Source organism: Synchiropus splendidus, chromosome 4 (assembly GCF_027744825.2).
Source record: "Synchiropus splendidus isolate RoL2022-P1 chromosome 4, RoL_Sspl_1.0, whole genome shotgun sequence".
NCBI lineage: Eukaryota > Metazoa > Chordata > Actinopteri > Syngnathiformes > Callionymidae > Synchiropus > Synchiropus splendidus.
Window position 1 is genome coordinate 16,583,569 of NC_071337.1, and position 236,661 is coordinate 16,820,229.

Genomic DNA, 236,661 nt, shown 5'->3' on the forward strand with positions numbered 1-236,661 from the left:
ATGGGTGCTATAATCTTCATGGTATGTACCCTCTTGTTTTTTTGTTTTTTTGTTTTAACCAAAGTATCTAATATCCAGATGCTTGCAAAACTGCCCGCTATTAAACACCAGCCCTACTTTTTGTTGTTTCTTTTTAATGTTTGTGCCCGTCCGAAGTGTTTAGGCTTTTGAGCCTCACTAGACTCATATACATTTGGGAGATCTTTAGGCTGTGTGGTTGCGAGCACTTTAATTAGAGCTCACTGTGGTGCTGTTATATATTTGTGGGAGACAGTAAGTGCTCATGTTCCTTTGTCCTTCACTGCTGCTCTGACAAGATATTTATGGAAAAGTCAAGGGAGAAATTTTGAACTGAAGGGCCAGGCCGCATTGCGTCGTCTGAGCGCTGCCGCAGAGTTCATCGCTCTTCATATCTACAGGATAGAAATGCACACACCTACACATGTACTGCAGAGGACAAAACTTCTTTCTGCTGTGCTGAACAGCATCTGTACTGCAGGGCATTTTAAAAAACGTGTTCAGATTGATGGTGTGCCATGTGCCTTTTGTGTCTGCATCAGTTTCATGCTGTTTACAGTGACAATACTTTGGTTCATCCAAAATCTTTTTTTTTATTTGACCAATCCCGTTTCTCACTGTGTGATATTCTAATGGTTTGTTGCCCTGAGTGGAAAGACTCATGAGTTGGATTGTAGTTCAAGAAGGTCTAAATTCATTGGCTTCATTTGTCTGGTGTGTCAGTCACGTCTTCGTTGGCAAAAATATTTTACCAATCAGCTCGACCAAGTCTCCTCCGTTTCTGCCCCATCTTTGGAAATCTTCCCCCTCAGTTCCACTAAGAGAATTTATGTTGCACGGCACATGCCATGATTTTGAACTTGCAAAATCACACAGGGAAAAAAATGGGTTACGGTTGTAAAAAGATGCCTGGTACTTCAATAGAAAGCTCCAAGTTCCTACAAATCCAGAATGGCACCGGTTTCAGAATCAGAAACATGACGGCATGAAACAGCAACCTTTCATGCTGGATGCTTGCATATCTCTTGAATCTAATGTATTCTCTCTCTCTCTCTCTCTCTCTCGATTTATATATATATATATATATATATATATATATACATAGCAGACAGTTCCGCAGCATCCGATAAAGAACCACCAGATTCAGGAACAGTTTCGTTGCTGGTGCTGTCAGGTTGATGAACGTTGGACAACAGCTGCAAAACTGTTTGTTTATATTTAGTATATAAATGTATATCGTCAGAAGTATTTATCTGATATTTATTCATTTTTGGACATGTAGTTTTTCTTTTTGGGAACTGGAGGCCTCAGAATGAATGCAAAGGGTTGAATAGGGTTGAATAATAACTTTGAATACAAGAGAGGTGCCAGCAAACTTAGAAAAATACTTAGGTTCTCTTCAAAATAGGTCAAACGTGGTTGTTTATTATTATTATTGCAGGGATTTAATCCTAAAATGCCTCCATAGTGATGTATAAAAAACGCCAAAGCCATCGACTTACCCTCGCACCACCCTGTGTTTTAGAGAGATTCATTTTTGGCGCTAACAGTGAGGTTGTGATTAGCGTAATTGCATATAATGACAATAACTGACAAACAGTAATTTATATTTCCAGACAGACGACAGTCACTTTCTCAGACGAATGGCTATAACTAATGGCAGACATGTGCTTGGGCTTGTGGGACGCGGCAGATCAACAGCCGTTCTGGAACAGTTAAGGTCAGGAAATAAGATACAAATTGACTGGCAGTATTCCCACACTTCATGTACTTTTTTTAAGTGGTTGCTGAATAGCTGTTTATGGTGAAACATTTTGAATGAAGAATGAATGAAGAACATCGCTCATTCCCCAAATACTGCAATGATCCATCTTTACTGTGAGATAGAATGGGCTTTGTCTGTGTAATTAATTTAGCCTGGAGGACAGCACTTGGAGAGAGCTCCGTCTACAAAGACTAATTAAAAGAGGGGTGTTGTCAAGCGTTTTGCAGGTCACTCAGACTCAAAGTCTCTGTGGCTTAACATAGAATACTTTTGGCTGGTTGACAGCACTGTTTCAAAGTGTATATTGCCTGGTATTGCGCTACTATTTAGCTGAAACTCATGCAAGTTTGGAGTATACTGTAAGCTATAATGAATAAAGCCGAAATATAACATTGTGTGTTATAGTGTGATTTTCCATCACAACATTGCTCACTTTATTGGTCACAAACGTTTTTTACTCCTCAAGCAACGCATACAATTAGTATGTGATGTCAGAAGAATTATGACAGTTTGTCTTTTTCACTATAAATTGTGTTATGTTCATTTCTGTGCTTTTATTTTGTTATTTCACCATGTGTTGTGTTGTGTTTTTGTGTGTGTATTTCTGTTTCCTGTTGACTCCCAGCTTCCTCAGCAACGTGGCTGGTCCAGATTCAACCAATCAGCAGAGCTGAATAACATCACAGCCCATGTTGCCAGATGGTTACTTTGTGTTCCTACGGTAAACTCTCTCTCTGTTTAAAGCTCTATAGTCCACGTCCGTGCTAGTTCTTTTTCTGCCACCTCCTTTGTTTTTCTCCTCGCTTTGCTTTCTTTTGTTGTTTATGATCGAGTGTTCTCTGTAACTCACCTTTTGTTTTTCTGTCGATAGATTTATTCTCCGTGTGTGTGTTTCTGTATTATTCCACCACTGAGCAATTTGTGTTGTTTGCGCCTTGTTTTCGAGTGCGTTTTCGTTGCTCTTCTGTTTTCAGGATTTGACTCTTTCCCTACGTGCTTGTCTTCCTCGCTCCACTTCTGGTGTCGACGTCCTTGGTTCATCGTTCCTTTTTGTGTATTATTTGTGTTTTCTGTATTACACTCTTTGTTAAGACCGGCTCTCGTTGTTCTGAGCCTTCTGTACCCTGACGATTCAGCACTTGGGTCAGACTCACAGAGCGATCATGACATTGTGACTCATATCCACGAAGTAGCTTTACTTCAGAACCACACTGTTCATTTTTGTAATTATCAATTGTGTTTTGTTAAAGTATATCTCTTTATCTGGTTGCTTCATTGAAAAGTACAAATAAAACCTACTGAGTGTCAATGACTGGGGAAACAGCCAATGCTGCTGGCTCCCAACAATCCAACTATCCCAGGCAAATTCGCAACTACTTTTGGATGACTGTTTCAGCAAATCCAAATATTGATTGGCCTAGAATTCTTGTGGGTGCGGGAGAGAATGAGCGAGAACTTGAGAGCGTATCTGAGTCTGCTGAGATGTCTTCCTTTCAGCTTGTCAAGGTTGGCAAAGCTGAAGCAATCAGTTCACTTGTGTGTGCTTGACTGGTCGGAACAAAAACCTGCTCCACGGTTTGAGAACCGAGTTGACTACCCCGGAATTACGAGGTGAGACATTGCAAGGGATTGACATGCAATTGGTATCCAACTTAATTTAAGTTTCTGTTTGATTCAGGGTTCAAGGTAAGGTCCAGCCAAAGGTTGCCTTTTTTGTTTTTTTTTTGTATGTTTCTTTTGTTTATTTTTTAAACGATTTTATGGCAGAGTTAAAAGAAAATTTCTGTGAAAGTTGCGATCATTTATGGTTCTTGAATATTATAGGAAATATGAATCTTTTTAGCCTCAACAAAGATGGAGTTCCAGGCTGTAATGATTATGACAAAATATGCCTTATTTGATGGACATTTGGATGAGTGGAATCTGAGAGGTAAAAGTGGGGAATGTTTGGTAAGCAGAGCGGCTCATTAATGCAGTGAATTAAAATCGTAACTGGTGATGTTACATGGAACAGGATGTAGAGTGCCAGAACGATCTTGCGGTCAGCCATGTTTGTTTGCATCCGCCCTGTATAGTGTTCAGGTGACGGAGCGCTGCAATAGTGAGTTATGCTTTTTAGTTCTGTCTGATATACATTACTTATTATCAAATATTTCTGGATCATTTCAAAATCGGAGAATCGGGGCATTTGGGGTCACAAGTGACAAGGTAGTAGCATAAATGATGACAAGCATGCCGCGTAGAGGGGTCGGCAAAAAGAGACTAAAGTGATCACTTCAGTTTGTGATCGGACAAAACGGCATTGCCTCACAGGACCCGCAGGGATTGGTTGAAATAGTTGCGATCGCAACATGGAGATTTCCTGGACAACATAGTTATTGTTATTGCAGATTGTTTGCTGCTCATCAAAACTAAAGACATGCCAAGGTTGTTGTGTCAATATTTCCAAAATATTGGAACTGTGTAGCCCTGCATGGAAATCCTGGTTAGTGTGAAGTCGCACAAGGTCCCAGGTCCCACTTAACTTCAATCTCACCCAACAGCTTTTCTATATTTCAAATGTGCAAGACATACATTTTGGATTTGATCCACTACTATGTTTTATTAACTACAGATTTCAAATCAAATATGATCATTTTGCCACTTAACAACCATTGACAATGTTTCCGTGAATCACCGCTTGTTTGTTCATAGGCACCGAAGCGGCCCAACATACGTGAACAGATGGTATTTCATTCATAACTGCCAGGGGCAACAGTATTTTCTTTAAAGCAGCCATAACATCTGTAAAGCATTATGGCTTATTATGCCGATCCCTCGGTGCAATCATGCAATATCAACATGAGCGCTTCTTAAACATGAGCCGTATGGGAAAGCCGTGTTGACGCATTGGACCCCGAAAAACAGCAATCACTAGAACACACCACGCTTCATTTTATCATGGCAGCCTTTTAATGAGGGCCCAAATTGAATGCCTTTATTTCCAAACTAACACAAATGGAGTAATGAGACGTCAAAAACGGCACGCACAGCGAAAGCGCCGCGTTCCCCCAAAGATGAATTGCTCTGTCCAGTCGTGATTAAGAGGGATAATGAAAATAAAAACACCATGCTTTAACCTGTGGCGTCCAAAATATCAATAGAGATGGTTGTGTCTAAGCTGAAATGGATTATAGTTGATGCAGTGGAACTCCAAGTCACAGCTGTGGTTAATCCATACTGTAACATGTAACGTGAAAACATGCTAATGGTGCAATATCTTCATAACCATAATATCATGAATTATGAGTGGTAAGATATCGAGTGCCACTTTTGGGTGTTACAGTTATTTTCTTCAGGAAAGTATCATTCTCTTAGGATGGAAGTCAGTTCTTTCTAAAATACTGAGTTCATGGTTGACACACTGGACCAGACTAGCAGGTGAGGAAGGGTAGAGGGAGGTTATAGGGAGAGAACACATTAGTGGGTGACAGTGTATAAGGTTGCAAGGTCAGTAAGATATCCTCACCCATCTGCTCATGCAGGGATGGCAGTGATTCACTGTGAAAGTGATTTTTTTTTACACATTTAAGCACAATCAGAAGGTACTGGAACTTCTTGGAAACTTCCTAAAACGGTTGAAATTGTGTTTATACCCACGACTGCAGACAATGTTGATTGAAAATTATAAATACAGATATCTCCTAATGCTCATGGGTGTGACGCAGGACTTCCTCCTGGTTGGACAACCCTATTGTAACCAGGGAATTCTGGAGGCATCTTGATAAGAAGAAGGAAAATCCTCTCCGTCTATCTCTAACATACAACCATACACCTTTTGGAGAACACTCATTTTACCTATTGGTGACCTTGTTCTTCTGGGCTTTATCATGAGCATGTGACCATGCGACTGTTTGTTAGCATCAATCTCTCTCAATCTCATGCTTTCCAATGATATACTCCGCTTACTTACCGGGACACACTACACTTGGAAAATCTCATTCCCAACTGATCCAGAACATTTCACCCTTCTTTGACCGAGCACCATGGCCTCTGATATAGAGAGCTGAATGTCTACATCAATATCAAGGTGCCCCTTCTTTTGGAAAATCACACCTCACCCGAGTTGGGCGGGTTAGTCTAGTGAAATTGGTGGGACATCTCAATGGGATGGTGACAGAGTGCCTTTTGTTGGTCTTTGAATCAAAAGTGTCTCCACCGTACGTACAGGTCATGATTCCATTAAGTTAGTGGAGGATCTACACCTCATTGACATGAGAGCAGTATGCCCGAATGCTCTACCTGACGAAATAACTCATTTCAATTATTCAAACATGCTCAAAAAGAAATCTGACTTTTTTTTTCTCCAGCGAATGATGAAGAGATTGGTATTTATTTGATGTTCTAATGCTGTTTACTTGCTCCTCTCAACCTCCGTTCTCTCAGTATTTTTGCAAGAATAAAGGTTCAGGTTTTGCATGCAGCGCACGGCACACCAGGGGAGGTTCAGAGAGGAGCTAGAATAGAGTTCTGCTCCATTTAGCACCCAGAAATATTCCTCTTAGAGCGACGCATGGTTTTCTTTCTCTCTCTGCACTGTTTATACCTGAGCTCATACGGTCGCTCTCTATTACTTGTCATCCCAGTGAGATGTGCGGTCACGTCACGTTACGCTCTTCTCACTAAAAGATTCCCAGTTTTAAATACAGCACCTGTATACCCGGTCCAATTCCACAGTACATTGACTCAAAATAATTCCTGAATTTAATGACCTTTAAACTGAAATGCGCAAAAGGTGAAATCCTGTGCCAAACCTTGAAACAGAAGTCATTTGAGAAGGCAGAACTGCATGGACTCGTGGATTCTTTTCCTCCGAAAAAAATCATCGCTGCTTTGGCGGCTTCCTGAAAAACATGTTTCTCACTGCTCATCTCATTGGCATCGCATATTAATTTCACATTTGAATAAGACGTTGAGTGTTTACATTTCTGTTTGAATGTCTGTTTTTGCCTGTGCTTCGTTGGTTAGCAAAGATCTTTGTGAGTCATTTGTGCTCTTCGTCTGATTTGAAATTTCTTCCACATCAAACCTGCAACGTTTTCCTCAGTGTTGTGATTGATGCTAATGACTCACTGGAAATCTGCCACTTGTTTATCAAATGTCTGAGAGTGGACCTGGTGGTCAAGTTCCCTTCTGCCAATATAATTTCAAAACTTATAATGAAGGTGCCGTGTGAAGAAAAGTTGATGAACACCGTGCACCGTCGAGTCACTCAGCTTGAAACTGTCGGTTATTAGAGAGGTTGGTAAAAGCCTCTGAAGGTCATTTTTTAGGAGTCTTTTCTTTTTCCTCAAGTGTTGTATATGGTGACCGGCAGCCAATAGTTTTATACTGTAAACAACAGACCCTGTTTTTCTCTATGTTGACAGTATTCTGATTGAAATGGTGATTTCAGATGACACAATGTGATCGTCAAAGCTGTGGTTTTTCACCGTGCTTACGGTCGGTGCGCAGTTCATACTGTAGCTCATGCATTTGTCATGACTGTCTCACGCGGTGCCACATCTGTCTGTGATGTAAAGGAAAAGTGAAAATGTGGACTGCACCACAACATATTGCGAGGTCACATCCTTTTTCGAGTTCTACAAGGAGCTGCTGGCCGCTGCAATAGGCTTAGATGTTGCTTTCATCATGTGTTACCCATTTGTTTCAATCTTTCCATTTTGGTCATGTGACCCTCAACAATCGTAATTCTGAAGACATGGTGGCTTCCATATAAGCTGTGGCGTATCACGGAAACCCTGCAGTATGAGCATCCCTGCTTCTAAAAAATAATATTTACATTCACTGCCTTTTGGACAATTAGACTTTTTTATGCATGATGTATTGTCATTTTAGTAAATGTTCCTGTAAAATGTGAATGTTGCACTAATGCTGGATTTGAGTAAAATTGTCAATCATGCAATTCATTTGTTTGTAAAATCCACTGTTGAGTAATCTACCTGTGTCCTGTTGTCTCCACAGACAGTCCTTGCATTTGACTGTCTTTATGGGTGGAATGTGTTCACTGGTGAAGGGCAGAGGGTGTACACTTCTACGCTTAGAGCGTGGTTGGTTGGGCATGATGCTTGTCTGTCAACAGGACAGGCATCAGGCCTGTATCCTTGCCAAATGAAAGTGCAGAACATTAACTCCACTGTAGCATGAGAGAGTAGAAGTGATTCTCACGGCCACTCCTTCCACTCTTCCCTTCCTGACCAATCCCAACACCTGGTCCACTTCCAGCTTTTCCTAGAATTCCATGCATGTGGCCTTTTCTGGGAAACACCCAGTGAGTGAACTGTCCAGCAGCCCACAGGAAACAAAGCCACTTGGTGTCTGCACAAACTTGAAGGCGCCCTCTGTGTTCCGCCTGGTTTATATCGGGGAGACCGTCACTTCAGGAATTCATGTAGGAAACATCGCTTTTGATCTTAGGACAACTGGTCTGACTCAGTGTTTTGTTGTAGAAACTGAAAATTAGTCAAATATAGTTTGTTTTGTTTGTTCACAGAATGCAGTTCACAATAGCATTACCGAGAGATAATACATCTTTAAGAGAGGTTTTTGTCAAACCGCAAGACGTGTTAATCTTTTGCATATTTTTCAAATTTAAGTTAAAAGTTATTTAAAATGACATTTCTTTACCTAGTACAGTATTACCATGTCTACCATTTCAGTAGTCCATATGAAATTAACACTATCTTAAAGATGCGGTTTGCTACAATAATACAGGATGTAATAATGCTTTCTTTGTAAAATACTGCAGTTGCATGAAACCTGTTTGTGCAGAATCATATTGAACTTATAGAACCTATAGAGTGCCTTGAAACATCATTACATAATTTACTGGATTCCACAAACCTGTGAAGATCTTCAACATGGATTGTAGGTTTCACACTCTACAGGTCAAATAAATGACTGCATATTCATATTGATATTTGTGATACTGAGAAAGTACACTGTGGGTCCAACAGTATTCATGTTAGTCACATTCCATTTTGTGGAAATGGAATGACCACAGTTGAAATCTGCATTCCACATTCAGTGTTTTGGATTCTCCAAAGTCAGTGACTCACTTGTGCTCTTGATTTAGAAAATGTTAGAACAGTCATCAAAGGCAGCTCTGGCAGCCAGAGCAGATAGTTGGGGCTTCTATCAAGAATGTTAGATCTTGTACAAGATCTTAAGCCGGAGTAGAACGCTCAGGCTAATTAATTTCAATGCTTTGGAGTTGGGAAAGCTAGTCTTGCTCTCAAAGCAGGTTCTCCTTCAGTCCTTTTATGTCTGTAACGCACAATCCTGCAGTTCAATGCAACACAACATTTGCATCCCTCATATTAAGAGATTTTTTTTTTTTTTTTGCCATTGATGCACCTGTGTGTAGTTGTATTCAAGTTTGCAATTGCATACTTAAAAACAAATAAAAAAGATAAAAAAAATAAACAACAAAATAGATGAACGCACAACTTGCCTTTGGCAGAACAGGCCCTTTACTTGGCTTGCTATCAGCAATTGAAGTCCAGAAGCGTTCCATGTGTGCTTCGATGAATAAATACCAGAAGCCATAATTCGAAAAATTGCATTTGTTGAAAATGCTTTTTAGAACAAAAAATAAACTTGACCATGATATTCCAAACCCAATACACGCTAATGGAGTGCTTCCACCAGCGGATTACACTTATCAGCAGTAAGATGTTGATCCCAAGTGACTAGGCTTGTTTCCTTTTGTCAGTGACTCCACCCAGGCCCAGAGAGGGACATTTTGTCTGTTGAACAACGTTTGCCTCGGGAAGCTAAAGCTAAATGAAAAGTAATGAAAAGTGCTTTCTCTTCTTGAAACAGATTTTTTTTTTTTTTAAACAGACACTGTTTTCTTTGTGGGCTGTGCTCTTTCAGGCAGTAGCTCCAAGTGCAGCCAGTAGGGGGAATCGACTGCTCACGCTGTTGCCATCCTGCTCTCCACTCTCCTCCTCTTCCCTGCGTTCCACCGGGTTGTGGAAACGCTGCAGCCCACTGGTCTGTGTCTGGATCCCTCTCACGCGGGGCTGCTCTAGACCCTCCTACCAGCTGGGCCGAGGAAGGAGGAGGCAGTGTGTTCCGCTTGCAGCCACGGACGAGCCCCCTTCACTACCCTGTCAGTGTAGGGAAGGAAAGAGAGAGCGTGCACGCGAGAGAGAAAGAGAGAGAGCAACTGTGTGTGACAGAGGAAGAGAACAAGGCAGGCTGCTTAGAGGAGTGAGAAAGCCAAGGAAGAAATAAGGAGCACATTTTACAAGAGCAGGAAGCGGGAGGATCGCAGACGAGGGACTCTTTCTCTCTTGGCCACCTGGGACACAGTCACAGTGTTTTTATCCACTTAACCAGTGGACTGACGAACCAACCCTTGGATCTATCAAATATGTGCCACAACCTTTAAGAAACTGGAATAAATTGTCAGTGAAATGCGCACTCTTCCTGGCAGGACCTGAGATTGCTTTCTTCTTGCTTAACTGTTTCTGCTACAAGGTGCATTTCGCGGCAGCCGGCACTGAGGATATTACCCCTCTGTCACCGTCAGGAAGGGACGAGTGCATGTGAGAGCGAGACAGAATTAGAGTGGGTTTCCAAGAGACAGATTAAAGCTCCCGCACTAGACAAGAGAAAGAAGGCTGAAAAGGAAAGTGAGGCTTTCCATCCTTTCCTGTTTTCCTTTGCCGTCCCTTTCCTCCTCCTGTCCCTGGACTGCGCGAGCTGTTGCCACCTGCACCTCTTCTCATCCTCTACCTCACCAAGTTGCAATCCACTTTCAGCGGCTGAATCTTCTTTGGATCGGGCTTTTGTGGAAATATTGCCATTCATACAGTGGTGCCAGAGAGCCGTCAATTAGGAGCTCACTTCCCATCACTGGCTCGCTCCAGCTGTTGTCCGATTCGCAGATCTTGCCCTCCCCCCTGGAGGACCGGCAAACGACACCGTGGTGCGGCCAGCAAAGGAAGAGAGTCAGAAGAGAGAAGAGTGTCGCTCTGCTTCTATCCCGTTTCTAGCTGCTTGGCTCCCACCCTCGTGTCACCATTCCCTGCCTCAGTGCTAAGGATTCCAGCTACATGGGCAAGCGATTGGAGCAGCAGCCAATGTACCCTCAGTACACCTACTACTACCCCCACTATCTCCAGACCAAGGTACGCTGCTCTTCAACTCATCTCTCTTGTCCCCCCTGTACTGTTGCCCCGTCTCCCTCCCACCGCCTTTTTTTCATGCCGACCTCCTCCCACCCACACTTCCACTTTAGCCTCTTCTCATCCTTGAGTGGAGATGGGAGTTGATGGATAGGCGGCCTTGGTTATGATGGTTTCACATGGCAGGTAGATTGTTGGAGTTTGGATATCTATATCAGTGTGTGTGTGTGTTGGTGTGTGCGTGTATGTTTACAGTTGTGCAGATCTCTGTTGTGCAGGAGAGTGCACTTTATTTTCTCATGGGACCTGCTGGGACCATCTACTATAACGTGGGATGTATTTCAAGGATCACTGTAATATTAATCAACAAACATGAGACTGATCCATCTGTTCAGAGGAAACACAGATTAAGAGTTTAAAATGTATATATAATCACACGGTAATGTATTATTCAAAGCAATTTCCTTTTCTAAATTAGGAGAAAATAACACTGGGGACCAAAGTTTTTGTTTACTATGCATTTTTCACCAGCTACTTTATGTCTATGATGATTCTCATACAAATATTTTCAAGTTAGTTTATATAAGGTGATATAAAACTTGAATATAGCCACCACCGTGATTTATTGTCAAACTGATGCAAAATAAACATTTTGCTGTTTAAATGTATGTATGGGTCCATCATTTGATTCAGTAATATACCAAATTCATTCAAATTGAAAAATGTATATATTGAAAAAATACAAAAAATACAAAAAAAATATCATTATATCCAACTTGAGTGTACACATACTCATTTAGGACCATGCACTGTTTGTATTTTGTTTACCATTTTTAGCCCTTTGGCTACTACACTGCTACACAACATGATAATGTCACGTTCCTCCCATTATTTGAAACATTCATACGCAGAGTGGCCATACAGAGTCATTCATGGGATCTAAAACTGATTTTCGAATCACTTTGCTTGCATGCCTGCAGTTCCTTAACAGATTAAATAATTCAGATTATAATCACATCGCTGTGTACCAGTGACATATTGTTTCATTAGCCAAATGTCAGCGACGTTTTGCCGCTGTGATCAGGCAACAGTTATGAAGCTGTGAACTCCCTCTCTGCTCCCACTGAAGTGTTTCACACGGAGGAAACAAACTGATCCGTATTTCCCTCCGTGCTTATGGTGGATATGGCCGTGACAGGGTGCAGGCACATGGAGAGCTGCCTGTGTTTGCTCTGGCTTCAATGTGCACCGGTGCCTCTGGGATATGTGCCCAGGCCTTGGCCCCACCACGGCTGCCAGGTTACTGGCTGGGCACTCGACCCAGACATCATCAAGAGATTAAAATGGGAGCATTTTGGGGATTAGTCCATTTGTTTCTCTACCTCATGCATGACACTTTAACCGTCTATTATTCAATCAACGAATCATTTGCTTTCGTGAATTCGTAATGTTCGAATTTGGAGTGAAATTAAAAGAGTAAACTGTTTGTATTTGCCGTCTTAAATGATGATGAGTGAATAGGAGTGAATGAATATCTTTTTTTTTCAGTTAAGTGTTACAGTTTAAGTGCTAATTATCAAAGTTTTACTAAAATCCAGTTGATTAAAACCCAACATTCTTAGTCACATAATTAGCTTGTTAGTTATCTGAATACTTATTACCCTTTGATTATAGAAAAAAAAAAAAAGGTTTCAAATAACTCACAACCCACCTCCACACCGGTGGCTCACTTGTGAACATTTAGGCTTGACACTGGTGTTTCCCATGATTTCCCGCGCACCCTTCCACAGCTACATTTGGAAGGGCAGGGATCCCTAGCCTCACTGATGCATGGCGCTGGATATAAAGAAAAAGCGGGAGATAGCAATGTCACTTTTGAGTTTATCCAGTTGTGGTTAGGGTAGTGGTTTTGGTTAATAGCTTAGTTTTATGTGAACATATTAACCTACCCTGAAATATGTCAATGTACTGTAGTAGTAAAAGCTGTACTGGTAAACATATCAGAATAATTCTACTTTGTCTGAACATTAGACATCCTGTAAATCAGTACCTTTTCAATGATAAAATTTGTAATTTATCATAAAAGAAACACATTTTGTGGACCTGCACATGTAAGTATTCAAGCGATGTTCATTCGATATGTGGGCCATTCATTCAATCTGGATGCGATTTCATATGTGAGTTAATATCTCTGTTGTGTCGTTACTTCCATATCGATAAATATGAAGAAAACCGACAAAATATAAATTGTTAAGCACTCATTAGTGAAATGGGAGGAAAGCAAGAACACCATGACCAGTCTGTGCTGAGCTCAATCATGGGTCAGTGCACTTCGAGGAAGATGGACCAGCTTCCAGGCCGAGCTGGCACTTCTCTTGCTCTCCCTCTGATTTATAGTTTAATACATTTGTGCTGCTGCCATATGGCTTCCCTCCTCTCGGCCACCCCTCCCTCCTCCATCTCTCCTCTATCCCTACATTCTGCGTCTCGTCCCTGAGTTGTTCATCTCTTGGGCCTCTCAGTAAGAGTCGGCCCATCCTCTCTGTCCACCCTCCCTTTTCCACTTTATTTCTCCCATCTTCCCCCCTCGAACGGCGCACAGGTGAAACCACCACCCTTTCCACCTTTGCCTGTGTTCAGTTCACTTCCAAGGTCGGCGCCGACCTGATCTTGCCGCTGTCAGCGATTGATTTATCCTTGAATGAGCCACAAGGGTCCTGTGTCATGCAAACAAGACCAGCACCGGGAGCAGGGGGGGTGGAGACTGCATTTCCGCTGTAGATCTACAGCCGACTTCCAGATTAGGGTCGCAGTCACGCAACACATGTTAACAAGTCACAAACAAGTCATACGTTGCTCATGTTACTAAGGAGTTTGCTTTCATTATTCACAACTCTTTTGCTAGATGTCAAACTACTCTTTCATTTACAACAATGGACACCTAAATGTTTTAGTGAATCTGAAACAAAAAAACAGGCCTAGACCAACTCTAGTTCATACCTACCGGAGATAGGAGGTTTTACTTTATCCAGTAGTGCTGGAGACCAATTCATATCTCATGTACTCATGTACAGGATGCATGACTGGCTGATGGCGTTGCCACCCAAGAGGCTGGTATTCAAAACACTAAACAGAATTCATATTTATTTGAGAGTCTACAATGTGAATTAGTAGTCATAAAATTCAAGTGATTTAATGTTTTTTTCACTGGTGCAAAACATTCTTAAAACAAGGAAGTTCCCACAATCTACTGGCTTTGCCATCTTAAACTAAAGTGATCTCTTTGTGAACGTTTCTGTATTAATTCTCTTTGAAATCTAGCAGAGCTGGGTCTTTATAATGCCTTTAGAATTTTTTTTGCTTTCCTGCCTTGTAAGCTCTGGCGGCCAGTTTGTTCTTGGACTTGTGTAACATAAGCATGGTACAATTTATAAATCCAAATGACTTGTGAAAACATGCCAAGAACAACCTTTAAATAAAATATTGGCTGTGCATCCACGTACGTAGAAAAATATTACTACACTGCCCAGCACTATTTTCTATTGATTTGTATTATTAGAAAAAAAGCAGAGTCCTCGCCATTAAGGAGGCTCCAGAGGCCCAGACTGGATCATTAGTCTGAATGTTATCGGGCAGAGTCGCCAAGACGGCTGTGAGGCCAATCTCTGATTCTCATTAATGGTCACTACAGCAAACACTCTTTCCTCACAAACACGTCCTCAAGGAACTCAGCTGAAAACCCCCAAATTATCTCTGGCTCTTCTGTGGATCCTCTCCCCTGCCTTTTGTCTCTTTCGTAGCTGGTACTGATTCTTCCCTGAGTTCCGAGAGGATGCCATCAATATTTTGTTGGAGGGGCTGAATTCCTCGGTGATACAACTCCAAAATATGTCTGTCCTCATAGCCGTCATGTTGAGATTAGAAAGCCTCTGGTGCTGATCTCCTTGTGTTTGTGTTGTAATTTAATGGAGTTGTCTGATGCTGCAGATTAGAATGTGAAAGACAGGGAATGAGATGAAACAATAACATTTGGCTTTCTATTGATTAGTTCAGCGGGGCGTAGCATGTGCTTCTCTTTAGCTGAATTATTGATTCCTGAAAGAGGATTTGGTTGTGTGTGCATGGGTGCCTGTGTGGTCTCTCTATGATGCTTCAGAGAGAGTTCAAGAGAAGCATTTTTTTTTTTTTGCCTGGGGGATCTGACGTCCTTTAAATAAAGTGCCTTGATTCGCGAAACCATCATGAACCTGTGTTTTAGTGCCATGTTGACTGGACGGCTTATTTTCATTGCAAATGAGCAGCAAAACGTCCTGAGCCCGGCCGTCGCTTTGCCCCTGTGAGCAGTTAGAACACCAAGATCAATTATTGTTCTGCATGACGGTGCTGAAGGAGGAATATGGCACTGGCTATTAGTCTTCTGTTATTCAGGCCACAGGTAAAAAATGTTTCTTGCTCGTAGAACTCAAGTAACTCAAGCGCATCTGGATGGACGTATGAGAGGACGGCTACATGCTGGAGACATGTTGACTTTTCATGATTTAAAAACTACCTTTTTCATTGACACCAACTTAGTAAATGTCAAAACTTACCTCTGTTTAATGTCTCTTTATTGCTTCCAGATTCTTTTTTTTTTTTTAATCCTGACAAAAACAAATTTTAAATATGGGTCCAACACTGCTTGTTGTCCCTGGCCACATTAGTAGACAGTAAGTGAGCAAGTGAGGTTGCCATCTTTATGTGAAATATTGTAAAATTAAAAATTTATGAGAAATATTGTAAAAAACATTTTATCATAACCTGTTGATTATTCCTGCTGCAATGCATTCTGACTGAATTACTCTGACACAGGTAGTGCCATATAGAGCCAGTCCTTGAGTTGAGGGGGCATGCGGCGGGATAACACCCCCTTGAACAAAATCTCCCCCCAGTAAACCCTCCTTTACATCCCTCCCTCTTCTTATGGTAAATGTTGGAAATGCAATGTGGCAATCTTTTAGCTTAAACAAAGAGTGGTTGACTTATATCACTCCAGAGCCCATTACCCCGCATGGTCAGCCATAGTGACTTAGTAATGCTGTACACACCTACAGACACCCTGCTAAAAACACACCCCAACAACCTGAGATCACATCTGTATAACAGAAAACCAGTCACTCCTGAATGCTTAATGTTTCCCCTCCCACAGGCACATGCACAACTCATTTGCATGTGACTTGTCAGTAGTTAGCACAAATCACTGTGAAGCAATATTTTAAAAATAATACGAATGAATAATCCATGGAAATGATGAGAGAGTAGTGTTTCCTTTTCTCAAGAATCTTAGAATGAGGAGAAAACAAGTTCAAGAAGGGGCTCTTCCCTCGTGCAGGGAAAAACAGGGAAAATCTGGTAGAGCTGAGTAAAAAAGCTGGTAACGTCATTCGGATCAGGCATTTATTCCAATCTGAGTGGACCATGTAAAAGCAGAAAGAGAGAAGGGGCTAGTTAACCTGCTTCTGCTTCAGTGTTGCGTGGGACAGTCAATGTGTCTCAAGGAATCCCTCTCTAGAATGAAGAGGGGGTGAAAGCTCCTCAGAGGCAGCACATAGATTCACATTGCTTCTAACTTTCTCCACAATCGTGGACTGGCAACACAAGCCTCCCCATCATGCTCCTTTTCTTTGTAATTCAGTAAAAGAAATGGATGAATGGCAGGCTAACATATGCATCCCTTGCCATTTCAAGTTTAACTTTGCCCGTGGGCAAGTCTTTATATCAAACCAAATAACCTGGTATAGGGCTCACCTCATGCAGGAACATGAACTCACAGCATTAAGGGCTGCTTTTAAGCCATATCGTGTATCAACCGCCTTCACAAAATTCCTTCTGCATGCATTAACATTGTGTTTGCATTAAGGCTTCCCGCCGCCTCTTGTCAGTCAAAAACTGCAAACAAAGCACACACTCACATCCCATTACAAGTGCTTTACCATGAGCTCTGTCAACATTGATGCTCGGACTTTCAGGAGGAGTAAAAAAATGGAAGCTACACTCCTCATTTTATTTTATAAGCTCTGTAATGCACCAGGGATTATAAATGTAACAGCGAGTTAGAACGTGTGTTTTCATTCCAAGTACAAAAGCGTGTGTGTGTGTGAGAGAGAGTTCAAATGAGCGCGAGAGATCTATCAATCAGCCTCTCGAGGTTGAAGTCACAAGAAGTGAAGTGTGTGAGAAGAATTGTGAGAGAACGTGTAGTTGGTAAATTGAAGGTCTCAAAATCAAGTCACATTTTCCTTTTCACAATAGACTTGCCACTGAAGTGTCCATCAGTTAGAGTGACGACTCTCAAAGAAGATGCTCAGTCACTGTCAGACGGTGTGAAAAAGCACCGAAGCCTGGTAAAAAATGTCTTTGAAATTGAGTTAGGCGGTGACTTGAAATCTGATTGTGGGGTCAAATCATGTGTAGCCATGTCATAGACAGTAAAGTCTGTGTACTTGTACAGCTATAACTGTAGGGACTATTTCTTGGGAACACACCTACTTGTGAGGACATTTTGGTTTCTGGGGACATTTTTAAGGATAAGGTGAGCCATTTGGTTTGGATGGTTAGGTTCAGGATGAGACCCTGGGGAAAGGGTTTTGGCAATGAGCAGTCCCCACAAAGATCACAGTGTGTGTATGGTTACCAAGTCTTGGCAAGCCACCTTCTTGTGAGGACATTTTGGCCTGGCCTCACAAGGTTAGAGGGTTTAAACACAAGGTTTCAGTTTCGTTCAGAGTCATGGTTAAGATTAGCCATTTATTTTGGATGCTGAAGAAGAGGCTGAGGAAAGCATCATGTCCATGAGAAGTCCTTATGAAAATAGTGAAGCAAACCTGAGTGTGTGTGGACAGGACTGTTACACCGACACTAAATGCATCTTTTGGGAGGAAATTAGGTTGTCATGCATTTCAGTGTGTGAATGGTTTAAAGACCTGACAAGGAACATTCCCAATGATGAATTGAGTCTCATAACTTGGCAGCACTTTCTACCTGCTGCCTGACAAAGCAGAGTAGTAGTTTAGGAACCAGACGTACTTGTTGAAGCTCTTTCGACTGTTAACCAAAGACAGAAGAATGAATGGCAAAATTGATCCCTAAAATCAAATTCCTTGTCGAAACAGAAATGTACAGATGTATATTAATTATGATGAAGGTACTTTTTTGTACTAGCTTAACATTAATTACTTGGAAATTATAGTCTTATTTACTTTGCTTTTCAATTGGCTTTTGATGATCTGTGATACTGAGATTCTGAAGAGCCAGGTTTTGTATCAACTGAAAATCACCACCTGAACTAAATTGAGAGTAGTTAAAAAAAATATAAATTCAATTAAATTCAAATAAAAACCGGTGGTACGTGGACGAGCTACTCTTAATGAAGTGAATGATGTGGAGACCCTGAGGGTAGGAGACTGAACTGGCAGTGAAGGATGTCTGGCTGCAAATCACATGCTTAAAAAGGGGAAAGAGCGCTTACTGCACCTCACGAGAGACAGACAAGCTGTCGGTAAAAGCCCAGCTTTTGTTTTGACTGTGTAACTGAAGCTTTCGGTGTCCAGTGCATCGGCTGGCCTGCCTTTGGCATGTCGACTCACATGAAGAACGCTCAGGTTGCTTGTGAGCCGTCGAAAGAGAGGAGCGGTGGGAGGAGGTGGCAACTCATCTTGGCAGCACTCACTGACTCAGACTCATCCGTTGTAATTGCTCCTGCATTTTTAAAGAGCGGCTGCTGTGTGCACTTTGAGGAGCAGCACACCAGAGGATCCGTGCAGGCCTCCTTCTGCTTCCTGATTGAGGGCATCTGATAAACTGAGGCCTTCTTATTTGTATTCGTGTCCAAGAGGATTTAAATCCCCCTTTGTCTAGTGTGAGACTTGTTAACAAAGTGAAGCCTTGTGCCCTCTGTGTTTCTGCCACTTGGTGATTTTAACTTTTATACACATGGACGCTTTTTCTCTGAAGCCAACAACACTATTGAAGACTGCAAGTCTCATTCACTGTTGACTATGTTCGTTGTCTGACAAAAGAGATTGAAAAGAAGAGTTTGTTTTGATGTTTAATATGAAACACTGGCATGTCTGGATCAGAAAATATGTGCATTCCGACCCCTCTTTCACAAGACCACTTCGCTTTTAGAAATTTCTTTAACCGTTTACTTATACCGCTACTTATTTATCTTACCTCTGAAACAGTTTGTGGAGTGAACTCCTGTATTCAAAGCCATCTATGCCGTGTGTTTTATTTACCTCCGATTACCCTGATCCTGGCCCCATTCCCCAAATTCAATGACTCGCTGCAACATTTACTCTACACAGCTGTATTAGTTGTGGCAAGGGTAATGAAAACACGGTGTCATGTGTAGCTTGAAAATGGCTCAGGAAGAGGCCAATTCTGCCATGAATGAGGATAAGCAAATAGGCATGAGGGCTTGAATCGCTGCCAGTGCTGTCAGATTCCCCTTCTCACCCAGCCACAATGAGCTCCTATACAAATAAGGATATGTGCACCAATTTAGCGCAGCAGACGAACCTTTGCGAAGCCTTGTTGAGCAAGTGGGGGATTACTCTGCGCAAACAAGCCTTTCTCCGGGCTTTATTTGAGTTAAATGACTCATGCCGCCCCCTTAGATTTTGCCCGAATGGTTTCTTTGGCAGACCCTTCCACTGCTCCAGCCGCTTCTGAGGCCACGGCGAGCATGCATTAGTCAGAGTGTGGAAAAACACTGAGTGGGACAGGTAGGCGGCATGAATTAGATTACAAGGACACTGACGCAGTGAGAAAGCAGAACCAGCAGTCACAAACCAGGATTAATAGAAAGGAGTGGAGACGAGAAAGCCCTTGGCACGGTGGAGCAAAACTGAAGGAGAGATTATTCTTCTTCACCAGTAATTAGTAGCACATAAACAGCCATTGGCAACAGAATTAAAAAGTGACATTATAATATACCGTCTCCATGTAAGAAGCTGATCCTCCACCTCTTCATGGTTAATCATGTTGCCCGAAAGACAAACCCGAGGCACACAGCGAAGGAGTGTTTGGGATGTACCCTTTAAAATGACAAATACGGTGGTGTTTAGTGCCCTAATTTAGAATTCAAATGAGTCTAAAGTTAGTCCACGATGAATTATGTTGGACTTTTCTGACTCTTTTTATTTAGGGCCACTGGAATATTAGCCACACTCAATTTAATAAATTTAAGAGGGAAAATAGAGCTTGTTCATACATGAGCCGCACCAGGCCATAAGCCGCAGGTGCAGTGGTGCTGTCTGCACTGTAGAAAGGTCAGTGGTGCACCCGGCTTAAAAATGCATGAGGATCACTACTTTTGAAAACAGCTTCAAGTCTGACTCATGTAACAAACTCAGCAACGTTCTGAACTTTAATCATGAACCCGTCACATCTTTTATTTACAGTAAAACACTCAAAATTCCGACACCGCAGCACCGCAGTTTCTGCCGCCCATCAAGACGGCCACTGCTTTAAGGTTAATCAAAGGCCTGTGATTTCATAGATTTGCCGTGACGAGGCTCAATATTTTGACAACCGTTTAGCCTGTAAAAATTCTTATATTTTACTTGTTGTTGTATGAGCCACAAGGTTCAGACTGCAAGAAAAAAGTCCGGAAATTACGTCTAGTAATTCGGTCTACGCGCATGTAAGGGGCGGAGCTAGCAAGCAGACTGGTAGGACGAGGCTTCCATCTGTGCAACATGTTGCAGAGCAGCAGCAACTTTATTTAAAACAATGAACAAAATGTTGGTAAAACACTGGAATATATTGAAAGGATGATGTTGCCTCATCTTCATATCCCTGTTGGGGATATTGATATTGATCGATGTAAAATAAACAGCCAAGGTAAAAAATAAAATAAAATAAAAAATAAAATGTCCAATAAACACACAAAGACAGATGTCTTTCTTTCAGGACTGATTATAATAATAGACTTAATCATATTTATTCTCTCTTTACATGAAAAATATGTTGCCAGTCTGAATAAAAGCACAGTGCATCTACCAGGAAGTTTAAAAGCATTTTATGTAAAACTATCATTAGTTGTCTTAAGATATGCAAAAATTAATAAATGTTTTAAGCATATATATAAAAAAGTTTATTCATTCAATGAATACTAATGTTTGTCTGCCACCGTATTTTGTCTTTGGGCTCCGTGGAAGTGCTTGAAAACAGTGGCTTTGAAAAGCAGTTAGTTACCAATTCCCTGCCTGCTTTTCCCCGTCTCTGATTAGCTGTTTTGAGTGCCCTGTGGAGGAATCCAATCCATTATTCATCTCTAGCCTTAAAAACAACAGCTGTCTGCTTGTGTAGCTTCCATATGTCGTGAATCCTCCAACATATTGAGAGGAAGTGAGATCTATAGCGATTTTATTATCCACCCATTACTGTGTCTATCAGTTTGCCGCAGTGTTTGACGTATTTCAGAGGGTTAGTCGTGCATTTTTTTAAACCTCTGTTCTTCTGCTGATACCAACAGTACATCATTTTACGTACTGTATATCACTAAGCTTTACTTCAACTCGACACGTGTTTTCAGTGTCGGTTCAGTTACACAGCGGTAGTAATAATTTCTTGTGATGTATAACCAAACAGTGAAGAGGAAAGTGATTATTTGTGGCTCCTACTTTTTGGATACGGCAAAGATAAAACGACTGAAAATTCATCCATGTTTGCCAGTGACTCTCTTGAATGAGACGTTTGACCTTTCACAATGAAGCCCCATCGTTTTATGCCTGCGTGGTCTTATAAATAGAGAAAACATCAAGATATCTCTGTCGACGTCCGGTTGACTCAGGAACAAGATGGACACAATCATCTGGAATTTCAAAATCACAACTTCTGTCCTGACGCGTAATAAAAAGTATGTGGGTAATTACAGTGTCCACCTATAGTGACTCACCTTCTGCTTCCCGACAGGAATTCGCTCGAGGTAGGACGATATGTGGCACACGTTCTGAGAAGGTTTTTTGTTGACTGTAACAATATCACAATAAAGTGCATTAATGCTAAACAGTATATTGCAAGAAAAGTCCCCACATGGAGAAAAACAACACTGGACACTGCTGTCTGGTGGCACAAGTCAATTCTTAACATTGTACCTGTCCATTTCAAGCAATGATCACATACTTCCAGTGTTCTTTACATTGGTATTGCTGTTCACCATCATATCCACCAGGGAGTGCAGCCAACAGTCAAAAAATGAAGAAGACAAACTTCCGACAACATGGCAGCTGTGGAAAAAGTATTAATAAAGTACCTCTTGCACAAAGGAGGAAAACGGAGGCAGCTCTGTAGGAAGGAGTGGTCGGTGAGGCAGATAAATATATCTGAACTGGAGGACGGAGATTTTCCGCCATATATCTTCTTCATGTCTCATAAGAGTAACGTATCGGGTGAAAACAGCAACACTGCCCCCATGCTACTGCTCTGTTCGGTCTGTATCCATAAGCTTTGTGGAAATGGAAGGAACAAAAAAATGAAAGCAGAGCACAGACAGAAGGCTCCGTCCAGAAGGTTGAGGTCTGATAGACTCAAAAACACTTTTTTTTGGCTTCTAATGTGCTTTGACAGTAGATTCTGTCTCTCCGATCTGTAGATTGACCTACATTTTCAACTTTGGAGGTGTCCAAGTGTTGCCGGACAGTAGCAAACAAAACCTTGCATGTTGTGTGTTGTAAGATTCCATCACAATCTGGCTGATATTTCCCCCCTACTTCTAGCATCTTGCTGCTCCACAGCATCTGTGACGATACTGCCATTAAAAGTAGGTGAATCTGCATAATATGGAGAATTTAAGAGGAGCTTGTATCACTGCAAAAATAGATAGCGGACTCTACAACTGTGTGAATCTAGCTACGCTGGGCGATTAACCGTTCTGGCAGTTTGCCCTGAATTTTCAGCTGCTCCGACGCCACAGGAACCGTCAGGAGGAGCATAGCAAAGAGGGTCACATTAGGATTCAGCCGATAAAGCAATAAACCCTTGTAGAAGCTGCAGTCGTCGCCATTCACCGAAGATTCTGTGTCCTCAGCAGTTTGGAACAGCAATTAATCACTAAGTTGACACTACCACACCATCCAGGAGGCTCTGGATAAACACTGGCGATTCCTAAGCACAGAGCCGGTCTGATCTCCGAGCCACTCAATTGCTATATCTAGGTTTTTACTTAAGAACAATCTGCCGAGTTACCGATAGCAGTTTTAGCTGGAACCGGGGTTGCAACAATGATTTGGTAACGTTGAGAGGCCATTGAGAGAGTTACTGTCTAGCACTGGTTTCCTGTTGCCAGTGGTTGAGATGTAATAAAATTCCATTGGGGTGGTCATTTTTTTCACCATTAAAATAAAGAAAACATGCTGTAAATGAGAAAACACTTCAGTGTGACCAAAAAGTTAGGAATGATAGGACATTCACTCAGCAGGCGTCAGGCTCATAGTGGTCTTTCAAGCACCATTGATGATGACTCGGCATCACTACAGTTAGTACTTATACCCAGACGGCAGAAATGGTATCCCAACGTATTACTCTCTAATGATGAATTTCTAAAGTTACCGTGGCAGCCAGCAGAGCCTGGTGCAGCATGGACTCATTATGGGAGTGGAAATGTTGACTGAGCTTTCAGGTATAACTTTGTTTTTCTGTGTTGTATACAGGCATTTGTGATCGCTGGTTGCCAGAGTGTATTTTCAGCAGGATGGTTCAGTTCACTGTAAAAATTATGGAAAGTGGGAATGGCCGTTTTAAAGGGTGATTTTGATTTTTTTTTTCTTTTCTTTTTCTATTGTGGCGATGTCATCTGCATCCCCCTTCAACTCGAGTACTCTCTCTTGCATGGTTCTCCAATTGTGTTTGGGTTGAGGCCAGTTTGATCCTCTTGAAAAGAATCATCTTATGATCAATGAATTTGCGTGAAACAACACATTACCCAAAATGAAATGTTAATATCGTGCTGCTGTCTCACAGGAAGAAGGTTGTGAGTTGTGATCCAGCTGGCTATGCAACACCCCCCTTTATTTCTGTCAGAAACAGCACCAGCAGATGGATTTATGCAACTGTGCCCAACTGGTGGAGAACCACAGAGTAGATCCGGAGATTATATCTCCATTCTGGCTGAAGAACACTTCCTACTTCTTCCACCAAAGCTGGCAGAGAAGGCCTTGGACGGTTTATCTAGATGGGGAGTGTGCATTTCTGGCATGTTAAGGTTCCGTTTTGAAAATAAGATGCTATTATGAACGCAGCCAAGACTGGTCCATTTACTCTTTTTATTGTGCCAACTTTTTGGCATCAGTTTTCACTGATGTATTTATGAGTGTGTCTACAGCTAGTAATAAGGTCCCCAGATGCAATAACATTATGCTCTAATTTCATATTCAATATTATCAAAACTCATCTTTTCTCAAAAATCTCCTGGAGTAATTGTAAAACAAGTTTCCTGAAACACAGTGACACACATTATGATCAGCATATATAATATGCCAAGAGGAAATACAGGAGGCATTTATTGTCGACCGAGGTACAGGGTCTGACTGTAAGCAAGGGTGGGAGCGTTGGATGAGTTCACCAGGTTCACTGGAGGAGAGTGACACGCAGTTCACCCTGCCGTTGTTTCCACCTCTCTTTAAGTCCAAGTCACTTTAAATAATTTATCACATATAATTCATCTCTGCACCTCGCTACATCATTCTCACACAGACATGCACACGCAGGGACAATTAGCTCTGTTCGTACACACACACACACACACACACACACACACACTCACACAGGCTGGGCTGGCGGGGGTGAGTTCAGTCCTTGGACTGGTGTAGAGTGAGCCTGCTGGAATCTAAACACAGGGAAACCTGATAGGCCTCCGTAGTGCCAAACACATGAGGTCACCCTGACAGACTGATCCTGCCAGCTTCCCTCCATCCCACTGCTGTCAGATTTCCATGAAATCAACTGCAAATTCCTTTTTTTCTGTGGTGACAGTGAGCGTGTGTACATGGGACAAGACTACAAGCATGTGAGTGTTATTCCTCGTGGTTCCCCTTCATTCGAGCAAATGATCCTTTCCGCTGAGTAATCTGAAGGAGATATGTACATTTAATGAGAAATAAAGGTGTAATACCAAACTCAGTCACACACACGTCTGTATTGCTATCTCTGTCGGGACATTGCCTCTGACACTTAACTTAACTCTTCAAAACACAAGGCTAACCTTAACCAGGACTCTCCACAAAGACACTCACCACAAAGACATAAGGTCCCCACGAGGATAACGTTTTGTCAAGAATTGGTCCCCATTAGTAAGGATAAACCAGGTACACACACACTATTCCAACTGAGTATGACATCAGTGAGCTAACCTTTCAGAGTTCAGTATATTCAAGGTTGGACTTTTTAAAATGGAAAATGTGCAACAGCCTGTAAGCTGGAGAGACTTGGCTTTTATCCCAAACATCCCTTTGAAATACCCGCCCAAACCCAAACAACACTGTCGGCTGAAAGCGCCGCTCTCGAAAGGACCATAAACATATGTTCCTTAGATCCTAACCCCTGTTCTATGGATGCACAAAGAATGCAGGGTGGACACACAAATTGAATCAGTCCTGCACAGACACACACACACACTTTCGCAAGCGTCCCACCCCCATATGACACAGTGGTCTCTTGCTGCTCCCACGCATCTCATATTCTCAACCATATTATGTTAAAATGGATGTGCATAATTGCACTGGCAAGGTTCATTGTTTTTGTTGGCAGTTGTCATCGGCCCCCTTAATGTCTCCGACAGAGGTGAACATTGTTGCTGCAACCGCAAATCTGCATCACAGAACTCCCAAATATGCACATCCTGTTAGGCTTCGTCCAACTAGAGCGGTCCGGCTTTCAAGTGGAGAACAGGCACTTGCTATTGTGTTTGTATCGCAACACTGAGTTTAATGAGATTTTCCTCAATGTAATAGTCTTCAAAAATCTTGTCATTATTCAAATTATAGCTGTGAAACAAAAATTCTCTGGCAATTTTACATATTTCTGCCAAGGAGGGGTTGCAACGCTGTTACTTTTTTGTTCACTAAATAACCCAAGAAACAATAAAATATGGGTGGATGGGTAGGTAGGTAATTATTTTTTTACTTGACCTACTACAACCACAGAAGGACAGACTCATGAATTAAATATATCAAGTGAATAAAATGAGAAAATGAATAAAAAATAACAGTGAAACACAAGACTTTACTAACCTCAGAAGTCATCTTGTAGACCATGGTGCCGGTGTCTGCTTCTGCGTTGCCTGCTGTCTGCACACTGCGGGCGTTTGGGCATAAGAATTTTTAACATTATTAGTGAACAATGGAAAATCAACATGTGTGTTGTGTGTTCAAAAGTGGAATAATTCTCATGCACCAAGTTAAAGATACACTCTATTTGTGTATGGTTTATGAACAAACCATATCCATGCTTGGAAACACTGTTACAGTGGTCAGATGCTACAGGTTTCACTCCGGTCCTAAAGGTTTCAACAGTAGGGGGCAGTCTAACAGAGGGTGCCATTGAGTCTTTTAATATTTCCCTTCAGGGTTTGCCACTGCAAGTTGGCATCCTCAACCATCACCCACATCGATCGTCCTCTCTAGTCACACCTACCCTCTCATTCGCCTCATCCACATACTTCAGTGGTCGTCTTCCTCTTTTGCTAAAGTAAAACATGGCTTTGAGGGCAAAATGTCTTTGCTAAAATCAAAAGGAGCTGGTTTGTTGTCCATTTTTGATTGTATAGTTTGTTGTCAAATGTAGTTTTGAGGGCTTCACCATGAAGATGTATTGGCTCTTTTTTTTTCATAGTGTGAGTGTTGGAGCAAAATTCTTTCTCAGTTTGCTTGGTTCAAGTCAAATTACATCTGTACACCGTTTATTATTTTTAGCATGAAGCATGAAAATATTTTGCTGTTTATATGTTGAGGTTCATGTATTTGACGGTGGGGTTACTTTGGAGTTGCTATTGGTGATTTCTATGACCAGCAGTCGATAAGCTTTAAATGTGAGACCACCCAAAAATGATCACCTTGGCAGGGACCTGAGCTCACTGAGTGCTTTTCTAGTTTCTAACTATGATGTTTAAATGTGGAAAGATCAATAGGAATTATTTCATTAGAGAGAACATTAAACCCCCCTCCTGCCAGTGGGCTTGCTAAAAGAAGATATAGCTGAATAAAGTTCTAGAAAAAACTGACTTGGACATTAATTAATAGTGTTAAAATAAAATCCAAACACCCCACTGTGCTCTTAAGATCTTAAGACGTGAAATGAAAGTCATTAATGATATTGCACTGTGTTTTATCATTCTGCTATTCCATTTCTTCTCTCATAGCCCTCACAAAAAAGGATTTCATTCTCCTTGCATACGTCTGTCATGTTTTCCTTCCTTGTAACTGCAGCATGAACGCTGGTTTTTAAGGCATTTAAAGCATGTAACCGCGATGACTAACCTTAGGTCCACATGTCATTTGGGGTTGGGTCAAACTTGAAATGAAACTGTGGCTGGTGGTGGAGAGCTAATTTTGCTCCGGGGTTTTTTATGCACAGCTTTAGTGAGCAGACACCGCAGTTATCATGTTTCCAAACAATAACGCAGACTTCATTTGAGGTCTGATTTCTTCAAGCCGATGTTTTGACTAAAATATGTGGCTGTAACTGAAGAACATGAGGTTTAGCCGTGGTTATGTGGTCCTGCAAAGTACAACTGTTGATACACTAATTTTAAACAAAAGTGTTTTCTTTTTCGTAGTGATGTGCTATTTTTTTGTTCACGTTCTAATGTGAAGTTGCTATGGCTTACCTATTATTTAATAATAGCAGTTATGTAACCAGTTTTAGCCAAAAGATTTCAATCAAAGCTGCAATTCCTAATTCGTCTCTGGGGATGAAGTCTCACTTGTGTCCCAGGAATGAACATGCATTGTCTTAAGTCTTAAGTCAGCAGTCACCAATGTGGTGCGCACATGCACCATGTGGGCCTCTTCCAAATCATACACATTTTCATTTAACAACCATCTTGTGTCTGATTTTGTGTTTCCTTTCTTGTTATGCCACTTGTAATTACTGTGAGGAATCAATAATGTCATGAGTGTAGAGGAATATCAATTATCGTTCATAATAATATTCATTATGTTATGTGAGAAATGTATTCTTGTTATTATTGTTATTCTTGTTATTATTATACTTGTACTTACTACTTGTATACAAATTAATGTATGTCCATCCACTATATTAAGATATGAATATCTATGCACATGAGCACCTCAGCGTTATTTATATTACACACAGATGCGCATATGTATCTCTCTCCTTACGGGGACATTGAGGGTTCTCACCCTAACCATAACCATCCAAAACACATGGCTAACCTTAACCAGGACTCTGCACCGAACTGAAAACCAACTGTAATGACCCAGTTATTTTGAAGTCTTCATTCTTCATTTTTTTTTTTTTTGTCAAGAAAAAAGTAGGATAAACAAAGGACACATTTATGACGCATAGCATCACGTGTTTCAACATAATTTTGCCCAAATACAGCAATGTTCAGAATGGAATGGCCTTAATGCATTTGGATTATTGATCATTTGCTTATTAACCACGTGATGGCGCACAACTCAATGAACATTGACCAATATTATAATGTGTCTCAACTTTTGAGATTTTGTATGCAGTGTGTTAAGTGGCACTTGTTGTGACTGACGTACAAACGAGTCTCACCATGCTCAGCCCTTACGTTACGTACCATTCTGTCATCCTCAACAAGGACCCATGGAATAGTTTTGTCGTGATCATTGTTGACAAAACAACACTGCCCTTTACTTCAATTATTATTTCAACCTCTTCCTGTGTTCATCTGTCTTATATTTTTGCTGTGTCTTCTTTGTTTGCGACTCAGATTTCTGTGGTGGCATCGCTCGAGGGTTAATGGGCAGCGTCAAACAGGCTTGTACCGCTGTCTCGACTCTGACCTGTACAGATTGTGGACTGACCTCGGTGACGCGGCCCTAAGCCTGCAACGAGGAATCCAATCTCCACTGCGGGATGTGCCGCATGTTTTAGCAGTCGGGTTTGATAACTTTGACCCCATGGCTCCTGCTCTATTTTCACCAGTGATGACCCTTGCTGGGAGAGAATTGTGTGGTTCGCCAGCACCAATGCTACATTTGTTTAATCGCGTTGGAGCACCTTTTCAGTCGGGAGAAAATGTTAAGATGAATGATAAGTACTTTGTCCTAGGGTGAAGTTCATGGGTTGCCTAAAAGAAAGATGTGCAAAGCAAACAAAACACTGGACTTTTCTTTCAATACCAATATCAATCGACACAAAGAATAAAACAACACAGCAAGTGACAGCCTGGCTGTTAAATGGATAATCCGAAGATGAGCTTGTCATTTCCCCTCTGTTTGTGCCTTTTTCGCTCTCCTTGTAGGTGGTTTTTGTTAAAAACCCTAAGATAATGAAACTGCTGGCAGCCACCATGCTGTGATGCATTAGTGGGTTTTTAAGAATGTCACCGGGAGACCACACACTAGTAGGAGGATTTCCAAGGCAGGCATGTGACCAATTTACTTGTTTATTTTTAGCACAAAATCAAACTGTAAAGTGAACGTTTTTCGGGCACAAAAACAAACCAGCAGCGCATGACTACTGCTCACCCACATACAGGATGAGAATTGTAAGTCAAGTGACGGCACCCTGGTGGTAAAGACATAATACAGATCATCTATTTTTGGGGACCTTGACACTTCACTTGAATCACGGCATCGTGAGGGGTCAAGTAATTGGTTTTATAGGGGCATAATGATGTGAAAGTAATTAACGCGGGACAGTGCTTCCACTATGCAAATTCCTCATAGCATCTGTCTTGGAAAGATTGGGAGTAATGAATTGGTCCTAAATCACCCCGGTAACCTGAGGGCAGATTAAGAATTGATTCGCCCCTCCTTCCACCGAGTCCCCCGTCCGAAATATCGTGTGACAAACCTGTGTTTTAAACTCTTGGATGACGTGGCTCTAATCCAGCCTTTGTGCTCCCGGCGGCTCTGAAGAGCGATTCTGTCTTTTTCTCTGAAACAAAAGGGAAGCGATTTTGTCTCCAGTAATTAACATGGAGGGACGGAGAATGGGAAATATTTGAAAGGTTGATGAAAAATCCACATCAGATGGATCACCATTACGGCGAGGGCAATCAAATTAAAAGCTAGCCGGGGAAATTGCACTCTGAGTTGTGGAAACGAGATAAGTTCGAATATTCATAATCAGACATCAGCCACCTGCTGGGAGTCTTCAGTCGAATTCTATTCGGAGCAGCAAGTTACTCCCTCCATCATGGTTAGCAACTCCAGAGTTTCAGATAATTAGACACAAATGCAGAAAAGATTGGAAGGGGGAAATGGATGGCTGGAAGGGAAACATTTGGTGGGGCTCCCAGGAGACTGGAATATAATTCATGTTTGTAAACACAACAAAAAAGTACATATACTGTGCTATTCTTTCCCCCCTCATTCTGTTTTCTTTTTTCCATCTGTGGGTGGGTTGCAGGGGCAGCCGTGGAAGCAAAGAAGCCCAGCCCTTCTTGGATTCTCCTCCAGGATGACTTGGGCTTTCCCTCCATACATAAGGTGCCGGAGAGGCACCTCATGTATGGAGGGAAAGCCCAATGAATCAAATCAGGAAATCGCATGAACCCCTCGAAGACCGTAACGTAGATTGGCTGGTAAATCTAATCTTTTTTCTCCAGGACAGATTGACTGTAGACACTTCACTGACCCTTTCTCCTTACACTACTTGAAAACAAGCCTCGAAAACACATGCACTATTTCACTAGTCATGGTATTGCATGGTTTCTGCCAGGATTTTTTAAAACCGTGGTCCAACCCCCTCAAAATAAACACAAAAAGAATGACTGAATAAATAAATAACAAATATAAAAAAGCCACATAATACAAGCCAATCCAGGAGTGATCCCACGATGCAGAGGGGTGAGTGTCAATTGATATTAATCAGAATTAAAAACACACATTTGTAATCATGAGAAGTAAATCTCTCTCCAAACTGCAGCCGTCCTCACGTGGTCCTTCATATGTCCGGCTGGATGCTGTATTTAGTTACGAAAGCCAGTATAATCATGTCCACCTGCATGATACATTATGTGCTATCCTCTTGTTTTGATGTTTCCACCTGGTTTTAATACGTTCGATCACATGAGGCGGCTCTCATCTAAGCCATAGCAGTGTGCCATAATCATTTCATGTAGCAGAAACCCTGATGGTATATTAAGGACAAATGCCAGCAGAAAGACACACAAGCAAAAAAAAAAAACATGCCTTTCATGCTTTGCCTCAGCTTTCAGGAGTGATTCTAAATACATTTGGCTGATGCGATGCACAGTGTTTCCCATATAGTACGCTGATGACTATGTCAGACAAGTCACCATCCACAGCCCTGCAATGGGTAAATCTGACACCATGATGGTTGTTTATATAGATGAAACTCTCAGTAATGATATAAGTAGTAAGTGAGACTCAGATGCAGTATTAGTTTTATTAGATTAAGGCTTGCGCCAGTCTGACTTGGGTGAGATCAGCGATCAGCACAAGCAATGGCACATTCAGCATTGACGGTGGTCTCCCAGAAAAGTTGTATGGCAACAGCTTTTGATCCTAATATTGACACATCTCCTTCAAACATATGTTACTGAATCATATATTTTTAAAATCAGGAATTCATGTGTTATCGCCAAAATGGCTAAATTTTATGATAAAAAATGTAAAAGCCTACACTGCCATCCCTAGCTGTGAGTCCTAAGCAAAGAAAGGGATCAAAGATACTAGAAAGGAATTGCTACAGAGCAATGTTAGCTTTTTTTTGCAATGTGTTAGGCGAATTATAGAGACATTCGCCTCTTTTTGAACGCTTGCTGTTTTCCTTTTTCCTCCCAGCAGTGCTGAGTGTATTAAGCCTGCCCACCAATTAGGACACGCCAATTCTTACAGCCCATAAATTATTAAGCCCGGCAGATCAGCTTGGAGGACTGACTGAGGCGAAAGAGAGGGGAGCAGCCTTCTGAGCAAGCACAGCTGTATTTGTCAAAGCATCTGCTGACTGAAAGGCTTGCTTCAATCAGATGACTAATGATGCGAGCTGTTTGGTATAATACACGTGTATTGTTCAGTCCACAGTTCTACCTCAAATACGAAATCCAAATATTTCCATCAATGCATTAAATCTAAATTATATAGCGCTTTCATACTAAGCAGAAGATCAGCTTAATCCCATGCAATCACAAAGTTTACTTAGTCTCCTGAGAAATCTGTCAACACGTATGACTTCATATTTTAATACAATGGAAAGTCAAAATAAAGGTGAACCTTTTGATTCCAAAATGATACGATCCATATCTCCACACAGTGCAGTAGGATACAAGAAAATTATGCGAAGAAAAATTTTGCTCCTATTTCCTCTAATCCCACAGTCAATGTTTAAAGAACACGTAAGAAACTATGTGGGTCAGATTTCAATGTCTAAATGGGTGTGTAACACTTTCATATTGGTGCAGCACTTCACGTTCCAATGCCGTCTCTTACAGGTGCATGCTGGTTGTTTTTCGTGTCTAATGGATTCAAGATTTAAAGATTGAAGAATCTTTGATTTTATACTTATGCAGTTACAGATCAGTGTGGAAACCCTACAAAAATGAACATTGTGCATGAGTCACAAACCGCTGTCTCTTGTCATCGGGTCCAAGTCAAGTCTCAAGTCACTAGCAGGTGCAACTTAAGTGCAACTTGACTCCTCATCTCTGCACTTGAGTTCCATAACCAAATTCAGAAATCATTCTTTATTGATTGTATTTTATTTTAAGCTTGCAGTTGAAAAAACATGTTGTGTACTTCCAACATGCAAGGGATGTTCAAGGGTTGCAAAGTTCAGTTGATGTCAACCAAAAAGACAGGAACACTGAAAACTGTCCGACGGAGACCTCAACAAGCTTATTAAACACACTGATACACAGATATGTAATTCAAATATCACATTAGTGCATGCATGTTTACAATTTGGCTTTTTGCTCTTGTACATTTTTGTGTGAGTCGACCATGGAAATAGCAGTGTTGTATGCAGCACCTCCGCACAAACAGTATACCTATGATCCAGTTTACGATTGCAGCAGGATGCACGGCTTAGGGAGACAGTTGGAATAATATATGATATTAGATTGCAGCTTGTAATACCAGCTACCCCCAAGGTCAAGCAATTCATTTCTGTGACAGAATTTATTGCCTGATAGTAGCAGGGGCAATGAGGTGCTGTGAACCTTGGGCTCATGTCTATATAGAAGGTCCTCTCCGCCATATACTCTGTGGGGCTTTCTGCTTGTTAACTCTCTATTGAGGGCGCCTGTTGGCTCCTGCGCCTGAAACATGACCCCGTGGTTTTGTGGGCCAAGGCCTGTTTTGTTGCAAGAATACCAAGGCAATGGTCCCTGGACCCATCAACACACAATAAATACTGCAGGTCTTTCAGATGGCGGGCTGTAACTCATGTGAATCGACGGTGGCTCTGGAAATTAGGGGCATGTCAAACATGACTTCTGGCAGTTGTCAGAACTCGTAGGTGCTGATTTATGTTTCTGCCAGTGGGTGCTCAATTTATGTTCAGCCAAGGCAAACACACTGCTGCTTTATTACTCAGCCAACACATAGGTAAGATTATGAAATGCCAACATCATCGCTTTTTATGCTCTTGCATTCTTTTGTTGCAGTCAAGATGGTTAGAAACTAGTTTCCATCAGGGAGTATTCTGAATATTCTTTGTACGTAAAGCAGCATGATAGTTTGTTTGCTTTATATTTATCAATGTTTTTGCATGTAAATTCCACAAAACAACAACAATGAAAGGACAGGTTTAACAGTTCAGACGGTCACTTACGGCTCATTGCAGCAGAAGTTGGAAGTCTAGCAGAGCCACGTGGATGATCTCTAGGAAAAAAAAAATGAAAACAGCAGCTACTTCAAAATGGAACAACATAGGTAGGTGGCACTTTCAATAAAGCTACAAAATAGGTTGTACTTTTTCATTCATTGCAATCTTTAAACTACCTTAAACTACCTACCTTTACCTTTTTTTGCTTCACGTATTTTGATCATTTTTTTTCTTCCTCTGTAGCTATTGATAGTCATATTGGAATACTTTGTTTTAATGCTCATTTTGACATTATTGTATGTCCTGCACATGTTTTACCCAGTGTAGCCTGGATATTCCCAAATTATAAAACATTTTAATAGCATCTTGTCATTGTAAAGAGATGCCTTTGGCCCATCACAGCAGTCACAGTGTGTACTGTGGCCTCATAGGAATTTTAATTGCCCTCTGCTGATGCAGAACAAGAACTCCACGTGATAATAATGTACATAAGCCAAGTAAGTTGGCAAAGCAGGACACGGTCCCTTTAAACTCAACAACAGATATGACTTGCATATTCGGTTGTCGATGCGTCAGAATGAAGAAGAAAAAAAAATGCCGTGGCAAATGAAGAGTGAGGCTTTTGTTTGTATAGTGCACATTCTTGTGAAATATGGAACTGACAGGCGTTCTGTCTCAACTTTTGACACATACTTTCTTGCAGTCAGTGTGTGGATATATTAGCAGGAGCTGATGATTGTGGGCGCTGCACATTACTGGATAACACAGCGATCATTATGTTTGAGTAATTAGATGAATTTCTTGTTCTAGCTTCTCCCTTGCTGTCTTTTCTCTGGTGGGCCATTAAATGTTCCAGTTGTCAATGTGACTGGCACATGAAGAGCGATTGAGCCACAAATGCTTACAGGAGTCATTTAAATTCCTCGCGCAGAATTGAAATAATTTAGACTAGTTAAATGTGGACGGGGAAAGTGGCGCTGCCGAGCTTTTAAGTGTGTTGTGATTTACTTATTTATTGTTTCGCTGCAGGGAGCAAGGAGGCAACATGGAAAATGCTTGTCTCTCAGATGTCTTTAAATAGAGGTCCTGCTGGCTCTCTGCAACTGCAAACTGGCTTGTTCAGTCTCTCTTTGGTAACGTATATTAGCCACGGTCCGGCTTGTCACTGGAATAGCCTAAGTGCCCTTAAGCTGGGTTTCGATGTGGCGCTATCATCTCTGTTGTGCCTTTGTTTCAGACATCACATCTGACTCAGAAGGACTAATGGCTCCCGCAACAAATATCCCCAATGAACTCTTCAGCTGTAATTGCATTATTTGGTGTATGACGTGTGAAATCTCCCCAGTATGGGTCAAGTAAAGCATATCTAATCTAACAGCTAACATATACTACATGATATTTTTGTCTACATTTCTTTGAGTTATTTCAACTTCTACACTTGTTTATTTATGTATTTGTCTTGAAAGATACTTGTTTCCATTGGCTTTTCGAGAGATAGACTTGCAGTGTGTTTTTTTTCAGTGGGGTCTTTGCTGTGTAAACACACCCTCAGACTAAAGCCAGAGTGAGATTGGTTGGGGGAGTTGGTTCATTGAATGTGGGAGTTAAACTTGTCAGCATTTATTGGCGAGGCAGGTTACATTTTGAATTCAAGAGTCCAACCCCCTTTCTTCATGAGGGTGGCATTAACTGGTGACAAACTGTGTGCAAATATTTAAACCTACACTGTAAACCTGGAAAACTTCTTACCTGAGCTTTACCATACCATACCAAACAAGGCGGATAGACGAGAAAAAAAAAAGATTATTAGATCAGCTGTGTGGTTGTATAAAAGCCAAAGAGTAAAAGTGCGTTTTAAGAAGTGTTTTAAAACACTTCTTTGACCTTGATAGTTATTGCTTTAAAGTTGGACTGCAATCGAGCCCACAACTCTCTTGCTTTTAAAAACTGAATCTTCTCAATATACATTTAAAAACCTCATTCTGAACAAGTGTGATTTGGGGCAATGCTATTGCTTGATAATGTTGAATCCCAATAAAGAATCATTTGATGATTTGACCTTTGTGTCGCGTGCCACTAAAACTTTATCAAAATACAAATCAAACCAGATTACATAACTTTGTCTGTCAGATGGTTTATCCTTAATCGGGAAATAAAACGCTAAATTTAGTTGAGGAACACGAAAATAGAGCTACTTTGAAGCTCCACTGAAAGATTTGGGACAGAGATAAAGCAGAACTTTTAATGGTGTGTGTCTTGTGTGAGCGTCGCCGTCGTCATGTTGTTTTTCTTAGTACCCCGACTATAATCAGACATCACTGGCAATTGCACTTCAGTACACATGACAACCACAACTCGAACCAGACGCGCGCTGATACGGCCTGTTAGATGTGCGCGGCGCTGTTTCCTACCTTCAGTCATGACTTGTTTACTTTTACAAATCATGACTCAGCCTCATTATCTTCAGTCGTTTTTCGACACCTGCCAACCAGCTGTAGCCCTCGCCACACTCTCTTCAACAAAATGGCTGACAGCCTCTTGCTTTGCTGCGTTTCACAGTTTTATTTTTCTCAGATAGCTTCAGCCTGTCTCTGAAGAATTCCTCCTAGTGATTTCATTGGACGGAGTCAGTGTTTCACATGTTTGAGTCTGTACCCATGAAGTGCAGTTCTGGTGGATCAGGCGTATATCGTTCAAACTCTAAAAGTGAGTTTCTAGCTCCTTCACATCTTCCTAAAAAGCCCGAAAGAAAAATATGATATATTGAGGAAAATACAAAACAGATCATCCCTGTGGTCCTGTTGAGTCTGAAGTGGCAAGACAACAACCTGCTTTTCTGCCTCCATTTAAGTCTTATGTATCGTGGTGTAGACTTGCGTCAGGGAATGATGGTAGGAATTTCTCAGAATGACGCTCCCTCCTGAGTCACGAAGACACTGTTTCCCTGTTTGAAGGTAAACACACACCAAACATGTCAATGTAGAAGCGCCATCACGGGCAACACACTGTGGAGATGTGACAAGTTTGGGGTGACAGGCTCAAGGCTTCATGGAGTCTGTAACGGGTCACATCCGAAACCTCAAGTTCGAAAATTTAAACTTTGGCGACAAAAATCCTTAACCAAGTAGACCACCAGTTTCATGGAGGAACAATTCACCAAGCAGAAGAAGAAGCGAAATGGAATCTCGCCAAGCTGACTGCGCCTCTGTAGGATCTGATGGTTGGCGTCCAAACCATTTTTTTTTCCTTTAATATACTTCCAGAAAGAGAAAGGTGAGCCTGCCTTTACCGTCACTTAACCGTCTGGCTTGGATTAGTGATCAAAAACATGTGGCCAAAATGTGTTTCCTGTACATCTGTCAAGGACTCCCTGGTAGAGGCCAGCAGCAGAGCCACTGCACGTCCACATCAAGAGGAACCTGTTGAGGTCGCACATGCCTCTTGTCAAGTTGTCATTCTAATTGACTGGTTAGAAACCAAGGACACGAGGAGAGGACATAACAGAGATTTGGCCTCAGTATTCCCCCATGAAAACAGCAAGGAGGAATATAAGAGAAGAGAAATCTGGTTGTCCTTGTTTGGGTTGCTGGAACTTCATTTAAACACGCAATGTATTTTTGTTCTTGGCATTCATTTTTTGTGTTTGTCCTTCTCGTAACTTCAATTGATCAAGATTATCCTGCAAAACTTTTTTAAATGAATGCAAATATGTTTTACTCAGTTTTGTTCCAGCCTTTATGTTCGTGATTTTCATCAAATACACAGGCAGTGGGAAGCTCCAAACTAGTTGAGAAGCGACTTAGAACTAGAGCTGCTGGGATTTAAGTCAGACAGGTTCGACTCAGTGTGGGACGTGAATCAGCCTGGAACTTGTTAATTACATATATTCTGCACGATCATGATAATACCAAGTGGAGCAGTGTCTCCCCGACCGGCCGGGTCTGTGTCAGCCTGTGTGTGTGTGTGAGTGTGTGTGTGTGTGGCTCACCGCTGGATAAGGAGAATAAAATTAGGGAGAAAAGCAGCGTGATGTTCATTGTAATGGTAATGCTTGTTTGTGGGAAGAGTCCTTCATATTCATCCCCACAATGACTCTGCTGTCTCCTCTTCAAGAGGCAGTCAGCTGCTGGCGGGCGGCTGAGCTGAACAGCTTCCTGTTGGTGTGGTAATCTGTGTGCCGTCACAATGGAATGGACGGTGTTTTTCTCAGGGCTCGGCCCTGCAAATTCAGCCAGAGAATGGAGGGCCACACACAGCAACAATAGCCGTCTGCTTCTATCATCTCGGGAAACGTCTGTGTTGTAAATAAATATATGAGAAAGCATTTTCGGCGAGTACAATGGGAAGGTTCACCTTTGATTTTGAAGTTGATATGCACAGCTCAGTGAAACATTGTGTACCTTCCACCAGGTCCTCAACCTTTTCTGCCTGAACCTAACGCTGGACTTCTCTAGCTATTTGTCTTGATATAAATGTTTAGAAAAGTACGGCACATTTGAGATTTAATATTAAAAACTCCCGGCTTTTCTGTTACTTGGTGGCCCACTTCTAAAGCATCTTCTGTTGGAACTTACAGCAGTGTAAACAGTGGACACCATGGACCATGGTGTGCTGCTCTTCAGGTCAAAAGACAAAAATCACACAACCCTGTTCCATCTGGACCATCTACTTTCTGGCAGGTTTGATCATGGAGACCAAACTGGGTTCTACTGTAAGAGCCGGCAGTGAGTGATAGCAGTAGATGATCATGTCTTAAATATATTAATAAAATAGTAATAAAAACTTGCAGTGAATTCAAATTCCTGAACTCCACTTTTGCCGACCCCCACAGTCACATAAGGGGTGTCCCATTTATAAGCCACACATAGCCCTTAACACTTGGTTTTGAGGGCGAAGGATGACAACTCAACTTCATACAGATAGCGGTATTTCATCAGGAAAGCTTGCAGAAGAATCCCAAATCTATTGTGTGGATTTGATAAAGAACAAAAGCCGGGTGAGCCTTGAATTGAATTCACAAGTGGCCTCCTAAAAACAAATGAAATTAAAGCCCAAATGCTGTTCAAAGAAACATTGTCTTTTAAATGCCAGAGTTCTTAGAGAGAAGAAGCACAGCATGAAGATGGCATTTAATTTACAGCTGTTTGAACTTCATGGTCTCTCAGTTCATAAAGGAAATGTGGTGCAGTTGGAAAGAGTGAGCAGGAAAATAGATAAATGTTTTTCTGGCGTTCCGATATTCCGCCGAAGTACCCTCAATGAGGTTATGGGTATGAAAGCCCTAGTATTACGCATATTTTCTGCCAATGCGTCTTGATAAAGAATTGTGTTTGTTGTATACTCTATTTCCAGCATATTACATTGTCTGTCCCTTGTTAAGGATGTATAGCTTTCCATACATTCATTCTCCCACCTGCTACGTGAATCAGTGTTTTACAACTAGATGCTAAAAAACTACAACCTAAGCAGTTAAAGGGACCATTAGTAAGGGTCTTATCATTGAAACAGATGAGCTCCATGCCATTAGAACAGCCTCAGCATGGTATACATTATTTACGTTATTGCTCTTTAAGTCTCTGTCGCCACTGGTTGGTTTACTTTCATGACTCTGTAAATGACTTGACACAGAAAGAGAGGTTCTCAGCTGAAGCATGCAGAAGAAATGTGAGGCTCCCAAAGAGACTTGGCTTGGATGGAATTGCAAAATCTACACAGTTTCAGATTTTGCTGAGTTGCCGCTGTTGAATTCTGGCTAATATGGGACTCCTTTAAGAGACGCAGAAAAGCCTTTGTGTTGCTATAGTAGCTAGAACACAAGAACATCTTGGTCAAGAAAAATATATAAATATATACTGGTGATACTCTTTCTCTATTGTATTTGAAGGGATTATTGTACGGTTAAGTTCTTGCTCAGTGTTGCGCAGTAGGTGTGATTTATAAGCCGAGTGGCCTTTGAGGCTAACTGCAGAACGATAGGATCAAGGCACAGTATGTTAGGATCCGCTTGAGCCCGATGGCTGGCGTTTATCTACGCTGTCTCTGATCCCTGGCAATGTCCAAGTGTTGTATGCATTAAACTTTCCCAGCAGCCTGTCAGGATCTCAGCAGGGCACAGCCACCGAGGCAAAGCGAACATAACACCATCAAACCCACCTGTCCCACAGACATGGTGACCTATCTCATGAATAAATCTCAATACCAAGGTCTTGGACAACAGCAGCTCTTCTTTAGCAGACGTCCCACTCGCTGATATCTCCCCTGCTTTTTTTCTTCCCTCCATCTCTCTTGCTTCCTTCAGCACATCTCTCACACCGGCTGGCCGGGCCGACACAGCTCGCTTTATTTATCACACATTGTGACACTTCTGGATAAAGCTCCTCACCCCCGCTGATTGAACTGCGCTTCCAAGAGGTTGGAAGCGGCGGATCATTCTCCTTTGGTTTCCCGTAAGTCATGGGATTGACAAGCGAGGATGGCTTGCCAAGAAGACACCAACTCTGCTCCCTTAAATCACGGAGAGAGCCAGTACAGATGGGTCACTAAATCAGTGGACATATCCATATGCCAACCAACCAATTCTATAAGCATCTTCAAATCCTTCTCTGATAAAGCCAGGGCCTCTGCACAAATCCTAGATCAGTTCACCGAAGCAGTAAAGAAGGGTTCGTCTTAAGGTTTTATGGTGAAGGTCACTCTTGCTTTTGACCCTGAATTCATCCCTACCGGTGTTTCCAGTCATGCTGCTCTTCCTTCCACAGGGGCAGGTTACTTAACAGGCTGTGCGTAACGACCATGGAATCTTCGCTGGCTTACTAAACACCACTCTACATGATGTATTGCTTCCCCAATGTTCTTAAGAAAGGAACAGAAATGAGAAGCATGAGCAGCTAGATAAGTGCAATAACACTATTGTCTCGAGGATCATGTGGTTGCCATTAAAAAGTAAGAGCTGACTATTTTTCTAGCACTTTAATGTCTGGATTATGACCATAAAGATTTTAAGAATATCATTTGCAACATAACATAGATAAACATTTCAGCGGGGGACATATTTTGCTGATGTTTTGCAGTGTATATCAGCAACATTGATCGCTGTTGTTTCAGCAGAGTTGGCAGTTTGGAAGTGTTGGTTGTCGAGTATCATTCCCTGGTTTTAGGTGACAAAATTGTTGTGGATGATATTGGATTTAGGTGAGAGCTCTTGCTAGAAGGAGCAGAGTTCAAGACAGTGCGAGAAGACTAACCAGTGCTGATCTGGCAGTAACATGTCATTGGTGTAGCGGTGAAAAGAAACCATCCGTGTTAGATAGCAGTTCATGTCTTCCTGCCTGCGTAATGCTTAAGCTCGCCTCCTGCGTTGCATGCTGGCTTTCAATTGAGCCAATTGTTTCCCCATCTGCCGAATTTCCTGGTACCATAGACTGGAAATTTGGACTAAGCCATGAGATGGCGCTCCCTAATGTTCCCTTCTTGGAATACTATTTGATGTCACTTGGTATTTATTAGGGATATAATGGTATAAATACTCAGTCAAGGCCTTTGCTATAGTCAGCAAGTCCATGAAAACACAATTGCTTTAATACGTGTTCCCACATGGATCACAATGCGGCAGCACACAGCAGACTGCAGGCTGACACACAAGTCAACAACTTGAGTTGGGGTATCCCTCGTAGTGTGTCCTCTATGTCAGAACTCGGGTGAGTAACCCGCCTGGTAATTTTGTGAAGCGTGCTCTGAGTCATGCACTGGATGCAGCTGTCGACATTTGAACTGGCTGTACCACATGAGCGATTCAGGAACTGGATGACACATATTGTTCACGCATGTTTTACAGAGTTGCGTGTTCACTCGGATAGACGAGTGACGTCACCTCCACATGAAAGGAGCAAGGAGAGGCATTTGTTTTTTTTGTTTTTTTGCAATTCTTGTTTAAATAGAATGTCATTTGAAAGAAGAACTGCACTACACAAAGCAATGAGCGCTGGCAATCTCCACCAAATGTCAAGAAATGCCACTTGCGGGGGGGTAGAGTTTATTCAATTGAAAGGCCTAATGGATAAGCACCGGGGCAAAAGTCCACTTGCCGGGCGTCAATACGTTATGCCTTAGGTGTGAGAATGTATTGAAATGGCAAATATCAAATATGAGTCTGGTATTTGGAATCTGGATGGTCTGAGGTATTCTAAAATAAAAAACAATATCAATATAAAAAAAAAGCTGGTGTGCAGAGTATACACTGCCATTGCCTTTTTGTCTGTGCTTTTGCCCACTCTAATTGTACAAAGAATCAACAATGCAATAATGCCTCTATTTCCGATCCATTGATTCTGCCCAAATCCATCCAGGCATCATTTTCACCGTGCAATTACAGAATTACTGGATAATGGTGCCATTCAAAGTAAATGCTGTCGTGGAAATGTGATATGAATGATGAGCTAGACGACAAGGCATACGTACGTGATGGAACACCAGGGTTTTGTGTTGCAGCTCTTGCATCATATGAGCCGTGTGTATGTGTCAAGATAAGACGGGCGATCAGTCAGAAACAAACATGCTGATGATGTCTTGTATCAAAGCCTATTTCTTATTTTCCCTAAAAAAAAAAACAATCTTGAAAACTGGAATGTTTTCCCAAAGTGCACTGTAAAATAAGCCCTTAACTTTCAAAGAGCAACCGTTCTCCAATCTGGCGCTGATTTGTTATGGCTGTTTCAAGTCTTCCTGCCACAACGGCAGTGATGTTTAGTGCCACTATTTAGTCTGACAATCGTCTGAGACGCTTCAGTGGATTTATTCCTGAGGGGCCAAAAGTGAAACTACTTTCCATCAGAAAGAAGCTAAATATATTTTCAAAGAGTGACTGGTTTTCTTCTCCCTGCATAGTCATATGCCTGTTTTGCTATGATAGTCTTTTTTATTGTGCTTGAAGAGCCCACAAATCATTTTTGATAGTGCGCTTGCAAACCGATTAATTCTACCTACTACTTCACTCAGGTTTGGTACGAGCAGAATGGGGGATATCTTTTTGGCTTTAGACATGATGTGCACAGATACATTGCTCTAGAAAGTTATTGAGGCATATTCATGACTGTGGTACCAACTTACTATATTATGTTTAAAGAGAAGAGGGATTTACTGTAGCTTCAGTGTAGCCCTGCTATAAAACAAGTTTACTAGTTACCACTTACATATATCACATCATGTAGCTGCGGGCATTAAAAGTGCGATTCACTTTTGAAAAATTAGTCCGCTATTTTGGAAATTAATGTGAAGATCAGCAGCTATGCAAACACTGTTACCAGCAGCTCCGACGAAGGTCACTGAGAAGCAGTTACTCATGACTGGGTTGCCGGCGACATGCAAGTCCCCATGTTGGTTTTCCACCACTTTCCTTTCAGGCCTTATTTATGCGTTAGAGAATCTGCTGACCTTCCGTGAGGGAAGAAGAGAATCGGTTCGCCTGGAGAACAGTCTAACAAATACTATTTTTGCGACACCTTGATGTTCCTCACCATCAATCTGTCCGCTCACCTTGTCCCTCTCTCTTCCTTTGGCGTACCCGACATTCTGGCAGTTACTCTCATTGACTGGTGAGCAAGTGATTTAGTAGTAAATTAACTTGTCACAAAGTTGTTTCTCTGAAGGTGGGACAGTTTTGTCTAATTTCATTTTATATATTATGTCAAAAAATATACATTGTTTTGCAGTTTATCCTTCTGGATTGCATTTTTAGTCATGTTGTTTTCACTCTCACCACTGTTGTGGAGTTCAATGTTATGACGTAAATCATTACTGAAGAATTTCAAAATAAAATGCATGATGATTGTAATACACTTCCATGTTCCCCGACTGTCTCACTTTTTTGCTTAATGTTAACGCTGTCAATTGTGCCTTTCGTATCCAGTTAGGTGAGTTTAATCAATGTGTTTCCCAGCCTCCAACTTCAATCGATTCATTCTGTCACTCTCCCTCCATACATTGCTTTCAACTCCTACAAACTTTGCAGACTGCAATGAAATGAAAGTCCAAATATTTATGGCCCGTGAGGTTTCGGCTCTGCCCACCTAAGGCTTTTCACTCCCATCTTTAATGATCCCTCTTTGGTGGTGGACGCACCGTAACAGCCATAATCACTCGTCGCGACGAGACTTCAAGTCCAGTTTGTCACCTAAACACAGGTTGGCTGTTTAAAGTCCTGCTAAAGTAGAAAGTTTACGGCCATCACAGGGATTGGCAGGAACAGAGCGGGTTGCACTGAACAATTACACAGATTGTTTTACCCAGTGGCGATGTCATGACCTGAGCAAATGGAGCGAGAAGCGACCGATCGTGACTTTGTTTAGCCTGAAACTATATCAAAACTTCGACGGTGGCGGCAGAAACAAAAATACAAGTTGTGTTCTTAAGACCTTTCATTAAGTTCTGCAAAGCAGACCACGTTTATAGAAAGAATAAAAATGTGATTAAAATAAGGGATGACCAATATTGATGTCTGACATGTCCTAAAATGTAATTCCTGATTCCTGTTTTGACAGATGCAAAGGTACCTGGGCGTTTTTAACTTACAACCAATGTTTGGCCTCATCATGTCTTTTGACATGGACTTTTATTGTGATGCCACACTAGATCTGTTCCACTGAATGTACATTCCCACTTAACATGAGAAAAGTGCTATGTATTCCATAAGTTATCAAGAGTGCAATATTTTATTGCCCTTTATATCTAACTCAAACTAGATCCAGGTCAGACTTCATCACAAATTGTAAAAACATTGTACCTCTCCAGTGCTAGTTATTTACAGTATTAAGAAAAACACAAAAAACACAGTGAGGTGTAGGATAGCATACTACAATGAAAACTGCCTATTAAAATCGGGTACAAATCAAGCATAAAGTTTGTAGGAAATTTCTTTGGCTCACACAGTTATTGAAATGATCAACTGGGCTGATTCTGCCTTCTATTTTGGAAGGGTAACAAAAAGAATCAAATAAAATAAGTAAATAAAAACAACATCCGTGGGAAAAAAGTAAGCAACCCTCTGTTAAAGTGCAACAAATGAGGCTAATAGGCTTATCCTGGATCGCATGGCATGGATGGGTCTAATTTCTACCCACGTATCAATGAGGATTTTTCTGAATGACAGTGTGCATCTCAACATTGTTGCAATGTATGTGATACGTTTCCTTGCTGATGGCATGTGAGATGGCACAACTGAGTTGTGCTGTTGAGGGATGTTTGAAGTCTCAGGACTCCATAAGGATTTATTCCAACATATCCCGTTGGTGCTTTCCTCATTGGTGTTGCAGTGCATCATGGGATTTCTTGTATATACTGTAATTTAGATTTAGGCCATGTAATGTTTTTCCTCAGTCAGTAAGACTTATAATTTGATTTTTTTAAAGGCAGATCATAAGAACCTGAGTGATAGTTTGTGGGTAATCACTCACTTTTCCATTCATCCATAAAAGCTTTCACTCGATTCCTCACTTACTGGTCTCTTGCTTTTCACTGCGCAACTTAAAAAGACTGTTTATTTCCTAAACTGGGATGATTGTGTTTGTACATAGCTCCTGTCCTGTCTGTTTGCTAACATGCATCCATCATATCTGCATCCTGAGAAAGATGTGACCGAGGATTCAACTTTGAGACTCCAAATAAAGGCTTAAGGATGTCTGGAAGAGAAAAGGACGAGCAGACACCACGAGCATGACCAAACATTCCAACTAAATTCGAAGATCTTTGTGTTCTTTTCCGGGTCAGAAAGAAGCGAAAGTAAATTGGAATGAACTGATGACCACTCATCATTTTATTAACATAAGGTTACATTGCATTTTTTTACTGGCTCCTCTAGAGAGCCAGATTGATAGAAAGTGTTGTTAATTGAAATAGCTTTTAAGTGTCTTTTCCTCACCATCCGATGGTGAGATGCAGCTGTGGACAGAAAACACATGTTCAAGGAGTAAAGATTTGGGAAGCAGCTATTTAGATCTGATAGGGGTGGGATTTGTGCCCCTCCCCTTCCTCCTCCATGTGCTTAAAGGCATCTGTGAATGTAGTCGACCGCCGAGCTTGCTGTTAGTTCTGGCAGTTTGGAAGGGAAGCCTCTGGGAATACGCTTGTCTTTAAGAGTCTTTGCTGAGACTTTGCCAGCATGAATTAAACGAGGACGAGCTCAAAGGCTTTTTTCTTCGATTTAAGGAGACTGCTTGTCATTTTTCGTGCCAGTTTTTTTTTTTTTTTGTGTCTGAACCCTTTGAACAAGTACATGTGAAACAGAGAGTGAGCAGGAAGACACATCGACTCAGGGACGTACACCCATGTATTTGGCAGGTGCTGGATGATTCAGTCCTTCATTTCCGAGGGTCCTGATGGGCCTAAATGGTGCAGTTCACTGGTTCTGACCGTGTGGCCCCTTTCTTATATTGTGTTTGCCTCCACTGGCTGCACTGGCCTCCAATAAATCAAAGCCAATTACCCCGTTGGAGCACAGTTATCTCCTCCAGTCACAGTTCTGCCCTGCAGCGTGAAGGGAATAAGGGAGACACATCTGCGTGTGGGAAATGTTATGTGTTATAAAGGTTCATACCTCTAAAGAGAAGTAGCTGTTTTACCGGACAGGATTTGCTTTAAACATCCTATAAATGCCACATCAATTTGTTTGGCTAAACTAAGTTGTTGTCACTGTATTTGGTCGCCGACTCTAACATGGGAACGGTCAACAACAAAAAGGCTGTTAGTGACAAAAGCAATTTTCAAAAGCTTATAAGCAACAGGGACAGAGTCCAGGAGAAGAATCCACACTTCAGACAAGTGCTTAGAGACATGTTCAGCAGTGACACGTGGAGGATGTCATCTTATCACTCAACAAGTTTTGGTAGTCGCTGGGTTGGTTTATATCTGTCAAGTATTGGCTGAATGTACTGAAACTGAACATAACTGACATCTGAATCTGAAGTCTTTACTTGCTTCCATCATCTTAATTTGTTTAGCATAAGGATGTGCACGCCTGTCTGTTTACGCTTCTGTTCAGACTGAAAGGACGCCACTGAACATTTTTGGATGTGAGTTGTGCATTAACTCGCCGATGTTTATCCAGTGAGATGAGTACAGGCTGAATGAGGCTGCATTCAAGAGACATGCTGGAGACAGTGTTGAAGAGACAACTAAAATATTACTCATGTTAATGTTACTCCACTTCAAAGTTAAATTTATTGGTATCCAGGCGTTGGACAAAATAATGGAAACACCTTAAAACTAAAAAAGCTTTTAGGTGTTTCCATTATTTTGTCCAACCCCTGTAAATGCGCGCTGTATGGTGAGATGTATGTCGCTTGGTGAGAAGTGAAAAGATGTCTAATGTGTCTAATTTGTCTGGAGTTTTTTTTGTCATTCCTAATTTCACTTTTTTTTTTTTTGGCTTATTATTAGGGGTCGTCCACAAACAAAAATCATGTGTATGTATATTTTTGTTAATATTACATTTTTATTTTTCTAGGCATAAGCAATATAATTCAGATTTTTTTTTTTACATAAAGCTTTGTGTATTTATGATGTGTGAATATACACATTTTAAATAATAAGCACCTTGTGTAGTTTGGCTTCTCTATAGAAAGCATTACTTTTTTTTTATATTCTCAAGTGTGCTCCGAAACTAGATGTCCCTCTCCTCACTTGTAGTGTCACAGTACACATTAATATCCTGGGTGAAACGGCCAAGTAGACCTTCCTGTAGCTGCCCCTTCAAAGACTGTTGCCTGCACGTTTAATGTGCAACACTAGTCGGTGGGATTTTCAAATGAGCAATCGAGAATGTGCTAGCCTCCAGTTCCCAATCAAGAGTGACCATTCTTCTGAGACCTTCAGCACCCATTCCATTTGTCATCCTGGTAGACCATTCCAGCATTTTCCTTTCACCTTGGATAACCTCCCTTCTTCTGCCTCTCTCCCAACACTGTAAATAATGGGCTGCTTTTGACCCTCTATGGCTCATTGTGTAAGATTTCAGCTTCTGACCTTAAAAAATGAAAGCAAATCAATAGGGCGGGACTCCATGAATTCCAAGACCAGGATGTGAGCCAAGCCCGGAGCTCAGGAGGAGGACGCCTGGGCCTAATACCAAAGGTCTAAAAACAAAGGAGGAAAGTCTGGGAAAGAGAGGAGAAGCTTTCAATTAACCTTCACCGCTGACACAAACTTTCTGCAGACTCAGCTGTTTGTTCTGGTGAATTTGTCCATGTCGCATGTTTTGCACTGCATGTATAATTAAGGGGGAAGTGGACAGTGCGAGGAAAAATGAGATGCAGGAGGAGATGGCGAAAAGCCCTGAAGCCAGCTGCAGCTGTGCACGTCCTGGTGACTTAGAGCAGACCCAAGTTACCCCCGTGGAGAACTCGAGGGATTAAGATTCCTCTGTACTACAGCCACAGCATGAACGTATGAATGAATGACTTGTTTTACTTTGGCATGCACAGACCCAAGTTTTCAAACTAGTTTGGCCAAAGTGAGGGATGTTCACGTTAGCAGCTCTAACCGAGGTGTGTTTATTTTGTTGGAAAGTTTCATAAGCGTCCATTTTTCCCCTGCATCTTACATTTATTTAAAGTCTTCATTGGGAGTCTGTTCACTTTGTGACCTGTTGAACATCATTACAACTATAGTGCTAACTTTTGCAAAAGCATCATTGCAAACGTCGGCCCTCTACCATGACCTGCAGTATGTGTTTCCTCAAACATGTGACGATGATGGCGCTTATTGCAACAGTAATGACGTGTCAGAAAAGGTGTTCTCTTCGGTGTGTGTGTGTGTGTGTGTACAGTAGAGCACAGTGAGTAGCTGCCCATCAGTTCCACTTAGCTCAGCGTGGTAATTGGCCTCCATTGATGGACGTAACTCCCTCTTCACGCTCCAGGGACCCCGGCTCTTTGTGCGAGGAGTCTGAGGCGACACGCTGGCATGGCACACACGCTTAAAATAGCGCATCAAATCAGCCGTGCTCTGACAGTCACTGCTAACGTGGGGGGCAGAATGGAGAGGCGCGCCTGTTTAACTGTATACGAATGGGTTTCAATGGTGGACTGCAGCGACTCAGCGAAGGGGTGAGCGTGGTGAACCGCTGCTGCTGGCATTCAGTCACATCCCTCCCTTCGTTTTGACCTTTTAGCCACTTCTTTAGCCGTCGGTTACTCAAGAGTGGTGTTTACTAAATACTGCTGTCTGACTGTGACCCGTACTCTACAGCGGCAGTCGCGGTCAACACGATGTCATGAACTGCGCTGCAAATAATCAAGAATATAAAAATGGATTCAGTTTGTATGGGCTTTTATAAAATGGCAGAGGTCATATTGTCTTAAAAATGAAATGCCAAACTCCCCAAATGGCTCCTTAATAGGCAGGCAAGTGTTGAATCAAAATGAATCATGGCAGCCTCTAAGAACATGCATATATCTGGAGTAACATTACCAATATTCCGCTTCCTCTCTCTCTCTCTCTCCGTCTCTTCCTCGCTCTTTCACACTTGCCCAGAGGGCCGGGGTCTCTTTCTCACTGTCACTCTGAGTGCCATCCCTGCAAAAGAGATATAAATGGGCTGTGAGCAGGGGGCCACGACTCCAGCGCCATAAATCTGCACTAACAGCACAATGGGAAGAAGAAAGGGAGCGGGTGAGATGGAATGAACGTGCGGTGGGCTTGTTTAATACATTTTGGAAGATGAAGATTATATTTAAGATTCATGTTGAGATGTTTATGAAAAAAAAAAAAGAGGGCGAGATGGATTACTGCATGGAGATATCGCTCACCCTCGGAGGTGTAAATTGTTTTACTGTCTAATAAAATTGGTTCTGAGGGGATGAGCAGCAATCAGGAGTCTGCCATCATTTGAAATTGCCCAAATCTGCTGGAAACTGCCTCCCCCTCCATTAAGCTGTAGTGGATTGTAGGCTTTAGTAAAATGATGGAAAAACCCCTCTGATTTCTACGAGATAGAATGTAATGTGTAAAGCGGTTGATTTGTTGGATTAAAGTTGGCCACATCCTCCACCTGCCTCCGCCAACTTCACGCAGTTAAAGCGATAGATGAGAATAGAACGCCATTTATTGTCATTATACACACATTACTGCAACTCCTGTGGCTCAACATTAAGATACAGACTGTATATTACTAGTTATACATGTAAATAAACGAATCATGGCTTAGATAAATAACACAATGAAAATGACTAGTCAAGCATTGAAGATAAAAAAAAACTAGTTAATATCTTGTTAATATAATATAAATAAAGTCACTTTATTACTTATCTTCAACAACCAAACCTTTCAGGCAAACTTTGAGCATAAATGAAGACAATAGACTTAAATAAGTTGGAATCTCTGAAGGCACATAAGACACAATGTTTTCCAACAAAATGGAATTATTATCAATTAACGAGGAGCACAAATAATATGACAACTATTGCACCAAGTTCCCATGTGAAAAAGAAGAACTGTGCTAATAAATATGATGCTAGGACACAACATTATAGTTAATAAATGAAGAAAAAAAAAATTCAGAACTGTACTGAATGAAATGATGTTCTTTCACAGAGATAATTAATAAATAATACAAACAAATTATTCCACAGGAAATGGTGTGGACGCTGCTCATGATAATTTCTTACAAGATTAATAAATGATGTGACGAAGAGCAGGGTTGATTCTGGAGTGTCACCATGTCTGTAGTGAAGGAGGAATAAATAAGAAAATAAGAACCGTCAACCTCAAACGTGAACAGGCCAAATGTAAACTGACAAACAGCACCACGTCAAGTTCATCTCATCTTCATACAAGTCAGTCACTATTTCTTCTTGTATTTCACAGAGTGAAGAACAGATCTTATCATTTCTGCTCCTTTTTTCCCCAACAGTGGTTGTGTGCAATTGTGTGTAGCTTGTAGCTGTGTCTTGTGTGTTACAGTCAGTCGGTTTTGTGTCAGAGTCAGTCAGTTAACTTCTGATCTTTGAAGTCACTTCTCAAGTGTAACCGATCAGCTCCTGTGTCTTATACATTTTTTTTTAAAACCCTCTTCTTGTTTTATATTGTCGATGAGTTCCACATTTTCACTCCGACCACTGCAGTGTACATCTGTCTCAGCGTGTACTAGCATACGGTTGGTATTTGCATTTTGAACTCCAGGTGATGCTGAGCTATTCACTTGATTCTAATGAATGCAAATGTCTCGCATCTTATATCATCAATATTTAATACCTGGTCTCTCTTTTCAGCAGCCCTATGCTCCCCCACCTCACCCCATGGCGCCGCCCAGCCCTAGCACCAACAGCTGCAGCCAGGGAGGCGCTGAGCAACTGAGTAAGACCAACCTGTATATACGGGGTCTACCTCCGGGGACGACGGACCAGGACCTCATCAAGCTCTGCCAACCGTAAGTCCCCAAGTCAGTGGTGCCGGCTTAGATAATGATGATCTTGTTTTGCCCGCCTTCGGAGCCAACATGCCAATGTTAATGCACCAAATGAGATAATAAACTATTATTATTATGTTATTATGAACTACGTTTCTAATACTTTCTTTGTAAAAAGGTTAACCGGAATTAAGACTTCTTCTATTTAATCTTCAGTTAACCGGTGCTTAGTCCTGTACAGGGTGGTGGGGGGTGCGGGAGCCTTCCCCAGCGGTCATTGGGCGAGAGGCAGGAATACACCCTGGACAGGTTGCCAGTCAATCGCTGGTCTCACACACACACACACACACCTTGGGGCAATTTTAGAGTGTCCAATAAACCTACTGAGCACATCGTTGGGCTGTGGGAGGAAAGCGGAGTACCCCGAGACAACCCACGGCCACACGGCGAGAACATGCAGAAAGGTCCAGAGCAGGAGTCAAACCCTGAACATTCTTGCTGAGCCCCATAAATGCATGGATGCGATTGACATATATAAATAATACAAAACAAAGAAGGCACTAATGAAAGAGTGGATCAATAATGAACATATACAATATTACTGTATGAAAGAAATTCATTCTTTTATGATTGGAAATGGCACTTAATGTGTAAGAAATTAAATATGACATAAATGTATATGTATATATGTATATACAGTATATTAGAAAAATATAAACATGAATTATACAAAATATAATGAAAACATTTAATTAATGCACATACAGCACAGTAAGAACTTGTTCATAAAAAATGGTAAATTGAAGATTAATGAAAGCTGTCAAAGCCAAAACCGGGTCCCATAAGGTCCCATAAAAAGAAAAATGAAATATAAAAAGATTAATGCAGGAGTATTTAAATAGTAGGAACTCGAAACTGCAGGAATATTTCCATCTGCAGAGTTTCAAGGTTTAATACTGAAAAGAAGAGCCCAGAAATTCAGACTTGGCCCGTGTCACTTTTTTCAAACGCAATCTTTTAGATAACTGCATTGTTTTTACATGGCAGACAATTGTCTTTTCCTATCAACCTGCCACCCCTCCAACAGAGTTATTATTAATACAACCACAGCCACTAGTTGATAATCTGTGGATTTTTTCTGATGTTACAGGAATACTGAAAAAAAACCAAACTCTTAGACGCTCACTTAGAACTTTTTAAAACTCATAACTCCCCCGATGAAAAAAAAAGGGAAACAGATGAGGTTCGAGAAACAGTGATAATGTGTCACCACCACCTGTATCTGATAAATTAAATTATCTCTTAAATGTCGTACTAACAATAAAAAAAAAAAAAGCTAACACTGAGAAGTGTCGTGAATCTCTCACAAACAGCTGGCAGCAGTATATTTTAGAGACACACTCATATAGGTATTCATAAAGATCTGCCAAATGTTCCGGACAGAGAAATCACACACACACACACACACGCACCTGCTGGTCTACAGCTCAATAAGGCCTAATAAAGCTTAGATTGGACCACCTCCCCCAGGAATCACAGACCAAGACCTCATCAAGCTGTAACACACAGTCACTAGGGTTTTCGCTCGCCTCTCTCGGAGACACACACACACACACACGCATACGCACATTCCGACTCCAGCTTTGTTCGGCTCCATTAGGTCCTTTCACTTCTAAAATGGTGAAAAGAGGGTCAGCATCATTAATGGAGACAAGGCCAGCAGATTGTGAAATACAGGCAGTGAGCGACTCTGTCGAGTTGCGTAACCTTTTCTTGGCCATATTTCCTGAAATGTCCCAGTCAAGCCCGTCCAATTATGCAATGACACTCAGGAGACGTACTGGCTTGTGATTCTTCCTGTGACACGTCAAAACTCTCATTCAACCCTTCACATCGGTCTTTTTTCCTCCTTTAAAAGTAACAAAAAATAAACTCTTGACGCTGCAGTAATTGGGGTGGTCTATCCCGGCTACTTTTGACAGAAGGCGGGGACACCCTGGACAGAATGGCAGTCGATCACAGGGACAACTTTGTCTCCTTCAGCATAACACAATGGAAAAAAGTGCATATTGCTGTTCTGCAAACAAGATTCAGTCACACGACTGGATCAAATGATTCTACATCTACTCTTTTATTATTTTTTTGCTTCCTAAACGTATGTATATTCTTTCTAAGCGCCCCTCAGTTTGCCCAGGGTGCGCTGTGCTTGAGAAAATCTATTGCCACTGAAACTTTAATTAGCCGTGCCGTGTTTCAGTGGCAGTCAGTTGGCAGCGCTCTAGAAAAGGTCATGGAACTATTCTTCTGGCTGCAACTCCACAGGTCACATGGGAGTTTTTTTTTTTTTTTTCTTTCGACCCCCTCTGGCTTCAGGCCCCGTCTGGGCCGCCAGAACTTCCCAGGGAGACGCCATGTTCAACACAAATGCTCATTACATATGAAGACATAATTTAGGGGAGTGAAATAAAAAACACATTCGATTCATTCATTCGAGAAATGTCTTTGAGCCCCCCGCTCCCCTCGCTCCCCCCGTCCATTTGCACTGCTGTCTCAAAACCAAACACTCAACACTGATAGATTCTTGAAAGCCGGCCATGCTGTTGCTGATGAAGGTTGTTGCTCACTGCCGGAGTGTTGCCAACATAAGCCTTCTACTGCGGTTGTAAGCCTGTTGTTATCATCAGTGCTTGCTCACTGCCAAGATTCTGGCAGAATCTCATTAACCCTCATTCGGACTGACCCAAAGTTAACAGATCTTCACTCAAAATGACACTTATTAGCTAAAACTTATGTAGGAGGATGGTGTCCCTGACAAACAGCGCTGACTAGCTGATGACTCAATTAGTTCCAGGGCAGGTTAAATCGTACTTTGTTACAAAACTTTTGTAACAAATTTTCTCCATACGTTTTCTGACAATTCCCTTATTTTCCACAACTAAATCACACACAAAGTCATTTATTTTCATGAATCACACAAACATATAAAATAATACTGTAACAACACTGTATAGGAAACATTGCAACTTTAAAAGCAAAATAAATGACAACAATAAACAATACAAAAGGCAAAGTGTTTAATGTAAAATAAATAACTTATATTCCCTTTTCAATGAAAAATGAACAGATCAAACCCAGTGTGAACTTCACTGGGATGTTGCCTGATAACCTGATGGATCCCCCCTCTTTTCATCGACTAGATGTCCAGGGAAGATGTATCTGGGCTCCAAGCTTCGGTCTTCAACAACAGAACATGGCCACTTGTCCAAAACGATAAACTCCATTAGCATTGGTTTTGCCTGCGGTTTGTTTCAGGCTAGCTTTCATACATGAGCTTCTTGGTAGCGCTCCAATTCAAGAGTCTTGTTGTACCGCAGAGGACATGTGTTTAAAGACGCATACAAGCCAGGAAAGTGTGTGCAGCCCGGCTTTAGTGTGACGTTTCAGTTCAATAAATTATTGACTTACGCACTTCCAGCAGAGTTCTCTCCAACTTTGTCCATTTCCTGAGTTGCAAACATCACCCTCAGAATGATCATTCCCCCACTCCCAACATGTTACAACACTGGTGTGAGTTGTGTCGTGGCCATCAGGTTCAGGAGTAGACTGACAAATCCATGCCTGGTTTGAAAAAAAATGAAAGGAAAGACTGAGCATGGGTTTGGCACAATGGTACAACAGATGTTTCTATGGGAAAAATATTTTTGGCTTTCTCCGTAAATGCCTGGGACAACATTCACTCACCAAAACCAAAGATCTGAGGCTGCAAATACTGCCAACCGTGCCCAGCACCGGCCCAAATCACCACAGGCTGAGGGAGGCTTTATAGTCCTTCTGACAAAGAAGCCAATTTTTGTGCAGTCCACCACCCAAGTGATCAAATGAAAACATGGAAATTAAAATTGCTTTTTTTTTTTAAACATACACTTTCTGTTTAGCTTTAAATTCTTCTCTTTCTTTCCGTCACTTGACCCTTATCCTAACATTTTACTAAGTTGACTCTTACTGGAGGATGCTTCTGGTCTATCATCCAGTTTATTGTATGTTCACCAACACAATATTTGCTTCTCATATAGCAGACACCTTTTTGGGGGGCAGGTTGCTTGTGCCTCTGGTTGTTCTCCACTCACCTACAGGATATCATAACAGAGCTGTGTGTTGGACTTGACTCAGCTGTCTTGGTCCAGTCCGGTTAATTGGTATCAGAATTCTGACGTATGCACGCAAGCTGTTTTTCTTCCCACGCTGACTTTAAACATCAACAGTGGCAAGTTTTGCGTCACTCATGATGAGGTTGTGTAAAGAGCGGGAGGAATGTTCGAACAAAACGACTCCCACAACAATGATCAGAAGCATCTGCTGTTCCTGGAACCATTTCTCTGTGTATGAATGGATCTTTCTCTATCCTCACAACTCTCCTTTTATTTCACGATCCTCTCTCCACTTTCATCACCGGAATCTGTTCATCATGTTGATACCCCTATTTCCCGGCTGCAGTATAAGTGATGGCATCATTTCAGTCTCTGGGTCAAACTGACGAGAGCGCCGTTTTTCCACTCAAACATCGATTTCAGAAACAGTCTGTGCAGAGACGTTGACGTAGCCTCGGGCCGATTTGTTTTAAATATTTATCCGCCATTACTGAGTGCATGACACGAAGGCAGTATTCCTATTTTATGAGTCAGAGGGGGAAAAAAAGGCTGACCTCTCTTTTACTTCTGCACTTCTGTTGACTAACTATACTACTTTTAAAGCCAGGCTTAAGTCAGAGGGATTGCTGTCACTTGTGTTTATTGGGCGTGTTCACAGGGCTTTTTGGCGTTATGGTCAATGAATCAGAATTTCATAGCTCACATTCCATTTGTCGAGTTAGCCATTAGTGGCCTCTGAGCAAACCCAGGTCCATTTCTAAGTTGTTTTGTGCTTCCTGTAGCTGGAATGAATAACAGAATGAAGTGTGGGCTGCAATTGACGATTTTAAGCCGCACGCCAGCGCAACACAGCTGAACAGAACACTTCCCATTTAAAGTCCGGGAAAGAAGTGAGACGGAACTCATGTCCGCTTTTTTTCATGGCTATGGCTTTACAAACAGAAACCACAACTCTATAAAAGACAGCATACAATCAAATCAATAAAACAACTTCCTTCACGGGAGAATTGTATTGGCTTGCGGGAAAAAAGAGAGGTTCCCCATGTGGGACTCAAACCTGATCAGTCCTCGCTGTCTTCCCTAGCTACCTTAAAACAATCTCCAAACAACACATTTTGTCCCCACAGTCACATGAAAGTTGATTTATTGGTTGTTGATACAGTCAAATGGCAACTGCTTCCAAACCTTCGTAAATCCTAATTGAACTCAAGAATACCGCCGAAATTACATAAATGCAGATGATCACACGACCTCCTTGGTGGATGCAAAAACTTTCATGACGTCATCATGGTGTTATTGCACGGATATCCAAGTAACTTCCGACTTACAACCGGAATAGATCCCGACCAACCAGTTGTAAGTCAGATTGGAATGCCATTCAAAATATCCGACGTGAGGGTTACAGGTGCTACTGTAGTGGTAGATCGCTGTGTGAGAGTGAGGTGCTGGGATACTGTGCTGCTGTAACTGTCGTACGCATTGCTGGGCTGCTACGCGCTGCGGTGCCAGACATTGAATAAAAAGAAATAGCATCTGCTAGCCAACCGGTGAACGCAAGTTGAGCAGGTCGTAAATCGGTTGTTACGTGTACATGAAAAAAATAGTTGCTTACTTCAATATGTGCCTTTGTTATTACATGTTTGTGGAGCTAAACGGTAATTTACCCTTTTACCAGTGGAGCCAGACAAATGCTTTGTGTCTGTTCCTCCAGAACCCCTCAGTTTCCGTCATAGCTCAGTGATGTGGAAGAATATCATTTTCCTTGTAGTAGAATTCCATGCTAGTGAGATTTGACACAAATTATCCATCTGTTCTTTTTGTTTCTGTTGTCGGAGGCTGGTTCCTGATTTAACCTTCTCTCTTGACTGGAAGTACATGGACACCTTTGAACATGTAACAAAGATCTCTTCATTTTAAAACCAAATGTTTTGTAATAAGTAGCTTGGCATGCTGTCAAACCCCACCTCATGTCACGTCCTGATCCCATCCCCAGCCCAATCACAAACAGTCCTCTGCAAAGAAGGGTCAGGAAGTCACTTACTGAAACATTAGATAAAAGGCTGTCATAAAAGTTTATGCTTCTCATTACAATCAAGTTGAAGGTCAACCGTGTTGTCACCAAAATAAATGAATATTTACAAGCCCCACGGTGTCTCATTTTGGGACAGATGCTGGCCACGACGAGATAATTGCCAGCGCAGCAGCTCAAAGGCCAAGAAGGAAGTGGACAGCAGTGGTTTGTTAGTGACTGGAACAGCTGCTCCGCTCATAGCCACATCTTTCTTGGGAAAATATGTCTTCTCTTTTAACGTCACTGCGCCCATCTGTCAGTGATCATCCCTGCATTGTTTAAACATAGTGGAAGAAGCAGTTCATTAAAGACAAAATCTTTAGTGAGCCTTAAAATTCGTTTTCATTTGTCCTTTTCAAAGTGTCTAGTGTGGCAGTTTCCCTGATTATAGCCATTATAGTTTTGGGAGACTTGCTTATCTCAGGGATGTGGGCCTTTTTTTCAGTGCATGGACATTTTTGTCATTTTTTTTAAGCACATAAGCTGCAATTTCATGGACTGTTTTAATCGGAATGAATGGCTGATCAGAATGAAAATGTTTTGAATATGTGAATAAAGAGACTCGATTCAGCTTGTTCGCAATGAAATTTCGATCGGGTCAGTCGGGATGACTTTTGTCAGTTTGATCGCCTCGTAGTGTCTGGGTTGGTTTTCATGTCACTGAATCCATCACGAGTACGAGTCCACCCAACTTACAAACAAGAATTAGAAGATTCAAGCTGTAGTTTTTTTTTTTTTTTTTTTTTGCGGTCTGAGGATTTAAGGTGACAGTGTTGTCAAGGGTGATACCGAGGTCTCAGTTAGAACAGCCCCTAGCTGAGAGAAACCGCATCTTTTCAGTGTTTAGTTTGACATGGCGTCCAGACGTCCGCTGGGAGATGTCCATCAGAGGTTGTATGTCATCGACATAGCTGTGAGCACTGGGTTCAGCATTTTCTCAGAGTCTGTTAAAACTCAAATATTTGCTTTAAACCACATCCGATTTGTGTTTCCATTTGATACTAAAGACCAAAGTGTAAAAAGCAGTTATGTTTCTCTTCCTCTTTTTCTGGGAGATGTCAAATTGTTGTTTCATCAAGCACTCAATAAAAGAAGGAGTTAAGAGAGGTCTCTGTGAGTTTGGCCATAGTTTTAATAATGGAAAAGTCTATACAAATTTTGCAATTAGAAATGTCTGAGAAAGACCTCTCCCTGCTTTTAGTAACAACAGATGTACAAAATATGATGGACAGAATATCAATCCTATTATAAAGTCTACAACTTTATGTATGAAATTTTGTATGAAATTCATTTGGCGCATATAAACCAGGAGAACGTGACGCAATTGGATTTGGCAGCTCAATCGAGCTATTGCCTGAGTTGGGCTACGCTCTGCATGGAACCGCAGTCACTGGTTGATGTGTGTTTAGCAGATAAATAAATGATAGTATATTGTTGTTTTTGGTCAACGCATGCTATAAATAAATTCATAAATTAGAGACATTGATGTATAATGGCGTGTTTGGACGGAGGCTTCTACTGAAACGAAAAGGAAGTCAACAAATTGATACATTTCACAGTTAAGCCACCACCTGGTCCAAATTGTCAGAGTTGTCTCCAGCTGTCACAGGAAACTGGACCATCTGGAGACATTGTCGACTTCCTGAGCTGGTCTGAACTTTTAAATATGGCTGACAAGACTCCACGTCAATAATGAAGCGGTTATCTCTGTAAACTGACAAGAATGAGCGTTTTAAAGTTCCTATTCTCGACAGATAAAAGGGAAAGTCTCCTGGGTTATTTTTGCCAGATGCAGCATTATCTGAATAAAGGTGTCAGCTGCACCTGTACCTACATGGCAGCTACTTTTCTTCATCTCCTCTGAATAAAAAAAAGAGAAGCAGTGATAAATTGAAGCTGAACAATTCCCTGTAGCTGGCCTGTTTTTGCACCTGCAGAATCTGCCTCTTTGAATGTGGAAAATAAAGCCACATATGGGAAGTTCAAAGAGCGGTATCTTTCGATGGAAATAGCCAAATAAATGATAATAAATTAAAGTGACAATAACCAACTTTCTGCTCCTTAATATAACTTATTAATATAACTTAAGACATCCTAGTTCTGCTCCAGAATCGCATTATACAGTATATTTTTTCATCCACATAGGATTGGCACCTACACCGATGAGTGGTTGGTTTTAGTAGTATTCCTAGTTTTATAAAAATGTAATGACTTGATGTGAGGCCGCTTATAAGCTATTTATGCATTGCAGTAAATGGTGAAAGACTCCATATTTGATGTTCATCCACATGCAATTCAAGTATGAGTAATGTTTTTTGTTCACTTTCCTGAACTTGTACCAAGTCTGTCCGGGTCAGTCGGACAAATTAAAGCCCACTAATGGTATTAAATGTCCTGCTGCAGTGCACCATCAGTGATGTTTTGGTGAAGCTCGAACTCAGGAAGATTTAGTGTGCCGCCATTCTCCGTGTCCCGCTGTAATGGATCTTGATTTACTTCCACTCCTTTTTTGATTTCTGAACAGTATCGGGTACATTAGGTTTGGCGAAACTCCCCTCATAAGTGGGTTTTAGAATAAAGTAGCCTGTTGTTCAAAAATTCATCTGCAGCATCTTGTTGGATTTGTACTTGGAATTCGATCTGATTAAAATGAGCTGAAGTTGGATAAACAGCGTTGCCCTGACTAACACTTGGCAAGTTAGTCGTGGCTGTTGACTTAGCTTTTACTTGAACAATCCAAAAGGCTGGTTTTCAAAATAACCAGCTTAAAGTAGTTTATTCCTCTGTATGAAGAACCTACTCTTGTGCCTGGTAAAAATCATCTTAGTATCCTTTGGGTCCATATTTTGCCACAGCTCTTGTTGGATGTTTCAGCTCTGCAGTGTTCTTTAACTATGTCTTTTGCTGCAAGGAAGTAAAGCCTCAGGTTTATCGGCAGCATGGGTCATTGATGGACAAGATTAGTGGCACTCACGCTTGAGAGACTGTGGCTCTAATTACTAAGAGTAGTTAGTGCTTGTCCTGATAGAAAGGTGTTAGTGTGATGCCTCTAATGAGAAGAATCACCATCGCCAACAGTTTGTCCGAGGCTTCATTCAGTCACCAGTTATATTATATTTTATTCTTTTATTAACACTGTATACAAACAGTGCCTCGGTTTGTTGCATGGTGACAGTTGGGCTGAGACCTGGTTTTATTCTATAGGGACAGGCATCATTTTTCATCTGAATTTTGTGCTTGTGTTTTGGCTTGTTATATATCTTCACATCGAACTACTGAGTATGTGTTGCTCATTCAAATGTGAAGTAAACGGTGTGTTTGTCGTGCATTTCGGTCGACCGTAGCTCAGCATCATATTTTAAAGGTCAACTTCACACTGTGTGACCAACTGACCCTCAGCCTACTCTCACTTTCCGAGCGGATTTAATGTGGTAAGCAAGTGAGGATCAAGAATCCAACTTGCACTGCAAACTTGCCAAGTCTGTCTTCTGACAGCTGTCAAACCAGGAACACGCATTATACAATTTGCACCATTTCATCACCTTGCGAAGACTCATGAATCATGAATATATCCTTTTTTATCAAAAGCTAATTCCGTTTTGTCCACTGCACTTGATGAATATGAGCTGATATTGCATCAGTGTTTCCCGCTGTGGGATTCCTCGTCGAGCAGAAGAAGGGAGACCGAGGCGTAATGAAGGATACAATGAATGCAGTCGAAAGGACGACTACCTTAAAGAGGAAATACAGAGCAACTGCAAGATATAAGAGATGTGTGAGGGCGGTGTTTGAGGGGTGGGATGGGCTGAGGGGGTCACAGATAAGAGGCTGTGGGAGTGATTGAAATGGGATTAGTGGAGATAGGCTCTGCATCCCAGCTGCAGCATCACAGTGTTAAACCGACCCTGCGCGGGCACTGACTTTGTCACATCAAAGTCTCGGCAGGCCTCTGAGGCAGAGTAGCCGCCAGCAGGGTCAGCCGCAGACCCCCCTCCCACCCACACCAACACACACACTGGGAATGATCACGCTCTCAAATGGTTCTCCATTATAAGCAACATAGTGGTGCCGTCGAACTTTCCCTTTTCATCTTGGTGCCGCGTCTTTTCAGCATGTATTTGGGACGTTAATGGGATGCAAGGATGTTGCATCTCTTACATCTAATGAGGCAGGCGGTGATTAGATTGCCTTTGTAAGCTGGAGTTTACCACAGCCTCATAAATCTGTGGGTGATGAACAACAACCTAGTTCTGCAGTTAAACTCATGTGAAGTGTTCCTGACGTTGTTCATCTCTTAATATACTGTATATCAACCGCAATATACAAGGGAATGTTTACTCGTAAAGTTGTGTGGCAACACATGTGAAGACCCTCACCAAAGTGTCTGATGTCATCTATACACCCTCTGTTGGTCTATGCATATTAATATTTTCTATTTTTGCATTGTTTGTGTTGGCCAGATAAGGGTAGTACTTTGTCTTGTTTGTTTTACAATAAAAGTCTTCCACTCTCTGGCCATGAGAACTGCTGCTTCAGTAGAGTAGACTCCATTTGTTAGAGGGACTGAGATATTTTGGAGTGAGGCCGGTCCTTTAGAGCACTGATTCTTAGCCATAGGGGAGGGGGGCCCCGAGACAGACGCTTTTTTTGTTTTACACCTTTGAGCCGTGAGGGCTGCGAGACGCTCACTTTTAATACATTAGCCACGTATGGTGGCAGCGGTGTGTCACTGAATTGACAGCTGCAAATCTGTGATAGTTACCAACTCGGAGAAGTTCTTGAAAAGAAAAAAATGAGAAAGAAAGTGATGCCACGACACCAACAGTAAACACTGTTCATGAAAGCACCCGTTGAAGCAGCATTCTATATTTACAGTAGATTTATTTATATATAATATACTATTTTTATTTTATGATATTCAGCCATGGTTTTATAATATTTCATTTTCTGTATAAAGGCTTTTTAAATGCATCTATGTGGTTATAATTCTTGGGGGTTCTATCTTGTCCCATCATTTGAAGCTGAATTAGATGGCTCTCCTGGTCACCCACATACCGAATTGAATACACCTGGTCATGACCCAGATATCCAAGCAGGGAAAGAGATGAAATTGATTAGGAAAAAATGAGCCTGTGTTCATCTTTTTCTTTTCTTTTTTTTTTTTTTAGAAAGCAATACTAGCCTTCTTCATGAGTGTTTCTGGCCCGTATTTGTTGTAGTTCAATCCATACTAGTCCAGGTAAAGGTTATCACATGTATCATGCCACTAGAGGCTTCTCACAAGTTCATTTCCAGCTCAGACGTTCCAGTTTGAAAAAGATGATTCAGCACAGATGTTAACCAAGCGCTTCCCGTGTTTAATCAAACGAACACACTCTGTGTTCATCTTGACCACTTAGGCTTGAGTGTGCCGAGGTGTTATCAAGTACTGCATGTTATTCCTGCTATTCCACCAGCGCGCGAGCATCCCCACGGCTAAAATGGCCTGTTTATCTTCTTGAGAGAGACAATTCTCTGATTGGTGCGTCTGCGCATGTGAGTGCAGCTTTGTCCGTGAGCATGGGCGAACAGTCAGGCAGGATCTATATTTGAGTGCACTAGCTGGTAGTTTTCCTCTTGAAGCTCATCAGTTCATATCCAGCACCCACCCCACCACACTGTGCAGTAAATAGAGTCTCTGCTGCTTGTTGAGAAATGGCACAATTATCCCCCACTGGTGAATTATGGGCTGGGATGCACCACTGCCTCTCCTGTACTGTGTGTGTGTGTGTGTTTGTGTAAAATCCGGGAGTCAGTCAATACAGTCCATATTTCTATTCTGGACCTTCAGTGTGTGCATGTTGTTAAAAAATTCAATCTCTGAATGTCAGATTATTCTCAAAGGAATTATCATGCACACAGTTCAGTGTTGCGGTATAAATTCAGATTATGAATTATAGAACACATGAGTATCTTCAGTGATATACGGGTAACTATTCACTTAACAATTACAACAGGATTCAAAGACAATATTGGTTCATTTGAATCAGTGACTTGAAATCGATTCAGATTCATGTACGCCGCAAAGTCTAACCTGTGTAAATGTGAAATAATCCACCTGATACTTGACTATTGCGCTTGAAGTTTCCTAGCTTCCTATTGTTCCTTGTAAGGGAATCAAATAGATATACATTTTGGATACAAACAAGTCAATAATTAATGGAATGTAACGTTTTATTTGAAAAGAAGGAGCAACCAACACCTGAGATTGAACTGACAGCAAGTTACCCTCTATAATACTCATATGAAAAATAGAGAGAAACCAGGCTGAATGTCAATTCAAAGGAAAGAAATGTTGCTTGCTCCTTTGTTTTTTATTCATACTGTGATATATTTAAAGCTGGAAAAGAAAAACTGAAGTCAGGGCCAAACATCGGGTTTAACCCCTTCAGTACTTTTCCAAGGTGAAGACACAACACAAGCAGTGGTTGAACCTGCTGCAACTCTCATTTGACGGTCAGCTGAGGGGATTTGTCATCTACTGCCGTAGTATTTTACATCGCCTTTAAAAATTCAACTAACCACACGCAACCTAGGGACATTCATATGAAGTCTGTCGTGATGAAATGTGATCCATCATTGTCTGATATTGATACAATTGATTGATTACGTTTCAAAGTGATGCCAGATCAATATATGCCGTTCAGAAGGCCAACCTGCCGAGCACAGATCGATGTAGGGATAGTAATCGATACACTGATGTAGTAAATGAATCTTTACATCCCTCGTGATTAGTTTGATAGGGTTCGAAGGTTAGATGTTTCAGTGCATCACTTTATCCATTTCACTCAGTTGGGTTGAGGGGGCAATAGCTGTTCTCAGGTCAACCTCCTTTCATTTGGTCATGTCCGCACTAGAAAGGTGTCAAATAAAAAAGCAAAATAATTGTAATTCTGAAACATGGGGAACAAATGTATATGTTTTTAAAAGGCACAAGTTGTAATATATTTTTTAAATAAAGTACTGGAGAGTGTAGCAGTTCCATAACTCAATATTTTTGCCATTCTTGGCTGTCCACACACAGAGTTGAAATCTGTCAATCATGCTTACTTTACCAGAAACCCTTGACAGATATGTGTCGTCAACTACTAGAACAAAGGCTCAGTGAGACTCTTATAAGCTAATAGAATCAGTATTGTATTAAAATTCATTGGAAAAAGAGGAATTCACACCAAATTCTGACAGGTTTTCTCCACAATGAGTACAGTGTCTGTTAACATGGTTGCTGTGTTATGTGTTATGGCTGCATAAGTCAATTGCATGAGCCACCAGAACCAAGAACACCTGCAGTTACTTACTTTCAGTCTCTCCAGGATACTCAAGTAGTATCTTTAGCGTTTGGTTTTAATGTCTGCCCTGTGTTTTTCCGCTCAAAATTAATAAACTTCATCCGCAACAAACGTTGAAAGGTCCATAACTTGAAGAATGCTTTACCTTGAAGGGATGCACGAGAAGATGAAATATATTTTGTGTTCTTAAAGTTCTGTGCAAGCAGGTGCCTTATTTTTCTTCCTATTAGTTTAGTGAGAACAAGGCATTCTATAGAAATAGATGATAAAGTTCCCCTGTACGAAGCAAAAGAGTCTCCTGGTGCTTTTCAGTGGCCCGTTCAAATGTCAGAGGATCATGCATTCATTAGAAGTCAGGCTTCCACATAATGTTATTAACCTCAAGTGATTTCTATTTCCAATGACTTTTAACATTCATTCTGCTCTGCAAATTGGGACGTGCAATCAAATGGAAAAGTATATGAACATATAAAATGTGTTTTTTTTAAAACACGGAAATGTCAGATGAAGAGCCTTTGGAGTATTCTGTGTACAGCTGATGGATTTCCATTCCTGTTTTCCAGGTACGGGAAAATAGTGTCAACCAAGGCCATTCTCGACAAGAACACAAACCAGTGCAAAGGTGAGTTTTATAGCTGATTGTAGAGCTGGGAATAAGTGGACTGAGTAGGTCTAGGCTGACTTATATTTTACAATTTCTATTATCAGAGCGTGACCTCCCTTTCTATGCCCATCTGTCATAGTATATAGGGATGCACTCACATCCGTTTGAAGTTCATCCAGTGGACCATCCAAGGCCATTGGATTCACACTGTACTTGCTACAATGCTTGAACCACACTATGTCAATAAAGATGGTTGAATATTAAGTTTGAACTTAATATTATTAGTTATACTTCAACCACACTGTCACTTAAAATTCATTTATAATATATGGATTGGACTTTTGGGCATTTGAAAGTTTTGTCTCCTGTTAAAGTTAACAACTTACGAGTCGGCATTTTTCATGGTGTTGAGAGAAAATGAAGTGCATTTGTATTCTGTTGCTCAGTTGTGTCTCCTTATTTAAAGAGACAATTCGAGTGTGTTTTAAAATGATACTGGAGCCAGATTGAACACAGCTGTATGTGTCTCACCATTTATTTGAAATCTTTACCTTGGGAAATGCTCATAAGCTCCGCCCATCAAAACAGGAGGCTGAACTCTTGTTCTCCCCAGCCACGCCCACTCTGCTGTGATTGGTACAGAGGGAACCTTCAGTCCGCCTCTGCTGACTGCTGCTGTTGAACAGCAGTGTCACACACCACTCTTAGACGCTATATAAACTCCAAACTTGGAAGTTAAAATCCCTCTCAGCCAAAGCCCCACTTCCACATCAGTCCAAACAAGGTAATCCACAACATCATGTCCACACGCTTAGTGGTTTAGAGATGAAGATATGTAGAGCTCTTGCTTTGGTGGACCATAGAACGGTGAAGTCAGTTGAGTGTCTCCATAAGAAAATAGACCCAGAACTATGAGCGGGAAAGGAGACCACAGCATCAGTGGCAAAGTCTGTCTCAATACTGATAATACTGGTTAAATGACTGAGACTGCCTGCGATGAATGACACATCGCTTCAAATCTGAGACCATTTCCCCTGTACAGTAGGAGATTCCTCGGTTCATGCACACACACACACACGCGACAGGTGTTAATAAAGATCATACCAATGTGAAGGCTGAACTAACTCACTTGCATCACGCATCGCCTCCCTGATCTGATGCAAAGCAGATAGTCTCTGCCAGGGCTCGGTCGACTGAGGAGGTGGGCATTCAGAGGCAGCGCGAAGCCCACTGTGACATAACAGTTGGCTTCAGTCTCCTAACCTCTACTTCGCCGAGATTTCAAATGGGAGAGAATTTTATAAAGCGGTAACTTCAAAACAGACCACCATCAAGATGTGAGGGTTATTGCATCATGGATCGGACTTTGACATCGGGAAACATATGCATGAGTCAGGGAAGTTGCATTTGGACATTTGTTTCTTTTTATGAGTCAAAGAATCACATCATGATGTTTTTGATATCCAGCCTTTGTCGATTGGGATCACCAACACAGTGTGTCATGTGACCTCACTGCTTTCTATTTAAGATGTGTTGACAGTGTACCGTGAGACAACATTGGTACATTTTAGCTGGAGTTGTTTTGTCAGTAGTTGTTACCAGTATTTTACATCTTAAAATTAATTGTTAAATACTGATTCCCTACATGCTTCTATTGTGATACGTATCACATTTAGAGATGAGTTAAGAACTCCTTGCTAGCAGTGGGTGTGGTAGCATGAGTCCTGGGTTGCCTGGGTCGCAGGTGGCTGGTGCCGCTCAGAGGTACGTCGGAGGAGGCTATTATCGATGTCCCATCTCAGAGCACACACAAACTGTGGCTATCAGTCATACTCACGCCTTGGGAGTCACCAATTAACCTCAGAGTATGTTTTTGGATGCTGGAGTACCCAGAGGACGACAATCCAATCACACAGAAAGAATCCAGGTGCTCCCTCAACACACCAAGCGGTATGTCACGAGGCCGCCCCAAATGAAAAAGCCGGGACTGTAGGCGCCGAAAATCCCGTCAGGTCCTACCCATGTGATCATGTGATCCATATCCCGCGCGTGGGTGTCAGTCCGAGGGTCCTCTAAGGAATGTGAACGCATGGTCGGATTTATTCACGCTCTTCAAGGACGTGCTCAGTTTTGAATAAAAAAGTGAAAATAATAGAGAGCAAAGGTGTTAAAAAATGCTGCTATGCCTGCTACTTGCCCCAAGGTGCCTGGCTGAACTGTTTAAGAGCTATTGAGGTTCCATCAATAGTTATAATTGCTTTTTGTGCCCCGCGCAAGCATTTCGGAGGTGAGGCCGCCTTCTTAACCCTGTTCCACTCCTGAGTTTATCCAAGAACGAGGTGCTCGGTCAAAGTGGTGGTGAAATGGAACCCTCCTTCAATTAGAGGATAGAAAAAGCGACACAAGAATGACAAGTCTGGATGATTGGATGGATGTTCGCCGGAAGGAAATATAGAGGGGACAAGTGGAGAGTGTGTTTGATGGCTAGCAGTGTTGAGTCCTTGTGAGAGGAGACCTGCAAACTTGGCATTCAATGCGATGTGTAAAACCCAAAATGTCAACTTACTTTGTATGAAGTTTGGTGGTGGAGATCATTGCTGCCCGCTGGAATATCACTCATGTTTTATGACTGGTCTACCACAAAGACATGCTGGTTATTCCACTTCTCACAAATCCGCTGTGGCGTTTGGGAAGCTTATGTTCTCCATAAGTCATCCTCGTGGAATGCAGCACCACTGAGATGGAAGGAAACATAAGCAGACATGATTTATTTGTGGTTTGCTTATATAGTAGGGATGGTGGTCTTGGGTGAGGTCCATAAAGGGAAATGCTTGAGGAAACAGCTACATTGGAGAGAAAGTAAAAAAAAAAAAATCTGCAGCAATTTTTTTAAACTTGATAATCGGAATATTTACGACCGATGAGTACAGTACTGTTACAGTGCAGTGCTCATTGTTTTCAGTATTACGACAAAACAAGAGTCTTCCCATCCTATTGTTGTTTTCCATAAAGCAGGTGCATGCAATACAATAGCTTAAGCTATTGAGATACATTGAAATACGATATACTCATTTGCCTGTGAATCGCGCCGTGTTTATCAGGTTGTGTACTCTCCTCAATTCGGGCTGAATGAACAGCATTATTTAGAGATGGCCACCGTTGTCAGGGATGTGCGTCACCCTGCTATCGTGCTCCTCCACAAGGGCTATAAAACTCTATCAGGATCTGTGTGACCTTTGGTGGTATTACGATAACCATGGCCTCATTTAGGTGTCATCCGCAAAATAACAATTGCATATGTCATTCACATTGTGACAAAGGTTGCATTGAAACATTTCTTATATGAAGTGGATTATTATTATATATAGATTTTAAGTATTATTATAATTATTGACAACTAAGATTTGCTGTCTAAGAATGTGAAATAAACATCACGTATTGAATATGAATATGAGATACAATCTGTCACCTGTAATTCCTGAGCAGCATCACACCTGGAAGTAAATAAGACCGGCGTCAGTGTGATGTCACTGCCAGGCAGACAAAAATGCGGCCGCACGTCTCAGGAGATTATGTTGATGTTAAAAGTGTCGTCGCCAGCGCTGACAAATCCTGGCTGCTGTTATTATAAACCTGACACATTTTGGCAGCTGATTCTCCGTCAGTCTGAGGGCTTTTGATATGCAAATGACACGGCTATGGTTTATTCAATTGTGTTGTAATCAAATGGACTCCTTTTCCAATCTAGTACATATGAAAGCGGTAAGTCAGTGTGTGCAGGGAATATTGCTATCGACAGTGCATCAGGATCACATGGCAAAAACGCCTCACTGACAGTCAGACTTGTATATGAGTATTTCTTTTTTGAGACGTTTTCTAAAGTTGGGAGTGATAAATTAAACATCTGACTATTCTGAGGGGACGTTTTTGTGTCGGCTGTATGAAGTTCAACATGAAAGACTTCTGGCTCATTTTTATTCACTTAGTTGGGAGGAAAAAAGCAAGTTGCCATTGTCATTTCTCACAAAGCGGTTGTCATCAAAGTTGTTTGCGGCACACAAGTATCTAGGTTGCTACACAGAGGCTTAACATTTGTTCTTCCTCTCTATGTGCGCTCTCACCTGACGAACAACACTTGTCATGTGTTTGTCTGGAATCCCTTTGTCCTGCTGTTGGCCATGTTTATGAATCTAAATATCATGATTTGTTGCCTAGGGTTTTTCTTCTTTTTTCAAATTACATTTTGGCTGGTGAGCTTGGTGGACAGCAAGAGTAGCTACTGAGTTGGAGGCAGATTGTTGGAATCCCAGCGTGTTAAGAAATGTGGGCTTTGAGGCATTTTATTTTTTACTGCATGCTGAGTCATTGTCACTTCGGATGAAACTGTTTTTCTGTTTTGTTTGTTTCCCCGCATTTTTATTTTGTCTGAATGATAAAAAAGCAACTGAAATATATCTGTTCACAATCAATGCGGACTAAAAAGTCATTTTCAATATTAAAAAAATACATAATTAATATATGTATTCACACAAACTAACCGAAGTTACTCCCACAACATTTCCCCACCCACAGGCTCATTTGAGGCTGGTGCCGTGGCTAGAAAAAAGTGCACGCATCACAACCATATTGATATTGAAATAAACAACTTTGTTTTGACTATTTTGGCAAATATGTATTATCCATGTGCAATGTGACTGAGACTCAGCATGATAATGATGATCATTATTCGTATCACTGGCAAAATCTCAGAAAAACATGTCCCCATGGAATAAATAGAGGGAAAATGTTCTGAGGAGGAGCTCAGTGTGAATCTGAGTCAGCATCTTGTTCATGCCAACAGTAAAGGAAAAGGTTACTAGCCCATATCAAAGCAGCATGATGTCCCTGTGCCAACAGTCCACAGCATCATCAATGAGCACGAGTTCAACACTGTTAAAAACCTCAGTGGGCGTGGCAGGAAGCGTAAAGGAAAATCTGCCGACAGCTCAATAACAACCCAAAACACTGACTCAAGAAACTTCTGCATCTCTATATTTCTGAACTTGGCCCTCGCAGGCTTTCAGTCCCAGACTGCCAGGTGTGTACCAGGGTTCTGCTTCAGCAGCAGTGACTGAGCAACAGATCCTCCAATCCATCTCACCATCATCATCATGACTGTCTGCTCAATCTTCCCGCTCTTCTCCGGCACCTCACATTGAACCGGAATGTGTCCTTGCAGTACTGACCCACTCCAGGTTAATTCAGTCCACCCGCATTGATGATAGGGAATAAAACACCTGCCTGGGTTTCGACTGTTAAATGCGAGCCATAAAGATGAGCTCTTCACCTCTGTGATCCGATCATAAGTTCTTCCGATGTACATCATTTGTTCAGCGACATAGTATTATTCAACTCTTTACTTTAGTGTGTCTCTAAGTGATGGCTGAGAAATGTACAAGGAAGAAGAATATGACTCTCGCGCTCTCTTCATGGTCGCGAGACAGTAACATTTTCATTTCATATTGAGTTGCACTACATAGGGCAAGAGGAAGCCTTCATATAAAATGTCAATCTGACAACAGCAGAACATATTTAATTCCAAAACCAAAAAAAAAAAAAAAACTTATTAATAATTAATCCTTAAGTTTGACTTACTGATTTGTCCCTTTTTTTGTTTTTCCAATCTGTCAGTCAGACACACATTGTTTCTGCAGTTAGATAATACTGCCACCGATGATTCACGTCAAGATTTATGAGCTTGTGTAACATAAAAGGGTAGATTTACCCAAATCCAACCATTTACCCGCCGAATCCATTTTAAAGGGAACTGCAGTGGGTGAAATGAATTCAAACTGACTAGACATTTTATTTTCCCAGCTAGAGCCCCGGGGCAGAGGAAATGACCTCAGCCCTCTAAAAGACCTCCGCTTCCTCCTCCACTGCTAGGAGATAAGGAAGCACTGAGAATCTCCGGCTTTGACTGGCGTCCCGCCACAAAGGCCTAACGCACTGAATTGTGGGAGATAGATGAGATCTGAAGATAGTCTCTGGAGGCTGTGTGTTTTGAGTTTGTCATTTTGTGGCCCTGTAACTTGCCATCTATGCTAGATGAAGATGAAAGAAATTAATATTGGAACACTTCCATTCCATTCCCGGCTGACGCTTGTGTGTTTTGTATGTTTCAATGGATTATAATTCTCAATGTTGAATCTAGTTGCTGTCAGTTTTCTCTTCTTGTTTCCATTCATTTCCTCCGTGGGACCTGATTTTTACATTTTAGGTTGTGTTTTCGTTCAATTTGGAATTGTTTCCGACAACTGTTGCCATTGCTCAGCAGCTGTCGGTCAACCCTGACTATGCAAATCAGATGAAAACAATGGCATTCAAGCAATACATTTTCCATTTTTATATACCAGACCCTGGCAAAGAACATCCTGGGAGCGACCCTTTGGTTTATGCAGCTCATGGGGTCACAGAAAAAGGGCTGGGGAAATTAATTAATAAGGTGTTTGTAAGTCATTACCTTGATGTTTCACCCCCAATTCTGTAACTTAGATATTGACACGTCTTAAGACCTTCTAGTATTTATGGTGCATAATGAGAATAAAATGTAAAAAATTGAAACAAGTGTGTAATCAAGTAGACATTTTTATTGCTTATTTTATTATAATGAATAATATTTTAGACCCAAAATGTGCATTAAATTTAAAACTCTCCTCTGACCTCCTGTGTTTTGGCATGATGGGCCGTCACAACAATACACAAGCGTCATAACACAGCATATAATATGGCCCTTAAGGAACTGTAATTGACTACCATGGTACATACTGTAGTATATACACACTTGCAGCTTGGATGTTGCTGGATGTCATTCAGTTTTTTTTCAACGCAGCGCATGTTTCTTTGGAATACTAAGTGAAGGAAAACTCTTGTTTCCCTTGTGACACCCCGACCACATTTGTCACGTATTGAGATTAAACCGTTTGAAACCAGATGATTCCTCTTTCCTGAAGGACGATGTCATAATTCACAGCACGTAGCATCCAACAGAACGGAATAACCAAAGCTGGGTTTTATTTCTTCAAAAGAAATTATCTGCTTTGTGCGTCTCCAGTTATATTTCGTCCAAACAACCATAACTGCAGATTGTGGGTGCTTTTCATGCCAAATGGGTGATGTGGCCCAGGAGCACTGAAGGGGCTGCCACCTTTCTGTCTTTAACTTCAAGCAAGTGCAGCCTTGAAGGCAGCTTAGCGCATAGAATGATGGAAGTCCTTAATATCACAAAGTGTTCTTGAAAAGCGTAGTCAAGAGTTGCGCTGAGATGCTGCTAAAATTGAATCCAAACTTGAAGCAATCCTACCGTATCGATTTCCTACTCACTAAATGCTCTTTTTTTTCTCATCACTTTTACGTCCAGTATGAACAAACCTTTTAAATACAAAGCTGCCCTGTGTTCAGACATGCTTCTATGCAATTCCAAAATAAGAGCTCAACCTTAGAACCAGTCCATTTAACCAGATAGTGTGTGAAAATAAAAGGCCATTCTTCGATCGCTAACTGATTTATTGCTGCGTCAGTGTCGAAATAAAGAACCGCGTGACTCCGGTTATAAATGCTGGTGATGAATGAGGTGATGCTCTCCAAAAAGGCCAGTTATTCATCGTCAGTAGGCATCTGTGTGTTCGGGCCGGGCGTACGAGAAGGTTGAAGGCAACTGCGGCACAAGAGGCTTTTGCATACATTATGGGTTTCTCATTAAAGGGCCGAGATATAAACATTTGTCTGTGTTGTACATTGTGCTGGCGCAATTAAGGATTCCCTCCGCCACGTCCCCTCTGCCCTTTGGAAGTGAATTATGTGCAGATGAGAATCTCAACTGAAGTGAGGCCAACAGCAGACCTTTTCTAAATGCCTCCGTTCCCTGAGAGCCATTCCCGAAACAGCAGCTGAAGTAGAGAAGGGGGCGGGGGATCATCGCTCCTCGCATTGATGACCCGAATTAGCAATAGTTGAGACGTAGTCACCTTGATACGGGCGGACGCAACAGACTGAGCACCAGAGGCTGAGATTCATGCTTTTGTTGGACAGATAAGGACATATATATATAGTCATCCTCACATGCTTCCTTCATGTATACGTTGTCTTCTCTGAAGAGCTTTGTGGGGACGGCCCCTTCTTCCACACGTGAACTTTGAAGTTGGTGCCTAAAAAGTTTTGTCAAAGCAACATTAGACAGGCCAAACTGCGAACGTACAGTAGGCATGTTAATTTTGCTACCTGTGTCATGGTTTCCCAAGGAGGGACCCAAGTGCAGGAAGTGCTGGTCAACAGAAGGCACGGGATACGACAGTAGATTAAAGAACAAGAACAAAAAGCGCCGGAAGCAGAACGCGGACTGGGAACGACACCCATGGACTGGGGAAGAATCTGAAACACAAGACAGGCGAATTTGAATTCAAGCCTGAAATAACTAGGAGAACACAAAACGCACCAACTGCTCACACGCGGGCTGAATAGCGAAGGGGAGAAACAGAAATGGAGCGAGGAAGAATGAGGAACTAAGGAAGCGGATGAATAGGAATTCAAGCACCCGCAGGATTTAGACAAGTCAGGGAACGAGAGATCTTGGAATCTTGGAAGACTTTACCGTCACAGAGTGCGAAGCAACCTTCTGGTGCCAAGTGCTGGCGTAGAACGGTTCATATCATTGGGAGGCTTAATCAACAAATGAACGCCAGCTGTGTTGCCCGTGAAGCTGGAAGGAAGGAAGGAACAGGAAAGGAGAACAACCGAGGATCACCAAAGTAAAAAGCATGAGACAAATCGCAGGAGAATACAAAAATGAACAGACAAACAAAGTGCGGACATGACAATGTGGCTCCTGTGATTTCACTCAGCATATTGAGATAGTGTTGTACAAAGTAGAACAAGCCAGAAGACAGAATTTTTAATGAAGTTGCGTTTTGTGACTTAAATGTTATTTATTTATTTTAAAAGGGGCGACATGTGGGCCCTGAACCACACCTTACCCACCTCTAGCGTCAGCAGCTTCAAGCTGCTTTATTCGAGACTTGACCTGGCTATTGATTCAGATTTTCCAAATTGTTTCGATCCAATTGACAGGTGCCTAACTCTGTTTATTTGTGATTTCCAGTTGGTTAGGGATGTTTCAATCGATTTATGCCAGTTTTGCTTGAAAGAAAGAAGCATAAAACATGGCCTACTAAGGCCAGTAACCACTTTTTTAACCACAATTTGGCCATTTCATGAAGCATATTGAGCCACGTATCGAGCCCAATAAAATTTTGATTTTTTTTTTTTGAACCCACCCCATTCAAGACATGAAATCTGATAAACATCGTATGGGCGGTGGCTTACAAAACACAATCCTATATTAAACAATTGGTAAATCTTGCTAAAAATTAAAATGAAGTTGATGCTTGAGTCTTTAGAACAGGTGTGACCAGGAACATGGGTCTTAAATAAGTCGTCTAGTGGAGAAATGAGCTAGTCAAAAGAAGCACTACAAGGAGAGCTTTAGCTAAAAGCTTACGGAGAAAAAAAAAAATGATAATGTACTCTCTACAATAAGTAAGCCACAGGTTCCCGATAAAAGACAGTAGAATCTATTTATACAATAGAAAAGCTGTCCTTGCTCAAGTGCAAAGCTCTTTCATCCTCCTGCGACTCAAAGCAGAGCCTTTGCAACTGAAAAGAGATTTCAGACACGTATTTTTAGGCTTGGACCAACATACTGTCAGCGAACAACAAAGGAAATGACACTTCTACATCGAACCTGCATGCTTGCAAGTTAACACTACTGTAGTGCAGTGGTTCTATTTGTATCACTCAAATCTGTTGACCACTATCTTTGTGAAGGGTTTGTCAGTAGCGAGGGGTCCATGACACACTTTTCATCCTCAAGGAAACTTTTCACAATTATTTCCAACTGTTTTAGATAAACGTACCTCCACAGTCAACCATGTCAGCAGCTTCAAAACACCCGATTCGCATTCAAATTCCACCTGCTACCGATTCACCCTTCAGTTAAACTCTGAACCAAAATATGGGACTATATGGGAAGTAATGCAACAACAGCTTAAAATAACTGGAGCTTTCTATGAATAATATAAAACCATTTCTCTGATAGTGGATGGGTTTTTTTTCCTCCTTTCAGCCCGTCTGTTCAGTCATTCTGCAGCACAATGATCTGCCAGTGTTCCCCTTGGCCCACTGCCCTGGCACCCTGCCCTGTAAATCTCACTGCAGCTCTCTGACAAGGACACGGTTACACCTGTGAGGGACAGACCACATATTACAGCCAATAGGAGTGATTCATGATTTGGGTTTTCTCAATAAATCCACAATTTAGTCTGTAATATGTACCAATGCATCCCTTAGTCACTTTCTCCTTTCTTTGAGGACATAAAATGAATGAACACTCATTCGTTTTTGAGGTACTTGTCATAGACAGTAATAGTTTCTTCATTTTCCCCTCTGCAAGGGATTCATTTAGTTTGGCTCAATACAGTGGTCGACTGTAGTATTTAACCTTTAATATATTCAGCCTCTATCAAAAAAAAGTAACACCCTGGATTCAGGACACTAAAAAGTATTTTATAATGATTTACAAGCTAATATTCTGCAAATACATGTACGAATGAGTTGCTTTGTTGTTGCTTTTGTGATAATATATGTTCCCTAATCTGAAGTTTGAAGTTTTTTAAGCAAGTAAAATCATCACGGTACCACAAGCAGACCAACCATGAAGGCAATCACTGCTTATGAAACCTCTATTTCCAGTGTATATTCACACCTTTCATACAGACAGTATTCAGCTTGAATCTATTTTATATGAGAAGAAAGCTCCACTAGATTCAGGTATCAATTCAAAAGCCTCGTAAAAATAACTAGGAGCCAGTTGGGCAGGAACCCTCCGTTAAACATAGAGGACATAATTTATTTGAAATATATTGTTCTCGCCGGCATGACGTGATAACTGTGTGCATAAAGACATGAATATAACAGATGACAAGTCAAGAGCTTTCCATTAAATCTGACCGTATGGTCGGAAATCGTGTTGGTGTTGGAGGCTGCTGATGTTGTCAAATGTCCAAACCAAAGATCAAATGCAATGAGCAAATATTTTCAGAAAATGTTTCAGTTAAAAGCCAAAAAAATTGGACTCATGTGGCACTGCGTATGCACAATTGGAGGTCACACATAAGCCTTTGATTACACATTCACATGCACAAACGTCATGGTTTAGTGGCGAGAAGTGACAAAATGTATCATCCATCAGGCTCTGGTGGAGCAGACGATGATAAAGTGAGGGGGGGGGCGAGGATTGCAGTATAAGCGAGGCAGTGTCCCTGTGGTGTCGTGTATGACCAAGGAGGCTTGGCCTTTATTCATGAATGCTTTTGCCCTGTTTTAAACATGACTTTACCTCACTGGTTGGACAGCTTAGAATTCCTAAGACCTCCTTATATATGAGGAATGACACTGTTAATTATCCAAATATAAAATATATAAATCATAAGTAAACATATATAATGTAAAGTGCTAATATCCTGTTTTTATTTCCCCCCAAAATAACATTTTTTTTTTGCCATATTTGATTCAGATTACAAAATTGGGATGCCTGGGAACAAGGCATAAAGACATTTTTCGCCTTGTTCCCAAGCCTCCCAAAGACAGCCTGGCTTTCAGGCATTCATTGTTGGTCAAGATTTTGTAGTCTGAATCAAATATGGCATCTTTCATCTTCCCTTAGCACATCCATCCTCTTCATACCCCTCTTTACTACATCAGTGAATTTCAGTAGTTGTTTCCTTGTTATTGTTCCGTCTTGTTTTAACTGGCAGCTCCATCCCAGACAGGCTTCATCCCTCCTTCGTCTGATACGGCGATCATGATTCCACCCTGCCTGCACTCTCTTCTTCACTTCCCGTGTTCACTTTTGAAGAAGATTTCCGCTCACAAAAAGAAATTTGTAACACTAATATGTGCAGAGCATTGATGCTCTGTGAAGGTAACCTTGAATTAACTGCTATTAAATCCATATACAATACAAAATAATTCATACACCACACAGTACATATTTCATGTCCTTACTGTACGTCTCACACAGCCAGTTATAAAGCCAATATCAAACTTCAGAGCTAATCTTGTATCTTGTAATCTTGTACTCTAATCCAGTAGGTTCATTCTTCACTACTTGCACTTGTTGCATTTACTCATAAATACAAATGAAAATGAAGACCATGAAAATATTCTATTAGAAAGAGAGTTAGAGCTGCAGTGTGAATCACAAGAATTTGAAGCACTCTCTTGCATATTTATACTCTATGTGGCCCATCTGTCTCCTCGATTTGCTGCCAGTACCTTTATACATGCAAAATATGAATTATTAACTCATAGGTATGAGCACAATGACTTATTGTCCCTTCTGAACTGCAGTTTAAAAACTCCGCCTGATGACTCATAAGGACCTAAATAATTACAGCGAGGACTCTAAGAAGCATTGTCATATTCGGTGACATGTCATTGATTCATTATTCATTCTTAGTGCGTTATTATTCCATTGTACACCGTGCAAAATAGTATCATTAGGGCTTAATATGAGAATGTGAAAAACGGCGCTGTTGGGAAAATGGTGGTTGATAGGAAACCCTAAACAATCCTGACTATTAGTAGATAAAGAATGGTAATTTCCCAAGAAGTAATTAGGATTAGCATAATTTGATGGCGAATGCATGAATGACAAAGGGATGATTGATATGTTGATGCGATGACTATAATGAGTGCCTTATCTTCGCGCAAGACTTTTGTGTCGTGTGGAGCTCCAGGTGGCATCTGTAGTGTGTCACGCCGTGCAAATTGATTCAGCAAAATAAATGTGGGCCAAAGATTGTACATGAAGTGCCATTTACGACGGATTATTAAACTAATATTTAAAAAAATATTTAAATTTTTTTGCGGTAATCGAATCTCACAAACTGAGTTGCTTCATGCCTTAATGCAATTTTTTTAATGTATGTTTTTACTAAGTTATATTTAGTTAAAGTTTACAAAATGGCTGCCTCATTCGAGGCGCTTTGTTTCACATTAAAGGAGTGGCAAGTACTGCAAAAATGGCCCTCAACTCCATTCCAGTTTCAAATGATCAGAAAAATATCAGTCACATCACACACCATCTCAAGTTGTGAGCTGAAAGCCACTAGAGGTTGCAATAACTCCCAACTAAGACGCTGACTTGAAGAGTGTAAATGTGCCGGTCTTTATTACGAATGAAGTTTGTTGGCAAACGTCAGTCTGTTGTGAAGACTTATCTTTATAAAAGGATGGACAGCGTTCTTTCACATCCCTGGGAATGCAAAGGTGACGTTAAATCTCAAAAGGCATAGTACACCCCTTTAAATAAATATGCATCAGCACATTACAAGAAATGTCACATTTAATTACAGGATTATTATTCTGAGTTATTCTTGCTTGGAGAAGACAAAGAGACAACCCCAATAGAGGTATTTCATTTCGCCTCGCTACAGGTTTCTCAAAAGAAGTCTGGCACTCCTAGGTGACACTGCCACCTCCCAACAAAGCAACAGATGCGAGGAGATATCCAGCCCCAATTGGGTCTCTCTGCATTTTTCACATGGAGTTCAGCTTGAATTTCGCTATTTGATATAAATTGCATGGCTGTTGGAAACCTTAAAAAGCCCCTAAGACGATAGTGACCTGCCACTATTATTAATATGGTCATTTCTGCACCCTTCTCTAAAATAGAATCCATCAAAGTGTCTCACATTGTGCACAGCTGTGCAGCTCCGGCGGTAGCAATGCTCCATCTTGTAGTAACTGACTGAAGACGGTGCTTTTATCTTGACAGGCTCCCTGTTAAAGCCAGAGGAGGAAATAAGATATGACCGCTCATGTTCTCTACTTTCCTTAGCCCCGTCACTGTACAGTATTTGTGTGCACGCGTGGACGTGCACATCTGTGCGTCCTCGGTCCCCGCTCGTGTGTGCGGCTCTGCTCTGCCTTATCGGCAGCGATGCATGCAGTCAGTCACTTTGAGCTGCTTTTAAGTGACAGGGATCGATTTGATGTTTTTGCTGTTGTAAAGGCTTCAAAGAAACACTCTGACCTCTACGCTTGAGATAGTAACTGTGCAGTGAGTACGGTTGCAGTACAAAGTGTACTCAGCGTGCGTAAGTAAAATGCATGTGTGTGCGTGTGTACCTGCTTTATCCTTACTTGTGGGGACCAATTCTTCACAAAACATCACATTGTAAGGACCTTATGCCTTTGTGGGGACCATTTGGCCGAACATCACAAATTCAATCCTCAATTTTAAAATAACTGGGTTATTCGGGTGATGTTAGTGACTAGTTTCATTTCACTAGTTTCAGCATCATGGCAGTGAGCGGTCCCCACAAAGCCGGAGATACAAACGGGTGTTGCTTCTTGACTAAAAATGCATCAACTTGGATGATGCATCATTCCGAGTTGATTCAAAATCGCTTCTGAGACACATTTGCATATTACGTCAAGTACAAGCATGTTTCTGTTATTGTCAGTTATTACGTGTTTCTTGCCACTAACTGATCTTTCAGGAGATATTCCAGCCTCTGTTTGTATCAGGATCATACCTGACAGAGGTTTGATCATTTCCACGAGTAACATGAGAATAATGCCATTAACATTCAATATGCAAATGATCCAAAATATCCGCGCTGTGCGAGTTGTGATGAAACCGCGGTGCAAGTACGCTCAATGAAGTCCCTGCAAAAAGGCTCATGGCAACTATTTCCTTGATAAATGCACAAATAGAAACTTGATGTCTTCATATTGCTCCATTATTATTCCTGTTTCCTACAAGAAAGCCCTTGAACAGTTCTACCCTTTGGCTGCAGATCAAACATTCCACATTCAGCATCATTATGCTCATATCAGCAGCAGAAAGTGCAAACTGGTTCTATTACTGGAGGCAGCTTGATGTCAACTCACTGTTCTTCAGTGGATGCCGCTGACCTCAAATAACCCTCTTCTTCTGGACTGAGCCTGTTCTTTGTACACTTATTTTCTTTTGCTCTCTTTCTCTGGGGCCTGCCGATGCTCCTTTCTTTATCCACTCGGAATATAGGTCAGCATTCGCCAAATCCTCATGGTGCTGAGCGTTGGAGAAGTGCTCTCCAGGTGAAGCAGGGGGCATATTAGAATTTGTAATTGGAGTCTTAAGTGGTCACGTTTATAACATTCGAGTTATTAAAGACAACTGGCGATGAGGCTGAGGCATCTGTGTTTCTGGGTCAACATCATCACTGCTTATTAAGGTAGTCACAAAAACAGCTGTGCATTCACTTTATGATTTCGTGGGTGTTCCTTTGTCAAACTCCTAAATGGTTAAAAGCCCGTCTAGTATTAGAGTGTAGACGAGAAGAACACATTTTTGTATCACATTTCATACAGTACCAATTTGAGCCGTTTTGTGCTGCCATTACATGCAATATGTAAGAAAAGCCATAGCGTTTGCACTGCATGATGCGACTTGTGGTGTGAGTGGTTTTGTAGCAGCAGGCCATTAGTAAGTAACATTTTGTTGTGCGCTCAGGGACACATAATCCATATACTGCGTAGGGCGATAGCCCAAGGGCATCATGTTGCAGGGGTCACCAAGAGATTAAGAAGATACATGGTAATAATTCAAGTGCAACCTCGAAAACCTGATGCTTGTAAAATTCCAAATTTGTAAACCTTTGCCTCTATTTCCAAACTAAATACGTTAGTCTAAACCACTGTAAAAATGATATGATACCACACCATCTTAACCCTTTAAAGGAACACCATTCCATAGCGAAATATATTCTTCACCGATCTTAGATGAGTTCATACATAACTGTCATAACTGCATGGTCTTTGTGCATGAAGTCGCTCTGGCGCATGGTGCTACTTTGTTAGCATTTAGCATTGCTAGTGCTCGTGCACTTGACAGGATGATAATGAAAAATTAGGATCCTACCAAGTGCTTACATGTTTTCCCTATTTAAATAAGGTTACACAAGTAGTAGTATTAGTAGTATTAGTATATGTATGAAGTAAAAGCAATTGTGGACCACAATATGTTTAATTATAATGCAGCAAAGTAGTAATTACAGTTACATTAATTACAGTAAATATGGGACCAAAGTTTAAAATAAAAGATTAAAGTAGAAGATAAAAAAGAAAAAAAAAGAAGAAAAAAAAAACATTTCCTGAAGTGTATAATATCTCTAATACAGAGGTACCTCGGTTTTCGCACGTTCTAGACTTCGAACAAATCAGAGTTCGAACAAAAATTTAGAGATTTTTTTGCTTCGGATTTCGAACGAAAATGCAGAACTGCAACGCCCTCGAAAAAAGCCGGAAAAAACATAACGTGCGCGGACCGATCAGCTGACCCACGACGCGCTTTGTTACTGTGTATAACGCAGCCTCTGTATGCAGACGCGTAGCTACATTTACTGAATGTTTTTTCTTCATATTGATGTGTAAAACCTTTCCTGTATCCACACTGGACCGTGGTAGAGTGTCACAGGGGAGGTGCTCGCTCTCCACACCTCCGAGGCTGGAGCCGCACTCCAGGGTTTGATGTCCTGTTGTGGGCTGGAGCTGGGACAGGGATGAGGCGAGTCTGGGACAGAGCGTGACTTGGTTTATGACTTTGTCACAGCCAAACTGCACAGAAGCGCACATTCAGAGCTGGACACGCACCGGGCACCTCTTCACTTCTGGAGAGACGTCACTCACTCGGCAACCCCTCCCACATGCAGCGGCCACACACATAGACGAACAGCCACCTGCAGCAGACATTACTACATTCTACATTCACTCCTACAAAAGACTATTTTAAGGCTTGGAACGCATAATTTCTTTTTCCATTCATTGTAATGGGAAAAATCGATTCAGATTTCGAACAAAAAGGCCGTCTGGAACGGATTGTGGTCGAGAACCGAGGTTCCACTGTAATATGTGAGTAATCTGGTGTATTTAATCTCAAAATATAAAACTATCAAATCTATAAAGTATGAAGACTTTTTTTCAAATGATTGTTACAAAACAGAATTAAAGATTTCAGATCAAATTGGCCATTTTTTGTTTTTTTTGTCTGCAGTAGTGGATCAAAAGTAGAAGGTTAGCGTTGATAGTCAACAGCATTCAGTTAAAAAAAAAGAAAAATTAAATGACTTGGATACATTTCAAAATGTAGACAGTAATGATCAGTATTTTGATACAACCGCAAATGTTAAGAGTGTCGGATTAAAAATATTTTCAGTTTGGGTCTCAGCAGTGTGAAAACGGGGTGTTTTTCTTTGCATGTGCTCAAATGTGTGATTAAGTCATGGCTCCTAACACGATGGGGTAACCGCATCACCGAACACACCTCCGCCCCTTTCTCACACCCATTATCCTTTTTCTAATTACACTTTCCGTCTGAAATGGTGGATCAGAGGGCACCATTGACTGCTTTTAATCCACCACAAAATTTTAATTAACACAGACGTGACCCCCGTCTCCGACAAGGCGCAGAACGTTGGGATCACAATAACTCATAAATCACAGGCACAGATTTCATTCCCTCCGCTTTCCTCCGCTGATGAATTTCCAGATGGGGACTGGTGGCTGTTAATGTCATGAAAATATGAGCGTGAGCGGCTGAGTGTGTGTGTGTGTGAGTGTCGTGGAGAGAGACAGTGAGGAGATGGACAGCATTGCTCGGAGAATTATAAATATGTGTTTACGTGTATGTACGACCAATGGAGTTAAAGGGGAGATGGAGAAAAATGGCAGCAGCTTGACTATGCTGTCACTCATCGAGAGATTTGTTACTGTGGAGGGGATTAAAGAGGCTGCGAAATGGGTTTGTGTTAATATGCCGGGTGTTGAAGTATACAGTCGGTCAGGCGGCTTTGCATTCTCGAAAATTTAAGCGAGTGAAGAAGAGAAAACGGAAAATGATTCGAGGGAATTAGCGCTCGCCTCGCGTGGTTTGTGTTTATGTTTGCGTTTGGATTAATAACTGATTAATAACTCAATAGGCTGATCAGACCACGAAGGCGTCATGATTGGAAAGGGAAGCGTGGCGGGGGGTCTCAGAGCCAAGTCTTCATATATCAGAGGTGTCAAACTTGATCTGAGAGGGAGTGGAACCAGAATAACTGTCTAAATGGAGGATAAAAGAGGATTGACTGAAAGAGAAACTGGTCATGTTTCATGACCTTAAGTTTTTGCTGGTGTGTCTGTCTGTGAGCAAAATAGTGGTGGTCTCTCCACAGTCACCGCTGACTGGCCCACTGTGAGAGCTGTTATCTCGGGTTGGGCGAACGCTACTGCCATCCCCTGTCCCATTGAGGTCACTTGAATTGCATTTGAAAGGGTAAAAATTGCATCTGTCATATTGATGCATTGAGAATTACAGTATGGAAGGGAAGCGGCTGCTTGGTGGAGGTCTTTAAAGCTTAGTCTGTTTTACATTATGGGGTGGCAGTAAGATCTGGGAGAGTTTTTTGCTGGCCGTGTAAATGTTTTATCAAGTAGAGGATTGTCTTTATTTAAGCATTATTACAGTAAAGTTTGACAGTAGATGGAGGGTTGATAACCTTTCATAAAACCTCATGAACATGTTTTCAACGTACCTTTCAATATGGATCCATGAATGAACCTTTGACATCCGAGCTCAACCAACCAGAACGTGGTCATATGTTCTGATCCGATCTGTAACCCAGCAAAACAAACAATGGCAGTAGAGTTGGAGAAGCAACACAAACACTGTTGTCCCTTTGTGGTTTGTGCGACGTGTAACTGAGTGAGCAGTCACACGTGCTGTATATGTGTGGAGGTGGGCAGAGTGCCGGGGTTTGTTATTACTAAATCGCTCATCCATGCTCTTAATTAAGATGCATAGCCTCCCCTGGATGTCAGTGCTGCTAATTATCAAACAATGTACTGCTCACTAGATATAAGAACTGGCAGCCTCTGTAGTCATGTAACCAACCTATTACTGCTTCAATTACCAAGCAACTGTCATTCTCCTTGTTAGTCATCTGCTTTCATTTCCTCGTTCCTAATGCTCTCTTTTTATGCTCATTCCCCCCCCCTCTCTCTTCAGGCTATGGCTTTGTGGATTTTGACAGCCCAGCTGCAGCACAGAAGGCTGTGTCGTCTCTCAAAGCCACTGGAGTCCAGGCCCAAATGGCCAAGGTAGGTCTTTTTGAACTCCAGTTAGAAAGCAGGCACTTGAATTCAAGTCAAAACAGCCACCTTTGTTTGAGCAATTTTCCAATTGGAAGATGAAGCTGTTTTGTCATTGCATTGAGCTGTTGGAGGAAACATGGTCTCCATCTTCTCTGTATCATCCTAACGCTACGTCTTCTGTTTCCTTGGATTTCTGTGGTTGATCCTGGTTCATAATTGTTGTAACTGATCGTTCTGTGCCATGCAAGTTTGAGCTGGACCATTTTAAAGTGGCAGTTTGTCATTGGACATCGGTGACATCGTGGGATTCTAATGGCATGTAAGATGCCTCCAGGGCAGTGTCAGACTCCAACTTGACCTGGTGTCTGACTCTCCCCCTGCTTTGCCACTTCAAACCTCTGCCTCCAGACTACTCACCCTGGCTAGCTACGGGCGGGTTATTCGCAGAACTGTTGAGAGCGACTAATTCTGTCACACAGAAGAGAGCACCACAGCAGTCTATTGATGAAAACCAGTCACTTCAAGGCAGAATGCAACACAACCGCAGCTTGGTAGGGTCTTTTGTCCAGTTGTTTTCTTCCCCAAAACAATTGGACAACTTATTTCAGGGGTGGGATTGGGCGTTTTTTTTAGTCCAATCCGTATAACACACACCGTCTCACCAATCAGATGACAGCTGAAACAAGCAACACCTGACTCACAAGCAACAGATGCTCAGAGCCCTGATTGCTGAAGCTTTGCAGCGGTACATGGGTTGGAACAAAAACCTGCCCCACCGGTTTGGACATCCTTCGCTTATTGAATAACTGTAGATTACTTTTGCTGGCCTCGGCCCTTGCCTGATCCCGCTGACATCTCTGTAGAAAACGGAGACAATATCATTCCAGTGGGGTGGACCGAAGGACCAAAGCCTGGTTCGTATGTGTTGAAGTCTGATATTGTCTGGCATGAGACTGTAATGAGAAAGCCCCCTTAACTGCTCACCATGGTTGTGTTGCTGCTTTTACACGACTGTGTGAACCAGAACATAAAATATACATGATGTATTCAGTCAATATTTGTTTTTGTTTTGTATTTAGCATGTATTTGTTCCCGTCCACTTCCAGTTAGCTGCCAACTGGAAACCCATTGAAACTGTGGCACAAGAGAGATGTGTTCCTACCCCAGTTGTATAACCCCCGGCCTGTCACTATGTCCTCAATGTGTGCATCCATTTTAAGCTTTGGTAGAATTTCTGGGACTGTGTGAAGAGAGGTGGGAAACGTTAGAGAGCCCATCTGCCAAATGTAGGCAGAGCTCATCTTGAGATTTTATGAGTGCTGGTCTAGGAGTGTATTTGCAACATATGAGGAGAAGTCAAGGCATTGGCAGTGGAAGATGGAGGTGAAATGATTCCTTTTTAATACATCAACATGGATTTACATCTAAAGAAGCCATAACTTCCTTTATAAATTCAAAGTTGCGAACAGAGATTTGTCCTCCATATAAACCTGGTAGAAGTTTAGAGAGACAGGGGCTCAGCGGGCATCCTGGCAATGGCAGAATCACAGCAGCCACACACTCTAGCTTTCGTGAAAATACGGTCTCAGAAAACCTCTGAGCGAAGAAAACATGGCTCTCACTAATGCAATGAATATGGTGATGACTTTGAGTGATTATCCCACTCGAGATGGTCCGATCCAGAACCCCCACCACCACCACACACCACCACGCTCGGAGCAAAAGAAGCCCTGACGAGACGGAGGATAGCGCCGAAGCCGGTAAAGATGACAGAATTGATGATAACGATGAAGGTGGCAATTATTTTGATGAAATGGGATGAGATCTGACAGGGGGAGATGATATTCTGTGCGCTGCTCAGGTGTGCCATTTCTCAAATGCACCATTTGGCCGTTTCCTCTTTCCACCAGTGTCCTTCTTCCAATATTTATAGGACAGGCTCTCAGAATACTGATAAGAAGCTTTGCTCTTTTGCCCATCTCTTTTGGAGACAGCACTATGCATCTCCCAACCTTTTTTTCTGTCAATATTTTCATTTGAGAGGTCTTGTGACCCAATACGGAATAACTGACCTTTTCAGGGATGTGTGCGCCGGCGTGTGGACTTCTCCTGTTCCGTGTTGTTTTCATTTATTTATTTCTTTTTATTTTTTATTCAGATATGTGTATGTCTGTCTTTGTGCTATTCGATAACTTTCATGCATGCCAGACAAATACACTGTTGAAGGCTTGGACATAAACACTTTTCTTCATACTATTGTTGTTTCCGGTTTACAATCTGAACCAGTAAGACAGTCTGAAAACAGTAAGGGAGTGCCAGGAAAAATAGCCCTGCCAGGTTTGTGTGCCCCTGTGCAGCTGACCATGGAGCATCCTTTGTTGTACAAAGAGAAAAGGATTGTGAAGAGAAGAGAAGCAATGAATGACAGGTAGTTTTGGTCAGTAATAGAGGCAGGTGGAAGTGATAGACATTGCTGGAAAGATTGACTGCTTTTTTAAAAACATCTGTATTGTGACGACATCTCTGATCACTCATCTCAGATTATCTGTGGAAGTTGTGCCGGAACATGCTTGCAGGATCATTTCCAGGGGAGGTTTCACTTGTTTTTGAAGGAGGGTGCCCAAAAAAGGGTGAAATGATAGCAAATTGAGACACGAAATGTTCGTTTTCTGTGTCCAGAAAAGTACTTTATTATCCTAAAAGGAGTTGAAGGTAAGATGTACTTTTGTGTCAGTGTTTATTCTATCACCCCTCTAGAGTGATATGCAAAACCAAGCAGGTCAAACTCTTGGACTGGATGTAGTTCTTTATATTATCTGGACATGGATGCCAATCTGTGCTCAAGTTCCGATACACACTTCAGTACTTTGAATCAAAGTATGAGGGAAAAAGTCACATGACTGGTGAGTGAATATGTATTTATTGGTATAATTGTGGGCAGTGTTTGGGATGGATTGACCTGAGACGCTGCCATTGCTCTACCGCCACTTCATTCTCTCCACTTTCTGCTTTATGTGTTTAATGAGCTCCCCGAAACAATGTTATCAGCCCATCATAAGGCAGAGCCACAGGCTCCGTAGTCATTAGGTAAAACCATCTCTTTAATCACGTTGCTCATTTCGCAGCCTTCATGCCATGAAACTCTTTCTTCGCCAAGGTGCCTCATCATAAACACAGCTGCTGGAGAGGCGAGAGACAAAAAGTGTAGACTGTCACTTGACTTGCTCTTCCTTGATCGCCCAGCGTCTCTCCCCTCGGAATGTGAAACGCCACGGCAGCGGAGATGAAACAACGGCTTGCTTTTGTCTTGCCCTCCCCTGAGGATGGTGACAGCGAGAGGGTGGAGAAGAGCTGTAATTAAGACACCTAAAGGACACTTCTCTCCTGTGCCCCCCTTTGCTGTCACTCACCCCCAAACAACCGGCAGTGTTACGCGGCCGCGCTGAAGACTGAATTTGCTGTCACGCCTTTTCCTTTAAATTACTGACAGGCTCGCTTTTTACTTAGCGCCGACTTCCTGTTGAAAGGAACGCTGCAAACATTGCATGACAATGAGCGTTCAATTTAAAATAGGAGCGACATATCAGGCACATCTCGTTCGATCGGAGGTTGTGTGTTTCCTGGTTGTGTGTTTTTGGAGGGACACAAGACCATGAAGCTAAGGACAGCACTAGAACATGTATTTATTTATTGGTGCTTGAGTCATGGAAATCACTGAAATCAAACTAAAAATACAGCCGTGTTCGCAGACACTAGTGCAGACCTGGGCAAAGTGCGGCCCGGGGGCCAAATTAGGCCCTTTGAATGTATTTATGTGGCCCTCCTGGAGTCAGAGTAAAACTATAAAACTGAAGTTGTTATCTCTGACTTTTTTGTCTTGTGCATTGTTATTGTTTATGATGCAACTGAAACATAACTTTCTCATTTGATAATTTTTCTTAATTGTTCGTCTTTTCCGTTGGCTTTTTAGGATTATTTCTTGTCCCTTAAAATCCCCAGAATTGAAAATTCATTTTGAAATGTATGAGACACATCGAGAATCTTTAAATGGAAAGTGGTTTAAATGAAATGAAACACAGCAAACCAACATTTTATGTGGATTTTTAAGGTGTAATTTCATAATCACACACATGACGTCATCTCTTGCACTTTTATTTTGCCCTCCTTTCTATGGGTTTGACGTCTCCACTCAATGTAATCTGGCCCCTTTGGAAATTGAATAGCCCACCTCTGCTCTAGTGCTTCATGTTCACCACTCTGATACTGCACAGCAACTCCATTCTCGCCTTGTCCAAATCTTTTTTTTTCTGTCCATGAAACCATTTTTAAATAATGCTGTCCACTCATTACAATCCCTTGCACCCAGTGTGAGCAGAATATTTCATTTTTTTTGTGGCAAGATTTTGTTTTTTTATGATAAACTTGAACCAAATCTACCCATGCCCCTTTATCAGGTCTCACAGTAAAGCTGTCAATCATCTTGGAATGTTTATGAATTAGGGAGGATGTCCAGATGTTCGCTCCGTCCCACCTCAGGCTCCCCATCATTTTGTTCAGGTCTCTTTCTGGACTGAGAAAGCCGACGCGAATGATAACAGGTATATGCAGTGTCGAGCTTTGCAGATTCAAACCTGTCAACTGGGCACTCGTCTCACTCTCCACAGGCTGCCATTTTCCCCTTGAGCCAATCAGACTGAATTATGGGCAGGGCGCCCTCGATTGTGGTGTCTGTGTCGGAGAGGTAATTCCCCCTGACAGCTGCTTGCCTTCAGACAACAGCCAGTCTTTATGGAAATCATCCGTCCAGATTCTGGCTGGAGTCGGCTGCTGCTGATAACAGCCAGGATGAAAATCGCTCGCTTCTTTTTACACTTCCTACCTTCAGCTGTGGCGCAATAGCGGCGCCTGATACCGCTAGAACAATGTAATACCTGCTTCATCTTCGAATAGTTAATAGTAAGATACCGCAGTAATATTGTGCATGAATAAAAAAAAAAGTTATATATATGCTGTATTTTTTTTTTTAAGTTCAAGCATGCATACAAAACTGCACTTAAGTGAGATATATGGTGTGTTTCAAACTTGGGCCTGTGGGCCAAATATGGCCCGTCAAGTGATTTTAAGTCATATAGGCTTGAAATGAAAATTCAAGTAGACTAAAGACTAGATCACCAACAAAGCATGCTGATGTCACGACCTTTGTGATTAAGACTTGAAATAAATGATGTCACTGCCCTGTCTGTTGTCAAAAGTTGTCTCTTATTGTTTGTATTAAAACAAAATATGGAGCTTTTCTTTCATTATCATGTGCAGCACAAACGATTGTCGTAAACGCAAAACTGCTGCAGACATCACTGTACATGCTCTACAGACAAGTTTAATATTTTGAGCAAACATTTATTGTCTCAAACTGTATTCCAACAAGAATTTATGGAATTGAACTTCACACAGATATGCCCTTGCAGTGTTGATGAAGCAGGTGACAACAAAGCTATTTAAAACACTCAAAACATGAGAAACACGCATCCTGTGACCATGTTGATATGCAGTTCAGTTTGACTCTGAATATCAGCTCAACCACTTCATTCCACACCAACGTCTCTTCCTGCGTTGTTTGACTCACACCTGGGCACACGCTTCTGTGCCGTCTTTTCAGTTTGTTTCTAGTTTACTACAGCACCCACTACAGGCCCGGCATATGTGCGACATTGTTTTGATCAGCGGATTTGTGTGATCACCAGAGACGGTGCAGTTTCCCTGGGTGCTGTTTTTGGCACGGTAAATAACCGTATCATAAAATGTTTATACCTCTGTGGATGTATCCTATAACAGCTCCGCAAGGGAATTTGATGTTTGGAGAAAAGCACACTTTTTTTATGTGATTTGAAGTTAACCAAGGAGAAACCTTGTGTTGAAGAAGAGAAGCATTCAGTAATTTAAACTGACAATGGTTGTGTGGCTTTAAACTACCTCCACTCCTACTGTAACAATGAATGCCTTTTACTAGCAGAATATAGTTATTCTTCATTCCATGTTCAATCGTCCTCATCATTAAGTTTGAGTGCATAAGTTGTCAGTCACACGATATGAGACTTCATTGAACACAAATATATAACCTGGCATTAATGGAATTCATAATTCTCTGGTGAGTACTCTGAGTAAAAATATTGAGTGATATTTTGAAACAAGCAATTGAATCAACATGCTGCCTCAGTCTTTTATAAATACAGCTTAGTCGCATTTGTTTCTGGTAAATATCAGCCTTATTTAAGCTGCTGCTATGAAGCCTTTGTCTCCTTTCAGTGCCAGTTAAAGGCTCAGTAAATCATTCAAATTCTACTCGTCCTTCACTTTAAATTACTGTTGGGAAATAGAGGCATCATAAAAATTCCGCCGTAAAAATCCAAGTGTTTATCATATTCTTTGCACTGGACTCCATATTGTGCTGCAGACTGGTTAACTGCGTGAAATGAAGTGAGCAGCGGCCCCGATCTTACTTTTCTCTTTGCCTTTCTATCCTGGGTAATATTCCTTGTCAATATCACATTTATATTCATGTGAAAGGCAAGAGTTCCCCCCGCGGGTGGTCCGCAGTCAGTCAGCAGTCTTCTGATTATCCTTTAAAGGTGACTCCTTTGACGCCTGGACTCGGGCTGACATCGTCCACCACATGGTACGGCTCAACGCAGGGTGACCTCTGGCCGATAATCAAAGGGATGGCTGACAGTGCTGTTGCAGCCGTTGCTGACAACAGCTTGCCTAGAGAGGCCCGCGGGTTGAATACGGAAACAATGTGAGGCCAGATAATTGGACAGAAACTTTTGGCAATATGGACTTTCAGCACCTTCTTTAATTTCCCTGCGTTAACCTTGAATTTTTTTTTTTTTTTTTCCCTGAAATCGGCTGACTGATCACTGGCAAGGTTTGCTATCATACTCTGTCTGCTACCCTTTTCAAAGAAAGGATGTAGGAAAAAAGAAAATGTTGTATATGTTGCCACTTTATTTATACGGTGACCGCCAAATTTCACACTGCTATGTCTATGCCATTTCCTGTGAAGGTGATGAAAGTGAACGCGTCAAAGGACAGATGCAGTCCGACTGTTCGGGACCATCTGACAATCGCGGTCTCCTAAGCCGCGACATCGGCTTCCACTGTCTCTGCTGTCTAATTAAGCTTCAGTCATCTGGAGGAGCTCGGCGTGTGGTAAATTATTTCGCTGAGCAATGCGGAGTGTGCCAAGCTGTGACGGAGGCAGAAAGTGAGGTATAAAAAAGGAAACCGCACAAAAGCCTGTACCATTGTGAAAGGAAGTTGTTGCTAAAAGTTGGCGATGGAAGGTGAGAGGTAAAGGCCTGAAGGGGAAATGCTTGAGGGACTGAAGCCAAAAGACAGAAAGTGGTGTGAATGGAAAATGTAGAAAATCGGTTCGGAAATTAGCTGTCGTGGGAGACCTGTCATATGCTTGTGAGACAAATCTCATGTCAGTATGAAACTCATGCATTTACATCCAGCGTGTCTCCCAGCACCCCTCTTCATGCTGTCTTACAGCATGTGTGAAGAGCATGAGCTGTGCTTCCAATAGGCGACGCTATTATGAATGTAGGTAAGGCTTGTCATTGAGTGAATAAGTTGTCTACCATTGTGCCACACGAATCACAAAAACACAGATGAAGCAGATGCAACACAGACCAATGGTCACCCATGGTCCAAACAGAAGAGGGCAAAGATTAGACGCTGTTGTGGTGCCAGCAGCAGATGGTCTGGATGAAGGCTCCCGTCCTGAAGAGCACACTGAACTGCAACCAATCCAGTCTCCTGGCAGGGTGAACGTTGGGTGATAGGAGATAAGCACAGTTGCGTAACTGTCTCTTGAAAACAATGAGATACAAATGCAGGCTGTAAGCATCAGGGGATGCATTTTTCTTGTGTTCTGCCAGGTTCATAGTGCAGATCCCTGAGCTCAAAGGTTCACCCCATCCCTGTTGCATGACCAGCGTAAGCCTCAAATCAGCTCTGCTCTTTCAGATTGGTTCGGGGCAACCATTAAGGATGGCATTGGATTGTATGGCTGGTAATATGTTGCTAATGTGACTGTTAACCAACGAAACAATGTGAATGACAGCAAAGGACAATCTGATAATAGCAATATTTGACATGTTATTTTGCATCTATTTCCTTTATAGGCTCAAACATGTACATGTTTTGGTCTCAGTAACACATTTCGCTCCATTCTTGCTGAACTGGAAGGTCAATAAACAATAAATCATCCTTCAATCTGAAAGTGACCAGAAGCCCAGCAGACCCGGTTCAACATTTAATTTGTTGTGAAGTTGTTGTGAACATATCATATTTTCACATCATCAGTCTGGTACTTATACCAGCACTGGGGTGCGTGCTAAAACACGTGATTAACAAGTATGTTGAGCATATGCTAATAAACCATGCTTTTTTTCTGTGTTATTTATGGAAGTGGCGAGGCCAGTGTGGGTGTGCTTCACTCATCAGCCTCGCAGCAAGACGCCCCCTTTAGTTAGTATCCCCCCTTGAGGCAGTCTTGGGTGAACCTCTGTCCCATCTGTATGGATTTCTCATGATTTTCTCTGGGTAGGTTTTTTTCCCCAAGCACTCTGGTTTCCTCCGCCAGCCAGAGACCACTGCGAGTTCAGCTGATAACAGAAAATGGTCCATTAGCGTGAGCTCACGCCCCCTGTCTTAAACAGTTCCCATAGTTCTGCCGCGTTTTCCACATCTGTGATGAGAACATGCATCTGACAGATCCAAGGATAGACATACGCTGTGCGTGACTTCATATAGGATCTGTTGAAAAGAACACATTAATTCAATCTACCGGCCAATCGGCTCATGTGCAGCTATGCCAGCTAAATAAAAAGCTTGTAAACACGAGTTGTTAAGGCCTGTGCCGTGGAAATGTACAACGCATCTCAGCTCTCTTTGAAATATACACAAATGTGGTTTTTTCAAGGCCTGTAATGGCCGCAGTGTGCTGTTATTACAATCCCTTTGATGTAGCAACTGTTCCAACCTGCTTGCTGTCTCTGAATTTCCCGGCCTCAATTACGGGCGCTGCGGAGGATGTTCAAAGGACCAACAGGGACACGCAGACCTGGTGAGACACTTAGCATTAATCCGGGAAGCTGGTCGATGAGTAGATGGCCTCGTCAACAGAAGTGCCTATTGGTAAATCGATAACGTGGTTTTGATGTTCAGACAGGAATTTGTCGTGCGCTGGCAATCAGATTGGACCGAGTGGGTTCATCATTCTTCCTGTGGCCTCCCAGTGGGACACAAAATTGCCCGGTTTGGGTTTGAGAAATTTGCTCTAAATTTCAGTTAAATTCAAAGAGCTGGAACATGGTGAAACACCGTCGCAATTTCTTACATATATAGGAGTATCTCCGCAATATAATATCACTTCTACGTAGGGCTGCTTAACATCAACCTGCATTCTTTGAATAATGATGCTGTTTTTTTTTTTTAAAAAGTACCTTTACAAGAGAGTTTACTCCCTGAAAAGTGTGATACCCCCCACGGCTCGTACTTATGTAACGATAGATGGATAATGCCTGGTAATCTGACCTTGTTTTGCGCATCTCCATAAAATAACAAATGAAAGGGTTTTTTGATGTTGTTTAACTGAGAGAAAATGTGAATCTGCCTCACTGTGCATCAGTGATGAAGCATATGTTGTCAAGTAAACAGCATAATGATCTGCATGTTCTTCTCGCGCTGCAGTTTGAAAGTTGCTTTCAAAAACGCCGTCCTTTTCATCAGAGCCGCTCCATCCCGCCCATTTGCTCGTACATTTTCCATTGAGCTCCGGCTGTGAAGCTTCTACACACGCAGTAATCACTAGTCAACAGGGAGGTTTTCTGGTCTCTGTTTGACATCAGTGTTTCTTTCCTCCCGTGAATTTCTGTTAGTCAAATCAACCAAGGTGACAATGTATCGAGTCGTTATTGCTCTGAATTTTTTTTTCTGTTTTTTTTCCCTTCATGTTGCGAGTCATTACTATTAAATCAACCCTCAGAAATGAGGGAGACATGAATATGGATATTTGAAATGTAGCTGTAATGAGTATAAATCGAGGAAAGCCATTGCTGCCTCACTTGTATTATAATGTTGCACGAGGGAAGTTTGGTTACCATTTTCATATTTTTGTGAGCAAGTATTAACAATTACATGCAGTTTTAATTTTTTTTTTTTTCTCTTCTTGTGTCCTGAAACTGTCATTTTGGACTGTGAGTCTGTGACATGTACAGCAAAAGAAAGTGTTGCCAACTAGGCTCAATAACTTGACTTTCTTCAACTATTTACTGTCATTTATATTTAATTTGTTTTTGATTTCTGTAGTAACAGGCACCTTTGTTGTTGCAGTTAGACTGGCTCCACTCGGCTTCATGGCCTTGATCTCTCCAAACTGAAGCACGCAGCTCCCCATTTGAATAGGCACGTTTCCAACAACACCTGTTTTCATTACGCAATCTTTGTAATTTTGTGGTTCAGTTCCCAGCCAACAGTTCTAAATTCAATACAAGTGCCTCAGTACTCGCCTTCAGACTTTAACAAAACAAAATGGTTAAAAAAAAAAAATCCTAATTTGGGCAAACTGTAAAAATAATTAACATCCAAGAAAATATGATGGAGAAATAGCTCTTGATCAATAACTAATCTGCAGGCAGACTATGTTAAAATGTAATTACCTCCACCTGGCTTCAGTCTGTCGTGAGAGGTCAGTGGGAAAAGAGCCACCAGTCCAGAGCAGGACACGTCTGAGGTCCCGGGCTTTGTGCTGCTCAGAGCTCTGACATCAACATCATCTCTTATTCTGCCTAATGAGGTGAAGTAAAGCCAAACGGATGGATCACTTCTCAGCGCCATTGCGAGGGCGAACACAAGCTTTGTGAGTGCAGACGTCGGCAGAGATGAAGACAGAAATAAGAAGAGATAGCCAGTTACAGTTCAATAAAGGACAACTTTCTTGTTGAATATATATTTCCGTGGAGTTCATTCAACTGATCTATGAAGTGAAAGCGCTAATGAGATGTAGAAATATGAGTCCGACCTTTCATATTCAGATGAGAGGCACAAAGAGACTTCTATTCCCTCTTAAAGGCAGCCAGGTTAAGATGGGATTTAGTGATACATACTAATGGTTCATCAGTTTTCAAGTCCCGATTTGAAACTTATTTAGTGTAACGTGTGTATAATAACTGATCAAAGCTTGTACGTTTTCCATCTTTCTGCTGTGTGGTGTTTAATATGGATGCAAAAGAAGGTGGTCCTTTGAGTTTAGGGAACCCTGGGAAATTCGAGGTTTTCCATCCAACACATGCAAAGTGGAAGTGCCCCATTAAAATCCAACCAGTTGATATAGCAACACAACTTTGATCTTAAACCTTCCCTAGTCGCATTATGGTCAAGTGTTTGCTCCATCGTCTTTGACCCAAACATCTACTTCCTCTCATATTTTTTTCTTACTTGATCCTTCATTCGCTCTTTGCATTTGTCAATATTTTAGCTGCACGTACTGTGCTGTCTGTTTTGGATCTGCGCTCGTATTTTCTCCTCGTCTCCTATGATCTCTGTGTGTATGTTTTTTTTGTTTTCCCGCCCGGGCGTCTCCAAACGCTGAAACCTTAATAGATGCCGACTTCTTTAGTGGTTGTCAGCTGCAAGGCTGTTGTGCTTAACACATTGTAGTGCTGCGTTGTTTATTCTTGGTGCTCCACTTCCCACCTCTGTGTTGTCTCCATGTTGTCTGAGTTTCTTCTCTTATGAGGGGCCTCAACATTGAGACATTCTTTATATTGACAAAATTATTGACTGTTGAAAAATGTGCTGGGTTCAATCTATGGAGTAGTTTATATACATATATATATATATATATATATATATATATATATATATATATATATATATATATATATATATATATATATATATATATATATATATATATATATATATATATATATATACACACTATGATTTGTCTGTAAACCTACATTATCATTATGTTGCTGAAGGGCTGCTCATAGCTCACGGCTTCTAGGCTCCTGCCGACGTTGTGCTTCTCAGCTCAACGTAGGAGGAGTCTACCATAAATATTACACAAGACATTGTAGCACAAGGACTGAATTACCATCAAGCCATCAGCTCCCTAAAGAGGCCGAACATTCAAATCCTTTCACAAGCTTGGTACGTGGCGTCTACTGTACATCTCCGAAGGCAAATTTGTGGAGAAACACACTTCACAAAGTCGTTTTTCCATCAGTCAAACAGAATCATCTGCAGTCATCTGCAGCAGTGGAAGTTAGACGGGAGCGTCTTTAATATTTACTGCAGGCTATTTGCACATCTGTTGCTCTACTAGAGCCCCCTTTCCTTCCCCATTTGCTCGAAATGTGTGGGCTCTTCTTTAACACTGACATCTTACTCTGCTTTTTATGTAGTCATTTTCCAGTTATCTCCGCTGAAGCTCTTTTGGCCTCCTCTGACTCAACTCATTCTCACCAGCCCTGTGTTCTGCGCAGAGCGGAGAGGGCTCTTCAATCACAGCAGAGTTTACTGTTCTGTAATTATGATCAGGGCACATACAGATCTTAACTGTCAGAAAACAGAGACAGGTTTGACAAGCCGACTGGCGGGGAGGCTCTGCCTTCCTGAATAATAATCAGCCTGACTGAAGCTCTTCATTTCAACAGGATGCCTGTGTTTACTCCCCTGACATCAGTTCCTGTCTCATCTGACTGCACCATAATTTACTGTTTCATTTATTTATTTATTTTTAAATGAACAATTCATGCGTTAGAAGATCCAACTCTCTCGCACACCTTTGACTCAGGGCCACACGCTGCCCTGAGTCTCAAGGTCTATGTATTTAATGAGGAATGAGTCCAGCTGTTTGGGATTTCATTTGACTTTTTAGTCCTTTCTGAATTCCCATTTAAACTCGTATATTTATCTTATAAATACTGGGGTTGGACAATATAATTGAAACACCTTAAAGCTTTCACCTTAAAGCTAAAAATGCTTTAAGGTGTTCCAATATTTTGTCCAACCCTATAACATTTTAAAGCATTTTAATAGCCATATCACATTGAAATAAAACAACAACAATATTCCCTTACAAAAATATACCAATTTAATAACTGTATAATTTGTGGCCACAGTGGTTGTTGTCCTTTCTGTGTGGAGATCATACAACCTCTGAGCTTGGGTACTCCACTTTTCCTCCTACATTCCAAACACATGACCTCTAGCTGTTTGCAGTAGAGTGTGGGGGTGCTTGTCTTTCTGTATGTGCCTTGTGATGGTGATGGTTTCCTGCTCCACCACCTTGTGGTGGATTTGGCAGTAGAGCTGTGACATCCACCTCCATGCAGCTACGGTTCATGATGTTTTTAACGTTGTATTGAAGCAATAGCAGAAGGCAATGGCGTAAATCCGAAACCCCATGATCATCCAGGTCCTCGACGAGTCGACAGTCACGTATGTTGCAGTCACCACAAGTGAAAAAGCAGGAGGTGTGGGTGAGACAGGAGCTGATGGAACAGGGGAAGTACAGATGTGTGTACAATCAAATTATTGGCCAGTCTGGTCATAACGTGAGTAATTCAAAGCTTACACTGACAGCCATAATCTGATTGCCAGAGCATTAGGAGCTAACAAAGAGCTCTTTCCAAACATGCTCAGTTGGAACGTAGAAAAGAGAGACATGAAGGCTGGCAAAACAATTCACTTTTTTTTTTTTTTTGAGGCAAAGCATATTTAGGCAGATGAATTGGAGACAACAATGAAATGCCACCCTCTCTGTGGTGTATAGAAAAGTCAGTGGAAAGTGAGAAAGCCAGTGAGCGATAGTGGGAGGTGTGCATCGCCTGTGAGACGCCATCTGTTTCAGTGACATTGTCTAATGGCAGCATCTCTCATTTGCCCAATTACAGAGGAGGATTATGATGTGTTTCTTTCCTGCCGGTGGACTCGCCGGTCCACTGCAGACTTTTGGTTTGGTATATGCTTACATGCTGTAATGAGCCTCGACAGAATATTCTAATCCGAGTGTTGCATTAAGCGATTCAGACATTTCCACTGTCTTGTAGTCAAGGGAATGTCTCATGTCTGTTGTGTTGTGTAGGAGTTGAACGTGAAGATGTCTTTCCATTTTCATCTGTCACAACAGTTCTTCTTCGTGTTTGTTGTTGGAGAGGAAGGTGTTTAGTAACGCAACTGTGATACTTTGCCTAGAGACTCAGGAGTTTTCTTGTTGTAACAAAGCCATATCACAGTGGTTTACTGTGATTTTGTTTCCTCATCTTGGGATCATGTTCGGGAGTGAAGGGATGACTGACCATGAAAGTTGGGATTTAGACAGAGCTGAGCCAGAAGGCAGAACATTCTTTTTTTCCTGATGAGGCGCTTTCTACATTTTTAGCCAAAGATCAAAACCACAAAGAGGCAAAATAAACAGCAGAAGCTGAACATCTTTGAGGAAAAAGGTCCAGCCTTCCAGCACCAGGAAATAAAATAGAATTATCCTTGAGAAAGTGTTGCAGATCTGACTGCAGTGTTTCAGCATCTCGGGTCCACAGAGCGGCGGAGTATAGCATCCTTTAGAGCTGATTTGAAAGTGAAGTGTTCTTGAATTAGCGGCGCCCTGTCACAGCCACTGCCCTCCCATTGGGCAATACACAGATACACACTCCAGTGACCCCCTTTGCTTCAGAGGCATGCCTTGGTGATAACAGCTGCCGAGGGAACAGCTTGTCTAGAAGAGAGGGAGAGAGAGAGTAAGAGAGCACAGTGGAGGTGGAAGGTAATCAGGTTTGGAAAAGTGCTGCCAATAGTTAGTCTGTACATGTAGCGCAGCCGAACACTTGACTCGCTCCGAGGATTGTTAATGTGAAGTCCGTGTCGGACATTTACCAGCACTCCTCCCTGTTGCTGTTTGGGTGAGAGTGTCCTCGCTGCTGTGCCCAGGGATTGTTGAATGTGTTTCCCTTCGAACCATATGCTTATTTGTGGGTGACACCCGAGCATCTATAAAAAGCCACGTTGTCGTGAAAGCACAGCAAGTCTCCATAAGTGAGCAATCACCCTTGTTTTTGGAGCACTGGCAATCTGCCCCAGCTCAATATGTCATGTGTCTCCCACACGCATCTCCCAGCTACAGATCTCATTTCATCACGCCTGACTGGCTCAATCTATTGCACTGATACAGCGCTGCAGAGAGAGAGAGCGAGATACACGAACAACCTAACAAGCCTGATTGACATATTGTGTGCCAATGACCAGCGAATAAACAGAAACCTTTTTAATAAGACTTGTCAGCCCTTGACAGGTTCAACTGCACTCCACTTAATTCAACAATCTATGAATAACCTCATCTCATCAAACATATGGCACCTAATGGCTCGCGCTGGTGCACGTGTCAGTCACCGAGCGGGAAACAGCGGCAGCAACACGACAGTCCGCTGGTCTGCTCGTGGATTCAACCTTACACCTCCTCTTCACTTTAATGTGGCAAAGCCGGTGACACTGAGGTTTGATCAAGCTCTGAAAATAAATCCAGTTTTACACACTCAGCTCATGCATTTCTTGTTTTTTTCCTTGTTATTATCTTATTTCATTCAGCCAACATTCCCCCAAATTAAAACAAGATATCGACATCCATTCTTGAACTAGGATAGGTACCAAGCACTAGGATAGTGACTTTGAACAGCTGTTGCGTATCAAATGGAATTCATCTCAGGAGTCTTATATTCATGAATATTTACCATATAAACAGACAACTACACAGTTTAGATTTAGTCTAATTTGAATATGAATAAGCTTCACTGAAAACAAGAGCCTTATATACCCAAACCTTTCAGTCATGTTTCTACAGTTTGATCAGAAAGTTGTGCTTGTTTCGCTGAATGTATGTTTATGGTCCCATCATCATTAGCGGATTCGATAGCAAAAATGAAAATACAAATGTTTTTTTTGTTTTTTTTTAATAGTATTGGTATAATAATACTTTTTATTATTTTCTTATGCTGAAAGTACAGACACTAATGGCATGCTATTAGTTGTGTTTTCTGATAATACTTCCACTCGTGCTTTGAAACATTATGTCTAAACTGTAATGTCAATGTAGTAAAGACTATAATTATCTCGGGGAGATCATTTTTCACAACACTGACGCTGCTCAATATTTTGTAATTGTAATTCGGGTTCAGATCTGAACACGCTCTGTTCCCCTTTGGATGAATGCCCTGCTGGCACGAAAACATTACTGTTAATAGCATTCCGCCGCTATTATTCGTATTGTATGGCGATGAGTATTAATGACTCTGCCGTGTTTTTGTTGCAAGGAAGTGGTGTAACAACGTCAAAGGAGATGAGTCAGTGCTCTGACAGATTGAATGTTTTCCACCCTGGGAAGCAGAAGAAGGTTCGACTGAATAATCCAAAGGCCAGCAGGCATCGATGAAATATCAATTAAGCGCAAGTGAAAGGTCGATTCATCTTTAACAGAAGGAAGCTGGAGTCATGTGAACCCAACAACTTATCCCACACATGGAAAGCGGCCGGACGGTCAGGTGGGATCTGACTCAGCAACGGGCACATGGGAGTTGTAGTTGTTTACCTGTGCATTATGTATACAAGTGTCCTTTACTGGACTTTAAATCACTTTAGAGCTGCAGGCACAGCAGCGCGGCGGCAGTGGGAATAGATCTCAGCGTTTCAACCGTGAGGGGAGGAAGGGAAAATACGAGCACGGAAGGAAGAAAGGACGACTTATGAATCAGAGACTCCACTGGCTAGTGATCCCCCACTTCCTCCTCTGTCTTTGACACATGTGCACCTAATGCGTACAAGCGCAATTGCTGTAGCAGCTGCTGCAGTGTCTGGAGTTCACATCACCTGACTTTGCTGAGTTTCCTCCCAGTTGCTCTGGTGTTAGACGCTTGATGGGCGGTGATTTTATTAACTTATTATTATTATTACAGGATGAATTTCCATTGCCGTTGTGTATTTATTGGTCGGTTGCTCTTCCTCTTAAGTAATGGATGCAAATGTAAGTGTTTCGTGCATGAGGCGCTGACACTTCTCATTACAACACGACGCCCAAACACTCCGTAATTGTTGGCAGCCGTGACCAGCTCACGCCCAAAACCCTCCTTGGAATTCTGTTCCAGCCTGCGAATGGAGTCCATCTTCACGCAGAAGCACAAGCCCATTCTTTATTTAGTCAGTTTCGTTAATGAGCGATCGGCCCTTGGTTTAGACGTCAAGGTTTCTTCATGCAGCAAAAGTGAGTCTAACATGAGTAAAGACATTGATCGGTTGCTAGCAGATCCATAAATAGGTGCGACCTATGGCCAGAGCCGATCCTGACGTAGACGCTTGTTTAGCGTAATGACATGGTGTCATTGGTCAAACAGTGAAGTGGATAATAGAAAATCAGACTTCAAGAAGACTGAGGAGGAAATTGAATCCATCTTGCTTGTTATGAATCGATGCTGAATGTTATGCCTGAGAAATAGTCTGTCTGCTATGATCAATTTGAAAAACAGTGAACTGCCATCACTCACTGATACTGCGTGTCTATTAAAGACATGCCTTGGCTTTCACGCTCTGTCAAAACAGCAAAGGCAAACACTGCAACAAAAGTCTTGGCAAGTAGCGTTACTTAGAAGTCAAATGACTCGTGCAACATTTTGTCCTGCATCCTTTACCGGCGTGTGTGGAAGTGGCTGTGGGGACTGTGCAAAGGTGCACTACAGCAATTAGCATCGTTCTCGCCAGGGAGGTGTGGAGTGTGGAGGCCCCATTAAACACGTTGCGGGGACAAACCTCAGCTCCTTTCTGCTGACTCACACACTTCTCCCTTGTAACACACACAAACACTCCTAAATCACCTCGGCCTGCCAAATGGAAATCTCCAGCAGCAAACACACACACACAGTCTACGTTCTCCTCGCACCCTAAACCTAACTGGCAAAAAGATATGGGTAACCTTAAGCAAACTTAAATTCAATTATAATGACACAGTTATTTTGAAGTTTTAATCCTCAAATTGAGTCTTAAGCATATGGTGGCTGGAAAAAAGTCCCAAAAAAAATCCAGAAGGTTGGACACAAGTAGGTGTGTTTCCAAGAATTGGTCCATTGGACACGCACACAAACACACACCACACGTAAGTTTATTTAACTACTGTAATTTCCGTGCTATAAGGTACTTTTTTTCGCGGTCTGAGCCCTGCCACTTACACGGTTAATATATGGATTTTTACAGGGTGAAATCAGATTAAATCAGAGGCGATGAAATCACAGACTTTTTACTTACCCTTAAAGCAGTTTTCGACCACATGTCCACAGCTCTGTCACAGAGTCGATCTCCTGGAGGTCTGGAATCGAGAAGCAGCCACTGAGACTGGCAGTGGTGTCGGAACTTTGGACACGCGGGTGAAAACAGCGCATTTTGAGGGATTTCATGTGAATGAAAGATGTGAGATGCTGTCTCCAGACAAAATGTGTTCGGATCAAAAGTCCGTCGTGAAAGTCGGGTTTTGGCCACGGACTTGATCCCGGCTGGAGAGCTGCACCTTTTCTATTGCGAGAGCCTCATGGATAAATCAAGACGCTCCATATTGCGCAGCTTGTTTCCACTATTTTATGATCCAGTGTGCCACTGGCCAGTCCACAGCGCAGACAGCACCACTGAACCTGCGGCTTATAGATAAAGATCTATTCTCCTCCTTAAATTTAGTGGCTGCGGTTAATATTATGGTGTATTCTATAGTCCGGAAATTACGGTAATTTTAATGACTTCACTTATATCCCAGTGAGACAAACTGGTGATGTAACAATGCACAACTGTCAATAAAATGTCCTTCAACCATTGACCAATTCAACAGCACCTGGTTTGGCTGGACCGTGGTACCTGCTGTTTGTATGCACCAACTGTGCTTTAGTGGGTTTCATCCGGGACCTCCAATTTCCTCCCACTGACCAAACAAACAGTACCTTAAAGCCCGCCCACGCAGAGACACAGACAGTCGCGTTCGCATGGGTTCTGTCCAGATATCCTGGCAAGATTCTACTTTTGTAACAGAGTTGCGATCTCTACTGCAAATAATATTGTTTTAGATGTTGATTTGTTTGTTTGGTTCGTTTCAAGACATTTCATTCAGATTCTCAGGTGGTCCACAAGTGGTGGTAGGCGAGCGATTAGCCCGAGGCTGCATGGTGTTTATGAGCTCTGCAGACAACTGTTCTTTTTCTGTATTTTCCGTGGCATGTATTAAACATTGAGCAACGACCAGTTATGGATTAATTTCACAACAAATACGACTAGGATGGCTATATAAGCTCCACACCTCTATGGAAGCATCCACCTTTTTGAAGCACGAAAAGCCACGTATATTTCCAACCAAAGTTCTGTCTTGAGTGAACTGAGGATTGCAAGAATACATGACAATGCACAGTGAATTGTGGAATTCAATTTCAAGAGCTACGACATTCCTAAAGAGTCAGGATAAGGTATTGTTATGCAGCTCTTTGGCAAATGTAATTGGAGTAAACAAAGATTTAAAGCAGCCTGAAGTCAACCCGTCCCTGATATTTAAATATATGCTTACCTCCTCACACACATTCTGACACACGCAGGTAGACTCTCAGGGGCACACATGCAGGGGTCGGGTGGGGGTGCAAAATTATGCCGCGTTAGCTGGCACACCGTGTTGGTGCTAATGAAGCTCTCTGTCCACACAGACTGATAACTTGCTGATGACTGGATACTTCTGCCAGCGAGGTCTGGAACACAGTTGGAATACTGAAGCAGCTGCTGCGTTTGTTTCTTTATACGCCAAGAATATTTGATGCTTCTCTTCAACTTTTGGATACAAGGTCGGTTCATGACGGTTTATTTTCAGGAGGGAAACATTGTTGAGATTTTTTTTTTTGCTAATAAATTCATTCCTAAATTCTTCATGGTTAATAACCAGTGTTTATGAACCTGCATCTTATGACCACATTTTCATCCGTAGTATCGATGGAAACGTTTTGCTCATGAGCTTAATCCTGAGATGCTGGAGAGGTTTTGATCCGGGAAGTCGATCGAATTTCCTGCGCGGTTTGCTAAATAAGGAGAAGGGATTTCTGTCTGAGTCGATGATATGTTTCTCTGCTGAAAAGTTGTTTTTATAGGTTTTTTTTAAATCCTGAATCAACAGAACTCCTTCAGTTTCTCTTTGGCTTAGCATCGCACCCTAAACCCACAAAGGGGAGGTTTCATTTCATTTCAAGAGAAGAAATATGGAGTCTTTCAGCCGATGAGCGCCGCAGCAATGTCACGCCAGAATAATCTACTTCTTTCTCTTTGAGAAACAAACAAAAACATATCAGTCGTAAATTTTTCGCACATTTTAGTCTTGTTTAGTCGCTGTCACGCAAAGTGTATACAGTATGACCTTATCAAAGTGGTGTTGAAGCCCAAGCGTGCACACAGCAAACCTTCAACAGACATCACACCCACACACACACACACACTCCCCGTACACTATCCAGCAAAGTGAGCACTAATTAGTTGGTGGCCCCAGGACTCTGACAGCGTCTCAGTGACAAGAGGAAAGGGCAGGGTGACATTTTTGATCAGCAACGTACCGCAGTCGCTATAGTGCACCCCTCAGAAGGGTTGGAAGTTCAATTCCCTTGGCTCTTTATGTTGATAGAGCCTTCAACACACTGCTTAAAGCTACTATTATGACCTGCCATCTTCACCGTCTGCTTTGGAAGCTTGACTCCTGTTGAGGCTCCTCAGAACCAAGACGCCCAGTTTGGACTCTTCCTCAGTGCAAGTGCTCTATTTTCTTTTAGAACGAGTAACTGTAGGCTGTTGTTATTATGACCACGCGTAAGTCCCATAAGTCACAGAGCCAAGATTTTCAGTTGCCATTGACAAAGCATCTGGGAGTGGGGAGGTAGTTTATGATGACACTGTTATTGCACCAAAGGAGCGCAATTCAGTCCAGGGTGTGTTGAGTACCAGACGGAAGGTGCTCTTCATCTGTCATTGTTCACTGTTTATGCTTTAAATTTTGCCCTTGGACCTCTTCTTGGTCCCCTCTGCCACACTGTCCTGTTTCCGTTTGATGATAGCAGTTTGTTGTTGTTTGTAGTTTGTGGTGTGCCTCCACTTTGGAGACCATGTGGGATCATGTATTAAAGAACTTGAGTTGGTCTGCTCAGCTCAGTCCGCGTGCTGACTTGACCTAAGGCCCAGTACTAAAACGGTTCCAGTCCAGGGAACGTCTTCTGTTATGTCCACGGTGTACTCCTTCTAGTCCTCCTTTCCCATTCTTCATTGTTTTTGTGACGTGTTTGTATAAAAGCAACATGCAAATTTGACCATAAAAAGGAGTGAGATGAAAAACTAACAAGTTAAACCTCATTCAAGAGCTAATTTTAGCCTCCTGGGGTGATTATCTTTCAGGCTTTGGAGGGACATCCCCAGGAAGATGAAGTCTAAATGAAGGAGGACCAACTCACACTATATGCATCCAAATCACAAAGCTTTTATATCATATTTTTAAATGTACAAAGAGAGAGAAGGTAAAGAATGAGCCATGTTCTGATGCCGGAGCATCATAACGCTGAAGTTCAAAGACCCATAAAACAAGGAAGTGCTGTCTTTTGATCCTGACCCATTTTTCTCTCAATAAATAAATGTAATTTTAATCATGTTGTGCAAAGTGTGAATAACACCGGTCCCACTGGTAAAACTGCTCTGTTGGAGCTCAGCTGTCAGGTTGGATTTCTCCTCCTAATGACTTTGATGGACGGGCCAAAGTCATGACTAAGTGGCTGCCCACAGACTGCCCAGTCCCATGACCTCATCGTCGGCCGACTGCCACCAGTCCTGACTTTCCGTCATACAGAGCCACTTGTTAGGGCTGTGAGGTCTTGGCCGCCGTGCACTGTTTCTGCTCTGCGGGGTCCGGCTAATTATTCTCAACATATTCCTCCACACTCTCAACCACGTATTAAAGACTGCTGGTATTTTTGAAATGTCTTCTTTTGGATGTAGCAATTAATAATCTAACAAAATGACGTGCAACGTGAAATGTAGCATGTCTTTTAGGGACCACGTTGTTAAGGCCAGGATCAGAAAAATAGGTACGGCTACTGGAGCAGGTGTAAGCAATTAAGAGGCAGAGACAGTAGTGAGTGTGAAGGTGAAGGCACCATATATTGTGAAAAGTCTGTTAAATGGCCGGTGTTGGCTATCTAGCAGCCTGGTTGCATTAGTGCCATACTACACTGCAAGCCCACGATACAACATGGTCAGTAAAGAACAGGCACAGTGATATTTCTGAAATGCAGAATAAAATGGTAGTCATCTCTTTTAACCCAGTAAATGACATGCGCAATACTACCAACACATATACACCATCAAAGTCCATGCTAATGCTAACACTAGCGCGTTAGCGTCACACTCATCTTTTCCTTTTCAAACAGTGCATTATGATAGCAATGGACCTAACAGTTAATGATGCAAGACTTGGCTTTACAGAGCATGACATGAAGTAAAAGACAGAGGTTTTTGATTGGTTTGGAGACAAACCTGTTCACAGCTGGCGACTAGCTCCCGGTTGAACAGCGCACTTCTTTGTGCAAGCATTGGTCAGTCGTGGTCACGTGACTAGGTTTGCTTGAGGCACGACTTGGAGAGCAGGTAGTATACTGTTTCAGCCTTTTATATACACATACTGTGCGAGCATGGATTTTTACCTGGGTTGCTGAAACAAATGGCGGTAGACAAAGCGGAAAACTAGACCAACATTCCCACAGTCAGCATCTCTCATTTGCCAAATATACCCATGATGCGTTCTGGTGAACCCACCAGAACCCGGTGCTCTGCTCTGAAATGCAAAGTATCACGCTCGACAAAATCGTTTCTCTAATCGTTACGGACTCCGTCCGACCTTAGAGCAGGAGAAGAGTGGGGTTTGTGAGCTCTCTAATGAGTTCGCAGTTTTACACAGATTTTTTTTTGGCAGATGCATTGTCAGTAATCTCAGCCTCATCTACTATGTAAGACTGTAAATGACCTGCTGCTGTAAAGTGTTATGGATTGCAGCAATAGGCGCATGTGTTTCGATTTTCTCTGCACTCCATTATCATGTCAGGATCCTTAATATATGTGACCTTGTCATTGGGACAGCGCTGTTAACAGAGTATCAATGCACCTCAACCCCATGTGCCGCAGCGACGCTCCGACCTCCACCTCTCACTGCGGGGTTTATTCTTCTTTTCTCTTGCCACCCAGGGTTTAACTTCAATTACTTAATCTGGTTGTCAACCTCTGTCAATTCTCTCAGTGCGTGATCCCTTCCTCCTTTTCTTTCCTTTCTTTCCCGTGCTGCCACGCTAACAGCTTGGGGTGTGTGAATCATGGGCTGTCAGGTGGAAGCCTCGCATCACACAGCAGGATGACCTTGTCGTGCACTTGCCAGGATCCACACTCCAGCTCTGGTTCATCTACATAGCTTCTCTGGAAACGTCCTTAATGGTCAAAAATGAGGCGACCACTGCTCTGGAATCAGTTTCAATCATTAGACTCTCCACTTGAAATGTTGCGTCCTCGTTTTCTACTGCCTCATTGTGGCTGTGCAACACCTGGTCTGCAGTGACTGGTCCATTGTCCTGCTGGAGTGACTCTGACTTTTGAGTTTAACCTTTATTTTTTGCTCTCCAACAGCGTAATCGCACAATTAGTTAAACAGTGATACGTTCTGTGCTGGGAACTTCAAAGTGCATGGTGCTAGTGTGCAATGATATAAAAGGAACTGTTGTTTATTCATTTATTTTAACTCTTTATAAGAAAGTCTGCATTAGCTGAATTCTCTTATGACTTCTCGTACAGTGTTTATATCAGTTGGATTTTCAGATGAAGCAATTTTTTTTATGGGTACATATAAGTTTTCAATGGTTGAGTAAAATCATCTGCAGAATCAGGGATCTCCATCTAGCGTCTTATTATTCCTGTTAGGACTGGTTGATTTGTGTTTTCACTCTGCTGCGTCCCTCGTGGACAGAGAAACTTTTAAATCAATGAAAGACTGGACATGGTCATTTCTCTGGTTCATGGAACTATCATTAGATGATGTTATGACCACAGAGGAGGATGTCCCTTAAACCGAATGAGGTTCTGTCGTCTGAAAACACAGAGCTCACGCTGCGACACGCTCGCACACGTGTTCCTGACAGACTGCAGGGTTGAGATTTAACTGTCTGTCTTTGGTGTCTCCGAGAGAAATCTGGCGGGGCTACCTAAACGGAACCCGGAGAAAAGTAAACACAGTAAAACCAGATGGCCGCGACTCTTAGCGTTGCCAACAGCAGCCACCGAGAAAAGATCAGTGAGAGCAGACACTAAAAAAAAATAAAAATGCATCCTGTATGGGTCTTACAGAGATGTTCGACATGAATCACTGAGGGACTGAGCTTAAAAAATGTATTCTTTAAGCTTTCACAATAGGAGTAGTTTTTCATTCATGGGCCTCCGTTGCTGATTTATGCTGGCAGAATGGTTTATTTAGTTGGTCAGACTGGGAGCCGCTAGAGTCAGATAAAATATGGATTCTTTTGATTATAATAACGATCAAAATGTGAGTCGGCATTTAATTTTATAGATTCGATGTAGGTTGTCTGGCTACATGAGACGGACTGGTGCACTGTTCAAGATGTCCATCGCATCTCACCTGGATTACTAAGATGCTCAACTTTGGTTTGCTATTTCAAATACTGTAATGGAGAGGTGGACAAAATGTGGCCCAGGGGCCACATGTGGCCCTCTGCCTGTATCCATGCCGCCCTCTTGAGGTGAAAACAAAAATACAAATACAATTTGAATTCTAAATAAAACTCATTTAAGTTAAAAAAAATCTTTCTGAATTGAATTCTTTTACTGACCAATCCTCATTCCAACAGTCAAGAACAAAATACTATGTAGTATAACACCTTCCTAAATGATGTTTTTCCCAGGATTCTTTAGCCATCATATTCACAGCTTTAAAAGAGCTTCCATCATTTAACATTTATGATGAAAATCTTTAAATAAAATAAAACAAGATTCGCCATATTTTTCACACTAGAAGTCAATCATCTTGAAGAAGAAAAATAGTGCTGTATATGTATGCTGCACAGGACTATAAGTCACATTTTCTTGAGGCATTTATTCCAAAATCCGTGTCATGAAGCAATAACGCCATTATTGTCATCCCGCAAAGTCATTTGTATTCATCGCTCTGGAAGTGGGACGTTGAATGGAATATACTTGGCCAAGAACTGAGCTGACTGAGAAGGAAGACGTGGATTTAGAAATCCACTTTTGATTGGAAGGCCCCTAATGTTACAGGGAATAATGTGGTCCCTTAAGGAATTTAACCCACCTTTGTTGAGTTGTTTTGATGTAATGCCGAATGCATTCTGGAGTTCTGACCTTCTCCCGTGTCATCAATGTTGTCGGCCTACATGAAACTGACTTCATCTCTTCTAACTGAAACTACGTGAGAAATATCATTGTCTCGAGTATCTTTGCACGTCTTCAACATATGCAGGTGCTCCGTTCATAGTTTTTGCCATATTAAAAATGTGATACGTTTTATTCATTTTTTTGAAATTGTCATTATTTGTTACATCTGTTGCATTCACTCGCAGTGTGAGCCCAGCCTCGGTTTCAACTTTCTCCACTGAAGTTGTTGAATGAATAACATTAGTGGAGATAATTACATCGAGTGAAATCCTGCGGCTGAACTGTTGAAACATTTTATTTGTTGAATCACGGTTTTGTTCCCTCGGTTTTCCTTTTCCAACGTGTGGTCACACAGCGTGGGCCTGCTTCTTTCAGTCATGACACCATCTTGACTCTGGACCGCGCGCTGTGTTTTTCATCCAAGAGCTCTGTAACTGAGTGTAATCAAATCTCGGTCTCCTCTACTTGGGACACCAGACATCTTCCTCCGCCAGCCGCAGGAGATTTGTAGGCTCATCTTGTTTTGGTGGAGGCAAGTTTTCTATACAGCCACCGCCAGAGGGGTAGCAAATTGGATGTGGATGGAGGGAGATGGTGTAGATGGCGGAGAAAACATATTAAATGCATCCCCTAGCAGTTCTCTAGGACTCCTTGTTTAGCGGAGACTGCTCCCGGACTGTTGGGGGCTGTCACGATGATGTATATTCTGGGTATCCCTGTCAGGGGAATAATCCAATATTTGTGAATGCGTTTGTATGTTTTTTTCCATCCGTTTCTGAGAGATGGTTTGTTTGAAATGAGCATTTTGCTATTTCTGTTTGTCTCATGAACAGAGTTTTTACAATGCTGATATGTGAAGGAACACACTGCTGCAGCAATGCCTCATTTCCATTTCATGTCGCGGTTTATTTCGTGTCAGAAACACCCGCTTCACAACAGGATTCTAAATGTACTTGTGTGGATGCACTGGAAACATTTCAATCCAATCTCAGAAACCAAAAGCATTTCAGGAAAAACTCTTGTCTGACAAATCAGACTGCACTGTCATGAAATGTCACCATGATCTCAAAAGAACTGAGCACAAAGCTTAGCTTTCCACTTGACTCCCATATGAAGGGAGGAATTGCCATGACAAAATAGGTATCTATTGCCAAAAATTTAATTAATTTGCAAAAAAGATTTCATGCTTGGAGTTGATGGATTTTCATGTTGATTTAATTACAACTTTTTGCAATGGAAACAGGTTTTGCAGATAAAGGATGACATCACAGCCCCGTCTGCCTCGGCTCTTCACAACAATACTGCCACACTAGGATGCTGTCAATATTAACACAAAATCTTTCGCAACTCTGTCATTATAAGCAGTGAACAATTGTTGTGCCTGATGTGCTTGGGACATGTGAGCAGCAGACACTCTTCAGAGAAGCCAGTTGAATATTTCAAGTGAACCTTCATTGTCTCAAAGCTCAGCTAAGTATGAATTTATGCAATTTTAATTCAATCTGATCCCACACTCCCTCTGGTGTCAATGGAGCGAGTGACCGCAGAAACTTTTGCCGAATGTCACGTCTGTTTTTTGACAGAGAGACGCTCGCTCATGACATCATCTCATGCCGCACACTCCCATCAATAATCGGCAAAATAATAACTAATACAAAGGGGCATAAATTTGCTAAAAATGCCATAACATTCAGATGGATTCATGTTGTCATTGAAGTCACACATTAGTGCAGTAAGTGTGTAAATACAGGTGGTCATACAATGTTAATCAGAAGTCAGGAAACTTATTTGAATCCATGAAGCAAAACAATAGCTCACTCAGTTTATGCAACAGCATATCTCAAATGTAACTTTGTATTCATTCTTCTTCAGGCACCTCAGCGAGAGACAGGAAGCACTATGACTATCATACGGTAGTTTGCAATTTGTTGTGGAACGTATGAGAAAATTAACAGCATTACATGACGCATCAGGACAAGCATGATGTTTAGCTCATTCGCGATCTGCCTTGTTAGTTAGCATGTCCTATGACTCGCTTATCTTTTATTTGAGTTCCTATTCGCAAGTTCACTGTCTGTGTGTTCACATTTCTTCTGAGGCAATTTCCTTGGATCTTGCATTAGTCACCACTACAGCCTGCGTATGTTTGAGAAGCAGCATGAAGCCCGTCACGCCATGGAAAGCCAGCCAGTGGTTGAGTAAACAGTCTTGTCCTGCTTGGCCACAGGTGGCATGAGAGTCCAGACTTGTGCTGACTGATGTGTCTGGACGGGACACAGCAATCGCACTGTGATTGTGATCATGTCCGGCAGAGTTGTGTGTGTTTACACTTAGAGGAACAAAGAGTCGCACAACTCTGAAGACATAAATCTGCTCACGCCTCGTAAACTTGAGTGTTTAGCTGGTGCACGTCATGAGTGAGTAAATGTCGTAATGCCTCGCTCCGCAAGCTTGGCCAACACATCAAAAGCGACGTTGTCCACTGGGTCAGCATCACGCAAGATGACGCTGGCGCGTAAAGCCATCCGGAGTTTAGCTTGTTTGCGTGTCGCCCATCCCAATTCGTTGGCTGAGAATTCACTGGTTCAGCATACATCTGTGCTTTTAAACCGAATGCTGCTGTCCATGTCGGCTCCAATTCAATAACGTCTCTTGACCTTATTTAGATGACAAAGCTGCTTTTATTACACTTCAGTCTCATATCAATGGTATTCACCCCTCAACACAAAACACCTGTATATCTAAGAAAGCTGTTGGTGGGCCACACACGCATGTCTCCGAGTGTTAAGGGACCAGCACGCATGTTGCATTTCCAAAGTAATCCCCAGCCTCTCTTCATCTCAAACCGCTTTCAGGTGCTGCTCAGCTGGCACACATTCCTGCAACCTCACACACACTGTTGCAAAACACAAGGATAAACATGTCATCTCACTGACAGCAGAAGATGCCACTGATCCCCTGAACAAGTCATTTCCTCCCCCCCCGCACAATGTTTAATCCTCCGGATCTGACAGAATGATCCTAATATCACCCCAAAACTCTGAGCCTCTGTCTTGGATGTATAAAAAGGTGTTATCGTCTTTCAAGCCTCATGTCTGATTTGCTGCATGTTTAGATGCATTTATGAAAACTTCAGAGTTCTTGTGTCCATGAAAGGGGCGCCTGTTACGCTCTCTTCAGCTATCCCTCCGCCAATCTTCCTCTCTGCTGCTCGACTCGCATTTCAAGATCTTACATGTTCACTAAAGTCGCCTTCCCTCTGCTATCATTCCACCGGGGGCTCTCACAGAGGCTTTGATATTGAAAGCAGGCTCGGCATGAAAGGCGAGGGTTTAGGGGGGTTGTAAATGCTGCGGGCCCATTTTAAAGGAAGTGATCTTACTATGTTAACGAACACCTCGTACTTTTCTTTGCGCTGAACAAAATGGTGATGAAAATCTGGATTTGTGGGCAGATTTTGAGCTTCTGAATAGACTGGGGTCATTTGTAGGTGATGAGATACTGTGAGTGTCAGAGATGAGGAGTGTGATAGACAAAAATATGTGTTAGCTTCTCCTTGACACAGACTTTACATGGATCCCTTGCTGTTTCATAAAAATCTACATGCAGCACAAACATTGCAGTTAAGTCGATTCTCACTTGATGAAACAGCATTTCATGTATTTTGAAGCCTCCAGAGAACCAATATCTTCACCTGATTTATATTTTCACCTTGCTGCACCGTGATCTATCATTACTGTTCAACCGTGTCATGTTAGTCACAGTTAAGGACAATAACTGCAGAGGTATAACACCATTACACCCTTTTAATGAAAACAAGATGGCCGTACTCTTAGCCAACATCAGCTACCGAACACAATTGTCACGATTTTATTCAAATCTTCAGAAAGAAACCAAAATGCATGTGGACAATAAAATCTCAAGATCATTAGGTGTTGAAATATGATGCAGTTTCATAAGTAATAATATCTCTAACGTGCCTCATCAAGATGATGCTGTTTTTAAGTTATTCCTTTACAAAGTTCTACCCTTCTGAAATCTCGGCGAGCGATAGGTTGCCAGAGCCAAGCCCATTATTACATCACAGTGGGCTTTGTGTCACTGCCCTCTGGTCCACCAAAACAAGAACGGCGAGTATTTTAATCGCTACATAACCAAGACGGCACAGTGCACGGCAGCTAGTTTGGACTGGCCAACTAGAGAGGCTTTCGCTACGACGGATTTTAACAGGTTTGCGGTTAAAGGGAGTTTAACAGCACGAAGCAAGTAGCTCCTGTTCGACAGCTGAAGGTTTCCTCCAGACCAATAGCAGCCAAGTAGGTGGATTCTATAGTGTTCAAAGACCTATATCATTTTGAAAGGCACTCAATACATAAGTTACTCTTTCTTTATATATATATAAATCGGAAGCCTAAGTGACACCCATCGACTTCTGCCTCATGACACCTAACTTAACCACAAATATGAATGGGGGTCACTGGAGAGATTAATGTTATTTTTCTGATCTTATAATATACCATAGATCTCACATATGATGTCTGTGAAGCTGAAAGATACATTCTAAAGCTGTGAGGGCACTGCTTTCTGACCGGGATCAAAAGCTACTTTAGGTTTTGTGTAATACGTAGTAGTGAACTATGATGCACGTCCCAGGCTCTCACTTGATACTCAGTCAAGTGACAGTTGGCAAGCGGGAAAAAGCTCTACAGGGTCACGGTAAGATTTGTAGTCCAAATAATTCCGTATTTTTACAAGACAATAAGCTTGTTTTCTTTTAAACATAAAAACATAAGGCGCTTTTGTGAGTGGCAACCTGCAGCGCCATCGACGAGTTGCGCCGCTGAATCCAATCCAGTTTTTCCCAATGCTTTGAGTACCAGCCTCTTGGCGTCCGAGGCAACTTTGACAAATTGGCACCGTATACTGTTGCTTTTCCACAACAGCTGAACAATTATTAACACTTTCTTGACTTTTTTTGAGAAAGGCACATGAAAAAGTATTAACTGCACTATCCATAGCAGTGCTTTCTTCCAACAGCTCTCTGGCTCACTAATGAGTCCCTGGAGCATTTTCCTGTACACTGACTCTGTTCATACCCTATTAGCACCAGCGACTTCTGGAAAAAGAACTGGGCCAACCATGACCGCAACTGGGACTGTTCCCTGCCTCAGTGGCTTTAGATATTAGTATGCTTTACACTTGCTAATAGAAGTCAAGGGCCCAATTACTTACCAACATTATGCATCAAGTTTGAGAGCAGTTGAATGTGTGATTAAAGAAAACATGATGTTGTGTGAAACTAGATGCAAATAGAAGGTTGCTAGATACTAAAATTACATTGACAACATCAGTCCATTTGGTTGTGCACTTATCCTTGGCAAGATCATGTGGGTTAGTGCAGGGAGGAGCCCATAGTGTCGGTGGAATCGAATGCCACCTGTGGTAACTGCCTCCTCATAGCCGAGTGGGCCTTTCTGAGAAGGTCTTTGGTACCGTGCTGTCTCCCACTCACACAACATGTCAGTCAGGTGTTGAACAGGCGCGCTGACTGCTCTCCACTGGTCAGAGAATATCTGCAGGTGCAGTTTATGTGCACAGATCCTTCTTCAGGAGAGCTTTTACTTGACTGACACCCCACTGCAACACACGTCTGACTTGTGGAGATGGATGTATTAGCCCACACTGGGGTCCTACCCCGATCACATGCGACTCAAAACGCGGGTACTTTCCCACCAGAAAGGCCAAATGCACACTCAAAGCCTGCTTCAACATGACACCATCTCTTGCCTGTGTCTCTCTGAGATGCTCATCTCACTCTTTAATTCACTGAATGTCTGCAGTGAATGTCGCTGCAAGTAATGGACATATCAATCAAATTGCATGGTGAGTGTTGCCTTGGTAAACAAAGGTTTGTGGGCTACAGCAGGCAGCAATTTGGATTACAAGCAACTGCATAGCCAAACACAGCTGATGGTGAGGAATGTCATGTCGTGAACTTTTGAAAATACGTGTTTTTGGTATGATCATACCTCTGTTGGCTGCAGCAACTAAAGAGGCACTCTGACAGTGCAAACCTCTGTCAAGTAGCTTCAGTCCACCCTCACACACTATCCCAACAACAAAATTCCTGGATCCAAATGCCAACCTGGCTCAAATGCAGAAAATGGTCCTGTCTCCCATTGTTAAAGACTCCTTTAAAAAAAAGTCCTGGGTCCAGATAGTGACCCTGATCACTCCCAAAAGGGAATTATTTGTTCCTGGTCTCATTTCACATATTTCCTGTGAATTCCACCCGAAACCTTCCATAACTTTTAAAGTTCTTTTGAACTCATCGAAACATAACCTCCCTGACGGAGGTAATTACACTCTCCAGTACAGTTCAGAGACAGTTCAGAAACTGACCTCTGCTGCTTTGTTGCCAGCCTTTTCAGGTCGCCTCTCACTCACTGCTGTGACACTGCTCTCAGTGACACTCCTCTGCCAGTCCAGTCTATTCAAGGACTGTCCCCCCCCATCCTTCAGCCGGCATGGCTCTCGTTCACTCACTTTCCACCTTGTCCTTTTCTGTTTTTTTCTGTTGTTCTGGAACGAAGGCTGGATGTTTTTTGCGTCAGGAACGGTGAGTCCCTGACGGTTAAATGGTTTGGATTACGAGCATCCGTTCAGTGTGAATTATTCTCATAAACCATTGTTCAACTGCATGTTATTTATCGGTAAGCCAACAAATTGTATTGAACGTGAAAATCCTGTGTCTCTCTTCGGAATTCTCAACATGTAGTTTTTTAGCTTTGAGGCGATAAATTGCAAGCCGTTCCTTCATGGTGCTGTTAAAACGATTTTTACAGCTGTGAGTTAAAGCAGACCCCATATTAAGGTGTCAACTAGAAACTTTATGCGGGGTAAAAGCAGTTTAGAACCCTTTACACCATTTTGCCCTTACAGGTCATGAAGGTGTCATTTTCTAATTTACTTAATCGTGTGCGTAGTTGTAGAGAGGCCATGAGGACTTGTTAGACAGCTTATGTGTATTTTCTCTGAAACTGAAGAGGCAATTTCCTTTGCAGCTTGAGTGGCGGTTGTGTTCTACCCCTTTGTTTAATTTGAGCATCAGGAATGGTTTGGTGAATCTGTGTGTTGGCAAAATGTATTTCTTTCAAATTCTTGTAATCTCTTAGCGTTTCAACTTCCTGAGACTAAGAGACTAGATTATCTTCTTAGTGAATCCAGTGTTTGTTTTGAGAGAACAGTGGGTCTGGAAAAGTGTTAGGTGACAATGATAGGTAGAAGGAGATATTGAATAATACCCTGGGCAGGTTGCCTGATGCGGCCGAGGACCTCATAGATCCAGAAGATGGTATCACAGAAATTTAGTTTAGGTAAACCGATTTTTCTTCCATCACTAGGTCACATCGCCTTTTTTATTTTTCTTTTTGAGAAAAGGTTTGTGCTAGTCTCTTGGCCACTATCTCAGCTGTCCAAACAAAGTTTCGCAATGTAATCGATAGAAATAAAAAGACAAGTAACTATCAACTAAATGCGCCGGGAACCAAAATGCAGATTGGGATGAACACACAGGGACTGGGGAAGAATCTGGAACACAAGAGAGTCGGACTCGAATCTCAAGCCTGAAAACTGGGAGAAGAGAAAACACACCCGGAGTTATGCTCAACGAGGTGGTGATAAAGTGAAAGAGCTCTGTGGTGGTGGTTAATCACACACACGCACGCGAGGGATAAACTAGATGGATATATAACTAAAAAGTGGAACGAGGAAGAACGAGAAAACAAAAGTTGCGGCTGAATTGGAATTTGTGCGGGGAAGAAATTTTGAAAATGTCTTGGACGAGAGCGAGCGCATGGAAGTCTTGGAAGGGAATTTTACCTGAGTGGGAGTTGAAGCTACCATCTGGCAAACACAGCTGGAGTCTTGCATATATCCATGGAAGGATCGATGAGGCGATGAGCGGCAGCTGTGTTTGCCTGTAAAGTTGGATGGAACAGAGGAAACAGAAACGACAGGGAGTAACAAAATAAAAGCATAGGAAAGGACACGGAATGAAAACGGTAAAAATAGAACGGGTTAAAGTGCGGACATGACAATTTGAACGCCACTTTTGCGCAATGCTGCCTCCCACATTCTGAGGATGTGCCGTTAATGGGTGTCCTATTTCTAAGTTACATGTGGTTTTAGGGCTAAGGTTGAGGGTTAAGATTGAGGATTAAGGGAGGAATTGGTTCACTTCCTAATGGACAGGTGGCGTTCTGGGGCGGGGATGGAGCCAAGTGCATTTGGAGTCATTTTGGCTGAAACCTTGTAAGAAGTAAAATGAGTAGTGCCCTGACTGTTATTCCTTTCAAGTTGAAATAGCACCTCCTACTGTTTCGGAGAGCAACTGCAGCATCCCCAGAGTGCCATGTAAATGAGGAAGTACCAGCACTAGAAGTTAGTGTGTGTGTATTTCCTTCATTAAGCTGCAAGGGCCTCGCGGGAGTCTAACACTTTTCCCACGCATCAGTAGCCAACCACACAAGCAGCGAAAGGCTGACTTTCTGCTGTGTCTTTCAGCAGTACCCAAAGCCGCCTCCTCCGTCCCTCTCCTCTGCTCTTATTCTGTTTCAACGTCCATCTTCTTCTCTTTCAAGCTGGAATTTGCTCCTGGCACAGTTTAAATGAAACTTGCCCTCTTACCGACGGATGCTAACCTTTAATATTCTGGCCCTTTGTTGGCAAGTGTATATCAAACTTTCATCATATAATATGTATTGCAATCATCTAATACCCCCCCTCCACTGCAACCCTCACTTTGATATGTTTGGTCCTGGCAGCTGTGGCAACTTTCCAGCCAGAAGATTGCATTTCAACTTTGACCATGACTGTATATGAATGCAACTCCTGTAATTTTAATGTTATGCCAGACTAGTTAATGAGCCTTCCAGCACACATCACTTGAAGTGTTGTCAAAAGGGAAAGAAGAATCTTGGCAACGTTTGTTGTTGTTGCAGTAAGTGTGAAGTTAGCTCCGTGTCCATCAACATGCAACTTTGGAGTTGTACCTTTAGGTCAGTGTTTGCTTTGGTATGTAATTTATTCCAGGCCTTGCGTGTGTATTTCAGGCCTTCTGGGGACATATATAATGGAGTGGTGGGCCAGATTCATCCCTTGGGCTTTGTGTTTGAGAAGTGTGATCCAAAGTATTCCAGATTATTGTTTTCACTCATGAACTGAAAGTTTTGTTGCCTGCCAAATATTGCTTGGTGATGAAAGGATCGGTGAGTCTGTCCCAAGGACGTGCTTTTACAAGACTCAAAACCAGAGTTGGTACCTTCACCACATGAGTCATCTCATAGAGAAGCTTCTAGCAGACAAACATATTACTAGTGCTGATGAAAGTATATCAGAAGACATGCATTTGGGAAGTGTAAAGCTGTAAATGCACTAACCATTTATCAAAGTGTGATGCATCCTGTTTAATGTGGACGGTCAGAGTGATTGATCTCGTCTGACTCAGTCACATTCTCAGTGTTCTGATTAGCTTTTCCTGTAGACCTTGTTCTTCCTCCCCTTGTGTTCCTTCATTTGTATAAGCGTTGCCCCTCACCTTTTGACTTTCCTTGGATCACTTGTAATAGGTAATCGGTGCAACAAAATCACTACATCCAAAACAAGAGTCAGCTTTTGGACTGCAAAAGAAAAACAGGGTCAAAATGTCAATCCAAATAAATAATGAACTGTCAATCGATCGCTATTTCTGTGAAACATACAGCCAAATGTGTTTTTTTAAATGAATTCCATGTTAAAAAGGGAAGATTGTAAATGTTTGTGTGCAATTCAAAGCCGAGCGTGACGCTACATTGCGTGCCGCTGGCCAGTTTTGAATGCTGCCAGTGAAACACAGTATTCCCCTCGACGGCCGCTTGGAAGGACGTCGATCCAAATTTCGGAGTTTGTTGTAAATCTTCCCCCATATATCACTCCTCTGTGTCCTCCAGCTGATTTCCCCGTGCAGAAAAGCCCCGTAGCCTCGTCTGCATTCCTTTCCAATTAAGCAAGCATCATCTGATTCCAATTACCCTAATTATAGCAGCCAGGAACGCGAGGCGTAGAAGTAGAGCAAAAAATATGAGCTCACTTCTCAGGCGAGGCCCTCGTCTTGGTTACGACGACAACAGTAACCAACAACATGCCTTCTCTGCGACGTCCAAAACACAGCTGTCCAAGTTTCAGCCATCTTCCCGGTTAAAACATATAAAATAGAAAGAGTGTGTGCAACCACAACAAGCTAAACAAGGTCAGGCTGATGGAGGGACGCTGGTGCGGTGAATCACACCCTGATGTGATAATGCTAATCCCCTGGTCTGCCTCATAGAAGGACACCTCGTGGCTAATGTCTGTATGAAGTCACATTTGTGAACCCTTCAGTCTGTCATCGAATACAAGCTGCTGATGTTACCGATGCTGTATGTTAACACAATCCATTCATATTGATGCAAGAAGTCATATTTGGTCTGTGAAGTCTGCTCACTGTTATTATGAATATTACTTATATTCATTTATTAATGTATACAGCATGTATTATTCATGAGAGTGCCATTTTTATTCCGTGTTAATTACTCTTTTCCCACCAGCAACTTTACCTCCTCCCTGGTCCCACCTTTCCTTTTCAAGTCCTCTTTTACTACATCCAGTACTCCAGTGGAGGTGGGATTAAAAAAATAAAAGAATGCATTTACAACAAGCCAGTTTGAAATATGCCATTAAAAACAAGGCCTTTTCCTGTTTCTTACGTCTATTAAACAACTATCTTCTTCTTCTTCTTTCGGCTTCTCCCTTCAGGGGTGGCCACAGCGGATCATCTTCCTCCATCTCCCCCTGTATTCTGCTTCCTCTTCTCTCAAACCTACAAACCTCATGTCCTCCTTCACCACCTCCATAAATCTCCTCTTTGGCCTTCCTCTCCACCTTCTGCCTGGCAGTTCCAACCTCAACATCTTCCTACCAATATATTGGCTCACTCTCCTCTGTACATGTCCAAACCATCTCCATCTAGCCTCTCTGACTTTGTCTCCTAAACACCTGATATGTGCTGTCTCTCTGATCTACTGCTTCCTGATCCTATCCATCCTGCTCACTCCCAGAGAGAAGCTCAGCATCTTCATCTCTGTTACCTCCAGCTCTGCCTCCTGTCTTCTCCTCAGTGCCACTGTTTCCAAACCATACAACATTCCCTCACCACCCTTTTGGACACTTTCCCTTTCATCCATGCCGACACCCTTTTGTCACACATCACACCCAACACTTTTCTCCAAGGATTCCATCCTGCCTGCACCCGCCTCTTCCCCTCTTTCTCACACTCTCCATCGCCCTGGACAGTTGAGCCTAAATACTTAAAATCCTCCACCTTCTTAATCTTTCTATTAAACAACTATCAACAATCCAAAAAGTACAGCTCTCGCTCTTGTTTTTAATGGAGAAAAGAAACAAGCGCTCCATCCTTGACCCCCTTGATCCCCGAGTCGCTCTTGAGTGAGATCATTGGCTACCAAACATTGAAGCGCTTTTTCTTTTGCTTCTCAAAGTTTTAGAGCTTCCCATCTGTCACTCCTCTCCTTTCACCTCTCTTTCTGTTCACTGGCTGATGATGTGATTCATGATACAGTCTCCTTTTGATCCTCGACGCTGCATTGTTGTCAATGAAACGGCAACACTTGAGGATGGGCCGCCTGCTTGCGCTGGTGCTTGACTCACATGTGAAACAAACTCGTGCAGTTCATCAGCTGTGGAGAGAAGATGAAAGTCTTACTTGACAGCTGTGGCATCAAACGTCTGGCCCCCGTTAATGATGCAGACGTTCCCAAATTAAGAGCTCATTAGATGGCGTCCAGATAACAAGCGGATGAGCCAGACAGTTAAGCTGAAGGATTTATAGAGTTGTTTCTTACTTAATGATGTTTGTTGTGCTTTGGCAGCACACGCTCGATGCTTGTTGTAATCCTGTGTTATCAATTGAGGGTGTTTCACCCAAACCCGTGAAGGGGCCCCGACAGATCTGGACCACCGGGGAGGTTTTGTGCGGCAGAGGGATGGTGTCCCCTTCAGTGATGAAGTGAGTGCTTATGGAGACGACCAAGCCTACAGGGACATTGACAGTTAATTATCAGGGGACATAAAGCAGGTGTTGACGTCAGACCGCTGATGTTATTTTCAACTTCACCTTGTGTTTGTCCTTCCCTTTCGCTCCCTCAACTCATGCCGACCTCTGAATAATGTGGCTCCTGTCATCTTTTGGGGTACGAGGCGCTAAACAGCGATGCTAATGCCGTCCCGCCGTCGCTGACGTCATGTGTGTAAAGTCAACGTGCGGCTTATAAACAGCATTTTATTGCCTCTTTAGTATGAGATCCGCACGTGTTTGCTGTTTAGCTTAATGTGATTGACTTGCAGGGTACTTCTAGCTCATTCTCCATTCGCCTGTATCTTCATATAATGTTCTATGACACTTACTCTCCAAGAATTGTAACAGATGGGCCGCAAGAATGGAGTGTGATGTCAACAGATCCCTGCAGTCTGTCGTTACAGTATGTGAGTTCTCCGCCTGTTCTGGTGAAGAAAGTGCTTAGCCAAAAGGCAAATATCTCCATTTACCAGTGGCTCTCCATTTCAACCCCTTCAGACCATGACAGAAGATATTGGACGGCAGGCTCAGAGCAGAGCCATTCATTCAGTAATACAATACATTTTATTTTTATAGCACCTTTCTGAGTGACCGAGATTTAAACAAAACGGACAAGAATAGAATGTCTGCACATGTACGTGGATGGTGCTTTGACAGAGAAGGCGCAGTCTCCCTTAGATTTAAGCTGTAACACCTGCAGAGACAGCCAGATCCCCAAGACCTGAGGATCCTGGATGGCTTGCTGAGGTCAGCCATTCTGCTGGGTATTTATGGACCAGCCCAGGACGGGATTTAAAAGCTACTGATAAAATCTTAAAAATGAGTCTGAAGTAAACACTGAAGCCTTAAAGCTAAAAAGGGGTGGAGCTGTCATCTGTTATAACTAGTGTCCTCACTGCAGAGTTCTCTTGGAGGTATGGTAGCGATACCAGTAAAGAGAAGATGACACTTGTTTTGACCACTGAAAATAGATGCAACTTTTTTATGGAAGTCACGATTCAACTAGAAAGTAGAAAGCCCAGATTTGGGGCTATATAAGTTACATTCTCGGACAAGGAACAAAAGATTTATGACTTGTATTTTTGACTGCTTCAGCTGAAAAGTAATTAGCATCAAGACTCAACAAGACGACGGCTAGAAAATCCCTCACTGGCAGATAAATCTGTGCGTCATCCGCATAGCAGCGGAAAAAGATACGCTGCAGTGCTGGAAGAGGTGGGCAGTGGATGGAAAATAAGATGGGACCTGAAGTGAAGTCTCCCAACAATATGTCCGATCAGGACGACGCCAGGAAATACAGGCGTGTCTGACCTGTTTCTTGCTGGTGCGAAGTTTGGGCCTCTTCGCTTCATCCGCTACCCTCGTGATGGTGGACTTCATCTGGTTGGTGAAAAGGCTCATTACTTAGCAATACATGGTTGTGGTCCCCAGTGAGGGTTTGTTGGGCTCAGATGAACGTGTCGAGCGTGAACCTATATTTACATGTTGTCAGCACCTCGTCAGTGCTGCTTGAACTGCAAATGACTCTCCCCCCCCACATTTCTCTCCCCTCTTTATTGCTCTTGCTTGAAGGCTTCTCCTTCAGTTTATAACTCACCTCATTTTTCTGTCATTCGCCTCCTTATGGTTTTGCCTGATATTAGAGCGACCCTGCCAATTTCCCGTGGAACAGAGTTTCAGCAATGAAGCTGACTGGGTGGGAACCTGAGGTGGGTCGTTAGTTTGCTCTCACTTCGTCATTAGTGTCCATAACAAACGGACAATTTCCTCCCGCACCCTCGCTACAGGCCATTTAAGATGATAATTACAATGTAACATGCCGTCCCTCAATATAGGTCATCCACCGCTAATGGCACATGCTAAAACACACAAGCAGGAGGCCCAACTTGAGCAAATAAAACTTTCATTCATTGTTACGTGCATCACATTTTACTCCTCCATATTGACTTAGGGCTCGTACTTCGACAAAAAAGACAACAAAGCCAATTCAATATAATAATAATATAGAATAGAATTTATATACAACTAAATCGACAGTGGAGTCTTGAGCCAAGCCTGGAAGTTGTAATAACTGTTTTTGTTTTCAGAGAACCTCAGTGAACTCAGCAAAACTCTCGGTTGTTCACATCTCAGGCTTGAGCCGAGAGTCCACAGTGTGAAAGCCGTCTACTAGGATGTTCTTCCCTTCAACATAAGCTAGCGCCTTTGAGGAATCCACACTCACTCAGACGCAAATCGATCTGGCATCTGTGAATCTACATTAAAGTATCATTCATGTAACTATACGAACTGACACCTAAAGAATTTAAGTTGGTATGCACACCTTTTGTTAAAATTGTCAAATAATAAAGTGAAATAAAAAATAAAAATGTTACAATTATACTATTATTATGAATTTATTCAGGGAAATAAGTAGTTTTTCTTCATGCAAGTATGTGCTGTGCCAACATAGCTCATTTAATGTGCTTAAAAAAGGTAAATATTGAACATGTATTCTGAAAGTGGTGCTTGTGTCACCCTTCAATATTTTAAGAACATCAGCTTCAAGTGGACTGTTCTGTAACTAATGCCATAATGTTGAAAATGAAAGTAGATGCTGAACAGATCAATGAACAGTTACGTTTTTGTAACATTTCTCGGCAGTTTTCAAGTCAAGCAATGTTGTTTCACATGTGCATTTGCTCAACAAAGAAACTGAAGCAGTTTTGATGCAAAAAGCAAAACAAATCTTTTATCATCCCAAATAAATGACATTTAGAAATGTACTTTTGCATTCAAAACTTTCATACAGTATGAAACATCTATATTTGCATGCATCTTTGTATGTGATGCGTTAGCAGCTGTGTGTGCATTCAAGGAGGAAACTAATATTTCTGCTTGTTGTTGTGTAATTGAAACTCATTGCATCAGTTCCTCCATTGGAACTTGATGGATGTTACATAAATGTTGATTTGTTCTGAGTGGCTTTCCCCGCGCACAACACTTCCATTATTGCTTTTTTATTACTTTTGTTGTTGCTGTTTTCCATCGAGAAATAATAATTCTTTAATATATATTTCATTAATTCTTCCGCTCTCGCCTCCGCCATGTTTTCATTCCGCTGTGGATATCCGGCGTCGCTAAGGCGAGGCGTTTCCGCCGCAGTCAGTCATATGATGCTCACAGTGCCGCGCGGTTTCGCGTTGCAGCCGCGCCGTTCCCTGGTGAGTAGTGGCACATTAAGGAATAACAAATGAGTCCATGACCCTGGGTAGTAATTCAGGGTGTGTTTATGGAACTGGGAAACAGTGTATGCTATTTGTTTGCAGTACATTCATGAGTGAAAATTGCATTGTGCCACCATTTGGAGAGTGAGTGATGAAGTGTGGAGAAAAACAAAGAGATTGTCAGTCTCCTGTTTTCCTATGATGAATAACCGATCCTCAGACAGAATCCCACATCCTGTCTGTCATCCACTCACTAAACCTTGTCAACACATTCCTGTCTACACTTTTTTTTATACAGCAGAATAAACAAACACACACAAACAGCCGACTGACAGGGTGAACATCCTCCATGAAGCAGTTGGATCGTCCCTGTGGGTCAACGCAGAAATAGAACAACCTTTTAAGCAACCTCCAATACTTCAAGATTTCCATTTAGGAGAAAAGTTATGCAATTGAAAACACTGGGTTTTTATATTTCAAATCATTTTAGAAGCTGACGACCAGCAAAACTCTTTAGGTGACAGGTGGTTTTGCACTTTACAAATTAATATGGATGAGTGTGTAACATGCAGCAGGCCACATCAAACGCCAGCTGGACTCAGCCCCTTGACCATGATGTTGAAGCGTAAACATGAAAACATAAGACGCTGGAATGTTATCCTCACGAAGGGGCTACAAGGAATTCTTTAAACGTTTTCGGCCTTGGCTCACTTAAACTCTCGATCTTTTCACCCGAATGCCCCTGTGGGTCAGTTCTCAACCCAGACATGTGCAGACAGAACACAGGCGTATGGATGCCGCCTTTTGAAGTTACTCAACATCCATCGCCACGGCTCATTTGACAACGAGACTGTGAAGTTAACACGCGTGACAATTTTAAGAAGCAGTGAACCCCGGCGAGGGCAGCTCAAAGAACTGCATGTGGTCAAGATTTTGACAAGCGCTTGCAGTGACTCTGAAGTGGAGTGAAAGGAAAGTAGCTGCAGAGCCTGCAATGTATTTTATCTGTATCTGAAATTGTTTTTTTGTGTGTGTGTCAGAAGGCCAGAAGTCCATCTCTGCAGTCTTTTAAAAGACAAGTCTTGGATTCTAAATAGATTTTTTTTTTTTTTGCAGTATCCTGGCACTGTTATAAAGATGGTTTTGCATCAGTTTTTCGACTTCATGTGTTTGAATCTTTATTTTAGAATCGATGTTTCTTATGAGCTCCGAGTTGCTGCCACATCAGCACCTGAAACAGGTTTGAGGTGTGGACAAAGAAAGAGTACGAGAGCTGTGAGAGGTGAAGTGAGGATTGTGGCACATAAAACATTTCAGTCTCCAAGTGTCAAGTCTTTGGCGGTGTGGAAAGAAAAAGCTTATGTAGACTAGGATTCTAGGACTGGTCAGGATAGATATTCTCATACATCCATGTCAGATGGTGATCTTGGTGAGACGGTCAAAGTATCTTTTGATTTCCGGTTTGGGTGACGCCAAGGATTGTGAACTATAATGTATTTGTATACACTTAGATTGCTTTTCTCCACGTCATCTTGGTTTCAAATGCTAATGTAAATGAGCTCCTTTTATGAGGAGTTTTACTCTTATTGACAGCCAAATATGTTTTAAACTCATGCCTTGAATGTACGAGGCTGTAAAGTCCAAGTATTTGAGTCCAAGTATTTATTTATATTGGTTTTAGAGCAAGTTCAATGTCATAACTTCACCATCAGAACTGGCGTCAGGTAGGCTGACACCTGCTAAGGCTAGGAAAACAAAAGTTGAATTCATATATATATATATATATATATATATATATATATATATATAAGCTACTCTCGATTTGGGTGTAATTTAAGTCTGTTAAAACTCAGAACATTGTAAGAGTGGGGCATCGCTACGTGATGTACATGATCAGAATTCCCTCATGGTGTTACTGTTGTCACTGCTGGTTATTCTGGGAGATCAAATGATCTTAATTTCCATTTAATTCTGGAATCATCTAAAATGGACCGGCGCTGTGCCCCGCCACATGATGTCGTCCAGGAAAAATTCAATCTCAGAAATGATATCATGAATGATGCATAAGATGGAAAAATGCATTTACCCCGCCGACATCACAATAAGCTGCTGTTGCAAACACCATAATGGAAAAATACCAAGGTTATGGTGATGACAATGGATTATGAAAACTGAAAGACTTTTGCGGATGTTGCGTTTCCTGGAGCGGGAGGAGCGCTGCGATGTAAACAAAAGAAAACACATGAATACCTGAATACTCATACTAAATACTAATACTAAAAATGAGCAGTTTTTAAAGCAGTGTTGGATTATGAGATTCACAGTCGTTGGTAGTCTTGAGTAAACGACTAAGCCCGGGTGTCCATGTGGTTTTTAGAAAATATTGCATGCACGTTTGATCTGACCTCATGACCCGTCATTTGACACTTAGTCTGAATTAGACAGAAAATGTTCAGAGGTTTGCAGTAACACTAGATCAGGGAATTTATTGTTTGAAAGTGTAGCATATTTGGCAGAAAAAAAAATCAAAATTCTAACCTGAGTTCACTCTATACAACAGGTTACTATTATACTTACTTATTATGAACAACAAGAGAGCTAATCATAATAGTAATAACTGTAGCTTGTTGATGTTTTGTTAATCTGGATTGTGTTCCCGAATCTAAATTATTTCTCATGTACAATGTTCAGCCTGGGCCACATGTGCACCTCCATTAAAAACAACTGTATTCATTTGTTTTAAAAGTGTATTTGACTTTGTTTTAAATAAACTTTTCAAAATGTTTCTAAAAAATAACTGTATCCAGTCGACTATGGATGCAGTTCTGTGAATTCCTACGAATTGCTTCACCTCAGAAACATGTACATAAACTCAAGGTGCAGATACTTCCCTGACATTCATGCATTTGTGACTTTGGTTGTCCTTGCTGGAATTGGCACCACTGGATTTCATCATATTTCTATTAGCATATTCTGTTTCTCATCATAGTACGGGTTTAACTCAGTGTTCACCATTTTGCGTAATAGTTTATCTTGATTTTTTGACCATTTCTCAGAATACTATATGTGGATATAATTTATTTTTTTAGTCAAGAAATATACAACTGGAGACTAAACAGTCTTATTGTAGTGCATATTCATTCACAAAACACACCCTTGAATCTATATTGCTGTGTTTAGAATGTGTTTCACAGTTATTGAACATCATATGCAGCTCTCAGGCAGTCAAATGAACATACACTACCATTTCATGTTAGCATTCATATCTACTCTTCCAGTTTTGAGGGTCAACTTTCTTCTGATACATTTCAAGTGTTTGAAAAAAACTGCCTTTTTAATGCACTTCATGGGGGAAAAAGAGAGGACGGCGAATGTAAAGTGGAAACTAGCAGAAGGTAGAGAATCCGATGGCACCAGGGAATTCATTTCCCTTATTTGAACATCAAATGATGTGAAAGTGCACAAGTGAATGGAAGATATGTAGGTGAATATTAATGCCTTCTCGACTTTAATGGTCTGTAATTTACTACTTTAATCAAGAATCTTTCATGCATTCTTAAATGTGAACAGAAGCATTTTTGACTTCATGTTTAGAACTGATGCCTGCAGTGAAGGCGTCCATTCGTTTTCAGGATACTTTGTCGCCTGCGCTGATGGAGAAGCAGCTTAGCTGAGAAAGCGAAACCAAGACGTATCACCTGTGTATTAGCGCACCCGAAGGCTCAATAATGTATCACCCACTTTTGTTCCAAATGCAGCATCTATCACCTCTGTGCATGTTTATAACAAAGCAGTGAGACAGTCCCTTTCCAAAAGCTGAAATATGACAGAGATTTGCACCACGGTCCGTGCGCTGCAGTGTGTGTGTGTGAGCAGTGTGTGTAATTATGAGACAGACTAAATGCTGATCTTAAACCCAAACTAAACACCTCTGTGCTTTTGGGCCACAGCTGCATTGTCATTGGCTTGGATGGTACTCGAGGGCAGAATTCTGTTCTGCTGAATGATGTCATGCATTAAACTGCAGCATATGATAATTTAAAAGATTTTTATTTAATCACTTTGTTCAAATCCCCTCGATGGCAGTTGAGCAAGGTGAACCTCTGCTTTCCAACCGTCCAGCTTTTATTACACTTCTTTAGTGTTCTGTTGACAGTGTGTCTGATGGAAGAAAGAGAGGGCCTTGTTGCACTTCAGCTCAAAAGAGAGGGTCTCATCTGACGTTTTAAAGGACGTTTACGATTCAACATGAGCTGCTTAAGGAATTCATTTACACTTCAGGAAGTCTGCATTACGCATTTGAGTAGCTATTGTCATCATCTAACTTATAAAGCTATCAGTTGAACAAAGTTAATGATGCCAACTGCAGCTGGGATATAACCTAGTTTGGCCTGAAACAGTTCCCTCATATTGTTCCCCAATGAATCACACTTTCAGTGTCAGGGTTACTCGGAGTGTAAATTCTGAGTGCACCCGGATTGGTCCACGTTCGAACCTTGGATTTTTGTTGGCAAAGCTTCTGTTTGATTCTATTGAGCCATGTTTGCTAAAGAAACATGCTTTGAAATTCAACAAGGTCTCATGATTATTGGTTCCATGCGGCTCACTGAGTCACCACTCGATGTTAATGACAAACCTCTGTTGTTGTGAAGCGAGATCGCCACACAAAGAACCAGATGAGTAGTTTGTTTTCTGTATGAGCTGAAGCTCGCAATCCTATCATGCCAGAAATGTTGCTGTGCTCGAACAAAGGTAAACAAGCCTCTTAACAAGCTCAAATGCACTTGTTTTGCAAGTCTAGTTAGGTATTGCAACTTTAGTCAGGCTGTGAAATGAAAATAAAATAATAAATTAATAAAATGATGGCCTTCCTTAAAGGATAAATGGTAGTTATTATGCCATTCAAGAAGTTTTTCCGAAAATCGTTCGACACAAGAGGTTCTTGAGTTTCCTGGTCGCAGTTGGAAATAGCTGCCAAGTCTAAAATGGGTGACAGTCTGTGATGTTCAGGCGTGGATGTGGGTTTGAAGTCTGGATTCATATGAGGTTTGATAACAGCCAGTGTGTTGAAGAAGCACTTGACAATCGTCTCTTCAAAGGGAAAAGCAGAGCGAACTTGCCATCCACTCATCAGTGGAAGTGAAAAATGTAAGGAAGTGTTCATCAAAGGGCTGAAAGCTGCCTGGCTGACTCCCCCTGCTGTTGTCTGACCAGCTGACTCCTTGTCTGACAGAGTGATTGCTCCTTTGTTGTTTGGCCACTTTGTCTCCAAATACTCCAGATCCTGCCAAATTAAAGAGACGCTTTTGAAGTGAGCTGATATGCTCATATGCCTTTCGAACTCCCCGAACTCGCCGCGATCTCGCCTCTGCCTTCCACTCGGTTTGCCTGCTTGTCTTTCAGGATGCATTGTGCAGACTCAGACTCCCACAGCAGGATCTGAGATCAGATAGTCAACTTATATACAGGAGAACAGAAACATTCCCTCTGGCTTCTGCAAACATGTCAGCAATGTTTCCTCGCAGCACAGCCAACGCAGCAACTTTGCAGTTTTCTCACACCACGCATGTGAGCCTCCGTTGTATTTGGCTTTAATTGTGCTCCATCAGGGCAGCGTCTTCTTCAAGATGACAGCCAATGCAGCTTGTGAAGGAAGTGGAGCGGTGCATTGTGGCAGCTGTGCACATAACCACACTCACCAATGCTTTGAAGCAGCACTGCAGAGCCAATTACGTATACATCTCTCATGTCTATTCCAAGTAGAAGATACACACTATTAAAGGGTCTCGGCAACCAGTTGCACTTCCTCACCAAATATCACATTTTCACAGAATCTTGCGTGAACACACTTGAATTAATTGTCACCTCAGAGTCAAGATTATAATAATGTTTCTGTTGGAAAGACAGCACAGTTCTATTACTTTCACAACAGTTGATGGGTAAAAATGAAAGCTGCCACGGAGGAGATTAAATATCATGGAGCTACAGGAGCACATCAAAACTGTGCCGTGGCAATTCAGTGATGTAATCAGAGCTAAAAGTGTCGTGTGCTGGAACACCATTCTCAGCAATGATGTTCCCATGTCAGGTGTGGAAGCATAGAAGCTCTGGCTGGTTCCCGAGGTCACTGTGAGTGCAGGTTTTACGAGCCACATGTAATGGTCAGTGATGGGTCTGAATGGCTTGAGGGAATTGAACCTCTACGATGCTCTGTAGAGGTCGGCTCTTTGAAAGGGGTTTCAGAGATGCACGCTTCACGAGCATGAGGAGTTAGAGTTCTAAGCTTGGGACAACACGATCTGCTGCAACACATCCCCAAGTGTCGGACCAACAGACTCAAGAACTCTTTTGTACACCATGCCATCGTACTTTACAACTCCTCACTTGGGGGGAGGAAGTAGTAGGGTACGCTACACTACATAGTAATGGACATTTGTTCAATGTGCAATAACCGTCTCTCTAGTACAATAATCTATTGTAATGCAGTTTAATTTTTATTTTTTCTGTGTGATGCTCTTCCTGACTGAAGTCCTAAGACGTCCCATATCTACTATGTTTGCATCCAGGGTAATGCTGCGGCATTTCCTGAGGCCATAGTCCACGACAGTATATACTGTGTATCAAGTAACATCAGAGGACGACTAACAGTAAGCTCTTACTGTAGTCAACCCCCTGCATCCTGTGCATCCACAAAATGCGAAGGGAAACATTTAAGTCCTTTCAAAATGCCGTTGCATGTTGTGGACTACTGATTTCTGACTTAACAATAGTTGAAATGTTATGCCAAAGTTGAAATGTTATGAGTCAAAATGTAGCCAGTCAATATACACACTTTTCCATGTGCACCAGCTCAGTGGATCCAGACCTGAGAGCCCAATAAGAGAATGTGAAACATCTTACAACTGAGTTTTCTTCTCCCTCAGGCGTTGTCAGAAGCCAACATGAGCTCTCCTTAATGTCTGTCACATCTGCCTGCCATATCGCCTGCCTTTGTCTGTCTGTCTGACGTCAGGTTTTGCAACTATCTTCGATTCTGTTTTCCCTTCTTCTAGTTACATCCCCTCCACCGCCCCCACGCACACACCTTCTCGACTCTGCTGCTCTGCAGCATGGTAATGTTCTCCAGAATTACAGTGAGGTAAACAGCAGTGTGTCAGAATGAAATAACTGCCATGGGGCTGTCAGCTCCGGTGAGGGGGCCATTCGTCAGCGACAAATGACACGCCGGTACCTCCACCCCCTCTCTGTCAAACACACAGTTGGATTCCTCCTGTCTTAGTGGTGGCGAGGTGAAGGAATTATGCTCATCAAAGGCCCAATGTCGCCCGGAGGCTTTCCATTAACCTTCGACAACACTGGTCAATGGCAGGAGGACAAACAATAATTGCTCACATACGAGGAAAAACTGAGGCAAGGAAATGGATCTATCTCTCTATCTCAAGCTACTGTTGCCAGGAAATTTGTAAATGGCCTGCAAACAGAAAAGTAGTAGCCAAGATGACTTAATTCCTGGCTGGCATCTAGTGATGGAATAAGCAATTGGCAGTTTGTTTACCTTTTCACAACATTCACACTCATGTTATGTCAGTCATCAGATTGAAGTCAAACACTCTAAAATGATGTGTTGTGTTATTGTGTCTTTTATTTATTTATAGATTTATTTTGTTCTTTATTTCATTTGGATTCCAGTTTAAAAGCATGACTTGCATCAACACAGCAAGTTTATGTCACTGTATTTGCAAAACTAGTACTGTCTTTGATGGCATTGCTCTAAATCCCAGTATTGCACAGTGTTGATATCATTTCATCAGAATTTGTGTGCCATTAATTTCATATTTAACATCACATCACTGAAAAGATGCTGAAAAGAGTCATTAAAAACCCACACACCCATCTGAACACAACTGGTTTCTCCTTCCTCAATTCAAAAATGATGTCAAGGAAACTAGCAGATAAAATAATAGTGTCCTACATAGTCAATCAACCAGAATGAGCAGGTTCCCATGCAGATCAGCATCACCAAGGATGGCGCTGCCCAAACACCCAAGCGGCGTTTGCTGTCTTTCATTGTTCACTGAAGCAAAAGCACAGCAGGAAACGTACAATCTGGCTTAGCCGGGCTGTTGGACCTCTCTGTCAGTCTTATTTTGTGGACGCTTACTAGTTTTATTTATTTATTTGTCCATTTCTGCCAGTTGCCCAAACTTCTGAGGTACACAGCCACCTGCAAGGATGCTTCTTACACAGAACAAATGTGCTTTATAATCCTCATTATGGTCTGAGGATTCGCAAAAACAACCGTTCTGAAGGAGAATTCTGATCATGTGTACCATACCATTGTTCATAACATTGGGCTCTAGTTTCCAATACGTTGTTTTTCGATCAAGACAACACACTTGGGACCAAACAGATCAAGATGGCATCAATTGAGAGTGGCATATTTTCAAAACAGTAAATGAATGACTAATGTCCTGATGAAGGCTATACACACAGAAACATGCAGGAAAAGTCGATAGATTTCCATATGCCGCCTGAAGGCTTGGCATTCCATCTGCTAATGTGTGTGAAGCATATAGCTTCATAAGGTTTGGAAAAAAAAGATGATGATTTCATGTCTCATTTAGCATATGAGCTTAATCCCCAGTCTTCTTATGGTCCATATGTGATGACTGAATCTCAACTTTCACTCACATACATGGACACGTTTGCATGCGCAGATCAATTACCGGCTGGTTTTTATCTTGACAGCCTTGTGTAAGCAGAGGGGGACGTTATATTAAATCTTCTCGTGGAGTGGGCCGGCCCCGTCTCACCTCCTGTCGAAATGCTCGCATTTCCACTCCTCCCTGTAACCTGCTAATCTGGGTATTTAGGGCTTTGTAGTGCGGAACGTCGCCAGAGAAGAAACTTGGGAAAGCGGCCGTGCGTAGATGAAGCCTCCCCTTGATAATCCCCCGCAAACTGAGCCCAAATATTAACACACAGTCTTTTACCGCATGAACCGTCACATTCTCTCAGACTGGAGTACCTTCATTCAGTTGGCACTCACATCAACTCGTGTCATTAGCTTAGCCAAATAGAAGAGCCGGCGAGTTAACTCTTTGATCCAAACGTCCTGTCTGCATTGCAATTAGATCCTATTTTAAATAATCCTGAAACGTATCTTAACCAAGGAAAAAAAAAGAGCACAGCTGTGGGGGCTTCGCAAACCCGGGTTTGGCGGGAGAGTGACACGTGTACAGTAGATTTTCTCAGGCAGATCTAATGAAGCCTCTTTCAGGAGCAGATCCTGCGTCACACACAAACTCCACGAGCTCCTTCCCCAACAGAAAGAAGTGAACCTGCGGTGGGAGGAGGAGTTTGGTTCGCTGTGAAGCAGAGGTAATTGAGTTCCTGGTTAGAGGAGAAAGAGCCGTGCCCCCACCCTCCCACCACCACCACCACCCTCTAACCCTTTTTCACATTGAGCATCGACATTCTCCCAGAGGCTTTAATCAGATCAAACATGCCCTGTCAGATAAGACGGCTAATTAATCAGTGGAGGGAGCGGTCTTTTCCTCTGACAGACGGAGACGTGGAGGTGAGATGCTGGAAGCAGCACTTCCTCGCCACTTCCTTAACCTCCTCCTTCACAATTAAGAAAAATCCAAACAGATGAAGACAGGACCGCCTTTGCAAGAGACCAATAATACAGTATTTATGCCGCCTGAATTTTCAGAGCTGAAGTCAAATACATTTGAACATGTTTTCAAGAACTTGTACATCGTACAGGTATGCAAAGGCTAACTGCACTTTCCCAGCAACACACTCTCACTCCCTAGGTATCAAATCAGACGTCCGATTTACGTGCTGACGCAGAGGTGTTTTGAGAAAGGCAAATGTTTTCCCTCCCACATGACATTCCGAATGGAGCGGGTGAGGCCAGGGCGTGACAATCAGGAGCTGTTCCCTCTACTTCATGTTTGTTCTTATTTGCTGTATGTAGCACATTACAGTATGTCTGGGAACAGAGTGAAATGCATCATCATTTGAGGAATGGGCAGCAATTTTTGTTTATGTCATTGGGTGCTCAAAATGTTAATGTTATGGTGCTGTGTTGTGAGAAATGGAAAGTGCGAGGCGAGTATGTGACCCAAGCAATCTCTGTGGGTGCTTGAACCCCAAAGCACTCACAGAATGTGCACCTATGAGGTGCTATATATACAAAGTGACACAGTGAAAGTTGTGCCACCCATAAACCCTGACCTCTTTATTTTATGTGATGCACGGAAACATTGTCAGGATATGGAGTGGAAGGCAGAACCTGTGTTAGGAATAGGGGAGGTTGAATTCTGCGTCACTCCAGGACGCAAAAGTTGTCTTCAAAATTGTCGCAGTTTGACCCAGTAGGTGGGAGAATGTGTCGCTCTTAACGGATGCCGATGTGTGTGTTCACTTGGAACCTTCACACCTCAGCCTGGATGGTGGCTTCAGAGGTGTTTCACTACCTCGCATGACTGGTTTGATGTTTGACATAGCATTTTAGACTCTCATCAAAAGCTCTAGCTCATCAGGTGGAGTATGTGTCCTTACATTTTACACATTTGCTTTGATATTGTGTCTCGTCTCTCTTTCGTAAATCAACTTGATTCTGTTCTTCAACATTCACTCTTGTACAAGAATGTTTGTGAGTGAATGTTGGTTACAAGCATCTGGTGGAGACTGAAAGCTCAAGAATGAAGTGTGGTTTGCTTTGTATCAAGAGAGAGGCTGTGGCTTCCTGTCAAAATGCCTCCTGATCTCTCATGAGCCTCTCCTCATGAGGCTCTGCAGCATTGTTCAACGTAGCTTCAGAGATTTAATTTTACTTAGCAACCCATTTATACGTGTGAAATAATTTGGCTTCATAGACCTTCCACATGAATTATTAATTACATTGTTATTAATACCGTTTTAAGTAGCCTGTGGCAAGAAAAGATTTCTATTTCATTTCAAACGATTGCATTTAAACAGTTTCTCGGTATAACGGAGCACATTTTCTTCCTCTTCCTTGGCACGTATTTTGAGTTTTCCAGACGAAAACCCCAAATACATCCGATTTGTGTTTGACAATGAGAGCCGGCGTGTGCGACTACACACGGTTTGTGTCTCTGCAGCCCCATGGGTCTTCAGCTACCTCAGCCTGAACCCACAACCAGCTGCAGAGCTTTTCAGACTTAACTTCTGCCTCAGGGCGCTGCACAAAACACGGTTTACGTTGTACACTTGCAGGCTGATTTCTCCAGCATACACTGCATTCAAAGCTTTTAGGTTTCTACTATTTGAGAATAAGAATGCACGCACATGCTGATGTAACCATTTAGCTTTTATTTAGTGTGTTATTGGTAACAATCGGTCCTCAACTAATATTATCTTTCCCTTATCTCTTCTCTTTCTTCTTGTGACCTGAAGCAACAAGAGCAAGATCCTACCAACCTCTACATCTCCAACCTTCCCGTTTCCATGGATGAGCAGGAGCTGGAGAACATGCTGAAGCCCCTCGGCCACGTCATCTCCACAAGGATACTGAGAGACGCCAATGGGGTCAGCAGAGGAGTCGGCTTTGCCAGGTACTTCCAACCAAGAGCTGTTTCAATGCCTCAGCAGCCTCCTGCACCTCTGTGTTTGTGGTTTTATTAATACAAAAGTGCTGTCCACACAAAGCACTTAAGTTGCTTCATTTGCATGTATATTTCTTACACTACCACTCGTCCATTTTTTGAATTTTATTGCACGGTACATCACTCGCGAGTGGAGATTTCCTGGCATCACGTTGTTATTTGGCAACAGGATGGCGTAGTAACGGATGAGTGTCGAGCTATGTAGACCAAAACCTGCATAATACGTACATGATTGATGTGTTACAGTTAGACTTTACACATCTACATTTTTGTTATTTTAAATTTAAAATCAAACTGAAATCCGTTGGCTTCGTGCTCTCTGCTTGAAGGCATGTACAGTCAGTAGTACCATCACACTTGGAGAGCCACAAACTGTAGGAAGATAAAATAAAAATCAATGTTCGCTCAAAGTTTTCACGTCTATTCTTCGTCATTTCAGTCAAATTCCCCGTTATTTCAGTTAAATGTCAAGTGTCTGCAGGTGATTATGTATGACACGTAGCAATGTTTTCTGAATCATACATCAATCAATACATCACATCAATACAAACACATTTTAATAGCCTTGAAGAAAGTCTCAGATTCACAGCCAGGAAGTAACATGCTATTCAAACTAGAAACTAGAACAAAAAAAAACAACAACTGATAATTATAAATATTAAATATTAAATGATTATTCACATTTAATATTTGATACCATAATTAACATAACGTTAACATAATAATCAAATTTAGTCCGCGTGAGCTTCAACATCAGTGCTCCAGTGTTGGGCCAACTCTTGGCTGCATTAAATACACATTTGTGCTTCTATCCTGAAGTTTTTTTGGACTTAAAATTCCAGCCTTGTTCATTTTCCTTCATCATGGATGCTTGGTTATGACTGTGGTGCACCTGGAAAAATGAAAGAATATTTGTATGCGAATACTCTGTTGGATCAATTATTAATATTTGTTTGTAAAACTAATACGTTTTTCAAATGTGAAAAAATGGAAAGGATATTTATGCATATTTCTTTAAATAATTACAGCATTGTGCTATTTTAAATGTTAATAAATGTTATATTCACTGTACTGTGTTGCTAAATAATCTTAATGTGAAGTGTTCGGAAGGGTTGCTCATGTATTAAGTAATTTTTTTTTTTCCTCATCAAAGTGAAATGTACAGTAAGTCAGTGCAACCGCTGTTTGCACTCGCAAAGGTTCATGGACCCCGTAATTTCCACACTTACAGCTCAGCTATTGCAGCCGTATTTCCCCACCAATCCCGTTTTATTTATTTTTTCTACTTAAGAAAGTTTCCACTTCAGTTTGTTAATCCCCCAAAGTCATAAACCTCTCCGTCCTTGTCCTCAGTAGTCGCCAGACTCTCATTCCGTTTTGCACATTCCCACACGCCTACATGAAGTAGGCCACTGACGGCCACAGAACAGCCATTTTATGGGATTTTTTTTTTTTTTCTTAATCACTTGCTTGCGCTAGATTTGTCTCCTAGTCCCTGCTCTATTATGAAGGGTTACAGCAGGACAGACGGGAGCAAACACTCTTCCAAACGTGTAGAAACTGGAGAACGCCTTCAACGAGGCGAATACACACTTGTGCACAATGATGTTTGTGTGAACATCTACTCGCGCCGCTCAAAGTTGGCAGCCACCTGCAGGCCAGTTAGCAGGGGACTGCGACAACCTTCACCAGGCCACCTGTTCAACCAGGTGAGGAACGAGGAGATGATGGAATGGGAGATTGAGACAGCAGGACAGGGAGAGAATGTCATGGAGGAGAAAAACGAATCTGTGAGATCAGGAAGGTGATGGGAAAGTTAGAGCGCATGGGAATACTGCATTAAAAGTTTGTAGAAATGATATATCATGGCTGCAATGAGGGAGTTCATAAGTCAAAAAAAGGAGAAAAGAGAAGGACAGGAGTAGCTGGGAAGCTGAGCTAGCATTGAAAGAAAGGGAGCCATACGTCAGATGTACAGTATAGGCAACTATAGATGCGTTACCTCTTAGTGGCCATAACAATTTGGCTCACTGTTGTGCAGGAATGTTTACTTACATTAAGTTGAATATTGCAGATAATCTGTAATGACTCTAAGATGTAATACAAAACAGAAAATCTAACCAGAACAGGATTCATGTAAAGCATCAGGGACTGACCACTCACTGCTACCTGACCTCAGTGTTAACCGCTGGGTTAATATATGGGGTGAGTGAGAGTGTGTGGTTGTGTTGCCTCGGAATTGACATTGCTTGTTTCCCCCTTTTGATTGACACCTATGACATGAAGTCCTTTCTGTTTATGGGTGAACAGAATGTGAGCCGAGCTAAGGCACGTCTCTTGAAGGTTCCAAAACATGCTCAATGGAGGAGAGTCACCCAGGTTGTGGAACTACAGTGAAATTAGTTGGTTATTTAGTCCAGATCCAGCGCTGCGGAGGTCTGTGATGATGCAGGCTCTCAATTTAGCCCCAAATTTTTACTGACAGAAGGCATTATTCCACCTTGTTATTGCAAATAAACGGCATTGTGTATTTATTAAAAGTGAATAACACTCTTAATAAATACACAAATAAACCCATGGTCCCAGAAAATTGGTTTTCATTGGCTGACATTGAGAGTAAAAACTTTACTGACAAATCCTCAGACCAGTACCCGCCTTTTTTTTTTTTTTTTACTCCCATCCATGGTACTCATTTCTTTTTCTTTTTTTTTTTGTTTTTGCTGTGCATCACTGAATAGTGAACCCTGAAGCTAAGAAGGTAAACGCATGTAAACACAGACAGACAGCTGCTGTTGGGAGGACCATGAGGGGCATTAGAAAGTAAACTGAGCTAAGTGTTTGTGGGCCGATCCATTACCGTTATCAGAAGCCATTACTCCAGCTGGAGCACTAATCGTTGCAGACAGCAGCACCTGATGCCATTAACCAGCAGCACACAGAAAAGCCTCGCTGCCAACCTGACTCTTCCACCGACTGACCAACAGTCTGGCTGAGCGGACCAACAACCCCTCAGCCTTATTTGCTCCATGTCGTCCCACATGTTTTCTGTCCAGCTGGCCTTGAGACAAAGTAGTAGGACGATGAAAAGTCAAAGGCGGTTCAACTCGTGTTGAAACAGAATGAGTGAAAGCTTTTGCTCCTTCTTTCGCAGCCGCTGCAAGTAGATTCTGAACTCATTTATACCAGATCAGGATTTATTTAAACCCTTTAAAGGTAATCATCACAGGGTAATTGGTTCCTCCAAAACTGCCTGAGCCAAAAAAAACCAACAGCGGTATATTGTATGAATTTAAACTCACCAATTAAGATTATGCTGTGGCTGTTATCCAAACTGTTCTTTCTGACAACTGACTCACCGACTCTGCGGTAGGATGCCTTCTCTGCAGCTTGGAATGGCTGATAACTCGAGTTATGTTAACACTCGAATGTTGACTGAATCTAACATCAAACTGTAAGAATTAATACAAAAGGCCGCAAGTTTTGTTTTTCCTGAAGAGGTGGAATGTTAAAAATAGAAAGCAATTGGAATGTAAGGTGAAGACTTCAGAATACATGAGAAGGAGAAGAGGATGAGAGGAATGGGGTAAGAGAGAGAAAGTGGGGTTAACGGTGAAAGATGTAGGAAATAAGTGAAGTTGAAGGATGGGGAGGAATGAGAGAGATGTCACAAAGAAGAGGTGCAGACAGAGTGTGAGTAAGATGGATGGGACGATGAAGAAGCTGGGGGGAAGAAGAGCAATAGGAGAGGTATGAGAGAGAGAGAGGTGGAGTGGGGGGCAGAGGTGTGAATATTTTTGGAGTCAAAAGTGAGTGAGAACTAGAGAGCAAGGAAGTTGAGGGACGCCGTGAATGAATTCAGTGTGCTGATGCACCAGCTAGGTCAGGAGGCTGTCTGGCTGCGGCATCCACCGATGGGAAATGCCAGCAGATAAATCAAGTGTTTAAAGGCGATCAGATGGTGTCAGATGAACTTTACTGAATTCCAAACTACTTCATCTGACAAACTCTTTCAGAGTCATTTAATTTACATTAATATGAGATCACAACTGAGGCGTGATCACATATTGCTTATCTAAATATTTGTGACAATCGCATCATAAATGTTATTTTACATCAACATTTATTTGCTTAAAGAAATAGTTGTGAAGTAAATGAGGTGTACAATAGTAATAATAACTTTTTTTAAAAGCATCAATTTCAATTTAAATTAAAATCAACAGATCAACAGAATCTCATAATTGAAGCTTGGATGTCTGAGGTTGTCTTCGTGATGATGGGTTCGCATTTTGGGAATAACATTTTACTCATAGAAAATAGCCGCCAGTCTCTCACAACACAAGAACATGAGTAGCTAAATGTCCGTTGATGTTCATACACTTGTCACCTTTTGCTACAGGATGGAGTCCACAGAGAAATGCGAAGTAGTGATCCAGCATTTTAACGGGAAATACCTGAAAACTCCTCCTGGAATCGCAGGTGAGTCCCATTTAAATGTTCCCTCCGCAAGTAAAAACCCTTCACCTTGGAACTGAGAAAGCTTTTGTCTAATTCCATTATGCAAATCGCACAACTGGCAGACAGCTTGATAGATTGTGTACATCGTCAAACCTGACGCTCAAACTTTGTTTCTGATGGCTCTACAGGTCTCGTGTCTCCCTCCCTCTGTTGCTATTCATTTTTACTTCTCCGGCTGAAGAGAAGCCTCTTAATATTCACACTCATGCTTCTCTGATGTTCTCCGCAATCTACTTAAGAGCTTGCACTCTCCCCTTTTTCCTTCGCTGCTCCTTCTCTCCTTTGCTTCTATCATTCTTTTCTGCAGTGACCTAGAGATTAAAAACAAGGGGTGGGGGGGTGCTAGCATGGTAAAAGAGAAAATGGAGGGAGACTGTCAGGAGTCTTTGTTTGAAATTGACCCTTCCAATTACAGTAATCCCTTAAGAATTGGGGTTGTATTCCTCTCCCCCCGAGATAAGGGAAAAATATATGTCTTACTTTTATACATTTCAAGCTTTTAAATCCCTCCCTGTGCTCTCGTAAACCTTTCCCACGTTCTCCCTTCCTTCACCGTGTCAAAGAGTCACAGTACCGCCACGATAGTCAGCAGCTTCCTGAGGTACCGAATGCTTCGGTGTTCAGTGAACACTTAGAAAAAAGGTTTTCCTCACATCGTACGGCCAGGCACAAGACTATGGTGACCCGTCACGCATGGATACAAACTGGACAAGGTCGACACAGAGTGATGTGTTTGTCACGCTAACCCAGAGTATATTGAAACATCTACAACATAATTTTAGTACACAGCAACAGACAATTTAGACTGGCATGCCGATTGGAACCCAGCTTAGATTCTTCTCTCGCCTTGATCCATGATTGATCATTGAAAAGAGGTTTCTGCCACAATCCTATGCGATGACAGAAAAAAAAAAAGTGAGAAACAGTGGGGGCAAAAATAGAAGAAAGAAAGGTGCTGGCTTTGCACTTTTGGATGCCAGGCGCAGCAGCGTTCACAGCCTGCCACACTTCCCTGCAGGCAGCGTGGGCCAGACAGGGCAGTTCTGTGGAGACTCTCCTTCACCCTCTTGGCAATTTCATTAAGAGTATTCACACTTTCCACCTGCAGCAGGGAAACAGGCCAGCAGCTCTCGCTCAACTTTTCAGGAATGTCTTAAATAGGCTGGAACTGGAATCTCCATATACTATCATCAGGGGAGGTTGAACTGTATAAATTACCTCACGCAATATTTGCCTCATCTCCAGGACGTTTCAAATGTGTGCAAAGAATCATTAGTAACTTCCTTACCCCAGGGAGCCCCTTTAAAATTCAATGAATGAATATCCTTTTTGCCAAGGTGGTTTTGAGAATGTGCCAGACTTTAATGGCTGCTGATGGTTTCTCAAAAAAAAAAAAAAAATACATGTAAGGTTTGCACATTCAAGTCACCAATAGCTCGCCATTGCTCACATGCAAAAATTCCACTTCACACAAAAGTTGGCATGATTCAAAGTGTACAAAGAATTGTTGGCGATGATGATCATAAGATCTCCATACGACTCTATAGCCTTATCTGACCTGGATTCATGGTGCCAACCTCTTCAAACACAATGTACTGTAAGTGTGCTCCAGTTGTGTGCAGACCTGGGAAATTCACAGTTGCGTCCCCAGGTGACCTCAGTCATGTACAGTAAGATTTCCCAGTTAGGAGGTGGGAGAATTCTTACCACCCTGAGTACGCAAGGATGGCTTCCCCAGATTTAGAAAGGGCGTTAAGATTCCAAGAAATGTGCCAAAACAAACTAACACATTCCGCAACTTTGTTTTTTCTCTTCATCCTGTTTTGTGCTTACAAAGGGGCCATATTTATCAAGAAGTTGCTTATGTGAGGTCAACACGTGGGAATAGCTTTTGTGGACGTTTTTATATTTTTTTTTCCGGTTTCTGTTTCTGGAACACAACTGAACTCAGCTGTGACATCATTCCCAGCTCCAACTTCCTACATCCAACGCAACTGGACCGTAGTATATACTGTATACACCAAGTCACATCAGATTGTATTGGTTGAGCAAACCTATAAGGAGCACCACAACATGCGAAGCAACGCGAATTGAGGGGAAACATTTCATTCATCTGAATTCAACTCAAGCCTAATACATCAACGTGCAGCACAGAAGACTAGATTTTCGTAAAAATTGGAAGAAAATTTTTACTTGACAACAGGCATCATGCAATGCCTTAGGAGTGAGAATGTGCTACAGCTGCTAGACTGTTCAAGTAATTCTGATGCTTTTCAATGTTCCCTACCTTCAAATATGTTCATTCCCAACGTACCTAAGATGGTGAAGAGTTTTGTTACTGTGTCTGGCATACAGTGGAACCTCAGTTCTGGACCACAATCCGTTCCAGACGGCCGTTCGAGAAGCGATTTGTGTCATCTGAATCAATTTTTCCCATTACAATGAATGGAAAAAGAAATAATGCGTTCCAAGCCTTAAAATAGGCTTTTGTAGGAGTGAATGTAGAGTGTCTGCTGCAGGTGGCTGTTCCTCTATGTGTGTGGCCGCTGCATGTGGGAGGGGTTGTTGAGTGAGTGACGTCTCTCCAGAAGTGAAGAGGTGCCCGGTGCGTGTCCAGCTCTGAATGTGCGCTTCTGTGCAGTTTGGCTGTGACAAAGTCATAAACCAAGTAACGCTCTGTCCCAGACTCACCTCATCCCTGTCCCAGCTCCAGCCCACAACAGGACATCAAACCCTGGAGTGGAGGTGTGGAGTGCGAGCACCTCCCCTGTGACACTCCACCACGGTCCAGTGCGGAGACAGGAAAGGTTTACCACCTCAATATGAAGAAAAAACAGTCAGTAAATGTAGCTACACGTCTGCATACAGAGGCTGCGTAATACACAATAACAAAGCGCGTCGTGGGTCAGCTGATCGCGCGTTATGCTTTTTCCGTTTTTTTTCAGGGGCGTTCGAGTTCTGGATTTTCGTTCAAAATCAGAAGCAAAAAAATCTCGAAATTTTTGTTCGAACTCCGATTTGTTCGAAGTCCGAGACGTTCGAAAACCGAGGCAATGCACATTTGTGTGTGTAAAAAGTGTTTGTAAACGGGGATGCCAACTCGTGGAGTCTCCTCAGTTGGAACTACACCTCCCATTCCTCACGCATTTCTAGCCAAGTAAGTGTACAGATTAATTCCGGCGGTACTCAAGACAGCACAGTTTTCAGTGACAGCGGGCAGAGAAACCAGCTCATTACTGTAGTTAATTTTCAAACTGACAGCGGGCTGGTCCGATCATAGCTAGCCCAGCACAGTCAGTCCTACCTCATATCTCAAACTGAAGCTTGCCTCACCAGCACTTCATTATGAGGTTTTATTTAGCGATACGCCCCATCATCCTGACATCCTGTTTGTGTTTTTGACCTCACAGGTATATGAAGTGCTCGCGTGTTAAACCATAAGCAAGAGTAATCTGCTTATAAATCTCATCCCTGTGTGTGTGTGTGTGGCTTGTTTATAAGACAGGATGATGTTCCCAGCCTCAAATGGTGAATAAATGGGAGTCTCATTAGCATTATATGGATGTTGACATTCCACTCAGGTCGGCGTTAGCGATGTGTGACTGTGTTTGTGCTGATGTGGCATGTGTGTGTGCGCATGTGTCAAAGGCTTACAGTCATGGTTGTCACACAGTGAGATCTACACACATGCTCTTCGACACGCACACTTGTGTTTATTGCGTTGGTGTCAGGGACCCTCCTGAGGTTTGCAGCTCAACTGTCAAAAGATGGGAGACTAAAGAAGCCACCGCCAATTTCCGTGGGGGAATACCGTCCGTTACAGTGTCTTTGGTTTGACTCTGAGAGTGTGCATACACCAAATTACCTATATTTTCTTAATATCAATCCAAGGTTCCAGAGTATCGCCCGACTTGTCGGATTGATAGTTTGGGAAGTTTGCTGGTGGGTAAAGTTTAATAGAATCAAGTCCTCCTGCACTTGTAAAAAGACGGGTCCAATCATCTATCCAGGTCAGGTTTTCATTCTAAAGGCCTGGTTGGTATAAAAGGAGTGCTCGCCTCCACCCAAGCGCTCACTAAAGCCTGCTCCAGCCGTTCTGCTCTGCCCACGTCTGATTGTGATTCAGAGAGAGGGGGACATGATCGATAGCCCTGATGGAGCACTACCGCTGTTTAGCAATTCTATGCAATGCGGCACCCGCTCCCCATGTTGCTGCTGCCGGGCCGTGAGCATGCATACACTTACACCCAGATACAAGTGTTTACATGGAATAGCTGCATGCAAATGTCAGGATGATGCAGGCGCGCCTGGATTTTAAACACATATCTGCTTAGATACACACCTGGACTTAAGAAGCATCAGATCTCACACGGAGCTGGATGGGTTTATAAATTCATCCAATGCCCACTCTCTACCTCGAACGCCGTAGTTTGGCCGAGAATATAGTCAATGTGGGTTTACTCAATTCGCAAAATAAATGGAATCTCTGAAATGTGACTACAGCAATAAAGCATTCTGAAGTGAAGCCAACAGGGACACTTTATGATTTACAGAGCAACTCTGTGAAAGTCAACGGCAGCGTAGATAAAAAGTGATTTAATCCTCTGGCTTCACGGAGCTCTGCTGATTAAAGCCTTGTGTCCCACTATGCATTTAACAGCTTAGAGATGGCATCTCACCGCAGATGTAATACAAGCCGGAGTAACATGACATCCTCTATTAGGTGTCAAACTACAAGGACGACTAAAGGACCCTGATTTCTTTCAGGTTACCCAAAGGGAAGTTTTCAATTACCCGGCTAAGCAAACAGTTTTCTAAAAATTGTTATCCTGTGGTAAATCACTGTAGCAGAGCTTGGAGTAAGGAAAGCTCGGCTGGAGGTGCAAAGGGAAATTTGGATTTAAAAAAAAGATAAATAAAAAAGATAAAATTTGAATGCTCATATGGAGCGACATGTTTCTGGAAAACAGGCAGAAATGATTACTAAATCAGGGAGACTTTGGATGTGGGTTTAATATTTGTCCAGCTAAATTTCACTCCTGCTCCATAGTTCCGAGTGTTAGGGTTAAACAGTAACCAACTGTTTCTCCTAATGCGTCATATATTGCCGTCAAGTGGACTTTTTCATCACTGTATGACACTGAAGTCAGGACGCATTAGACTTTCCTCATTGCAGTATTTTTTGTCCTCAGTGCTTCAGTGCTGTTCAACAGGTTAAAAGAAAACGAAATAGTTGTGATAATAGGGTGGTTGTTACGAGTCAAGACGTGGAGTGGGACCCAGGTGCAGTGATAAAAGTCACAGGAGGCAGGAGCGAGTCAAATACACCATTTTAATCTTTAACAATAAAACCAGAACAGAAAGAGTCACCGAACCGGGAGAAACAAAGCGAAGTCTAAATTGTCCTAAATTAGAGCGTCAAACCGGGAGAAGTCCACGGGCACAAATAAGAGTCTAAACAGAAAGCGTCACTGAACCGGGAGACTCAAACAAACTTAAATCTGCTAACAGAGACAAAAACACAATGAACAGAAATAGTAAATCACACAACAAACCAGGAAACTCGAGGAAACAGAGGGAGGAAGGAATACAACACAAACTCGGGCACCAGGGTTTCAAAGAGAGTAGTAACGAACGAGGAGAGCCACTTTACCACAGGAATCAAGGAGACAATCTGGCACACGTTGCTGGAGTTCAGGTGTTCTTATTCACAGGTGATTGGGATGATTGGCTCCAGCCGTGTGCCACACAAACAGGAAGGAAGGAGGGAGAAACAGGAGTCAAGGGAACAAAATAAAAGCGGATCATGACAGTGGTGCTCGTGAAGGTGGAAGCTTTTCGGCAGAGTGAGTCATGCTGATGGACGTACTTGGTGCTAAATACTGTGTATCAAGTAACATCAGCATCATAGTAGCAACAACATGTAGGATGGTCCCATCACCTGCCCCCTCCTGTGGTAGGAACTGCAGCCATAGTGGAAACCCAAATATGACACCCTCAGTGAAAAAAGAAAAAAAAATGCATCAATACAGGGAGGCGTATCTGCATATCTCCTCTAAATATCTGTTAGACCAGGAAAAAGGTGGTTTTACATGGGATGGTTTCTCCTGACTCTTGGAGAAAACCAATGAACAATCAAAGGAACAAAATTTGGAAATGTGCTTAGTTGTTATTCTTACCCTCACATCTGGTCATGGGCATTATAATTTGCCCCGGATGACCTTGAGTAGATGAATGAGCTGCGCTCCATCTTCCGGAAAGATTATCTCAAGCTCATTAATATATAGAGGCATGTCTGTATATAAGATTTACTGGTAGTTGATCTCATTAAAGTCACTTAAGTACACGTTATACCAGTGCTTTCGATTTGCAGGAACATGGCCACATCCTCCTGTAATGTTTGAAAACAGGCCAAATTGTACTCTGGGTAGCACTTTAGGTTGTCAACTACATGACAATTGAATACAATTGTTGCTTGAGTCCTGTAGATCAGACTTCCTTCTATTAACTTTCATGGTTGTTCTGCACCATTTCCCCTGCACCCAGCTTGTACTCATTTCTTCCACTTGGTCCAGGAACTCCAGAGTTGAAGAGGTTAGATTGAATCCCAGCCAGGCTGTGTCCCATTACATTTGGCTACTCCTCTTAAACTGTTTTAAACATGAGGTATGTGGAACAAGCATGGTTATTCATTTACAAAACATGAGATGCTAAGACACCATGAATTTTCTCACCAGTGCTGTAACTTAACCCCACGTGATCCTATCACTGCCAATTTGGAATTAAAGTAAGACTTTCTCACCTCGAAATGTGACAAAAATGTGTAAGATAGTTTATGCTATCTTACACATAAATCAGATAGCAGACAGCATGGGTTTTGCTTGTCATCTATATATCATACGGTACGCCGGGTTAGCTTCTTAGTACTATAACTAATGATATGAACATGCTATGCTTGACAGGTGGATGTTTGTTTGGATTTGTCAATATGTATGATGTATTTTGCGGCTGTTATTGTATTATAATATGTTGTTGCAGGAAAAATGTCTATGGTTAGAGTTAGGGTCAGGAGATGTGTATTACTTTCTAAGACTTTCTCATGAATTGAAATTCTTCATTACATTTCATGTTATCCTGATTTTTGTGTCAGTTACATTCATATTTACCAACATTTTGTTGCAAGACGACCTTGCTTTCCTGTGTTGGACGTCTGTTTCCTATAGTTTGGAAACAGTCTTCTAGCTAAGTGGATATAGAAAATGTATGACAATATAGAAATATTGACCACCAAAAAAAGTTACATGACATTAAAAGAAAATAGATTTAGAAGATTCATTCTTCTAGTTTTTCATTACTAAAACCACATCAACTAAAACCACTTCTATAAATGGGGTGAACACTTGTACTTTTATAAAAGTTCTACAACATGCACTTTTTTGTGTATGTTTTTCTATGGGTATTTTTTCCCAAAGTGCCTCCTGACAATTTTAAAATTTCTTTCTGGCATTTAAGTCAATTACTTTGAGGTAGACTTCACTTCCCCAATCACGCCTTCACACCACCTCCGCAGCATTTCATCGAGACTTGAGTCACTTGAGGGCAGAAACAAAATATCCCCAGGACCAGGGCTGCCCTGTGAGCACTCCTCACTATTATTTGCTAATCACAAGGGCTGAGCCACCACTGTGAAGAAAGCTGTTGCCAGGGGTGCTGTTGCAGAAAACGATTTCTTCCCTATTGGCATCCTCACCAAGGCAACGGTGCCAACAAAGCAGAGACAGCCCTTCGTATTAAAATGTCCCTCGGTGAATTAAAGCCAGTCATAAATTACTTGGTAAGTCAGAAAAAGCCCTTCTGAAACTGTCAGTCATAGTTGAGTAATCCATGTTAATTTCTCAAATCTCTCCCACGTTCCCCTGGCTCCCATCTGGTCTGACAAACAGCCCATTTCGCTCCCCGGTGGTCCACAAATGGTAAGGTGCAGCAAAGTATCACGAAGGCTTGCCTCAAACATGGCTGCACATTTTCCCATATTGTTATACTTGCACTGAGATTATTCATTTCCCATGTTCCCAGCTTCACCCTTGTGGCGCAATGATGATCGGTCATCCCATATATCAGCTTTTGAAAATACCTACAGTAGTCCTAGTTTGCATTAACCACCCTCCCAAATCCCTGAGTCACGCACCTCCTGTTTGAATCCCGAGAGACAGGAAGCTATTATTGGCGGCCCCAGTAAATCAGACAGCATCCTGAAAAAGGATCAATTTCCCCCGATGCACTTTCTCATTATAACCTTATCTCGCCCACAGACAATAATCTGGATTTGTCATGCTTTGTTTGTTTCACCACTGAACTGTATCAATCATGAGCAAAAGCTGTGGTTAGCAGAGGAGGAAAAGAGGATAGAGGAGAAGAGCGCTGTTTTGAGGGGACCTGTCAAGGAAATTTAAGTATTCACCTACTGCCACCCGCTTTCACAGAAAACATACCCATAAGCTCTTTTCCAAGTTTGTTTTGGCAGAAGGGGACTTGTCATTGTGGCAAATATTCGGGATGTTAAGTAGCTCCGGCATTAATATGGATTATTATTACTGACCTTTTGGTATCAACAACATAGCAGAAAATATAGTACAGCAAGTTTGCTTTGTTGACAAGTATTGGCGGAGTATGTTTATCGTCCACTAAATGAGCCAGAATGAAGCGAAAACCGGTAGTGCGAGTTTAAAGGTGCGACTTGATGAGTAGCCAAGGAACTTGACAGAAGGACCAGTCGAAGGAGAACAGATGGAAAAGGGCACCGAGGGACGGGGGGTGATAGGTGCCATCTAGTAAAAGAGAGAAAAAGGAAGAGCGTTTTTCATCATTTCTGTCTGAGGCAAGGTCAAACTGAGGAAAAGTGTAGATGGCTTTGCCAGCATCAGACCGGATGACATTGAATTTGCAACGGCTTCCTGAGTGGGACCTGGTCACCTCCGCCCAGCTGTGCACCTTGTGGTTGCCAAACATGTCATTCAGTTTCGCGCATGTATTCATCCAGATTTTCTTGTCAAGTATGTTTCATACAACATCGATGAGAGCCTTATAAGTTAGAGAGTAAGAGCTTTCCAAGTATTTTTGCAGAGTTAGATGGTGCGACAGTCATATGGTCCGCTGCCATATCCCTGTTGAAGCCACACCTGGGATGTCAGGAGACCATACTTACCATTCAGGTCATTGTGGCATAGAAGCCAGTGGCTTGACCCCTGAGAAGTTTTGTATGACTTCCTGACCACATTCTTATTCCTAAGGCGTCTAATATTTACTATTGTCAAGTGGAGTTTTGCATCCCAGGGTGATCCCATCCAATGTTGACACAATAGGCTTTCTTTTGAATCAAATGATTCCCCACCCGGTGCACTGTCCTATGCATAAAAAAAGAAGGCGGTTGGGATGAAGGTTAGGCCATACTGGCGCTCCTTAAGGTTCTTGGCAGACAATTCAGTGTCTTGGTATATGTAGTGCATCATGTGATCATTAGTTTGACTTATGGAACGAAACATTTTGGCAGTGTGGGTCACACACATGATCAGTACCATCAGACGTGTGGTGACGATGAGAGCTTATAATCATCACCTCCTTCTTCCTTACACCAACCTTTTTTTTTAAACGTCACAAAATACCACCACAGGGGGAACAGCTGAATCATTGAAATGTCTGTGTCTTAATATGCAACGCTCAAGGTTGACTTCTGTGTCAACATTGGTTGCAAAAGTCCACTGAACTAAACAGTCCTTATGTGACACCTTCAGAGTGAGAATGTGGTGCTGTTGCTGGGCCCTGTGCCCGGGCACAACTTACCTCCTGCCTCCACAAAGTGAACTTGAAAAAGGATTGGAAAAGAACAGAGGAAGCAAATGTGACAGCCAGCCTATCCAGACTTGTGACACACGTCTGGAAATCCCAAGGTAAGGTGAATAAAAAGGAGGCTGCAGGTGTCGTCTGGACATACTGTAGCGGTCCTGACTGGAGCTCTTGGATGCAGGAAGACATGACCAAAGGATTTGTGAGAATAACTTGTGCTTTTCCCCCACGGGTCAATTTTAGCATGCTGCGTTTGCAGCAGACAGTAAAAGGGATTTATTTTGTAATAGTTCCCTCAGCTTGACTTTTGCCCCCCTGGCCCAGCTGTCCGCTACCTCTTCTGTCGTCCTCCCACACATTTCTCATACACTTTTTGTTGTCCTTGCCTTTATACTTTTGTCTCTCAGCCACTGCTTCCACTCTGCTGTCAGGGTCTTTTATCCCCCACTATCTCTGCACATCCTCCCCACCAGCTACCCTCGGCTCAGTTCTCTCCCGACCCCCCTCAGCGCTCGTCTCTGTGGCTCGATATACTGTAGCTGAGCGCACACATTATTAGTGCAAAGCACCTGAGGCTGCTTTTGTTTATGAAGAGCAATTTCCTTTCATTGTTTGACTCCTCTGCCTGTTCCGAGTACGCCTCCTTTTTGATATTGAAGATACACACACTGCCCGGCTATCTCAGAGTAATGACAGTAGTTTATTCTCTTGTTTTTCACAACTACATTATTTATTCTTTGAAGTGAAGCAGCAGCGAGTCCAGGCCAGGAATTTGATCTTTTGCGTTCACTGAATGCTATTACATTTCCAGTCCTCGTGATTCCCTGGGAGTAGACCTGCGTTGGAAATCTTTAGTGCTTGAGATTCAGCCTCTATACAGTACTACTAAAAATAGTTTTCAGCATTAAACTAGTGGTTGAATAAATCTGATATGAAATGCAATGTGTGAGATCCAATATAACTGCAGCGATAATGTGAAAGAGGGAGAACACTTCCAGCAAGGAATGTAAATTTCTGTGCATTGGGCTTGTACTATGTCAATAAACGCTGTAGTGGTATGGTAGATATTGCAGCTGCTTTTCTCTTCCATAGAGTATGATAATAGTAATTATGATTGTTATTATTATTATTATTATTCAGAAGGTTTCGAGCCTCATCGAAAAACAGCCAACCCATGTCATGTGAGCAAAAATAAACTGAGAGAGATAAACTTGTATCCTGTGTTTGTATCCGTGATGTCGGAAATACAGGCGTCACGTTTAGCCGTGTCACTGTCACCGTCCCGGGACACAGAGGGCAGCGAGATAAATCTAGCTCCTGCCCTCAAAATAGAGCATAAACCTCCATTAGAACAGGACATAGGCTGTGTGGGAACAAGTGGAGGTCACCGTGGTCAGCAGAGTTATTTCGGTAGCAATACCGGACCTCCTGGAAAGAACGCCCATTCATTCATCTGATAGCCTGCCAGAGTACAGGGGACAAATAGAGAAAAATGTGTACGCACTTCCATGCACTGCCAATTGTTGGGAGTCAGAAATGTTGCCTCTGGAAACTTCATCTGGGCTTGTTTTTTTCTTTCCACCTGAGGCCGTTTTTGTGTTCTACACTAGCATTGGCCCACGTTACTTTCTCAAATTAATTTGCCTGGACATGTTTTTTAACTGCAATGGTGCATTGGTGCATTACACCATGTAGCTGGGAAACGATCACCCCCTCCATCCCAAAAAGAAAATAAGCCGCATAAAATGAGTGATTAAAAACAGTGATGCTTAATGCTTAATATATTGTGCATTTATGTGCTGTAAACATACCACTGCTCTTGTATAAATCGGAGTACACATAAAGACTGAGGAGGCTCTCGCTGTATTGAACCTTTCACTTTACTTCCTTATACGTACAGAAAAATACACATGCATCAATAGTCCATTAGGAGCGTGTTGCTCTCATTACCTCCAGCTTGGCCCTGAGACAGGCGTCTGAGTGGAGTACAGCAGAGCAGAGCTGGCCAGAGCTGCGGTATATATAGCAGGGAAAGTGTGGTAATTGCCAGTTCTTTTCCCTCTGTCCTCCGCGACAGGTGGAAAGTATGAATCTGTGGTGCCGAGGGACCACCCCTGCTGCGTCGCGCCACATCTCGCTACAACTGCCTGTCCCCCCACCGGGCACAAGTAATAGGAGGAAAAACAGAGAGCTTTAAGGCCTGAGAGAGTCTAACAACTGCTACTCAAACAATACACACCACCAGGGGAGTAAAGGAAAAAACATGCCGCACACACCAACAGCGGAGAGGCACTCAGATAAAGAAGACTCCGGTCATGAGGAATGCCAGCATTGCAAAGCAATAATAGACACTGGTTGTGCATCGAATCATTCTATCACAGCACAGCTAGCAGTCCCACTATGGTTATACCTGGAACACTGGCTGGTGAGGTTGAATCAAACACGAGAAAACATCTTCACCTGGATAGAAGTTTTTCACATTCAGTTGACGCACACTTGTTTGGCCATGATGACACATATACACAGAAGCGAGTGAGGGACAGCCAAGATAACAAAAAAACTGAATGAACATTGAAAATAAATCAGTATAAAGTGTTGCTAAGGGTGAATCAACGTTATGATGAATGTTGAAACGTTGACATTTCAATGCTCACCCAATGTAATTCTAATGTAATTCACTGTTGAATCTGCATTTTTCTGATATAGTAACATATATTTAATGTTGAATCAATGTTGATTTTTCATCCTAAACCAAAAAAGGACCGACCTCACTGTGGGTTAAAGCAATTTGTTGTTGTTGCACACCAGCCACTTTCTTACTGTACCAATCATTTGTGACTTCGAGTGTAGCTCATCAATGTCAGCTACTTAACTCTGTCAAAGACCTTTGTTTAGCGCTGCCTCTCTACCCTGGTAACAATTGTACTTCCTAAGCTACACAGACACCTATTTTGCTCAAAAGATAATTAACAACCTGCATCAAATTAGCTGCAATAAACAGGATACATATAGTCGCATTTATAGCCAGGTGTTGAAGGTTGGCACTGAACTTATAAACTCCCTGCTGTGAGTTTGCGGTAGTTATCGTCATTCCACTGAGCTGTATTCAGAAACTCACGCTGGGAGCGATTACAGACCTAAATGGCCAGTTTCATTACACAGTGGGATTTTTTTTTTGTTTGTTTTTTTAGAGGACCATGGAATTATAAACATATCGATATCGTATAAAAGGCAACACGTGACACACTGTGACAGACAGGTTCTGAGAATGATATACAATCTTTTATGTGGTGCCGGTTGTTGCTTTGAGCTTTATATTCCTAGTGACATGTAGAGTGAAAGGAGCGCCATGCTATGGCTAACGCTAACCCCAACCTCTCTTTTACACGTCGGAATGCGGAACATGTGCTTCAATTGGGACATCTAATCTTGCACAGACGTTCCATATATTGTGCCATGGTAGTGAGGATGTGTTGTAGCAATAGTACGTAAATCATCAGACCTTTGATATTTTTCTTACATAGTGCTTCCACTACCTTTACCTTAGAGCTAATATGCCAACATAGCTAGTGTCATCGTGCTGTACTGTATGTATCGTAGCAGTTCTAAGATTCACTTTCATTTAATAATTTGTTTCTTATTTGTTCAGCAGTTGTTGCATTTCAGCACCTCTGGGATCTGTTCTGAACTGTCAACATGTATGTTGTTCCTTTGCTACTTGCTACCTCCATTGTGTTATAGCTAACAGGACTTTACATTGTTAACCTATTTTAGTGAGCACTTTTATTAACTTTGGGGCAAGGGTTGTATTCGTCTACCACAGTCTATCAGCAAGCACTAGTTCTGTTAAAGCTTCCAAAGCATCTCAAACTCAAGCTTCTCTTGGCCCAGACTAACATCAAACGCGGTTGCGGCAGAGTGCCATTTTAGCCCAGTGGAAAACCCTGATGCTGCATCACCACGTCCCTGCTGCCTGAAATAGTTATGTTTTTGCTGTGAGCCTCAGTGGTGCCGGTCAAGTTGGACTTGAGAGGACTGTTCATGCAGGAAATTAGTTGATGAAAGTACAGTTCAGTAAATGTTCAAAATAAAGCGCTATTTGAAGATTGTGTATAGCGTTTTACCCTTGAAGCGTCTAGATGACAGCGGAGCCACCGGCACAGGCACCAAGCCAGAAGATCCCATTTGATACCTGACACCAGAGAACTGTGAAAATCAAAATAAACAGCATTAAAAACACTTTAACTCGAAGAAGTTGTCAAAGCAAAGCTTGTCACAGACTGGCGTCAAGCTGGTCAAAAACCTTTTGCCGGGACTTTGGCTTGTCTCATGGTGTGGCAATTCCCATGTGAGTGGACTGATGGAGCGTCCTGCCAAACCACGCCGCGGAATCCACTCCGGTATTCAAACCTATGGCCTCCCACTATTAATTCCTTGTTGGCACCCAGTGAGCTAACCATTGCTTTCACCAGTAAATGTCTATCAGCAAGCACTAGTTCTGTTAAAGCTTCCAAAGCATCTCAAACTCAAGCTTCTCTTGGCCCGGACTCCCAACTTACAACCGGGATCGGTTCCGACCAACTGGTCGTAAGTCAGATCGGACTTACGAAAATAGCCGACGTGAGGGTTATAGTTACTACTGTAGTGGTAGATGGCTGTGTGAGAGTGAGATGCTGGGACACTGTGCTGCGTGCTACATGCTGCGTTGCCAGACATTGAATCAGTACGGGTGGACCTAAGTCGGGCAGGTCATAAGTCGGATGTTACTTGAATGTGTATCATTTACCAAAAGAAACTGGAGCAGCAGCCATATTCTTTTGTTATTGTGACACTGTGACAGTATATATTAGGCTGACGCTTCCATCATGATCCCACACTCTTCATATTGGCTTGTCACCGTCACCATGCTTCTTTTACTGTACTAGCCCTCTTCGGCTTTGATCCACTGACACACACACAGATTCATGAATTACAGTGAGCCAGTCATATCTGGCGTTTAGCTGTAGACCTAATCTTACCACAGATGCATCCAGATCAATTTTCCAGGATGTCTTATTTGTAGAGTGAGCGGCGAGCTCGCAATAGCAGGAGGGGAGTGCGGGGGGTTGAACGGGGCCCGCCGTCAGGGTGTATCCAATTTCAGGCAGCAAAGCAAATGGCCTTGGAGATCAAGGATTATACAGCAGATTTCTGAGTGGAGCCGGTATTGATTGGCTTTGCCCCTAGTGAACTCGTGTTGTACCCTCTCAATGTAAGCTTTTAAACGGCGCTGCCTCGCCCGGATCACCGGTGCGACATGAGTCTATGACAACTGACCCTGGTAAACATGGCCCTTTGCTCTACTTATCATCTCCGGATAAAGTCTAACTTGAAGTAAGAGTGGTCTGTCACCTTCATTTAAGGAAAATGAAAGTGATAAATGCAGGAATTCATGAGCATTTCAAGCATTAATTTTGTCATCAAATATGAATTCAAACTGCTGAAAGACATTTTTTATGCCTGCTAACCTTGCATGCAGAAAAATAAGAGGCACCGTGTCTTGAGTATTTTGTTTTTAAAATACACTATTTTGTTATGTTAATAAGGATTCAATTGATAGTTCAGTTTCATGAACTAATCTGGCATCTACCACGTTTTATGATGTGAAATCAAACAATATTAAGCATGATTTCTGGTGATAAAAGTGATATGCTTGAAATTCAAAAGTGAAAACTATTTACTGGTTCAAAGTTATCAATAATCATGTTGTGTCTGCATTATGTCACATAATTTCATTTCTCTTTTAATTTCCCTTGTGATACAGATTGAAAACAAGCAAAAAAAATTGCTTTAGAATTTCTGTATTTTAGTTTTTTTGCGTCACAGAACAATATAATAAAACAATGTAATTTATATATTTCTATATGTAATGTATGGAGAATAATTGTGCACTATTATCGAATGAAAGTGAATTGCTATATATATATATATATATATATATATATATATATTTTTTTGTATATATATATATATATATATATATATATATATATATATATATATATATATATATATATATATATATATATATATATATATATATGAAATCAGAGAAATTCTAACCTGATTCCAAACAAAACTGAAGCGATCATGTGGCATGAAAACAAGTCAATATATAAAGAACCAGAAGATGACTCCTGGAGTTGGAGTCGTGCGTGGTCCCTGGGTGATGAGGCAGTTTTGAGGACTCCATCTCTGCCGTCATCTCATCCATTGTCAGTTGAGGTTTGACCTGACTGCTAATGCTGACAGTAACAACAGCTCTTCACTCAATAAGAGAGACTCAGGACTTCCAGGGTCGTGACCCCATCTGTGCCTGTGTGTATTCAAGTCCGCTCCAAAAACATGCAGAAGTCAATTGGTGACTCTTAGCGTAGGTGTATGTGTCAGGGTGTGACTGGTTTCTTGCTCCAAGTAGGTAGGGTATGCTCAGTTTCGGTGTCTCACAATTATACAACAGTATTGAATATTACACTGAAGAAACAGTGTTGTAAAAAATGTAATGAGTAAGCCATGAATACTGTCCAAACAATGCTGTACAATACAATGTTCAAGTATTGAATTGCTTTACCAAGGAGCCACTGGCGAAGCATGTTTAGACATTGAAAGCCTGTATACAGAAGATGTCTGTCGGGCATATGTTGAAGATTTACTTCAGCTCTGTGACTGAATATTGCCTCATCAGCGTAATCATGAGATATTTATGGGTCTTTCTTTCTACCTCTGGCAGAATAATAAGCTTTGTTGGACTCTCTCCACGCTGCAGCTGGCTCTGATGAGCGCGGCCACCCAGATGCTGGTTTTCTGTTTCCATCGACACTTGAAATTCACATTCTGCGCTGGGATGTAATTAATCACTTCTAATATCTGGTGATATGTTGCCCCGCATTCCGCCGCGCTTTTGCCGTCCCTTTGTCATTTCACAGTCTGTGTCTACCTGCTGGGGTGAGGCAGTAAATGTACAAGCTTGTCATTTCACCATCTGTTGTGAAGCTTAGCTGCTGCTTCTTTACGTTTATCAGCCACATGTAAACAAAACAGATTTTATCCTTTGAAAAAGAACTTTTTAACTTTAAGGATTGCTAAGAATGTTTTGGGGATTTTGAGTGGGAGAATTATATGCAGTAGTGGTTCAACATTTTCACAAAGTTTAAGGAAAGTAAAATAAACAAAACAGTGATTCACATTGAGGAATTTGGGCACGTAGGCTGTAACGTCAGGCAAGCATGTGACCGAAATTGACAACTATCAGCACCACTGTTCAGAACATTTGAGTATGTGGCTTTTTGTGGAGCAGGCTGTCGATTCTTGACTGCATTAAAGCAGATATTGAAAATGTCCCAGTCACAGAAACGGCGGCCATTAATGTTATTGAGGTGGCTTAAAGTTGTGTTAGTGTAGCACAAGCTCAACTGCCCATGCGTACTCCCACCAAAAGTAATGATTGAAAATACTATTTCAAACATACGGCTACTTAATGCTGAGCTCATAATTCTGAAGGTGCCTATTGCCAGTGTGCCCAATTTCAGAGACGGAATTGCCCTCTCAGTAGGCTTTCTTTAGTTATTGAATGCTGCTACTCTGTGAGTGGGAAATATAAAAATGGCTCAGATGAGCCACTGGATCTTTTTAACACGTCAAATAGACCAATAATGGGCTCAAGTCAACAGTGGGACTTGTTAAAACCAAGCTCCGAGCGGGCGATACCAACATTCTTTGCTTTGTAGAACATTTCCAAGCAGCGGTGGATTAACACCGGCCTCCTGCTGAGGAGAGGAATGAAATAGAAGAATGGAGGCAGCTCTTCTGCAGCATTATCTAAATAACAGAGTGGGGAATTCAATAACTAACGGTCCTCATCAGACCTCATCAGCTCCCCCAATTAAGCTGCTTGTCATGAGGGCTGGTGGGACGGTTGCCGTTGGTGACAGATGAAAAGCAAATCTGAGATGCTGTTGCTGGCGACGCCGATTCCTGTGGTTCAGATTCACGGCTCGGTCCAAGTGGCCGTGTTGGATAGAGATGGCCTCAAAGAGGAGCCATCACAATGGGTTTTGTTAGTTTGCGTAGGCGCCCAAAGGACTCGTGTTGGGTCATGTAGGAGTGTCGTGTTACACAAGCCAATTGGTTGAGAAAAAACAACATAGAGAGCTGTTATTTTCCCTGAAAAAAATTACAATGCAGGATTCTTTGGCACGTTTTTCTGTTCAGTACTTGAATGTGCATTTTCTTGCACATTGTTCCTGAGCTCTTTTGTATTACTTTTTCCACTTTATACTATTGGTTTTTCATTTTATTGTGATATGTTGTGTACAGAGCATGTTACGAACATAATTTCCCTTGGGATTAATAAAGTTTTCTGATTCTGATATTATTCGCTTACCGGCAAACATCTCACTGCGTGATGTGCCCCAGGTGAAAATCACTACTGTTTTACTCCTACTACTTGTTTTGTTGCTCTGTACAGTTGTTGTTGTTGTTGCTGTGGATTTCAGCATTTGTCACATTAATCTAGCAAATATGTACTTTTATGGGTTAATTTTTTTTACTATCACTTTCTTGACACTTCACTATCAGCATCAACATTTCAAACAAGTTGCTCGTTCACTTTTGTGTCTGAACCTTTTTGGTCCAGTTGAAAACCTAAGTCAATCGAATAATGGATTTTCTGCTGCTTTGTTATGTATGGAGATGTTTACGTCTCACAGAGGTGTCTCTCAGTCATCAGATTTTCTGTCCATCCTATTGGTATTTAGATGATTTGCCTTTGCTCATGAAGCTTTCGAGGACACCGTTCCTGATCTCACTGTAAAGACTCTTTGATTGAGACGTAGTTCACACTCCTTTTAATGTCCTTGTAGCTTTATTGATGACTCCCCGATAGCCAGGCTCTTAAATCAGAAGGAGTTACTCTCAGCCCGCTGATACTTGGGAGCGCCACAGATATTGATGCCACGTGTCGATATCTCATCCCTGCCGTATTACCTCCCTGTGTTTCCCCAAGAGAGCAGAGGCATGAAGGAAAGAAACATGGCTCTCCGGCATTGATTGAGCTCCATTAATGCAGACTGAGGAAAACAAAGCCTTTTATCACGTCCGAGATGTGGAGAGTGTCGTTGTTCTATCAAGGGTAATAAAGTGCATCGAACTGCCTCAGCTGTGCGGAGAGCATCTTGGTGTCTCGTGGAGGATTTTTGGAGTGGTTTGATCATCTCAAATAGAGATGAATAAAAAGAAGTCAGCAACTAAAACCACACAAAACGTGGAATATGTTCTAGTCCCAACAATTGATGGGTCACAGCTGTGGAGTTGGTTTCATAATAAAAAAAAAACAGACTCTCGCTTGGGTGGGGCTTACAGTCATTCAGGCACGGATCATGGAACAGTAGCGCCGCTGCTCCGTGACAACGCTAAGAAAGCGCTGGATGAATTGTGGAAAATCATTGGACAGATTGAACCCTGGACTGGAGCGGAGAAGCTCCTGAGATATATAGCTGCTGCTTCCGCATTAAATGGCTGAGTCAGCAAGAATTAAGAGATAGTAAAACAGAGTTAGACTCCAGCCTTTCTGGCTTATTATCTGATGTCAGTCTTCTCCAGAATGATGTAATGATGTAAATGCTTACCAAGCCCATTCCTCCATGAATATATTCCTGATAACCGTACACACTTGTTTGCCGATCGCAGTTGTCCAACTCCCAGTCGCGGAGTGTTTTGTGTATTTACTCAGTGAGCACAACAAAGAAAGTGCTGATTTGTTGTCGGCAGCTTTTTTGTTTAAAGACAAAGGAAAATTAGTGTCAACGCGGCTCCAGAACAAAGAGAATACCTGAGAAATGAATGAATTATGAACCTTGGGAATTTCTTTTGAAGTGAATGAGAAGTGGAGCAGTCTGTCTCGCGAAGAGCAGACGGGTGCCATTTTACTTCGGCCTCACCTTTTCATTGCTAGGCCCAAATAATGGTGTTATCAGCCCGAAGGAGGCGGCAGCATTGTTTCATCAGCTAGAATGTGTGGTGAGGCAAATTAACTGAAACAAGCTCAAGCTCAGCGCTGCTGAACATGGGAGTGAAAACTATATATGTACTATATATGTCTCTTGGTTCATATATATATATATATATATATATATATATATATATATATATATATATATATATATATATATATATATATATATATATATATATATATATATATGAACCTAGCAGTTCCTTGTTGAAGCACCATCTGAATGCGAAACATCCAACTGAAAGCACTACTTCGACTGTCCACCAGCCAATGACACACGAATACAGTGGGCACAGTTATAAGAATACAATGGAACCCGGATTACACAATTCACCATGGCAATAGGTCGAATATGGTGCCACATTTCATAAAGAATAATGAGTCAATGCTCGGGAAAATTGTTTGAGTCAGGAACTATAGCTGAAATATTAGAAAAATGTTTCTAAATAGATTACATGCATCATGCAATATTTCAGATGATGGCGGATTTAAGATGTCAGATATGTGTTGTTGAGTGATCAAGACACAAGTTTTCAAAGGCTGATCACTCCTCCTCCCCATCACGTCACCATGCTTCTTAACCCATGACAGCATTTGGGGCGCAGTCCTAAGGCGCTGAAGTCAGATGGTGGAATGGAAGGTGGCAGTGACAGTAAAAAATGAAAACAGATAGCAGACTCTTGAGGAAGTTTTCATTTTAATTCCCTCCCTAACAACAATGTTGATAAAACTAACCATAACCATAAAAAATAAGTTATTTGTAACTACTTCAAAGTTGCTTTTCACCTTAGCACTTCTGTCCCAAACATCATTGCAACGCGAGGCATGCCATTGCAGCCAGCAAATCACCCTCACAAACACTGGAGCGAGTTTTCGGGAGACTACTCTCGAAGCAGCAGGTAGAAGAGGCGAAGATAAGCAGAAGTCAGAGAAGCTAAAAAATGAAAAGTGGGTAGCTACTAATTGCCACCTGAAAAAAATTACGCTAGATATTGGGCTGAGAAACATTCTCAGGATGACAACAAAAGAGAGCACGTATCAAGACGCACCATCACGAGAAATGTGCACAAGTTGAATGGAGAAAAGGGAGCAGAACGTGCACTGTTGCTCCTGCTTGCCACAATTGGACATTGCTGCGCCCCCCACAATTATCTCTTAGTTACAGTGCGTTAACATTGTTTGTCTGTTATTATGAAGCTGCATGTTTTATTCTTCATTTTGCCATCATATGCAGTAGTACACAATAACTGCTTATCAGATTTTCATATTTTAACTTCCAAAAATATGGTCTGAGTTTGGAGAACTTGGAATGTTTTTGCCCACTAGTTAAATGAAATGCCCAATATACTTTTTATTTTTCTCAACTGCATATACACAAATTGTGAGTATTCATGTTTTATCACTCAAGTTTTATGTCAATCTAGGTTTAAAAAAACTGATATATAGTTTAATTATTCACTCGTTTCAGTTGTACTTTGACAATATATTATTGGAGTTTTTTTACAGTGATTTCCAGCCAAACCAAGAGGAGCATGAAGTTGTGGAGAAGCATTTCCACTCATCTGTTATTTTTAGAAGCTCAGTTAAGGGTTGAGCAGTTTGAAGAAGCTGAAGAGATGATTTTAAAAAGAACACATTTTCAAGTAGAGGTGGGCGAAGTGAAGCCCTTTGCCTGTATTTATGAACTTTGAAAGAACGTATATTTATCGTTCAATTCTAAATCTAATTTTGTGATTTATTTTGAGGTATTTATCCCTCTCTTCCTTTTGTTTTTAAGTTCAAATTCTTCATATTATAAATATTTTTTGTACCTTAAAATAAATATGCTAAATATATTGGGCAAAAATTTGTTGTAATTATATTATTATTATCTTAGTTTTCCCCATCGTTCTGTCGCCAAGACATTCTCCACTTAAATGAGATCTTGTTGATATGTATGGTTTTGTATGGTTTATGTAGTGAGACTTTTGACAAAATATATTCATCATATGATCAAATGAATTGCGAGCATATAATGCTATGGTGAATATAAAGTTTTATCATATTTTATGATATATAGAGTAGTAAAATGTAAGATTGTGCTTCTTCAGTCCTTTGATATGACGACCCCCTCACCTTTGTCTCAGCATATAATAAGACCCTTTGGAAACGTTATTGCCCACCCCTGCTTTCAAAGATCCATGAAGCAAAGCTGCCTGTCAATGAAAGCCAAAGACAAGAGCGCAAATGCTGTTGTGTACATTAGAGTACGTGTGTTCGTGAGTGTGTTCTGTCTGCATCTAGTGAAAGAGCAAAACAGCTGCACCTGCAGCCTCAGTCCAGCAGTGGAAAGCTCCTTTCAGCACAACCTTAATGACAGTCTGTGCTGCTGGGCTCTGACAGACTGGCCTCCACATGACCGACCCGCTCTTCCTACACACTGCTGCCTTCCTCTGCCACCCAGTCGCCTGATCCCTCATCAGTCGGCGTGCCACTCTTCATCGATCCCCAATCAGTTACAGTAAAGGGGACACTTTGGGAGCCTTCCTCACCCACACTCACACACACACACACACACGCTCGCGCGCGCTCACGTTCAGCCCACCCCTCCTTATTAAGCAGGCGCCCTGCTTTCATTGACCATAAATCAACGTCAGAGGCAACATTGATCGTCAATCATTCTCTGTGACATTATTGATTTGGCTCGCTCCCCTCGCTGTAGACTTGCCCTAAGTCCACATCGCAACCCAGCTGTGGCGTATTGATCAACCCTCAGATACAGTATCAAGGACTCTTTATTGATAATTCATTTATCGTGCTGTAATTTCATTTTCTTTCCCATTTATAACCTTGTTACTGGAAGTCCCCCCATTGGAAATCAAGTAAGTGGACACACCCCTTTTGTGTGTTGCATGTTGCGAGCTGAGAATCTGAACCTATATGACATCACTTTGCTTTCCCTTTAAGAGTTAATACAGTATAGTCACTTTATATTACATTTAAAGAAAGGCACAGATGAACATAACCTCTGACTCCAAATGGACTCGGGACTAATTCACATCTTTAGCTGACAATTTTCATTTCATCCAAGCAGCTGAGCGCAGCTTTATTAAAGAGTCCATCTATTTTAATACTATTCTTCCTGTTACGCTCGGGATCCCAGTTTCCAAGAAAATTGTGGATTATACTGTTATTTTGTTTGTAAACCATGTTGCGTGGAGAAAACATATGGGAACACATAACCTGAGCTGTCAATTCTGACCCAATTTGTTTTTGTCAGTGTGCTGTGAAAGATACAACACAAGGCACCACAAACCTCATTTCCGTTGACATTTGAGTGTTGCCTGAAACTGGAATCAAACCATGGGCCTGGTTTTTAGGCCAAAATACTTTACATTTCTATTCTATCCATGTATTATGTCCAGGTTGTTTCTGTCACTATTGATCATATTCCCCCAGGAAAATACCCTTTGATGGATCGTGTCATGAAACCACACACTCACACGAGACAAACAGTAAAGGAACCAGAAGCTCAGTTCCAGCTTGTTTTAAGTTTTAAAGTCATTGCTTAGTATGCAGTGTGTGAGTTTCACCGTCACGTATCTAAGAGTCACGTGATTTTAGAGGCATTTCCTTCAACCAATCAGTCTAATCTTATTGTGAAGACTGACTATCAAAACTAAGCGTGAGTGACATCACTGAAGCTCAAAGCTACACATCTGCAGGCCGCTATTGTCACGACTCACAACACGACAGACTGGGGGACCAGTGCAGAGTCTAGTAAGGCACCCAGGTTCTCTACTGTTTATAACTAGGGCTGTCAATAGATTTTAATTTTTAATCTCAGTTAATCACACTACAGCTGAGTTAGCTTGTGATTAATCACACGGTTTGCATCTCTTTAGAATATAACATGGAGGAAGATTTTATCAACATAAGAGTGTTGTGATTTTAGCATGTTTTTGAGCAATTTCAGTGCATCTGGGGTTATTCTAAAATATATTCTCTGCAGTTTCTGTTCTGTTAGGCTGTTGGAGCAAACAGTTATGAAGAAAGCATTTACTCCTGTGTTAATAACATCTTCCTTTAACTTATATTTAGAACAGATACAAAAAAAGTTAGATTAATTTGCCATTAATCATGAGGTAGCTCAGCTTTAGTGCTGAAGCTAGCTAAAAACCGCAGTGTCCAGGTTGTGAGACAAAGAGAAATTCTCATTTCCCTTAGTCCGACTACACTATCATATTCAGAATAAGCCGTTCACATGCATCTTTAAAGTCTGATCGCAGCCAGACTATGGCAGTAATTCCGTTTTGAACCTGTGGTCAATAACAAAAACAATTGTGAAGTGGGTGTTTTCGTCCTGTCTCTCTTCAGTCATAAAGCTCTCCAGCAATAACACCTTTTTCCAAGAACATAAAGTCCGCGTTTCCTTTCATGGTGTACTTGCAGAACTGATTTATTCTCCTTCCGGGTAATGTAATGTTCGTGGTGTTTGCTGCAGGTCAGGTGGTTGAGCAGTTTGTGTTGCATTACAAAGCGTCCATCTGTATGATTCATCTCTATAGATGGGAGTTTTCACAGGTCACTGGAGGCGCCAGCAGAGTTATAATACCTTGCTAACAGCGACAGAGTGAGCTTCAGCGTTCGCCCACACATGCAGTGACACAGACAGTAGCAGAACAAGTCAACCCCCACAGGCAGAGACTTTCCAAAGCGTCTCCCTTTGAGTTGATCAGAGTGGTTACACCTCCCAAGCCAAAAGATCTTAGTTATATTGTTATATTAAGCCCTATATTCATCTGCTACCTGTGGTCCCAAACCTTTTAGGGGAGTAATTGTTTTTGTTTTCTAAAGATATATTTGATTTGAAATATCATTGATGCCAATTAGCTCAATGGGACAGCAGGTGGCAGTAGCACTACGAAACTTGCTCGCACTCTCTAAGAGTGAAGAAGACATTGCTGCCACTCTATGCAAAGAGAGTGATGGAAACTCATGGATCGAGATGATAATTCCGGACGGCGCCAAAATCGAATCCTCTGAACCTTCAATAAAATCTTCTGCTTTTGAGTGACAGACAAACCATGAGCATCATGTGAATCAACACTGTTCGAGAGAAATACCTTTGGACTAACAACGTTGCCTCTTCTACCCTCATTCAGACAAGAAGGAAAGTTAGGTTGCTCTCAGACATGTATGAAAAGCTGAGCGACAAAAAACAACTCAAATGAAGAGATCACATTTATTTCCTTTGTCTGTCTTTGTTTAATAGAAAATATTTTATTTAGTGTTGTTTTTAATTATAATGGGTTTATTTGTATATAAATGACAAAAATAAAATGTGTATAAACATGTTGTATATTTAAGATTCTCTTGATCAATGTCTATTAAATTAAACACTTGCCACAGTGTTTAATGCAGTTTGATGCAGTTATTTTGTGTGAGAGTATAAAGAAGACCAATTTATATGTTTGTTCAACATTTGCTGCTATTTCTTAAAAAAATAATCTCCTCTTGGGCCCCGACTCAAGAATGCCATTTTACACAGCTAGTCATGGTTCATTAATGCTATTTTAATTTGCCACGCATTGGGGAGCACTTCATTTGAGTTGGCAGACATTCTCCCACTCTTTCATTTTCCGAGCTGTCTTTAGTTGCCTTCTCACCATGGCAACTGAAGTGCTTCGGCCAGCTCTGAAATATAGAACAGAAATGAGTTTTTGGACCAAAGTGGACCTGTGAAGTGAAAACAGGCAAAGCGATGTTTCTTTTTATTTTATTGATCAAACATTTTCAGAACTAGATTTTGTCTGTTCCAATGAAAAGTATCATGAATGTAGTGAATACTTCAGTAAATCAAACCCATTAACAGAACATATTGGTGGACAGTCGATCAAAAAAGAGAAGAGTTACCTTGCGATAGATGGATGCAGACATGGAGAGATGGATTAGCATGTCAAAGCGCCTCTCCATAACATTACTCATGTGAAGTGTGCAGTAGCACATCGATCAAGCTTCTACCACCCGCATCCAAGCTCTTCTGCTCCCCTTCCCGTAATCCCCAATATCATCTCACGTCGATCCATGCTTGTGTGCAGTGAAATCGCTCTATGGAAAGTCTGAGTTAAACCAGATCAATAGTCATATCGAGCTTGTGAAACTGATGTTGACGTGCAGCCTCCTGTCTAATCTCCATACGTGTCACCTCCATGTCTGTGGAGATTACATGAGAGAACAAACTTGACTGCACTTGTCACTCTTTTCGTCGCCGTCTCCATGTGTCTGCCCGTCTCCTTTTGACACTGTATCTTCGCCTGTATCCTGCCTCACTCTTCCTCTTCGCTGCCTCCGTGCCCGCTCCATTTATGGGGCCATGTCAGTGAGTCATGTGTGCTGTCCCTGTCAGCAGAATTGCTGGCAGACTGTCTTCATTTCCATGCTGAAGGATGAGAGGCCAGAGAGGCAGCTGCGAGAGCCATCCACGGTGATCTGTCAAAGTCCTGCCTGGAGGGGACCTGCTGCCTCCTGGCTCTGGTCCTTCACAACTGAGTAGTGGAGTTTTTAATGATCTCCATTCAGTCAAATCAAACTTTATTAGAACACATTTGATATCACACAAAATGCTTTACAGAGTCACAGAAGATAAAACTAATACTGAGACCCAACATGAACATGATGAGAAATTTCATCAGTCAACTGCAACTGAGAGTTTGATTCGTGAATTCAGAAATGATGACCATGAAAACAGGTCACCAGACCAGTCTTTTTTAAAGGTATCATCCATCTTCACTTTTGTCCTCATGAGGACAATGAAGCATGAGTGCTTATTTACAAGACTACAAGACCACCCACAAATCTTGTCTTGTTCTTGATGTGGGTCACAGTTCTCAGAAGGTAATGTAATGCAAAGTAGCACACGTTAAAAGCGTTCAGGTATCTGGCCTAATTCTAGCTTCTACTCGTCTATTTTTTGTTGTGAACTAACTTTTTAAGTTGTCAACTTCTTGTTGTGTCTTATCTTGAGTTCTTATTTTCATCTCTGAACCATGTCAGGTCTGCAAACGTGCGCCATAGTCAGTCCGAACCCTGTCTCACACTGAAAAACTATTTAGTTTGATGAATGTAGCTATCACTGCTGCAGATAAACCCCCTCCTCCCTCTCTTGTTTTTATATATGTAAACACTTGATCATGTTGTGCAGCCACCTTGGTGTGGACGAGTCTTTGTTTTTTCCTCTGAACTTGGGCTCCTCTTTCATCCTGAAATGGATGAAATAGATACTGTACTGTCCCCTCACACCCCTTCCCGTGTGTGTCTCCACATCTCTTTTCCTCTTTCCTCCAAAGACGCGGCCTCCCCTGTCCGGGCAGACAGGTCAAGCTGGTTGATGGGAATCAGACAGTTGTTGATCCAATTAGAGGATCCCTTGAGCAATGTCGGAGAAGAGCTGAATTCCAATAAAACACTCTGCTCTTCCTTTTCAGTGTCCCTTTCAAACATGCCCTTGCTATAAAACTCATTGAAGTCAATTAGAGGACCTTTCAGAGTTAGTTATCGCGCTGAGTTAAAGCCGGCATCCGTGATGCAAGTTGTGGCTATGAAGTTAAAATTGGGCTGGGCCTGAAATTCGGTTTCATTTGTGAGGCAGTGCGAGACAAAAAGAGTGTATACGGAATGTGAAATTGGGGAATAGATAGTGATGGATGTGGTAGACAATCAAGGAATAGCACACACACAGCACACTATACAGAGCCAGGCAGCAAGTTGAGGGAAAACATTAAAATGCAATATGTGCTGAATATAAAATGCCTTTTAGATATAACACAGATTGTAGGTTTAAATGGTGAAGCTATTCATCTTTGGGAGTTGCCCCGTGATATACGACTCTTCATCTTCAAATAAATCTTTGTCGCTATAATGTGATTATGTCATAAAGCCATCAATTGCTGCAGTGCATCATGGGAGTTTCCTACAGGTGGCAGCCATTGTTAAGCTCCTGACCTTTATTTTTTCCTCTTCCATTTAAATCATGTTCAGAGGAGTATCTGCATTGAATTGCGGCACTGCTGGAGATACACAACCCTTGTCATGAATGTGGCTATTTACACTTGTTGCGTCTCATGCCATCACCCACCTAGGCATCTATTTGTGTTGCAACTGAGAACAAGTTAGTGTGAGCGGGGCGAGGAAGTAGAGCTTGGCAACAAAATCAACAAATCCACTTACCTTTCCAAATCCTTCCAAAGTCTCCAGGGTGCTGCACGGTGTTTTAGATTTGGACTTATTTCTTTATATTGCAGCACATTGTGAGTTAGTAGGTTGTGTACAATTGCAGCACTGTGCATGTGCATCTGGAGACATGGTGGGCAGGTTGACATGAGGCTGTTGATCTTGGGCTAAGACAAATGGGTGACTCGAGTGTGGGAACTGAAGATGGAGTCGCCGATGGCTTATTATCTCCAGTGAGGAAGTGAGGAAGTTAAAAAGCTCTTGTCTATCCTCCACTGCTTGAAGGTTCCCTGTGATATCCAGCCTCCAGGCTCTGGTTAGTTTACGGTTGCTGCGTAAACTCCACATACATTTGAGCACCGGCGCCATGAGCTCATGCTCATTTGCATTGGAGACAGTCGCACGTCAGGAAGTAGAAACAAGTAAATGAAAAAAGATCGCCATGTTGCTTCATTAACGCCCATCTCTATCTATGGGCTGGACAACCTGCCATAAGGCTTTTTAATTGCATATCATTTCAGGCGATGTTTCTTTCTTACTCCATTGTTTTGCCACCACCTCTACTGTAGTAGAGGTACTGTGTTACAACTGAGGGGAGCGAACTGGCTCGAAGGACCAGTTCATCCCTGGGATGTTTGCTGGACCCTATAGATGCAAAGGGTAACAAAAACAGGCCTTGCTGGAGAACCCATCTCTTCTGCAAGTACAGGAATATGGAGCATCGATCTGCCGATGAAAGGAATCCATCTTTTTAACCCTCATGTTGACAACTAAATAGTTGAGTCATTTAAACAATATTGTATGCTCTGTATTGCCTGTTTTTGTTTTCATATATATATATATATATATATATATATATATATATATGAACCACATCACTAGAGTTTCTTGTTATATCCAAACTGCTCTTGTGTTTCCTCATTGTCCCATATAATAGTGGAATAAGGGCGTCTAACTAGAGGGAGTGGGACTGAAGGCTCACTGTGGGTGTCCTCTCTGGCACATCATGATGAAAGGTCCTGTTGCTCACCTCCCGCAGACAACCTCATCACAGATTTGTGTCGTCACACAGCCCCAGTGTCACGAACTGCCCTGCCTGTAATGCGAATGCGATGACAGCAGATCTGTCAGGTCCTTTATGAGACAGCAGCTGCTGGACAACATCGCTCCAATGTTTGGACAAGATCAGTACGTGTACTGTGCTGTAGCTGAACGCTTGTGAGCTCACTTCTGGTCAGTAGGACTTCCCCTCTTCCGCCCTTTTGTCTGTCTTCTACTTCTGTCTCACACACTGATCCGCTCTTGAAGAACATTTCTCACTTTATAGGCGTCTCTCAGCTTGGTGTCTTTGCCATGATCCTGTCCTCACAGTCTTTCTTCTGGAGAGTTTCTCATCGAGGGCTGACACACGATTCCTGGCCAACATAGATGGCCGTTTCTGATGAGTCCCTTCTTTCATTCAGCCTGTCTTTCCTCAGATCCACTCCCCCTCTGTCATGTCATCATAATTGTGACTACTTTCCCATGATACACCTGCAGTTCAATTGTGGGAAAACTGTTTTGAGTTATTTAAATGCCCTCGACAGATTAGCGAGCTGTTGTTGTTAACTCATTCTTTCTTCCTATTGAGAGAATTTTGTCATTAACAGAGGGAAAAAAGTGATGCCTTTTTCTGTACAGCGGAAGACTGATGCTGTACATGTCCTCGTGAAAGACTTGCAGAGATATGTGGAGTTTGGCGACAAAGTCAGACCGTCTGAGGCCAATTGGTTCCGTCATACATTGTTCCATTTATTGGTGTCTCCATGTTGTTCAATACATTTGTTTCGCATTGTTTTGAAATTAACCTTCACCCGCTGCTGCAAGTGGTTTTGTTGGTGGTGCGTTCACTGTTCAGGTGGGCATCTCTCTTCAGTCACGGATGTTTGTCATGAATGAATTGACTGGTCATGTCACATGCACAGTAAACCAAACATCCAGACACAGCGGGACGATCGGCTGTGGTGTGTTCATGGACACCAACCTGTGTACCTGCGTCCGCCAGCCTTCCATATCCAAACAAAATTTCATTTGGAATGAGCCCTATCAGGTCATTTCATTCCGAAGGATGTGTTTACATGAAGTATTTTCATTCAGATCAGGTATTTATTCCGAGTGGCCCATGTAAACACAGCAAGTCCGCCGCACGGCCACAGATTTAAGGTGCATGTTTTGCACCTGGAGAACACTGAAGGTCCCAAATAGACTCCAACCATGGTTAACATTCTACTTGCAATAACGCTGCCGATCTTATGTACGCTCATAATGTTCTGCTTCAAAATGATGAATCATATTAGTATCACAAGTTATTTTCAAACGCATTCGTCCTCCAAAAAATTGAATTGGCTTCACATCTTTGCTGGTGCAGCTGCCGCAGCTACCTGAATTTAGCTTTGTACTCCAATATACTGTACAGTAGTTCTTTCCAGTCCTGCCCTGAATAGCACAACGCACGGATTGCTCTGGTGTCATGACGACAGCAGATATGTTTCCTAAACTGAGTCCTTCCCTTTTTTTCAAGTGCTGTTCCAATTCTGTCCAAAGGACTCCTTCCTTCCTTCCTTCCTTCCTTCCTTCCTTCCTCTGTTCTGTTTGTTGTCATCGTGACAGAAACAGCTATACGACCACTGGCATCGACCCAGAGAACACTAAAATCTATGAAACGCCTGTTATTCAAACAACACAGTCCGCTGAGATATCCTCTTTGATGGTCATGCAGTGAAAAAGACATAAAATGTCAAATAAAATTCGATGGTTGTGAAGTAAATCACTGAAGGATTATGAGCAGACAAGAGGAACGCCTTCTAGAAATGAGCTTTGGCTGACGGAGCGCTGCTGTATAATCATTTCTGAGGTATTTACAAGAGCGATTACTGTGATTATTATTTCAACAATACCTTGCAATGCTCTTTCATGGGCTGCCAGCCGGGGCTGTGGCAGGGACGGCCTGCCAACTTCCACCGTCTGGGAATGTGTGCAGCTCCACAGGAGGGCACAGAGGAGGGTGACAGAAGAGTTTCTCTGTGGAGAAATACAACAAAGTCACAAAGGCTGCTTGGTTTACAAATGTACCTTCTAACGCGATCTTGTCCTTCTCTGTCTTTCTGTGCAGCTCCCACGGAGCCCTTGCTGTGTAAATTTGCAGATGGAGGACAAAAGAAGCGCCAGAGCCAGAGCAAGTACCCTCAGAATGGCAGGCCGTGGCATAGAGATGGCGAGGTATGTTGGTGAACGGTCGGCACATCTCTATTTTCATTGTGATTCAATTGTTTCCAAACGTAAGTCACTGTCCAGTACAGGGGTTGGGAACTTACTGCATGGGTTAGGAGCCAGATCTGACTTTTTCCACGACTGTGCCTGTCTCACCTCTGTGACATCAGAGGTCGATATACAGTCACAACTACAGCAAGGACAGTTTCTCTGACTTCAAGCTAATGCAGCCATCCTGTTCAGCTGCTGTAATAATATGGGAAGTGAAGTACCACGTGAGGTCCCACCACCCTCAACAACAAGCTTGGTTACAGTGACTTCCCATGATGCTCTGAAATCACAGACGTTCTACTGAGATTACAGCGCTACAATGCCCTGTTTTCGTCCGTGTATATTCTTGTGTGGCTTCTTCTGTATACGGAGTCCAGAGTGCCACACTGCTCAGCTGACTGGCTGTGGAGGCTGAGCCATGCGGTAGCCATCAACCATTGTGACTGGTTGACTGGACTGCAGAGCATCATGGGAACTCTTTAGGTCACTGTAGCTGGGTATGATGGGAACAATGCTGCTGTGTCATGGTTAATACCGATGATGGCAGTACTTGTTGGATGTCACAGTATTGAAAGGTTGAAGGTGAACTTTCCAAGGCCACTGGATGGCTGGAAAATGTTTGCACTTGAACAACCTATTCAATGAACCCTCACATCCTTTATAAACCAACAGCGCCATCTAGTGGCATATGAAAATGCAGACACTGTTTCATCAACTGCAAAACTGTTTCATGATACCTCATCTACCCGTCACTTATCACACACAAGTTCTCAGGTAAATAAAATTAAATAGCCATCATAAGTCTCAGCTCAGAGTCTTGTAATATGCTTAATTTGGTCTTCACTCTCCATTTCATTTTATTCAAGATCTTGAGTTCTAGATGAAAATAAAAAAAAAACAAGTGGACAGCTGCCCGGAAGACAAACAAGTAATTCATTACACTGGAATTTATTCTAGGAGGAAGGCGAGAATTGTGAAAAATTGTATTATGATTGTGAATTGTAACGCATAGCGAACACATCATTATGACTTTGGTCTCCATTCAAACTTCTCAAAGTACCTCAGAGCTTTCATCTATTGTTACTCTCATGAACACCTGGCAGAGCTAGTTTAACCCGTCCTTTTACTCAGAGATTACCCGGATTACCCATCCCTCTACTCCGCAACACTGGCCACTCGATCTGGCTCTTTTTGGAAGCCATCACTTCCTGCCATTTTACGCTAAGCTGTGGAGCTGCTAAAAAAAATACTCTCCATATCGATCAAAGTGCTCCCAGATGTATAGCCTCTGTCACATAAATTGCATCCCTAGACAAACGCCTCAGTGAGTGCGTAAATTCTCACCATATATCAGGATGCTGGGAAACCTGCAATTGGATACTCGGCTGTGGAAACATATTCATCAGCAACATGTGGAGGCAAGGTTACTGTCACTTTATAGACCAAGCAGCTATAGTGGGAAGGGCGTATAAAGGAGACGAGGAGAAGGGCAGTTCAGAGTCAAATCTATGCGCTGGAGCTGTGTAAACACACATACACACACAGCTCCATATAAGGTGACATACAGTATGTGCTGAAACTCCAGGGTAGTGAGGTCTGCCTGGCTGCCCCAGAACACTCAAATTTACTTGGTCCTCTCAATGACATCTGCGCGACACTGACACTCCATATATCCATCCTACACATCCGTTACTCCAGAGTGCTCGTATTTTCAAAACCCGGCGTGTGCAGGGCTTTGTTAGCTGACAGGATGTGAGCAATGAGAGTGATATTTAGAGAGAAAGCACCTTTTCCATCATCGTCACATTGCCATGAATTTTTAATGCATATAATTTTAAAGGTTCCAAAGTAACAAAGTTTGGAGCAGAGCAGTGATTACAAAAAAATGTAAAAAGTTTTTTGCAGCCCATTAGTCAACACAATCACTTAAGAGTCCAAATCCTGCAGCAAACGTTGCATCTAATCGCCTTGTTCAGGCTGCTCCTGTGACGCCAGTGGAAGTGTTCAGGGTTTCAGGGTCTTTGATAACATTATGGGGGTTTTAAATTCAGTTTAATAATGCAAAGCAAATAGAACTGTCTTCATGTGACTTTTTTTTTTCATACCAGCATTTTTCAAGTTCCACGGACAATGTGCCACAATTCACAAACTCAAAACAATTCTTTTATTATTGCTGGATGACGCCATATTTTCACAGACAAAGGTCTCCTGGGATAGAAGGCATGAGAAGGTGTCACTGTTCCACACCTCACCTCCTCCATCTGCCATTTTACATCCCTTGATTTGACCTGGATTCATAGGTTCAAACATTACAGGGTCAAGACAAGGACAGACTTTCAGACTGATGGAGAGAAGCTCCCATATATCCACTCTGCTTTGCGTCCAGCCTTGCATTAGTTTTCCTCTTCTCACCTCTTCCGAGAGGGAGGCATGTGATTAACAGAGATGGAGCTAAACCAGCAGAGCAAACACGTTCAGTGATCAGTCAGGAGTAACAGTGGGTCAAGTGCTACACGGGGATGTTGCCGTGCAGGCGGACTTTCTTGTCAAACGAACCTGTGCTGATAAACATTTTACTCGCTAAGCTTCAGTTTCTTAACTCTTTTCTCCTCTTCTTTGACTTGCGCACTAACTCTTCGTCTGGTACAAACTTTCAAAGTCACACGTCTCCAGCACCTACTCTGGGGAATGAATGTAGATGGGGGGAAAAACATCCGGCTCTCTTCTCTACGTGAAAGGCTGACAGATGTCCATGTCGTGAGTGAGCGCGTGTGTGGCCATGAGGCGGGAGGGGAAATGGAGAGAATGCGTTTGTTAAAAAAATCAAACAGGGGAATTGGTCAGTGTGTGTGTGTGTATGTGTGTGTGTGTGTGCAAGCAAGAGCAGGCTTCACAGGTGTCCTTACATATGGATGTGACCTCACTCACTTAGGTTATCGAATCCATGTCTTCAAAACACACTGGTTCTGCTTCAGACATACCAACCTGTTTCAGAACTATTGTTGATGATGATGATGAATTCTATTTTCTACAAAGCGGATGAATGATTAGCCCTTCTGATTTCCTCCCTTCTGCAACACATGGTGTCACATGTTCTGAATCAAATACATAGTTGGTCAGCGCAGTCTTAATATGCAATATCATTTTTCATCATACAGAAGTAACAAAGTTGTGTTTGTAGGCACCGTTTTAAGATGCTTTAAACTTGTAATCCGCTACATATGATGTCATTTCCTTACCATTTTTTTAATCAATATTTGACAGCCTAAATCCGAGATGTTAGCGACCTGTTGAAGGATTCATCGTGTGTAGCACTGATGGGTAGATGAGGTATCATGAAACAATGTGAGCTTTCATTGACCTTGTTGTTCAAGTCCAATTCTACAGTGCTAGTGCCATCTGGAGGTGAAAACCAGGGCACTGTTTCATGAAACCTCATCAACCTTTCAATTCTGTCTTATGAAAGCTCATCTACCCATCACTAGTAAGTACTTTTGAGCAGTTTATTAAAACTGTCCCCACTGTTTTTAAACCTTTTAGAAGTTCCTAACAGGAACTGTATCGCTCGCCACTCCGACTTCACTGTGATAAAAACAAAAAAGCTGACGTTACTTGTCCATATGAATGGGTCATATATGAAACCACATGAGGCTAGTTGCTTGTGTTAAAGATAAATATGTGAATTCTTTTCGGAGATGGCTCCCAGACGTCATGTGGCTCCTTGACCTCCGCTTGAATTGTCCTGGTGCATCGCAAGGCCGTCCGATTCACAGCAAAGTGTGTTTGATGCACACCAAGGGAATGATTGACACTCTGTGAAGGACCGAGGACATGATGTACGAGGTGATCTGAGATGGGAAAAGTTTAGATGGAGTTTGTGTGAATGAAGACAGATTTTGATAAATGCAGGGTGTTGCTCAGAGGAGGAAGGTAAACGTGACAGATGACCGTCACCATTTTTAGGACACTGACATGATGCATTTCCATTTCATTCTAAGGCTGTTTGTAGAGCCATCTCACCTGTTCTGTCTAGTGTCACCACTTTTTTTTGTTTTTTATAATTATTTGTGTTTAAAAAAAGAACAAAAGCCATAAAAATGAAGCTAAAATTAGCTTGAAAATTACATTTTTACATGACTTTCTGCACACAAAACACTGATGCTAGCATCTTGGTGACACCATTCAAACTATCATTTCATATGCCTGCTGACAGATTTACACCCAATAACTTTCAGTTGTAGCACAAATACCATGTCACGCTAACACTGGCCGGTGAACGTGTAAACTCCACATAACCCCTGAGCCGGTAATGGTTTATTCTTTCAGTGGATAACTCCTCTTTTTGCTCACTCGTTGAATTGACCCAGGCTCCGTGATCCCTCTGCGCCTCTGAGCCATTTTTCCCCCAAACAGCCCGGCTCTGTGTAGGTGGACTCCACAAGGAACAAGGGCAAAAGGGAGATCCAGGGGGATGCATGGAGGGGGGTAGATTAAGGGATGAGTGTGGGGAGGGTGAGGGATGACTTAGAAGGGGAGGCTGAACAGAAGAAAAGCAGAGAAAGTAGTTGGAAGAATGTAGTACGGGATAGCAAGGACAAGAGTGAGTGTGTAGGGGTGTGTGTGTCTGTGTGTGTCTGTGTGTGTGCGCACTGATGAAATCTGCCGTCCTCAGCAGCCTCCGGTTAACAGAAATCGGATTAGCTCTCCTCCAGGAGGAAACCTTCAGGAATGCAGATGATGGATTGTAGTGCGCAGGTTTCCCTCCCGGACTTGGTCGCACACATCGCACCTCACACAACTATCCAACGAGAGAGAGAGAGACCAGATTTCCGTCCACTTCCTGGCTCCAAAGGGCATTTTCTCCTCTCATTCATAAAAACATGATCGTACGTGAGGGGAATGGGAAGAAGACCTGTGTCCGATGCTAATTCACTTTGTCCTATCGATTGAGTTTATTCTCACATGACTTTTGTCAGTTGACTCTTCTTATTTTTATACGTTTTATGTGATTAGATTTGCACAGAAGGAATCAAAATCACAGTGGTGGCTAGACGACTGACCCTTGTCATGTTCAAAGACAGTTGTGGGATGAATAGTAGCTAATAGCTACTAACAGGATGTTTGTACACTTTAATCAAGCAAGTATCACCATCTCAATTTCAAATTAACATAGATATTTTTTATATCATTTTAACGTATATTGTTGCTGTGGTTCTAGACCAAATGCACAAACTGTATGTATAATTTATAACTTGTTCGTTAATATGTTTTACATTTCATATTCCTTCAGTGCTCTCAAAACACTTCTCCAACTTTTATTTGTAGTATATATTCCATAGTGTTTCTCTGCTGCTATTTTTTTTTTGTTTTAAATTTCCTCACAGGAGGAATAAAGGAATATCTTGTCCTAGTTTAAGAAGTACTTAAGTATTTGATCAGTACCAAATAACAATAACAATATATATATATATATATTTTTTTTTTTTTAGTTTGATTTTGTGGTCCAGTATGATATTCATACTCATGATGTTATTTTATTTTTTACTTCAAATTATTTGCTTAGATTTTCAGGAATATTTATTTTACTCGTGCTCAAATTTCAGTTGACATTCATCGCACAATGATTTTTTTCTGGTTAAAATGATTCGATAATAATCGCGACTATCGACTAACTTGCATCAGAACTCTGGTTTCCTCCCTCACATTGAGTACTCTCAAATGAGTGTGTGTCAGGTTGTTTGATAGGCTCGCAAGCTGTTCAGGGTGCTCCCTGCCTCTCGCCCGAACTACCTGACACACCCACAAGGGAATATCATGTCAAGTTTGTGCACATAGTTTAGGTGTCTTCAGTGAGCGGACCGTTTGCAGGAGAAAGTATTTCAATCGCTTGCAGTCAGCAAACATTAATGGTTTGTTCTGTGCCTTCTTTCAGACCGGCATGGCATTAACATACGACCCGACTGCGATGCAGAATGGGTAAGTATTTTCTCTTTTTAAAGAAAGCTTGAATCAGTTTTGAAGTCAGGCTGTGTTGTAAATGTGCTGATATCTTGCCATTACCATTTGAAACACACCCTTCAGTGCACTTTGACTCTCACTCTGGTCGTTTTAGGCAGTTTAGTTTCAAAGGAGCCCCAAGTCAGGACATGATAATGGCGCTGTGACGTAAAACCCCCTCAGTTATATAAAGGAAGGACACAGGGGCCTGCTGACTCTCCCTCCATCTGTCTGGCCCCACTCACTCTCAGGAAGCTTCTTGCTTCTCTGCTCCCTAAACCGATTATCCCCCTGCGACTCTGAGTCAATGGCAACCCAAAAACTGGATAAATGGCATCACCGACTGAGCGAAATTTTAATCCCCATGACATCAACAAGCCCACCGGGACACATTCTCTCCCACTGCCCTTAAATCTAATGATCCTGTAGCAAGGTGGATATAAAGTAACAGGTGATTAACACAGCTCACGTCGGGATTTGGAGTCAGAATCAAGCTGGAGTCTGAGGCTCCGCGACTGTGAATGAATGGACACGTTCATCCAAGTGGAAACCAGAGTGGAGAAGACGTTATTATACAGCTGACTGGGAAATTAAAACGTTGGAGCTTATTGAATTAGTGAATTTATTTGAAACGGTGATGAGGTGATTGAATTCATCGACTGGTGTACTGAATAAATTAATGATCACAAATGTGATGCTAATCAAGTGCAGTAGATAATCCATCACGGTGTGTGTGAAGAGAGCAGCGAATAGGATGTAAAAAAAAAATGTAAATGGATAAATGTGGCAGCGGATTCAAGTGTTCACAGGGATGAAAGCCAGTTGAAGTGTAACAAGAATACATGGCCAACCCCCGGACAGTGGCACCCCGACGCAGTCCGTAAACATATTGATGCCGCTGAGCAATGTTCCCTCTAAGATGCACGCAACTGTGCACAACTGATACAATCTCAGCGCACAAAAATATCTACGCTGAGCAACAAAAATTTATTCTGAAATAAATGTGAATTCCTGCAATTTCCTGACTACAGTGCGTCTTGCCATCGAGACATGAAGCCTTGTGACATTAGAAGCGCTAACTGTGCCGTTCGACCGTATGTGTCCTTAACCGGGGGTTTCTACAAGTCGGTGACCATCCGCCGAGTGACACCACTACATACACAATTGAACGACCAGCAACTACAAGAGCCACTATTTCAAGTGAACTATTGGAGCTGGCTGATGTTTAAGAGCAGATTTCTCGTCGCTCGTGGTTGGTCAAAATGTGCGCATGCACTGAGCCAATTGGGCGGCGGAGTTGCGCACAGGAGAGAGAAACGAGAGAGTGAGAATCGTTGCAGCGCAGGTTTCAGTCGACAATGCACAGAGAGTACACGCTAGTCAGGTGAGGAAATTAACTGTGTAGTCAGTGAAAGAAACCTGTTCCTTCTACATTTTAGCCTGATCCACACAGATCACTGTTCCACGACAAGCAGTCACAGAATACGGTGGCCTCAAGTGGACAAAATTCACTATCACAACAGACGGATTCATGAGCCTTATCGATCCATTTGAGAAAGAATATATATATATATATATATATATATACATATATATATATATATATATATATATACACACACACACAGGGGTTGGACAAAATAATGGAAACGCCTTACAGCGTTTTTAGCTACTTTTATTGTGTCCAACCCCTGTATATACAGACAATTGAAAGCTTTTATTTTTTTTATTTTAAATTTCACACGTTACAGCTGTAAACACAGCCAACAATGACAGATCGCTCACACGCAAACTCACCGCTCAGAGAGTTTGCTCAGACACATGAAAACTTAGAGGGAACATTGCTGTTAAGTCAACAATGTGAATGTGTAATGTCCCATGCTTCTTCTCAGGTTCTACTCCTCGCCTTACAGCATCGCCACCAACCGCATGATCGCACAGACCTCCATCACGCCCTTCATCGCTGCTTCACCCGTCTCCACATATCAGGTGGGCTTTAACACATTATATTGGGGTGGTGGGGGGTGTTGTGTATGTGTGTGCGCGGAGCTGGGATGGAAGACAGAATGGGCAGCCAAACAGTTTGAGGTCTCCTCTGCTCTAATCATGTCTTTGCAGCTCCTGCTGCGCCAGACGACGTTTGTTTCCAGAGGCACAGAACACAACAGGCTTGAGAAAATTTGACTGTTAAAATGGCTGATGGAGGAGAAAAAGAGTGTCACTCTTCAAAAGCATTATCTTTCATTTCCTAACCCCTTATTCGAACCTTTGGCTGCAATGACAGTCAGCTTTAGGCTTTTTTTGTCGCGTCAACACATCATTCTTCAAAGTAAATTTCTACACCTGCTGTGAGCTGCTGAGTAATAAAACAAAACAGGGGGTGATTAGAGACTTGGCTACACTACTGCAACGCAACCCGTCATGTGGATATAGCTTCACTTTATTTTAATGTACCTAATGCAGAGAACCAATAAGAGGAGAAATGGCAGCCAAACTTTGAGCCACTCACAAAAAAATATTGTTGTTGTATGCTTTCTATCATATCCAAATCTGGGGAAAAGAAATCTGCAAACATTTGGAGCAGCTCAGTTCAGGTTTAGGTTTTATTTGTTTGCCGTGATAGAATATGGTTTTATGGCCCAATGCTGTGCTCACTTCTAATTCTTTTATTTTGATAATAGATCCTACTAGAGTGCTGTGGTCACTTTCTTTTGATAAACCTGAAATTATGCACAGTAGAAATGTGTCTTTTCTCTTCATAACGCCTCGGTCTGGTTCTCCTCTGCTCGACCCTCTATTGTTGCTGGAGTCAGTGACAGAGTTCTGCCTGTGGGCAGTGAACAATTATACTACTGGAAAAGCAGCAAGACGGTGCCCTCATGTTACATGGCTTTATAAAAACACAACTACTTTTATGATTCTAGAGTTCTACTGGCTCATGGAATGCCAGGAATTGAACTCAACCCATCCTCACTCTTACGGCGTAATATATTGACGTTGGGAACATGGACTTTTGCGTCCTATAGTGACCACAGAAGCCATCCCAGTTACAGGTTGATACTTCAGTGGGGTAAAGGATCAGGGTTGGCCATGGGGTCGTGCTTCTTTCGCTCTGTATATCACTTGGTATATACAGTTTATATCACTTCAAATGGTTTTGTATAGCCACTAAGGTGCTACGTGTCCCAAGTAAACTCCCTCCCACCCCCAACATGAGGTGGTGAAACATTAGGCTTTATTGAAACAGTTGCTTCGGTTGTGCATCAGTCCTCTTGAAAATTGTCACTATTTAACGCTTTGGGAGTGACAATGTGTTGTGAGTAGAGCTCAGTGAAGTGCAGGCGCAGCTGTGGGAAATTGGAAATGAACGTCAGCTGCTTTTTCTAGCTGGTCATAAATACAGAATTCGCCCAAATAAAACTTTAAATCCCTGTCAAATCCAGGCCTTCTTCCACAACATCCTCAATAATGAGTGATTTCGGAGGATAGAAATAGCTCCGCGCGTCAATGACAGACACCATCACTTACCGCCGGCATGCAGACGTCCTGATGACGCAGAAATTGGACAATGTAAGTGATTGAAGGAATGATAACCCGGCAGACGATGGAGCATGAGGGTGGGGCGTTGCCTCTGGTAATAGCGGGAGGCTGGGGAGCGCCGTTTTGAAGGTTGTCTTGCCCGTCATTGCGCTATTCTTGATTAAAACTGGTCGAGTACCTGTGGCGGGGGCATAAAAAGGCTTGGGGGAGGGGAGAGAAGTGGGCCAGGGCACGTCTCTAATCTGCTCTCGGATGGATTCCCAAATTGATTTATCAAAAACAATGGCCAAGCTTTTGAGGAATATTAATCCTTGCCGTTTCAATATCGAGCTGCTCTGCCACGACGATTGCCCTTCAGCCAGTCACAGCAGAGAAGTGAATCCTTCATCTTCTGTTCAAGTACAAAGACACAAAGGCACGAGGAACAGACAAGACTAACCAGGCTGCCAGAGTGCCAGACAAAGGAAAATCACTCCTTTATAAAGTTTGTATCGACAGCTTCAAAGTTAGTAGAGGTCGTCGTCTGCGACCTTTCTCAGCGTAATTGCTTTTACTGTCCTAGTTACCCACCACAATTTGGACTGTGGAGACATTTCGTTTGTTATTGAATGAAACAATGCAGGTATGTTAACTCACAGCCCAAGACATTCTGGTATCCAAAGTACAGATTTTTTTTTTTGTATTTAAAAGGAAATGACTCCCAAAATAATGATACACGATGCAATGCAGACAGAGAAGACCCACTTCAGACAGAGCCCATATTAGCAATGTAGCAACTCTTTTGAGAAGTTTCCTGCTAAAGTATACACTTCAGGTATCAACTCTTCAAACCCCAGGTGAGAGCACGATCTGTCCACGACATCTTGGTTTTAGAACACTAAAGGTTCTGTCAAAACACTGGTGTGAGTCTGCGCCCCAACATACGAGGAGCACCTCAAGTTCAACAAACTCTGAAGTTCAAAATATGAAATAAAATTTATAATATAAGAAGCAATATGGAGGAAATGGTTTATTTTCCACTATACAAATATAATAAATAATGGTAAAACTTTATATTGGTGAACACATATTAACTATTCATAAATTCATAAACACAATTTGCTTATTTAAAGACAATAATCGTTTAGTGTGAACTTTTGCTGATCATTCCTGGGTAAAATATAATCAGGCTTCACACGCTGCTGATATGTTCTTTATAATGTTTCATTACAAGCTTACAAGCAGCTCATTCATGTACAAATAAGTTGTTTATTTATGGTAACAGTTGTTCCCTAACCTATAGTGTGAGCCAAATACTGACTTCGCCCTATTCATATGAAATTATATTTCTTGGTCATTCTGGGATAAATGTATTTTACTTTGTTTTTTTTTCTTTGTGTTGGTGACAAGACCCGTTTCTCTCAAAATGAATTTTTGACTCAACAGCGATGTAAACAATCCAAGCTGTGATCAGTCTTCACATGATTTATAAATTACAGCGAGATGTGAAATACTTTCATGTGCATGATTCCTGTATTTTGATGGAAGAGTCCTTCTTCTTTATCGCTCTCAGACCGGTAAACTAGCTGGTACTAGCAGTGTTCTCATGTGTGCTTCATCCTCAGTGGGCTTTGGCTTATTTTGGCATGTACACAAGCGGCTTTGATGATACACATGATGGGAACCAAATTGGGCCAGATCACAAACGTAGATCTGTGCTGGCGTGGCCAACCAAGCATGGCCTGGTTTGTATCACTGGCTGTTGGCTCCACAGACTGCTGCATTGGCCGACTGCATTTGCAGCTTGCTGCTTGGATCAATGGCTGGTTGGCTGAGTAAGTAACTGGCTGTTTTTTTGGCATCTAGAGCAAGTGGCCAGCCAACTGACTGACTGTTCTACTGGGATGATTGGTTTACCAGGCAGTCGTAAATGGCATTGCAAGTTGTGAGGTTCAGCCAGAGGTAGTGAGTCTGTTTGGAGATTGTTATTACGGTGGAGATGAACAAAAGAACTCTGTGTTGACATACAAGGCCAATAATGGTGCCAAATGCTGGGCTCAATAGTTGTTGGTTGAAGATGGAATCCACAACAAAACTAGAGGTTCCCTTATTGTTGGGTGTTGAGAGGTTACTGTTGGTACAGAATGTGTCTGGGCTGCCACCTAAAGATATACAATGCAGTTTCCGTGCAGATTTTAATCTATTTCATTCATAACTAAAACACTAATAACTGTATTTTAGGGAGCAGATGTTCTAGCTAGAAAGAAGGAAATTGTTTGTACAATCCTATTTATTATATATATATATATATATATATATATATATATATATATATATATATATATATATATATATATATATATATATATATATATATATATATACACATATATATATATTATAATTGTTGTCGTTGTTGTTGTATTTGTTGTTGTTGTTGTTGTTAGTAGTAGTAGTAGTAGTAGTAATAGTAGTGGCAGTAGTGTTTGGCCAACATTGCTGGAGCAAACTCGGGGGGTCTTGAACGTTGCATGTTGATGCATTAGGTTTTCAGTCAAGGCAGTGTTCCGCCTAGCGTGGGAGTTTGCGTCACGTAAAAAATATAGACTGAGGTTGAGGTTGGGGTTAAGTAAGCCAAAAGGATTGCGCTTCTTTCGTTCTACAGTACATGTACAGTAATGCCGTGTTAACATTCACAGCCCTTCAAACAGCCATACGTTTCAGTTACACGTGACACTCCTCGCCCTGAACAACGTCAGGTGAGAGTGAGCTGAGGCATGTGTCATGTTGGGTTACTCATATAGAACTTCAAAAGGAGTTTGGTTATTGAATCTTTGCAGCATGGTTACGATTTATTTTGGGAGTGGGATTGTTATGAACCAAGTTTTTATGCTGTGTCTTCTTCAGTTACTATAATTGTTATATAATGTCATTTTTAATTCTGTCATTTAATTCTCTTTGGTTATACTGCCATTTGTATACTTCATTGTCCTGTTATTATTTGTATGAATTACTACATCCTGTTGATTTATATTGAAGATCTTTCACTGTATCTTTTATTCTGGAATGAAGGTGTTTTTTTTTCTATCAACAATACTGTATATTTGTGATGTTGTGTAATTACACCTGTATTGCGACTTTACTGTCCTACAAGTGCAATTTGTTTAGTACTAGCTTTCTTGATTGAGTTGCTTTGACAATCTCTCTTGACCATCTCAGTATATCACGTGCCACTTCAGGAGTATGAATTGCTCCTTTAACAAATGCAGAATGCGACGCTTCAAATCCTGTTTGATACTCATTCATTTTCCATCATCAAGAGATGTGAGCGACTCTCCTTTTAATCTCAAATCACATTTGAGTGGATTAGCTATTGCGATGATTTCAGGAGGGAAAAAAAAAGACTGGAACTCCTTGATCGGTTGCCTGTTCATTAATGCTCGGTCAGATGGAGTCCTGGTTTTAAAGTTGTATTTAAAAGGCAGCTCCTCCATTGTGCCTGAGCTCTCCACTTGAGCAGGGGGAAACAAATATTGCCGTGCGTTCCCCAACGTGCTTGGCTTGATATTATAGAACACCGAGCTTGTTTGGTTGCAAATCCAAATCACGGGTTTGGGTTGGCTCCGAGGTCTGATTGCTCTTTGAGCAGATTATTCAATGTTTGTCTTTGTTTAATCGAATCATTTTAGCAGGATCAGTGGCCAGCCTGTGTGTTTGTCTGCTACAAGCTGTCTAATTCCTCTCTCCAGCAAATCTTAGCGCTCTGTTTGTTCCTCTGCTTCTGCCGTTGTCTGTCGCCCCTTGTTTCACCATGTCTTTATCCTCCTCATGAACCCATCTTGTTTTCTCATTTAAGTGGATGTTTGTACTTGTGATCAATTGTGAATTCAGTTTTTTTTTAAATTTTGTAAAGCCTTTATTTGTTCACCCGAAACTCATCATTGATTTCTTTCACTAACAATGACTTCAGTGTAATGGGTACTAATTCACATTTCACAGTTGGGCACTTGAATCTGTTACAATATTGTGTTGAGTCAGTCTCACTGCAGCTGCAGTGACCGGAAAACGCACACGAAAACACGTTTTCAAAAGTAGCGTGGCAAAATCTATCTTGATGCGAAGTGAAAGTGGCTTCAGCTGTATTTATGACTAAAGTCATTCTTTGTTTGTCGCCCTCCTCAGGTCCAGAGTACATCATGGATGCCTCATCAACAATATGTTATGCAACCAACTGTAAGTACACGTCTATACTCGAGCATAAGCATGTAATAGCTAAATATTTTCACCAGAGAAGTCGACTTGCTTCTCTAAATTAAGCAGTATCGACCGCTTTGTCGAGGGCTGTGGCCCATTTGTGACTGGAATCAGCACGAGTTCTCAGAATATATTGATCACAGACTCACTGGCGGTCTGGGTGACCAAGCGGAGACAGCAGATCAGGGGAAATAAATATCAATTAGATTGGCTGAAGAAATAGCAGTCATATTTAATCTTGCGGTGCCCGCTGCTATGAAAGATGGCTTGTGTACGCTCTGGGAAAAAGCTCTTGACGACAACTAGCATGTCACTCCTTCAGTGAGTGGTGTCTCTCTACATCGGTAATTCATTTGTGTGTGTGTGTTTCTGAGCTCAAATGTGCACTCGGAGGTTTTGCTTTTCACGTCACACCTTAAGTAGATAATAAGTTGTGTGACCTTTTCAGAGGACTAAATGAGTTGATAGAAATATGATCTTTCACTGCTGTCCTCGTGTCAAATCATACCTGTTTCAATGTTTCCTCTCAGAGCTCAGATCCAGCCGACAAAAGTTGCATTAGATGCTAAAGATTGTTTTATTTGATCCAAACAGTTCTTCAGAAAAGATGGATATTCCACAAGAAATGCATCCTGTTCTATACAGTCAATAAACTTGAAAGCTAAGGATATTTCTAGAAAGGTTGAGGGGTTACTTTCTCCCTATAATGGGATTCAGAGGTAAAGAAAGATGATGGTGTACGGATAACAAATTTTGAGGGGTTTAGAGTTTTAAAATCCTAAATTATTTCAAGTGAAGGAACATTTAGCAGCTGTTTTGAAAGTAATGGTAAATGTTTTAACGATTCCATTAGTATCATGGTTTGAGTTTGACAACACGATTCGAGGACAATAAAGGGTCATTTAGAATAATATGATTCAGTGACATGATAATGACCTGGGTACTTGACTACTGCAGGTGCAGTGTCCAGGATTCTTGTTCCATGGAAGGCATTAAATACAAATAAATTCTGGATACAAATAAGTCAACTGTCAATTGCAAATACGTTCACATTTTATTTGAAAGGAAGTAGTACCAAAACCAAGTTACCCTCTATAATACCCATAGTAAAAATAGAGAGCGACCAAGTTGAGTGTTAATTCAAACTGAAGAAATGTTTCTTGCACTTTTGTTCTTTATTGTTACTGTAATATTTTCACACTGAAAAACAAAAACTGAAGTCGGGGCCGAACCTTAGCCTTGACTTCACTTTTTGTTTTTCCAAGGTGACGATAAGTGAAGCACAAGATTTCTTCAGATTAAGTTAGCATTGGTTTAACTTACTGCGACTCTCGGTTGGTGAAATTTGTCATCTTGCTGTTCTCTCCGCTCTTGCAATAGCCCAAATGCTTCCAAACACTGGACCACAATGATTACTTGGTCATTCACTCCGCCATCCGTGGTTTCTTATCTGCTGGATAGTGGTGATGACATCACAGACAGACGAGCAACATTTGAAGTCTTTATCATTGTACCTCCACAGAAAAACACATCTATATTAAGTCAGCTGTGACAAAATGCAGTGCATTATTTTCTAATATCCATACAACCAATTTATTACATTTTAAAATGCTAAAATGCCGTTCCTAAGTCCAACCTGCTGAGCACAGATCAATGTTGTAGGATCACACTGTTGGAATATTACTCAATATATTGATGTACTCGCATCATTACCCTCCAAATAAAGGCCCACTTTTCTAGACTTGACTGTGACTGACAGCAGTGATGGAACAAGGAGAGGTCTGCTCATGTTGAGTCCTCAACAGCCAGGCCCCCAACTGTGGTCACTTACCACCCATTTCCACTCGTCTCATTTCCACTCCTGCTGCTGGACACTGAATATGTAATCGTGTAGCAGCAGGTGACCTTCTGTTTGAGTTCCATTAACAGCTCACTCAGCGCAGCCTTCCGTTTCCACTATATAAAAACATTGTTCCTGCGATTATTTGGCAGAGATTTTAAACAGTGATTGAGGGGGACCCAAACTCATGAGCAAGAGGAGAAAGACCCTGCTGGAGTGGAGGCACTTGTTTGCATTTAAAAGTGCCATTTTGTCCCTATTAGAGTGACAATATACATTTCAAATGATATTAGATCCCAGTGGAGATGGTTTCTTTTCCTTAAAACCATTAGCGTAAAATGCCAAGGCATCGTTCATCTGATGTTTGAAGCTTCTATTTGTGACTTGCTCCTGTTTGTGAAAGATGGAGCTGTGAGCAAAAATAAAAATAATAGCACACCACTTACCGCTATTCTTTCAGTACAGGGGCATTTGCACTAAGGAGGCAGCAGTTCCGACCCTGGTGCCGACCCGATCCAGGAAGCCTATCTTGGCATATAATCGTTAGTGCTCACACTGACATCACACACGGCACCCGTCCAAATGGTAACATGGCAACAGCTAACATTAGATACTCAGCTGTGTAGCTCATACATGCCCCCCTTAGATCGGCAACTGCAGCGACGGCATGTGCAAAGCGGACGTTTCAAGGGGCCCCACAAGGTTCAACATCACCAACTTAATTTAGTGCCTGAGGAAGCACCACACATAAAGAATAAGACACACGAAACAAAGCAATTAACTTGGCTGGCTTTACTGCAGAAACAAATGACACTTCCCACCAATGGTATGAAAGCGTTAAAAATATCAGACAAAGTGCTTGAATTTATAGCTTTGGATGGGCCTCCCCTACAAGCTGTTGAAAATTAGACAAATTTTATCGCCTTGTTGAATTTTTAGAACCACTTTACTGTCTGCCTAAATATTTTTAAGAGAACGCACCGCCAATACTTTATCAAAAAGTATGTGGAAAAGTATGGTGGGAACTCATAAAAGTCTCTACCATGAGCTTTACAACCGATATATGGAGTTCTGTTATTTTTTTTACTTTTACTCAAAGCATGACCAGCGTTATCCCACAGCACCTTAAAAAGGTTAATACTTTATCTAAATAAATAAATTTGAATAGAATGATTTTCCTCAAGCAGGACTCACTGTGGGTCGACTGTGATGCAAGACGGGATGAAAGAGAATGTTGTGAATGTATTTAAGTTAAGTTGTCTTTCTTGTTTTTACACAGGGACTAAGTTAATGCAAGGGTAATTGATATAGCAGTCATACCTTTAATCTGAGTTACGTATTCAGAGTTGAAACAAAAACATCTTCATAGTTTTGACCTTTTCACAAATATCGAGCAACAATAAATTCAATTCTTTCTGCGCGTCCTTGTATTTATATGTGACTGCACTCAATGGATAATTTTATACTTGGACAGCTAAAAGCAAATGTTACACCACCTTTATTGAAAGAAATAGCAGGAACTTTTCTTTTATAGGGCTTAGGGATATATATATATATATATATATATATATATATATATATATATATATATATATATATATATAAACATTAGAAAGAAGAAACGTTCACTTAGCGGCCTAGGGCAAAAAACATTTTGCAGCAACGATGTACAGTATTTGAAAAACTAGATTTATTTAAAAATGTCTTTGGGTTTTTGTCAAGAATCCATCAACAAAGTTGGTGAAATCAAGAAGCAAATGCATACTAAAAGCTCTCACCCCAAATCTGTAAATATGGCAACACAACAGGCAAAGTTCTGTCATGAAAATGAATATGAGGGAATGTTATTATTGTAAAAATGGTTACTTATGTGTAGAAATAATTACCTACAAGCCTGTTCACATGACCCAACTCTGTCCATGAGCGAGACGCTAGATTGGAGTAGTTTATCAATGCATTTTTTGGGAGGCAATTTAACTGTATTTTTGGACCTTTCTCACTTTTGAGAGTCTACCTTTAAACTGCCCAGCACCTTTCCAGCCGTCCTCCTGCTGTCACAGGCACAGGGTCAGTTGTTCGCACTGTAGCCACAAGTCTCCATGTGGACATCTCTAGCCACGACTTTGTGAACCGACAGCTGGACTCTGGTCATTTGCTCTCTCATTCGGTCACACCTACGCATCAGTCTGAGTTTCAGGTCCCCCCTCATATCAACTTCTCAGCTGGTGTCACATTAGATCATGTGTAAAACACACGCACACACTCACACTCTCAGTCTGCCACTAGCCCAGTCAGTCACAGGAAACTAGCCAAGCGTGGTCACCGCAGGAGCTTGGGGGCACTCCGAACATTAAAAGTCCATCGATTGTGTCACAATTTGGCAGCTCTCACCATGTGTTGCGTGTTAAACCAATGGTGCGTTGTGTGATTGTGCTGTCCAGGATATGAGAAGGTGGCAGCGTTCCGGGAGGAAGTATCCCGAAACTCTGCGTGTACAATGTGTATTGCTGAAGATATGCTTATTTTTATGTGCTTGCTTTGGGCATAACTGGATTTGATCTTTATTTACTGTGTCACATCACAATGGAAAGTTCAATACTCTCTCTTTAAATCAATATGAAGACAGATTATAGTGTTTATGTTCATTGTTGGGAATAGTTTTGTCACTTGAATGTCAATACTCAAAAACATTATTGTTTTTATGCTTTCTAATGTGTTTTAATCCAGTATATAGGTACCATCCATTTCTCAGCTGCAAGTCTTGTGAATATGTCAGCGTTCCAGAGGAGTCAGAATAAAGCAACACAATTTAAACCACACACACACAAGCGCTCACAGAGACAACTTGGAATATTGCGGTTTCAGCAGCGTTGTTTAATCAGACCAGATTAAGTATGACAAGCTCATCAGTATGAAACTGGGCTCCTGCAGAGGCGTCACTCTTTAAGTTATAATGAAGATGGAAGGTGGAAGAGGAGCTTTCAAAATGTATTTAACCCCCTCAATAAGTGTGACTATTGGCAGAGGAGTGAAGAAAAGTGTCTGTTTTCTTAGAAATGGACAGCAGCCGTCAAAGCAATTGAAAGTTAAAAAAAAAAAACAAGTTTAGAATGTTTTCTCCAAGTGGGAACTATTACAAGGTGCTTTGAGTGTGATGTTATACTTGCGTCTATAAATTAATTCAGAAATTATGATTTTTTTAAGAGTTTTTGAAACTGCCAGAGAGGAAAGAATGGAACTTTTGAGTCAGACATTTTCACACTGGCCTCATGAGGACTGGGTAAATAGAGGGAAAGGGTGGTATGTGGTCCCAGGGCCGCTGCAGAATCTCTTCAGTGCTCTTTTCATCTCGAGACAACAGTGAATTACGATTTACTTTCCTCTCCTCCATCCTCTGATCTTCTTTCTGCTTGGCAGGAAGACACGAGATGTCAGAGCGGCTCGAGTACCTTCACTCTGTTCTTCGCTCTGCGCGACTGAAGTCTATGCAGCTTTCACAATAAGAAACATAACTATGGCCCTATAGACCAGTATAGACAAACCCAACTCTAATTCTTTATGGAGCCGACTCACGTTCATGACTGTAAATCTCATTCACAAACAGATCATCAATCACAGACCTCGCACCATCGAGGAGCGAACGGAGCCAAGCGCAGCATTAGCTCCCATGTCCAAGCTTCTGTCTCCCTTCCATGAGCTCCTCACGCCCTGTGGCTGAATTATTTAATTCCTCTGTGTTGCAAGTGCTTCCAGGCTCCAGCTTTGAATCGGTGCTTACTGGGCCTCTTAAACTTGAACCAGAACCATCTGCCCCCGTCATGCGGGTAAGAATTGGAACGCTGTGTGATGCCTATCTCCAGACTTGATATTAAAAACTCTCTGCAGCTTCTTAAATGGGCGTTTTGTTGCTCTTGGGGATTTGACTTGCGAAGCAGAATTTAAGCCGGCGCTACAATTGCCCTTGAGTGGCTTTTCCTGACTCCCTCTGTCCCTCCCTCCTCCACCTTTTATCCTGTAGTCCATCTGGCATCAGCCTCACTCTGACTCGGTGTGCACCTTTTTTGTGTCCTACGTATACATTTTTTAATGTGGTGACTTCATTTGGGTAACCTTGGTGCCATGTCGTGTCGTAAGGTGTCATTTTTGGAATGTCAGAATCTTTTAAATTGACTACATCAACCAATTTTTTCAGCCAAATAAAAGTTAACAGATGAGTGAGCACAGGGCTGCTCCACTGCTTCATGACTCCCGGTCTATTTCAAACACTTGCCGTTGTGGGTGAAGACTTTCTTTTTTTTCTTTTTTTCTTTATTACAGTGTCAGCCCAAACAATAATCAGACAACTCTGTTACTCACTGCACCATAGACATCCTGTTTAGTGGTGAGTTAGGCTGTTTGTGTCATTTTCTGCTTAGGGGTAAAATCTCAGTCTCCAGTCGAGAGTTTCCTCAGCTAAAATCCACCTCTTCAGGCGGACTCAAGTCCAGGGCTGAAGCCCGGTTTGTTTTGGGTTCCCATATCAGATTGGGCCAAATGGAATTTGTCCTGAGACAGAATCCATAGGTGCCTGGTGCTTTAAGACAGACTTGCCAGTGTCTCTGTAATACATGGGGTGGTGCCCCTTAAGGTCCCGATGTCTGATGTCACTTGGTATATATACTATATACTATCTCACATGACTCAGAGTGCTGACTATCTGGCCTAATGAGTCCAGCTCAAGGTCATACAAGAATGTGAGGAAATTCAAAAACGAATGTGCCAAAACTTTTGTTGTCAAGCTCTATATTTTTATTTATTGATTTTATTAAACTTGTAAATTTCAGTCGGAGATGTCTTAAATACAGTATATCTGGGTTACGCACTGTACCGCCTCTAACTTTGTCCTCTGTCATCACCCAGGATCTCCCCTGATCTATAGCAGCACACTGGCTCCCGTAGTGGAAGTTCTTACCTTTTTTTTGTCAAAACGTAGTGAAATCCAGTAGAAGATCCTGTAGAAACTGTCTTAAGGAGGACCATGACCATGACACGCACCCTGCTGTTGTGTTCCCCGTCATTTTCCCGCCCTGTGGTCAGAGGCACTCCCTGATCGCATCAGAATTGAGAGTGTAGAGGAGGAAGGTAGTGTTTCATAAGTTATCTTCTGTGATTCTATTTGCCTTTCACGAATGAAACTCAAATTGGAAGTGAGTCAGTCTCATCGCTGGTATTGATTCCTCCGTCAGCCTCTCTTGAGCAATTACCCTGATTATGTGGTCTGAATTTTAGATAACACAATTTTTTATTTGATGTTGCAACATGGAGTAGACATCCATCTGCACATAGTCCGACGTCCAAACCTCATCCGCGTCTCTCTCTGTTTATCTTCAGCCTTCTTGTCCAGCAATGCCATGGGACTTCATTCATTCTACGTGTAACAACGCGTCATTTGCTATTTGAAGCCTGTCAAACAGCCACACGTTTTGGTCACACTGACAATGTGTGACATGAGTTGGAGTCAGTCGACTTGGGCTCGGTTTAAAACATCGACCATTTCCATGAATGGGTCAGACCCACCTGGCCGGACTGTTTGGTGTCACTATCATTTTGTGTGCCACCTTTAGGTCTCAAGTTTGCCCAAAACCTGCTGTCTGTGGACCAGTTGGAGCATGAAAGCCAGTATGGACTTTTACTTTTACTTTAAATGCCTCAGACTCGTGAATGCTTCAAGTCAGCCAACACTAGTTATCAATCGTCACTTGGTTGGTTTGGCAATTCTTAAGAATTAACTCCCACCTTGGAGGGCAGATATGCAATGCTCTTTTGGAGGGTTGAGTACTACCAGAGTGACCTCCTGTGGCCACCATATAATTGAACCTTTCCTGCGTCAACATTATTTGGAGCTAGGGTTAGCTAGTGACTTGACATCAAGCGCTAGCTGATTTATAGCTCCCTCTCAATCTACGCACCTTCCCCTGTAGCATGCAGCTGTCTCCTGCCAAGAGAAAAGGGTAGATTGAAGTGAAGACAGGTGGACCCAGCTGCGGTCCTGGTGGATGCGACTGAGGCTTTTAATGTGTTTTTGTTCCTTTCTGCCTTTGTGTTACCGGCTACGTAGCTCTGGAAAGCTTCTCAATGGTACCAGTGTGTTTGTTACCAATAGTGGCGGCGTGTCATTTCCTCTGCGCTCATCTAAAATTCATTACCGATGGCAGTAAAACATCAACTGTCCGTATCATATGATGGTCGGCTGGTTTCTGTCAACTAAAGAAGTGCCACAGCTGAGAGCAGGAGACGGTATCAGGAGTGTGGCGCTTTTAAAATGGGTCTTTATGATATTACCTGCAATAACGATGATCAAATATTCCGATCACACAAGATAAAGGATTTCTTTTTGTTAGACTGGTAGACATATGTTAAACAGTAATGAATTCATTGTATTAGAACGAAATGTGCCTATTTACTGCAAGTAGTAAGTAATTATGGTGTAGTTAAGAGTTCACCTTTGGTGACCATTGCAACGGAAAAATGTATTCATGCTTGACAAGAGGCTCATCGGTACTTTATAATATATAAAAACTGGCAAATATGCTGATGATGCACATAGTAAAAGTAGTTTATTCACAGTGTTATATGTCCCTCTGAATCTAACCACTTTTTTAAAGATAAAATCATTCTCCTGTAGTGGTGCACTTTAGATCTGTGCTGGTCAGTTTGGATATGGATAAAGGTGGCTCATAAAAGACCAGGGTTTTGGGCTACATCTGGCCTGCAACGTGGGGTGAACCTCACAAGATCCCATAGTGTACTACAGCAGTTAAGGCGCTTATTACAGTTAAACACGAATCCCTGAGGAAAAATGTTTACTTCAGAAAAGCCTATTACTAACTTACTGTAATTACTCATTAATAGACGAATTATTGAATGAAACCCTAAACTGCTTGGTCCCTGCTGTGATATCGTTTTTTACCTCCAGGACTGTCGCTCCGTGAATTGATGACTGATGTAAAGCGCTTCAGGTGCAGGATAAGCATGAAAAGGCCACTTACCATTTTTGCCATTTCATTGCTGCAATCTCAACAAAACAAGACTTTTAAACATCATTTTATTCTGAAAACAATAAGGGTATATGTTTCAATTGTGACTCAATGTTGTCTTTTAGCAGTGTATCTTGTTGTATTTAACAACCTGGTATCATGTTTGTCCAGTGCATTGGGAGAACAATATAATCTCAAAGCACACAGGTTCCTCCAGACACACGCCTGGATAAGCCCACTCCCCTAATGTGCACACATCGAGGACATGTGTAAGTGACAGGAACATCAGCAGCATTCATTATCCTCCTTCCTGTCACACACACATGCGCCGCACAAATCAAAAGATATTGTCTATTTGTGCAGTCTATTTTCATTTTCCTTCCACTACCGTCTGTTGACACACACAAAAACACATGCGCTAAAGAAATCCTGCTCTCACAGACACTCAGTCTCGCAAACACAGAAAATCGAAATCACAAATCGGCTTAACTCTCCCTGACACGTCTGTGAATTAAGCTTTTCCGTTGCTCTCCCTTTCCTATTATAAAAGCATTGTCACTGGCTGAATCAGTATCAGGTAGCCCACAGCCCCTGCTGCTCACTCCTGCTCCTCTCCTTCTCTGACTGCATCCTTTTTCGCTTTGTCTCCCCGTTCTCTCCCTCCGACGACTCTCCTTGCTTCCCGTCTTACTTGTGACCTCCAACGGCTTTCTCCTTAATCATTTTCCTCCCGTCCTCACAAAGACCTTCGTGTCTCGCTTTGCGTTTCTTCTCTCGTTGCCTGTCTCCTCCATTAGTTTTCTAAGGAATTATGGGCTTGGTAGTGTGGATTTGTACTGGGAACCCACATTGTACTGTTTCCAGAATTACATTTTCTATATAAAGTGTTTTCATTAACCCACAGACTAGAATACATGCCTGTTTTTTTTTTTTTCTTTTATTGACTGAAGTTTGGGCCACATCAAGCTAACTTTATATATATATATATATATATATATATATATATATATATTAGGGATGGGCGATATGGACAAAAAAAATAATGAGATAAATGTTGTAATTTCAACAATAAAAATAATTATCACGATAAATACATTTTCATTCTATTCCCTGTGTTGGACACTACAGTCTCTGTCGAAACTGTTTTATGATGAAACTCATTAGTGGAGTTTGTCTCCAACATCATTATTTGTTTATGTTTAAATATAATAGTTACTAAGTGTCAAGATGAGAAATTCAATGATCATTTAGTCATATTCCATTCACCAAATCATTAGACAAACTATCAGTCCTTTGTCTTGTGTGATAAAAAATCTTTTCACAATTCTCTCTCCTAAAATGTTTTTTTCCCATTGCCTTATTGAAGATTTCACTAATATTCTGACCGCTTTAGAATTTGTTGATGGTCCCTAACTGATGCCGGTGTAGGTACCAAATGTGTCTTACCTGCCGCGGAGTGATGACGTCACCTCCGGCACATACATTTTTTTTTTTTTTTTTTTTTTTTTAATGAGCCATAGGACATTGAAATAAAGTATTTCAAGGCGAGATATAAAATTAAAACAATATCCCGTACATGTCAGCCAATCACGACGCGTCTTTCAGCTAACGCGGAAGTGATAGGACCGATTTGGTAGGGGTGAAAACTCCTTCATAGTTGCATATTTTCCCTGGTAAATGAATAAAAATGTATCTGGATATGTATAAGTGCCTAATGTGGAGACTATTGTGATTTATTGCGCGATATTAAAGAAGACCAAAGCTCAGTATATGTCAGCCAATCACGACTTGTTGTTCCGCAGACTGAGGAGAAGAACGGACATAAACTTTGCACGATTCCATGACAAACATCGCACTTTGTGGAAATAAATGCTACTCATGTGGTAGAAAGCGGCTTGAAATCCTTTATTTCAATTTCCTCTGGGTCATTAAAACATTCCAAAAAAAGATATCGTAAATGCCAGATGTGACGTCATCACTCCGCGGCAGGTAGGACACATTTGGTACCAACTATTAGAGTGCAATCAGTGAACCCTAATGGGGACGCAGAAGAGGATGCTGCCACCAATACCGGAGCGGAGCACCATCCAATATCCAACTACTTTCAACACGGTGTTTTACCGAGGCGCCAGCGCAGTGGGGGACCTGCATGTGTTGCTATGAACCAAGGCAGATGACGGCGACAGAGGACCACTCCATTTAATAAAATAAACACAGATCCAGAGACTCAGTCAAGTTTAAAACTACGAGCAAGAGCCAAAGTCCACCACACTCTCCACAACTGTAACACGCCGTTGTCGGCTGTCAAACGTTGCGGAGCTGGAGAGCACGGCGTATATATACCTTTATACCTCCAAGTTGATGACTGCATGAGTGATTCTGGAGAGCGACCTTTTTCTGGAGCTCCTCTTGAGTTAATTGTCTGCTCGTCTGAGTGGAAGCAAAAGGAAGGATCACGTGCGCCTGATCTGTCTAGAGTGGAGTGAAGTGAGCGTTTGCAGAGAAGGCGAGCCGAGCGGTTCTGACAGACCGTGTCTGCACAGTTTGTTCTCCAGCAGGCCTGCACAGACTCAGCAGCAGGGTGCACACATGCATGCACAAACAAGCAAACATAGTGTGGTTCAGAAATAAGCCGCAGACTCAACAGAGTTTTGGTGATGTTCCTCTGGAGATTGTGGCAGCTGGGGAAATGGAGTCATCATGACAGCAGAACAACAATGGGTTCATCACTTTCCCTAGACTTCCTCAGCTGCGTAGAAAAGAACACTCACACGGCCTTCAGGGAAAACATGGCATGGTTAGCACGGGAGCTGTGTGAAGAGGGCGAGAGAGCAAAGTGAGAGAGGGCACATCCTCGCAAGCCATGACCGGCACCTGCAGATATTCCTAATACATCCGCGAGAGATATTGGTTGTTCAGAGAGACAAAAGTGAGTATTGATCCCCAAAAAGGCTCCCTGATCCGTCTTTGTTTGTTTTTTACTTCTTCTCAGCCTGACTTCTCCGTAATTCTGCGTCTGGCAGCAACTCCAGCAGTGGTGTATTCTTATCGTATCCGCTTCTGCTTTGCATTATTGAAAGTCTGTCCTTCTCATCTCTTCCAAACATCTTCGACTTCCTTTAAAGTCTACTCTACTGCTCACTCAGGTTTTGCGTCTGTGTACACGGTACCGTATAACCGAGCGAAAGCAGGAGACGTGTTGTAACGTACTGCGTTTCCCTGTTACACTATGAATGTAGCCCAGTTTCTCTGTGACTCTAGGTGTGCAAGGACTTTCTTGCCGGTCTAAACTGCAATGAAGCATTACTTTATGGGGAACACTGGTGCAGTAGTAAGTACTACAGAGGTAGCCCTGGGTTTGGTGTAAACACGGGTCCCTCCTATGTGGTTTTATATCACCCCTAGCCGCCAGCAGCTGGGACACACTACACCTCATCTTAAAGGGAATAAGTAGCAGGAAACTAATGGATGCCTTTTACGGAGGGACCTTCTATACATAGGGAAACCTTTCAACTTTTCTTCGAGGTAAAGTCGCGGAGGACTTTAAAGGAGAGTTGGATGTGCAGTGCACTCTACAATCATGGTTATTAAGCTTTGGTGCTCTTCCCATCTGAGACACCCCTGCACTAGGTAAAATTCTCAGGAGAACCCTGTGTCTCATAAAGTTGCAACTAATCCCAGGACATATCACTGTAGCTCTGTCAGCAGTCCCGGTAGTAACTGTAGTTTGAATGACAAGAATTAAAAGTGGAAGGGAAATGCGATATCAGTCGGTTGAAAGTTGATTTTAGAACAAAGCAGCCTTTTATTTCATGTCAAAATACTTAAAATACCCTCCTTCACAAGCACAAAACATTCCATTTTTCCATACTTGGAAAAAAAAGCCTGTCACAATCTACATTAGGGGATGGGGATGATGTTATGGTTTAGTTAGACACGTTTTTTTTCTATGTGAGGGAGGGAAATTAAGTCGTTTTGATCCCATATGTATTATGTTTGTTGATAATCACACTGGCTGCTCCTCCAGGGTGCAGTGATCACTCCAGCGATGGACCACACCATGTCCATGCAACCTGCCAGCATGATGGCTCCTCTCACGCAGCAGATGAACCATCTGTCCCTGGGCACAACAGGAAGTGTGAGTACATTCTTGTCTTTACTGAGAAAAGCCACCCATGATCGAGGCGCAGCCAAGGCTCTTGTTCTTGATTCAGATGACACACATGAGGAGTCGATAATCGACTGCACTGGTTCCAGACATTTTAAGAGATTGAGTGGCTGCTTGTGGAAAGCAGTGGCATGTCGTAAACAGAGCCTTTTTCTCAGTGTGTGACTGAGAGCAGGGTTGGGTTTTCTGGTTCCCGGTGACACCAACTCAAGTGTCTCCCTGTGGTGTTGGGGTGTCTTCTTTGATGGACACTGAACCTTAAAAATACATCTTACCAAACGGAATCAAGATATTGACCCAGTACGACTGTTATCAGTGGTTCTCATCGTACATTTCATCCATTCATATGGGCCCTGTGCTTTTGCATTCTGTCAGCGTCACATGACCACGTTTAACATTTCTGCGATCCTAGGTTTGAAAAGACTTCCATGGAAGAAGGTCAGATCTAAAAGTTTAGATATTAAAGGTTATTGAGTATCGGCAAATGAGTATAACATGCCAAATGTTTTGCCATATAAATAAGGTTATGGCTACCAGTTTTGACTGGCAGTGGTGAAAAGGGTGGTAACATCCATAATGGCTGAGCGATTTTAGAGTAAGACGTGATTGGGGTTGTTACACGGCTTTTCTTCCACCGATTCACGATGTAGGACCCAATAGAAAAGAAATAGCTTTCACTCAGACAACATAGCTGATTTCCTGTCATCACTTCTGTGAAGTGGCTGTATCATTTGCGTTTCACATCATGTATTCCCACCTTGAGATTGCAGAAGCACATTTCCTTCCTCATCTTTCCATATTAACCAGATTTCCTGAGCAGCTCAGCAGCCTGACACGGTGTTTTGTTCCGCTCCTTTCTCACTTTCCTCCACAAACACATCTTTCTCATCTCACTCCCTAAATCACAGATGAACTCTCTCGTGACATCAATATACTTTGTTCCACACACACGCCGTACAGTCAGCAGGCGCCCCTCTAAACCAGGAGCTCCCCCCATTAAAGGATCAGGTATACTTAGAGGTGTCGCACAGTTCTGAAGCCTGACTTTGTGCCCTCTCCCGCACGCCTGAGGGCAAGCAAGCTTTGCTCCGGCATGTTTGATGTGCCTCAACGTTGGTGTGTGCGTGTGTCAGACAGTGATTGAAACAGTGCTGCATTGTACAGTTATCCATGTGTTTCCAGGTGAGCTGTCAGCGACTATAATGCTACGTTGGCCCTGTCAGGAATGACCCCTCCCTAATCTGCCCCAGCTGCGCTAACAGGCCGGATTAGAGGCCGGGTAATCTGTGATGATGGCGTCTCATGTTCGATGCAGAAAGTGGGTTACGCCGCTTTCTTTCCTGGTCTGTTCCCTCTGCTCCTTCTGCCTGCTTCGCTTCCCTCAGTCGACGTACTGGGCGCACAGCACAGCACACCGGATCGCCTTTTGGAAATGAGGCGTGTTTTCCAAGAAACGGATTTGCACCACAAATGTGGAACTAGTTGGAAAAACACCTTAAATAATTCGCAGCACATTCTCACTCCCAAGATGTCAAATTGCTACCGCAAGTGACCCACATTTTCTGTCTTCCGTGGTTTGCCATGGGAGGAAAACAGGGGTTACAGTGAGGGTTAGCCATGCATGGCACTCACACAGAATATTGTGGCAGTCAGGGTGACTTTGATGGCATCATCAGTAAGGGGGGCTCATAAGGTGCTACATATGATCCTCATGCTCACGATCGTCCACCCGCACATCACAACCTGCTCCATGGGAGGGAATGCTTTTGATAGCTGACATCGCCGACACTGGAAGCAGAAGTACTCTTGAAAATAGTTATAATAAAATAGTTAATAATAGCTATTTAACGCCTTTAGTGTGTGAATGCGTTGGACTTAGAAACACAGTTCTCAGCTCACGTGTACAGGTTCCTTTAATACACAATTGTAAAGCCTTGTCTGACACTATTATGACCATAAAGTCTTATATCAGTTCAGTTGTAAGTGAGGCATTTAGTCGTGGTCTTTCATGAGGTTTCATCCCTTGAATCAGAAAACTCAGAATCAGAATCAAATTTATTTCCATGGTCAGTGGGGATCCCACCGACTAGGAAAGTGCTTTGGAATAAAGTGCTGTCAATAAAATAAAATAACAACAAAACCCGACAAACTCCATCAGCCCACCTCAGCCGATCGACAAATAGAATGGTGATAAGTGTTTGTCTTTACTTGGACCACAGCGCTTTATTATCAATAGCTGTTTTTGCTTGGGGAAGTAGTGATTTTATGTCGACTTGAATCAAAAGCAAATGTGTCAGGAGTTTTCAACGAGAACAGGCCAATGCGTTGTGACAAAATAAAAAATGGGTTTGTTAACACAAGTGTGTTGTCTGTACCCTGACACCCATGTCTGATGGACTCAACCACACACCGCATGAGAACAGTTCATGACTCACTCATTGATAGGTAGTTTTAAATCAGAGAACTCATATGATTCGAGGGAACGTGCTTCTGAGGACCCATGCCTGAGAGTCTGCAAGTCAGGCATGGAATAAACATCCCTATATGGATACTCTGGACTTGAGTTGCTCAGACTGAGAAGCAGGTTTCACTTCCTCAGCACAGAACCAAACTTCAGCTAGGGCAACATACATGGAAATAGATGTGTTTCCAGTGAGGAACCAGGAGAAAAAGCCCAACATAGGCAGTGATCTTGAAGTGAGTACATATACTTACCAAAAAGTAGCCTGTGATGTGGCTTACTGCTTTATTATCAAGCACTAAGGATCAGACTGACTTTGCTTCTCCATCTACATGTCCGTCCTGGACGGCGATTGTGATAACAGGAGCAGTTTTTTTTTTAAACTCAGCTCTTGAACCTCCAGGAGGAACATCTGGCCTGCGGTTTATTGATGGCTGACATAAACATGCCATCCGTGCTACCGGCTGAGTTATGTCGCAGCGTCTCCCCTGACTTATTTATCATCTTTAAGCTCTCACCACTTAGCAGGAGTCTATCAGTCTTGTGTTTGTGCGCGTCACTGTGCGGCTGACGTGAGCGTGCGCAGATGTGCTCACCCTTTTTTATTTGTCTGCTGCACGACGGCATGCGTGTCAGCGACGTGTTTGTGAGAGCACACGGAGTTTGACATGACAGGAGGTGACCTTCCCTGTGTGTTTGCCGTCCTATTCCTGTCATCGCATGTAGAACCCGAGCCCATGTTGTCATGGTGACAGCGGTGATTGACAGAGACTGTGTCACCCAACGACAGATGTGTGCAAAGCTCTGTCCTCTATTATCGGGATGGATTCTCTGGTTTTCTGTTGGGAGATGCATATGTACCGGATGTTATATTTCCTGAGCTGCGTGCTGTTGTAGTTAACCTTTACTCACCAAGAGATGCTTCGCTGAGCGCTCACACTCACACACATGTTGACACTCGGATTTCTCGCTGCTCTGATGTAGAAGAGTTCAAAACCTTTAACATCGACTGTGCAATCATTCATGTAAATCTATTTAGTAGTTCAGCATCGATTCAAAGACAACATAATCTCATATCCCTGTATGTCTAAATACAGGTATACTGTACATGAAGATATTAGCTTCAATCCCCTCTGCTGTGAGCCTGAAAATGTAGTACAAATGATGTGGTACTAGCTATATACTGTTAGATGGGCACTATAATACAGTGCATGCATAACCCTGCAGTGCAAAAGAAAGTTGGGGCTGGGTGGCTGTTTTGTAATTACATGCTTCTTTGTTTACTGAATAATTCCATATGTGTTCATTCATAGTTTTGATGCCCTCCTCATCCGTTGGATGAGAGGTGTGTCCGAACATTTGGCCTGTACTGTATATATTGTACATATTAGTGAAACAATAGTGAGGAAATAACATTATTTGGCATTTTATCTGCTTTAATTTGTGTCAGTGTTTGAATTCATTCCTCAAACCAAATGCATTGTTTCCATACATGACCACAGCAGAGCAGGGACTTATTCATAACGTCTAACTGATGTCATCCGACAGGTTGTTACCGAAACATGGCAGACTTGTTTTCTAATTTTCCACCAGGCTTCAATAGTTGCCACCATATTGAAGAGACCAAAGCCCAGATCAATACTCATCAGAGTCCTGCCTGCACAGCTGGACCATTAATAAACCACTCTGGGGGGTTTGGTTCCCTCTTCTTGACCATCACAGCAGGTTTACACCGACGACATAGATGTGTGGGAAGACATGGCAAAGCCAGACAAAATTGAAGGTTATTGATTTAGCCAGAATGGAACATGACTTTGGCAATGTGCCACTACAATAGTAGTTTGTCAAGTTGAAGCAGAAGGGTGAAGGCACTACAGCCACTCTTGTTTTCACCTGTTGAGAGGTGATGGGCAAAACGAGCAACACACCAACACTCAGAGAAGCACACAACAGTGATGGAAAAAAAAAAAAAACAGACATGACGCATCATTCAATGCCAGTTAGGGATCACCATTTTTATCTAGACCTGCTGCTCTGATCTGAAAATCATCCCAGTAGAGGGGAAAAGGAAGCGTGCTCTTCTTAACTTTGTACCTGCAGTCAGAACAGAATTCTGTCTTATTAAATCTTCTCATATCTAATTTAAATTCCAATTGTGGGCTAATATAACATTTCAAATGGACAGTCAGGACTATTTTGATACAGCTAATTATCCCCCGCTCTCCTTCATTTGCGCTCTCGCAGGTGAGTCGGCTGCGTAAGTGAAAGGAGGCCGAGAGGTGACGCCAAAAAGTCTGGGAAAGAATTGGTATGCATGGTTTCATGTCAGCAGGGAGAAGGTCACTTCAACAATCGCAGGCTCTTTTAGGCGTCGCAGGATGAGGCTGGTGGGGGAGTGACAGAGGATGAAGGGATGACAAAGAGCGTCAGGAAGTGCGGATGTGCTGCCTCACCCTGTTCGGAGCACGACAGCCCTGAAGGTGTGATAACCTTTCACATGCTCAGATGTGCACATGCTAACATCCATCCCAGGGCGATCTCCTGGCCGCGCGCGGCAGCGGCGGGGGAGTTAATCACCCATGTCTGTGGCCTTTAGCTGCTCTCATTAGCAGTGTGCGGTGGAGCCGGACCCGATCCATTAGCCACGCTGCCGGTAATGACACTTCACCGGCATCATCAGGCCCTCAGCCAAGAAAGGCAGCCTGGCTCTATTGCTGCCTCTTACCGTCTGTGTTTTTTTTTTTTTTTTGTAGCTCTGTGAGCCGCCTTTTTTTAAATAAATAAAACAAGACGGAGAAATGTACTTCCCTTTTCCGACAGAGTGGAAAAGCAGCAGGAAGATGAGCAGAGGTGAAGAGGTGCCTGGTGGCTTTTATCTGGGATCACGTCCGCTAGCGCTGTTGCGTTGCATTATCTTTGCAAGCTGCTTTGTCTTCGTCTCTCCCTGGGACACACGCAGCCCACAGCAGAGAGTCCTGCGTACATGTGTCCGCCGTGCATGCAGTACACGCCGCTGCTACGCCGCTCATTATGCACAAGCATGTGCTAATTAGGTAGCGCCGTTGATGTGTAAGCACATTCGCTATAGGGGACGTGCAGGGCTACAGAAGGGAGGTGGGTCACAGCTTGTGACCATGACAAAGGTGCCATCATTTGGAGTGGCTCCATCTGGAGCCGAAGGGAAGCCTCTCAGGAGTTTTATGCTCCATTCTGATCATCACCTTAACAACAAGCAGAAGACCACATATCTGACCAACCCTTTCTTGCATGGATTGTCCGCCTTCAGGTACAGTAAGATGCACTGTTCAGGATCACTGGTTCCGCCGTGGAGGAAGAGGTCTGAAAGCCCGTACTTTGCGTCTCACGCTTCCCACCACAATCTCTTTGGTTTACAGATCCTCCTTTTTCCTGACAAGGGTCTTCAGCAGGTGCATGTCTGGGACAATGGTTCCTCATGTAACTTCCGCCCTACGATATCCCTCACTGCTCTCAGGAAGAGCCTCAGGCTGCAGCCGTGTGGCTGTCGTGTAACAGACCCTGTCACATCTGTTGTACAGCCATCATAGATCAGACTCGCACTTAAAAGTCAGGATCATTCTGTCTGAAGAATTACCATGAGACCTCCTGCTCTCTCTCGCTCGCTCCAGTTCGCACCCTCTCCATGTAGCCTTCTTTTCCAAATTTCATCCTCTCATTTTTCAGCGTGGCCTTGATGCCTTTGCTCATCTGTGAAGTGAAGTCTGGTGAAACAGCAAGACGCCTCGATTTCCTTTTTGCTCTGTTTACCTCAGATACTCTCGCCTGCTCGGCTTCTCCTGCTGAGCGAGCACTAATATTCTTTTAGCGCCCTCCAAAGGATGGAGAAGGAAATGCATACACATCTCAACAGCTATGACAGTTTAATCTTTTTTGTTGAAATTGTGTGATGATTGTAAAGAGTGTCATGTCTGTGTGTGTTTCAGTACATGACTGCTGCTGCTGCTGCAGCGCCTATGCAAGGGACCTACATCCCCCAGTACACTCCGGTGCCTCCAACAGCCGTCCCTGTCGAAGTAAGGCTCACCATTGGACACTCACGGGTTCCCAAAATTATAATTTCCCACAATTGCCTTATTAGATTACAGCAGTTATTAAGTTGATCATGTGAGATGATGGATAACAAATGATTCATGGTTCAATATTGACCCCTAAATGCTTTAATCTTACTGTAAATGCCTGTTCTTAGAGGCTGCTAACGTTTCACTCTGAGCCAACTTCATCTTGACTCACGCATGGCTCCTTAGATAGATTTTGTCTTTGTTTATATCACTGTTTCTGAAGGCTGAAGATTGAAAACAGTGTAAAGAAAATCTCCAGTATCACCCAACATTGCTGCATTCTCTAGGTCTGGTCTCATAAAATCTGTGATTTCTGACCTATAAAATGATTTTCTTTATCAAAATTCTATTCACTTTTAGTCTTATTTTGGACTTAAGTTCATCTGTTCTGATGAGTGAAAACTTTGGCTTGACTTTATAGTCCTGACTCAGACGAGATTGAATGGCGTCGCTGTTATTCAAAGCACGGACTTCCTTATCTGAGACACCCATCCCAGATATCTGAGGTACCAATATGTGTTGTTCAACCCTGACAACATTAGTTCTGCTGCACCACAGCAGACTGACTGGAAAGTTTGTCAGCGTCTTTTGAGCGACTTCTCAAGTGCAATGGCAACTCTGTCACTTCCTCAGCAGCTGTCTGAGCCCGGTCCAGGCTGAGAAATCATAAAGCAGCAGGCGGCCCGAGAACCAGCGTGCCGTCCGTCTGGCAGCTGACGGTGCGCTCGTTCTTAGATGGACTATCGCTCGTGTATGAGATGACAGCGGCTGAAGTGAGACACAGAGCTGGCGGCCATTTTTCTCTCTGCCGGTTTGGGCTGCTGGGTAACTTGAACATCCGTCAGCTGCGGAGGTCCTGTTCGCCCACCAGCTACAGATGATGGCAGTTCCCCCTGACAGAACCATTAGTCGTATCCCCTTTTTCAAAGTTGTCGCCTTCCTCAACTAGATAGCTGAGTAGAGATGTAGTTGTAGCTCAGGGCACCTCCATGAAGGCGGCGGCATCTGGATGCCTGCATCAGCAGCCGCCTGTGTATCCGTGAATCCATTGTGTCCGCAGGCTGATAAATGGTCGGGTTGCATCCTTGAGAGCTTGTTAGAGGTGACTGAGAGGATTCAAACGTCAGTTCATCTAAACACAGAGGACAGCAGCTGAGTAACTACCAACAAGCCTTGTAATGGTTGTATTACTGCTGCCCTTTACATTTATTGTGGGTCGTTGTGTATTGTTGTTTGGGGCGGTTGAGTACAAGACGATGGACATAATGTCCTGTCTAGTTAGGAAATGGCTTCCTGGAGTATCAGAATGACTGAGGAGTGAAATTGATGTTCAAGAAAGTGCGGAGCCAAAAGGCAATTTATTTCCCTACCCTCTCCTTCGCCCAGGACTCGGCTGGTCTCCCCATCAGAGATCAGGTGAGCTGCTTAGGCAAACAGGAGAGACTGAGACAAGATCTACCACACTTTAGTTGAGCAGGCTCAGGCATTTAGTCCAGACTTGGCTGAAGTCAGGGCCCAGCCGAGACCCAGCCTTGGATAAACAGTACATAACTGTTCAGAGAGTTATTGTAAAACCTCACACAACTGTACTTAATATCACCTTTAAAAGCAAACTGTGATTCTGATACTGTTGATCCCCTGTGTGTCCAGGGAGTGGTGACCGACACCTCCTCGCAGACAGTGGCTCCCTCGTCACAGGAAGTGGCCGGTCAGCAGCAACAGATTCAGGTGGACAGTGCTGCTGATCATGTTCCTGCTTACTCCTACCAGTCCAAGTAAGTCACCTAGGTCTACAGCTGCTGCTGAGAACAGACCTGATCTGACTGGTCAGCATTTGTTTACTACCTTAGTTAGTACGCATCTCATGTCGCAGGCAGTCATGGTGGCACTGTACTGTTTATTTAGTTTATGAATGAATATAAAAATTGTGTGACTCAAATCCATGTCATCCTCCTGCCCATTGTCCGGACTCTTATGCCAGAAACACCTGAGTGGATCCAAACCCAGAGTTGCTTGTACTGACATGACTACAACGTCCACCTTTAATGCAGTTTTAAGGACACACGTGGCATCTCCTCTGATCAATCACTCATCACACCATGATTTCACCTGCGCTCTCCTCTCTTTGTCTCCTCTTTCGTCAGATAGCAGTGGCCTGAGCAAGTGTTCCTGTGACAGCGTTGCCTTGAGACAGAAGCTAGCTGCACTGTGAGTGTGAGGAAAACGAAAAAAGATTGCTTCCAGATTGCCCTGGCACTAAAAAAAAAAAGAAACTTTTTTTCATTTTCTACCTGGCCTTTGGAGAAAACAAATGAAGGACATGAAGAGTGCTGAGGTGGAAAGAAAAGTTCTAGCCTGCGTTCCGGCCTGTCGGTCCAGGCACAAGCTCCAAGAAAATTCTCAAAAACGAACGAAAAAAACGACAAAAAAATAAAACTTTAAAAAAATAATAATAGAAAAGGTGAATGCTAAGGTAGGTGATGAAGTTTATTTTGTCATTTAGAAACCGGGAGGCAAGTTTGAGAAACACAGAGATTGTCTTCCTCAGATATTAAGCTACAGTTTCTTTTCACAATTGTCTTTGAGTTTTCTAGATATATTTGAAAGTGTTTTCTTTCCAGAATCATCATGGCCTTAATTTGAAGGGCGGCAGAAACTTTTGCAGTCTGACGGCTGCTTAGAAATTCATTCTCTCGGACGGTTCGGTGAGTGCAAGACACTGGACTTGTTGTTCTGGAGAGGAGAAAAAAAAGAATCTATCATTTTCGCTGTACAGATTTAATAGAAAGAGCTTTGTTTTGTTTGTCATTAGAAAATAACTTTGATAATGACGCCAGAGGTTAAAAAAAAAAACTATGTGAGAAAAAAAAAAACCTAATGTCTGTTGGGGCGGGGCAGGGGGGAGGGAGGGGGGACAAAGCTTTGAAGAGATTTTTCACTATGAGGAAAAAAAGACGATAAAAGAAAAAGTGCTGCGTTTCCGCCGTCGGAAGCCGCTTCATCTTTGTGATCATGTTATTATTTCACAAGGACGTTGACATTTGTGCTTCTTATCTGCCACATTTTACTTCTTTTCCGAGATGTTTTCGGCCCGCTTTGCTTATCACACTGCTTCAAACACTAGAAAATAAAGACAAAAAAAATCCGGCAGTGAAACAAATACAGTAGATCAAGTAGGAGCTTACGGTTTAAATCAATCTGTGCAAAAGCAATAGAAGAAATTGTTGACAATTTCTGTAGTTTTTTTTCCTAGTTGTGGATCAAATGCAGCCCACGGATGGCCATTTTTATACCAAAGATGAACAGACGCTCTGAACCAGAGGGTTTACTTTTCTCCTTTTTGCATTTTTCAGTTGGTTTTTGTTGTTGATGATGTTGCTGTTGTTGATGTTAATGTTGATATTGTTGTTGTTGTTGCTGTTGTCGTCATTTTTCTTTTTACATTTGACCTTCAATGGCCGGACCAGTCCTTTACTATCCTTCTTCACTCGTTCTGTTCACTGATTAAAAGCTCCTTTTTTTCCACGCCTGACCGAGTTTCTACACACACGCACACAAACACTTCTATCGACTGCTGCCAGAGAAGCACTAACTCTAATGTTGAAAAGTTTGAAAGCTGTGGTCACGATCAAGTCCGTCTCTCTTCCTGTTTCAGGTACATTATTTAAGAGTACACTTGTGGATCTGTCATGACTGAAGCCTTCTCAGGAGTGAGTGTTGTTTACTGCAGTGTCTATTTTGCGTTACAGATTAGAGACAAAGTCATGTGAAGTAACGTCATGAATGAGACTGGATTTAAGAGTTAAGGGTAAATCACTGGTAATCATGACCAGCCGCATCATGTTGAAGTTTACTGCTGAAACTCCACAACAACCTTGACCACCCACTGCACATACCCCTCCAAGTCAGAGCTGCCATACTCCAAGTCTCCACTCTTTAACTGAGCTCCATGTGTAGTGGCATCAGTGAAGATTGTGGGAGATCACCCTGGTCTAAAAGTGAGGCTCTTGAACAACAATAAATGTTTAAAAAGTTTTTACTGCATCTCAATGGAACTTGCCATGAAAATGAAATAAAGAAACCCTCTCCACAAGAAGTTATAGTTTTACGATTTCCCAAATTTGTAGCCGCTTTGAACAAACCTATTACCAAGTGGTTTGGAATGAGCTTCAAAATGTCTGCCACTGTTGCATCATGCTCCTGTTTTTTGTATTTTTCATTGTGTCATTTCACGCCTTGCTCAATGGCGAACCATTTCTTGGTTGTTGTTTTTTTAATCTGACTGTTCTGTTCACAGGTGAAAGGGGCCACCAATCCAAAAGACAGTCTAAAATGTAACTTCCATTATGTTATTAAAATGTCATGAAGCACAGGGAAAATTGGGGAAAATTATGGAAAATTCATGGCATTGAATGCTTTAAATATTTTTAATTGACTATGTATATTTTTCACTTCATATAAATCTCATTCTCACTGCGATTCTTAAATACTGGAAGCTCTTAGTGTGAATATGTTTGTAACAGAACTATGGGTAATACATGTAAATAATCATTTCAAGAAATTTTATTAAGGTATTGTCTATATATATTGTATCCATGTGTTTTTAGGGACAAGAAATACTATTTAAATCCTCATTTAAATCATCGTATTTCATTGAATCCCAGTGGAGGAAGAAAATAGACTCATTGAATGGGGAAAATATACTGAGCTATTTAAGGTCCTCGTTCTTAAAAAGAAAAAAATAACTGAAATTACATTAAGAATTTCATTTGTCATGGTTGATTTTATATATATATATATATATATATATATATATACACTTATTTTTGATATCTCTTTCTCAAACCTTGCATGCAATAACAGGCAAAGTTTGGCCTCTTCCTCTCCCAATAGTGTGGCTGGAGCCAATGTGGCGTGACAACAGATCGATGGGTCATAAATGATCTCATTGCCTGTTTAGTCGTCAAAAAGTTTCCCTTGCAGTCTATCAGACGTGGCCTGTTTAGGACCTGCCCTGGCTTTTGAGCATGTGTGACAAACACTGTCAGCATTCAGCGTCAGTTTCACCCCCATGTCCTAGTTTGTTGCGAAAACAAGCCCATCTCAGCTCATCCGCTTCTTCTACCCTCGAGGTCTCGATGACTTCATCGCTGAAGATCGTCGCTGAGAAGATTGCCGATAGGACTGCGGACATTTCTGTCATCATTACAGCATCTTGCGTGTGCGTTGGTGGCAGTGTGTGTCTTCTCTACTCCGACGTCCGTTGGCTCTTCTCCAAAGTGGTGCTACAGCACAGAAACAAGTCTTTTTTCCTGCTTCACTGGCAACATTAATGTGCCATGGCTGGGCTGAGATCCTCTGCTCTCATTTTCCCCCTGCGCCCCCTCCTCCTCCACTTCTCTCAAGCTTTCGCGGAGGTTTCTTCTCTTTATTGGATGGCGCAGAAGCAGAACCACAAACCAATTTCAGTCACTCTCCCAATGAGGCTTGACGGTCTCAATTTGTCTCCCTCGGGGGCAATAGGATCCACTTGAGTGTCCCTCAAAATACCAATTCCTCCCAGACAGAAGGGGAGGTTTTTGTTTGGTGACAATTGTAATTGAGCTTTGGCTCTTGATCTGACTTGGTCAAGTGTTTCTGGGGTTGGTGGCCTGAGTTCACAATCTTGCCTTGTTGTCATAGAACATGAGGATGTTCTATCACATCAAGTGTCTTTTCATGGAGCCTGTAGATGAGATCCAGAAGGACTCATGGGAGCTTGTGGAAGGAGTTTGAGGGATTTTCAACTTAAAAATGATGAGCTGGGGTCAAACAGGACGCAAGTACCTGATACCTGACTTAGCATCAGCAGTCATGATCATCATCAAAAGGTTTGTTTTTGCAACAGGATGGAGGCTGACTGTTGTGAAGAACAGTGAGCTGAGCAGTAACCCCAAAATACTTCCATTGTTTCTTTGAAAAGTTGACTGTAATCACATCTTTTTTTTTTATACAAGTACGCGAAAATCCGACTAACACGAAGGCTTCCTCGTCCAATGACAGCAATGCCTCTGTTGAAAAAAAAATGCTGAGTCTATCATTTAGCTTAATGTTTCTGACATAAGTTCTGTTTGGATTGGAAGCAAAGTAAAGCTGGCAAGAGATGTTCAATTTACCTTCTGGAAACAGTGCAGCAGTGCGTCGTGGATTGGCTCCTCCCACTACTGGTCATTTGTTTTGTACCCCTTGACTTTACCCAGTGCTTGTGATACTACACCAGGGCCAGAGGTAAAACTATTCCAATCTGTTCTGTCATCTACAGTATTTTATTTTTTATGTTTCTGTTCATTATTTTCTGGTGAATTATATATTGTTTACCCCCCCAAAAATGATGCAATGCATTGAGAGAGAACGTCAAAGGTGAACTGTCATTGCAGTATTCCGTCATGGTCCTAAAGCTTCATCCTCTGTAGTGAACTGTAGCAGGAACAGCAATTGCTCGTGTCGCTAATCTTTAAACACCAAAAAAGTTTCCCAACATCTTCTTGGTAAATGCTTTAAGAGTGTGTTCAAAGGCGGCTAAAGTAGAAAAGCTGGTTTAAGCCCACTTTGTGGAGTGGCTGGGAAAGTACTATGTTTATGTATTAGCGAGGCTAACGCAACTCTCCAGACATTATTAAGTGTAATAGCTTTCGTGTGGAAATTTTTACAGAATCACGAAACAGATGGCCCCAGATTCAGTCCTAATAGCATTATGGGAAATGGGTTTACAAAACAAAAGGCCCAGAGAATGTGGTCAAATGCACAAGAAAGTATCAACTCCATTTCGCTAATGGAGTTGCAGGACGGAAAAATAAACAAGCCGGATGCTGGGGGGAATTTTTACTTCTGGAAGATTGTCGGGGAAAATACATGTGACAGCGCAGAGGCTTGGATGCTAATGTTGGGAGTATTGATAGATGTGTTTGTGCTCCATGAAGTGAAGGTGCAGGGGGTTGGTATTAGGGGAGCAGGTGGGATGGCGTTCAGGAGGCAAGTCTATCTGTCAGTGGGAGAAGTTGGAATAATCTCTGTGGACTGGCTTCTCACAGGGGACGAGAGTAAAAAAAACTCGCTCTCTTAGACCAAGTTTCATATTTTGACAGACACATTTTGCAAAACTACAGAATTCATTTTCACATTTCAAGAAAATCTGATGTTTAAGCCACTGAAATCATTTGAGTCCCTCGAGTCAGAAGCAGCTGGATTTATATGGAGGGGTTTAAGACAAGCAAAAATAAAGGGATAGCTCTGAAATTAAATAGAAAGTAGAAGTGAAAACATCATACGAGAATATGTTACACAACAACTATATTGAGGGACTTTTGTGTTGACTAGGGCTAACCTCAATCGCACTATAGTAGGAGTTAGCCATTAATGCTGACAATATCATGCTTTTACCATGTTTTTTTAACCTTTTCACTGCCTCTGAGGTTATTCTGAAGAACGTTCTTGACAGTATCTGTTATGTTGAGTTGTTGTACAGTAGTTAACAAATGTTTACATTAGGAAAGTTTATTGGCTACTCTTGCATTGTTAAAATCTTCTTTTAAGTTACATTTCAAACACAAACAAAATGTGTGATAAATTTCCCATGAATCGCGAGTAAACTCAGCTTCAGTGCGATTAATTGAGATTAAAAAAACAATTTAATCTATTGACAGCCTTAATAATGATGGCACATGTGATGAATTTTTTTTGCTTGAAGACATGGATGTGTCGTCGTACATGTACAGTGTGATGCAACTCAGCAAACATGCCATGGTGTTGGTGTGATCATAATAGACACGGCAGAAGTTGTCAGTGTTTTGAAAATCGTTTACTTGTGTGCATGCACCAGATGTCGCTGCAGTAAACAACACTCCCAGGTGAAGCTAAAAGTCATCTACTTGATGTTGCACAAGAGAACAAGTCATTTCACATCATTCCTTCAGCAAAGCACAGTACCTTCCGACTTGGTTCGAACTTGAGAGAGTTCCCGCGGTGCTGGATTGAACTAGTTTCAAGTTGCTTCCACCTGAACCTTCCTATAGGCCTCCGACCATCTCAGCCTCCAGTCCTGGAGTTTCCACGTGGACGCGTCATTAGATCTATTTCATGTCATTGCTGGTGGTCGTGGTGTCTTTAAGGTTCCTCCTCCTGCGAGAGGCACAAAGGCGTCCTGTATTGATTCAGGCGTGTTAGAAAAACAGTAGTTCAGAGTTACTCTTGCAGCCCGTCTCTCACACAGAGCAGTGTAAAGGAGAAGTGCAGCTCAATAACTCATCTCACACACACACACACACACACATTGTGGTGGGAAAATTGCTCCGACTCTCCCCCACAAGAGCACGGCCCCATGCTTTTTTAATTGATGCTCGGGTTCACCTTTGATGAGAGCTATCGATTGGCCACACAAACCCTGGAGCTGAGCCAACCAGCACTGCCCAGCACCAGTTCAAACTGCATCCTGTGGAAATATGAATCCTGCCATCTCCAGGAAACGGGTGACAACTTATCTGTGCACACCAGATACTTCCTCTGGTTCGAGGTTTATTATTAAGAAGTTTTAAAAGTGGAGCATATTGACAGTATTATGACTGCAGGGAGAGACAAAGGTGTTGCTAAATGTATATGTGGAGAAAAATAAAATTCGATCTGCAGAACTTTCCCACGTTTTCTCTCATAAAATATTCATCTTAAAAAAATATCTTTTGATTACAAAATAAGTTCACGCCATTAACTTGTTTAAGTTTGTTGTTAAGTTTGAAAAGAAAAAAAAACCTTTAATTTAATTTCATTCATTCATTTTTATCATGAGTTGGAATAAGTGTGGTTATAGGAAAATACAAAAAATGAAATAAAATATGATTAAAATAACATTTCCCCTAAGACACAATGTTCTCAAATGTAAAATGAAAATCAAATTGATTCAGTATTTAACAAAAAGATTTTTTTTTAAATGTGTATAGTCAGAAAGCAAGTTGTTTTCTCATGAAACACTTTCCATCAGCGGTGAAAACTCAGTTTTGCTTTTGTCAGTTGTTTGTATCACTCTTTGTTCCAGCACCAAGGAGGACAGTGGCGCCTCACACACTCTGCTGCTTCGTGTGTGTGAAACTGTTCAAGTGTGGATGTTAGGATTTGACTTGATGGGTTGTTTTTCTCTCTGATGAAGCTTTTTAATAAAAATGTGGCAAAACAGAGTCTCTGTGTCGTGTGTCGTGTGTGTGTGTGCGGTGTGCCTGTCTCTACTGGTGTCGCCCGTACGTGCACTCCCTCATTATCACACCTCCACACAGCAGCAGGAAGTGAGAGGAAGTCTTGTTATTATTCCGCCGCCTCACGGCACCTGCTGCGCCCGACCTTGGGCCTTCACTTCCTCGCATAATTACAGCCCTTCCAAATGGAGCTAATACGCCTCAGTGGGATTTCCCCAACCACAGCTCTCGCGCACTCGATTGGGTGTAAAGTGGTCTTAATCAAAGATGGAGGATGCTGCCTGAGGAAGATGTGGATCGATGGCGATCAATCCTCCTCTTCACTCTCATTTAAGCCTCATCAATTGCTGTCCTTGTCGCCTCCTGGGGACGCGGGCCGTCGATACCACACCGTGGCCGAGTTTCCAGCGCCAGGGGGGGAGCCACAACAAGACTTCTGACTTCAGGAGAAAAATTGACGTCCGCGCTAAAAATGTCTCCAGAACAAAGCAGTCGACGGTGAAGATCAAGACTTTTGTTTTGTACATCCGGAAAAATAAATAAAGGCGCTTGAAAGGAAATCATTATTACTAACAAATTATTATAAACCATCAATGCTTACAGACGGATGTGGAAATGACATCCCCCCAAACACCTCAGTTGTCTTATTGTTTACAAAATTGTTCCCAAGTTTTTTTGCCTCTGAAATCCTCTTCATTGAGCCTGTTACGCATGGAATCATCCTCTCCATCAACCCTAACAACACAAAAACTCTCATAGGCAAATTTGGAATCTGCGATGTGTCACCTAACAAGTATAAAACTGGGTCGACTGGGACGTCTAAGCCACACCACCAACTCAAAATACTTTATGTTAATTCAAATATCTCAACCTCACTTGATGTTTTACTGTATTTCCTTAAACATTGACCTTCATAAGACGTAACGTATCTAGAAGTGCTTGTTTTCCCTTTCCATTCTCACCTTCCATCCAACCATCAACAATGGACTTCCTGATGCTCATCCCTTCTGCTTCAGTCTACTGATGTAAAGCCTGTGCTTCCTACGTTCAGGAGATTATCTGGCGCCGCTTTTCAACTCCTTTGCTCCCCTTGAAACCTCTCCATGGCCTCATGCACTCCACTGCATGGCTGGTAAATGTGTCGCGATCCTTTATCAAGTAAAATGCCAGAGATTCAATCTCGCCAAGCGGAGCCAAGCAGGGGCCTTATCTTAGTGAGAGAGGGAGAGAGATGTAGCAGCTGAGCACCACAAGAGAGCAGCAAACCAACACAGATGTTATCTGCCTGTGTTCCACAGCACTGAGGACAACACACACACACGCAATGACCACCTCAGCCTCCATCAGACAATTGTTATCTGCTGATCTGATGCTGAGATAAGACGTCCGGACACACCGTGAAACATATCTGCCCTACTTTTCTGCGTGCAATATTTACTTCTTATTCAAGTTAAATGTTGCAGGAGGCATATAAGGAGAAGAAATCTATCATAATAAACAGCAAGAACCTCACCGGTGGTCCATGTAGTTCACGGAGCAACCATTTTAAACACTGTTTGTTTGTTTTTTTGTCTGTTTTTGTTTTGTTTTTATCACAAGAAGTGCCTCTTATTTACCTTTTGAATTACAACAAAGATACCTGCTATGACCAGAAATTTTCCAAAAGTAGTAATGCCTACCAACCACACTATTAAAAATGGATCCCTTCTTTTTCTAACGGTTCTATAACAGTAGCTACCGAGCACAATAACTTAGTACATGAGATGAGCACATTCAGACGTCTCTCCTGAGCACCACCTGTGTCCAGTGACTCGTGGCTACAGGGTTCACTCTCAGTGTGGACAGTACCTGCGCCACTCCCTAGCAAAATATACTCAGTAGCTGGCAAAAACATGTGGTCATAATGTTGTGGCTGGTCTGTGTGGATGCTGTTTGCAGCAGAGAGTGTCGACCTTTACCACCCGACTCTTGCAGGTGCGTCTTTAAAATCCAATCGAGGATCTGTGGTCGTCAGCAAACAAACACCTGGTGCTTCCTCATTACCTTCTGAGAGAGTCGTAATGAAGCGGTCGGGGATCTGCTCTGCTGAGTCCAAACAATGGACAGAGGGTTGACGTGTTTTCAGGCGAACTTCATTATTCTCCTAATCTGGGAATATGTGCAGCAGCATGAAGCCAGTAAACTCATTACAGTGGTCTAAATATGGAGATTTCATTAGAGAGGAAATGTATGATTCAGGAAGATGCGGTAGTGGCCATGTCTGCTGAGACTTGGCATCACACTAGTGTGTGTGTGCTGAGATCCCACGTAAGAAGGATGGCAAAATGAATGATTGCAAACGCCCCAAATATAATTAATGAAAAAAGTATGTTTGTGCGTGCACATGCACACTTGTATTTCTATTCCTGTGGTGACATTGTGAGGTTGGAGGTTGAGATTGGATTGGATTTTTTCATTGCAAAAATTCTAAGTTTATCCAGCAAGGGAGCTCACATGTATCCTGCATGAGTGTTCTCACCTCCACCCCAGGCCCAACTAGCCCATGCATACACACTTAAAATCACCCGTAGTCATAGTCAAACAGTTGGCTGAGAATGGAGAAGTGAAGTGTGATAAGGAGTCCGCCTGAACAACCATGCTATCCACGGTGATGGTGGATGAGTGTGATCAAAGTTTTCCTCTGCACCCTGTCTCACGGAGGCTCATCTCTTTGTCCTTCGGTAACAGTGCAAGTGGGGCGAAGATGAGAGAACTTTTGGTCTTCATGCATCACTGAATTCACGCACGTCTTGCCCTACAATATTTGTCTGATATACGCCCCGTTGTGTTCTGATTTCATCAGTGATGGTCAGCAGGTCATTGACCTTCGGAGAAGCCGCTCATTGTTCCTGCAGTACGAACACAGATGTTCAACATGGCGCTCGGCCGTCTGCCACTAAAATAAGACGATAAATCACTTTCATTGTGTATTCTTTCCCAAGTTTGCAGTGGTTGCGATTGTTTCCCCGATGGGCAGCAGTGGTCATTGTTTCCCAGGTGGCAGATTTGCTTTTCCATTGGCTGACAACAAAAAGTGTTAATGGAGGATGTGAAGGGAGCTGAGACACTTGGCAGCCACAGAATGTTCCACTTCCTTTCTCGCATGAAAGATGCTTAAAAACATGTTTTCCATCGACACACCTGTTTTCTTGATTTCAGTGGTCGATATAAAACGACTATATACTATATAAACTACTATATAACTTAAAAGATAGAAAGTGACTTACAGACTGAGTTCAATATCGGAGGGATCTGATTGGTTTTGCTTGAGTTTTACTCACCCTTGACTGTTCCTGTCTGCAGGTCATGTATTTAGTCATGTGCAGGGTGTTAGTGGTTCTTAATCGAGTGGAGATGTTGTGATGAAAGACTTGGCATATTTTCCACTTTGTGTTATTTAGATGTATTTTGTAACTGTTTCCAGTCTGAGAATACACCGTCGGCATATGATTCTGACAGACCTGTGGCCTGTCGGGACACGATCATAAACACTGCAGCTTACCAGCAGACAGAATAAAGCAGCTTACTCAATGTCACGAGTGCTGCTCACTAAAATGTCATACTGGAAGTTCTCTTTTTATATCTGTCTAAATTAGTTTTCAGAGAGACAGTGTGGGAACCAAGAATTTTGGAGCTAGGTTCAAGAATGACATGGGAGGATGATGAAGATAGGCTGAAGTGGAGGAGGATTTGAAAATGATTATTGCTCAGTGAAGATTTATTTTCCCTCTCTCTGCCTTCTGGATTAAATTGCTTGTGTTCTCTATTTTTACATTGCAGCTCGATGAGGAGATAACATTTTTGCATTTTGTCATCGATAGCAATGAACCCAATGAGATGGCAGTAGCGTGAGAGAACTCGCTCATGACAGACATTCTCAAATCCTTCAGAAGATTTTTGGATCCAGATGGTCATCTAGAACATCACCAAAATGTGTAGTCATCATGAACTCCCTCTCCACGCACCAGTAATGTTTTCCATGTCTTTCTAGGCGTTGTTTACCAACTGGGTCAAAGTGCTTTTACAAAATTGGAATTCATCAATGAATATCAGGTTTCCAATAAAACATGAGAAATCGTGTTGTTAGAGCTTCTTGTGGTGTCAATAATAAGCCAACTAATTTGTGCGGCATTCAGTTGTGGGATTTTTTTTGTTTGTCTTTTTGTTATGTTTTTTAGTTGGACAGGATGGTCACATACAAAACATGTCATCCACAAAATACAGTTTATTATAATCCATAATTCTGTCATATAAACTCAACAGTATATATAATTCCATAACAATGCTGTTGATATGACTACATTGAAAAATAAAATGAAGCCCACATCATGTTTGTCTTTAGATGAATGACCATTGATTTAAAAAAAAAAAAACAGTGGCTCAAACCTCTGATCAAAGGATGTAGGATGGTGGTTTTGAATTTGCAAAATGACGATGATGTAGACAAAATCTGAGAAATGGAAAGCTTAGCATTGATGCTAAAAAGAAAAGCGTCGAGAGGTCCAGTTGGGATCTGCCCTTTGGGTGTGGGTGCTGGAAAAGAAACGCAGGGAGAGGCTGCAGGAGGAAATGAGAAAGAGAACTTGATACTGGAACAGCGGTTGGAGGAAATGAGAGCAGATGAGGTTAAAGGAAGGCGAAGGAAAAACAGTTTGAGGAAGAAGTTGGGTGGAAAAGTCAAACAAATGATTTACCTCTCAACTCAAAACAGCGAAGGTTCAATGGCTTGATTCTCTTGATGTTGCAACAAGGACAAATCTGGGCTCAGTAGCCCAGCTGATCTGTGTCAAAGCTGATGACAGAGATGCTTTTGGTTGGTTCACTTTGTTTCCGGTTTCTAAAACCAGCTTTCCCCAAAACATCAAAGTGTCATAAAGGTAAATCCATGATCCTCAAACGATATGAAAATTTTAGTGTATTTATGAGATATTTTATCTAGTCGGAAATGTGAGCAGAATCATCTACAACAAAACACAATTCAGATATTGCAGGGCTTCCTCTCAGTTTTGCCGTCAAAGTTTCAATCCGATCTCTCAGCGGTGACCCCGGAGCTTGACATTCGTTTAACCCAACATTTTCTGAGGTGAATCATTTTGAAGCCTTCCGGGTTTGAGTTGCAGATTTCGTCAACAATTGTGAATGTCTCTTTGATATACACTTGAGTTTCTTTCACTTAAAACTTTCACATAAAAAGATCTCGAATTAGGGAAAAAAAAAACATTATCTAATATGACCTCTAACACCTGTCGCTGCCTCTCCACTCAAACGAGAGGCTACCAGACTACTTCATTTGTCAAGTACTGTAGGAAACTTTTTTCATTTTCCTAAAGTTAATGCTAATAACCCACAAATTAATGATAATACCCACAAAACATATTTGCTAGACCAAGAACTGTTCATGTCTTGACTGTAATGTTAATGTTATTTTCCACAATGTAGTGTGTGCCATAGCTTTTAGGTCATTTTTTCATGAATGACCTTTAACTAGCTTTCAAAGAAAAGCACCAATCTTTCATTTTTAAATCAGTGTCTTGGTTCAGCATCTCTTAAGGGTGTTTAGATAAGACCAAAAAATGTGTGCAAAAGTCACCTTGATACTTAAACTATTGTAGCACTTCAACAGTTTTCTATTGGCTATTGTATTTCTATTTTGTCTGCCAACACATTGTAGTTCTTCAGGCTGTGGAGCTCCTACCATTCCTCAAGAAGGAATGTTCATACACAACGATAAGCTGTTCCAATGTAGATCGTCCCAATAATTATCCAACAATAATTATGTAATGCATAATAATATAATTGATAGAAAAAGGTCCATAAACCCCACATCTTCTCACCGTGTTAAGGAAAAATCTCTTTACTTATCTATTTTTATTTATAGTTTTGTGTTTAATCTCTGCTGTTGCTCTGTGTGTGTCTTTGTTGTCTTTGTTGTTTGGTGTGTGTCTTTGGTGTTCTTGTTGTTTTTGATGCCTGAGTCTCTTTGCTTGTTGCTTATGTTCAATTCCCTCTGTGTGACAAAAAAGGATGTCTAATGTAATGTAATCTAATCTAATCTAATCTAATCTAATTTCGTACAGACCCAGATTTGGAGGGGCATTGGTTCCACTCTCAGCCTCGAAGCCTTTTTCTAGGGCAGAATCCTGACACCCTCCGGAAGAGTCTTGGACACACCATCTTGTTTTTTTGGGCCTGTCCCACTACTTCTGACCACCAGCGAGGGTGTGAGCAAATGAGGAGTCTTGTCTTTTGCCTCTCCTCTCCTGACCAGGAATGAAACAATACTTGTACCTGTGGGACAGTCCTTGGTTTCTCAACATTTCTTCAGGTTATGAGCTTGTGATCCAAGACGATAGATGCTAACTTCACAAACTCAGTAGTCGTGTTGTTGCCATTTGTCACCTGAATCTTCCTCTGTCTGTTTGAGTAAAGGGGTGAGTAAAACATGAATACCGGATGCTGCAACACGACAATAGAACTTGGTTGAAGGAGCGCGAGTGGGGAAATACCAAGCTATAAATATGCTGCAAGTGCCGCGTCTGAGTCTCCAAGCAGCTGCTGTTGACCAAGCCAGGCGGTCATGGCTTCAGGCTGCAGTCAGGAGAAGAACGATCTGGTGTCTGGATTATGCCCAACACACACATCCACACACATAAATACACCTTGCACTGCTTCACTTGATATAGAGACCGAAGCCAAGCGTTTTCTAATCTGGGTCGAGTCATGGTACATTACACATGTTATGTCTGTGTGAGACTCGCCCTCTGAACTACAAAGGGAGTCGAACTTGGAGTCCAAAAAAGAGCTTAGCTCTTCTAGGCATTTCCACATGCGGTGTTCTTAAACATAGCTGTCTCGGTGTCGGCGTGCCAACTGCTATTTTAATATGTGGATGTGCAGTGCACTGTGCTTTTCTTTTTTTCCGACTGCAGCTCTCTGAGGAGGAACCTGATGACTGTAGTTTAGATTTATTTTTTGTGCATCTGTTGTCATATGAGAGAACAGTGATCACAGGAGATTAGCTATCTAACAATCTTGAAAATGTCTGTTTTCCAAAGACATCACTGAGGGTTCTGCTCTTCATCAGTTTATTTCCCTTTTCTTCACGGAAGTTCCTTTGAGCAGCAGTGTTCAAAGATGGTTGTTTGGTGATCGATATCTGTGCCAATCCAGATAAATGACAATCCTCAGAAGAGTTCAGATCAGCAGCAAACAAAAATGGAAGGGAACTGATCGTGAGTCACGCAATATGCTCATATAGCGAGCAAGGAAAAAGTACGGTGGCCAGGAAAGTTCACAGCAAATGCAAGACAGCACAAAAGCTACAACACAACAACATTAAGCAATAACATTACTCCATAAACTATAAGAAAAATCAAACATTGTTGATTTCTGAAAACCAGAAAGCAACACATCAAACACACTTCACTTTCTCCCTTCATCATTTTGTCCTTAGAAACAGAGTTATGGAGTGATGTTGCAGCTTAATGTTGTTGTGTCGTAGTGTCTGAATTGGTCACAGCTTCTGCAGATGTCTGGTGAGTGAATGTTGTTGTGTTTTGGTGCCTGCAGCGTTGCAGCATTTTGCATTTGCAGTGAGCTTCCCTCACCTGTCAATGACGACCAGTGAAAAATTCTCACCTGCGATTAGTTCAGTTGACCAATAAAACTATGTGGGGGAAAAAAAAGCAAATCTCTAATAAAGGAGCACACAACTGCATGTACACAAATGTCAACCAAGTGGAAACAATTTTAATAGACCTCATCATGGCAGGCCCTCAGCACACATAAACAGATTTTACCAATCACACTTTACAGAATAATATTCCGGACATCCTCTTCCTTATCAGCTCCAGCGTCAGCCCAGCGCCTTCCTCCCTAACTGACGTGGTGCAATGACCGCTAATCTCTCCAGCTGTCTCTTTTATGCAGAGGCGTCGTAGCTGACTGGTATGACCCAACACTGTGCGCAGCCGAGTTGCGACACCCATGTGAGGGACTTGAGTAATGTTGAGTGTGTGTTTTCTCCTTTAGCCTGAGGCTAGCATTAATGTATTTCCAAGTTCAGAGGACAGAGGCCTACTAAACAATCAAACGGAATTTTGGCATTTGCTAAACACCAAACTTTTTTTCTGTCTTTCCCACAGTGAAGCAGTGTTGATCAAACCAGTTCACTCACTTCATGTTTTCAACCTCTGAATCAGATGACTCTGGATATAATGATTTTGCATGTGTGTACAATATCCTTTTCCCTGGTTTCAATTTTTTCGGTTTGAATTCTGTCAGACTCATCTTCCTTGTATGACCTTCTAAGGTAGTTGCTGATGTGGGAAGCCTTTCATTTGCAATAAGTTATTCAGTAAATGTGGCCCTAAGAATTCCAAGTGGAAGATTCTGTTGGGAACACCTATGATACACAGAGAAGCAATAAAAATGAATATTGTGTTGAAGTTTTACTTACTAATTTTACTGCAATATACATGTGTTTTATACATGTGTGTAGTTGAACCGTTGAAACTATAAAGGAGCTCAGTCATCAGAGCCGCAGATCCCACCACTTTTTCTTGTGGGTCTTTTCCAGTTGGGACCACCTGGTATGAGACTGTAAGGTCGCCCAAAGACCAGCTGGGGAGATCATGTCTCTTGTGAAACTTGGGATTGTTCAGAGTTGGCTGAATTAATCCGGGAGTTGGATGTCTGGGAATCATCGGCGACGCTGGTGCACTCACCACCTGGCAGTGGAGCATTTGGAACTGATGCGGTTCTGAAGTTTGGGGCGAATGTTGATAATTTTCTTCTCCACATTGCCCTTGCTGTAATGCTGCACTCTTTTAGTCTGCAGATGTTTTACATCTTCAACAAAGGGTTGCAACCCACAGGGAACCTGTGTGTGTCTCTTGGCATGCAGCATTTGAACCACTCCTCAAACCCCAAAACAGCTCCTGGTTTGAATTCTTGGTGATCTATATCCCTCAGAAAGCAGCTTTTGTGAAACGCAAAAACTTCAGAAATGTGTGTGGAGGCGTCCCCCTCGTAGCTGACCGAGTTCTTGACAAGAATCACATTGTGCTTTTGTCGTGGGGGAAGAACACAACCAGGGAGAGAAGCAGCAGCTGTGCTGGTGCAGTTCTATTGTAGGGATAGATCTGTCTGACACATTGGATCTATGAAGCAAACCCATCTGCTCCATCTCCGCATGATCAGAGATACGACAAATGATAATCACTTGTCATAGGAAGGTGTCCAGGCGACATCCTGACACAATGTCATGGCCATGTACAGTTGCAGAGCAGTGGTCCCCTCTATGGCCCAGTCCTCACAGAGCAGGAGTCGGTCGTATCGGCGTCAGATAGGCCAATTGAAATGAAGTTCATACAGTTCAGGACCTTGATAGTGTTGATCAAGTATTCTTCGTGACCTCAAATCTGCTCTCAAAGCTCTGAAAACACCACCTGTTCCGTGTCCCTTGTCATGACAGCGAAACCGAGTCAGTCCAGACTAAATTTGCTGCGTTGTTGTCATGTACACACCTCTCACACATATTCATGCACATGTGCTATGCCTTCACATGAGAACAGGTGAGACAAAGTCTCTCCATCAAGGTCTTCACCTATTCTGTCCATGATCTGATTCACAGTGAAATGTGTGAATCTATGGTCTCAGTTTTGAAGCAGTTGGTTAGAATTTTCACATTTTCAAGTATTGAAAATGCTGATACTTTTGAGCCACTAGGTGGATAAAATGGCTCCACACAACAGATTAGCCTTTAGAGGGTGTGAAAACTAGTTGTTCATATGAGTAACATTTTCAAAAATTCCACTCTGAAACAGGATTTTGGATGATATCAGAGTCTGGATTTCTGCCTCGCCGCGGTGTCCAAAGTGGCAAGTCTGATTCTATGACCATTATTTCAGCTGTAATGTCTTGAGTTCCTTTTTGAGTTTTTCTGTTATGAAGTGGCTAATGATGAGAGCTCGAGGCCAAACATTACAAAAGGAGGGGAAAGAAGCCAAAATCAACTGGAGAGCGAAGCCTCTATGTGCCTCCTCGCCTTCCTCTGTCAGTGTTTCACCACCAGTCCAACGTTTTTACAACACAAACTTTATTGCTTTCTCCTTTTTGTCTGACTGCCCAGCCCTCCATGTGTGTTTGGGGGTGTGTGTGTGACCGCTCAGTTGCCATGGCTCCTGGTGGACAACAAGTGTACACAGAGGAGAAGATGAAGGAGAGAGGAGCACAGCTCTCGGGGTTAACAGCTTACAGAGCTTCATGAGGGTCATTTTACGTTAAAGTGGAGTCCAAGGTGTTTTTCTCATGGAGGCTCCTCAAAACATCTGGTTTTGGATGGCAACATCAGGTGAATGATAAAGTCAGGACATTTTTCAGCATCTCTCCCATGGATTTATTTTCACAACTGCCCATTATCTGGGCATGACTTGGTAAAACTACTAGTTACTCACTCCCACCTGTGAAACCTGCATTGTAAATCCAAATACATAAAATCCATTTATAAAAGAAACCTGTCTGCACCGGCATGTAAATATGTATCTCACGGTGCCTTTGGAGCCTGCAAAGCAGCTCTAAAATATATTCGAGAGGCAGATCATCTCCAAAGCAGGATTCATTATTTATAGAGCTGCTTTCTGTTGCTTTCAGTGTTTGGATGCTGCACATTGTGTTTCTCTGGCACAGCAAGCCAACCTAGAAACTCACTGCAAACCTATTATTTTGTGGCCCCAAGGATGGAATTGTTTGTGTTTCAAAGTCAGGTGTGGAGAAAAAAGACGTTATTAGACCAACCAAAAACGATCCAGACAACTTAGATGAGAGTTAATATATACATTCACTTAACTGCTGGATGTTCTTGCTTCAAATACAATTTTAGCAAACATTGTTTAGCTGCACCGCCATTAAACAATACATTCTACTTGAGCTCTGATCTTGCGGTCCATTTATTTAGGATGTCCCAGCTAGCTGTGGTGTCTGGAGGCTAGTGCACAGATGACAAGTAGGGGGCGTCCGAGCATGTCCAGCATGAACCCCTGGGCCAAGAATCCTTATTAATAAAGGTAATATTAGCTTCTTTCAATGAGTCAATTGGAGACAAGTGACCAAATTCAACATAAGAAGAGGATTTAGAATAGTTGATGACCTGTCAAGGACTAAACAATTTGCACCACATTTGTTGAAAAAGATGCTATATATTTTGGAGAAAGAAATGAGTGTTTAGAGTATGAAGTGAATTGAGGAACTTTCAGGAACATGTTTAGAAACGTGTTGCAGTGATATTTTTCCACAAGACTGCATCATCAAGAAGAAGCTGCCAGGGCCTCTCGTGTCTGTTTCTCTTCTGTTTCAAATAACTCAAAAAATAAAAATGTCAAAACATGCCAAAAATAGTCAGGTACTCGATATAAAGTGGAAGACTCTGAACTATTTGTTCTTTTCCGATTATTTAATACAGCCTCTTCCTGCTTCTGAAGGTGTCCCACTGCTCTGGGATGATCCAACTCCAGCTGTACTTGAAACAAAGCACTCAGGCAGCACAATGAGGTAAAAGTTGAGCCACAATGGCAATACATTTTAATGAGGCTGCACCACAGAGGCTGGAAATAGTCGCAGCCCGGATCATTTCCTCTGCCAGGTCTGAAGACGGAGCAAGTGTGCATTAAAATGGCTTCATGGAGAAGACATTATGCCAGAAGACATAGACCCGAGAGGGGAAGAAGACGACTCTTCCGACACCTACTCAGAATTTAATCTTAGCTCATCTACAGCGCATTTTAGAGCACTTCCCTATGCTAATCTCACCTGGCAAAGCGCTGCATGCAAGTGATGACGGAATTTTGCAATTGTAATGTAAGATGTTGATCTATGATGGGCTTCTTAATTGAGTACTGCATGGTGGACAAGAAGATTTCATCTTCTGTCTCGCTTTATTAATAAGACACTAGATGTTTTGTTAACACATGTTAACACACTCACTGTTAAATCTCTTGAGAATTCCGCATATTGAGAATGTATTTGTGGTACACAATAAATACTGTGGAGTAAACTGTTCAAAGTTTCTTTGTTGTCATAGAAGCAGAAAATGTTGTCATTGAGCCGGTCAGTATAAATATCTTGAATTGGAAAATTTAAAAAGACATCCTTTTATCATTTGAAATATTATTTATGGCAATGAGCTTGTTGGGACAGCAGGAGGCAGAACTCATTTACACATTACATGCAGTAGGCCGACAAAGAGCAGCTGTCAAATGAAGAATCTTAAGACTACCAACATTTGTTATAGACATATAAACAATATTCTATAAAAGTATTATACAACTACCGTAAATTCCGGACTACAGAGCGCACCTCCATATTAGTTGCACCCATTAAATTTAAGAAGGAAAATAGATCTTGTTCATACACCGGTCTGTAAGCCGTGGTGCAGTGGTGCTGTCTGCACCATAGAAAGGCCAGTGACGCACCCTGGCTTGAAATTGCTCGAGAATCACTTCTAAACTAGTTGGGTCCAGCATTGAGACTGACTCATAACACAAACAGGCAATGTTCTGAACTTGATTCACATCTATTATTTACATTAAAGCGCAAATGCATTGTATTCGTCTGCGTTACGAAATTCCGACACAGCCGGTCGCAACTGCTGCGGTAAATAAAACACCTGTAATTTCATCGGTTTAACGTGACGAGGTTCAGTATTTTGGCAGCATGACACTCTTTAGCCTATAAAAATACATATAGAAGCCACAGGCTTCAAAGCCCAAGAAAAATGCAGAGGCTTACAGTCCGGGAATTAAGGCACTACTTCTGCTTTCTGTCACTTGCCACCTCTTACCACTTAAAGGAGCATCTGAGAGCCACAATTCGGCAGGACAAGGGGGACTTTAACTACAACAGATCAAATTTATGGCTGCATTGTTAGTGTATTTTCTTTTGCCAATAATGTCCTATAAGATAAAAGTGAGCAAAACTGCATAGAAACAGCATTAGTTCACTTGGCTACAGCGCTCATCCTGAGTCATTGTTCTTAGTTGCCACGAACAAACATGTCATCAACAAGGTCTCGCCCTAAAATTCAGGCCAGAAACAAGAAGTGATTTCCTCGAAATTTCCGCGTCATCCTTCTGTCGGTAAAAGAGCTGGGAGTGGTCTTTTCGGACATTCCACTGTGGGAGAGACGGGCCTCTGTGTAAGCGCTGGAGAAGCAGCTGCACCAGGGTAACTTCATTAGATCTGATGAGTTAAAGTGGAAGCGATGCTGCACTGACTTCATCTGGAAGTAGCAGTAGACAGTCCTCACCATCAACTTCCTCGCTTGTGTTTAATGCCCATTATCTAATGCGTCCATCAGCGGCTGATTGTGAGAAGCAGTTCCAAGCAGTTAGTGAGCAACAGCTCTGGTGGAGCAGGGCTGTGATTCTTCTCGCCATTTGCCTGCGGTGTTTATGCACCAGCTTCTAGGGATCATACAGACAATCACTTCTAAAGGATAGACTTGTGAAGCAGTTTTCTGCGATCGATGAGAGTCGAGCCTCAGCTGAGAGTGAACAGATGCTTGTTCACAGTCAGGCTGAATCTTACAAGCTCAAGAGGGAGAAGTCACTCCCTCAACTCAGAGAAAGCTCCTGGAATGATTCGCTAAATTGAATCCATTTGGACTGCTGACGTCATTCGTTTCTCCCCGTTGCTGATGTATTTGTCACTGAGATGAAAGACTTGAGTTTCTGGTTGTATTTAACAGATTGTTTTTCAGACTGTGCTTCAACTTTCCCTCGCTCATCCTCTGCTCCTTATTCCCAGTACGCTAGGCTTCCCGACTCCCCAATACATTGAAGTAATAGTACATTTCTTCGAGCGCCATTTTTGCCTGCTTCACCCACTTCTGTCCATAATATGTATTATTATATTTGTTATTGTTATATTAATATTTACATTATTTATTAAAGATTTGCCAACTAAAACCTCTGTAATTCCATCATGCACTGCAACAGTTGAGGCTCTAATAACAATTCACTCACAAAAGCCTGGAGAAAACATACAAACTCCTAAGGCTGTTTCAAAGTGAAAACTGGCATTTCCGCAAAGCAAATACATTCACACATCTGAATGAGATGAGGATCAAAGCCAGATAATACACTTCATCATGTACAGTACAGTGGTGATTGGTCTGTTCTTTAGGCTTTTTTAATCTGGCTGTGACTAAGAAACATCATTGTATAAGTGAGGGAGAAAGTGAGAGAGTTTTGAAGGTGGTTCTCATGAATCTCCATCATCAATATCACTGCTAATACTCTTCCTCTGTTCTTTGCCTCCTCAGTTCCTCCTCCTAATCTGTGTCAGGGCATTGTGGTATTTCCTGCCCACAACAAGAGCAGAAGGTGGCACAGGATGAGTGTCACTTCCTCTGATGGCACACCCAGCACGGACCCACTGGCACCGGCCGCTGCAGGCCGAGGGCAGAGAGCACGTGCTGTTAAACCCATCGTATAGTTTGCAATTCCATTCCATACTTCCATTACTTCATCTGATCAAAAAGCTCAGTGGCCACTGTGAATCTGGGCTTTGTGTGACCTTTACAGACGCTGCCTGGAACCGGACGATATTTTAGTTTCAGTGGAAATGGTTTGGATGGATTTAAGAGCGTCAGAAATGTTTGGGAATTACAATTTTGCTTTCATGAATCTGTGGGCTGACACAGTCATTGCACACTATGAATTTTTTAAAAAGGCTGCTTCTGCTAATATTTGCTCTGGTGATCCCTAAACTCCAGGCGGGATTGAAACTCAAACAGCATCTTTTCACAGAGAAAACTTCACTTGAATCTGAGAAGACTGATTTATTCGTGAGGCGAAGATAAAAGGCTGCAGATCCTTTCAAATGTTAATGTGTTATTTAAAAATGATCAACATCTGCTTGTCTCTCTGACTGATGATTTGAAGCACTTTCATTTGTCCTCCTAATGTGCACCCTCCGGCTGAGGACATTAATACACACTCTTATTTGAATGTGGAGCCTTGGAATGTCGTTCCGTCCCGACGTGGTCTTTCCCGTGGGAAGTACAGAGAAGGATCTTTGCTCTCATCAGGGTGAATCTGCTGGTAAACATACAGGTGGCTACCGATCCCGCCGAGGGCTCGCCCCTCAAACCCTCGCTGATGTTTCATGTTTTTTAGATGTGGGCTTGTTGGCAAACCATGATGTCCAAGCTCGCTCAGCCCGATATGTTTGGAGTCAGTAGAAAGACATGCCCAAAATAACTGAACTGATAGTTTATGTATTTGAGCCAGAGTGATGCAGGATGAAACACTTTGACTTTTCATGGACTTTTTATGCCTTTAATAATGGTGTTCACATTTAGTACACGACACCATGAGATTACTTCAGGCCCAAATATCGTGGCTAAACACATAAAACTCTGCTTTCTATTTGAAAAGCTGAAAAATATTGGAATATTGCCTGAATATCTTCTACTCTGTAAATGCAAATGTTGTACATTTACACAGTGCGTACCACAGGCCCGCTGCTATGCCGTTGACAGCCATGAACCAAATAATAAAAGCAACAGCTGGTAGAAAAAAATTCTGAGAAGGCTGTGGCAACAAAAACAAAAGATGTATTCTATCAGACAGTACTTCTACACGACACAGTCAAAAAGAAGAGCTTACTGAATAGAAAGGGAAGTCACAAAAGCTGATTCTAGGGTGCTGAGAGGATGATTTTCTGGTCTCGTGACCGTTCCATGTCTGTGATTGGCTGAGATGCTGCATACTTTTTACACTGCCCTGTGAGCTGTATGGAATGAACAGGAAGCTGTTTCCTCAAAAATAGAGGGATTGAAATGATTTAAATGATAGATAAATAGTAGTATGTAGTATGAAGTATGTAGTGTGAAGCGTAGGCCAGTAACCCCTCTCGATCATTGATCATCGATCAGTGTCACTATTAATTTTGTATTCTGTTCTTTTCATGTTCACCTTCAGAATTGTATGTCAAATGAAGTGTCTATATTAATCTCATACAAAACTTAAATTGTCATTTAATAACTTATTTCCTACTTATAGAGATTTTATAAGATTATATAAGATAGATTGTCTAATATAAGAAATACATTTAGTTACTTTAAATAAAATAACTTTTAATCAGCTTTCATTGTAACATATATCTATAACTATAACTAAGAGAGAGAGATGAATCTATTTTCACTCTTTTTAGCACTTTTTGGAACTTGTTACGATTTCAATTAAATGGGGATTATTGTTCAGCCCCCAACAAGAGTCTCGTGGGAAACTGAACTGTGTGAGTGAACATTGTCACCTAAGCTCGTGGCCTAGCAAAAATCCTTTCATTTCTTACCTTCATCGTAACCTCAGTTCTGAGCAATTTCCCTCAGAGACCTGCAGTCTGCAAGGTTAAAGTTCAGGTGGATTTAAAGGATACATGTATAGGATAAATTGCTAAAAAGTGGACAATGTGACCTCCACATTGAAACAAAAAACAGGCATCGTGTTGGGATACACACTGGTTTACTTCACAGATTGAGTGTTGCAGGCTCGGGTCAAGCTTGAGGGCCATTTCTTTGTGGATTCTGTTTTCCTCTGGGCACTCCAGCCCTGTGATGATCCAGAGACTCTAGCTCCACGTAGCTTGGATAGAAGAAGACGAATGAATAAATACTGAAAGACAACGAATTAGCTCTCTCTCCCTGCGGGTCATATAAATCCACAAATCACAAACTCTCTGTTCAGAGAGCTGGTTAACATGATTTCTCATTTAGATGCGCTTCTGTAATTATATCTTCCCAAACATTACAGAGCCATGCTGAAACGATTTCTTCTGGACGACACAGGAGAATATTTTTTGGCTGCTCTCTAATTTCGGTTTGGTGATTGGCGTGACTGTCGTGTTCTCTGTGACAAGGCCGTGACATGGCAGTTCAACCTTCAATCATTGGCATCATTCATATTCTGTGGTTGGCTGAAACAGTAAATAAGTGGAAACGTCTTATGCATGTTTGAGTGAGACTCACTCATGTTGCACATGCACTGTATTTTTCTTGAGAATCCATTTATTGACTTCTGTCCATTGTTGGAGCTCCTCTCTGTAGTTTTTAATCCAGCCAGGAACATGAACTTCTACATCTTCCTACATGACCCTCGCAGAGAGGTCAACATCCCCGTCACTCATAGGTGGGAGTCAACAGGGCTTCCTGCTTCTGCAGATCATTCTGCCTCCCTGACAGCCTTCTCGCACATATATCTGTCACAGAACAATAGACCTTAACGTGCCACCGAGATAAAGCGTGTGACCTCTGGAGCTTTGAAAATAAACTCAGCCTTTCTTCTCAAAGTTGGACTATTGCTGATAGAACAAGCCCACTCACAGTCGAGGGAGTGTGGACACAGAGGGGGTCTTGTTGTCACAGTGTGACTCTGTAGGTTACATAGTGAGAAGCAACTCAAAATGTGGTCTCACATGTGAAAGACTTGATCTGTTCTATTCAACAACTGCGATGAGCCTGCATTCCAATAATGTAGCAACACCATTTGCGGTTGAATTTGACATTTGAAAAATATGCTGTATGGAAGTGTGTGACGAGGGATCACCGTCATCGACCACAGAGGCTCACCACATCGATCCAACAGAGATTGTAATGTGCCTGCTTAGAGTAAAACAGTACAATGAATTGTTTGTTATCATTCATTTTTGGTCCTAACTCATACTATCATAATTTACCAGTCAGACAGGTAAAAAAAAATATGACAGGTCATATTTTCATTTCAGACACCGTTGACAGCAACCTGTGCTTTTTATTTGTGGAATTTTCTTCCACACAAGTTGTGAACACAATGGATTTGAGACAACCATCCATGGATAAAATACATTCATTTGTTTGTCATTTGTTATTCATTTTCATCAATGCACATAAAGACAGACACCAGCTCAGACACACACACTTAGAGCTGCATAAAGCAGCACGTGAGCTTTTGCTATTACATTTTTTCCTCTCTGGATTTTCCAATTAAAGCTGGCAAAAATCACTATAATCGTGTCCACCTCTACGATACGTGTTGTGTTTTCCTGTCATTTAATCACGTGTGAGCACGTGAGGTTTCTGACTTGAGGAGCAACCTACTCGATTGGTGCTGGGACACTCTCAATATTATCGGACATAGTGTGATCTTCACTCCTTGGTCATGATGGTCACTGCGAAATAACATTCAACATGTGGAACCAGATATTTTAATATATATTCTGCACACACAAGTTTAGGTCCAGTGAAACACAAAACTGCATTTATACTCCTGGAAATGTGGAATATTTTGTTACCTATAAGTTCATTGAACCTTTGGTCAGTGCAAACTTGTTGACCTTGGTTCACAGTTCAAGCAAGTTGGCACAATGCCTTCCAGCTCGGGCCACTTCAGCTTTACAGTTCTTCCACCATGGCCAACCACCAGTTGACATTGAACTTGAGGTCTCTTGGATTATAGCAAAGTGAGATATGCAAATTAGACTGTGTGGGAGACTGGGGAGCTGTGCTTTTGCCGCCAATGAAAGAGGCCTGCAGCCACAGACCGCCTGTTATTTGCTGCGATTGTTTGCCATGCTCCTTATCTCAAGGAATGCGTCGGGAGATTTGTCATCAGCTTGCTCTGTTTGCCTTTCCACTGGACCATAACGGCCCGCAGGAGCACACAGCACCTGCCATTGAACGTTACACCACTCGGGAAGTTCGTTGGTCACTTATTTATATGTGTTTGAGCAATGAGCTGGAAAACTAAGACCTTGTGGAGCAGCTAAAGTAAAACCTAAGGAACTCATGTTTAAATCTGTTGCTATGACTTTTTTAGATAAACTCGTGCTGCAATTGTTGAGTCATAGAAACAGTTTGTTTGGGTGTTGCGGCGAGCTAAGAGGATGTTTTGACCCTTTGGGGTTACCACATATACTAGTGTCAGCAGGAAGTGTCCCTTTTTAGGATCACAGTGCTGTCAGATCTCCACCTTGTGGCTTGGACCCCATCTTGCAGCGCTGCAGTGGCTGCCCAAGCACCCACACACAGACATGTGGAGGTCAGCTCAGGCTGCGCACATGTTCCTTCAGACACCCAGAATGTGTTGTCAACCTGTTGCTAGCTATGGCGCAAGACTGAATTTCAAAGTATTACATTTGTTTGTCTTTCTTTTCTTCTTTCTTTATTTGGAGGCAGCGACAGAACACAAGGTAACAAGGTCACTTCCCTACTGAAGTAAACAATGAGCTCCACGGGATATGTTGCCATGTTATTCGATGCTGCTCAGTGTGTCGTGTTAATTATCAAAATTGAATAAAGCTATTGCAAAAATATTTTCAAGAGAAAGTGTTTTTGCCTTGCTAGTAGTGACTCACAGTGATTTTTAAAAAAAAAAGAGAGAGTAAAAGAGCATGCGGACAGGGCTGAAATTGCCCAATTTATTCAGTAAATAGAACTCCACCATAAAGATAACAGAAAACTTGTTATTGGTGTGCTCACAGTGTGGGGAGGAATGGGCGCTCTGCTCCAAGAGTTATAAGCACAGGGGTCAGAGGGTGACGGCTGAAGCCTGACATCATGGCTGGAGTATGCAGAGTGAAAACACATGACTGGAAAGCCCCTGTGACACTCAGGTATTTTATGTGTGGCAATACAGCTTTAACCCCGGTGAGTCGTAAGTCTGTGACAACACTGACAGTAAAACAGTAACCACCGAGTGATCTCTGCAAGCTGGAACCTCTCCAGCAGCTCTACAGGGGCGATAATCTACAGACTCACAATGGACACTGACCTCACTGTTTCATGACGTTAATGATGCTTGGACTGAAGCTTTCCTGGGCAAGAGGGACATACAAGGTCTGGAGCCCGTGGGCACATGACTCGGATTTAAGCTTGACTCGAAGGCACATGATATGGATTAAAAGTCTTTTTAAAAAAATGGCAGGAACTTGTATGTTTTATAAAAGCTACTTATTTTTATTCAGGTTAATTGGGCCCAACACCACAGAAAATTCCTTGGTTTGACCTCTCTATTTGGTGATGAAGCCTGTTGGGCAGGATATGAAGTCCAAAGTCAGAAATCTGAACAGGAAAGAACAGTTAAGACAAGGACAACTTTGATGCAGAGGAAAACTTCTAAACCACAGCTGAATGTTATTCGCACTCTAAAGTTATTGTTGCATTACAGCGTAATGACAGCGACAAGTAGGTCAACAGGGTAATGTACTGTAATATTAGTTTGATAGAGACGTCCAGGTTTTGTGTCTTAACAATCCTGCAATGGACATTATTGGCATCAGCTTTTCTATTGTTTTGGAGTCATTCATCGTGCTGAGGAAGGAGTGCGAGCGGGGTGAGGTTTGGGGTGGGATGGGGGGAGGAGCCATGCAGCATATCAGGCTGCTGCTATTGTAGGAATTTTGACAGTTTGACTTTATGGGGTAACGCAAGATTTCTGACTTGGATACCTTCTCCATCGGTTGTGGGTTAAAATAAAGAATATCAGGGCGCATCATAGACTGTAATGTCTACTCCTTAGTCATGTCAGTGTGACATAACATTTAAGAACGTGAAATAATATCTTTTAATTAGCGCTGTCACTAGATTAAAACGTTTCTCAATTAATTGCACTAGATGTTGAGTTAAATGGCCAAGTACTCAGACATTTTATATCTGTTCTAAATATAACTTTATAGAAAATGTAATCAACACAAGAGGGGCCTGTAATGCTTTCCTCGTGCAAACATTTGTTTACAATAGCAACCCAACATAACAGATACTGTCATGAACATTCCTCAGAATAACCTTAGAGGCACTGACACGGCTCAAAAAACGCATAACA

The 236,661-nt window shown here is 42.1% G+C and overlaps 1 protein-coding gene across 2 annotated transcripts; it reads left to right on the forward strand.

Moving 5' to 3' along the window:
* Positions 1-9,894: 9,894 nt before the first annotated feature.
* rbms3 (RNA binding motif, single stranded interacting protein) lies at positions 9,895-209,451 on the forward strand. 2 transcript variants are annotated; one of them, XM_053861544.1, is made up of 14 exons: positions 9,895-10,962; positions 51,204-51,361; positions 65,451-65,509; positions 84,624-84,715; positions 137,066-137,223; positions 141,671-141,750; positions 173,046-173,152; positions 179,127-179,170; positions 181,084-181,180; positions 186,893-186,943; positions 199,848-199,958; positions 206,412-206,501; positions 208,197-208,321; positions 208,695-209,451. In XM_053861544.1, the coding sequence occupies exons 1-14, from the start codon at positions 10,888-10,890 to the stop codon at positions 208,756-208,758; spliced, it is 1,311 nt and encodes a 436-aa protein (XP_053717519.1). In that variant the 5' UTR covers positions 9,895-10,887; the 3' UTR covers positions 208,759-209,451. The 2 variants fall into 2 exon arrangements, with proteins under 2 accessions (XP_053717519.1, XP_053717520.1); XM_053861545.1 differs by having other exon boundaries at positions 9,896-10,962; positions 208,691-209,451.
* Positions 209,452-236,661: the final 27,210 nt, after the last annotated feature.

Coding starts and splice junctions, on each gene's coding strand:
- rbms3 (XM_053861544.1), top strand. CDS start 10,888: ATGGGCAAGCGATTGGAGCAGCAGCCAATGTACCCTCAGTACACCTAC. Junction 173,153..179,126: donor CGTGGCATAGAGATGGCGAG/GTATGTTGGTGA, acceptor GCCTTCTTTCAG/ACCGGCATGGCATTAACATA. Junction 206,502..208,196: donor CAACAGCCGTCCCTGTCGAA/GTAAGGCTCACC, acceptor CTGTGTGTCCAG/GGAGTGGTGACCGACACCTC.